Source organism: Musca domestica, unplaced genomic scaffold, assembly GCF_030504385.1.
Source record: "Musca domestica strain aabys unplaced genomic scaffold, Musca_domestica.polishedcontigs.V.1.1 31, whole genome shotgun sequence".
NCBI classification, from domain to species: domain Eukaryota; kingdom Metazoa; phylum Arthropoda; class Insecta; order Diptera; family Muscidae; genus Musca; species Musca domestica.
The window spans coordinates 4,914,509-5,202,866 of record NW_026712309.1 but is presented as its reverse complement, the minus strand read 5'-3'; the positions used below and the strand labels follow the sequence as shown (position 1 = coordinate 5,202,866).

General features: G+C 35.2%; 5 protein-coding genes and 1 long non-coding RNA gene across 7 annotated transcripts; 3 read left to right on the top strand and 3 right to left on the bottom strand.

Annotated features, from left to right (window-relative positions):
- Positions 1-125,559: 125,559 nt before the first annotated feature.
- LOC101901204 (neuropeptide CCHamide-1 receptor) lies at positions 125,560-170,605 on the top strand. The gene is made up of 8 exons (XM_059124968.1): positions 125,560-126,242; positions 140,783-141,009; positions 141,105-141,208; positions 141,379-141,591; positions 145,077-145,180; positions 152,197-152,334; positions 153,044-153,190; positions 170,418-170,605. The coding sequence occupies exons 1-8, from the start codon at positions 125,713-125,715 to the stop codon at positions 170,590-170,592; spliced, it is 1,638 nt and encodes a 545-aa protein (XP_058980951.1). The 5' UTR covers positions 125,560-125,712; the 3' UTR covers positions 170,593-170,605.
- A 280-nt stretch (positions 170,606-170,885) lies between these two features.
- Positions 170,886-229,956, bottom strand: LOC131803583 (uncharacterized). The gene is made up of 4 exons (XR_009342664.1): positions 229,871-229,956; positions 174,684-174,726; positions 174,540-174,607; positions 170,886-170,972 (listed from the first exon to the last, which is right to left on the bottom strand). It is a non-coding gene; the product is annotated as an uncharacterized LOC131803583 (long non-coding RNA).
- On the top strand, positions 214,045-260,787 carry LOC101901370 (MOXD1 homolog 1). 2 transcript variants are annotated; one of them, XM_011295388.3, is made up of 11 exons: positions 214,045-215,631; positions 248,462-248,617; positions 252,681-252,881; positions 252,961-253,073; positions 256,939-257,132; positions 257,283-257,384; positions 257,500-257,663; positions 257,755-257,970; positions 259,316-259,619; positions 259,684-259,850; positions 259,959-260,787. In XM_011295388.3, the coding sequence occupies exons 1-11, from the start codon at positions 215,197-215,199 to the stop codon at positions 260,148-260,150; spliced, it is 2,244 nt and encodes a 747-aa protein (XP_011293690.1). In that variant the 5' UTR covers positions 214,045-215,196; the 3' UTR covers positions 260,151-260,787. The 2 variants fall into 2 exon arrangements, with proteins under 2 accessions (XP_011293690.1, XP_011293691.1); XM_011295389.3 differs by lacking the exon at positions 214,045-215,631 and adding an exon at positions 246,048-246,243.
- Positions 248,650-249,614, bottom strand: LOC101901032 (DNA replication inhibitor plutonium). The gene is made up of 4 exons (XM_005186297.4): positions 249,467-249,614; positions 249,151-249,351; positions 248,885-249,088; positions 248,650-248,821 (listed from the first exon to the last, which is right to left on the bottom strand). Exons 1-4 carry the CDS (start codon positions 249,480-249,482, stop codon positions 248,736-248,738), a joined length of 507 nt encoding a protein of 168 aa, XP_005186354.1. The 5' UTR covers positions 249,483-249,614; the 3' UTR covers positions 248,650-248,735.
- Positions 260,788-264,043: 3,256 nt separating the features above from the next.
- On the top strand, positions 264,044-271,458 carry LOC101900859 (protein RER1). Its single transcript, XM_005186296.4, has 5 exons — positions 264,044-264,204; positions 264,786-264,993; positions 265,115-265,325; positions 267,664-267,878; positions 271,142-271,458. The coding sequence occupies exons 2-5, from the start codon at positions 264,916-264,918 to the stop codon at positions 271,226-271,228; spliced, it is 591 nt and encodes a 196-aa protein (XP_005186353.1). The 5' UTR covers positions 264,044-264,204; positions 264,786-264,915; the 3' UTR covers positions 271,229-271,458.
- Positions 271,459-283,016: 11,558 nt separating this feature from the next.
- On the bottom strand, positions 283,017-284,810 carry LOC101891813 (uncharacterized). The gene is made up of 2 exons (XM_005182444.4): positions 283,906-284,810; positions 283,017-283,291 (listed from the first exon to the last, which is right to left on the bottom strand). Exons 1-2 carry the CDS (start codon positions 284,688-284,690, stop codon positions 283,132-283,134), a joined length of 945 nt encoding a protein of 314 aa, XP_005182501.1. The 5' UTR covers positions 284,691-284,810; the 3' UTR covers positions 283,017-283,131.
- Positions 284,811-288,358: the final 3,548 nt, after the last annotated feature.

Below are 288,358 nucleotides of genomic sequence, written 5' to 3'. Positions count from 1 at the left end.
CTGATCCGATTTAAATATAATTAAAAAAAAAAATACTTTTACACCAAACTCCGCCACACCTTTCATATTTCATTGAAATTGGTGCGTCAAATATGTGAAATCGGCCGATAATATATATGGGAGCTATATCCAAATCTTAACTAATTTCCAATTAATTTGTCACATTTATTATTGTAACCAAATTCCGCCACACATTCTGAATTTCATTGGTATCGGTCATATATATCATGTTTGGTGCATAACATATATGAAATCGGCCGAAATATATATGTTAGCTATATCCAAACCTCAACTGATTTCAATATAATTTGGCAATTTTTTCTGGTGCCAGATTTTGTCTCTCTCGCTTTGGGTGCATTAAATATGTGAAATCGGCTGAGTATATATATGGGAGCTATAATCACATCTGAGCGTATTTGAATATAATTTGTCAAATATACTTTTGTCCCGTTATCCCGTTACATATTCCAAATTTCTTTGGAATCGAACATACATATCGTGTATGGTGCATAAAATACATGAAATCGGTCGAAAATATATATGAGTGCTATATCCAAATCTGAACCGATTTTAATATAATTTGACAAATGTATATTTGTTTTAATTTCCGCTACACATTGCAAGTTTCATTGAAATTAGAGATACATAGCGTGTTTGGCGCATCAAATACATGAAATCGGTCGAAAATATATATGGGAGCTATATCCAAATCTGAACCGATTTCAATTTAATTTAACAAATTCATTTTGGCTCCCAATTCCGTTACTTATTTTAAATTTCATTTCAATTGGAAATACATATCGTGTTCGGTCCACCAAATACATGAAATCGGCCGAAAATGTATATGGGAGCTATATCCAAATCTGAACCGATTTCAATATAATTTGGGAAATCATTTTTTTTAGATAAAATCTATCACACGTTTCAAATTTCATTGAAATTGGGGATACATAGCGTGTTTGGTGCATCAAATGCTTGAAATCGGTCGAAAATATATATCGGAGCTATATCCAAATCAGAACCGATTTCAATATAATTTGACAAATTTATTTTCGGATCAAATCCCGTCACATATTCCAAATTTCATTGGAATCGAACATTCATATTGTGTTTGAGGCATCAAATGAACGAAATCGGTCGAAAATATATATGGGAGCTATATCCAAATCTGAACCGATTACAATATAATTTGGCAAACTTATTTTTGTTCCAAATTCCGTTACGTATTCCAAATTTGGAGATTGTATCTTCAACCAATCAATAGATATGTGCATATAAAATCAAAATTTTTGGGAGGTACCTCCGATTCTGATGCTATATCTCCAGTTCCAAGTGGAAATTCAAAAATGTATATAGCCTATGTTACTGTCAGGCGATGTTGCAGTATATATGGAAATTTTCAGGAAAATCTATTCAGCGGTTCTCGAGTCCATAAATTACAAACAAACATACAAACATTTTCCTCTTTTATAGATATAGAAGATAGCTCAACCCGGTGGGCTTCGCTACCCCTTTTGATTTCATATGTCATATGACATTCGTATCGTGTTTGGTGTATCATATAAACGAAATCGGTCGAAAATATATATGGAAGCTATATCGAAATCTGAACCGATTTCAATATAATTTGGCAAATTTATTTTCTAATCAAATCCCGTCACTTATTCCATATTTCAATGGAATCAAACATACATATCGTGTTTGGTGCATCAAATACATGAAATCGGCCGAATATGTATTTGGGAACTAGATCCAAATCTGATTCGATTTTAATATAATTTGGCAAATTTATTTTTGTTCCAAATTCCGTTATGCATTCCACATCTGGAGACTGTATCTGTAATCTGTCATAAATGTGCTCATAAATTTATATAGCCTATGTTACTTTCAGGCGATGTTGTAGTATACTTGGAAATTTTCAGGAAAGTCAGCGGTTCAACGGTTTTCGAGTAAATTACAAACACACAAAAATTTTACTCTATTATAGATATATATATATATAGACAATCTCGATTATGATTACCCAATCGAATTCGAAAAAGGAGTTTTCTGATTTTTCAATAATATTCTCACATTATGACATATTTCATATGTTGGGTGATATAGTGCGAAGAATAAAGTAAATCGATTATGTGCTTTACTAAATAACCGCAAAATGGGATACCAATATTGTCGAATTTCTCAGCCCTAGCTCTGATATAAATATACTGACGTGCAAGGTTTGAACTATATCGACTACTACTTTTGTGTATGGGAGCTAGAAGAAAAAATGAACCGAGAATTGTAAAATGAACCGATAATAATTTTTTATTCTATAGGTTTAATATGCACACTATCAAAATCTGTAAAAAAAATTGGGATTTAGACAGCAAAAAATAATTTTAAATCGCTATGAAACGTTGAGATTTTTTGAAGTATTTTCAACTTGATTACGATAAAGTATTTTTTTAGGGGGGAAATATCCGGTTGCTCGGTTTTTCGATAGAGAAGTTCGGATACAAAATCCTGGTCTACAAAACTGATATGTAGAAAATGATTCATTGTACCGTTATGATTACTATTATTGTTCTTTAAATACATGTCCTACTGTATATACGTTCAAACTATAAAATACAACCAAAAACTGAAGTCATGACCATGAACATCATATTTCCAACAAATATTTTTGGAGCCATTATAAAATAATATTTGTCAGTCCGATAGAATAAAACGTTTGTAATCGTGTGTGTTCATCTTTACATCCCAAAGAAAAGTTTCATAACTTAGAAATAGTTTCAATTGCAGTAATGCAGTTACGTGACGTCCTCCGATGGCATATGAAATGTTGGAAAACAAAAATACTCAGCAATATGAGAAAACCATCAGTCGTCTTTTAAAAATAGTGAATAATGATAAAGTCTATTAAACAATTAATATTAAACAATAATATTGCAAGCAGAATGACCGACTTATAATCTCTGTCTTAAGGTGGACGGTATAAAAACCAAATATTCTTTTTTAAGGGTTTATAAGAAATTCTACACACTACCAATAATATTTTTTTAATCCCTGCACCTTAGGGTATATTAACATTTTCATACCATTTCTAACATCCCTAAATATTCGTCTTAGACCCCTTCAAGTATAAATATTCATGATCAGCATAAAATTCTTAGTCCATTTAACGATGTCCGTCTGTCTGTTGAAATCGCGATACAGTCCATATTATTTGCCAGTTTTTCCACGGATTTTTCTAAAAAAGTGTTTTTGTAGATCATAATTGATTGTAGCTCCGGTGGCGAAACGTTGTATGCATAGGTCACGCTTTGGTGTAGCACCCATATAACGGTATCTCCCGATATTCGGTATTTTGATGGTTTTTCTCACATTTTTTCGCGGATCTGTCTAAAAATTGGAATTTGTAGGTCATAATGAGTTCTAGCTCCAGTAGTGAAACATTGTATATATAGGCCCATTGTATGTATAGGCCCACATCTTTGTATAGCCCTCATATAACGATACCTCCCGATATGCAGTGTTATGATGATTTTTGCCAGATTTTTCCACGGATTTGTCTAAAAATGTGTATTTGTAGATAATAATGGGTTCTAGGTCCGGTGGTGAAACGTTGTATGTATATGTCCACAGTTTTGTATAGGTCCCACATAAAGATACCTCCCGATAGTCGGTACTTTGATGAATGTTGCTACATTTTTCCACAGATTTGTTAAAAATTGGTATTTGTAGGTCATAATGGGTTCTACCTGGTCACATTTACCCACGAAATTGTTCCAAATTCGGTATTTAATAAGATTTGGTAGACGACAATCGTTGAAGTGTAAAATTGTCCATAGAAATTGTTTTTTCTTCAGACGGAAGAAAACAACAATATCAGCAGAAATGGTTCGAAAAGTAATAAAGCGACTTGATCGAAACCCGCGTCACAGTGGCCATTCGGCAAATATTGAAAAATGAGTTCGAGGTAAAGTCATTGAAATTCCAAAAAGTGCAAGAACTTACACCACAACAGAAATAAAATAGACCAGGGCTAGGCAGAGAGCCTCAAAATTTTTTTGTGATTGTATGTGTTTGGAAATAACAAAATATTGCAAGTGTTTTTTTGTCTCTCTTTACAGAGTGAGAAATAATTTTTTATCTCTAAATTTTCAATTTAAAATTTTCTGTTTTCAAAACAACTTTGTTAGTGAAAATTAATATTTTTTGATTAGACAATTCGGAGATATATTTGCACAATTATTTTATTTATTATTAATTTTAATATAAAACAAGTAAAAGAGCTGTAAGTTCGGCCTGACAGAACTTTGAATACCCTCCACCATCTGGAGCGAATTTGGCAATTTTCGAAAAAATAAAATCCGTTAAAAATTCTTTTAAAATCTTAAAAATACCGAATGTTGCCGTTATATTAGAGTCAAAACGACGACGTGGACCTACATAGGTAACTTTTAACTACATAGAAACTTGAATAAAAGAAACGGTGAATAATGTAACTAAAATCATCAAAATACCGATTATCGGGAGGTACCGTTATATGGAGGCAATACCAAAACGTGGACCTACATGGCCCATTTTTATTGCCAAAAGTCCTGCAGACATAATATACATTTGAGCAAAATTTTATTAATCTACTTCATTTCGTTCGGAAGCTAGAGCGATTTCCACAGACGAACATCGCTAAATCGACATAGAATTTTATGCTGGTCATGATTATATATACTTTGTGGGGTCTAAATTGTAGATGTCGAGGTGTTACAAACAGAACAAACTTAATATACCCTCCATATTACGGTGGAGGGTATAAAAAAATAATAAGAATGTCCCTTAAAAATATATAAGTTAACATAATTTTGATGTTATTTGTGTTTAATAACCATCAAAGTTGACCCTTTAAAAAGTAATTCTATTACAACAGGCTGACATACAGACATATGCAAATAGTCGTAGAATTTTACTTTGATCAAAAACTCATATCCTGTGTTGGGTCCTCAAAGATTATTTCTATGAATCACAAGCAAAATGACAAACATCACAACCTGTTATTTTTCCCAATATTGACCAATAACGTATATATCATTTCATAGAAATCAAGGGATATGAAAATGTCTCTAATTTGGAAGGACAATAAATTTGTCGAGGGATTATCCTTTTTATTTCTGTGCAGTAATTACTTTCTTTAAAATGTTGACATTTTGTGGGGGAGGTACTTGATGGAGTGGGCTGGAGATGGCCAACTCCGCACTCGATCTAAGTTTGACAATAATAACACGATATGCCAGTTTTGGACCAATAAATTTGTCGATCAATATGAAATGAATTTATACTCTTAACATGTGAATTCGTATACAAATTCTGTCAAATACAATTCAATCGAAAAAGATAATCTTAACAGTTGTAATTTTTACAATTTCGGAAATATTTGTTTCAAATATGTATTTAAGTGCTCCAATATTTCTTACGGTGTATTCCTAAAAATATCCGACAGCACCTTCCTCATCGACTGCTTGAACAAAACTAAATATTCTCCCAAAATCAATTTGACAGAAAATTCAAAACAATTTATTTTTTACAATTGTGTTGGTGAACACACAGATATCCCAAGGGATACTCTTTGCCTAGCCCTGAAATAGACTCAAAAGAGCTTCGAGAGAGAGGGAGAGAGAGAATTGGTTCGCTTGGCCGAAAGTAGTGAACTACCGAATTTGGTTTTTGGTCTTCTCCGATGAGAAAACATTCGTTGTCCAACAGTTTGTAAACAAACAAAATGATCGTGTTTAATTGCCAAGTAGGTCAGCTGAAAATGTGCAACTTCGGTTGGCCACAAGAACTCAAGTGCCGGCCATGGTGATGGTGTGGGCCGCCATAACAGCCGATGGTCGCTCTCTGCTCGTATTAATCGGCCGTGACATCAGAATAAATGCAGAATATTATCGCGAAAATATTCTGCAGGGTGTATTAAAGCCTTGGGCACGCAAACATTTTGGCCGCAGACCTTGGACATTGCAGCAGGACTCAGCACCAACGCACTCAGCACGCGCCAACCAAGAATGGTTACCAAATGAGGTTCCTCGCTTCTTTTCCAGCGCACAATGGCTACCAAAATCTCCGGATACCAATCCGTTGGACTATTGTATCTGGGGTATTTTGGATAGCAAGTTTGGCACTAAAAAATACCAAAGTGTCGATCACCTCAAGCAAGCGCTTCGCCGGGAATGGGCCAAAATACCGCAGAGCAACATTCGAGCAGTATGTGACGGTTTCATTGGCCGTTTGAAGACCATAATTCGTGTCAAAGGTGACCAATTTGAACAAATCTAAACTAATTCCATAATTTGATGCTTTTTCCGATATTTTTTGCTTTCATTCAATACAATTTAAGAAAAAAAAAGATATGGCGTTTGACTTTGTTGCAGTTTTTTTACCTCGCCCTGATCAAATAGGATAATTCTGTGTTGGAGCATTCAACTATTCTCTCAAAGGATATATATGTTATTTCCATTAGAATAATACCACAATCCAAAGCAAATGCTTCCTGCATATGGACATCAAAGCTGAGATGATTATCATTAACCCTGTCTGTTGACTAAATAATCCCTAACAATGGATATGAAATAATACTCCAAATTTTCTGTAGACATAAATTAACCGAGAGCCTATTGAGAGGGTGATCTTAGCTATATTACCTGCATTAAACAGATCGGGATATTCGCTGAAAAATATTCTATAACATTTTACCGTATTTAAATTTTAGTGAGATAATATTTGCCTTCTTCTGACACAGTAATAACCATTTTTCTTAAGTTTATTTTAAATTGGATTTCTATGATGTAAGGTTTTTTCTTTGTTTCTGATTTGGTCACATTTTGTAATGGCATATCACAGGCAGTCACACTACGTGACTCCAAAAAAAAAAAAAAAAAAAAAAAATGTCCACCTAAGTCGTTGTATCCAAATGGTAGAAGAGAACATAAATCAATTTTTGCTCTAGTTATTTTCATAAAATGTTTTCGTTGCTACTTTTGCAACTATGTAATTTAAAGTTAATGATATTTAATGTTACAAAGTATCTTCAACATTATATCTTTAGTGGGAAGATAAAAAAACTTCACATTCTTTGGTCATCAAAGGATCGTTTGAAACGAGTTACATATCCTTAAAAGAAGAAACCTCGAGAAAAATAATAGAAAATAGTGGGTTATATAATTTTTTATCAAATAAACTTGAATCTTCTAAGCGTGGGATTAACTCAATATTATTACGTGTGGGACAGAACAGTTTACGGTTCGGATTTCATTGCCTAAAAGTCAAGTACTAATGTCAAAATAGACAACCCTTTCATAAATGTAATTTTTTAGAAACGCCTACTTTTTATTAAAGTATTTGGCATTATAAATTTCTGCTTCCCCATCACTACAGAGCGCAATACCGAGATTGTTTTATTGTATCCCAAATTACATTAACTAAATAATTTCGAGTACTATGAATTAATTGAAAAGAATCCTGAAAATAACAACAATTGGTTTAAGGTATTCTATTTACCTATGGAGTGTGGGTAAATGTCCGTTTAATTAGTTTAAAACGGATAAACAACTTTATTTTTAGACATTTCATAATTAGACATTTCAAGTAAAATGTATAAACAAACAAGTAAGCAGAGACAATAGTCGGGCAGGTCGACCATACCGAACTAAATCATAAAAACATAATTCGAAGATATTTAGAGGTAAAGTAAATGCACTGCCATTAATTTCTAGAAGGAATATTTCAGTCTACTAAAAGAAAATGTAAAAGTCTATATTCAAAATTAACTAATGATATAAATTTAAAAACAAAAATAATAAAATATATATTACTAAAAATATATTCAAAAACAAAAAAATCTACTTTGGTTCATTATTACTCTGAATAAAATTTGAATGTTTCACAGCTAAAGCGAACCAAGTCAACAAAATATAAAAAAGTGTTAGTTATGTGACTAACTATAGTTGATGTTCCGCTTGTAATAAGCAACTGATGTTGATAGCTTTGGAAAAGGCAATGCTTTTTGAAGTTCGAAAGTACAGATATAGTGCTCATCAGATGGTACTTATGTATTTAGTGAGTCTCAAGCTAGCTGTGCTGCTTTTAAATGAAGTTCCTTTTGCTAAATTAAATATGTATTTTCATCTTCATCGAATTTTATTTTCATGTCAAGTTCATCACAAATTCGACAGCTATCCTTATTCGGAGACTTAAAATGTAAATTGAATTTCGTGCTGAATACTTTATAATAAAAATACATTTTGTTTTGCATAATCTGCAAGTTTCCAAAATGACTTGAAAAATAATTCTCTGTCAGATTCATTCAACTGATGTTACATTTTATTTTGCATCCACAATCATAATTAGGTATAAATGTTTTTGCGGAAGTCGTAAGACCCTTCTGATTTGTGTATGCTTCTCCACTGTTGCAGCAAAGCTTACGAACATTGTGCGCCCTCCATACTATACCCTCCACGTACTAAGGCGTAGGGTATACATCTGTCGGTAAAACCGACTGATACTTTTTAACTTGTTTTTTTTTTTTTTTTGAACGGCAATATGCACTTGCTCACTAATAGTACTGATTCAAAGTGTTGTTGACTTGGTTCGCTTTAGCTGTGAAACATTCAAATTTTATTCAGAGTAATAATGAACCAAAGTAGATTTTTTTGTTTTTGAATATATTTTTAGTAATATATATTTTATTATTTTTGTTTTTAAATTTATATCATTAGTTAATTTTGAATATAGACTTTTACATTTTCTTTTAGTAGACTGAAATATTCCTTCTAGAAATTAATGGCAGTGCATTTACTTTACCTCTAAATATCTTCGAATTATGTTTTTATGATTTAGTTCGGTATGGTCGACCTGCCCGACTATTGTCTCTGCTTACTTGTTTGTTTATACATTTTACTTGAAATGTCTAATTATGAAATGTCTAAAAATAAAGTTGTTTATCCGTTTTAAACTAATTAAACGGACATTTACCCACACTCCATAGGTAAATAGAATACCTTAAACCAATTGTTGTTATTTTCAGGATTCTTTTCAATTAATTCATAGTACTCGAAATTATTTAGTTAATGTAATTTGGGATACAATAAAACAATCTCGGTATTGCGCTCTGTAGTGATGGGGAAGCAGAAATTTATAATGCCAAATACTTTAATAAAAAGTAGGCGTTTCTAAAAAATTACATTTATGAAAGGGTTGTCTATTTTGACATTAGTACTTGACTTTTAGGCAATGAAATCCGAACCGTAAACTGTTCTGTCCCACACGTAATAATATTGAGTTAATCCCACGCTTAGAAGATTCAAGTTTATTTGATAAAAAATTATATAACCCACTATTTTCTATTATTTTTCTCGAGGTTTCTTCTTTTAAGGATATGTAACTCGTTTCAAACGATCCTTTGATGACCAAAGAATGTGAAGTTTTTTTATCTTCCCACTAAAGATATAATGTTGAAGATACTTTGTAACATTAAATATCATTAACTTTAAATTACATAGTTGCAAAAGTAGCAACGAAAACATTTTATGAAAATAACTAGAGCAAAAATTGATTTATGTTCTCTTCTACCATTTGGATACAACGACTTAGGTGGACATTTTTTTTTTTTTTTTTTTTTTTTTGGAGTCACGTAGTGTGACTGCCTGTGATATGCCATTACAAAATGTGACCAAATCAGAAACAAAGAAAAAACCTTACATCATAGAAATCCAATTTAAAATAAACTTAAGAAAAATGGTTATTACTGTGTCAGAAGAAGGCAAATATTATCTCACTAAAATTTAAATACGGTAAAATGTTATAGAATATTTTTCAGCGAATATCCCGATCTGTTTAATGCAGGTAATATAGCTAAGATCACCCTCTCAATAGGCTCTCGGTTAATTTATGTCTACAGAAAATTTGGAGTATTATTTCATATCCATTGTTAGGGATTATTTAGTCAACAGACAGGGTTAATGATAATCATCTCAGCTTTGATGTCCATATGCAGGAAGCATTTGCTTTGGATTGTGGTATTATTCTAATGGAAATAACATATATATCCTTTGAGAGAATAGTTGAATGCTCCAACACAGAATTATCCTATTTGATCAGGGCGAGGTAAAAAAACTGCAACAAAGTCAAACGCCATATCTTTTTTTTTCTTAAATTGTATTGAATGAAAGCAAAAAATATTGGAAAAAGCATCAAATTATGGAATTAGTTTAGATTTGTTCAAATTGGTCACCTTTGACACGAATTATGGTCTTCAAACGGCCAATGAAACCGTCACATACTGCTCGAATGTTGCTCTGCGGTATTTTGGCCCATTCCCGGCGAAGCGCTTGCTTGAGGTTATCGACACATTGCTTTCCAAAATACTCCAGGCACAATAGTCCAACGGATTGGTATCCGAAGATTTTCCAAGGTGAGCGGCCAAAACGTTTGCGTGCCCAAGACTTTAATACACCCTCCAGAGTATTTTCGCGATAATATTCGGCATTTATTCAGATGCCACGGTAGATTAATACAAGCGGAAAGCGACCATCAGCCGTTCTTGCGGCCCACACCATCACCATGGCCGGCGCTTGAGTTGGTGTGGCCAATTTAAAGTGCACATTTTCAGCTGACCTCTTTGTCAAGTAAACACGATCAATTTGTTTGTTTACAAACTGCTGGACAACGAATCAGAGAAAACCAAATTCGGACAAGCGAAGCAACTCTTTAGCTCTTTTGAGTCTATGTTCTTTTTTTTGCGATGTAAGTTCTTGCACTTTTTGGAATTTCTATAGCATTACCCCGAGCTCATTTTTCAATATTTGCCGAATGGAATATTGCGATATGCTCAGCTCACGAGCCATTTTTCGGCCATTGCGACGCGGGTTTCGATCAAGTCGGTTCTTTACTTTTCGAACCATTTCTGCTGATGTTGCTGTTTTTTTCCGCCCAATTCCTTGACGTCGGCAACCAGTATCACGGTAACGAGCGATGGTACGAGACACAAAAGATTTATTCACATTTAAATTCTGGAATACTCTAATGATAGCCACTTGTGGTTTTCCAGCCATATATAAAGAAATCACACTATCACGCTTGAATTCCATCACGAATAACTTTTCTTCTGGAAATTTTTCAACAAAATGCTTTTGTACGCTTGTAAGCTATATATTGAGCTGTCACCGGAATAATTTTAACAGCTGTCGGACGAGTGGCTTAGAAATGGCAGCAGTCTGAAATTGGTTGAATTTTTTTCATCACACCCTGTATACTTTATGGGGTCAACGACGAATATTTAGGGATGTTACAAACGGTGTGACAAAGTTATTGACCCTCCTTTTCAAGGTGAGGGGTATATAAACTCGTATAGCCGTTCTTGAGTTATAAGCGGTCTAACTAACAACTCCTTCATTGATATATGATATTTTAATATATAACCCCTAAATATCTTGCCATTATCTCCCCCAAATAGTCCATCCACTTTCGGCTGGCATCTCGCGCATAAATGCTTCAATGTGTGACTTTTTCTGGATGCATTGGTAGCTTTTGCAGTGCTTCTAACTGATTTTCATTCCAAAATCGACATTTCTGCTACGTACGAAAATAGTACCCATTCAGCCCAAAATGAGCTTCGTCGCTGAACCGAATTTTTCGATAATAAACTTTCTTAACAGATATTTTGATAATAAAATTATGATTTGGATGTGTTGTTCGTTTGTTAAATTATAGACCAAACTGAAGGTCTTTGACAGAAAAATATGAAACGTGCATCAGCTCTTTAAACCAATGTTACCAAAAAAATAATAGCTAAAACATCACCCTTTGCCCACGAAAGTGGCAAATAATATTTTTTTATAATTTTAAATGGTAAATTTTGTAAGTTATGAAAATTGTTGAAACATATTTATTAAAATATTAGTAAAACTAATTTGTAATTTTATCGATATTGTACGTATTAGCAGAGCTTCCATGCTTTAATTTGTATAAAAATACATAATTGTTCCTTAGGAAAAATTGAAACATAAACATCTTTTTACAATAAGGAAAAAAGACAATGGGGAAAAGTTTCCACAACATTTTGTTTAGAATAATGAAATGTTGCAAAAAAGTAGACCATCTCGTATAAATATATTTGTGATGACAACTTTTCTTTTATTTTTTTGAATTTTATGTCTCTTATTATGTCTCAATGCACAGGACATTCCTTAAAATGACCATGTCATTTTCAGCCAACGATTAACAACGTTTTATAATCGATTAAATTAAAGTCAATTAATTTGCTTTCACTACTTCAAAGGATTCTCAGTTCAGTATTATAAAGTAATTATAAATATTTCAGGTGGGTTACATGAAAGCGAAAATCAAAGAAGAGGGGTGACGATAACGATTTTTCAACAAAAGCTTCTTTGATACTTATCAGCAGGATATCATTTAATTATGCAAATTATGTGTATCGTTCATTTTTTTGAAATAATGAAGCTTAAATAATAATTTAATCAAATTATATTATATTCTGTCAATAATTTTGTAGAAAATGAAAGTTAATTTATTAACAACATATTGCAAACAGAGTTTAAAATGCTAACGTCAATTTATCAACAGCACCGTGCATTTATAGCTTTGCGTGCTAAAAATTCTGCAAAAAAATATTGGTCATCAATGACCACCACTTGTTGGCACATGACAAAAAAATTAGCTAACGGAGCTATTGCCTCTCGGTATCGTCAGCAAACACAAACTAGTAGTGAACGGCTGCAACATAATTGAAATTAGCCCTAAAATCAAAAAAGGTCAGCACAAGAAAAAATCAGGCCGACTTTATGATACCCTACACCACTTTGCATATTTAGTAGAGTTTCACAAAACAAATAAAAGTTTTTATAGGGAATTTGTGCAAAATTTCATCGGGATCGGGCAACAAATACGATCTGTACTTTGTTTACAAAAATACATGGACAGACGGACGGACGGACGAACATGCATAAATCTACTCAGAATGTGATTCTATGCATATCATCAAAAGGAACTATGGGGCTATCTCGTTTCCTTTTGCCTGTTACAAACAAATGCACAAAGACATAATACCCTGACCACCTTGTGGTGTAGGGTATAAAAAACAGCACGGCAGAAACTACTTAGCTAAGATTTCAGAAAGCTACGGTTTTTGAGTTCAGTGTTGCTTTTGAAAATTTCGCGTTTCTTATACATTTGGTATTTTTATACCCTACACCACAAGGTGGTCAGGGTATTATGTCTTTGTGCATTTATTTGTAACAGGCAGAAGGAAACGAGATAGACCCATAGTTCCTTTTGATGATCTGCATAGAATCACATTCTGAGTCGATTTATGCATGTCCGTCCGTCCGTCCGTCTGTCCGTCCGTCCGTCTGTCCGTCCGTCTGTCCATGTATTTTTGTAAACAAAGTACAGGTCGCATTTATTACCCGATCCAGATGAAATTTTGCAAAGATCTTTTGTTTGGCCCAAGGACGAACCCTATTGAAATTGGAGATAATCGGTCAAAATTTAGATATAGCTCCCATATATATCTTCGTCCGATTTGCCTTTTATTGTGCACCAAACGTGTAATATCAGCCCGAATTGTATGGAGTTTTGCATATACACCTAAATTAGGCCTGAAAATATGTGTGCCAAATTTGATCGAAATCGGTTCAGATATAGCTATAGCTCCCATATATATTGTTCATCCGATTTGTTTTATTTGTCCACCGCCGCCGTAATATGCACTCTGTAACAACAATATTTGGGGAAATATATCAAATACAGCTCAGAAATACCTTTGCCCAATTTTATCGAGATCGGTTCAGATTTGGATATAGCTCCCATATATAACTTCGTCCGATTTACCTTTTATTGTGCACCAAACGTCTAATATTTGTCCAAATGGGATGGAATTTTGCACTTACGACCGAATTGAGTCTAGAAGCTAGTATGTCAAATTTGGTGAAGATCGCTTCAGATATAGCTACAGCTCCCATATATATTGTTCATCCGATTTGTTATATTTGTTCCCCTAGGCGTAATATGCACTCCGTAACACCGATATTCAGGGAAATATATCAAATACAGCTCAGAAATATCTTTGCCAAATTTTATCGAGATTGGTTCCGATTTGGAAAAAGCTCCCATATATATCTTTATCCGATTTCAAATTAATTGTGCACCACATGGGCAATACAATTCCGAATTTAAATGCTTCGGCATATTTAGTCCTTTGAACTTTAAATTATAATTATAATCATAGCGTGTATGATTGAATTCTCCCATAAAAACTTTTAATTGTTATGTGGAGCTCTACGTAATTAGAAAAGTGGTGTAGGGTATCATAAAGTCCGCCCCGCCCGACTTGAAGACTTTATTTACTGGTCAGATATAAAAAATACGCAAATATTGTTGAAGCCTTTTTATTATACCCTACAAGGTCAGAATAACGTTAGGGGAGATGATCGCAAAACCAAAATGGACAAAAACTGAAAAAACCTTGATTTTGTAGTTGTCACAAATACAACCAATTTTGGGTGGTGCTACAGTTTAGGGCTGGGAAGAAATGTTTCAATAAGGGTGGCCATCGAATACTATTTAGCGTTCTACCATTTTTATATCAAGAACCGCTGCAGGGATTTTGACAATTCTCACCAATTCAGTTTGACTTTTTGCAAGAAAAGAATAGTATGTAGAAAAATTGAACAAAAATGTGAATATTTTTCACTAGTATTTGTGATATTTGTATAACCTCCACCATACATAGTAGTATGGAGGTTACATTAAGTTCTTCATTCCGTTTGTAACTCATCGAAATAATAATTTTAGACCCAACAAAGTATATATATTTTTGATCAAATACAGTCAAACCGAATTAGATAGGAAGCAGGCAAGTAAAGTTAGAAGATGGGCCATATCGGTCCACGATTTCGTATTTTATGATTCTAGATACATTTATCAATGGAATTGTCTGAAATTCCACACAAGAAGTTCCTTGTAAGTACGATATCGTTTATCCCCCATGTAACGGTACCCCCCGATATTCGGTATTTTGATGATTTCAGCCAAATTTTTTATGGAATTGTCCTAAGATCCACACAAGGGGTTCCTGTTAAGACTTTACCCCCTAGAAGAATTGCCAAAATAGGTCCCCATTTAAGTATAGCTCCCATATAACGGTAACCCCAGATATTCGTTATTCTCATGATTTTTGCGACATTATTCACCGAAATTGTTTCAAATTTCGTTTAAAATTTTTTTTCTGAAAAGTTCCTTCCAATCAGATTTTTTTATTTGACTTACAATATTGAATTGTACATTTTGTGATAAGCTTTTTTACTATGTGTTGGGGCCATTATATTCAGACCGCAATTGTAAACTGATCTTCACGAAATTTTGCATGGGCGTAGGGAAAGGATCAGAATGGAAGCATATTATTTTAGAAGATGTTCGCAATATATTTAGGGTTTAAATGGACCAAAAATCTAAAAATTTTCCCGATTTGGCGAGTAAGGGCCAATAGACATGGAATTTTAAATGTGGTTAGAGTTATGACAACGCCGAAGCCTAGCATTTTGGATGCTAATCGGATAATATATAGCTAGAAATAGACCACAATTTTTTTCTTAAAAAATACCAACATTTAAGAAATCACTAATTCATGAATGGCGAACTCTTTACACTGATTGATTTCATTGACGAATATAGCCAAATATTAGATGTACAGGATATCATATAAAGGAATCTTAATTTCATCATGGGGTCCAAAAATAGGGTAAATTTTAAAAGATTTGCATGACCTCGTGGCTTTTGAAGGACCTCTGTTTCGTCAAAAATCGAAGTTTTTCTAAAAGATCGTATGTTTTAGGAAAATATAGGTTTCAGATCTATGATGATTATTTGAAAAGAGGAGCAATTGGGTTCAATATTTGCTTCTATTTTGTAGTAGATATGGGAATGTTTCTTAGGGAAGTCTTCATTGTAGTCAAACGTGTTTCAGATCTGCAGAAACTTTACCGCAAATTGTAGTGTTGTAGGGTATCAAGATAAGTTTGTTTTTTGCTCCACTTGTAGATTCTTTGCACTTTGAACTGAATCAACATTTCTCCATCTCTTAATTGTATCCATGAGACAAATCGCACTCGAATATGCTCATCTGATTAAATTAATTTCTAGTCATTAAAAATTATGTTCATTAGCTTCAATGACGCCTATAATTCTATTCATTATCGGTTTTATTGAACTGGAGATAGACGATATTAATTGGTTTATTTGGCAATGACCCTCAAACGTTTGTCGTCCTTGGAGATTAGATTCAATTCGTTAAGTTTCATTGGTGCTCAGCTTATTGTTATCAAAAGAAATATATTGCTAGCGACACACATACATACGTGCAAAAATAGCTATTTTTCGGTGCATGATATTTATGATTTTGAAAAGATTTGGGAAAACAAATTAATATAAAATTCATACGCCAGAATAGCTAAATGAATATAATTTAAAAACATAATTTTGGAAAGCCTAATTTAGAAGTCGTAGCATCAAAGGATAAGAGCAGGCTTATTAACATTTTTATGAAGAAATTTACAAGTAGTCAAAAAAAATTGTGGCACTGTTTTCAAAAAAATAGCTCAACCCTTTTTATGCCCTGCACCACAAGGTGGTCAGGGTATTATGTCTTTGTGCATTTGTTTGTAACAGGCAAAAGGAAACGAGATAGACCCATAGTTCCTTTTGATGATCTGCATAGAATCACATTCTGGGTCGATTTATGCATGTCCGTCCGTCCGTCTGTCCGTCTGTCCATGTATTTTTGTAAACAAAGTACAGTTCGCATTTATTGCCCTATCCAGATTAAATTTTGCACAAATCAAGGACGAACCCAATTGAAATTGAAGATAATCGGTCAAAATTTAGATATAGCTCCCATACATATCTTCGTCCGATTTGCCTTTTATTGTGCACGAAACTGTAATATCAGTCCGATAGTATGGAATTTTGCACATACAGTAAAATTAGGCCTGAAAATAAGTATGACAAATTTGATCGAAATCGGTTCAGATATAGCTATAGCTCCCATATATATTGTTCATCCGATTTGTTATTTTTGTCCTCCGCAGCCGTAATATGCACACTGTTACATCAATAATTGGGGAAATATATCAAATACAGCTCAGAAATATATTTGCTAAATTTTATCGAGATCGGTTCAGATTTGGATATTGCTGTCATATATAAATTCGTCCGATTTACCTTTTATTATGCACCAAACATCTAATATTTGTAAAAATGGGATGGGATTTGGCACTTACTAATTACTAATTGAGTCTAGAAGCTAGTATGTCTATATATTTCAAAAACCTCTTAGTCTAGAGCACACGATCGTTTCGCCCTTTCTTTCGACCTAACCTAACCTTATGCATACGTATGATTTTAATCCATTTCATCCTTAAAAAGCCACGAGATCATGCAAAAGTTCATGAAAATTGCTCTACATTTTGGTCATTTGTTGTGCTAATGGAAATTTGGATCAATATTAGAAAATTAGATATTTTGCTCTATTTTCAATGTTTGGCTCTATAGATCAAAGGAATCAGAATAAATGTAAATGTCAGAAGCGTCCTTTTTATGTATTTTTAATTTTGCCAGGAAATTACTTCCAGCACTGAAATAATATTTTTAGTTGAAAGGAAAATACAGATTTTTATCATTTCCACCTCTTTATATTAAACTATCACTACCTAAAGAGGACCCAAATTTTAACGAGTAGAGCGGGTTTGCCGACAGAGGTATATCTTCAGGCAATGTTCGAAAAATTAATATATATTTCGACTTCCGTTATAACTACTCTAACGATTGAGCGTTGATGGAGTAAGTTCCGAAAGACTGAGCCAGTATTGTCTATTTTATATCGGACCTAAATAAATATGATATAAATATTGCGACCTGACAGGTTTGGACTATATCGACTACTTCTTTTACTTTTAATGAAATATGTAATAATTTTTAGAATATGGTGAAATGTGCGTCAGGTACCAGATATTGTGGAGCGAAGTTTTCTATTTTCACACTTCATCTAATATAGTGAAATATAGTGATATGGAAAAGTATCAAGAAAATTAAATTTTTATGTGAAATCATAAATTCCGTAAAATTTCATGTTCATGTCATGTTTCTGGTTGAGAGAAATATTTAGATATAGCAATTTGAAAAGAATCGCCGACTTGTTTCGTAAACTATTGAAAATTGGGCTCTTTGTGGGTGAGGTAAAAGTGGTTGACAACAGAGAACAGTTAGCAAAAATGATTGGATGTGTGAAATTTGAAAAGAGTCGGATGCCTATTTCGCGTTTTATAAACGTTTTGTTTTTCAAAATTTTGAGCCCTTTGTGGGGGAGGTACCAGAAGGAGTGCGCCGATACATCCTATCTTTTCAGCAGATCTTGTGTTAGCAGAAATAATGGGATGTGTGAATTTTGAAGAAAAACGGATGCTTAATTCGCTCGTTTTGGTTATCTAGAATCTTGAACCCTATGTTGGAAAGAAATGGTCCGATCTCTACCATCTTTATAACAGATATTGTGTTGATAAAAATATTGAGATGAACCAAGTCTGAATGGAATTGGAGGAGGTGGACCGACATTGAACGTCTCCAAACCCGTTCTAAGTTTGATAATAGTATTACGATTCGAGAATTATCATCCCTAGATCGACTCCAAATGTCCACAAACGGAATTGGCCCAAATAGACCTAGGGATAAAAACTGCGACAAAGTCAACCGCCATAATTTTACAAAAAAATGTTAGAAATAGCATCAAATTAAAGAATAGGTTTAGATTTGTCGAATTAGTCGCCTTTGGTACGAATTATTGCCTTCCAGCGGCCAATGAAACCGTCACACGCTGCCCGATTATTGTTCTGCGGTATTTTGGCCCATTCCCGGCGAAGCGCTTGCTTGGGGTGATTGACACTTTGGAGATTTTGGTGGTCATTGTGCTCTGGAAATGAAGCGAGGAACCTCATTTTGTAACCATTCGTGTTTGGCGCGTGCTGAGTGCGATGGTGCTGAGTCCTGTTGGAATGTCCAAGGTCTGCGGCCAAAATGTTTGCGTGCCCAAGGCTTTAATACACCATCCAGAATATTTTCGCGATAATATTCGGTATTTATCCTGACGCCACGGTCGATGAATACGAGCGGCTGTTATAGCGGCCCACACCATCACCATGGCCGGAGCTCGAATTCTGGTGGCCAACCGAAGGTGCACATTTCCGCTGACCTCTTTGGCAAGTAAACACGATCTTATTGTTTGTTTACAAACTGCTGCACAACGAATGTTTTCTCATCAGATAAAACCAAATTCGGCAGTTCACTACTTTCGGCCAAGCAACTTTTTAGCTCTTTCGAGTCTATTTTCTTTCTGTTGCGATGTAAGTTCTTGCACTTTTTGGAATTTCAATGGCTTTATACCGAGCTCGTTTTTCAATATTTGCCGAATGGAATATTGCAATATGTTCAGCTAACGAGCCATTTCGGCCAGATTTATTCACATTTAAATGCTATAACAATAGCCACTAGAGTATATCTCACAAACATGATAGTGAAGGCGTATCCTTCAAAAAACTTTAAAATTTAAATTTTGTCAAATTAGCAAAACTTTGTAACAAATGGGGCGGAAATACGAATAAAATTTCAACAAATTTGAATGCGTGAAAATTTTTTGCAGTTATATGTGAATTACTACCCCAACATATATCCTCTACCAAGAGATTGTCATTTCGTTATTAAAACCCCTAAAACATTAATAATAATCTCTATTAAAAATATTATTATTGATCAGCATAAAACCCTAAATCGGCTGAACGACGTCCTTATGCCTGTTTAAATCTAAAAAGAGAGTGTATTATTTCATGTGGTGCTATGGACCAGCTGGTATCTGCAGTTTAAAATAGAACTCGTTTTCAAAATTGAATCCTGATATTTTTTAATGTTCTTCTTCAAACAATTGTGGCTCTCAAAAACATAGACTTGTGCATTGTATATTGTTACACTGTACATTGAATCGAACAAATCGAAAAGTGCCAACTATGTTGAAGTATATCTAGAGCGATAACAAGGTTTGGATGGACACCGCACAAAAGGAAAGAGCTAAATAACCTCCGTTAACTTGAGTCTGTTACAATTTTTAGGACAGTGTAAACTTATAATACCCTTCGACGTAGTGGTCATTAATTTTTATTTGTTTTTCAATTTTATTGTTATGCCGAAATAAATAAGAGGTACAATAAAATTGCCAATGTCTTTTTTCTACACTCATTTTATTTTATTTAACAGCATATTAAGTCAACACAAAATAAATGATTTAACTGCAATTGTCATATTGAAAAAAAAAACATTCATTCACGACATTTATTTTCTCTATTTTTTTGGTACGTTTTGATTTATTTCCTCTCCGGTGTTATAAAAAGAACAACGTTTATCTGCATCCCAGACAACGTGTTCGTTTATTTGAATTTACAAATTCTCTTTTCACCAGCAATTACTTTTGTAACAATGTAGTAGTTGAAATTTGCAATTCGTAGAATTGATTAAAAACTATTACAAACTCCCTCACTCCACTTTCCTTGAAATTGGAAAATGGTTATTTACACGTTTCTTCTGACATTATTACGAACGGTTGAATATGGTGATGCAAAAAAGAAATTAATTTCAAATTTAAATTTAGTTTGTCGTTTGAAGTTTTTGGGTTTCAATTTCAGCCAGAAAATAGAAAGAAGTCAATCAATTGTTAGCTTTTTATTCTTTCTACCTCTAAAGCATGATGAAGAAATGGGACTTGACAAACGTTTGTTACTCAAACTTGAATTTGAGTTCTATAAAAAAAATGGCTGATTTATTATTATCATTTTAACCCTACTACACTCCTTGTATTTGTGCCCTTCTTATGATCCTTTGGGTCAATTCGACCCAACATAGATATTTAACATAAAATCTCACAGTAAAAGAAGGAAATTTATTTTATATGTTTATTTTCATGTAGTGTTATTACAAAAATAATTAAAAACAAAATAAATAGGCTTATTCTGAGCAATTAATAAAAATAAAAAATAATAAAATTTAATTTTTAATTCAGTCTTTTTTCAATTATGTAATAGTAAATATATTTTTAATAATAATGTCTAAAATATTAAGATCTTGGATGACAATTTAAGCACAATGATACTATGTTCTCTTTGCATATAAAGTTTGTACAGGAATCACATTTAGTGGAATGCTTACTGGAGTTCCTTCCATGTCGACAGAGAAAACAACGCTGTCATTTATTTGATAAATTACTCGGCAATGAACTATTTTGTTTAGAACATTTTGAATCATCTATGAGATCATTTTGTGTCTAAGTACTTTAAAAATATTTCTTGCTGATGGTCCATGTGGCAACACTTTTCGTCACAATATATGGTGATTTACTAGCTGATCTGCAAGGTCTACTAGATTAAGCCTGCGTCTAAAGTTTTTGTTACAATTCCAGGCAGGATTCATATCAGTCAATATGACATAAGAGTTGTATGCTGATAAATCTACCATGTTTGAAAATAACGCCACTGGCCATCGTTTAGTCTGACGCTTACATATGTAATTAGCAACAAGCTGGTCAAGGGCATCAACTCCCGCTTTCGTTTTGTTGTAATGGTGTATTATGTCTTACATCGGCTGAATGATGAAGAGACCTCTAGAGGAGAACGTATTTATTTTTCTTTGGAACATATGATGCTATAGAAACATCATTAGAAAATACAAAAAATCTGGCAAGAAAGTTTTATTCTTACGGACGGTTCCAACTAATATAATACTACGACGAAGTAGTTGGAGAGCAACAAAATGTGTGGTATTTTTTTCGGGCTGTGTATTTCTTGCCCTGCCTGTGTATACTTCCATATTCCAGGCATATTTACTTTTCGAATCGCAAACTGCCTAAATTTTTATGCCATATCTGGCAGGCTTTGATGGAATGTATTGCCTAAAACTGCACCCGCCTCTAAATGGAACCAATTGTTCATCAACAGTAACATTTTCGTTTGGATTGTAAAAACTTCTAAGCTTGTCCCAATCGTTTCTTATTGGTGCTAATTTGTCTCGAAGTCTTCTTTCTTCTCTATCCTCAAAACTATCAAATCATTGTTGCTCGAAAAATAAGTCTTCCGTTTTTTTCATCCCACAAACATGTGAGATTTTCTCAATAAGATTTATAAACTCCTGCCATTATTTGTAATCCCAGATATGCATCGAACTCGATCATGACCATGTTTTGCCAATCATTTTCATATATTTCTATCCCTTTTTGATTTGTCATTTGAATCACAACGTTTTTTATATTTGGTGACATAAACAAATCGAACGAAACTTTTCCACTGCATCGTCTATTTCTATAACTTCAAAGCTATTATTTGATGAAGAATACGATTCATCTGCTTCATCGCCGTCGGTTGAACAAATTTCACCTTCCTCACTGTCATCATTTCTTCTCTCACAAAGTAGTGATTATTTCTGCAGCAGAATTGAGATCATTTATCTTGTTTACTTCGTTTCTTTGCTCTCTCTGATAATACTCGAATGAGACAAAGTTTCGTTCGCATGTACAAAACGGGGAATTACCGAATATGCATCTTGTAATTCGGTGATTTCCCGGTTTGTGTCAAAATGTTACCATATCATACGCAGACATACCTTTCAACTTTTTTTTATTTTCTTGTAATAATATAATTTTTGACCCTGTAATGGATAAATAAAAGTTTCAACTACATATCTAATTGTTAAAAGCGTAAATTTTGTGTTTGAAAAACAAAATTGGGTCAAATTAACCCAAGGAGAGTAGAAGAGTGTTTGTCGTTATTGTTTTTGAACATTTAACAAAATATGATTCTATTTTCCTCTAGATCAACTTTAATTTGCAAGGGGATTTCAAATCCGCTGATAACCGAAAATGCTGAAACCTTCAAAACCCTAAAATCAGAAGTTACCATTGCATGGTCCTTTTACACAAAAATTATGTTCCACATCAACCGCGCCATATTAATATCAGATTCTCATTCAAATCTTCGCCAACACAGGGTGAGATGAAAAATTGCAACCTGCAAGACTGCTGTCATTTCTAGTCCACTCGTCCGATAGCTGTTAAAAGTATTCCATTGAAAGTGCAAGAAATTACACAGCAACAGAAAGAAAATAGACTCAAAAGAGCTAAAGAATTGCTTCGCTTGGCCGAAAGTGGTGAACTGCCGAATTTGGTTTTCTCCGATGAAAAAAATTCGTTGTCCAGTAGTTTATTAACAAACAAAATGATCGTGTTTACTTGCCAAAGAGGCGACCTGAAAATGTGCACCTTAGATTTGCCACCAGAACTCAGGCAACGGCCATGGTGATGGTGTGGGCCGCCATAACAACGGATGATCGTTCTCCGCTGCATCAGAATGAATGCCGTTATAAAAAATGACATAATTTAAAAAAATATCCAATACAAAAATTTTAAGGGTCCAACATATGTAAAAATCAGAAAAAATATTGTTTTTTTTTAATTTCGGTCATTTTCCCCCAATAAGCGTAGTAATAATTTGTTATGTTGTATTCAATGCATGCTGACAGATTCCAAGTAAATTTGTTTAATTTTATTTCCCAATATTTCATGGGGTGCAATAACGTTGTCTCACTTGGCTATTGACGTTATCTAAATGCGCTGCGTAATCACTTAATGTAGCACAAGTACACCACTTGTCAACTGAGCTTCGGAAAATAAAAAGATAAAGTGGTTTTATGACTAAAAACACCATCACTGATACCTGCTGTCGTACAAACACTGACGAAACGTGATTTCGGAAATCAGGTGATGCACATTAATCAAATCAGTTAGGGGGGTACACATTAAATCGATTGAGGTACCATATATTATGTGGGTTTTTGTAATTATTTTATTATATTTTTACATAGTCGGTCGGTTGGTTGCATGGAGCAACAACCACCTCGATTATTTAAATATATTTTGACTTATATTATGGTTATTCTATGGAGTAGGTTCCGAAGGAATGGACCAATATTGTCCATTTCTTATGGGACCTAAATAAATATGATATAAATATTGCGACGTGTCAGGTTTGGACAATATAGGTTACTTCCTTCACCTTATATGAGGTATGTGATAATTTTGAGAAAATGTTAAAATGTGCGTGAGTTACTAGATATAGTCGACCGAAGAATAGCTGACTAGTCTCGCAAGTTATGACAGATAAAAGTATTGAAAATTGTGACCATTTGTGGGTGAGGTACCAGAAAGAGTTCACAGATATATATCTTCTTCACAACAGATCATGTGTTAGCAAACATTTTTGTTTGTGTGAAATTTGAAGAGAGTTATTCCGCTTTCTCGGAACGTTTTGTTTTTCAAAATTTTGAGCCTTATGTGGGAGATTTACCAGAAGAAATGAACCGATCTCTACCATACTTATAGCAGATCTTGTGTAGATTGAAGTATTGAAATGTTGCGTTTCATAAGCTTCGTGGATATTCAAAATGTTGATCCTTTGTAGGGGGGAAGTACCAGAAGGAGTGGATCGACATATTCCATCTTGACAGTTGATCTTGTGTTGGTAGAAATAATAGGATGTGTGAAATTTGAAGAGAATTGGATGCTCAATTCGTATTTTACTATCGTTTTGGTTATTTAAAACATGGACTCCTTTTGAGGGAGGTACCAGAACGAATAGTACGACCTCTACCATCTTTATAACAGATCTTGTGTTGTTAGAAATATTCATATGTTCCAGGTTTGAATGAAATATTAGAAATTGCAAAGTTGGAGCAAAATCGGATCATCCTTTCTCTTTCTGTGCAGTAAATTATTTTCTTTAAAAATGTTGACATACTGTAGGGGAAGTACCAGAAGGAGTGGTTTGATACTGCCCATCTCCGAACTCGATCTAAGTTTGATAACAGTATTACGATGTACCAAGTTTTGACCAAATCGGATACTCCCTGCGAAAATTATCGTGCGCACCAGCCAGACAGACGGACAAGTGAACGGACGGACGGATATACCTAGATCGACTCAAAATGTCAAGAAAAGGATTTGGTCCATAGATAGCTAGGGTCTGAACCATTGTTGCGATGAGGCACGTTATGGCCGTATCAAATGATATATAACCTCTCTAGCCATATGGCTGACGGTATAAAAATTTGTGGTAGTGACAGATTGCATTTTTACGCACAATCAGTTGTCACTTGTTTCGCCGCCTTCGTTAGACGCTAAGAAGTATTTCGCTGTCCTTTGAACGGACAACTCCCGCTTAATGCAAACACATATCGTTGTGAATCCATAGGTATAATATTATCAAAGGTTCTATCTTTAACTCAGCCAAACCCTCCCCCCAAAAAAATAAAAGATAAATAGTAAAACTATAAACTTTTGTGTTTTTATTTTATTTTATTGCTCTATTTATACAACAATACACTACTGTTCACTGCTTGATGCAATCGCCGTTCCACTGCCATTGGCGGAGACTCTCTGAGCTGAACAACCCGTGTGGATACAATTCAAGTTTTCGCATGGTGGAAGTGAAAGTCATGTTTATTTGATTCACAAGCTATGTCTTCGTAATATAGTTTGTGTAGTCGTTGCAATTTGTTATGTCTTGCAAGGAAAGATTCAAATCGAATATAAGCTTTATTATATGAGCTTTATATGCTCTCTAAGAATCTTTTTTTAATTCAGTGCAGGAGCTGTTTAAAAATGCAGTGACTTTAATGTTTCCTAAAAGCCTCCTCGATTACACGCGTAGTCTATGTAATTCTAAAAACAAGAATTCTTGAATGCATATGGAAAAATTCTTTCATTATTTTCCAATTTTATGAAATTAGGTATGTATGTTCTTTACACATCAACGTTGACACCACATTGAAACATTGACATAGTATCTTGTGCGGATTTAATTTTATTTTGCATTGCTTTTACGGAGCTCCGTAAATTTAAAAAAATCCAAAATAATTTTCAGTTTCACTTGATACATTTGAACTCCGATTTTGGTCCGAGAAAGTATAATATCTTGGAGAAAGTATCAGCTGAAAATTGAGTTTAGTAATGCTCTAATATACATACATATTTGCAATTTTGAATAAATATTGATTAACCAGTTTCAGCTTTAGACATTCACCACCCATATACCTAAGTGCCTGTTTGGTTTCGCATGTATTTTGTTTGCCGCAAGTTGTTATTTCAATTCTATCGCGGTTACATGCACAGCAATTCATTGCGATGTGTAGACGTGATTACTTTGCTTAACCACAGAAATAAAATTTCCTCTTTTATGTGAATTCATATATCGATGATTGACTTTCGACGAGATGCGATACGCAATTGAGGAAGCACCTTCCAATTACCATCCATATTAAATTGTTTGAGGGTATCAAATTCAAAGAAATGAAATTTGATTGATTGATTGATGCCGAAGTCATTTGAAGTTAATTAAATAAAAAATGACTTGTGAGGTTTCAACACAACCTTGAGAATTATTTCTGATCTATGTGGTAAAAATTTGCGGCTTATTTTTAAAATTTTTTATTTACCAACCAATTTTAAGATACTCTCACCATTTTTTGTCTGAAATGGCAATCGGTGAAATTAAAACGCAATATTTTAATGTAGAAGTTGAATAAATACTCACACCATGGTTTAAAGCAGTTATTAACAAATTGGCTACATTAGAATGTACATCTGAATAATTTTTAAGTGGTGCTAAGTGCTTAAGGTTTTATACCCTACACCACAAGGTGGTCAGCGTAATATGTCTTTGTGCATTTGTTTGTAACAGGAAAAAGGAAACGAGATAGACTCAAGTTGCTTTTGATGATTTGCATGAGTCGATTTATGTCCGTCCGTAAACAAAGTCCGTTTTGTAAGCAAAGTACAGGTCACATTTATTGTCCGATCCAGATAAAATTTTTCACAAATCATTCATTTGACCCAAGGACTAACCATATTGTTAGATAATCGGTCAAAATTTAGATATAGCTCCCATATATATTTTCGTCCGATTTGCCTTATATTTTGCACCAAACATGTAATATCAGAAAAAATTGTATGGACCAAATAAGTATGCCAAATTTGATCGAAATCGGTTCAGTTATAGCTATTGCTCCCATATATATAATGTTCATCCGATTTTTTATATGTGTTTTCCACAGCCGTAATATGCACTCCGTAACAAAGACATTCGGGGGAATATATCAAATACTGTTCACAAATACCTTTGTCAAATTTTATCGTGATCGGTTCAGATTTGGATGTAGCTTCCATATATATCTTCATGGTGGTGAAAATCGGTTCAGATATAGCTATAGCTCTCATATAATGTTTATCCGATTTGTAATATGCACTCTGTTACAACGATATTTGGGAAAATATATCAAATGCAGCACAAAATTTTTCCAAATTTTATCGGAATCGGTTCAGATTTCGATATAGCACCCATATATATCTCCATCCGCTTTGTTTTTTATTGTGCAACAAACGTGTAATATGTGCCCAAAAATTATGGAATTTGTCACTTACGACTAAATTGAGTCAAGAAAGAAGTTTGTCAAATTTGATGACAATCGGCTTAGATATAGCTCTCATATATAATGTTCATCCGATTTATTATATGTGTTCTCCACAGCCGTAATATGCACTCCATAACAACGAAATTCGCGGGAAAATATCAATTACTGCTCAGAAATACCTTTGCCAAATTTTATTGAGATCGGTTCGGATTTGGATATACCTCCCATATATATCTTTATCCGATTTCAAGTTAACTATGCACCAAATGGGTAATACAAGAATGATTTATTGGTATGATTAATTGGTATGATTTAATTTTCACAGGTTCCCCCATAAACACTTTTATTTGTTATTTGAAGCTCTACTAAATATGCAAAGTGGTGTAGAGTATCATAAAGTCGTCCCGCCCGACTTTAAGACAGGTTTTTCTTTGCATCTGTAATGGCTCTTGTTTACTCTTGCTGACGTATTAAACGCCACAATAATTGTTGCCATCATGGCGTATGCGTATTGGGAATTTACGTTTCTTAAAACCATACGCCGCAAGGTTCTATGAACATGCAAATAATAAGGGAAATAAAAAAACATTCATATTTCTCTTTTCGTCCAATTAAAAACCATTTTTGTATAACATTTTTTCCGGAGCCATAAATATCATCACATTTTGCGCTCCTGCACACGATTAACCAGTAATTTATCGAGAATTTAAAAGAGGAATATTTCCCAAATCACGAGCCCAATATTTGATGATAATATTTAATCCAAGTAAAAAGATAACTGACTATATATGAAAAGATATGATTCTGTAAAAAGTGCTTAAAAGAAATTTGTTCTTTTTGAAGAACTTCTTAAAGAATGTTTTACAGATTTGTTTTTGAGATTTAATAGATAAAATACATGCCCTCAAAAATTGATTAAATGTAGATCCTGGTTTTGGAATGACATTCACATGCCAGAATATTCAGTATTTTTGAAGAATATTCACATGCTGGAACTTAATTAAATTTTTGCTTGTTTCATAACCTATACGTCCATAATAAGGTTTGTCGTTCCTTTGGAATTCATCGTCTATTTTACCTATTTCTTTGAACATTTGGAGTATTATTACTCAATAATGTCCTTAATGCTTGCCGTACTGAGCATGAATATTTTTCCCTTTGAAATCTAAAATAATATGACTTTTTGCACCGCAATAGCAGTTGTATAAAAATGCAAAGCAATTAATGTGTCCTGAAACCAACCACAAGTATTTGTTTATTTATTTCTTGATTTCAAGAATTCTTGAAGAATGCGTAAGGAGAAATTATTTCATATTTTATCACTTCTGGGAAATTTGATACGTATGTGTTTAGTAGATCAAAGACGTCATCATATACAAATATTTGACACCATAGCTTGAATCGGCGAATTAGTCTGTGTGGATTTAATTTCATCTTGGATTATTTCTATTGATTTGGATAAGTTTCAACAATACCAAAATAAGAATGCGGACTGCATTTTGTCAACTTAAAATGAATTTAAATATGCGTAACTTTAATTTAGTTTTCACCGTACTCCGATTTTGGCTCGGGAAAGTATTATAAGTTGAAGAAAATACCAGCACATCGAAATTTAGCTAATGCTCTAATATAAAGGCATAATTTTATTTTTTTATGGATGTTATATTTGGTTTCATTTGGTCAACCTTAACGTCATTGCATATCATCTAGAAGTTTATTTGTTATAATGAAAATGAACAGGTATTCCGGTTTCACCGCAACAACCGGTTTCAGCTTCACACATCATTATTTCAATGCACCACACATAGGCACGAGTGCTTTTGACTTTTCATATGGATTTCGTTGACCACAAATTGTTGTTACATTTCTATCGCGGTTACATGCACAGCAATTCATTGCGATGTGTAGACGTGATTACTTTGCTGAACCACTGCAATAAAATTTCCTCTTTTATGAGAATTCACATTTCGACGAGATGCGATACGCAATTGAGGAAGCACCTACCAATTACAATCCTTATTAAATTCTTTCTATGTATCAATTTCAAAGAATCGATATTTGATTGATGGCGAATGACGAAATATCGAATGTGGATTCAAACAACCTTTATCAACCAAACAAACCAATCTTTGAGGTAGTATTTCAATATTTTCATTTACGGGCGAATCAAACAACATGTTTGTTCTTGCTCTTACAATAGCCTGCAGTCTGTATACGTATTCTTTATTAATTTCTACCGCTACAAATACGCCATAATGTATTATGAACGATGTACCAGCCAAGGCTAATATTCGATTCATTTTGTAAGAGACTAGCAAGTGCCCGCTACTTCGTCAGCAAAAAGTCTAACTTCCAATTGTTTTACTTTCTGACAAAATTTCTTTAACTCCATACATCCTATTTAATTTTCAGACTTTCAGAGAATATTGAAATTTTCAAATTTTCCGCTTTCTTGAAAGAATAATGGCACCTTTTTTATGTTTTACATTAAAAAGTCTTCAAAGTCTTTCATTTTGAAGTTAACCGAGGAGAATATTAGTAAAAACATTGGACAATGGACCCACATCCAGTTTTTCCGATCGAAACTATCCAAAAGTAAACCCAAGAAACCAACAGTGGTTTCACTAGCAATTTTCAGAATTTCAGCTCTATTCTAGTAACAAATTTAGTAACATTTAATAGGCATAACCATAACAACCCATACCTCTTCATCCTAGACACAAACAGTGATCCAAAATGGGTACCATTTATTACTTTTCGAACAATTATAGTACACAGTTCCAAAACTACCCCCATATCTCTACACCAGATACCAAGAGGGACCTCATTATCAAATTTCCAGATTCCAGCTCTACACATTCAGTTAATAACGGACTTAGTAAAATTTAGTACTTTCCGTATAATTTTAGTACACATTTTCAAAACCACCTCAATTTCTATCCCTCTTAACCGGAGACACCAACATTGACATCCATTTCAAACTTCAGGACTTCAGCTCTTAACCTTCCCCCATTACCAACTTTAGTTCAACATAGTGCTTTTCGAACAACTATAGTACGCATATCCAAACTCACCGCTATATCTGAACCACAGACCCCAAATATTAGAATTTCAACTCTAATCCTTCACACAATACCAAATTAATTACAATTTTGTACTTTTCTTACAATTACTGTACATATTTCCACAACAACCTGTCCAATACCAAAAGAGACCTTAATATCAAATTCCGGGATTCCTGGTTTATCCCTTCACCCAATACCGAATTTGGTACCACTTAACACTTTTCGTACATTTGCAAAACCAATTCCGTATTTCAATCTCAGATATCCTTTCACCCAATACCACATTTAGTGCTTTTCGAACAATTATAGTACTCATTTTCAAAAAATGTCCATACTCAGATGCCAACAGTGACCTTAATATCAAATTTCAGGATTTCTGCTCTGTAATTTCCGTTTGTCAAATAAAAAGTATTCAATTTTTAGTACATTCCAGTAATTTCCAGAAACCCAGTCTTATCAGACGCCTACGCACAAAGAGTAAACCTCTCAAAACTTTCAAGATTCTGTCTTCAGCCGTTTCGTCTGGGCGTTGACTCTCAGTAAGTCAGTTATTTCGGAATTATTTAAAATTATAAAAACAATAATTAATTTGTAGTTCTCATTTTATAAAAAAAATATTTTCAGTACGAAGGCGGTTCGGAATCTTCTTAGCCTATATATGAAAGAGATTAGTTAGTATTTAAAAAATATTTTTAATTATACCCTACACCACAAGGTGGTCAGGGTATTATGTATTTGTGCACTTTTGATGATCTGCATAGAATCACATTCTGAGTCGATTTATGCAAGTCCGCCCGTCCGTCTGTCCATGTATTTTTTGTAAACGAAGTACAGTTCGCATTTATAGCCCGATTCAGATGAAATTTTTCACAAATCATTTGTTTGGCCCAAGGACGAATCCTATTGAAATTGGAGATAACCGGTCAAAAATTTAGATATACCTCCCATATATATCTTCGTCCGATTTGCACTTCATTCTGCATCAAACGTGTAATATCAGCCCGAATAGTATGGAATTTTGCATATACAACCAAATTAGGCCTGAAAATAAGTATGCCAAAGGCCTGAAAATAAGTATGCCAAATTTGATCAAAATCGGTTCAGATATAGCTATAGCTCCCATATATGTTGTTCATCCGATTTGATATTTTTGTGCTCTGTAGCCGTAATATGCACTCAGTAACAACAATATTTGGGGAAATATATCAAATACAGCTCAGAAATACATTTGCTAAATTTTATCGAGATCGGTTTAGATTTGGATATACCTCCCATAAATACCTTCGTCCGATTTACTTTTTAATTTTTGGAATTTGGCACTAACGACCGAATTGGGTCTAGAAGCTAGTATGTCGAATTTGGTGAAGATCGTTTCAGATATAGCTATAGCTCCCATATATACTGTTCATCCGATTTGTTATATTTGTTACCCACAGCCGTAATATGCACTCCGCAACAACGATATTCAAGGAAATATATGAAATACAGCTCAAAAATATCTGTCAGGATCGGTTCAGATTTGGGTATATATATCAAATGGGCAATACAAGTCCGAATTTAAAAGATACAAGTGCTTCGGCATATTTAGTCTTTTGAACTTTAAATTATAATAATAATCATAGCGTGTATGATTGAATTCTCCCATAACAACTTTTAATTGTTATGTGGAACTCTACTAAACTAGCAAAGTGGTGTAGGGTATCATAAAGTCGGCCCCGCCCGACTTTAAGACTTTCTTTACTGGTTTTTAATATAATCTCCCGAAACTTCAATACACTTAGTCAAACGCTTTTCTGGCAATTTTATCCTTTGACTGCAATTGTTTTCCTCAAGGTCTTTAAAATAGTGGTTTACAACTGTAATATCATCTTCATTTGAGGTAGAACGCTTTTTTCGAATTTGTGCATTTAATTTATCCAAAAAGTTACAATAGTTCTCTGAATTTATTGTTTTTCCCTTTTGCAGATAGTCAATCAATAAAATATCCTTGAAGCAAAAAAAACGTTGTCATGACCTTATCAGCCGATTGAATTGTTTTGCCTTCTTTGGGGGACTTCCTCCAGATTCAGTATGTATTGTTTGGATTGTTCTTTTGTTTCTGGAATAGGAGTATAGTGGTGGATCCATGCCACATCAACAGTTATGAAACGACGCTTAAAATCAATTTTATTTCGCTTAAAATTATCCAAACAAGCTTGAGAGATGTTCATTCTTATGCGTTTTTGATCGACTCTTAACAAATGAGGCACCCATCACCCATCTTGAAGAAAACTTTTTCATCTGTAGTTCTTCTTGAAAAATTAAATGAACTCGATCACTTGAGATGGCCATGATATTAGCAATTTCACGTCCTCTTATTCGTCGATCATTTAATACTATATCGAGCACTTTGGCTACAATTTCTGTTGATTTTGCTGTTGTTTTTCGATGTCCACTACGTGGTTCATTTTCAATGCTTGTACGACCACATTTAAATTCAGCAACCCAATTTTTTTACTGTTGCATCTGAAGGAGCACTTTCACCTAATACATTCACCATAGCATTATGATTTTCTTGTCCCGATAAACCTTTTTTATGAAAATATTTAATGATAGCGCGCATTTCTAATTTTTCCATTTAAAAAATGCGGATGCGTCTTTTTCAAACACCTGTTTTTATAGGGAGGAGTTGCCAGATCGAAACAAAATTTAACATGTATTCATAACAAAGATGGAAGTTTCCAAAACATTTAACTTTTCTCTGTTTATACCGCGCTTTTTGTGCTAGTCTAAGAAGTTTTCGAACTGCCCTGGTATTAGATTTTCCTTGTATTTTGTATGAATACAAATCTTCAGTTTGAGAGTTTTTTAAAACCTGTCTACAATTTGTCACACAATTTTCAGAATAGAATTATCGTTACTGTAAACATCAAAAACTGTTTATTAAATATACAAGAAAAAAAGTAATTAAAAGTTGCAGAATACTCCTACTGATATGGTTTGACTTTGATTTTTGCTCGAGAGAGTATTATATGTTGGAGGAAATGAGGTTGTCCCGAAAAAGCAAAAATATTCCAAAAACCTTTAAAGCTTTGAAACAGAGCAAATATTGATTAACCGATTTCAGCTTTAGACATTCACCACTCACCACACATTGCACGAGTATTTATGAGGTTTCATATGTATTTCGTTTGCCACAAATTGTGGTTACAATTCTATCGGGGTTACATACACATGCACAGCAATTCTATGCGATGTATTACTTTGCTTAACCACATTTCTCTTTTATGAGAATTAATATATAGACGATTGACTTTCGATAAGATGCAATACGCAATTAAGGAAGCACCTACCAATTACCGTATCAAGCAGCTACCAGTAAGTAACAAATTCAAAGAATTCATATTAGATTTATGCCGAAGTCTTTTGAAGTTAATTAAACAAAAAAATGACTTGTGAGGTTTCAACACAACCTTGAGAATTATTTCAGGTATTTGTGGTAAAAATTTGCAGTTTATTTTTAAAATATTTTTTAACCAACCAGGTTTGAGATACTGCTTGAAACGACAATCGCTGAAATTAAAACGCAATATTTGAATGTAAAAGTCGAATTAATACTCGCACTATGCTTTAATACAATTATTAGGGCTACATTAGAATGTAAGGTAGCGTTTTTAAGATTTTCTGACATCTGAATAATTTTTAAATGGTGCTTATGACTTTTGGTGCTATAGTATACGTCATGTGTCTTGTTGACTGCATTGCGTATACGCATTAGGAATTCGTGTTTCCCACAACACATACGCCACAACGTCCTATGAACAAACAAATAATAGGGGAAATAAAAAAAGTCATTCATTTTTCTTTTTCGTCAAATCAAAAACCATTTTTGTAGAACATTTTGTTTCCCCAAGCCATTTCTAATTATCACATTTTGCGCTCCTGCATACGATTAACCTGGTATTTAGCGAGAATTTTAAAGAGGAATATTTCCCAAATCTCAAGCCCAATATTTGGTGATAATATTTAATCCAAGAAAAGAGATAAATGACCAAAATATATGATTCATTAAGAAGTGCTTAATGACAGTTTTGTTTTTGAAGAACTTCTTAAAGAAAGTTCTACAAAAATGGTTTTTGATTTGACGCAAGATGTGTCATTTTAAAAGCTAAGCTACCTCCTGAGAGACAAACAAGTAAAAAAGCTGTAAGTTCGGCCGGGCCGAACTTTTAATACCCTCCACCATATGATACAAATTTGGCAATTTTAAAAAAATAAAATTCGTTTAAAATTTTTTAAAATCTTAAAAATACCGAATGTAGCCGTATATTAGTGTCTATACGACGACGTGGACCTGCATACGCAACTTTTGTTATAAGCTATTACAGTATTCAAATACGAAACTTGGAAAAAAATCTGTTTATAATATAGCTAAAATCATCAAAATACCGAATATAGCGAGGTAACATGGGAGTTATAAAACGTGGACCTGCACAGACAATTTTCTGCCATAGGCAGTAGTATTCATTACGAATTTCAAAAACCAAATTTGAAATAGTTCCGGTAAATAATGTCGCTAAAATCATAAAAATACTAAATATTGGGGGTACCGTTATATGGGGGCTATACAAAGACGTGGAGGTGCACAGACAATTTTCTGTCATTGGCTGTAGTATCCATTACAAACTTCAAATGCCAAAATTGAAACAATTCTGGTGAATAATGTCGCTAAAATCATCAAAATGTCCAATATCGGGATGCCCGTTTTCTGTCTTAAGCTGTAGTATCCATTACGAACTTCAAATGCTAATTTTGAAACAATTCCGGTAAATAATGTAGCTAAAATCACCAAAATATCGCATATCGGGAGGTACCGTTATATAGGGGCCATGGGCTATGCGAAGACGTGGACCTAGTCTTCGCATAGCCCATGGCCGATTTTCAATACCAAAAGTCCTGCAGACATTATAAATATTTGAGTAAATTTTTATAAACTTACTTGATTTCGTTCGGAAGCTAAACCTGTAAAAACTGGGTTGTTGAATTTGAACGTGGTCGTACAAGCATTGAATATGAACCACGTAATGGACGTCCAGCAACAACAACAGAATTTGTAACCCAAGTGCATGATATGGTATTAAATGATCGACGCATAAAAGTGCGTGAAATTGCTAATAATATCATGGGCATCTCAAATGATCAAGTCCATTTAATTTTGCATGAACTACATAAACTATGAAAAAGTTTTCTGAGGATGGGTGCCGCATTTGTTAACAGTCGATCAAACAGTCGCATAAGAACGAACATTTCTCAACCTTGTTTGGATCGTTTTAAGGGAAATAAAATGGATTTAAGGCGTCGTTTCATAACTGTTGATGAAACATGGATCCACCACTCCAGAGACAAAAGAACAATCCAGGCAAAGGACTGAAGCTGGAGTAAGTGCCCCAAAGAAGGCAAAACAATTCAATCGGCTTGTAAGGTTATGGCAACGATTTCAAAGGTATGGCAAAAGGGTAAACAGTAAATTCAGAGTACTATTGCAACCTTTTGGATCAATTAAATGTACAAATTCGAGAGAAACGTTCGAGAGAAACGCGACGAATTAAAGTACGAATACTTGACCACCCACCTTATTTTCCTAATTTAGCTCTAGTGACTTGTTCCCAAATCTAAAAAAAAAAATCTTTGCTGGCAGGCGTTTTACCTCAAATAAAGATGCAATTACAGTTGTAAACGACTATTTTGAAGACCTTGAGGAAACTACTTTAATCAAGGGATAGAATTGCTAGAAAGGCGTTGGACTAAGTGTACTGAAGTTTCATGAGATTATTTTGAAAAATAAAATTATATTAAAAAATAAAAATACTTTTGAAAAACTAACTATTCTCTTTCATTGGTAGGCTAAGAAGTTTCCGAACCGCCTTCGTTGATAAAATACATCCTCTCAGAAATTGATGAGTGTAGATCCTAGTTTTGGAATGGCCGGATCACACTATTATTGGTATTTTGAAGGTTCTACTCGCTTCCTTTTAATTGAAAGGGAATTCTGGATTCATATCCTGTAAAAACCTCTTTGAAAAATATTCAGTATTAAGAGTTTTCACAAGGTGGGACTTAATGTGTTTTTTCTTGTTTCAGAATCCATGCGTCTGTAATAACATGTGCCTTCTCTTTACAATTATATGTCGGTGTTAATTCTTTTTTTCTTTGACCTGTTAGATTATTAATACTCAATATATTCTTCCCTTGCTGAGGTAGAACCTTTTTCCATTTGAAATATAATATGAATTTTTGCAGCGCAACAGCAGTTGTATAAAAATACAAAGCAATTAATGTTTCCAGAAACCAACCACAATTATTTGTTTGTTTATTTCTTGAAATTATGTATATTTTATTTAATTTTGGATTAATCTTATTGAGTTGGATACATTTTAATAATTCCAAAAATAAAAATGAAAGCTGCATTTTTTCAAATTAAATGTAATTTTAAAGTATATGCATTTAATTTTGTTTTCATGTTAAAATATAGACAATTTTAACTCCGATTTTGGCTCGCGGAAGTATTATAGGTTGAAGAATAAATGCTTATTGTGAATTTATTTTTCGAATTCTTTTTCTTTGGGTATTATTTTAACCCTCATTATACGTCATGTATCAGTCATGAATATTATTATGAGACTATGCAGTTTTTCCGGTTCAACCGCAACGACATTTAGTTGATTAACCGGTTTTAGTTTTACACATCATAATTTCAATTCACCACACATATGCACGAGTATTTCTGAGGATTCATATGTATTTCGTTTGCCACAAATTGTTGTTACATTACTATCGCGGTTACATGCATAGCAATTACTTGCGATGTTCAGACGTGAGTACTTTGCTTAACCACTGAAATCAAATTTCTTCTTTTATGAGAATTCACATTTCGACGATTGACTTTCGACGAGATGCGATACGCAATTGAGGAAGCACCTGCCAATTACAATCCTTATTAAATTGTTTGTATGTATCAATTTCAAAGAATCGATATTTGATTGATGCCGAAGTTGAAGTTAATTAAATGAAAAATGGCGAGATATCAAGTGTGGTTTCAATCAACCTTGAGATAATTAAATTCAAATTATTCTTAATCGATGCGGTGAAAGCTCGCAGTTCAGTTTTAATGAAATCACTTATAAACCAGTATCGGGATATTCTTAGATTTACATGTGGGTAGCGACGATAGGTAGATAGAGATAGGATACAAGCAATATGGTTTGATGTAGTTAATAGCAAACACTGAGTTAAAATTTAAGGTATCATTTTAAAGCTTATCTATAACCTGAATAATTTTTGAAATGTTCCTTACATTTTTTTGCAGGTTGCGGTGGGTACACGTATTATGTATTAATTTATAACGACACAAATACGCCATAAGGTATTATAAACGATGTGCAGCTAATAACACTGCGCGACAAAATTCAAATTTATCAACAATTAAAGGGAAAATACAGCGGTTATAAAAGTAGTTGCTGAAAATAGAAGAAAGGTGTATTGGCATTTTGAACGTAAACTAAATAGAGGGGGGGAAATAAGGGTTATCTTTATATAAGAGCTGTATCCAAAGGTGGATCTGTATTGAACATTTTTTGTAAATAGCGTTTGTACATAATAAGAACTCAAAATGCTTAAATTTGTGGAAATTAAATGGAAGAAATGGGCAAGGCGTAAAAATCATTACATGGGGGCTATACTAAAAAATGAAGCGATATGACCCATTTTCTGTAACAATTATTTTTGCTTTTTGCCAAAGATCTCCATCAAATTTCAAAGCTTTATCATAAATATTGTAAAATATATGTCAAACTATAGGGGTCCTATCATATATGATCAAAACTATATAGATGCCTTAACAAAAAAATGCAAATTAAGTATCTAGATTCAATCGTGTTTTACTTCACTTAAGGTTAAAAAAATAATAATGATAATAAATAAATAAATACCAACCAATATCAATACAAACTATTGTGCAAAATTTCCGGAAAAAGGTCGAGGAAAAATTAATCTAAACAAGTTAAAAAGCAGTAAGTTCGACCGGGCCGAACTTTTGATACCCTCCACCATTTGCAACGAATTTGGAAATTTTTAAAAAATAAAATCCTTAAAAAATTCTTTTAAAATTTTAAAAATACCGAATATAGCCGTTATATTGGGGTTTATACGACGTGGACATACATAGGCATTGTTTGTCATAAGCCATTACCATATTCAAATTCGAAACTTGAAATAAACAGTGAATAACGTAGCTAAAATCATCATAATTTGGTATATAAGGAGGTGCCGTTATATCGGAGCTGTGCGAAGACCTGGACCAGCATAGACAATTTTTTGTAACAGGCTGTAGCATCCATTACGAACTTCAAATACCACATCTCAAACAATTTCGGTGGTTATTGTACCTAAAATCGTCAAAATACCGAATATAGGGAGGTACTAATATATGGGGCCTACACGAAGACCTGGACCCGCACAGACAATTTTCTGTCACAGACTGTAGTTCCCATAACCTCTGGACCTCTGGAGCAACTGTAAAATCAAAATTTTTGCTGTTTTTGGTCCACTTTAATCCTTAAATATCATCACCATGCAAAATTTCGTGAAAATCAGGCCATAATTGCAACCTTTAGCGTGATTGCTAGATCGACTCAGGGAAGATCCATACAAAGTTTCCTATGCCTTGGACCAATATTTTAAGATGTTACATAATTTATAGCCCAATCAACTTATAATACTCCAAACACCTAATTTTGTAGAGTATAAATACGCATAAAAATTAAAAAAATGCATGAAGTTTTTATATGAGTTATTGTACGGTCGATATATTTTAATGTTTCGAAATTATTTCATGCAAACGATGACCCCGACTTCGCCTCAAATAATCTACCAGCGTTGTCAATTTTTTGGCATACACCTTGCAACGTTTCGGCATCTCGAATAACGATTTAATGTTGCCTTCCAATACGAATAAATTATTGGATTGAGTGAATGAAGTAAAGTTCAGTTAATCAAAATCAGACATCTACAACCATTTTTTGGGAATAATCTGGTGTTTTGCACATTGTGAGAGTTAAAAGTATGGCAAACCGTGAGTTTTTGTGAAAGAGTTACTAGAAGGGGTAGGCCGATATCTATAATTTTCACACCGGAACTTGGTTAGTAAAAATTTTGGGAAACGTTAAATTTGAAGAGAACTGATGATTATTTCGGATTTCATGATTTCATAATTATTCAAATTGTTGTTGTATCTTACCTTCACACCACATCTAATGTTAATAAAAATATTGAAACGTGTGAAATTTGAAGACACTTATTTCATATTTTATAATAGTTACTAGTAGTTTATAATAGTTACTAAATAACAGTTTTATCCGTTGTGGCTTTATACTACCCAAAAAAAACCTACACATCATATTATTCTTTTCTGCTAAGAGGCAATTCCGAATTTGTCTAAATCGTTAAAATCAGACCGGCCGTCTTTATGTTATAAGAGTAGTAACTAACACAACTTTCTTTTACATATAGAGAGATAGATTTAAAAGTAGTCGCTTTCCTCAGCCCCTAAATAAGTACTTAGGGTTGGATGGAAAGCCAACAGCATCTCGTGTAATAATTCTCAAACCGATATCTCCACTATTTTGGCAAATATAAAGATTTTAGATAAATCGAAAAAAACCTAACTCGGGGTATGACGAACGTTTGTACAAAAAATTATGCAAATCGATCCAGCCGTTTTCAACTGATTCCGTTACCAACAAACAACAATTGATTTTTATATATATAGATAATTTCGACCCTTTGTGGGGGAGGTACCAGGTCTTCACACCAGATCTTATAATCCTTTGTGGGGGAGGACTTGATGGAGTGGGCCGATAATGTCCATATGCTCCCCTGACCTGACTGACACCCCTGGATTGACTCCAAATGTCCTGAAACGAATTTGGCCCAATTAGTCCTAGGACCTAAAACGCTTGTTTCGATGAGGCAAGTTTCCGGCCTTAACAAATGATATATGCCCTCTGTAGTCATATGACTGAGGGTATAAAATATTGTGGTTGGTATTATTTCTACTCTATTTTTATTTTTTTGAAAAAATGGTCATTACACCGCCAAGCCAAAAATTATATCCTCCCCAAATAGTAATGTATAAGCATTTAATAAGTATAAGCTTTAAATAAATAACAAGTAAAAAAGCTGTAAGTTCGACCGGGCCGAACTTTGAATACCCTCCACTGGAATGAATTTGAGAATTCTCAAAAACAATAAAATCCCTTAAAAATTCTGTTAAAATCTTAAAAATACCGAATGTATCTGTTATTTTAGGGTCTATACGACGACATGGACCTGCATAGGTAACGTTTGTAATAAGCCATTACAATATTCAACTGCGAAGCTTAAAAAAATAGGTGAATAATGTAGCTAAAATCATCAAAATACCGAATATCGGGAGGTACCGTTATATGGATGCTATACGAAGACGTGAACCTGCACATAAAATCTCCTGTCATAGGCTGTACTATCCATTACGAACTTCAAATACCAAATTTGAAACAATTCCGGTGAATAATGTCGCTAATATCATCAAAATACCGAATATGGACCTACATGACAATACAAAAAGTCCTGCAGACATAATATACATTTGAGTAAAATTTTATCAATCTACTTCATACATAGAATTTTATGCTGATCAAGACATAGAATTTTATGCTGATCAAGAATATATATACTTTGTGGGGTCTAAAATGTATATTTCGAGGTGTTACAAACGGAATGACAAACTTAATATACCCTCCATACTATGGTGGAGGATATAAAAAAGTATATAATTTATAATAAAAAAAATGAACGTTGATTTATTTGAACAAATGCATATACATGTTCTTGCAACACAGTTGTTGTAGGGTAACCCGTTTTTTGTTGAACTTACCCAGTTCTGTCGATTAGTTATTCAAATCTCGTAAAATTAATGTTGTAAATATATACTTGTCAGTTTCCTGATTTAATTCCCAATTGGCTTTTGTCACTTTCGTTACTCTGTGTTTTTTTGCCCCTTAGGGAAGACAAACAGATGTGAGTAAATCAGTTTTAGCCTTTATCTGCTCCTCCTTCCCTTATGCCGACATTTTTATGAATGAAAATATTTCCCCATCTGCCCAGCAAACGAGCAAGCATCTGCGCACACAACCAGTGGTCTTTCCCCTAAATGGTGTCACAATTCGATGTTCATTTCGCCGTTCGTGTCATTACGAATTCGCTGCATATCCTCCAAGCAAACATCTAACATTGGGCGCCAAACAGTCATCGTTCTTCGAGTGACCAGCAAACAAGTGGTGGAAAAGCTGTGCGGAAATCGGATCAACTAACAATCGAATGTTGTTTATTCGCGCAGACATTGCCGTTCGATTCATTTGATTCACTCGTTCACTTTTCTATTTACGTGGCAGGAAAACAAAATAAATAAAAGTTTACAACGAAATTTATTTGCATTGCCGGGCGATTTTATTGCTGACAAAAGGTGAAAAGCGTAAACAAAATAAAATACCAAATTTACATATCCGTGTTCAGTGGCCACCCAAATGATGATGACGGCTTCAAAATTAGTGCCGATCCCAATTTACATTGCATATGTTTTGTTAAATGAGAAGGAAAATCAAATAATTTAAACTGTAAAGTGCGAATGGCCAGAAAAGAAAATAAATAAATTTTACAAAGCCAAAGAAAAATATTATCAAAAGGAAGAATAACGACAAGTGAAGTAAATAATTATGAAACATAAATTATAAGTGTAAAAGGTTTTTTATTAAAATTAAAAAAAGTATAAGTAACATAAAGATTAAATAATTTTTAAAGTTTTTAAGGAGATTGTTGTTCTAGTTACATATTTGTGGTTTGTTAAAAAAAAGCTTAAAACAAAAGTTTTATTCCAGCTATTAAAGGGATTAGAAAAATTTAAGAAGAAATCAATTACATCTTGGTGAATGTCCACAGGAAATAGGAGTGTTCCGGAAAGAAGAAATATTAAATTGGTCTTGCAAGAACATTTGGTGAGTTATGTGAATAATATTAAATATGAGAAACATAAAAACGGAAAACTAAAATAATACGCAAAATGAATTTGGTATAAGAATATAGGGTAGAAGCTAGTGCTGATGTACAACAATTTTTCAAATTGAAATTTTGAAATTTTTTGGTAGAAAACAATTTAAACGCCTGTTGAAAAATCAAATACGAATGCAACCAAAGACAAAACTTAAAAAACGCATTTCCACCAAATATTTTTAACCGATCAGCCACGCTACCAATTACTACGACAATAAAAATTATATCCTTGTAATTTAGAAAAATCACACTCTTAATTCTATTAAATTTTATTTTCAATTCATATTTTTTTGGAAATAAAATTGACTCTACTGTTACTTCAAAAAAAAAAACAGCATTTGCAGTTACCTTGTAACAATTATGCCAAATTATATGACAAAGAAAAAAATATTTTACAAAATTCTACTAAATAATGGACTTTGATTTAAATTTTTTAAACATAAGGATACGTGTTACCTTAGGCATAAGGTTACACCTTGGTGATAAAAAAAATTAACAAAAATCTTAGTCAGTTAAGGTTTTAGTGAGTAGGAAATTTCGTTCCCTTTGGAACGAAATCTTAATAAAAAACCTTAAAGAAAAACAGACATAAAACCAGCCAGGCTGGGCCGAACTGTTAATATTCTCCGCCATATGGAGGAAACTACACTTCTCTGCAAGAATATTTCCTCGGTCGGTTTTTCCGACAGATGTATACCCTCAGTCAATGTTCGATTATTTAAAAATATTTTGACTTCTGTTATGTCAAACTCTTGACATTCTTTGGAGTGAGTTTTGAAAGAATGGGTCAATATTGTCCATTTCATATCGGACCTTAATAAATATGATATAAATATTATTATGAATATATAAGAATATCGAACATTTATGTCCAATATATGGAAATATTAAATTCCATATTCATCTAAGGTTTCACCAGACCTAGCACTAACGTAAATATTATGATTTGTAAAGTAGGAGCAAAATCTGATTATAGTTTCCCTATCTATCCAAAAAATCTTAACACCAGACCTTTGGTTAATATAAATATTGGAATGTGTGAAATTTTAAGAAAATCGGACTCTTAAATCAGATTTTATGAGAGTTGTAATCATTCAAAATTTTTACCATTTGTGGGGGAGGTACTTGATGGAGTGGACCGATATTATCCATTTTAACATCTGACCTAGCACTGACGTATATATTAAGATTTGCAAAGTTGGAGCAAAATTGGATTATTGCTTTCCTTTCTGTGGAGAAAATATTTTTTATTGTAATTTTTTTTTTTTTTGAAATTTTTAACCTTTTGTGGAGGAGGTACCAGAAGGAGTGGACCGATATACTACATCTTAACACCAGACCTCTTGGGCTAATAAAATTATTGGGATGTGTAAAATTTGAAGACAGTCGGACTATTACATCAGATTATATGAGAGTTGTAATTATTCAAAATGTTGACCCGTTGTAGGGGAGGTACTTGATGGAGTAGACCAATATTGTCCACTTTCGCACCGGAACTAGCACTGACGCAAATATTAGGACATGCAAAGTAGGAGCAAAATCGGGGTATCGCTTCTCCTTCTGTGCAGAAAATATATTCTTTGAAAATTTCGATCTTTTGTGGGGAGGTACTAGAAAGAGTGAACCGATATATTCCATTCTAACACCAGACCTTGGGTTAATAAAAATATTTTGACACTTTGTGGGAGAAGTACTTGATGGAGTGGACCGATATAATCCATTTTCGCACCTGACCTAGCAAAGTTGAAGCAAAATTGGATTAATTCTTCCCTTTCTATGCAGAAAATATTTTTATTTTTTGGAAATTTTTATCCTTTTGTGGGGAGGTACCAGAAGGAGTGGACCATTATTTTCCATCTTAACATCAGACCTTGGGTTAATATAAATATTGGGATGTATGAAATTTGAAAACAATTCAAAGTTTTGACACTTTTTTGGGGAGGTACTTGATGGAGTGGACCGACATTGTCCATTTCGCACCTGACCTAGCACTGATGAAAATATTAGGATTCGCAAAGTTGGAGCAAAATTGGATTATCCTTTCTCTTTCTGTGCAATAATTTTTTTGTTCTTTGAAAATTTTGACATTTTTTGTGGGAGGTACCAGAAGGAGTGGACCGATATTGTCCATCTCTGAACTCGATCTAAGTTTGACAATAGTATTACGATGTACCAACATTTGATCAAGTCGGATACTCCCTTCGAAAATTATCGTGCGCACCAGCCAGACAGACAGACGGACGGACATCGCTAGATCGACTCCAAATGTCCTGAAACGGATTTGGTCTAAAGAGACCTTGGGTCTAAAACGTTATTTCGATGAGGCACATTTTGGCCGTATCAAATGATATATACCCTCTGTAGCCATATGACTGGGGGTATAAACAGCAGTTATATGGGGCTACATCTAAATTTGGACTTATATGTCCCATTTTCAATACCAACAGTTCTAGGGATTTAAAATGCATCTCAAAAAATTGAATCAGATTTCTTCATTTCGTTTGAAAGCTAGAGTGATTTTCATAGACGAACAGACAGACAGACGATTTATTTAATTTATAAATGTTCGGCATACCGCGACTTTTTTATGGTTTTTATGGAAAAAATTAACTACCCCAACTCTTGCGATTTATCTAAAATCCTTATATGTGCCGAAATAAAGAAGATAGCAGTTTGGATATTAGTCTACGAGATACTGTTGACTCTCCCTACAACAGTAAGTGACGATTTGGGTTCGAAGGGACCGGCCACGCCTACTTTGTATACCTGAATCAGTCAGATAGTTACTCACTACTGAAATATTTTCAAAAAACATATTTCGAAATGAATACTGTATGGCTGTAACTCATGATTCAACAATAACTTGCTAAAATTATCGTCTCTTTGGTATTGTCCAACATTTCCACTAAGAATTTTCAATAAGTCATATGGATACAGAGGGTATATATCATTTGATACGACCAAAACGTGCCTCATCGAAATATGATCCAAATAACATTGCATGATATGACTTTGATAAGGATTATATTAAAAATATATATTGGAGCAAGAGATATATAGGACAGAGTTTCAGAAAAATACATGGACAGACAGACGGACTGACATATATAAATCGACTCAGAAAATTATTCTATGAAGATCCTCAAATAACTATGGGTATATGTCGCTTCTTTCTACCTGTTAAAAACAAACGGACAAAGACATAATACCATTACCACTATGTGGTGTAGAGTATAAAAGTCCAATTTGTGTTACTGGGCAGTCATTATAAAAGGATATCACATAGTTCCACATATTTGAAAGTTAGGATGAAACAACAACAAAGATGTCACTTTACATCCTCTGACATTTTAATTGTCTTCATGACGCATCATACAATGCTCTCGCTTATTCTATCTGATATTCGTTTGTTTGTTTGTTTGTTTGTTTACTTTAGTTCAGCATGTTTTTCTGTACTACTCGTAGATACAAGTGTTAATTAAACAATATACAAGCATGCTGTTCGATCAAATGTTCTGTTGTTTTTTTAATACCAGTGCTTATCGAGATAATATTCACACCAGATTTTCCCATAATAATATTTTGTTTCAATTTAATTTTATTTATAAACAAATCGCTTGTTTAGATCGTTTTGCAGATCATTGGCATATTTATGAATAATGATGTAGTGTTAATAATGATGCCTATAATAACACTAATCCGAACGGCAAATAAAAACATGACTTTCTAAGATTGTTTATACTTTTTTGGAAAAAAAAAAACAAATAAACAGGTTTATAACACAGAAATTGGCGCGTGACCATCTGAAGAAATTAATTCCGAAAAACAGATGCAGTAGCAAAGGAGTGGGTAATACTTGTTTTTTAGTAGGGAAACAGAACTGTGGACATGATTTTATATGATATTTTATTTTTGTAAGATAATGTGTACGACGGATATCGTTAAATTGACTTAGAATTTTATGCTGATCATGAAGTTTAATACTTCATGGGATCTATGACGAATATTTAGAGGTATTACAAACGGAATGGCAATTTAATATACCCTCATTTCCATGGTGTAGGGCATAAAAGTATACTTTATAACCAGTAAAGAAAGTCTAAAAGTCGGGCGGGGCCGACTTTATGATACCCTACACCACATTACTAATTTAGTAGAGCTCCGCATAACAATAAAAAATTTTTATGGGAGAATTTGTTGTGCGTTGGTATGAATAAAACCACAACAAATTAATTTTTTTTAAAAAATTAATGTTTAATTTCCAAAAGACAAAATAGAACTCTCTAGAAAATGTAAAAATTATTTTGTTGTCACCAAATACAAAAAACTGAAAGTCAAGGCTAACTTGACGAAAAAAGAAAAATACAAAATCAAAGATGACTTGATCACATAAAAATAATATTTTTAAAGTAAATTATTATTGAGTACTTTCCGGCCGCCACAGTACTCCCCCTCCAGCGTTGTCATTCAGCGAAACGAACTTTCTTTGTTACAGATTTTGTATTTTGTCCTTGATTGTTGAATTCATTAGATAATATACACGGTTTCAATCTGTCAATAGAAACTACTTTCTCTTTTCCTTCAACAAGAATCTTGAAAATTTTTCCGTTCCTTGAAACAACTTTATGTGGGCCTGTGTATGGTGGTTGTAACGGTTTCTTCACTGCATCATACCTTAGAAAAACATATTGACATGTTTTCAGTTGATTGTTGATGTAAATTTTGTTACTACTGTGACATCCTGTAACTACTGGCTTTGTACTATTCATCTTGTTCCGGAATAATGTTATCCAATCAGATTCATCTGAAAGCTGCTGTGTGTCAATAATAAGTTCTCCAGGCAAAGCTAAACTACTTCCATAAACCATTTCAGCAGGAGATACATCAGTATCGGTGATAATTCGGGTTCGTAACCCGAGTAGGATGAGCGGTAGTGCACCTACCCAGTCATTACTATTTGTACATCTTATAGCTGATTTTAAAGTTCTGTGCCATCGTTCTACCAATCCATTTGTCTGAGGATGATAAGGTGTTGTGTGTTTCATTCTTGATCCGCATAATTTCGCAAGTTGCCTGAATAATCTGCTCTCAAATTGTTTACCTTGATCCGAAATAATTTCCAATGGCACACCAAATCGTGAAATCCATAGACTGACAAAAGCTGAGGCTACTGTTTCAGCCCTAATGTCTGCCAGAGGAATTGCTTCTGCCCATTTCGTGTACCTGTCAATACAAGTTAAGAGATATCGATAACCTTGACATGGCGTCAATGGTCCAACAATATCTATGTGGATGTGCTTGAAACGTTGAGTTGGTGGTTTGAATTCACCATACTCACTTTTCGTATGACGGTGAACTTTGGATCGCTGGCACTCGATACAACTTCTAGCCCATTCGCTCACATCCTTCTTTAATGACTTCCAGATGTAACGTGACCGAATTAAATTGACTGTACCTTTAACTCCAGGGTGTGACAATCCGTGAATAGTATCAAAAACTAACTTTCGAAATGATGGTGTTACGTAAGGTCTGATGGTAGAGCTTGATACATCACAGTAAATCTCAAATCCTTCATTCTTCATAAGTTTTAGCTGTAGACCGGACATTTTGCCGTTTAATATTGATTGCAATTCTTCATCGGATTGTTGCTCTTTTGCTAGTCCTTTAAAGTCAGCAAAACATTATTTTTACCACTGATATGGCGTATATCTGTTGTGAACTGCCCAATGTAATCCAGATGTCGAAGTTGTCGTGGAGATGCCTTTTCCGGACGCTGCTTAAAAGCGTATGTTATAGGTTTGTGGTCCGTAAAAATGCAGAACTGACGACCTTCCAAGAAATACTGGAAATGCTTCAAAGTGGAATATATTGCCAGCAATTCACGGTCATATGCACTGTATTTAGCTTGAGCAGGCGACAATTTCTTAGAAAAAAATCCTAGTGGCTTCCACTCACCACTAACATACTGTTGTAGGACACCACCCATGGCAAAATCGGAAGCGTCGACACAAACTGATGTTGGTGCATTTTCGCATGGATAGGATAATAATGTTGCGTCTGCCAACTCTTTCTTGCAATTTTCGAAAGCTTGTGTCCGTTCCTCAGTCCACGTTATATCGCTGTTATCGTTCTTCACATTGGCGTTGTAAATGCTATGTAAAATTGCCTGTGACTTTGCAGCACCTGGTAGAAATCGTCTGTAGAAGTTTATCATACCCAGAAAACGACGAAGATCTTTGACAGTGCTGGGTCTCTTATATGCTTGTATTACCTGAACTCTGCTAGGAAGAGGTCTTAACCCTTCTTTTGTTACGAGATACCCAAGAAATTCCAATTCCGCAACTCCAAAAACACTTTTATCGATGTTGATAGTTAAACCATTTTGGCGCAGTTTCTCGAATAATCTTCTAAGATGATTTTGATGTTCTTCCGCACTTACTGATGCCACGAGAATGTCGTCTATATAAACGTAAACGAATTCTAAGTCTCTACATACCTCGTGCATAAATCGTTGGAATGTTTGTGCAGCGTTGCACAATCCAAATGCCATCCTAGTAAATTCAAAATTTCCAATCGGTGTTGCTACTGCTGTCTTTTTTATATCTTCTTCTTCCACTGGTATATGGTGGTAAGCTTTAACCAAATCAATTTTGCTAAAAATTGTCTTACCATCCAGCAATGCACCAAAATCATGAATATGTGGAACTGCGTATCGGTCTGGGACGGTGCGAGCATTTAAACCACGGTAGTCACCGCATGGACGCCACTCACCATTGGATTTCTTCACCATATGTAGCGGACTAGCCCAACTGCTATTTGATGGACGACATATACCAAGACGAATCATTTCCTCGAATTCTTTCTTCACAATTTGTAGTTTTTCAGGTGGAAGACGTCTGGGTTTGCTGAAAACGGGTGGACCTTTCGTAGTTTCGATATGATGCTTAACTAAATGTTTTGCTCTAGATTTGAAATTAATCTTTGTTAAGTCGTTAAATTCTCGCAGCAATGACGTATATTGAGATGATCTCGAAATGCATTTAATAGCGGAATCCTGTACACTTGCTATAGCACCATTACATTTCCAATTGGTGTGGGGGTCTATAAGAGTATTATTCTTAATATCGATAAGTAGTCCATATTTCCCCAAAAAATCTGATCCAATAATAGGTTTTTGTACATCAGCAATTACGAAGTTCCATTTAAACAATCGATTCATTCCCAAATCTATGGAAAGGGTTTTTGTACCATATGTCCTAATCGGAGTTTGGTTTGCGGCATACAAAACAAGCTGACTGGGAGGTTGATTTCGCATGGATTGCGACACAGGATATACCGTTAAATCTGCCCCTGTATCTACTAAATACCTGGTTTTCGATTTAATGTCTCGAACAAACAGGCGACATATATCTGGGGTACACTCATCCGTCACCAAAGATGGTGCACCATTCAGTTTTCCGAAGTTGGAGGCTTATAATTGCATGGAGCAAGACATTTTCTGGCTTTCTCCCCAAATTTGAAATGATACCAACAATAAGGTTTTGATTTGCTTCCGGAATTTGACCGTCTATTCCTTGATGATGATGACTTGCTACGGCTTCTTGACTTCCTGAAGGAATTTATCTGCGTGCAGAGCGTTTGCAATTTCTTCTCAATTTCCTCTAAACGAGTGCTCGATGGAGAAAAGCTGCACACATCCGATTCACTGCTATCCGCAATCTTATCGGCCATCGTTGATAATTTGTCAAGACTATCTTCACTAACTGACAATATCGCCTTCATTTGTGAAGGAAGACGTTGCATCCACAACTGCTTCAAAATGTCGTTTGAAACCTTACCTTGAGACAAAGACCGCATTTCGGATAATAACTCTGAAGGCTTCTTGTCTCCAAGTTCAACGTTAGTCAAAAGCTTCTTGAGACGCTTCTCCTCTGAATCCGAAAAACTGCTAATAAGTTTTTCCTTAAGCGTGTCGTACATGTTTTCCGCAGGAGGATCGACGATGATGTTTGATACCTTCTCCAAAATACTGCTTTCAATAGATGCGACAATGGTATGGAATTTTGTGGAATCTTGCGTAATACCAGCCATAATGAATTGCGATTCCATTTGTTTAAACCAAAGCAGCGGGTCTGAACGCCAAAATGGTGGAGCTTTCACAGCTACTCGCGAAACTTCCATTGATGGTCCAGAATTTGTAGCTGTGGTTGCCATTAGTAGGTCTGATTTCCGTTCAATTGGCTGTTCTTATTTTTTGTCCGGGGTCACCAATTTGTTGTGCGTTGGTATGAATAAAACCACAACAAATTAATTTTTTTTTAAAAAATTAATGTTTAATTTCCAAAAGACAAAATAGAACTCTCTAGAAAATGTAAAAATTATTTTGTTGTCACCAAATACAAAAAACTGAAAGTCAAGGCTAACTTGACGAAAAAAGAAAAATACAAAATCAAAGATGACTTGATCACATAAAAATAATATTTTTAAAGTAAATTATTATTGAGTACTTTCCGGCCGCCACAAATTCAATCATACACGCTATGATTATAATTATAATTTAAAGTTTAATTAATTGCCCATTGGTGCAAAATTAATTTGAAATCAGATAAAGATATATATGGAAGCTATATCCAAATCTGAACCGATCTCGATAAAATTTGGCAAAGATATTTCTGAGCTGTAATTGATATAATTCCCTGAATACCGTTATTGTGGAGTGCATATTATGGCTGTGGGTAACAAATACAACAAATCGGATGAAAAACATATATGGGAGCTATAGCTATATCTGAACCGATCTTCACCAAATTTGACATACTAGCTTCTAGACTCGGTCGTAAGTGCCAAATTCCATCTCATTTGGACAAATAGTAGACGTTTGGTGCACAATCAAAGGCAAATCGGACGAAGTTATATACGGGAGCTATATCCAAATCTGAACCGAAAAATATTGTTGTTACAGAGTGGATATTTCAGCTGCGAAGGAAAAAAGTAACAAATCGGATGAACAGTATATATGGGAGCTATAGCTATGTCTGAACCGATTTCGATCAAATTTGGCATGCTTATTTTCAGACCTAATTTGGTTATATGTGCAAAATTTCATACTATTCGGGCTGATATTACACGTTTGGTGCACAATAAAAGGCAAATCGGACGAAGATATATATGGGAGCTATATCTAAATTTTGACCGATTATCTCCAATTTCAATAGGGTTCGTCCTTAGGCCAAATAAAATGATTTGTACAAAATTTCATCTGGATAGGGCAATAAATGCGTACAGTTTGCATTGTTTTGTTTTATTTACAAAAATACACGGACAGACGGACGGACATGCATAAATCGACTCAGAATGTGATTCTATGCAGATCATCAAAAGGAACTATGGGTCTATCTCGTTTCTTTTTGCCTGTTACAAACAAATGCACAAAGACATAATACCCTGACCACCTTGTGGTGTAGGGTATAAAAAGCAAATTTGCTTGAAGAGTTTCTCATCTTAATATTTAGACTAGTGTTTCGTCTAATGATTAAATGGACGAACTCGATTCACTTTTTCTCATACCTCCCCCAAGAAGAATAAAAATTTTGAAAAATTTAACTCTCATAACAGCAATTTTCTTTCAACATCGGGCGTCTCAATATTTCCACCAACCATAGATCAAGTGTGATCCTCTGGTATCTACAGAGGGTCAAAATAATAAATAAGCGTTGTTTTTGTAAACAAGCTAAGTTCGTCCGAACTTTTTATACCCTCCACCATTTGAAAGAAACTTGAAAATTTTCAAAAAAAAAAAATCCGTCGAAAAATACCGCCCCAATGAAAGCAATTATATGGGGGATATACGAAGACGTGGTCCTGCATAAGTAATTTGTGTCATAGGCTGTAGTAACGGTTTCGAACTTCAAATACGAAATTTGAAACAATTCCGGTGAATAATATATGGGGGTATCGTTATATGCGCGCTATAACACAACGTGGACCTATCTTCTAAGGGGTAAAGTACTTAGAAGGATCGCGTTGTTTGAATTTTCAGACAATTCCGTTGAAAAATGTGGCTAAAATCACGAAAAAACGAATATCGGGGGGTACCGTTATACGATATCGTGAACCTATAAAGATGATTCTCTTTCAGGGGGTAAAGGAACTGCTTGTGTGGATTTTCCGACGATTCTGTTGGAAAATGGAACGTTATATGGGGGCTATGCGATATCGTGGACCGATAAAGCCCATCTACGAATTTGACCTGCAAAAGACAGATCTGTGTTAATTCGTTTTGACTGTAGCGTGATTACAACAAACGACAGACAGACAGACAGATGGACGGACAGGGCTAAATTATTAAATAAAATTATTATTTCGATGAGTTGCGAACGAAATGATGAACTTAATATACCCTCCATACTATGTATGGTGGAGGGTATAAATACATTACAATTTTCTTTAAACGTCGCACAAAGAGCTCACATACATTTTGATATGCTGAAGATACATATCTTCCTGCAAACCAAAAGATACAATCTATTTTGTTTTTGAAAGCGTTTCGATATATTTATACCCTACAACACTATGTGTTGGGGTATTATAAGTTTGATTGGGTCCAAAATTATGTAATATCTCGAAATGTTGGTTTCCTTCATAGGAAAGTATAAATGGACCTTCCTATCTCGGCGAGTCGAGTTGCTCCATCTCGAAGAGCCGAGTCGATCGCTAGCCCCCACCTCTCTGCCGATAGTAAATATATCGGATATATAGTGAAATATATTCAATGTGAATATACAAAGGAAAGGGATGTTAACTAGAATGCTTATATCCCAAAATTGGCTGGACTAATTTCGACATGTTTTGTCAATTCAGAATGCCCTTTTGGCATAAAAGAATAAAATCTAAAAAAAGATCGCATAAAAAATGCCAATAACGATGTTAATAGAGATTTTGTAGTATTTTCCGATTTTTTTGCCATATTTTTTATCGCATGCGATTTTTTAATTTGATTTAAATTATTGAAGTGCACATTAGAATGGACCACTACTTTTCTGTGAAGACATACCAAAATTTCCTTTCTACCGAAACGCTAAAAATAATTTACCAGCGAAATCCCAAATATACACGAGGTGAACTTCTGCCTTTTTTATGCTGATTTCATTGACGAATCCGTATTTAAGCGTTTCACGATCTCAGTTGATATAAATTAGCAATTATATATGACCCCCATATAGGAGCACGTCTTGATATTCAACACTTCACTTTCCTTATCCCGATTTGTCAAAAGAAAATTTGCCATACGAAAATTAAGGACACACATTTATATAAGCTCCATACAGCTGTGTGGCCAATTAAGAATCAAAATCACAACTACCATCTAATTGATTTTTTATTTTCATTGCTTTCATAAAAAAACATCGAAGTTAAAATAAAAGGTCAAATTGAAAAAAAAACAAGTAAGCAAAGGCTACAGTCGAGCGGGGCCGACCGTTGAATACCCTACAACACTACAATAAACGATACAGTTTATATAGGCGAGATACTCGAAAGAATTCCACAAGATATTGTGACAAATAATAAAAGAAAACCATCAGGTTACGTTCTCTAATTTTCGAATAATAGCAACTTAAACTAATTTGCTCCTTTCCAATTTATTGGTAGATGTTGCACGTAAATGGTCTTCTTAGATCTATAACCAATATTTCCCAAAGACCTATAATCTCTCAGAATTGGCAAAAGATTGACATTTATTATTGGTTTTTGACTGAAACGCATCTATATGAGATACAGACATTTGACTATATTCTTCAACGAAATCAGCGTTAACGAAGTAGTCAGAAGTGCGTCTTTCCTGTATTTGTGAATTCTCCAAAAAGTCACTGGAATGGACATTTTCGTATTTAGTCAACAAAAGTTAGCAAACTATTTCGCACATTGAATATTTTTGGATGGCCATCCAAAACTGCTTGTCTTTTGCAATGTCCGCTAACCCCCATTCAAATGTGCGTGAGGATCGGGCGATTATTACGACCTGCTGACAATTTTGCATTTTTTTGGTCCATTTCAACCCCTAAATATATTGCGATCATCTCTAAAAAGAGTAGGCATCTATTCTGACCCTCATCTTATCCCCAGGCAAAATTTCATAACGATCGGGCCATAAATGCGATCTGTATATGATATCCTGATATCTTAACTACTTAGTTTTGTTAGCTGTAGAAATATTACCAAATGTTTAATTCAAAATGAAAATATGCCAAAAATATGACAAAATTGAAAAAATATGAGAAAATATTACAAAATCAATATTTTCATCTTTAGAGAGATATTTTTATGCGATTTTTTAGACGTTTTTTCTTTCCTGTCAAGAGGCCATTCTGAATTAATGAGAACTGTTGAAATCAGTTCAGCCGTTCTCGACATATAAGAGATCTTTCAAGCATATCTTCTTTGATAGACATATATATCGCACATATTTTGCTATATATCCGATTTGTTGGATGTTAACATCAATGTAGAGGTCAGAAGTAACCTTGTCATGGCTTCGTGATTTCGCCGGGATTTAAAATAGTCGCGGTTCAATGAAAAATGTTGAATTTTTTCAACACAAAATATATGGTCTATTTTAGCCGCTAAATATTATCCGATGACCACCCTAATTGGTAGGCTTCTTCCCCGCGACCTGTATAGCTACTGCAAAATCCGATATTTTTTCAGTATTTGGTCCATTTCAACCCCTAAGCATTTGGCGATCATCTCCAAAAGAAATAGGCTTCTATTCTGACCCTAACCCCACCTCCATTTTAAATTTCGTGAAGATCGGACCATAATTGCGACCTGTAGAGTGATTACAAATTAACATGGACAGACGGACGGACGGACATACATAGCTAGATCGACTCAGCTCGGCGAGCTAGGAAGATCCATATATACTTTCCTATGTGGGAAACCAATATTTCGTGGTGTTACATAATTTTTGGCCCAATCAAACTTATAATACCCCCAACACATAGTGTTGTAGGGTATAATTAATGATTGGAAGAAACATACATTTCGGGACGCGCATTAATGATATTAACCAGCTTTGCCATGCAATAGAAAGATTGCACACTTCTCGTCAGAAAACATCCAGTATTTATGTGTATGGTGGTAGAATAAATAATATATATATGGCTATATTGGTGGTTGGAATACCGACATTGGTGCGTATAAGTAACATGTTAAATACTCAAATGCCTCATACATCACAAAGCACCGTACAAAATCAAAAAAGGAAGGCAAAAGTCGGCGGGGTCGACATAATGATACCCTACACCACTTTGCATATTTTTTCGAGCTTCCCGTAACAAATAAACATTTTTATGGGGAATTTATGCGCTAAAGCTAACTTTGATAGTTATGGAATGCGTATTATGGCTTTATGGGAAGTATATCCTACTCTGAATCGATGAGCCTGGACCGGTATTCATCAAAATCCTTCTTATCTCAGTTGATATTATACTTGTCAGATTTGGCTGTGGCTCCCTTATATATCTTCATGCGTTTTCAAGTTTACTGTGCCTAATAAACGTGAAAACGCATGAAGATATATAAGGGAGCCACAGCCAAATCTGAACCTATTTCTGTAAAATATAGAAGAGTTATTTCTATACTGTATCTGACATCTGGCGCCAAATATTGTTTTTGTGGAGTACATTTTACGCTTGTGAGGGACTTAAATACAAAATCGAATGAAACATATATGGGACCTATATCGATATCTAAACCGAATTCACCAAATTTGGTACACTTTCTGCCAGCTTATATGTGAATTAGTTTGTATTGCCGAAATCCATTCAATTTGAGCATATGTTAACCATTTGGTGCCCAAAAAACTTGAAATTGGGGAAAGATGTATATGGGAGCTATATCCAAATCTGTACCGATCTCGATAAAATTTGGCAAAGGTACTTCACAGATGTATTTCTATATTTCCCCGAATATCGTTTTTACGGAGTGCATATTACGTCTGTGGAGGACAAATTTAACAAATTGGATGAACACTATATATGGGTGCTATAGATATATATGTAACCGATTTCGATAAAAATTTGACATACTTGTTTCTAGGCTGAATTTGGTCGTATATTCCGTAAAATTTGGACTAATAGTACTCATTGGGCGCACAATAGAAATTAAAAAGGCGAAAGTATGTATGGGAGCTACATCTAAATTTTGGCCGATTATCTCCAATTTCACTAGGGTTCCTACTTGGGGAAAATGGATTTGAACAAAATTTCATCTGGGTCGGAGAATAAATGCGACCTGTACTTTGTTTACAAAAATACATGGACAGACGGACGGACAGACGTGCATAAATCGACTCAGAATGTGTTTCTAAGCAGATCGTCAAAAGAAACTATGGGTCTATCACGCTTTCTTCTCTATGTTACAAACAAATGCACAATGACATAATACCCGACCACAGTGGGTTATATGGCATAAAAAATTAAGCTCTGTTTGCATCTGTAATAGAATTATTCATGTCTAATCGCTTCATTGGTTTGGAAACATATCCAATAATAATAATAATAATAATAATAAAAGAAGAGAAAAATAAATTGTTAAATAAACTTGTGTTTGTGTTATTTCATAACATAAGCAAGTAAAAAATCTGGAAGTTCAACCTGGCCAAACTTTGAATAACCTATACCATATGGAACGAATTTGTAATTTTTCAAAAAAATAAAATCCGTTAAAAATTATCTTAAAACCTTAAAAATACCGAATGTAGCCATTATATGAGGGCTTATACGAAGACGTGAGCCTGCATAGGCAAGTTTTGTACTAAGCCATTACCACATTCAAATGCGAAATTTGAAAAAAAAAATGCGGTGAATAATCAAGCTAAAATCATCAAAAAAATATAGGGAGGTAACATTATATGGGGGCTATATGAAAACGTGCCTTTGGCTGTAGTATCCATTACGAACTTCATTGAAACAATCATCATAATACCGAATATCGGGAGGTACCGTTGTGGCTATACGAAGACGTGGACCTGCATAGACAATTTTCTGTCATTGGCTGTAGTATCCTATACGAACTTTAAATACCAAATTTAAAACAATTTCGGTGAATAAAGTCGCTTAAATCAAGAAAATACCGAAAATAGGGAGGCGCCATTATTATATGGGGGCTATACCAAAACATGGACCTACATGTCCCATTTACAATACCAAAAGTCCTGCAGACATAATATACAGTAAAATGTTATCAAATGTTATCAACTTACTTGATTTCGTTCGAAAGCTAGAGTTATTTCCACGAACGGACAAAAGGGTGGACATCGCTAAATCGACATAGAATTTTATACTGATCAAGAACGTGGAGTCTAAAATGTATATTTCGATGTGTTACAAACGGAATGACATATTAAATTTGACAATGCTATGGTGAGGGGAATAAAAAGGTAGTTCCCGCGATTTATATCAGCAACCCTCAATTTCATTTTGTGGCACACTAACTTTTACCGACTTTCTCTTTCGAACTCTCTGACAAATTTGGAATGTTTCTGCTTTCGTTCTTGCAACTTTGTGGATGGTAGAACACGTTTACTTTCCTTGAAAATTGTGGCAATGTAGATGCAAATATATTTCGTGTTTTGTTCATCCCCTCCCCACCAAGTCATCAATATTATTAACTAGATCATAATAAAATTTAAATTAAATATTGGTCATATGCAACTTATCCGTGACGGCATCAGTGACACAATATCCGCTACATTGCTTTTCATTTTATTGGCTAATTATCCGACAATAGTTTATTCTCTTTCATCAGTTCACGGAAATCTCTTCCCATACGCATCAAATGCCAAACTGCTTGTATTATACCTACGGCAGTCTTCTGTGACAAACAGCAATTAATTTTAATTAATTCCTATCTCTCTCGCTCTCATCTTAAGAATTGCACTTTAAAGGAAAATTTCTTGGAAAATCACTATCTCCTCTTTAATATCTCAATCGGATGCGACAGAGAAAGGAAACAGGAAACCAATGGACATTCCAAACAAACCGAATGCCGTCCTAGTTGTCTTTGTCAATAGACATTGTGCCGCATAAGGTGGCCGGGAGGAACAAGAAGAAGAAGAAGAAGAAGAAAGAAGGACTCGTTAAATTTTATGATGTCTGTCTTTATTTTTCCTCTAATGACATTATGGACCGATATGACGATGTGCATTTTTATTAAATCATTTGCTTTGAACGACAAAATTAAAGGAAGAAAGAGTACATTTCGTTTAAGTTGTAACGTTGTAATGTTGTGTGTTCTAAAATGTTGTCATAACAGGAATTGAGATAAACCACTTAAATCTCTAGTTGCGTGAATGGCCATATATACATATTTTCCTTTTTTCAACTCGTCCCAATATAAATTTTCTACATATTTTGTGGCACTTTGAAGTTCGTAATGAATTTTTCACATTTTACTGAATCGATTTCCACTAAATTTAATGAAGGTATTTTTATGCTATGATGACCTCTCGAATCAAATGTCAATACTTTAGAGGTCTTTGAGAAGTCTGAGAGTTAAAATCGCATGAAATATATATATATATATATATATATATATATATATATATATATATATATATATATATATATATATATATATATATATATATATATATATATATATATATATATATATATATATATATATATATATATATGAGAGCTATATAGGAGTCGCATTTCCAAAAATTGTCCGTAGTTACCCTAATAGCAAAATTCATAAGTTCTACTCTATTCCAACACTTACAGAAAATTTAGTACTACTTACTACTTTTCGTACACATTACAGTACGAATATTTTAATTTGCCCCATATGAAAACTGAAAATCAAATTTCAATATTCAAATTTAGTATTCCCGAAATCACCTCCAAATATCAGCCCGCCGCACAAAAAGTGACCATAGTGCCAAATTTCAGATATAAATCCCATGTCCGTTCACTCAATACCAAACTTAGTACCGTTAAACAAGTAAAAAAGCAGTAGGTTCGGCCGGGCCGAACTTTGAATACCCTCCACCATTCAGAACGAATTTCAAATTTTTCGAAAAAGATAACATTCGACAAAAATTCTGTTAACATTTTAAAAATACCGAATATACCCGTTATATTAGGGCCTGTACGACGTGCACCCACATAGGCATTGTTTGTCACAAGCCATTACCATATTCAAATTCGAAACTTGAAATAAACGGTGAATAACGTAGCCAAAATCATCAAAATACCGTACATAGCGAGGTACCGTTATAAAGGAGCTATACGAAGTCCGTCTGTCCTTCTGTCTGTTGTAATCACGCTATGTAGGTCCACGTCTTCATATAGCCCCCATATAACGGTACCTCCCGATATTCGGTATTTCGATGATTTTAGCAACATTATTCACCGGAATTGTTTCAAATTTAGTACCCGCAGTTCGATAGGAATACTACGGCCTAAGACAGAAAATTGTCTGTGCAGGTCCACGTCTTCGTATAGCCCCCATATAACGGTACCTCCCGATATTCGGTATTTTGTTGATTTTAGCTACATAATTCACCGGAATTGTTTCATATTTGGCATTTGATGATTTTATCGTTCACCGGAATTGTTTCAAATTACGTGTTTATAATTCGTAATGGGATCTACAGTCTGTGACAGAAAATTGTCTATGCAGGTCTAGGTCCCATATATCAGTACCTCCCTATATTTAGTATTTTGACGGGTTAAGGTACAATACCCACTGAAATTGTTTGAGATGTCATATTTGAACTTCGTAATAGATGCTACAGCCTATGACAGAAAATTGTCTATGCTGGTGCAGGTCTTCGCACAACTCCGATGTAATGGTACATCCCTATATACGATATTTTGATGATTTTAGCTACATTATTCACCGTTTATTTCAAGTTTTCGAATTTGAATATGGTAATGGCTTATGACAAACAATGCCTATGTAGGTCCACGTCGGATAGACTCCAATAAAATGGCTATATTCGGTATTTTTAAAATTTAAACAGAATTTTGTAAGGATTTTATTTTTTGAAAATATGCAAATACGTTCCAAATGGTGGAGGGTAATCAAAGTTCGGCCCGGCAGCCCCGGCTGCTTTTTAACTTGTTTTAGTACATGTTTCCAAAACCATCGTCAAATCTCAACACTACACAATATGGATCTTTCAAAATTTCAGCTTCATTCGTTCTTACAGTTCTTACACTTAGTGCTCATTTCCAAAATCCTCTCCTTACATTTACCTCTTTAATATTTTTAGTATGCTTATAGCTCGAATTTCTAAAAACTTTCCTACATCTCTCCCACAACCCATCAGCGACCCCATTACTAAGTACGTGACTAGGTTTGCCCACAGTACTAAAAAGTGGGAAGCTTTTTACGGCATTTTGCTTCTCTGGAAACCTGAACTTATTTCCTGTTTCGGAAGAAGTGGAAGGAGCGTTCTGTATCTTTTGGGGATCTTTCTGCCTTGTAACATCATATTTTCCTTCTTACTACCACGAGCTTACGCCTCTGCGCTCTGTACAACCTATTTTTGTTTGTGGTATTCTTCGCAATGCATTGACTCATTCGTCTATAATTTGTAGACCTCCTTCTCCTTAGTGAGTATTTCAACAAGGGTTTTGTCTGCACTGGCTTCGGAGTTCGAGCCTGAGTTACTACCTGTTTTTGAGGACTAGGTCGAGCTTAGATTTGTAGCCTTTACTTCTGCTACAAATGCCAAGAAACTCACATCTGAAAGAGATTCCCACTATCGCTGGATGAGGACAGAGCGTGACAAGTGGCACCATAGTATGGAGGGTATATCAAGTTTCTCATTCCGTTGGTAACACCTCGAAATATTAATTTTAGACCCCACAAAGAGTATATATATTATTGATCAGCACTGAATTCTATGTCGATGTCTGCAGGACTTTTGGTATGGGTCAAATAAGTCTACGGACTAGCCTCCATATTACTATATAACCAGATTCAAGGTGTTTTGGTCATTTTAGGTCCATTTAACTCAGAATCGCCGTAAATTGATTGTTTATGTTCCCAGCAAGTAGTAAACATTCTAGAATAGAATTGTCTACTTATGTCCAAGTTTTGGTATAGTCTCCATATAACTGTACCTCCAAATATTCAGTAGGATTTAAGCTACGATTTTCAACAAAATCGTTTTAAATTTGGAGTTTGGAATTCAAAATAGGCACCACCTACTCTGGCAGATAATTGGCTGTAGAGATCCACATTGCCGTATAGCCCCATATAACTGTAACACCTGGAATTCAGACGTTTAAGAATTGGAGCGATTTTTTAATGGATTTTTTAAAAATTTCCAAATTCCTTCCAAATGGTCGAGGATATAAAAAGTTGAGCCCTGCTAAACTTTGCTGCTTTTTTACTTGTTCCTTATTAGTTTTTTGTTGCAGGGGAACACTCCCTCAGTGAGTTTTTCGGTTGGGTGATCACATCATTCTTTTCACAAATTCGATCCTTTTAAACAGGTGTCTCGGTTTTCGAAATTGACCATCCACCCTCCCTCATCCGCCACCTGAGACTGATAACTCCTTCGCGTGCATCTATTGACGTCAGTAAAAACTATCATATCCTCTATTAATGTTTGAAATGTTAAGTTGTTCGCGTTCTGTGACACATGCGTGTACCTTTTTTTGATGGATTGATTAATTGCGGATATAAAAACTACAAATTTCATAAATTGTTAATTTTACAAAAAATTTAATTCACACAAAAATTTAATTTCATTTATTTTCATTGTGACACCTCTTCTGTGAAACAGAGCAAAGTGATGCTACTTGAATTTCAATATGTCAATTTTAAGGACTCAAGTTTTTGTAGGCAATGACAAAAATTGCCAATTTTTCACATGTATTGCACCCCTTTCATTTGTTTTTTGTTGAATTTTATGGCAATATTAACAGACTTCACATCGTAAAAGTGAAGTTCTTGGAAATGTGTTAAATTACACCATATGGTGGCAAACAAAAAAATTGCGAATGGGGCATGTGACAAACAACATCACAGCCAAACAAAGTTTTACGAAAAAACATATTCTGCAAATCATTTCAGCTGAAATCAATTAAGCAACGTTTGAATGTTAAAATCCCCAGCAGGACAATGATAATCAAAAAAATTAAATTGGCAATTTCACAGTGGAATAGCAATTTTATACGTTTTTTTTTTTATTAATTTATTTAATAAAGAGTTAAAAATAATTTTATCTTGCCTCTCCTTAATTAAATGCAAATGAATTGAATTCATAAAATCATAGCCAAGCTACTTTTATTGAATTTTGAGAACACCAAAATGAAACTTTACTAACAATGTTTATACCCTACAATACTATGTTTTGTTAATTTGACCTATAATATTGAAGTGTAAATTTTGTAATATTTTTCAGCTTACAAAACATGTTGGGTCTATTATATACAGATTGCAATTATCACAATGGTTAGGCCTATTGTTTTCAAATATGTCCGCAATATATTTAGGGGTTGAAATGGACCAGCAACTAAAAATGTTCCTGATTTGATGATTTTGCAGCCGTTATAAAGGTCACAAATAGAAACCAAAGGATACGAACTCTGGCATGAAGTTAGAGCGGGTAGATTGGACCATTATTTTTGTGTGAAAAATACCAACATTTCCATTCTACCAAAATTCTGAATATAACTTACAGGCGATATCCAAAATACAAAAGGGGAATTTCTGGCTTTTCCATGCTGATTTCGTTGACGAATATAGCCAATTATCGTGACATAATTTCAAGAGCGAAATCTTCCAAAATAGATTTGGACATAAGGGAGTTTCTGACATATTGTAATGTTGTGGGGTATCAAATGGTCGGCCTGGCCAACTGTAGCATTTGCTTACTTGTTTTTTAATGTATTTGTATTTTATCGATTCTTAGTTTCAAATTAAATTTGAGTGAGTATTCTTTAAAGTTCTTACAAATGAGCTCTCACTAACATATGGCTCCAACCGTCAATCCCTCATCGCTTTAGATCAAATAAAGTGGCCGCCAGTCATACCACCAGAATTTTCAGAAAATGTCACAAAAAGTAATTTTCTTAATAAAAGTCGCACAGAAAAGTATTTATTCAATTAAAAATCGCATTTATTTATTTTAAAGAGTTCTTATTCAAACAAAGTAAAACATAAGAAACAAGTTCGTCACTGTGATTTTTCTAAAAAAAATATTTTTTATCATTTGGGTTGACACGATTTGAAAGCGCTAGATAAATCTATGACTAGAGACCTAAAATAAATACCAATAATTTTAAAAAATGAGAATAACAGACGATAGCCTTTTTTTTTTTCTTCAAATTGCACCCGAACGAAATAATTTTGTCCACTTTTTATGATTCTTTGAACATAAAGTAACAGTGTGTCGATTGCAAATATCAACTTTAATCGCAAAGAGGTAAAAAGTATCAGTCAGTATTGCCGACAGATGTTTACTCTCAGCCAATGTTCGATTATTTGAATATATGTTTATTTCTTTTTTGATTATTCAAATTGTTCAACCTCTTTGGAGTAGGTTCCGAAGGAATGGGCCAACATTGTCCATTTCGTATCGGACCTAAATATATATGATATGAATATTGTGACGTGCCAGATTTGGACCATATCGGTTTCTTCCTTCACTTTATGTGACATACAGGGTGAGATGAAAAATATGCAACCAACTTCAGACTCGCCACTCACCCGACAGCTGTTAAATTATTCCAGTGACAGCTCATTATATTTTTTACAAGCGTACAAAAGCAATTTGGTGAGAATTTTCCGGAATAAAAGTTATTCGTGATGGAATTCAAGCGTCTTAGTGTGATTTCTTTATATTTGGCCAAAGCCAAAAGCGGCTATCGTTAGAGCACTCCAGCATTTAAATGTGAATAAATCTTTTGTGTCTCGTACCATCGCTCGTTATCGTGATACTGGTAGCGTTGCCCGACGTCAAGGAGTGGAAGTGGACGGAAGAAAACAGTAACATCATGGTTCGAAAAGTAAAGAAGAAGCGACTTGATCGAAACCCGCGTCGCAGTGGCCGAAAAATGGCTTGTGAGCTGAACATGTTGCAATATTCCATTCGCCAAATATTGAAAAATGAGCTCGGGGTAAAGCCATTTAAATTCTAAAGAGTGCAAGAACTTTCACCGCAACAAAAAGAAAATGGACTCAAAAGAGCTACGAGTTGCTTCGCTTATGGTGAACTGTCGAATTTGGTTTTCTCCCATGAGAAAACATTCGTTGTCCAGCTGTTTGTAAACAAACAAAATGATCGTGTTTACTTGGCAAAGAGGTCAGCTGAAAATGTGCACCTTCGGTTGAACACCAGAACTCAAGCGGCTCTGGTGATGGTTTGGGACGCCATAACAGCCGGTTATTGCTCTCCGCTCGTATTAATCGACCATGACATCAGAATAAATGCCGAATATTATTGTTAAAATATTCTGGAGGGTGTATTAAAGCCTTGGGCACCTTTGTGGATGAGGTACCAGATAGGGTTCACAGATATATATCATCTTCACAACAGATCTTGTGTTAGCAAAAATGTTTGTATGTGTGAAATTTGAAGAGAGTTGAATGCTTATTTGGCCTACTTTGAGCATTTGTTTTCTCGAAATCTTGAACGCTATGTGGGGGAGTTACCAGAAGAAATGGTCCGATATCTACCATCTTTATAGCAAATATTGTGTTGGTGGAAATATTGGGATGTGCCAAGTCTAAATGAAAACGGATGTTAATGTCGGGTTTTATGAACTTCATGGGCATCCAAAATGTTGACCCTTTGTGTGGGTAGTACCAGAAGGAGTAAAACCATATGTCACATCTTTACAGCAGATCTGATGTTAGTAAATCGGATTCTCCTTTCTTTTTCTGTACAGTCAATTATTTTCTTTTAAAATATTGACATTTTGGGGGGAAGTACCATAAGGAGGGAAACGATATTGTCCATCTCCGAATTCGATTTAAGTTTGACAAAAATATTACGATGTACCAAGTTTGGACCACATCGGATACTCCCTTCGAGAGTTATGGTGTACACCAGCCAGTTGACAGACAGACGGACGGACATCACTAGATCGACTCCAAATGTCCTGAGACGAATTTTGACCAAAGAGACCTAGGGTTTAAAACGGTTATTTCGATGAGGCACCTTTTGGCCGTATCAAGTTATATAGACTCTCTGTAGCCAGGCTGAAGATCATTCTTTCTGGTATCTCCTACACAAAGGGTCAAAGTTTTTAATAACCAAAACGATCAAAAAATCCGTAATAAGCAACTGGTTCTCTTCATATTTTACACATTCCATTATTTCTACTTACACTAGATCTGCTGTGAAGATGGATATATCAGTCCACCCTTCTGGTACCACAAAGGGTCAAAATTTTGAATATTTATGAAGTTCACAAAACTCCAAATTAACATCTGATTCCATTCAGACATGGTACATCTCAAAACTTCCATCAACATAAGATCTGCTAAGAAGATAATAGAAATTAATCCATTTCTTCTGGTACCTCCTCCACATAGGGTTCAAGATTTTAAAAAACAAAACGCTCAAAGAAAGCGAAATAAGCATACAACTCTCTTCAAATTTCACACATCCAAATATTTTTGTTAACTCAAGATCTGTTGTCTAGATGATACATATATGCCAACCCCTTCTTATACCTCACCCACAAAGGGTCACAATTTCCAATTCTCATATCTGTCATAACTTACAACATGCTATATCAAAATATTCCTATTAACCAGAAATCTGATATGTACATGTAATTTACCGGAATTTATGATTTCGCATAAAGTGAGTGTAAATGCTCGATTTCCTTCAAATTTTGCACATGAAGTATGAAAATGGAATAATTCGGCCCGCTATATCTGGTGCCTTACGCATATTTCCCCATCTTCCTAAACATTGAATTTATCTCATATAAAGTATAGGTAGTAGTCGATATAGTCCAAATCTGGCACGTTGCAATATTTATATTAGTCTTAGGTCAGATACGAATTGGTCAACGTTGGCCAACGGCTTCGGAACCTCCCCCATAAACGGTCAACAATTTAAATAATAACTAAAACCTGGGGATATACATCTGTCGGAAATACCGACTTATGCTATTTTACATGTTAATATGGAAATTCAATAATCTATCAAAGATTTTTTTTTTTTGTTTTTTGAAAACCCCAAACTCACATCACTTCCCAAAATTTTAACATCAACAATAATAGTGTTTATCCAGACACGTTGCTGATAAAGGATGATGATAACAAATCGAACAACAAAAAAAAAAGATTTGTAATTTTTTTATTAGCCTTATCTAAATGCATTGACTAAATATTTGATGTATCGTGGCAACGAAATCTGGACAATTAATAGATTAGAACGTAAAAATCACTACAACAGCAAGTAGCACTTTGGCAGGGAAGCTTCGTCATTAGCAGGTGATAAACACATTTCGAACACACCATTAGCCATTATGACCAGCTGAGGGATTACCACTGGGTTGATGGATGTGTCTGGATTTACATGTGAATATATTTACAGGAGGTAATAATAATTGCTGATATGGTGGGTAGTAAACAGCGCAGATTATTCATAAAAATTGGGGTGGGATTGTGACCAAGGTGAATAGAGTCATTTTGGTTTACACTAGGTTATGAGTAACACTATTATCATCATATTTCAAATTGAATCAATTAGAACTTTTGACGATACCTGAAGGTGTTATTTTTTAGGTCATATTTATTTTTGTACCTGTGTACTTGCAATTTATTGTCAATCTTACCTTACCTTTGATACCTTCTTTACCAAATTTTAAATATGTCGAAAAAGACGAAAATCTGTCGCCAAACCAACTGATACTTTGACACTTGTTTAATTTATTATTAAAATAGTTATTTAGGACCAAGGCCATGGAAAAAGATTCTGAAGCACAATGCGCAGTAGACAACAGTGAATAACACGATAGCACATAATTGAGTTCAAAGTCCGTATGTGAAAAACTTCGTTCAGGGATAAATGTTAAAGTGATAAAGAATCGACGGTTTCATACAAACTAACAAAACTTAAGATAAGTAGTAATTACGAAATATTCCCCAGACTCCCCATAGAGGATGACCAGCGTCATTTAGCCATGTTGGTCTGCCCGACCTATAAATATAGAACTTTGGAAGTTTTCAATGGCATTGATATTATTCCAAGGATTGAGCATGGAGTAAATCGACCTCGTTAGGCCCATTCGACTAGCGGTTTTAAGGGGGTTGCAGCCCCGACCGAATCAGCAGGTACTGTTGTACCCATGCAGGTACCGTTTTATGAATGCTTTCGGTACTTTGGAGATTTTGCTGCACACTTTCCAACCAAATCGGCCCTAATAAGAGATTTAGGGTCGATTGTGATTAGATTTACTGATCTCAAAAATATTTAATTTAAGATAATGGGACAATACTTATATTCACGTAAACTTCCAGGGATTTGAAGAAGAGACGATTTGGTCATAAGTCAAGTTTTCACAGGGTGGAGAATAAAAAAGTGAAGAACTTAATGCAATTTCCCTAACAAATAATTGTCTATAACAAATAACAAGTAAGCAAAGGCTATAGTCATGCAGGGCCGACCATGTGATACCCTACAGCACTACGATATCTTGGAAGCTCCCTTATACCCAATACCATTTGGAAGATTGGAGGGAAATATTGTCCGATGACAGTTGGTAGGTTTCTGCCCAGCGCTAAGCTCAAACTCCATTTTAAATTCCGCGTCGATTGGTTTATAATTGTGGCCTATAGAGCAAAAGCAAAATCAAACAAGTAAAAAAGCAGTAAGTTCGTCTGGGCCGAACTATGAATACACTCCACCATTTGGAACGAATTAGAAAATTTTCAAAAAAATAAAATCCAATAAAAATTCTTTTAAAATCTTTAAAATATCTAATATAGGAAGGTGCCGATATATGGGGGGATATACGATATTGTGGACCTATAAAGACAAATCTATGCCTGCGTGTAAAGTACTCACAAGGAACTCATTGTATGGATTTTCAGATAATTCCATTGGAAAAGTGGCTAAAATCATAAAAATACCGAATATAGGGGAGTACCGTTATACGGGGGATATACGATATTGTTGACCTATATCGACAATTCCGTTTCAGGGGTAAAGTGCTCACAAAGAACTCCGTGTGTGGATTTTCAGACAATACGATTGGAAAATGTGGCTAAAATAATCAAAATGCCGAATATCGCGGGGTACCGTTATATGGGAGCTATACGTTATCGTTAACCTATATAGAGAATTCTCTGTCGGGGGGTAAAGTGCTCACAAAGAACCCCTTGTGTACAAAGAACCCCATTCCGTTGAAAAATATGGCTAAAAACATCAAAATACCGAATATCGGGGGTACCGTTATATGAGGGCTATACGATATCGTGGATCTATATAGATAATTCTCTGCCGAGGTATAAAGTACCCAGAAGGAACTACTTGTGTGGATTTTCAGACAATTCCATTGAAAAATGTGGCTAACATCATCAAAATACCGAATATCGGGGGTACCGTTACATGGGGGCTATACGATATTGTGGACCTATATAGATAATTCTCTGCCGAGGTATAAATTACCCACAAGGAACTACTTGTGTGGATTTTCAGACAATTCCATTGAAAAATGTGGCTAACATCATCAAAATACCGAATATCGGGGGTACCGTTATATGGGGGCTATACGATATCGTAGACCGATATAGCCCATCTTCGAACTTGACCTGCCTGCAGACAAAAGAGAGATCTGTGCAAAATTTTAGCTTCCTATCTTAATTCGTTTAGGCTGTAGCGTGATTACAACAGACGGACGGACAGGGCTTAGAATTTTACGCTGATCAAGAATATATATACTTTGTTGGGTCTAAAATGATTATTTCGATGAGTTACAAACGGAATGACGAACTTTATATACCCTCCATACCTTTTTTGGTGGAGGGTATAAAAAAACTTTCTGTTTTTGGTCCATTTCAACCCCTGAATATTATGCGATCATCTTCAAAAGGCTTCTATTCTGGCTCTAGCCTACATTCTAATTTTCGTGAAGATCGGGCCATAATTGCGACATGTAGAGTGATTACAAATTAACATGAACAGACGGACATACATAGCTAGATCGACTCAGCTCGGCGAGATGGGAAGATCAATATATACTTTCCTATGTGGGTAATCAATATTTCGAGGTGTTACATAATTTGTGGCCCAATCAAACTTATAACACATACTTTTGTAGGGTATAAAAATCAATTTGATGCCTAGATTTTCATAATACCTCCTTCGATGAAATCACCTTCAGGGCATTTGAAGTCAATCTACCATGTCCGTCGGTCTATATTCGATATAAAACGAACTTGCCTCATTGTAATATTTTTATAAAACCTATATCGACTCATTTTTCAACACCATAATATTATCATGATCTCAGTTTAAGTTCTCTGAGTCGTTCACTTCAAATGTTGGAAGGTATAAAACTTATATAAATGTTTTAATGGAAGTCCATGTACGTGCGTTGCTAATGTGCGTGTATTTAATGCAAGTTATTTAATAACGAAAATATTAACAATTTCACAATGTGTGCTCCAACACTTATTAAATAAACAACCGATAGACTTGAATATTTCGTGGGTTATTGCATATTTTTACTGTTCTGTCGTATCCTATCGACCTCTCCTTGCATAAATAAAACAATACATTGTTCATCAGCCAGAGTTTCCCGGCTTCTTCTCTGTTTCCTACTTCCACAAATGTTTCGAAGTCAATAAATGATGAAAAGCTTTCATCGTCGGTATGTCATAAACTCTTTAATAACAAAAGTAAGTAAAAAAGGTTTCCAACATTTTGTTTCCTCATTCGGCTTAACATAGGCCCCCGCCAATTGGAAAAAGTTGGAATTATGCAATCACATTGCAGGATGGTTTTTTTTAACATACTTCTGGTTCTTAACATTAGCAATTCATGTTGTCTATTTTTTTTTTTTTTTTTTTGCAAATTGAAAACTTTTAGGAAAAAAATCTAGTCGAATAAGTTTTTAGATTAATGTTGGTTAGCATGTAGATTAAAAAATATAGGAAATGTAAGAGTTTTTTGAGAGATAGAGAGTCTCACATTTTAGATATTGATGAGCATATAGTAGAAGAAATAGGATATACATAGTAGAAGTTGTAAGTGAATTCCCCTGAGCTGTAACCAAGAGACATTCACAAGACTAGGAAAAACGACCAACGAGGGATATCGTTGACATCAAAAACACTAGGTCTAAAGTATCTTAATATCGGACAGCGTAATAATAGATGATAAATTTTGTCCATCCCTCTTCGACCTTACAGAGTCAGTTGCATCACACTTGTAAACTCTAGGTCTAACTCTACAATGACCAGATATGAATTCCATCGAGATTCGGATATCTAGCTTGCTAAGGGAGAAATATACGTTCTACGATCCAATAAAGTCTGCCAGATGAATTTGGCCTATTAAATTCTTTCGATAGGAACTTGAAGAGTTTTCAGATATATCATATCATCAGATATATGTCAAACAGAATACAATTGAGTTACATATTTTTCCAAGTAGGTAAACACACCTTCAGGCAACCTCATTTCTAATGGGGCAGGGTTTAATTACTGGTATTCGTTGTCGAATAAATTTCGATCGAATTTCGATTTTGATAAAAACTACTGGAGTATAATTTCAAAATTCTATATTTCGTAGTTTTTGCAAATATAATATTTGACCTTTATCCAAAATTGTGGTCTTGTTCTCTGACCTAAATTTCAGCTTTTGCAAAATTTCGCAGACATCGCTTTATTGTTCTGAAATATTAAGTAAATGCAAACCAGTAAGGAAAGGTCAAAAGTTGAGGGTGCCGAATATATGATACCCTACACCACTATGAATATTTAGTAACAAATAAACGTTTATAACAACTATAAATTTTTGTTTAATTTTTTGATTATTATTTATTTATTATACCCTCCACCATACATAGTATGGAGGGTATATTAAGTTCGTCATTCCGTTTGTAACTCATTGAAATAATCATTTTAGACCCAACAAAGTATATATATTCTTGATCAGCGTAAAATTCTAAGACGATTTAGCCCTGTCCGTCTGTCCGTCTGTTGTAATCACGCTACAGGGTAAACGAATTAAGATAGAAAGCTAAAATTTTGATCAGATCTCTCTTTTGTCTGCAGGCAGGTCAAGTTCGAAGAGTACCCCCGATTTCCGGTGTTTTGATGATTTTAGCCACATTTTTCAATGGAATTGTATGAAAATCCACACAAGCAGTTCTCTAAGAGCACTTCATCTCTTGGCAGAGAATTATCTATATAGGTCCACAATATCGTATATCCCCCATATAACCGAATATCGGGGGGATTCGGTATTTTGATGATTTTAGCCACAATTTTCAATGTAATGGTCTGAAAATCCTTATCTATATATAAGAACGTTGTGTTAGTAACTACGCTTATAATTCAAGAACCGCTGATCTGATTTTAACGACTTAGACAAATTCGGAATTGTCTCTTGGCAGAAAAGGATAAAATCCAAAAAAATAGCGTAAAAATGTGAAATTTGAGCATTTTAATTTTGACTTTTGACATGTACAATAGTAGTGTTTTATTTTGCATAATTTTTTCCATTTTGACTTACAATTTTCGAATGTATATTTGTAGTGTTTTTTTTAATTCTTATATTATGTGTAGTCTTTTCGGGGAGTATAAAGCGACAACGGACAAAACTTTTATTTATAGATATAAGCTATTTAAAATCGCTAAAAAATCACGAAAAAGGCCATCTCATTGCAAAAATTCTAAAATCGGGAAAGAAAAATGAAAAATTGTTTAATGGAATCGAATTTCAAAATAATAGTACATTCTATTGACAAACTTCGTAACGACCTTTAAACATTTGCTGTAAAATATCAGCGAACCAGTTGAAGATTTTTTTTATTTTTTTCAATTTGCTTTTCTTTTTTTTTGTCAATTTTATATAATGTACGATTTTTTTTCAATTTACGAGATTGAATTTAAGAGATTGAATTCTATTGTTTTTTTTTTTTTTTTTTTTTTTTGTGAAAAAATAAAGAATTATTTTCACCATATATAAGAAAATCATGTCAGTTACAACGCTTATAACTCAAGAACGGTCTAACGGATTTTAAGAATTCATACAATTTCGGATGGTATGCAATACGATATTAAATGAAATCTTTCATGCCTAAAATTGGCATATAGCTTTCAACTCCAGGACCTACATCGTGATTCAGCTGGTAAATGCGAACACATTTAAACAAACAAAAATGGCCGACAAAGCGTTATGGGGCTCATTTTAAAACGTGGACTAACTTCTTTCACTTGACAATAATCCGTCCAAAGAGAACTCAAAATGCTAAATTCATTGGAACTGCAACATTTAGTAAGAAAAGAATTTCTTCCTAAACTTTCAAGATACCTTAGATTGCTTTTGCAGGTCATGATTTGGGTCATAGCCCACAGGTAAGAGTACAACCCGATTTCAAGCATAGTTTACATTTTAACCATATTTTTCATACTAATAATGTTGGTCATTTGAGAAGAAACCATCATCATCAAAAAAATTAATTCCCATCTTTCGGTAATGGGTGTAAAAGAATAATTATGTTTGACTATTCTGAAATGAGGTGGACAAAAATAAATACCACGCAGCACGGGTTCTAAACGTTGGAAATACAAATTTCAAATTACAGCTCATTTTAATGGAAAATATTGCTAAGCTCTTTAAAACACCGAAAATTGAGCTGAGTTTTCACATGGGGCTATTATAGATGTTCTTTATCATATAGGTTTTTAACACTCAAATTAAAGCCTATGGCTGAAAAATAAGATCAGGCTATTCAAAATATGTAACACCGACGGTAGATGAACATCTATAATAATTTTTGCCATGAATATTTGTTTCTATTTAGAAATTACTATGCAGTCATTACTTTTTATTCGATGAGTCAGATCTGTGATCTATTATGCTTTAAAAAATAATCATTAAAGACTAAAAGTACGGACCGGCAACGCGGACCGGGCCAGCTAGTTTGTAATATATTTTCACCTTACAACACAGGTTGGAGTTATTATATGCAGATTGCAATTATCGTCCAAATAAAATACCAACATTTCTATTCTACCGACTACTTGCAGGCGAAATCCCAAAAAAAAAAAACAAGTAAAAAAGCCGTAAGTTCGGCCGGGCCGAACTTTTAATACCCTCCACCATTTGGTACAAATTTGGCAATTTCCAAAAAATAAAACCCGTTAAAAATTCTGTTAAAATCTTAAAAATACCGAATGCTTATACGACGACGTGGGCCTGCATAGGCAACTTTTGTCATAAATTATTACAATAGTTAAATGCGAAATATGGGGGTACCGTTATACAGAATATGGGGGTACCGTTATATGGGGGCTATACGAAGACGTGGACCTGCACAGACAATTTTCTGGCATGGGCTGAAGTATCCAATACGAACTTCACATACGAAATTTGAAACAATCCCGGTAAATAATGTCGCTAAAATCATCAAAATACCGAATATCGGGGGGTACCGTTATATGGGGGCTATATGAAGACGTGGACCTACATGGCTCATTCTTTGACTTTGGATGAAGTATCCATTATGAACTTCAAATACCAAATTTGAAATAATTCCGGTAAACAATGTCGCTAAAATCATCAAAATACCGAATATCGGGGGGTACCGTTATATGGGGGCTATATGAAGACGTGGACCTACATGGCTCATTTTTTTGATTTAGGATGTAGTATCCATTACGAACTTTAAATACCAAATTTGAAACGATTCCGGTAAACAATGTCGCTAAAATCATCAAAAAACCGAATATCGGGGGGTACCGTTATATGGGGGCTATACGAAGACGTGGACCTGCACATATAATTTTCTGTCTTAGGCTGTAGCATCCATTACAAACTTCAAATGCCAAATTTGAAATAATTCCGGTGAATAATGTCGCTAAAATCATCAAAATACCGAATATCGGGAGGTACCGTTATATGGGGGCTATATGATAACTTGGACCTACATGGCCCATTTACGAACTTAACCTGCCTACTGGGAAAAAATACATGTGTGCAAAATTTTAGCCTTCTATCTCAATTTGTTCGAAAGATAGCGTGATTACAACAGACGGACGGACAGACAGACAGACAGACAGACAGACAGACACACAGACGGACATGGCTAAATCGTCTTAGAATTTTACGCTGATCAAGAATATATATACTTTGTTGGGTCTGACATGAATATTTCGAGGAGTTACAAACGGAATGACAAAATTAATATACCCTCCATAGTATGGTGGAGGGTATAAAAACAAAAAAGAAGAAGGTGAACTTCTCGTTTTTTTGTGCTGATTTCGTTAACGAATATAGCCAAATATCGTAGGCAAGCAAATCATATAGATGAGTCTAAATTTGAAGATACAGAGGGCCTCTTTCATTTGGAGATGATCGCAAAATGTTTAGAGGTTCAAATGAACCAACAACAGAAAAATTTTCCTGATCACACAATTGAAACCAATCGACACGGAATTTGTATGAGAAGAAAGTTAAGGACAGGGAAGAATTCTAGCATTTTGGATGACCATTGGATTATATTTAGCTGTAAAATGGACCACAACAACTAACAGCATGACGGAGTGCGTAAATATTGGGCAAATGTCCCTGGTCAAAAAGCTAATTTTCCAAAATAGATAGGGCTTCTAAGATATTGTATCACTAATATCTTCGGAACTACAAGAGATATCAACACATTTGGTTATATTTTAGAAACGCAAGAGTAGTAGTTGGCGTAATCAGGTTAAAAATACCTATCCCATAATAGGGGTTGTGTCCGCAATCGTTTATTATGGGGAATATGACCGTTGTGACCGAAAAAATACATAAATTAGGGGTGTTGCACCGTTAAATTCAGCTGTTTATACCCTACACCACATACCGAATTCGGGTTAATTGTGCACCAAATGGCCAATATCACATCCTGAATTTTGGTACATCCGACCGAATTCAGTATAGAATCAAGTACATCGAATTCGGAGAAAATCGGTAGAGATATAGCTATAGCTCCCATATATATGTTTCATCCGATTTGGTGTTTAAGTCCCTCACATTCGTAATATGCATTCGACAACAGTGATATTTGGTACCAGATATCTCATAGAGCTCTGAAATAGCCATAAATATCCATAATCCGATTTCAGATTTATTGTGCAAATAATGGCTAATGGAGTAAATTTTAGGACGTACGTTTCCATTTTGTGGAACTCGGCTCCAATATATATTTTTCATTATAATCCTTCTCGAAGTGATACCATACACTCTAAAGTATTGTTATTTGGTATAAAAATTTAAAATGTCTCCGTCAATAGTGAAAATCGGCACTGGTACAAAATATTGTACAAACGCAATTTCACAATCATGTTTCGATATCCAAAGAGACGAATGTATCCAAAAATATATCAAGTCTAACACCGTGAAAAAGGTTTTTTTTTTGAACAACAATACATATGCATCCTTTACTGAATAGAACTAAAGTTGTTAAGGCTATAACGATTCGCACTTAACGAATTGTATATGATAGTGTTGTCGACTGGCGCTAACTTCATTACAGGTTTGGGACATATGATGCCTGTTAGTATATAGTGTGTATTTAGAGTCCTTGCTATTATGGTTAGTTATAAAGGACATAAATGAGATTGTTATTTATGTATATGTGTATGAATGTATCTGACTATTCTCAACAAGAATTAACATTTTCATCAGATGTGTATTTTGTTTTCAAGCTTGGTCCACTATTTACTTCAGCCGAATAACGTCACTTCCCTATCATTAATACTTTGAAAGTTGCAACTAAGACTGTCATGAGAATCGAGTGAAATTAAACACTTCGTTGCCTTCATTGTTTGTGCTTTTGTTTTGCATATTTCATGCTAGGTTAAATAATGGAATGTATCGAACAAAACCTACCCTTCACATATCAATAGTTAATGCCTTAAAAAATAATTACATTTTAAAGTGCGAAACATTCAATTGCTTTCATATCATTCAGGATTCCTGTTGTGTAGAGATAATGATTTGAGGTTCTTTTAAAACATGCAATTAAGAAATTAACAATGAAGCACATTAAGTAGGTATTAAGTAGACCACTTTAACCACATATTGATGTATACTTGTTGCGAAAAGTAAAAAAAAATCAAAAACGAAAATTAAAAAATGGTCATGTGGTATTGAAATGTTTAATGTGTACACAAATTCAACTTTTCACTGCCTCGTTGGGGAATTAGACAGTTTTATAACACAATACAGACCAATAAATTATCGGGTCCTCCGAACTTCAACGCTTGAGAAGATGTTGTATGTCTTGATTTGGGTCTCACCAATTTGATTTTTGTACCCTCAGTCATATGGCTAGAGAGGTTTTAGTTATAAGTTTTAGACCCTAGGTCTCTTTGGACCAAATCCGTTTCAGGACATTTGTAGTCCATCTAGGTGTGTCCGTCCGTCTGCCTATCTTGCTGGCTGGTGCGCACGATAATTCTAAAACGGAGTACAGGTACTACAGGTACTTTGGTTCAAACTTGGTACATCATAATAGATCGAGTCCGGAAATAGACAATATCGGTCAACTCCTTCTGGTACATCGTCCACAAAAGGTCAAGATTAAAAAAAAACTTACTTAATAGAAGAAGAAAGGATCATCTAATGTTGTTCAATCTTTTTAAATCCCAATATTTGTATCTGTGCTAGGTTAGATGTAAAAACGGGTAATATCGGTCCACTACATCAAGTACCTCCCACACAGTGGGTCAAGACTTTAAATAATTATATCCCTCACGAAATGTGAAATAAGCACCGCTTCCCTTCAAATCTCACATATCCCAATATTTTTATTAACAAAATATCTGATGTGAAGATGGAATATATTGGGCTACTCCTTCCGGTGCCTCCCCGCACGGGTCAACATTTTTGAAATTATATCTCACATAAAATACTAAAAAAACTATCTGATTCATTCTTAACTTCACACATTCCAATGTTTTTACTAACACAAGATCTTTTGTGAAGATGGTAAATATCGGTCCACTACTTCTGGTACCTCCCCCACAAAAGATCACAACTTATAATATTTATACATTAGTGCTATAGGAAAACCCAGACCCATACAGACAATTAACTATCAGATAGGTACGCATTACGAACTTCAAATACCAAATTTCAAGCAATTATATGGAGGACATCAGTCCGTGTGGTGGTACCAATATCAAATTTGAAACAATTCCATTGAAAAATATCGTCCATATGACCAGGAGGTACGGTTATATAAGAGATTATATGAAACCATGTTACACTTATATGGGTTCTATACCACAGACTGCACTAATATAAAGAGTTCTCTATAAGTATTGTTTTGTGCTTTGGGAATACAAAACATCGATTTATAAAGCAAAGCCTGATGATAATATAGCCCAACTCTCAAATGTTCCTAAATTAGCGAAATGTAACAAATTTGAATTGGTTTATGTTGCTGAATTGTAAGGCGTAAAGACATTAATCAAAACATGACATTGACTTTTTATGGCCAAAGATTAACATGGGGCATGTTCAGGTAAAAATAATAAGATAGTTTATTGATTTTTAATTTGTTTCGACGGTATTCGAAACAAAAAACAAACAAGTAAAAAAACTGTAAGCCAAACATGGAATACGCTCCACCATTTGGAACGAATTTGGAAATTTTCAAAAAATAAAATCAGTTAAAAAATCTGTAAAAAAACTTAGAAATACCGAATACAGGGAGGTACCTATCGGGGCTATGCGAAGACCTGGACCTGCATAGACAATTTTCAGTCACAGGTTGTGGATGTGGAACTTCAAATGTGAAATTTCAAACAATTTTGGTGAATATTGTACCTAAAATTGTGAAAATATCGGATATAGGTAGATTCTGATATATGGGGTTTATACGAAGTCCTGGACCTGCACAGATAATTTTCTGTCTAATTTGAAACAACTCCGGTGAATAATGTCCCTAAAATCATTAAAATACCGAATATTGGGAGGTACCGTTATATGGAGGCTACACGAAGAGGTGGACCTGCATACGCAATTTTTTGTCATAGGCTGTAGTACCCATTTGGAATTTTAAATGCGAAATTTGAAACGAATCCGGTAAGTACCGCTGTATGTGGGCTATACGTGGACCCATATAGATATTTCTCTTTCAGGGGATAAATTGCTTAGAAAAAACTTCTAGTTAGATTTTTAGACAATTCCATTGAAAAATATAGCTAAAATCATCAAAATACCGAATATCGGGAGGTACTGTTATATAGGGTATATACGATATCGTGGACCGATATAGCCCATCTTCAAACTTGTCTGCAGACAAACGACTCCCTAGCTATTCCCTATCTGTATTCGTTTCGACATCCTCCATAGTATGGATGGTATATTAAGTTAGTCATTCAGTTTATAACCCTTCGAAATAATATTTTAGATCTCACAAAGTATATATATTCTTGATCAGCAAAAATTCTACATCGATTTAGTGATGTTCGTCCGTCTATGGAATTAAATCTTGTTTCTGAACGAAGTGAATTAGGTTGATAACATTTTACTCAGATGTCTGCAGGACTTTTGGTGTTGAAAGTATATAGGTCCAGATTTTTGTATAGGTGCCCTATAACTGTACCGACAGGTTTAAGTTTTTAGTCATCATTTCCTTGCAGAAAACTAAACATATAGGTTCAAGTTTTGGAACAGACCCTATATAACTATGCGTCCAAATATTCTGTATTTTGATGATTTATGTCACAGTTTTCACCTGATTTTTTTTAAATTATGAATTTGGAGTTCTTCTACAATAGAATTTTTCCGGTACAGCCTCCATATAACGGCACATTTCAATTTTTGGTATCTTGATTATATTGGCCACATTTTGAAGAGAATTATCTCAAACTTGATATTTGAAGTTCATAATAGGCACCACCTTCTCTACCACAGGCCATATTCGGAATTTTGAAAATTAGATCGAAATTTTTCAGTGCCTATTTTTTACATTTTCAAGTCCCTTCCAAACGGTGGTGGGTATTAACTAAGCTCGTGTTTTACTTGTTAGTACTTAAAATATACAATTTATTCAGTTTGAGACAAATTTTTTAATCAATACTTCATACACCTTCAAAATTTTCAGGCTTATTCAAGTATTTCCTTTTTCGGAAAAATAATAGGAAATATTTGCCTTTTACCTCATAAATTCTTCAAAAATCTTTAACTTTGAAGTTTTATCGAGGACTCTAAGTAAAACCATTGGACAAAATTCCAATTGTTCAATCCAAAAATATTTCAACGTCCTCATATGTAAACCCTAGAAACCGACACAAACCTCAGCTCGATCCCTTTACCCAATACCAAATTTAGTAACATTTTGTTCGCATATCCAAAACAATCAACATCCTATAAAACCAACAGTTATCAAAAATTAGTACCATTTAGTACTTTTCGAAAAATTATAGTACACAATTCCAATACAATCCCCATATCTTAATCCCAGATACCAACAGAGACCTCAACGTTAAATTTCGTGATTCCAGCTCTATTCCTTCACCCAATACCCAATAAAGTACCCTTCACCCAGTATCCCATATAGTACCACTTAGCACTTTTCGTACAAATATTGTACACATTTCCACAGTTACCAATATTATATATCTGGATTTCGGGTCTATTAAATTTCTGGATTTCGGTTCTATTCCTTCATCCAATAAAAAATTAACTACTATTTTGTACTTTTCGTACAACTACAGCTCACCGTTTCAAAAACCAGCTCCATATCTCAATTCCAGTTACCAACAGAGACCTCAATATCATATTTCAGGATACCAGCCCTATATCTTCAAGCAATATCAAATTAAGTACCACTTAGAACTTTTCATACAAATGTACAACTCATGTTCAAACCCACCTCCAAATCTCAACCTCAGATGCCATCATAATTTTAATATTAAATTTCACAATTTTATCTATATCGCTTCAACCAATACCAAGTTTAGTACCATTTAGTACTTTTCGTAAAAATACACACTTCCAAAACCATCTTCATACATATTAACTACATATTAACAGCGACCATAATACTAAACTTTAAGCACTTTATGATCACCCAATACTAAATTTTTCCAAATATAGTACTTTAAATACTTATGGTGCATTTTTAGTCCACATGTCCAAAACCACCTCTTAATCACAAACATACCACCAACAGCGACCGCAATACATAATTTCAAAATTCCAGTTTCATCCATTAACCCTAAACCAAACTATTGCATATTTAGTACCATTTAGAACAGTTCGCATACTTAGTACACATTTCCAAAACCACCTACATATATCGAATATATGTTCCAACCTTGAATTCCATACCAAGTTTCAAGTTATTAGCTCTATCCGTTCATATAATACCAAATGATGAATTTTAGATGTTTAATACCATTTTAGAACTTTTCGCAACCCTTAAGTTCGAATTTCCAAAAACCTTTTGTTAAACCTTTCCTACACTCCATCAGTGACTCTCATTTCAAATTTCAGCTCATTCTATCTCATTCCGTTTGTCCAATACAAAGTATTTAATTTTTAGTACGAATTTTCAAAAACCCAGCCTTATCACACGCCTACGCACCAAGACTGATCCTCGTGCAAAATTTCAAGATTCTTTCCTGAGTGTTGATTCTCAGTCAGTTATTTCACTGTTTTTTTATATACAAAGTAGAGAATCTGAACAATTGAGAATTACAGGAATTTTATAGCTAGAAATTTCAAGTATCTTTTTTGTTCGCTACTCCTCATCAAAACACCGATCTATAATTTAACTCAGGAGTTTTATCAAATTTTAAGGACAAAGTCATAATAGGTCAAAACAAACCTGTAATTCGACTGCAAATAAAACATTAAATTTAATTTTAAATTGGACATAAGTCACCCCATGATATTCTCAATTCCTGCATCACATTTTATTGCGAATTTTTCGTAATAACCACAAACTTCAATTCAATGAATTTTTGTGGCCAATTATATGGCCTGAAATGGTTATGGCAACAACAAATGAAATTGACCTGTAAGCGGATTTGTTTATTGTTGTGATAAATACCACTGCTGGTTGATACGTCTTATTCAAAATAGTTTTGACTGGAAAAATTTCAGTGATTTTGTGGTGAACTTGTCGTAATCCAACAAATATCTATTCCATTGAATATTTTTTCATAGAAATTTGGAAAATGATGGTAATGTTGTGTGTTAATTACATATATTTCTGAGAATTTGGGATTTTTTATTATGTTTCTGTTTATTGTCTATAAATATTATTTATTTTCATGAAAATGTATTTAATTTTATAGAAATTTTAAAGTAAGTTTTATCTTTAGTTTTGCTTTTGTGGTAAAGACAACAAAAGTACATAGTTGCATTTTTTTAATATTTTTAAACTAAAACGTTCTGGATTTTTTTTTTGGTATTATCAAATAATGGGCCCTTTTGTACCTCGAATGAGGCAGATAAAAAAATTTACCTTTGTTTGAATTTTCATACGCCATTCAACATTATATTTTTCAATCATAATTTTCAGTCATCCTGGAAAATTTACACTTTCCACAAAATTTTTCTATTTTGAATTTATAAATGTAATAATTTATTTTTTCGATAAATGCTGTCAATTTTTAGGGGTGGCAAATACAACAAAGAACAAAAATCTTTGTTCGCTCAGCAAATTTTATGTAGGGAATTAAGAAGATATTTAATAATTAATGGTCGAACAACGAATAGAGAGCGAATCAAGCGCCATCTGAACTTAGCATTAACAGGGAAGGGATTTCGATAACAAGATTCAATTTTTCCACTTATGGGTTACATACCAATGTATAAAAGCATCATGCTCTGTAGCACAGTGTACCCCTACACTGTATATATCATTTGATACGGACAAAACGTGCCTAGACGAAATAACGGTTTTAGACGCTAGGTCTTTTTGGACCCTATCCATTAGGAGTCGATCTAAGGTTGTCCGTCCGCCCATCTGGCTGGATGGTGGTGGATAACTCTCAAAAGGAGTACCCGACTTGGCCCAAACTTGGTACATCGTAATCTTAGATCCACTCGTTCTGGCACCTTCCATACAAAAGAAAATATTTTACTGAACAGAAAGAGAATGGATAATCCGTTGAGTTTTCACAATTGACTTCTTCTGTTGAAGGTAAATTTCAACTATTTCAGAGCGCTCGCGTGGCGTATATTGGTTCATGGTAAAAATCTGCTTGGACTGACGCTTCAAACGCGGTATGTCATTAAGCGATGTGACATCTCTGTAAAAAGTTATGGCGTTGCCAGATGGGTCCGTCGAATATGGGCAACACTGTATTTGCGTCAGTGCTAGGACAAGTGCAAAAATGGACAATATCGGTCCACTCCATCAAGTACCTCCCCTCAAAGGGTCAAAATTTTGAAAAATTATAACTTTTATAAAATGTAATGTAATTTTCCGATTGTCATTAAACTTAACACATAACAATACATTAATTAACCCAAAGTCTGGTGTGAAGATGGAATTGTGAAGATGGACTATATCGGTCCACTCCTTCTGGTACCTCCCCCACAAAGGTCCGATTGAGGTGTGGAACTTATGATCTTCTATTTTGCAGTAGGGGATAGATTATAGATAAGATTATATATTCTATGCAGGACCATGTCGTCGTACATTCGGTATTTTTAAAATTTTAACAAAATTTTTAACGGATTTTAACTATTTTTTATTTTTATTTTATTTATTATTATTATTATTATTATTATTATTTTTTTTTTTTTTTTTTTTTTTTGAAAATTGCCAAAATCGTTTCAAATGGTGGAGGGTATTCAAAGATCGGTCAGGCCGAACTTACAGGTTTTTTACTTTTTTACTTTACCGATATTCGAAATTATAAGATTCAAACTGGGTAATCATTATTTTTTGATCTACTGGTAATGCAAAGTGTATGTAGTTGTCATCACTGATATTGGCGATAGCGGCAATTCTATTACAAATAATACCAATATCGCTGAAAGTAATCTAAATGTCCCAATAATATGTCTTTTGAAAACACTTTAAACATAAAGATTATACCCTTAAAAGGAGGTTATATTAATATATATAATTATACCCTTAAAAAGGAGGTTATATTAACTTTGTCATTCCGTTTGTAACATCCATAAATATACGTCGTAGACCCCATAAAGTATATATATTCATGATCAGCATAAAATTCTAAGTCGATTTAATGATGTCCGTCTGTCTGTCTGTTGAAATCACGATACAGCCTACATAATTTGACGTAGAGCTTCAAAATTTGGCAGAACAATTTGTATTATGTCTAGGATGGTTGGTATTGAAAATGAGATATATCGGTCTACGTTTTGGTATAGCCGCCATATAACGGTACATCCCGATATTCGATATTTCGATGATTTTATCGACATTATGCACCAGAATTGTTTCAAATTTAGTATTTCAAGTTCGCAACGGATACTACAGCCTATGACAGAGAATTGTCTGTGCAAGTCCAAGTTTTGGTAAATTCCCCATATAATGGTACCTCCCTATATCCAGTATTTAGATGATTTCAGCTACATTATTCACCGATTTTTTCAAGTTTCGCATTTGAATATAATGATTAAAGTTGTCTTTGCAGGTCCACTTCCTCGTATTTTTAACGATTTTTATTTTTTGAAAATTGCCATTTTCGTTCCAATTAGTGGAGGGTATTCAAGGTTCGGCCTAGCCGAACTTACAGCTTTTTTACTTGTTTTTCTTGTGTTTTCATGGTGTTTGAGGATTGCCTATTTTGACAACCCCGGAATATGTTTCATATGTAATTAAACACACTCCTAACTCAAGGGTTCGACTTGAGTATGTAAATTGACTTACTCTGGGCAATTGTGTTGTCTATAGGGCCACTTACGACAAAGGTGTTTTAATACACCTCTCCGCCTTTAATCTGACCACGGTTATCCAACAGCAAGTAGAATTCCCTGAGCAAGTTCTTTCTCCTGGAAGAGCAATTTGTCCAAATATTTTCTTCCTCTGTTGAGACACGCCAAAATTCTCGCCTTCGTTTAGTTCCACTTTTAGCTTAATTTTTATGCAATTTTCTCCAAAATTAATTTGCAATTTTTACTCAACCACTGTGTTGGGTTATTTTTTACTTTTTTGTTTGCCTCTAGCCCGTCACCAAATTAAAACACTTCTTCACTCTTCAATTGTTTCAAATAAGAATGTTTTATTTCTTTTCTATTCTGGTTTAACAACCAAAAGAATAGCGGGGCAATATTTTTTGCATTGAATAGCAGCAGAGCGATCAGCAGAGGCAGAGCAATAACATAAACAGAGATGATGCACTCAACGTATGTATGTATGTTTGTACGTATGTGCGTTCTCTGCCTATTACTTGATCGTCTGACTGCTCATCCATATTTACAATAACAATGCTAGTTATGATGGATTCTCTTTAGGGCGAATTCAAAGTAAATAATAGAAAAGGGAAAACAGAAAAAATAGTAAGGTGGCTCTTGTAGCGTTGAAATATTAAATAATGAAAATAATTAATTTAAATAATTTTATGATTTCAAAAATGCTCTTTGATTAACAAATTAAATTTAAATAATATTAACAAATCATTTGAGTGATTTAACATCCCGGGCCCCATTGAAACCCTGGTTTCAATCAAGCTTTATTCTTTAGGAAGTACGGCTAACTTTGCCATGGGACGCTTTAATGTAGTTTGTGATGTCTTGACTTCTGCCACTCGAACAAAACCGTCTGCTCCTGGAATAAGTTTGGTAACACGACCGATGGGCCATTTCATGGGAGGAACATTGACTTCGTGTATGAGCACCATATCGTTGACTTGAAGATTTTGTTGTGGGTTTTTCCAGCGATAACGATTTTGTAACTCAGCCAAGTATTCTGCGTGCCACCTGCTCCAGAAATGAGACTTTATGGCTGAGATTCGTTGCCACTGTTGAAGATGAGAAATGTCAGAGTCATATTTTATCTTCTCTGGAATACACTGCAACGGGCAACCAATGAGTAAATGCCCTGGAGTAAGCGCTTCTAAGTCGTTGGGATCTGTGGATATCTGGCAGATAGGACGGGAATTTAAAATTGCCTCTATTTCAACAAGGGCTGTGCATAGCTCTTCAAATGTAAGACGAGCACTAGGGAGCGTTCTGAGCAAGTGGCCTTTAGCTGATTTCACAGCAGCTTCCCATAGTCCACCAAAATGAGGAGCTCTGGGAGGAATGAAGGAAAATTCTATGAACTTCGCAGATGATTAATGAGCAACTGCATCCTTATTTTTGTCGAGGTGGAAAATTTATGAAAATCACTCAATTTCCTTTCTGCTCCAACAAAATTGGTAGCGTTATCGCAATAAATTCTTGACGGTACACCTCTGCGGCCAGTAAACCGTTTTAATGCTGCTATGAAGGCCTCGCTGGACAAGTCGGATACCGCTTCTAGGTGTACTGCCTTTGATGCGAAACAAACGAAGACAGCAATGTAGGATTTTGATGGAGCTTTCCCTCGAATCCTGAGATACGTTGGTATGGGACCAGCAAAATCAACTCCAACAACATCAAATGGGCGGAAACCGGTAACTCGATCCTTGGGTAAGTTGCCCATTACCTGAGTGAGTAATTTCGGTTTGTATCTTGTGCAATGTATGCACTGATGAACCACCTTTCGGGCCAAAGACCGACAATTGACAATCCAAAATTGCTGCTGAACCAAAGATACTAAGGCTTTTGGACCAGCATGGTAATTAGAGCGATGAATGTAGATCACCATGATTTTTACGAAGGTATCGGTTTTGGGCAGGACCAAAGGAAACTTCATCTCTGGTGTAAGCTCGGCATTTAATAATCGGCCGCCAACTCTTATTAATTGCACTCCAGAGACATCTTCTATAAATGGAGCCAATGATGACAGCTGACCAGAGACAAATCCATGCTTTGATATTTCAAGGAATTCCTCCGAAAAATAATGTTGTTGAATGCACCAGACTATCCTATGGAGAGAATGTGTCAACTCATCTGGAGATATAGAGGGCAAGTGGAGCGATTTCCTTGAACGAATTCGAAATATATATGAGAATATTCTGAGACATTTTAAATAGTTACTGAATTTATGGACTGCTTTTAGGATATAGGGTAAGTCCTCCTTTTTTGTTACCAATGTAATTTTTCTTCCTTCAAGATGCATGTCCGTTTCGCTTAGACTTGGGCCAGAATAATTTGGCCAATTGAAAGATGTGCCCATAAGGAAGGAAGGGCCTACGAACCAAGGTGAAACCAGTATATCGGAGACAGAACAACTTCTGGATACTAAATCAGCGGGATTGTGTTCAGTAGGAACATATTGCCATAGGACATCAGGGCAAGTTTCTTGAATCTCAGCTACTCTGTTACCCACAAAAGTAGACAAGGTTGAAGAGTGGGAATTAATCCAATGAAGAGTAATCTGAGAATCCGACCAGAAGTAGATTTGGGAAATCGGGAAGTTAAAATATTGCTTTAATTGGCTCCAGAAGGTTGCGAGTAAATGAGCAGCACACAACTCTAATCGAGGCAATGTTCTCGTTTTCAAAGGCGCAACTCTTGACTTTGATGCGATTAAATTTACTGATATGTTTCCCAAAGAATCTTCACAGCGAAGATATAAACAGCAACCATATGCCTTTATTGAAGCATCTCCAAATCCATGGACCTCTATGTTAGTTGAATTTGGTAGTCGAATGTATCGAGGAATCTGTACTTGAGACAATTTATTGTAATCAGCCATGATGGATTCCCAAGCTGATTCAATTTCTTGAGGAACTGATTCATCCCAATCACATTTTATGATCCAAAGATGTTGGAGCAATATTTTTGACCTGATGATGAGAGGGCTTATTAAACCCATTGGGTCAAAGAGCGTCGACGTCAGGGAAAGAATGTTTCTTTTCGTATTATGTGCATACGTTTTGGATGGGCGAAACTCAAAGTGGAATGTGTCATTATCTGAGTGCCATGTCATACCCAAAGTACTTGTGACGTCATCATTTAGCTTCATTTCCTTTACTTCATCTTCACTTGAGACATAACCTGGGTAATTGCTATGCCATTTTGAGAGTGAAAATTTCGAGTAAGATAAAATTTCGGTGACTTCTGTCTTAATGCGTTTTAAAGATACAAGGTCATCCGCTCCAGTAACCATATCGTCGACATAAAAATCATTCATTATTATGTCTTTTCCTACTTCGTATGGGTTGGGAAAACGTTCTGCGGCATAATGTAGACTTCGAATTGCGAGATATGGTGCCGAAGCTGTCCCGTATGTAACGGTGTTGAGGGCAAATGTTTTTATCGGTTTGGTGGAGTCATCTCTCCACAGTATAAGCTGAAGTTGTCTATCCTCAGGGTGAACCAAAACCTGGCGATACATTTTGACGATATCAGCTGTCATTCCGTAACGATGACACCTGAAACGAAGCAGAGTAATTAATAAATTGTTCTGGATTGTTGGACCCACCATCATAATTTCATTCAGGGATGTTTGTGAAGAGGTTCGACATGATGCGTCGAAAACAACACGCAACTTGGTCGACACACTGCTGGGGCGAAGAACACAGTGATGTGGTATGTAATAGTTGGGAACTGAAATATTAGTGTCGTCCACCTGAGACATATGGCCCAATTCCTCATATTCTTTAAGAAATTGTGAGTAATCCTCTTTTAATTCAGGGTTTTTGTTCAATTTTCTCTCTATGGAAAAGAAACGACGCAGGGCAATGTCTCGTGAATCGCCTAGCACATTTGGGTCACCTTTAAAGGGTAATCTCACCATTAAGCGTCCATCCGATTGAACTGATACATTTTTCACAAAATGGTCTTCACATACTTTTTGTTCTCGGGACATATTTTGGCATTTGCTTTCAACGACGTCAATTTTCCATAGCATTTCAATATTTTTATTTATCTCTTGGAAAATATCTTTGTGTTGTACAATGGAGTAAGTAGACCTTTGTGATGATATTGCCGTTTGACTTGTATACTTTCCAGAGACAATCCATCCCAAGAGAGTTTTTTGTAAAGTGGGCAAATTTTCTCCAAGTTTAATTTGACCAACGGATAAGAGCGAAAAAAATGATTCTGCCCCGAGTAAAATATCGATTCCTCGTCGACGATGAAATTCTGGATCAGCTAGCTCTATGTTGGAGGGCAAATTGAAATCATTAACGGAAAGATTCTCGTCAGGATGATAACCAGTAATATTGCGAGAAACCAGGAACTCTAATGACATATTGAAGTTATTAAGACGAGATCTTATTGTCGTTTGTGTTTTATGAGTGACTCTCAACTTCGAAGAGCCAACTCCAGAGACATCTGTTGAATTTGTGCATTTCTTGAGATTAAGAGATTTGCATAATGTCTCACTTATGAAGTTAACTTGAGAGCAAGAGTCAAGCAGAGCACGGCCCAGTTGATATTTTCCCTCTGAGTCACGAACCAATACTAATGCAGTAGCAAGAATAACAGCACTCATTTGGGGACTGGGTTTGTTTTGAAAGGTGCTATGTGTAGCAGCAGATGATGATGACGTTTCTTCTTCTTTCTGGGGACAGGTTGGTTCTAATTGCTTATGAAGAAGCGAGTGATGACGTTGTTTACAAAATCTACATGAATATTTTGAGGGGCATTGTATGTAACCATGCCCTTTTGATAAACAGTTGAGGCAAAGTTTTTGTTGCTTAGCTTGTTCAATTCGTTGATTAGGAGTAAGAACGATGAACCGCTGACAAGTTGATATCATATGACCCGATTTGGAGCAATGACTGCACACAAAATCTTGAGCCACATTTTTTGTTACGAATGAATGTTGTTTTTGATTATTACTATGTGAGTAATTTGTTGTTATGGTAGGGTTATGCTGTTTTGAAGACCGTCGGCACTGTGCGTCCAATTGCTGACAACGCTTGTCCAACATGGAGCAACATTCAGTCCAAGAGGGTAATTTAGAGTAATCGATGTATTCATCCCATCGTTGTTTGGTTTCAGAATCAACCTTGCTCATTGCGAGATGAATTATGAAGGCATCACAAATTTGTTCAAAGGAGCCAAGGGATTTCAAAGAGCTATAGAGAGCAGAAATTGTATCCACAATATTTCTCAATTGCTTTGGAACAGGTTTATTGGACTTCGGAAGTTCAAACATTGATGTCACATTTTCAAGAAAGATTAGTGTGTCATTATCGTACCGTTCCTTCAATCTTTTAAGGGCACTAGAGTAATTTTCATCAGTGACTTGGAATGCCTTTATGGTTGCAAGCGCTTCCCCACTAAGACACGAGAGTAAGTGGTTGAATTTTTCCGAAGTAGAAATATTTGGGTCATTGTGGACCAAATTGTTAAACGTATTTATAAAGTTTTTATATTCCAGATATTTCCCGTCAAACTTCGGTAATTTTAAGCTGGGTAATCTATTAGATGGGACATGAGGCAACACAAAAGATTGATCAGTTACACTAGGACGTCTATCTTGCCCAATTTGAGTAAGAATTTTAGTTTTAATTGAAACATATAGTTCCTCAATTTCGGCTCTTCCATTATCTCTGGGAGACAATCTTTCTATCTGACTTTGGTAGTAAGAAGCTTGCTTGTAGTGGGATTCTACAATTCCCAACCGACACTCAAGTTCTGTATGGGACAATGAAGTGTTGGATTCAATTATATTTTTAATTCGGGTCATACTCCCCTTTGACGAGCCACGTTGTTGTTTCAATTCCTCAATGGTTGTGTCCCTTTGGGAACCTTGGACTTGTTCATCAGTCATTTGGAATTATAATTTTTTATAAATTTGTGTAAAAATGTTTTCCGTTGTTTACCGATGATAGGATTATGTTTCGCAAGAAAGAGAAGCCGGTTTATGAGAATGCCGTCTCAGTTTAATTTTCAGCTTCAGCCACTTGAGCAACGATAGTTTTAAAAATGGCACCAAAAAATTAGATGAAAAGTAGGCGAGAATGCTGTCTCACTCTAAATTTTCAATTCAGCAATATTCCTTATCGCTTATAAAAATGGCTTCGATTCTTTCGCAAAATGACGGAGTAATGGCTGACAGTAAAAAGGCGGGCAAACAAAATCCAAATGCACTTGGGTAAAATGGAGCAAAAATTGTAGGTTAAAAAGACACAAGTGTCCTGTCACGGTCGCCAATGTTTGAGGATTGCCTATTTTGACAACCCCGGAATATGTTTCATATGTAATTAAACACACTCCTAACTCAAGGGTTCGACTTGAGTATGTAAATTGACTTACTCTGGGCAATTGTGTTGTCTATAGGGCCACTTACGACAAAGGTGTTTTAATACACCTCTCCGCCTTTAATCTGACCACGGTTATCCAACAGCAAGTAGAATTCTCTGAGCAAGTTCTTTCTCCTGGAAGAGCAATTTGTCCAAATATTTTCTTCCTCTGTTGAGACACGCCAAAATTCTCGCCTTCGTTTAGTTCCACTTTTAGCTTAATTTTTATGCAATTTTCTCCAAAATTAATTTGCAATTTTTACTCAACCACTGTGTTGGGTTATTTTTTACTTTTTTGTTTGCCTCTAGCCCGTCACCAAATTAAAACACTTCTTCACTCTTCAATTGTTTCAAATAAGAATGTTTTATTTCTTTTCTATTCTGGTTTAACAACCAAAAGAATAGCGGGGCAATATTTTTTGCATTGAATAGCAGCAGAGCGATCAGCAGAGGCAGAGCAATAACATAAACATAGATGATGCACTCAACGTATGTATGTATGTTTGTACGTATGTGCGTTCTCTGCCTATTACTTGATCGTCTGACTGCTCATCCATATTTACAATAACAATGCTAGTTATGATGGATTCTCTTTAGGGCGAATTCAAAGTAAATAATAGAAAAGGGAAAACAGAAAAAATAGTAAGGTGGCTCTTGTAGCGTTGAAATATTAAATAATGAAAATAATTAATTTAAATAATTTTATGATTTCAAAAATGCTCTTTGATTAACAAATTAAATTTAAATAATATTAACAAATCATTTGAGTGATTTAACATCCCGGGCCCCATTGAAACCCTGGTTTCAATCAAAAAACCGTCTGCTCCTGGAATAAGTTTGGTAACACGACCGATGGCCCATTTCATGGGAGGAACATTGTCTTCGTGTATGAGCACCATATCGTTGACTTGAAGATTTTGTTGTGGGTTTTTCCAGCGATAACGATTTTGTAACTCAGCCAAGTATTCTGCGTGCCACCTGCTCCAGAAATGAGACTTTATGGCTGAGATTCGTTGCCACTGTTGAAGATGAGAAATGTCAGAGTCATATTTTATCTTCTCTGGAATACACTGCAACGGGCAACCAATGAGTAAATGCCCTGGAGTAAGCGCTTCTAAGTCGTTGGGATCTGTGGATATCTGGCAGATAGGACGGGAATTTAAAATTGCCTCTATTTCAACAAGGGCTGTGCATAGCTCTTCAAATGTAAGACGAGCACTAGGGAGCGTTCTGAGCAAGTGGCCTTTAGCTGATTTCACAGCAGCTTCCCATAGTCCACCAAAATGAGGAGCTCTGGGAGGAATGAAGGAAAATTCTATGAACTTCGCAGATGATTAATGAGCAACTGCATCCTTATTTTTGTCGAGGTGGAAAAATTTATGAAAATCACTCAATTTCCTTTCTGCTCCAACAAAATTGGTAGCGTTATCGCAATAAATTCTTGACGGTACACCTCTGCGGCCAGTAAACCGTTTTAATGCTGCTATGAAGGCCTCGCTGGACAAGTCGGATACCGCTTCTAGGTGTACTGCCTTTGATGCGAAACAAACGAAGACAGCAATGTAGGATTTTGATGGAGCTTTCCCTCGAATCCTGAGATACGTTGGTATGGGACCAGCAAAATCAACTCCAACAACATCAAATGGGCGGAAACCGGTAACTCGATCCTTGGGTAAGTTGCCCATTACCTGAGTGAGTAATTTCGGTTTGTATCTTGTGCAATGTATGCACTGATGAACCACCTTTCGGGCCAAAGACCGACAATTGACAATCCAAAATTGCTGCTGAACCAAAGATACTAAGGCTTTTGGACCAGCATGGTAATTAGAGCGATGAATGTAGATCACCATGATTTTTACGAAGGTATCGGTTTTGGGCAGGACCAAAGGAAACTTCATCTCTGGTGTAAGCTCGGCATTTAATAATCGGCCGCCAACTCTTATTAATTGCACTCCAGAGACATCTTCTATAAATGGAGCCAATGATGACAGCTGACCAGAGACAAATCCATGCTTTGATATTTCAAGGAATTCCTCCGAAAAATAATGTTGTTGAATGCACCAGACTATCCTATGGAGAGAATGTGTCAACTCATCTGGAGATATAGAGGGCAAGTGGAGCGATTTCCTTGAACGAATTCGAAATATATATGAGAATATTCTGAGACATTTTAAATAGTTACTGAATTTATGGACTGCTTTTAGGATATAGGGTAAGTCCTCCTTTTTTGTTACCAATGTAATTTTTCTTCCTTCAAGATGCATGTCCGTTTCGCTTAGACTTGGGCCAGAATAATTTGGCCAATTGAAAGATGTGCCCATAAGGAAGGAAGGGCCTACGAACCAAGGTGAAACCAGTATATCGGAGACAGAACAACTTCTGGATACTAAATCAGCGGGATTGTGTTCAGTAGGAACATATTGCCATAGGACATCAGGGCAAGTTTCTTGAATCTCAGCTACTCTGTTACCCACAAAAGTAGACAAGGTTGAAGAGTGGGAATTAATCCAATGAAGAGTAATCTGAGAATCCGACCAGAAGTAGATTTGGGAAATCGGGAAGTTAAAATATTGCTTTAATTGGCTCCAGAAGGTTGCGAGTAAATGAGCAGCACACAACTCTAATCGAGGCAATGTTCTCGTTTTCAAAGGCGCAACTCTTGACTTTGATGCGATTAAATTTACTGATATGTTTCCCAAAGAATCTTCACAGCGAAGATATAAACAGCAACCATATGCCTTTATTGAAGCATCTCCAAATCCATGGACCTCTATGTTAGTTGAATTTGGTAGTCGAATGTATCGAGGAATCTGTACTTGAGACAATTTATTGTAATCAGCCATGATGGATTCCCAAGCTGATTCAATTTCTTGAGGAACTGATTCATCCCAATCACATTTTATGATCCAAAGATGTTGGAGCAATATTTTTGACCTGATGATGAGAGGGCTTATTAAACCCATTGGGTCAAAGAGCGTCGACGTCAGGGAAAGAATGTTTCTTTTCGTATTATGTGCATACGTTTTGGATGGGCGAAACTCAAAGTGGAATGTGTCATTATCTGAGTGCCATGTCATACCCAAAGTACTTGTGACGTCATCATTTAGCTTCATTTCCTTTACTTCATCTTCACTTGAGACATAACCTGGGTAATTGCTATGCCATTTTGAGAGTGAAAATTTCGAGTAAGATAAAATTTCGGTGACTTCTTTCTTAATGCGTTTTAAAGATACAAGGTCATCCGCTCCAGTAACCATATCGTCGACATAAAAATCATTCATTATTATGTCTTTTCCTACTTCGTATGGGTTGGGAAAACGTTCTGCGGCATAATGTAGACTTCGAATTGCGAGATATGGTGCCGAAGCTGTCCCGTATGTAACGGTGTTGAGGGCAAATGTTTTTATCGGTTTGGTGGAGTCATCTCTCCACAGTATAAGCTGAAGTTGTCTATCCTCAGGGTGAACCAAAACCTGGCGATACATTTTGACGATATCAGCTGTCATTCCGTAACGATGACACCTGAAACGAAGCAGAGTAATTAATAAATTGTTCTGGATTGTTGGACCCACCATCATAATTTCATTCAGGGATGTTTGTGAAGAGGTTCGACATGATGCGTCGAAAACAACACGCAACTTGGTCGACACACTGCTGGGGCGAAGAACACAGTGATGTGGTATGTAATAGTTGGGAACTGAAATATTAGTGTCGTCCACCTGAGACATATGGCCCAATTCCTCATATTCTTTAAGAAATTGTGAGTAATCCTCTTTTAATTCAGGGTTTTTGTTCAATTTTCTCTCTATGGAAAAGAAACGACGCAGGGCAATGTCTCGTGAATCGCCAAGCACATTTGGGTCACCTTTAAAGGGTAATCTCACCATTAAGCGTCCATCCGATTGAACTGATACATTTTTCACAAAATGGTCTTCACATACTTTTTGTTCTCGGGACATATTTTGGCATTTGCTTTCAACGACGTCAATTTTCCATAGCATTTCAATATTTTTATTTATCTCTTGGAAAATATCTTTGTGTTGTACAATGGAGTAAGTAGACCTTTGTGATGATATTGCCGTTTGACTTGTATACTTTCCAGAGACAATCCATCCCAAGAGAGTTTTTTGTAAAGTGGGCAAATTTTCTCCAAGTTTAATTTGACCAACGGATAAGAGCGAAAAAAATGATTCTGCCCCGAGTAAAATATCGATTCCTCGTCGACGATGAAATTCTGGATCAGCTAGCTCTATGTTGGAGGGCAAATTGAAATCATTAACGGAAAGATTCTCGTCAGGATGATAACCAGTAATATTGCGAGAAACCAGGAACTCTAATGACATATTGAAGTTATTAAGACGAGATCTTATTGTCGTTTGTGTTTTATGAGTGACTCTCAACTTCGAAGAGCCAACTCCAGAGACATCTGTTGAATTTGTGCATTTCTTGAGATTAAGAGATTTGCATAATGTCTCACTTATGAAGTTAACTTGAGAGCAAGAGTCAAGCAGAGCACGGCCCAGTTGATATTTTCCCTCTGAGTCACGAACCAATACTAATGCAGTAGCAAGAATAACAGCACTCATTTGGGGACTGGGTTTGTTTTGAAAGGTGCTATGTGTAGCAGCAGATGATGATGACGTTTCTTCTTCTTTCTGGGGACAGGTTGGTTCTAATTGCTTATGAAGAAGCGAGTGATGACGTTGTTTACAAAATCTACATGAATATTTTGAGGGGCATTGTATGTAACCATGCCCTTTTGATAAACAGTTGAGGCAAAGTTTTTGTTGTTTAGCTTGTTCAATTCGTTGATTAGGAGTAAGAACGATGAACCGCTGACAAGTTGATATCATATGACCCGATTTGGAGCAATGACTGCACACAAAATCTTGAGCCACATTTTTTGTTACGAATGAATGTTGTTTTTGATTATTACTATGTGAGTAATTTGTTGTTATGGTAGGGTTATGCTGTTTTGAAGACCGTCGGCACTGTGCGTCCAATTGCTGACAACGCTTGTCCAACATGGAGCAACATTCAGTCCAAGAGGGTAATTTAGAGTAATCGATGTATTCATCCCATCGTTGTTTGGTTTCAGAATCAACCTTGCTCATTGCGAGATGAATTATGAAGGCATCACAAATTTGTTCAAAGGAGCCAAGGGATTTCAAAGAGCTATAGAGAGCAGAAATTGTATCCACAATATTTCTCAATTGCTTTGGAACAGGTTTATTGGACTTCGGAAGTTCAAACATTGATGTCACATTTTCAAGAAAGATTAGTGTGTCATTATCGTACCGTTCCTTCAATCTTTTAAGGGCACTAGAGTAATTTTCATCAGTGACTTGGAATGCCTTTATGGTTGCAAGCGCTTCCCCACTAAGACACGAGAGTAAGTGGTTGAATTTTTCCGAAGTAGAAATATTTGGGTCATTGTGGACCAAATTGTTAAACGTATTTATAAAGTTCTTATATTCCAGATATTTCCCGTCAAACTTCGGTAATTTTAAGCTGGGTAATCTATTAGATGGGACATGAGGCAACACAAAAGATTGATCAGTTACACTAGGACGTCTATCTTGCCCAATTTGAGTAAGAATTTTAGTTTTAATTGAAACATATAGTTCCTCAATTTCGGCTCTTCCATTATCTCTGGGAGACAATCTTTCTATCTGACTTTGGTAGTAAGAAGCTTGCTTGTAGTGGGATTCTACAATTCCCAACCGACACTCAAGTTCTGTATGGGACAATGAAGTGTTGGATTCAATTATATTTTTAATTCGGGTCATACTCCCCTTTGACGAGCCACGTTGTTGTTTCAATTCCTCAATGGTTGTGTCCCTTTGGGAACCTTGGACTTGTTCATCAGTCATTTGGAATTATAATTTTTTATAAATTTGTGTAAAAATGTTTTCCGTTGTTTACCGATGATAGGATTATGTTTCGCAAGAAAGAGAAGCCGGTTTATGAGAATGCCGTCTCAGTTTAATTTTCAGCTTCAGCCACTTGAGCAACGATAGTTTAAAAAATGGCACCAAAAAATTAGATGAAAAGTAGGCGAGAATGCTGTCTCACTCTAAATTTTCAATTCAGCAATATTCCTTATCGCTTATAAAAATGGCTTCGATTCTTTCGCAAAATGACGGAGTAATGGCTGACAGTAAAAAGGCGGGCAAACAAAATCCAAATGCACTTGGGTAAAATGGAGCAAAAATTGTAGGTTAAAAAGACACAAGTGTCCTGTCACGGTCGCCAATGTTTGAGGATTGCCTATTTTGACAACCCCGGAATATGTTTCATATGTAATTAAACACACTCCTAACTCAAGGGTTCGACTTGAGTATGTAAATTGACTTACTCTGGGCAATTGTGTTGTCTATAGGGCCACTTACGACAAAGGTGTTTTAATACACCTCTCCGCCTTTAATCTGACCACGGTTATCCAACAGCAAGTAGAATTCCCTGAGCAAGTTCTTTCTCCTGGAAGAGCAATTTGTCCAAATATTTTCTTCCTCTGTTGAGACACGCCAAAATTCTCGCCTTCGTTTAGTTCCACTTTTAGCTTAATTTTTATGCAATTTTCTCCAAAATTAATTTGCAATTTTTACTCAACCACTGTGTTGGGTTATTTTTTACTTTTTTGTTTGCCTCTAGCCCGTCACCAAATTAAAACACTTCTTCACTCTTCAATTGTTTCAAATAAGAATGTTTTATTTCTTTTCTATTCTGGTTTAACAACCAAAAGAATAGCGGGGCAATATTTTTTGCATTGAATAGCAGCAGAGCGATCAGCAGAGGCAGAGCAATAACATAAACAGAGATGATGCACTCAACGTATGTATGTATGTTTGTACGTATGTGCGTTCTCTGCCTATTACTTGATCGTCTGACTGCTCATCCTATTTACAATAACAATGCTAGTTATGATGGATTCTCTTTAGGGCGAATTCAAAGTAAATAATAGAAAAGGGAAAACAGAAAAAATAGTAAGGTGGCTCTTGTAGCGTTGAAATATTAAATAATGAAAATAATTAATTTAAATAATTTTATGATTTCAAAAATGCTCTTTGATTAACAAATTAAATTTAAATAATATTAACAAATCATTTGAGTGATTTAACACATGGGATGCATAGATAATCCTCCGTATCAGTATTATTGGTATTAGTGATAAAATCCAAAAAAAAAATATATAATAATAAAAAATGTTTCTCTCTTCATAGAAAGCATTCCAAAGTCATGTCCTTTAAAACTATTATATTTAAATAAAATATATCCATGTGGAATATTATAAAAATAAATATTTTTTTTACTTCTGTACAATATAACATGGTTTCAAGGAAATGCGTGTAAATTAATTTTTCGACCTTGTTGTTTGCAATAGAAGAAAATAAATGATAAAGAGGAACCGACTAAATTAAGTTTTTAAATTGTTCTCGTGCTTTGTGGCTTGGCTTGTCAGCAATACTATATATACAATACTAATGAAAGTGAATACAGTTACAATTAAAAGAAAAACTAAAAAAAGTTATATTTCCACACGGAATAGATTGACAACAAGCATGGAAGAGATTTATGGTAAAAAAAAATATTTCTACAGAAAGTGGATGAAATGAACAACGTAAGCTCCCTAGACAGCAAAAAGACTTATTTAAAGTGAATGTACCAGAATTATTTAAATCATTTTGATTGTTTGTAACTTGAAACAAACAAGGCCATAATATGTATGTGTGCGTAAAATTACCGTAAAGACCTCTGATATATCGGGATTTTTATAAAAAAAATGGTTTGGTGCTTTTTAAGGATATCTGTTTTGATAACAGCGAAGTAATAACAGACATATATTATAAGCGTTTTACTTCAATTCTGTAATCTGTGAACTAAACCTGTGCATTCGTACCGACCTCGACCTTTTGCTTTTCATCACCGACATCGTCTAACACGTTGGAAATATTTTCTAACGTTGATTTGAAGGTAGCTTCATCATGTGCCCCAGTCAATATTTGGACTACGTCCATGGTTTTAGTATATTTTACTCATTCATTCAGATTATTTGAATCATTTTGCGAAATGAGAATAAATTGAGATCGAACATGTCCAGACAAATCGACTTATGTACTATATACTCGTATATCATCTTCAAGACATTTGGAGTCGATCTAGCGATGTTCGTCCGTCCGTCTGTCTGTCTGGCTGGTTGGTGCGCACGATACCTCTCGAAGGGAGTATCCGATTTGGTCCAAACTTGGTACATCGTAATATTTTTGTCAAACTTAGATGGAGTTCGGAGATGGGCAATATCTATCCACTCCTTCTAGTACCTCCCCCAAAATTTTTCAAAAAATATATTTTTTGCACAGAAAGAGAAAGGATGATCCAAATTTTGCTCCAACTTTGCAAATCCAAATATTTGCAACAGTGCTAGGTCAAGTGCGAAAAATTAACAAATAATTACAACTCTTATAAAATGTGAAGTAAGAGTCCGATTGTTTTCAAATTTCACACATCCCAATATTTTTAATAACCCAAGATCTTGTGTTAAGATGGTATACATCGGTCCAATCCTTCTGGAACCTCCCCCACAAAAGGTCGAAATTTTCAAAAAATACATTTTCTTTGCAAATTCTAATATTTGCGTCAGTTCTAGCTCAGATGCGAAAATGGACAATATCGATCCACTCCATCAAGTACCTCCCCCACAAAGGGTCAAAATTTTGAATAGTTACAACTCTTATAAAATGTGATGTAAGAGTTCGATTGTCTTCAAATTTCAAACACCCAAAATTTTTATAAACACAAGATCTGGTGTTAAGATGGAAGATATCGGTCCACTCCTTTTAGTACCTTCCCCGCAAAAGATCAAAATTGTGAATATCCATTAAGCTCATAAAACGCGAAATTAACATCCGATTCCACTTTGACTTGACAGCACTGAATATTTCTATCAACACAGGATAGGTAGAGATCAGTTCTTTCCTTCTGGTACCTCCCCCACATAGGGTTCAATATTTTTCAAAACAAAACGCTGAGGAAGAAAGCAAAATAAGCTTTCAACTCTCTTCAGATTTCACACATACAAATATTTTTGTTAACGCAAGAACTGTCGTGAAGTTCATATATATCTGCGAACACCTTCTTCTACCTCACCCACAAAGGGACACAATTTTCATTAATTTTATCTGTCATAACTTGCGAAACAATTCAGCGATTCTTTATAACTTCCTATATCTAAACATTTCTCTTAACCAGAATTCTGATATGAATATGTAATTTATCGAAATTTATGATTTTGCATAAAATTGGATATAAGTTCGATTTCCTTCAAATTTTGCACATACTAATATATTTTTATTTGTATTAGATGAAGTATGCAAATGGAACAATTTAGTGGACCACAACTGTTACCTCACGCATATTTCCACATTTTCTATATTTTCAAAATTTGCACAAATCTCATATAAAGAATAGGAAGTAGTCGATCTCCAAATCTTGCACGTTTTAATATTTATATCAGTCTTAGGTCAGATACGAATTGGTCAATATTGGCCAACTTCGGAACCTTCCCAGTTAATGGGCAACTGTTTGAATAATCATAACTCAAGGCTGGGGGTATACATTTGTCGGGAAAACCGGCTGATACTATTTTACTTGTTGGATGAAAATTCAATTGGCAAATATGAAATTGAATCGACCGTTTTAGGAGTTTTAAGGCAATGCACAGCGATCCGAAGACATGACAATAATCAATAATCTGAATACAATAAATTATCTCAACATATCAAATTTTAATATTCCTACAATTTTTTTACCTTTGCCACATTTGGCAACCCATAGAAGGGAATATTGATTTTTTTATAATTTTGGAGATACATGAAGTACTCACTGCAGCATAGTCAGTGTTTTATGTGTTATAGTTAGATTGAATGTTTTAATTAAGTTATTATATTTTTTCGATATTTTTATTCAAAGAATATTTATATTTTCACTTCTTCGCAGTATACTCTTAAAAGAGGTTAAGTTCTACTACATAGGGCATATATCTGCATTTGTGGATCCTATTAGCGTTTCAAAATATCACTTTAACCTTTAAAATACGGCAATTGTGGAGGTACCTTTATGTGGAATGTATACCAAAGAGTGAGTATTTTTCACAATTCTTTGCAGGAAGGTATATATTCAGAATATATTCAGGGTCCTATGGGAGCTATATCAAAAACGTGTTCAATGTTGACAGATTTTTGGCAAATCAATTTGTTACCCTATCCCAAACAAGAATGATAAATTTCAGCAAAATTGATTGAAAACATACGGTAAAATCCTTAAAAGGAGCAAAATCGAGGGTGGTGTTCTATCGAAGTTACATCAAATTGTGGACCCATATTAGCATTATTTTGCAAGGACTTTTGGTATCCAATAAAAATACCAGATGTTAAATTTCAGATCATTTCAATCCAAAATGTACCTAAAATCTTAAAATTTCTTTAAATCGGAAGGAACCGTTATGTATGAAATATGTATAAACGAGGACCAATCTGGCTCAATGGTATGATTACATTGAGAGTCATTATGGAGCTACTCCAAAAAATCAGATCGATCGAAACATTTTTGTCACACCTTCCCATACATGTGGGACCGCTGTGCACTGGTCACATATAGGAAACTATATATGGATCTTCCTATCTCGCCGAGCTGAGTCGATCCAGCTATGTATTTCCGTCCGTCCGTCCGTCTGTCCATGTTAATTTGTAATCACACTACAGGTTGCAATTATGGCCCGATCTTCGCGAAATGTGATTTTTTCAATTTCATTTACTATTTTTCATTTTCTAAAGTTTTTCTACACAGTTTGCAACACTATGCTCTCAATTACCAATCCTCACGAAATTTAGCATAAGGGTAGGGTTGGGATCAGAATTAAAGCCTATTGATTTGAAGATGTACATTTAGGGGTTCAAATGGACCAACAAAATTATTTTTTTTTTCTAATTTTGCAATAGCTCTCCAGGTCACAATTGAAAACCAATCGACACGGAATTTTGCATGAGAAGAGAGTTAAGGACAGGGGAGAAGCCCAGCATTTTGGATGATCATTGGATTATATTTAGTTAAAAAATGGACTACAACTTTGGTGTAAAATACCTAACAACACGACAGAGCGCGTAAATATTGGGCAAATGCCGCTGGTCAAATAGCTAAGGGTTACATCTGGGCTCTGACATCACTTCAAAAACAAAGTCTTCCAAAATAGATTTGCCTTTGCTTATTTGTCTTTTACAGTGTATAAAGCTAGATTTACTGAGACAAATCATAAACAATTCTCAATTAGTCTTTAATATTCACTTTAAATTCACTCTGTCTGGGTGTAGAAAATATACGTGTCCTTCTTGAATTTAATGTCACACATTTTCTTTTAAATTTAAACAAAAGCTTTCTCTTAAACACTTTTTTAAAATCAATATTCAAAAATGTGTCTTCATTTTCACCTTATATGTAGCAGTTTTATCACATACACATATTCATACAAACACACACATACAATATTATTCCATCGTCGTGCAAATGACTTTGCAACACTTTTAAAAAACTCATTTTATTTTCTTTCACTTCTATGCTGTTTTTTTTTTTTTTTTTCTTACAGACTCTAGGTTTCTACATTGGAAATTGGATTCGACAAACAAATTTGGTGACATTTGAAAGTCATTAACATTTATGTCTCGCAAGAGTGCTTTCAAAATGAAGGAATTTTTTTGTGGTGACAAACAAGTAGAGCGAAGTAAATAGGGCGAGAATAAACGAACCTTGTGCCTCCTAAAATGCGGGAAATTATATTAAAACCACATCGGTTGGTAAATGTCGCTAAGTACTAATGTAATGTAATTGATGCATTGCATTATATAGTATATCGTTACATAACAGATATATCTAGTTAATAGTTACTTTATCTAGAAAATGTATCTGGAATAACAAATAAACTGCAATTGGATAGTATCAAAAAGTCGACCTAAAACGTTTCTACCCATATACGAGTATGCTAAACTTGCTATAGCAAGCGCACGCAACTTCGTCAGCGAAAAGTCCACCTTAAAATTCTGCATTTTGGTATTTCTTGATTATTTCTTGGACATACATCGTACTAATACATCGTACTAACGTTTCAAGTTCAAATTTTTCCTTTGTCGAAAATGATAATCGGAAAATGACTACTTCTTGCACGAAAAAGTTACTCAAAATTTTCCGTTTCGAAGTTTATCATATTAGTTAAAACCTTGAACAATGGTTAAATATCAATTCTAAATATATTACCATACTTTTCGTACAGTTATACTACGAATATCTAAAATCACCTTCTTCCCTCAACTACACCAACAGTGTTCTCCATATCAAATTTCAGAATTTCAGCACTGTCCCTTCACCTTAATATCAAATTTCAGGATTTCAGCTCCTTAATTTCCCCATTAACAAATTTGGTACAACAATAGTACACATATATATAACCAGATCCTTCTCCCCACTTCAGATACCAACTGTGACATCCATATCAAATTTCAAGATTTAAGCTTCATTCCTTCACCCAACAATAAATATCGTAGTATTTAGTGCTTCTTGTACAATTAAAGTACACATTTTCAAAATCAACTCTTTAACACATGCTTACCACCAACAGGGAAATTTTCAAAATTCCAGCTTCATCAGTTCACCCTAAATTAAACTTTTCAAAATTTTGTACCATTTAGCGCAGTTCGCAAACTTAGTACACATTTCCAAAACCTCCATCATACATCAAACACACTTTCCAATTATGATTCTCATACCAAGTTTCAAGTTCACATAATACCATTTTAGAATATTTAGTAATAGTTTGCTGCATCTATCCTGCACTCCATCAGTATACAATTTATTCAATTTTTAGTACATCTTACTTTTCTATTTTAGTACTAAGTACGAATTTCCACAATCCCAGCAAAACTCCAAGATTATAGATTTAGCCGTTTCGTCTGAGCGTTGATTCTCGGTCATCCAGTCAGTCAGTTATTTCATTAATTAAATATTTAGAGAATACAAACAATTCGATTTTAATTTGTAGTTGAAATCTTATACAGATATTCTTTTAACTTTATAATGATCGGTAAAATATGTTTACATTTCAAATTCAACTGCTTAAATTAAGCAAAACCAATTGCTGAATGTTTATACGGTAAAAATCAATTTGATCCTTAGACTTTCATAATACCTCCGTCGATGAAATCCGCTTTAGGGCATTTGGAGTCAATCCACCATGTCCGTCTGCCTTTATCGTATATGATACAAACTTTCCACATTGCAATATTTTTATAAAACTTATATCGACTCGTTTTTCAACCCCATAACATGATCATGATCTTAGTTTAAGTTCTCTGAGTCGATCGAGTGTTTAACACATACGCGTTCTAGAATTTAAGCTGATCAAGAAAATATAAACATCATAGAGCCAAATAAAATGATTGTTTCGATATGTTACTAACGAAATGATAAACATAATATACACTCCATATTATGTATGTCGGAAGGTGTAAAACAATGCTTTTATGGATAGGTTTTAATCGAAGTCAGTGTTCGTGCATTGCTAATGTGCGTGTATTTAATGCAAGTTATTTAATAACGAAAACATTAACAATTTCACAATGTGTGCTCCAACACTTATTAAATAAACAACCGATAGACTTGAATATTTCTTGGGTTATTGCATATTTTTACTGTTTTGTCGTATCCTATCGACCTTTCCTTGCATAAATAAAACAACAAATGGTTCAGCAGCCAGAGTTTCTCTTATTCTCTGTTTCCTACTTCCACAAATGTTTCGAAGTCAATAAATGATGAAAAGCTTTCATCGTCAGTATGTCATAAACTCTTTAATAACAAAAGTAAGTAAAAAAGGTTTCCAATATTTTGTTTCCTCATTCGGCTTGACACGAAATTAGCCCTCACGTTAATTGGAAAAAGTTGGAATTATGCAATCACATTGCTGGATTGTGTTATCAACATGCTCCTGCTTCTTAACATTAGCAATTCATGTTGTCTAGTTTTTTTGCAAATTGAAAACTTTTAGGAAAAAAAATCTAGTCGAAGAAGTTTTTAGATTAAAGATGGTTAGCATGTAGATTAAAAAATATAGGAAATGTAAGAGTTTTTTGAGAGATAGAGAGTCTCACATTTTAGATATAAATGAGCATATAGTAGAAGTTGTAGGTTATAGTAGAAGTTGCAGGTGAATTTCCCTGAGCTGTAACCAAGAGACATTCACAAGACTAGGAAAAACGAGCAACGAGGGATATCGTTGACATCAAAAACACTAGGTCTAAAGTATCTTAGTATCGGTCAGCTTCATAGTAGATTATAAATTTTGTCCATCCCTCTTCGACCTTACAGAGTCACTTGCATCCCACTTGTATACTCTAGATCTAACTCTACGGTGACCAGATATGAATTCCATCGAGATTCGGATATCTAGCATGCTAAGGGAGAAATATACGTTCTACGATCCAATAAAGTCTGCCAGATGAATTTGGCCTATTAAATTCTTTCGATAGGAACTTTCGATAGGACTGTGAGCCTGTATGTAGCACTTCATCAGATATTGCAATGTCAAACAGAATACAATTGAGTTTAATATCGTTCCAAGTAGGTAAATACACCTTCTAGCAATCTCATTTCTAATGGGGCGGGGTTTTTTTTACTTACATTAGTTGTCGAATAAATTTCGATCGAATTTCGATTTTGATAAAAACTACTGGAGTCTAATTTCAAAATTCTATATTTCGTAGTTTTTGCAAATATAATATTTGACCTTTATCCAAAATTGTGGTCTTGTTCTCTGACCTAAGTCTCAGCTTTTGCAAAAGGTCCAGTAAGGAAAGGTTAAAAGTTGAGGGGGGGCGAATATATGATACCCTACACCACTATGAATATTAAGTAACAAATAAACGTTTATAACAACTAAAAATTTTTATTTAATTTTTTTTATTATTTATTTATATTTTATTTATTTATTTATTCATTTATTTATTTTTATACCCTCCACCATACATAGTATGATGGGTATATTAAGTTCGTCATTCCGTTTGTAACTCATCGAAATAATCATTTTAGACCCAACAAAGTGTATATATTCTATTCTAAGACGATTTAGCCCTGTCCGTCCATCTGTCCGTCCGTCCGTCTTTCCGTCTGTTGTAATCACGCTACAGGCTAAACGAATTAAGATAGAAACCTAAAAGTTTGCCCAGATCTCTATTTTGTCTGCAGGCAGGTCAAGTTCGAAGATGGGCTATATCGGTATGGGGATAGCCCCCATATAACGGTACCCCAGATATCCGGTATTTTGATGATTTTAGCCACATTTTTCAATGGAATTGTATGAAAATCCACACAGGCAGTTCTCTAAGAGCACTTTATCTCTTGGCAGAGAATTATCTATATAGGTTAACGATATCGTATATCCCCCATATAACGGTACACCCCGATATTCGGTATTTTGATGATTTTAGCCACATTTTTAAACGGAATTGTCTGAAAATCCACACAAGGAGTTATTTGTGAGAACTTTATCCCTAGACATAGATTTGTCTATATAGGTAAACAATATCGTTTATCCCCCCATATATCGGCACCTTCAGAGATTTTAACAGAATTTTTAATGGATTTTATTTTTATTTTTTGAAAATGTCCTAATTCGTACCAAATGGTGGAAGGTATTCAAAGTTTGGCCCTGCCGAACTTACCTCTTTTTTACTTGTTTTTTTTTATTTATTTATTTTATTTTATTTTACTTTTTTTTGGTGCGTACTATGACTTTAGACCAGTGGTGAATTGGAGTCAAAGGGAATTAATATCTGGAAATTATATCTGACTCCTATATCGATCTCCACAAAATTTGACGGAGACATTGTACCTCTCGGACCAAATACCATTGCTATAGAGTGCAAAAAAGAGTTCGAGAGGGATTATATTAAAAAAAGTTAAAAAAAAAACTTTAAGTTCGACTGGAGCGAACTTTTAGTACACTCCACCATTGGGTAAAGACTACTTCGTAGGTAAATGTGACTAGAATTATTCAATTACAGAATATCAGTGGGTACCGTTATATGTGCGGTATAGAAAAACGTGAACCTATGTATGCAAAGAGTGGCAAAAATCTTCAAAATACTGAATATTTGGAGATACCCTTATATGTCGACTATACCAAAACGTGGACCGATGTATCTCATTTTCAATATCAACCATCCAAATTTTGAAGCTTTACGTCAAATAATGTCGACTGTATCGTGATTTAAACAGACAGGCAAAAAGTAGTTATAGTTATAAAAAAATAAAACAAAATGTAATAATATAGTGATAACTTTACACATCCTAATAGTTTTGTCAAACTTAGACCAAGCCCGAAGATAATAATATCGACCCACTCATTCGCCTTGTAATGCTTAAAAATTAATAAAATTATAAAAATTAAGTGTCACAACGAAAGTGACGACATAGCTGATTTAAACTTATGACAGGTTTAAAGTTTAAATATGGACAATATCGTTTAAAAATTCAGTTGATTTAAACCGTGGTCCTCGGTATGCAGCCAACTAGAAGTTGCCGTCTTATCGTTAAAAACCAATAACCCGTTTTCCTACTGTAGCGCTATAACAGATGTATGCATGGGAAGCAATGTGGTTGTTGTGGACAAAAAATCCATCACTACACAAAACAAGCTTTGCTGTGAAAAATATTTGCTAAGAGAACTTGAGTCGAACTTGGTTGGTTTCTGGTGTGTAATTCGCATATGCATCATCGCAACAAGTACGAAATAAAGAAAGGCCATTGTAAGCTATCATCCTCACCAGATATGTTTGAAAAGCCGCTTAGCCAACGGCAAAACGAGACGTATAGTGTTGATTGTGTGATGGCGTCCCTCTGACATTCCTTTGCACTGCAAATTTCAGATCATTAAGATCGCCTCGAAAGGGAAATAAAGAAAAAAATCGGTGACACCTCCAGGTACCTCGCATACAATAGTTCGAAGTTTCAAACTTAACTCAAGTGCAATTATCCACTCCACTTGTACCTCCCCAATAAGGTGTCGAAATTTTGAACATTTATAGCTCTTATAAATGCGAAATGTTTCAACGTTTGTCTCCAAACTATGCACATGCAAAGATTTCTGTCATACCTATCCCCACAAAAAATAATAATTTGAAAACTGGAGAACATCACATTATTTCGGCCGGCAGAACTTTTAATATCATCAACCATTTGGAAGGAACAATTCCGGCGAATAATGTAGATCAAATGGGCAATAAAACCATCACACTCTGCCCGGTATTTGCTTGAGGTGATCGACATTTTGGTACTTTTTAGTGCCAACTTTGCTTTCCAAAATACTCCAGACACAATAGTCCAACGGATTGGTATCCGGAGATCCATTGTGCGCTGGAAATGAAGCGAGGAACCTCATTTTGTAACAATTCTTGGGTGGCGCGTGTTGAGTGCAATGGTGCTGAGTCCTGTTGGTATGTCCAAGGTTTGCAGCCAAAATGTTTGCGTGCCCATGGCTTTAGTACACCCTCCAGAATATTTTCGCGATAATATTCGGCATTTATTCTGATTCCACGGTCAATGAATACGAGCGGAGAGCGACCCTCGGCTGTTATGGCGGCCCACACCATCACCATGGCTGACGCTTGAGTTCTGGTGGCCAACCGAAGGTGCGAGTAAACACAATAATTTTGTTTGTTTACAAACTGCTGGACAACGAATGTTTACTCATCGGAGAAAACCAAATTCGGCAGTTCACCACTTACGGCCAAGCGAAGCAACTCTTTAGCTCTTTTGAGTCTATTTTCTTCCAGTTGCGGTGTAAATTCTTACATTTTTTGAAATTTCAATGGCTTTACCCCGAGCTCATTTTTCAATATTTGCCGAATGGACTATTGCGATATGTTCAGCTCACGAGCCATTTTTCGGCCACTGCGATGCGGGTTTCGATCAAGTCGCTTCTGTACTTTTCGAACCATATCTGCTGATGTTGCTGTTTTCTTCCGTCCACTTCCTTGACGTCGGGCCACGCTTCCAGTATCACGATAACGAGCGATGGTACGAGACACCAAAGATTTATTCTCATTTAAATGCTGGAGTGCTCTAACGATAGCCACTTGTGGTTTTCCAGCCAAATATAAAGAAATCACACTATCACGCTTTAATATGTTAGCAGGACGACTGATAATATTAAACGTGTATAGATGTCACTCAAGTTTTTATTTTCCTTTTCTGCATTTTCTTGTTTTGATGACCTACTAACGCATCACCCACATATTTAACAACCCAATTTAAGCTATTCGCAATTAAAAATTGTTAAATGACAGAATATATCGTTTTTTATTGTTGACGGTAATTTAAATATAATTGTCGGTTTATACTTAAAGCTAATTAGAGATAAAAAGCGTGGAATAAGGTTCTTTGGTAGATATATACTTATTGGTTTCACTGCCTCAGCACATCTATTATTTATTGTCAATAAATAAAGGCATTTCAAAATTGCATCCACAATTCATGTCACGAGAACTATGTAGTTTTTTTGTAGGCCAAATAAACGAACCCAAATTACGAAATTGTGTTCAATGTAGTTAACAATCACATTTAAATGATGTCCCAAAATTTTAAGGATTTCGGAAACAATCGATTTTTCACATATCGGAAAGTATGAAAATTTCAACTGTCCGTTTTTAAGAATTTATTTTTGTATAAAAGTAAACCGCATCTTAAGTCTTCATAACCGAAAAATAAATATTGGTAACACCGGAATTTCGAACTTGCTTAAAATAACGTTTCAAACATTTGAGCAAGCATTTTACAACCGCAACATACTTTTTCATGTCTTCACAAAAAATTTCAAATATAAAACAAATGTTCTAAGGACACAATGGCTTTTAATTTACAAACGATTATCTGAACGTGCATATCATGTGACATCAATGGAGCAATTGTTTCTTCGCTGACAAACCAACGACTTGAGGTCGATGCTAGCGGCACAGTTCAGAGACATCTACAGAAATAGAACCCCAGTTTGCGTTCCCAGCATGGCTGCCATTTCTTTTGTATTCCTTCATTTGGTTGCCAAGCCATCATTACTTTTTTTAGATTCCGTCACATCTTTAGAAGTAAATCATTTTAATGTCGTTGCGACGTGGCAAAGGACAATTTGCCTACTCAAGTCATTGACTTCGTCGGTGTGGAACGATGTGACCTTGGAAATGATTATTCATTTCAAATATCGTGATGCTATTTTTATTACGTCCATTATCTATTTTGAAGATGATAATGATCAGCGAATATATACTTTTTTATATATTATTAAAGAAAATGTACAATACTTAAATTGGGAAATTATAAAGTTTATAAGACAAATTAAAAGTTATAAGACAAAGTCTAATATCGCTTGCTACGAACATATAGATCGTAAGTTTTAAAAGTCATTGGAGAGGAAGAAAACATGTTTTAATTGCTTCCGTTCGAACCTAGCGTACATATGTGTTAACAACTGTATAAACTTTACGAAAACATAAGTCTATGTTTATACACGATTTCCAATAAAAAAAAAACACTTTCGAACATATTGGGCCAATTTCAAGTCAAAAATAATTACTTAAAACCTGGCTATAAAATACACTGGATTATGAAAGTAAAGATGATTTTAAAAGACATATGTATCGAATATTAGAAAGTTTGCATTTAAAATATACCTATTTTGGCCCACTCCCGGAGAAGCGCTTGCTTGAGCTGATCGACACTTTGGTATTTTTTAGTGCCAACCTTGTTTTTCAAAATACTCCAGACACAATAGTCCAAGGGATAGTAATTCGAAAATTTTGGTGGCCATTGTGCGCTGGAAATGAAGCAAGGAACTTCATTTTGTAACCATTCTTGGGTGGCGCGTACTGAGTGCGATGGTGTTAAGTCCTGTTGGAATGTCCGAGGTCAGCCGCCAAAATGTTTGCGTGTCCAAGGTTTTAATACACCCTCCAGTATATTTTCGCGATAATATTCGGCATTTATTCTGATGTCACGGTCGATTAATACGAGCGGAGAGCGACCATCGGCGGTTATGGCGGCACACACCGTCACCGTGGTCGGCGCCGGGGCTTGAGTTCTGGTGGGCAAGTAAACACGATCATTTTGTTTGTTTATTTACTGCTGTACAACAAATGTTTTCTCATCGAAGAAAACCAAATCGGCAGTTTTCCATTTCGGCCAAGCGAAGCAGCTCTTTTGAGTCTATTTTCTTTCCGTTGCAGTGTAAGTTCTTGCACTTTTTGAAATTTCAATGGCTTTACCCTGAGCTCATTTTCAATATTTGCCGAATTGAATATTGCGATATGTTCAGCCATTTTCGGTCACTGCGACGCGGGTTTCGATCAAGTCGGTTCTTTACTTAACCAGTCATTTCTTTAAGATCCATTTCTGCTGATGTTGCTGTTTTATTCCGTCCACTTCCTTGACTTTCTTGACAGTATTACGGTAACGAGCGATGGTACGAGACACAAAAGATTTATTCACTTTTTTATGCTGGAGTGCTCTAACGATAGCCACTTGTGGTTTTCCAGCCAAATATAAAGTAATCACACTACCACGCTTCATTTCCATCACGAATAACTTTTGTTCTGGAAAATTCTCAACAAAATGCTTTTGTACGCTTGTAAACAATATAATGAGCTGTCACAGGAATTATTTTAACAGCTGTCAGACGAGTGGCATAGAAATGATAGCAGTCTGAAGTTGGTTGCAGTTTTCATACCTCACCCTGTATAGGTATTTTCCACCTCACCCTGTACGAGTGGCTTAGAAATGATTGCAGTCTGAAGTTGGCTGCAGTTTTTTCGTCTCACCCTGTATATGTTTCATCCGATTTTGTATTTAACTCCTCACACCCGAAAAATGCTCACCACGGCAACGATATATCTATTGAGATACAAATAAATGCCTCTGCTAAATTTAACAGAGATCAGTTCTGGATATAGCTCCTTCCTTCACGTTTATTGGGACTAAAAAGTGTAATATCAGCTTAAATGGGACGCATTTTGATGAATACCGGTTTATACGCAAATGCCACCGCAAATTTCATAGAAATCGAATCAGATGAATACTGATTTCTCACATATATTAGTTTATTTCGACTTTAAATTATAACTGCTTTAAATCCTTAATACGCTTTCAAAATCAATCATAGTAGGTATGTTTTACTTTTCACAAATTCTCCATAAAAAGTTTATTTGTTATGGGTAGCTCCACTAAATGTACAAAGTGTGGGGTATCATGAAGTCGGCCCCGCCCGGCTTTAAGCCTTTCTTTACTGGTTTCACACAAACTTGTGGTTCATTTCATCAGCTAAATATTATCCGGTGTCCATCCAAATTGCTAGTCTTCATCGCTGCTGTAAGCTCTAACCACAAAAAAATTCCAAGTCTATTGGTCCTTAGTTGTGAACTGTAGGGCGACTGCAAAATCTAGATAATTACTGGGTTTTTGGTCCATTTTAAACCCAAAATATTTTGAGAACATCTTTTTAAACTATAGGCTTCTGTTCTGATTCTAACCTTACCCCCATTCAATTTCGTGAAGATCGGACTATAAAAATATTACAAAATTTTAATATTTTAAGTAAAGTTGAAAAATCTTATGCGATAAAAAATATGCCAAAAAAATGTCACAAAATATTAAAGAAAAATATTCACATTTTTTAGTATGAAAGTAGGACGTGCTACCTTAAACAAACATAAAGCAGAAGTAACATGAAATCTGCTGTTTGAGTAAAATCAATAAATCGACTTGTTTTCTGATCAGATATACTTTCTCTTTTGAGCTTTCACGATTGTACACAAGCAGTTTCATTGGCATTCTCCAAATATTATAAAGAATGATTTTTAGAAAAAACACATCAAATTAAGACAAAATGCATGAAACCTGTAATGTTTGAAGTAATCTTCATTACGAAAATGTTGACGGCGACTAGGCCTCAAATGGCCCACCCGCTTAGTTTTGGCATACTCTTTCCAACATTTCGACCAGTGTCTCACGAATAAATCCGTCAATGTTGTCTTCCAAAGCGTCAATTGACGCGGGCTCGTCTACATAGAAATGAGCTTTAACATAGCTCCAAAAAATAGTCTAAAACCAGTAAGGAAAGGTCAAAAGTCGGGCGTTGCCGATAATATGATATCCTACACAACTATGCTTATTTAGTAGAGCTCACGAAACAAAAAAGTTAATATTGCGAATTTATGTGAAGCAGATCAAACCAATAGTGCATGGTATGACTTCGATGGGAATAATATTACAACAAACAAGTAAAAAAGCTGTAAGTTCGGCGGGCCGAACTTTTAATACTCTCCACCATTTGGTACAAATTTGGCAATTTTCAAAAAAAAATAAATAAATAAATTCCGTTAGAAATTCTGTTAAAATCTTAAAAATACCGAATGCCTATACGACGTCGTGGACCTGCATTGGCAACTTTTGTCATAAGTTATTACAATATTTACATGCGAAACTTGAAGAAAAATCTGTTTATAATGTAGCTAAAATCATCAAAATACCGAATATCGGGGGGGTACCGTTATATGGTGGCTATACGAAGACGTGGACCTGCACAGACAATTTTCTGGCATGGGCTGAAGTATTCATTTCGAACTTCACATGCGAAATTTGAAACAATCCCGGCAAATAATGTCGCTAAAATCATCATAATACCGAATATCGGGGGGTACCGTTATATGGGGGCTATACGATATCGTGGACCGATATAGGCCATCTTCGAACTTGACCTGTCTGCAGACAATAGACAGATCAGTGCTTTCTATCTTAATTAAGACGGACAAACAGAAGGGCGGACAGGGCTATATTGTCTTAGAATCTTATGTTGATCAAAAATATATATTCTTTGTTGGGTCTAAAATTAGTATTTAGATGAGTTACAAACGGACGAACTTAATATACGTTCCATACTATGCATTGTGTGTATTGATCTTGACAAAAGTTTAAACATTTATTTCTGAGCTATATCTGATATCAAAGATTATTGTTGTGGAGTGCATATTACGCATGTGAGGGACTTAGAACCCCAAATTGGATGAAAATATATAGGAGGTATATTTAAATTTCAACCGATTCTCACCAATTTCAATAGAGTTTGTCCTTGGGCCTTGCTTGGAAAATTTCATCGCATAAATTGACTCAGAAAGTGATTCAATAGATCCTCAAAAGTGATTCTCGCTTCCTTCTCCGTGTTACAAACAAATGCACAAAGACATAATAACCCTACCACTACGTGGTGTAGGGTATCAATAGTCTTGGGAGCCAATTCTCTCCAAATCTCAAACGTGGAATAAAATGTTCACCGAATTCGTCTCTCAATAAGTCCATTGTTATGCGTGACATGTGGGCATCGTCTTGTTGAAACCACATATCGTAGTTTCTCAACCTCAACCTTAATCTCTTGCATTTTGGGGAAACAAAGTTGTATACCATCTGACGGTAGCGTTCACTATTCACAGTTACGTTAGAATTCACACCATATTGGAAGAAGTGTTGACTGATTTTCAGTCCAAAAAAAAGAGGCAAGCGATGAACTTCCTTAGCAAAGCACGAATTTTAATAATAAAATTCAAGCGTTGTTCGTTTGTAAGACGATACAAAGTTAAATTATAGACAAAACTATAGATATTTGACAGTGAAACAAAAAGTTAAAGTATAAATTATAGATAAAGCTATTGATTTTTGACAGTGAAACAAAACCCGAAATATGCGCGAGCTGCAACCATGATTTAGGTTGCCAAAAATGTAATAGCTAAAAAATCGCCCTTTTATATTGCGGAATTGGAGATGTACTCTTCTGTTGTGATATTTTGCTCAGTTCCTCATATTATATTACTTTTTATACCCTCCACCAAAAACGGTATGGAGGGTATATTATGTTCGTCATTCCGTTTGTAACTCATCGAAATAATCATTTTAGGCCCAACAAAGTATATATATTATTGATCAGCGTAAAATTCTAAGACGATTTAGCCCTGTCCGTCCGTCCGTCCGTCTCTTGTAATTACGCTACAGTCTAAACGAATTAAGATAGGAAGCTAAAATTTTGCACAGATCTCTCTTTTGTCTGCAGGCAGGTCAAGTTCGAAGATGGGCTATATCGGTTCACGATATCGTATAGCCCCCATATAACGGTACCCCCCGATATTCGGTATTTTGATGATTTTACCCACATTTTTCAACGTAATTGTCTGAAAATCCACACAAGGAGTTCCTTGTGGGTACTTTATACCTCGTCAGAGAATTGTCCATATAGGTCCACGATATCGTATAGCCCCCATGTAACGGTACCCCCCGATATTCGGTATTTTGATGATTTTACCCACATTTTTCAACGGAATTGTCTGAAAATCCACACAAGGAGTTCCTTGTGGGTACTTTATACCTCGGCAGAGAATTATTTATATAGGTCCAAAATGTCGTATAGCCCCCATATAACGGTACCCCCCGATATTCGGTATTTTGAAGATTTTACCCACATTTTTCATCGGAATTGTCTGAAAATCCACACAAGGAGTTCCTTGTGGGTACTTTATACCCCGGCAGAGAATTATTTATATAGATCCACGATATTGTATAGCCCTCATATAACGGTACCCCCGATATTCGGTATTTTCATGTTTTTAGCCATATTTTTCAACGGAATGGTCACATGGGGTTCTTTGTACACAAGTGGTTCTTTGTGAGCACTTTACCCACCGACAGAGAATTCTCTATATAGGTTAACGATAACATATAGCTCCCATATAACGGTACCCCGCGATATTCGGTATTTTGATGATTTTAGCCACATTTTCCAATCGTATTGTCTGAAAATCCACACACGGAGTTCCTTGTGAGTACTTTACACGCAGACATAGATTTGTCTTTATAGGTCCACAATATCGTATATCCCCCCACATATCGGTACCTTCCTATATTAGATATTTTAAAGAATTTTTATTGGATTTTATTTTTTTGAAAATTTTCTAATTCGTTCCAAATGGTGGAGGGTATTCAAAGTTCGGCCCGGCCGAACTTACTGCTTTTTTACTTGTCATACCTTCCGCAATACATAGTATGGAGGGTATATTAATTTCGTCATTCCGTTTGTAACTCATCGAAATAATCATTTTCGACCCAACAATGTATATATATTCTTGATCAGCGTAAAATTCTAAGACGATTTAGTCCTGTCAGTCCGTCTGTTGTAATCACGCTACAGTCTAAACGAATTAAGATAGGAAGCTAAAATTTTGCACAGATCTCTCGTTTATCTGCAGGCAGGTCAAGTTCGAAGATGGGTTATATCGGTGTTCCTTGTGAGTATTTCACCCCCTGAAAAATAAATGTCTTTATAGATCCACGATATCGTATATCCCCCATATAACGGTACCCCCGATATTCGGTATTTTGATGATTTTAGCCACATTTTTCAACGGAATTGTCTGATAATCCACACAAAGAGTTCTTTGTGAGTACTTTATTCCCTGAAAGAGAGTTGTCTATATAGGTCCACGATATCGTATATCCCCCATATAACGGTACCCTCCGATATTCGGTATTTTGATGATTTCAGATTTGTTGGCACTTTACCCCCTGACATAGTGTTCTCTATATAGGTTAACGATATCCTATAGCCCCCATGTAACGGTACCCCTTGATATTCGGTATTTTGATGATTTTAGCTATATTTTCCAATGGTATTGTCTGAAAATCCACGCAAGGAGTTGTTTGTGAGCATTTTAACCCCTGAAAGGGATTTGTCTATATAGGTCCACAATATCGTATATCCAACATATAACAGTACCCCCGATATTCGGGATTTTGATGATTTTAGCCACATTTCCCAATGGAATTATTTGAAAATCCACACAAGGAGTTCCTTGTGAGTTCTTTACCCCAGACATAGATGTGTCTATATAGGTCCACAATATCATATATTTCCCCATATATCGGCACCTTCCGATATAAGGTATTTTAAAGATTTCAACAGTATTTTCAATGGATTTTATTTTTTTAAAATTTTTCTAATTCGTCCCAAATGGTGGAGGGTATTCAAAGTTCGGCCCGGCCAAACTTACTGCTTTTTTATACCCTCAGCCATATGGCTACAGAGGGTATATATCATTTGATACGGTCAAAACGTGCCTAGTCGAAATAACGGTTTTAGACCCTAGGTCTCTTTGGACCAAATCCGTTTCAGAACATTTGGAGTCGATCTAGCGATGTCCGTCCGTCCGTCCGTCCGTCCGTCTGTCTGTCTGTCTGTCTGTCTGGCTGGCTGGTGCGCACGATAACTCTTGAAGGGAGTATCCGATTTGGTCCAAACTTGATACATCGTAATATTTTTGTCAAACTTAGATCGAGTTCGGAGATGGGCAATATCGGTCCACTCCTTCTGGTACCTCCCCCACAAAAGGTCGAAATTTTCAAAAAATTTATATTTTGCACAGAAAGAGAAGCGATAAACCGATTTTGCCCCAACTTTGCAAATCTTAATATTTGCGTCAGTGTTAGGTCAAGTGTGAAAATGGACAATATCGGTCCACTCCATCAAGTACCTCCCCCACAAATGGTCAAAATTTTGAATAATTACAACTCTCATAATATGTGATGTAAGAGTCCGATTGTCTTCAAATTTCACACATGCCAATATTTATGTGAGCCCAAGGTCTGGTGTTAAGATGGAATATATCGGTAAATTCCTTCTGGTACCTCCCCCACAAATGGTCGAAATTTTAACAAATATATATTTTTTGCACAGAAAGAGAAACGATAATCCGATTTTGCTCAAACTTTGCAAATCTCAATATTTGCGTAAGTGCTAGGTCAAGTGTAAAAATGGACAATATCGGTCCACTCCTTCTGGTACCTCCCCCACAAAGGGTCGAAATTTTAAATAATTACAACTCTCATAAAATGTGATGTAAGAGTCCGATTGTCTTCAAATTTCACACATCTTAATATTTATATTAACCCAAGGTCTGGTGTTAAGATGGAATATATCGGTCCACTCCTTCTGGTACCTCCCACACAAATGATCAAGATTTTCAAAAAAAAAAAAAAATAAAATATATAAAATATATATATAAAAAAATATTTTCTGCACAGAAAGAGAATCGATAATCCGATTTTGTTCCAACTTTGCAAATCATGATATTTACATCAGTTCTAGGTCAGGTGCAAAAATGAATAACATAGGTCCACTCCATCAAGTACCTCCCCCACAAAAGGTCGAAATTTTGAATATTCATCACGCTCTTAAAACACTTGAACACGATTCCATTCCAAAGAATTCGAAATAAACATCCAGTTCTCTTCATATTACACATGTCCCAATATTTCTACTACCTCAAGATCTGGTGTGAAGATGGGATATATCGGTCCACTCCTTCTGGTACCTCCCACACAAAAGGTCAAAATTATGAGTATCCATGAAGTTCATAAAACGCAAAATTATCATCCGATTCTATTCAAACTAGGATGATGTACTTTATCTGTATTAGATGAAGTATGAAAATGGAATACTTCGGTCTGCTGTATCTGTTACCTGACGCATATTTCCATTTTCCGAAAAGGTGCACATACCTCATATAAAGTACAAGAAGTAGTCGATATAGTCCAAATCTGTCACGTTCGTAACTCAAGGCTGAGGGTATACATCTGTCGGCAAAACCGACTGATACTATTTTACTTGTTACTTGTTAAAATTAGCTACTGAAAATGACAAAAATATTTCATAATTTCTATTGATATTAAATTTGTCTTATTCGTTTATACTTTGGGGTAAAACAAACTGCAATTTCAATTATTTTTTGGGATTATACTTAAAATTTCCAATTTGTTTTAAAGACTTCTTAAGCTTATTCATTTTCTTCTTGAATAATTATCGAGATGAACAAAACAAAAATGCATCTTTCTTTGCAGCACTTAATATAAACTACTTACATGTGTAAGGTCGGATTTGTGGCAAGTTGATGAAGCTTAAGGAAATTAACAAATTGAAACAAATGCAATTATGTATTCTAAATTACTTAAATGTAAATGATATTGCATCTTAGAAAAATTATGGTATTTATATTTAAATATCAGCAATTGAATTTATAAATATGCGTATATTTATTTACATGTAATATTCATAAACGGTATTAACTATTCTACCTCCTGGATATTCGTTTGAATTTGTTGTTTTGTTAGTCATTTGTTTGGGTAGTTGTGAGTTTGTCAATCAGTGCTTTTGTAATTGATTGATTTGAAGTCTCTATTGAACAGTTTCGTTTCTAGAAATGCCTTTGCTGTGACTTTTGCTCTTCTATGTTTTCCTGTCATTATTCCTATTATTATTTAAAAGAATTATTTCACAAATGACATTGTTCTCCATAGCATTGTTGTGGATTCTTTGAATACATTATTATGTATTTTTGATTTTCAAAGTTTAATATTTCCCCTGCTTTGACCCTCAAACTCGATTATTTAACAAAGAAAAAATTATATTTCAGCGAGTTGGGGTTTTGGGCAGCAAGACACGTGTTGTTTTGAACAAATAAAAATCACTTAAAAAAAACGTTAATACCCTCCACTTAGGGTAATGGAAACATTAGAACCAATTATGACCCATAGATACCAATTTTTAGACATATTCGTGGGAAAATGTGGCAAAAATCATCAAAATACCGAACATCGGGAGGTACCGCTATAAACAAAAACATGGACAGTGTTTCGCCATCGGAGCTAGAACCTATTATGACCAACTAATTACAATTTTTAGACAAATCCGTGAAAAATTGTGACAAAAACAATCAAAATACCGAATATCGGGAGATACCGTTATATGTGGGCTATACCAAAGCGTGGACCTATACATACAATGTTTCGCCACCGGAGCTAAAAACCATTATGACCAACAAATACTAATTTTTAGACAAACCCATGAAAAAATGTGGCAAAAATTATCAAAATACCGAATATCGGGAGCTACAGTTATATGGGGACTATACCAAAACGTCGACCGATATATGCCATTTTAAATACCAACCATTCTAGACACAATACAAATTATTCTGCTAAATGTTTACGCTCTACGTCAAATAATGTGGCCTATATCGTGATTTCAACAAACAGGCAGAATGACATCGTTAAATCGACTTAGAATTTTATGCTGATTATGAATATATATACATTATGGGGTCTACGACGAATATTTAGACATGTTACAAACGGAATGATAAAGTTAATATATCCTCCATTTCAAGGTGGAAGGTATAAAAAGCTAAGAGAAGATGGAGACGTAACTCTACGACCAAAGTATCGTCTAAATCAATTAGTCAATTGTAGAGAAGGTAACAAAAAGTATGTGGTATATGCACATTTTTTAGGATTTTTTGAATAATAATTTGATTTTTATGGGGGAGTTGCCTGAAGGATTGGGAGGATATTTTCTTATTTTCCACCTGATATGTACCAAGTTTTGGACTTAGCTGAACACTAAATTCTTGTTATATGAGAAAACCAAGAGAACGTCAATAATCTTTATCCATGATAACTGCAATCGTAAAGTTTGAAATGTAAAATATGGGGACTGCAGGAAAAAGAGGACCTATATAGACAGTGTTCTGCTACAGGATGTAGAATCAAATATGAACTCTAAATATCGATTTTTATACCCTACACCACAAGGTGGTCAGGGTATTACGTCTTTGTGCATTTGTTTGTAACAGGCAGAAGGAAACGAGATAGACCCATAGTTCCTTTTGATGATCTGCATAGAATCACATTCTAAGTCGATTTATGCATGTCCGTCCGTCCGTCTGTCCGTCCGTCCGTCTGTCCATGTATTTTTGTAAACAAAGTACAGGTCGCATTTATTGCCCGATCCTGATGAAATTTTGCAAAGATCTTTTGTTTGGCCCAAGGACGAACCCTACTGAAATTGGAGATAATCGGTCAAAATTTAGATATAGCTCCCATATATATCTTCGTCCGATTTGCCTTCTATTGTGCACCAAACGTGTAATATCAGCCCGAATTGTATGGAATTTTGCATATACACCCAAATTAGGCCTGAAAATATGTATGCCAAATTTGAAATCGGTTAAGATATAGCTATAGCTCCCATATATATTGTTCATCCGATTTGTTATTTTTGTCCACCGCCGCCGTAATATGCACTATGCAACAACAATATTTGGGGAAATTTATCAAATGCAGCTCAGAAATACATTTGCTAAATTTTATCGAGATCGGTTCAGATTTGGATATAGCTCCCATATATAACTGCGTCCGATTTACCTTTTATTGTGCACCAAACGTCTAATATTTGCTTAAATGGGATGAAATTTGGGACATACGACCGAATTGAGTCTAGAAAATTTGGTGAAGATCGGTTCAGATATAGCTATAGCTTCCATATATAATATTCATCCGATTTGTTATATTTGTTACCCACAACCGTAATATGCACTCCGTAACAACGATATTCAGGGAAATATATCAAATACAGCTCGGAAATATCTTTGCCAAATTTTATCGAGATCGGTTCAGATTTGGATATAGCTCCCATATATATCTTTATCCGATTTCAAATTAATTGTGCACCAAATGGGCAATACAATTCCGAATTTAAAAGATACAAAAGCTTCGGCATATTTAGTACTTTGAACTTTAAATTATAATTATAATCATAGCGTGTATGATTAAATTCTCCCATAAAAACTTTTAATTGTTATGTGGAGCTCTACTTAATTAGCAAAGTGGTGTAGGGTATCATAAAATCGGCCCCGCCCGACTTTAAGACTTTCTTTACTGGTTTAAACTATGACTTTGGAGGGAGTGGCTAAAATCGTCAAAACACCGAATATGGGGAGGTTCAATTATATGAGGCAGGGGTGGAGGACTGACTTAGAATTTTATGCTGATCAAGAATATATATACTTTGCTAGGTATAAAACTATTATTTCGACGTGTTACAAACGGAATGAAAAAATTAATATACCCTCCTCATATCAGACCCAACAAAGTATATATATTCTTGATCAGCGTTAAATTCTATGTCGATTTAGCGATGTCCGTCTGTCTGTATGTGAGTCTGTCTGTATGTTGTAATCACGCTATATTTCGAACGAATCGAGATAGAAGGCTAAAATTTCGCAGACATGTATATTTTACCAGTAGGCAGGAATTGTTTCAACTTTGATATTTGAAGTTCCAAAGGAATACTACAGCCTAAGACAGAAAATTGTCTGTGCAGACCCACGTCCCTGTATAGCCCCCATATAATTGTACCTTCCGATATTCGGTATTTTGATGATTTAAGCAACATTATTCAACGGAATTGTTTCCAATTTGGTATTTGAAGTTGCAAATGGATACTACAGCCTAAGACAGAAAATTGTCTATGCAGGTTCAGGACTTTGTATAGGCCCCACATTTAACTGTCTCCCCATATTCGGTATTTTGACGATTTTAGGTACAATACTCATGGAAATTGTTTGAGATACCGTATTTCAAGTTCGTAATAGATACTACAGGCAGTAACAGAAAATTGTCTATGCAAGTCCAGGTCTTCGTATAGCTCCGATGAAACGGTTCGGTGTTTTGATGATTTTAGCTACATTATTCACCGTTTATTTCAAGTCTCGAATTTGAAAATGGTAATGGCTTATGACAACAATGTAGGTCCACGTCGTATAAGCCCCACAATAACAGCTATATTCGGTATTTTTAAGATTTTAACAGAATTTTTCACGGTTTTTAAATTGAAAATTTCCAAATTCGTTCAAATGGTGGAGGGTATTCAAAGATCGGCCCGGCCGAACTTACTGCTTTTTAACTTGTTTTTTTTTTTTAATTTTATTGAATGAAAGCAGAAAATGTCGAAAATAACATCAAATTTTAGAATATGTTTAGATTTGTTCGAATTGGTCAACTTTGGCACGAATTATGGCCTTCGAACGGCCAATAAAACAATCACACGCTGCCCGAATGTTGCTCTGCGGTATTTTGGCCCATTCCAGGCCAAGCGTTTGCTTGAGGTGATCGACACTTCGGTATTTTTTGGTGCCAATCTTGCTTTCCAAAATACTCCTGACACAATAGTCCAACGGATTGGTATCCGGAGATATTGGTACCCTTTGAGCGCTGGAAATGAAGCGAGGAACCTCATTTTGTTCAAGGTCTACGGACAAAATGTTTGCGTGTCTAAGGCTTTAATACTCCCTCCAAAATATTTTCGCGATGATATTCGGCATTTATTCTGATGCCACGGTCGATTAATACGAGCGGAGAGCGATCATCGGCAGTTATGGTGGCCAACGCCCAAACGGAAGGTGCGGCCCACCCGAAGGTGCACATTTTCAGCTGACCTCTTTGGCAAGTAAACACGATCATTTTGTTTGTTTACAAACTGCTGGAATGTCAGAGAAAACAAAGTTCGGCAGTTCGCCACTTTCGGCCAAGCGAAATAACTCTTTAGCTCTTTTGAGTCTATTTTCTTTCTGTTGCGGTGTAAGTTCTTGCACTTTTTGGAATTTCAATAGCATTACTCCGAGCTCATTTTTCAATATTTGCCGAATGGAATATTGCCATATGTTCAGCTCACGAGCAATTTTTCGGTCACTGCGACGCGGGTTTAGATCAAGTCGCTTCTTTACTTTTCGAACCATTTCTGCTGAGGTTGATGTTTTCTTCCCTCCACTTCCATGACGTCGGGCTACGCTACCGTTATTACGGTGACAGTTAAATGCTGGAGTGCTCTAACTATAACCACTTGTGATTTTCCAGTCAAATATAAAGAAATCACACCATCACGCTTGAATTCTATCACGAATAACTTTTTTTCTGGAAAATTCTCACCAAAATGCTTTTGTACGCTTTTAAACAATACAATGAGCTGTCACTGGAATAATTTTAACAGCTGTCGGACGAGTGGCTTAGAAATGGCAGCAATCTGAAGTTGGTTGCATTTTTTTCATCTCACCCTGTATATTTGGAGCATTGTGTTAAAAATTTTAGTGTAGAGTTATTTTAGTATGCGGTGCATTCATTCCGAAACATTTATTTATACCCTCAGCCCTATGGCAACGAGGGTAGTTATCGTTTGATAAACTTGCATAATCGAAATAACGGTGTTGGACCATGTCCATTTCAGGACATTTGGAGTCGATCAAGGGTTGTCCGTTCGTCTCTTTCTGTCTGGCTGGCTTGGTACATCGTAATATTATTATTAAACTATGATCAAGTTCGGAGATGGGCAATATAGGTCCACTCCTTCTGGTACCTCCACCAAAGAAGGGTAACAATTTCTAGGAAATAATTTTCAAATCCTAATATATGTATAGGCCCACACCATCAAGTACCTCCTTCACCAAGGGTCAACATTTGGAATAATATTAACTGCTGGATATTGTGAAATAAGAGCCCGATTGTCTTCAAATTTCGCACATTTCAATATCTTTATCAACACAAGTTCCGTTGTGAATAACCATTAAGCGCATAAAACGTGAAATTAGCATCCAATCTCTTTCAAACTCGGAATATTTCAATATATCTAATAACATAAGATAAGATAATACAAGATCTGGCATAAAGATGATAGATATCGGCCTACTCCTTCTGGTACCTCTACCACAAAGGATAACAATTTTAAATACTTATATTACTCATAAATTGGGAAACAAGTCATCTATGCATTATTACGGAATTTATTGGCTCACCCTTTCTCGTAACTCCCCCATAAAAGGTTAAAAATATGGTTAACAATTATTCTCAAAAATTGGTTACAGATGTCTGATTTTCTTCAAATTGTGCACATCGAAATATTTAATCACCATTAAACAAGGTGGAACACTTCGGTCCAGAATATCTGGTACCTCTCTCATATTTCAAAATTTTCCAAAAATTATCACGTATCTCCTATAAAGTGAAAGCACTTCTCAATATGGTCCAAATCGGGCACGTTGTAATATTTGTATCAGAGTTGGTTCAGATCCCTCCTTCTCCTTCGGTATCTCCTCCAAAAAGAGTCAATATTTTTGAATAATCGTTAAGTAAGTCAAAATATATTTTAATAAACTGACATAGGCTGAGGGTATACATCTGTCGGCATAACCGACTGATACGTTTTAATATGTTTTTATTCATTTTGATTCTTCGACAACAAATTCGTTACTTTTTTCCTTTCAGATTCCCGTTTGTTGGATGGAATAATTATATTTTGCATTACAACCAACTAAAACCAAAATTATACAAAATCTAGCTATAAATGACCAAAAACCTGCGAATAAGTTATGAGGTATCCAAGGACTAGCTAAATGAAAACAACATAAAATAGGACACTACAAAAAGAAAAGCAATGCTAAATGTTATAACGAGCGACATGGGTCCGAATGTTGGAAACGCCACAACCCCTCTGAGTCCAGAAACAAATGCCACTCTGCTAAGCACACTTGTAAATGCCATACATTCCAACGAAATCTTTTCAACGACCGCCTTTGCCACCCCTCTTGTGCCGGTGGCTACAGGTGGCAACAACAGTGACCTTTTCACCCCACCACCCTCCCTCCACAACACACACCGTTGGCCGAATAGCAATAACTTTACTTCTGCTGTGACAGCAGCCATGACAGCGGCGGCCAGCATCGTCAACGCCACCATTGCGACGCTCAACACTCCAGTCACATACTTGGCCACAAATGTTAGCAGCAACGAAGTTGGTGGCATAATGAATGCCACCGAAACCCCATATGTGCCGTATGTTATGCGCCCGGAAACGTACATTGTTCCAGTGCTGTTTGCCTTCATCTTCATTGTCGGTGTCCTGGGCAACGGCACACTAATTATTGTCTTCTTAACAGTGCGTCAAATGAGAAATGTTCCCAACACGTAAGTAGTCCTGCCATTCCAGATGTGGTCACTTAATTAAAAGTATATTAACAACAATCAAAAAAAAGTTGTCCAAAAGATGCGATTTCAGTTTCAAGTATTTATTAAAGTGTTTCCAGCTCAGAGTTTAGCCGAGAAGATTTCCAGCAAATGCAGATTTCAATAAAATTCTCAGTTCATTTGAATTCCAATTGACCTTAAAGAACATACGAACAGATTACCCTTCGTAACCAACCACACAATTTGTATAGATGTTCGCTACGAGTCACGAACTCACAACAGGACATGGTGACAGTGCAAAATAGACGGAAATACACATTTCCATATGACAACGGATTCAATGGAACTACAGCAAATAAGTTGACGCTGTCACAACTGTGCAGGCTGTGTTGGTTTATCAAAAAAAAAAAAAATGTGTTTTCCATATAAACTTGTAGGTACATAAAAGTTTCGCCGAACTGAATTCTGTGTTCAGCAACTGAAAAAGCCAATATGGAAATTTCATAGATAGTTCCAGCACAACGTTGAGAAATGCTTTAAAATTTATTTGATGACTTCAACCAGTACCAGGGACGTACACAGCAATGAATTTCGTAGCCATTTCGAAATACAAAAAAAATTAAACTTACAAAATATGTCAGAATGGTAGTCATTTCGGGAGAGGGCCGGCTCCCAATATTCCCCACTGCATACGTCCCTGATAAGTGCCCATATTTACGAGTCACATAAAAAGTTTATGTAAAGCGACTACATGTCTGTGGTTTTCAGACATAACGGAATGTGTCGAAAGGACTTTTCAGGAGAGCAGAAATACAATTTTTAAGTAATTTTTGGTTTGTCGAATTTTGAAGTACATGTTTGTATAATGTATCAAACATGTTAAAAAGTAGATGAAGGGTATTCCACCAGCTCTAAACCCGCAGCCTATGGTATATAGGCTAAACTTAAACCGGAATTGGAACGTTCTTCGAATTTTTTTAAAGGGTATAACCACTCTACAAGATGATATAAAAAAAACTGCAACAAAGTCAAACGCCATAATTTTTACATTTTTTTTTTTTTATATTTTATTGAATGACAGCAAAAAATGTCGTAAATAGCATCAAATTTTAGAATAAGTTTAGATTTGTTCGAATTGGTCACTTTTGGCACGAATTATGGCCTTTAACTGGCCAATGAAACCTTCATACACTGCCATTTTGCGGTATTTTGGCCGATTTCCGGCGAAGCGCTTGCTTGAGGTGGTCGACACTTTGGTATTTTTTTCCAAAATACTCCAGACACAATAGTCCAACGGATTGGTACCCGGAGATTTTGGTGGCCATTGTGCGCTGGAAATGATGCGAGGAACATAATTTTGTAACCACTCTTGGGTGGCGCGTGCTGAGTCCTGTTGGAATGTCCAAGGTCTGCGGCCAAAATGTTTGATTCTGAAATGTTTAATTCTGATGCCACGGTCGATTAATACGAGCGGAGAGCGACCATCGGCTGTTATGGCGGCCAACCAAAGCTGACCTCTTTGGAAAGTAAACACAATAATTTTGTTTGTTTACAAACTGCTGGACAACGAATGTTTTCTCATCGGAGAAAACCAAATTCGGCAGTTTACCACTTTCGGCCAAGCGAAGCAACTCTTTAGGTCTTTTGAGTACATTTTTTTATGTTGCGGTGTAAGTTTTTGCACTTTTTGGATTTTCAACGGCTTTACCCCGATCTCATTTTTCAATATTTGCCGAATGGAATATTGGGATATGTTAGGCTCACGAGCAATTTTTCGGCCACTGCGACGCGGGTTTCGATCAAATCGCTTCCTTACTATTCGAACCATTTCTGCTGATGTTGCTGTTTTCTTCCGTCCACTTCCTTGACGTCGGGCTACGCTACCAGTGTCACGGTAACCAGCGATGTTATGAGACACAAAAGTTTCATTCACATTTAAATGCTGGAGTAAAGAAAAAAAATTTTTTTTTCTGTAACAGTATTAAAAGGACAGTATGCAGGTTAACTTCGTAAATGGGCAATGTATGTCCACGTTTTCATATAGCCCCCATATAACGGTACCTCCAGATATTCGGTATTTTGGTGATTTTAGCGACATTATTAACCGGAATGCTTCAAAATTTGGTATTTGAAGTTCGCAACGGATATTATAGCTTAAGACAGAAAATTGTCTGTGCAGGTCCACGTCTTCGTATATCCCTCATATAACGGTACCCCCCAATATTCGGTATTCTGATGATTTTAGCGTCATTATTCAGCGGAATTTTTTCAAATTACGCATTTAGAGTTCGTAATGGAATCTACAGTCTGTGACAGAAAATTTTCTATGCAGATCCAGGTCTTCGTATAGCCCCCATATAGCGGTACCTCCCTATATTCAGTATTTTGACAAGTTTAGGTACAATACCCACCGAAATTGTTTGCAATGTAATATTTGAAGTTCGTAATGGATGCTACAGCCTATGACATAAAATTGTCTATGCTGGTCCAGGTCTTCGCGCAGCTCCGATATAATGGTACCTCCCTATATACGATATTTTGAACTCAATATTTCAAGTTCCGAATTTGAATTTGGTAATGACTTATGACAAGCAATGCCTGTGTGGGTCCACGTCGTATAGGCACCAATATAACGGCTATATTCGGTATTTTTAAAATTTTAACAGAATTTTTTTAAGGATTTCATTTCCAAAATTGTGAGCAAATATTGATTTAGGTTGAAAAAAATATTAAAAGAAGCAGAATGCCTGTTTTTTGTCCTGCATTAAATGAAAAAAAAAAACCTTTAATCATACATATGTAGCATTGTTCATTCGTTGTCTATATGAAATTGAGGAAACATGCACTCATATTCGCTATATCTATCTAAAGCAATGATTGCGATGCGAGCAATGTCAAAACGAAATTGCTATCTAAACAATAATTGCAAACCTTACTCAATTATTATGAATTTACTGGCTTATCAACAATTTCAAGCTATTCATGAAATTTACAACTAATCATGACAAACTCTCCGAAACCAAATACTAAGAACACTCAACTTTCTATGTTCTGTGAAAGGCCGACCGACAAAAACTACTGATGTGCGAAAATTGGTACATATTTCCAGAAATTCTACAATTGTGTGAGATTTCATTGAATTTGCAGATTTCCTCTTACAAAGTCTTACGTAGAAAATCAGTAGAATATTCGAAATGTAACATTGGAATTTTGCTTAGCAATTAGCAGAATGGTCAAGAGAGAGAGGTGACCAAAGACTATCAGCATTTTCTAGTTATTTTGTCTATTTGATGTCCAGTGGAGGGTAATGTTTAAATTTATAATACGAGGAAAATTGTGGTAATTTATTTTAGACTTGTGCTCAATTGTGTCATAAATATGGGTAAATATTACTAGGAAATCAGAAACCAGGAAACCAAATTCTGCAATCAAATGTTTCTTTAATGGTGATGTTTAAAAATTGATGATTGTTTGAAAAAGGGTGACATTTTTTTATTTTACAAATTTTTTTAATCCACCTCCTTTTCTAAGAACTAATTGCGCCTAATAGCTCAATATCCCGTACATCTTTGTATTTTAAAGCTGTCAGAAACACACTACTAAAGAATTATAGCCTAGTACTTTCACTTTAACTAGAAAACCATGAAATATGTGGTTTAGTTACATATTGAGAGAAAACATTAAAAAATTCGTTTGCTTCAAGCCGTTCTTACCATTAATACGGACACAGCTTTCATGAAAATTAATTCTTGGGGTTAAAATTTAAGACCATGGAAAAAACAGTCCATTTTATCTGTAAATACTAAATTTGCATAAAATTCAATCACGATTCATGTGTTTTAAAGTTTTGAACATTTACATCATCCAAGTTAAGTATTTGATGTGCTTTCGAAAATAATATCCGGTTCTGGCTAAACAAAACATACCGTAATATTTCAGTCAAACTTAGATACTGTTCGAATGTGTAATATCAGTCCATTCCTCACCCTTATGGTATCCACACAAATGGTAATAATATACAAACTAATCAGTCTTATATCAGTTCTGAAAATGCCAGATTTTCTACCAACCTAGCACATTTCAATATTTGTATCTATATTAAAACAAGTATGACAAGTAAAATAGCTATAAGTTTGGCCCCCACCACTTGGAACGAATTTGGCAATTTTTAATAAATAAAAAAAATCCGTTAAAAATTCTGTCACAATCTAAAAAATACCGAAGGTAGTCTATACGACTACGTGGACCTGCATCATAAAAATCATCAAAATACCGAATATAGGGAAGTACTATTATATGGAGCTATACCAAAACGTAGACTTGCAAATACAGTTTTCTGTCATAGGCTGTAGTATCCATTACCAACTTCAAATACAAAATTTGAAACACTTCCGGTAAATAATTTCGCTAAAATCATCAAAATACCAAATGTAGGGAGGTACCGCTATATGGGGCTATACGACGATGTGGACCTGCACAGAAAATTTTTGGTCATAGGCTGTAGTATCTATTACGAACATCAAATGTCTGTCTGCGGAAATCACTCTAGCTTCCGAACGAATTGAAGTAGGTTGATAAAATTTTACTCAAATGTGTATTATATCTGAAATTGAAAATGGGTGATGTAGGTCCACGTTTTGTGTAGTCCACATATAACGGTACCCCCAGATATTCGGTATTTTGATGATTTTAGCGACATTATTCATCGGAATTGTTTCAAATTTGGTATTTGAAGTTCGTAATGGGTACTATAGCCTATGACAGAAAATTGTCTGTGCAGGTTCACATCTTCGTATAGCCCCCCATATAACGGTACCCCCAGATATTCGGTATTTTGATAATTTTAGCTACATTATTCGCCGATTTTTTTTTTAAGTTTCGCATTTGAATATTGTAATGGTTTATGACAAAAGTTGCCTATGCAGGTCTCGTCGTCGTATAGACCCTAATATAATGGCTACATTCGGTATTTTTAAGATTTTAACAGAATTTTTAACCGATTTAATTTTTTTGAAAATAGCCAAAATCGTTCAAAATGGTGGAGGGTATTCAAAGATCAGTCCGGCCGAACTTACAGATATATCGGTCCACGTTTTGTAATAGCCGCCATATAACGGTACCTCCAGATATTCGGTTTTTTAACGATTTTTGCCACATTTTTCTCGGATTTGTCTAAAAATTGGTACTTGTGGGTCATAATGGGTTCTAGTTTCAGTGGCGAAACATTGTATGTACAGGTCCACGTTTTTGTATAGCCCCCATAGTGCCTTCCGATATTCGGCATTTTAAAGATTTTTAAAACATTTTCCACGGCTTTGTCTAAAAAATGCTATTTGATATTTCGCCACCGGAACTAGGAACCATAACAACCTAAATGGTTTCTAGTTCCGGTGGCGAAACATTGTATGTTTAGATCCACGCATTGGTATAGCCCCCATATATAATATATTCGATATTTTGATGATTTTTTCAACATTTTTTTTTTTAAATAACCATTTGTGGTTCATAATGGGTTCTAGATCCGATGGTAGAACATTAAATATTTATGTCCAAGTTTTCCTATAGCACATATATAACGATACCCACCAATATTCGATATTTTGATAATCATAATCTGCGGCCGAACTTAATGTTTATTTACTTGTCTTTTTTCTGGTCATTAGATTTTTAACTTTGCTCTTTTAGCTATTTTGCCCTTCTTGGCCTCTCATCATGTCCGTTTTGAAAATTGAATTATTTTGCAATGATAAGTTTTTAATATGAACACCTACTATTCTATTTTATAATCGTTCGAAAAGGCATAAATCTTCATTAAAGCTAAATGGTGTTTGCAGTTGTACACCCTCACGCTTCCGACGAATACATTTCAAACACATTGTCGATTTGTTACAAAATGCTGATGGTTTAAAGTTAATGGCGATCTGATAACACTGGCTGGCCAGATGATTCCAGCAATTCATTATTGCAAATTTCAAGAAATTTTTAATGATTCTGCGGAATTGTAGGAATATTCATTTTGTACGGATTTTTATTTGTAACAATTAAATACATGATTCTAACAATCGGAAGGCTATTTGAGACGATATAATTACAAATCCAACTTCATTGGAATTACAGAGAAATTATAGCAATAGAGAGTAAATGCAGATTCAATGGCTGTGATGGTCTATTGCAGACTGGCATCTCATTTATATCCATATAAATGAAAATTAATTATTTGTTACATCGATTCTTGGTAGATTGTAATCGAGAATTAATTAGGAAAAATAGTTGGAAAATTCTAATCATATATATTATTTCGATTGAATTGTAATATGATATTCGGAAATCCAAGGGGCGTAGAGCGTTTGCAGACAAAAATAGAATGTAGGTTTACTTTAGAACTAGCTCCCTTCTAAATATGTATGGGTATTTTTAATGTCGGCATAATTTAATTAATAAATTCTCTAAAATGCCACATTAAGTGTTTTCGATGGAATAAAAACCTGGCCACAAGCTCGTTTTCTAAAAGTTATTTGGGTCGGATTTGCCCTGTATTTATACCCTACAACACTATGTGTTGGGGGTATTATAAGTTTGATTGGGCCAGAATTTATGTAACACCTCGAAATATTGGTTTCCCATATAGGAAAGTATATATGGATCTTCCTAGCTCGCCGAGCTGAGTCGATCTAGCTATGTATGTCCGTCCGTCCGTCTGTCCATGTTAATTTGTAATCACTCTACAGGTCGCAATTATGGCCCGATCTTCACGAAATTTTGCACGAAGGTGGGGTTTGGGTCAGAATAGAAGCCTATTTCTTTTGGAGATGATCGCCAAATGTTTAGGGGTTGAAATGGACCAAATACTGAAAAAATGTCGGATTTTGCAGTAGCTATACAGGTCGCAATTATAGACCGACCCGGCCGACCGGAATTTCGCATGTAGCTAGAATTTAGGGCGGGGAAGAAGCCTACCAATTTTGATGGTCATCGGATAATATTTAGCGGGTAAAATATCTTTTTTCATTAAAAGGCGAATATTTTAAATCCCGGCGAAATCACAAAGCCATGACAAGGTTACTTTTGATCTTTACATTGATGTTAACATCCAACAAATCGGATATATAGCAAAATATGTGCGATATATGTCTATCAAAGAAAATATGCTTGAAAGATCTCTTATATGTCGAGAACGGCTGAACTGATTTCGACAGTTCTCATTAATTCAGAATGGCCTCTTGGCAGAAAAGAAAAAACGTCTAAAAAATCGTATTAATATATCTCTATAACGATGAAAATATTGATTTTGTAACATTTTCTCATATTTTTTAAATGTTGTCACATTTTTGGCATATTTTCATTTTGAATTAAACATTTGGTAATATTTCTACAGCTAACAAAATTAAGTAGTTAGTATATAAGGATATCATATACATATCGCATTTATGGCCCGATCCTTACGAAATTTTGCATGGGGATAAGATGAGGGTCAGAATAGAAGCCTACTCTTTTTGGAGATTATCGCCATATATTTAGGGGTTGAAATGGACCAAAAAACTGCAAAATTGTCAGCAGGTCGTAATTATCGCCCGATCCTCACGAACATTTGAATGGGGGTTACCGCACATTGAAAAGCCAAGCAGTTTCGGATGGCCATCCAAAAATATTCAATGTGTGAAATAGTTTGCCAACTTTTGTAGACAAAATACGAAAATGTCCATTCCAGTGACTTTTTGGAGAATTCACAAATACAGGAAAGACGCACTTCTGACTATTTCGTTAACGCTGATTTCGTTGAAGAATATAGTCAAATGTCTGTATCTCATATAGATGCGTTTCAGTCAAAAACCAATAATAAATGTCAATCTTTTGCCAATTCTGAGAGATTATAGGTCTTTGGGAAATATTGGTTATAGATCTAAGAAGACCATTTACGTGCAACATCTACCAATAAATTGGAAAGGAGCAAATTAGTTTAAGTTGCTATTATTCGAAAATTAGAGAACGAAACCTGATGGTTTTCTTTTATTATTTGCCACAATATCTTGTGGAATTCATTCTATTATCTCGCCTATATAAACTGTATCACTTATTACAGTGTTGTAGGGTATTCAACGGTCGGCCCCGCTCGACTGTAGCCTTTCCTTACTTGTTATATATCTTCTTCTTCTTCTATAACTTTAAAAGAGGAAATGTTTCCAAATACAGCATCGTCTGGTAGTAACACAGGCTATACACATATTTGAAATTCCACTTGTAACTGGAGATATAGCATCAGAATTGACGACAGAATTTAGATTTTTAATGCTCATATCTATTGATAAGCTAAAGATACAGTCTTCAAATTTGGAATGTGTGATGGAAATTTGGTGACAATTTATTTGTCCAGTTGTATTGTTTGTAAAATTATATTGAAATCGGTTCTGGTTTGAATTTAGCTCATATATTTAGTATGTTCAACAGATTTCATATATTTGATGGACAAAGCAAGATATATATGTCCGTATATATGTTCCCAAAAATAAATGAACCAAAGAATATTGAAATCAGTTGAGGTTTGGATATAGCTCCCATTTATAATGGCTGGTTCATACCGGGGGTTCTTTATGAGTTTTTTTTATACCCTCAGACATATGGCTAGAGAGGGTATACATATATCATTTGTTATGGCCAAAACGTGCCTCATCGAAATAACGATCTTAAACTCTAGGTCTCTTTGGATCAAATCTGTTTCAGGACATTTGGAGTCGACCTAGGGATGTCCGTCCATCCGTCTATCTGCCGGCTGGTGAGCATGATAACTCTCGAAGGGAGTGTCCGATTTGGTACAAACTTGGTTCATTGTAATTTTGTTATAAAACTTAGATCGAGTTCGGAGATAAACAGTATTGGTCCACTCCTTTTGGTATCTCACCCAAAAAGTGTCGATATTTTCAAAAAAAAAAAATATTTTACTGCACAGAAAGAAAACGGATAGTCCGATTTTGCTCCAACTTGCAAATCCTAATCTGGTGCGAAAATGGAAAATATCAGTCCACTCCATCAAGTACCTCCCCTACAAAGGGTCAGAATTTTGAATAATTATAACTCTTTTAAAATGTGATGTAAAATTACACACATAACATTTTTATTAACCCAAGGTTTGGTGTAAAGATCCACTCCTTCTGGTACCTCTTCCACAATGGCTTAAAAATTTGAATATTCATAAAGCTCATAAAACGCCAAATTAATATCCGAAATTTAAAAAAGGTCAAAAAAACGAATTAATCTTCTTATTTCACACATCCCATTATTTCTATTAACACAAGAACTGCTATGATGATGGTCCACTCCTTCTGTACCTCCCTCACAAAGCGTCAAAATTTTGAGTATCCAAAGAGAAATCTGAGATGAATATGGAATTTATGATTTCGCATAAAATTGGATATAAATTTAATACTTCGGTCGACTATATCTGGCACCTCACGCACATTTTAACATTTTCTAAAAATTATCACATATCTCATATAAAGTGAAGTAGTCCGAACCTGTCACGTCGCAATATTTATATCATATTTATTTGGATCCGATACGAAATGGGCAATATTGGCCCATTCTTTCGGAACCTACTCCAAAAAGGGTCAACAATTTGAATAATCATAAAAGAAGTCAAAATATATTTTAAAAATCTAACATTAGCTGAGGGTATACATCTGTCGGCTGATTCTTCTAAACTTGTTTTAATATGAATCACTTTGTTGTCTGACAGCTGGGTTGATTGGATGCCAAGCCACCGAAAAGAATAAGCAGAGGGCGTGCAGCAGAAAATATTGCTGTTGGTGAGGCCAGTGTCGAAAAAAATGGCAATTTCTCAACAGGTTAGTGCCACTTCGAATACTGCGAGCGATGAAAAATTTACTTATTGAAAGAACATTTAAACGACAACATTATTTTGAGAAGGGGGCCGGTGAATTGTCCTCCGCGTTCGTGTGACTTAAAGCCACTCGATTATTTTTTGTGCGAATATCTGATGTCATTTGTTTGCGTTGATAAACCAATTTGACGCTTTCTATGTGAAATACGCCCTCAAATGATTGAAAAGGTAATCGAAAATTGGACCTCCAAATGTGCCCGAAATTTTATTTAAATGTTAAATAACAAAGAATTTTCTACCAAATAACACTTCTTCTATTTTTTTGCATTTTTTCTTAATTTGATCTGTTGAATTTCAACTCAGCAAGCTTTTAGAAAAACACGCTTTATATATGAAAGATCAACGCCCAGGCGAAACGGCTGATGGATTAACTCATTCCGTTAATCCATGAGCCGTTTCAGACTTCTGATGAGGTGTTAGTTAGATGTTCCAATGGTGTTTTGGAAATTCGCACTGTAATAACCATTTGATATTATGTGAACGGATAGAGTTTAAATCTTAACATTTGGTATAAAAATGATATTGGAGATGTAGGATTGATATGAGGTGGTGGAAATGTGTACTAAATGTTTTTACACTTGCAGTGCGATGGTACAACAATTGGGCAAAGATTTGAAATTGGTCTTGGAAATATAAACAACAAAGTACTAAACGGTACATAATTCTGTATATGTGGAGGGGATAGGCTTGGAAATCCGAAACTGAGTATTAGGATCACTTTTTGTGAGTTGGGGTTGAGATATGAAAGTGATTTTGATAATATGTTATAAAAAAATATGGAAATTACTAACTGGTATTCAATTTTGTATTTTGGAGAAGGGATAGGGAGATGTACAAAGTTTGGTACCATTCGGAATTATATGAACGGATAGAAATTTCATCAGTTTTGGAAAGAAGGGTTGATATAAGAAGGTGTTTTTGGAAATGAGTGCTAAGTGTAAAAACTGTACATGTAAATTTGGTACAATTTGATTTTAAGCGAACGGATGAAGCTGAAATTTTAAATGTTGATATCGGGGTTCTTGCTGTTTGGTGGGATTCAAATTAAGAGGTTGTTTTGAAAATGCCTACTGCAACTATACTAAAAGTACTAAACAATACTACATTTAGTATTGGGTGAACGGATAGTACCTGAAATCTGAAAATTTTCATTAAGGTCACTGCTAGTGTTTGGGGTTGATATGAGGTGATTTTTGAAATACGTTTTAAAAATTACGAAAAGTACTCATCTATACTCAATTTTGGTATTTGGGACACATATTGAGTTAAAACAAGTAAGAAAAGGCTATAGTCGTGCGGGGCCGACTATGTTATACCCTACAACACATACAATATGTTAGAAGCTCCCTTATGTCCAAATCCATATTGGAAGATTTCGCTTTTGAAATTAGGATTTTGACTAGGGACATTTGCCCAACATTTATGCACTACGTCGAGCTGTTAGTTGTTGTAGTCCATTTTACAGATAAATATAATCCAATGGTCATCCAAAATGCTAGAATTCTTCCCTGTACTTAACTCTCTTCACAGGCGTGTCGATTGGCTTCAACTGTGTGATCTGAAAAGCATTTCAGTTTTGGTTAATTTGAACACCTAAATATTTTGCAATCATCTCCAAAAGCAAGAAGCCCCTCTGTATCTCCAAATTTAGACTCATCGTAGACAAGCAACTATGATATTTGGCTATATTCGTCAACGAAATCAGCATTAAAAAAGCCAGAAATTCGCCTTTTGTGTATTTCGAAAATCGCCTGTATGTAATGCTGGTATTTTTTCACACAAAATTAGTTGTCCATTGTACCCGCTGTCTTAACTCTAACTTTATGCGAGATTTCGTGTCCTTTGGTTTCTATTTGTGACCTTTATAACGGCTGCAAAATCAGAAAAATTTTTAGTTGTTGGTCCATTTCAACCCCCTAATATATTGCGGACATCTTTGAAAACAATAGGCTTAGCCCTTCTGAGCCCAACCCTACCCTTGTGAAAATTTTCGTGAGGATCGGACGATATTTGCAATACTTATATAATATTCCCAACCTGTGTTGTAAGGTGAAAAAATATTACTAAATATTATAAGTCAAATTGAAAAAATCGCATGCGATAAAAAATATGAAAAAAATAAAAGAATGTCACTATATACTACAAAATCTATATTAACATCTTTATTGGCATATTTTTCTGCGATTTTATGTCAGGAGGGCATTCTGAATTGATAAAATTTGTCAAAATCGGTCCAGCCATTCTTGAGATATAAGCATTCTTACTAACATCACCTTCCTTTGTATATACACATTGTATATATTTCGCTATATACAACCGATATAATTGCTATCGGCATCTACGTAACGGTCAGAATTGACCTGTTCATCTATTTGTGATTTCGCCGGGATTAAAAATATTCGCGGTTTAATGGAAAATTTGACTTTTATTTAACACAAATGTTGTGGCATATTTCACCCACTAAATATTACCCGATGACCATCAAAATTGGAAGGCTTCTGCCCAGCCCTAAGCTCTAGCCCAATGCTAACTTCCGCTTTGATTGGTCTATAATTGCGACCTGTAGAGCAACTGCAATTTTTTTTCAGTTTTTGGCCCATTTCAATCCCTAAATATTATGCGATCATCTCCAAAAGAAATAGGGTTCTATTCTGACCCTAGCCCCACCTCCATTCTAAATTTCGTGAAGATCGGGCCATAATTGCGACCTGTAGAGTGATTACAAATTAACATGGACAGACGGACGGACGGACATACATAGCTAGATCGACTCAGCGCGGCGAGATAGGAAGATCCAGATATACTTTCCTATGTGGGAAACCAATATTTCGTGGTGTTACATAATTTTTGGCCCAATCAAACTTATAATACCCCCAACACATAGTGTTGTAGGGTATAATTAAACATTTGGTATTAGAGTCACTTTTAGTTGATATATGTCGGTGGATTTTAAAAAGCACTAAATGATATTAAAATATATAGAAATAGAAATTGGAAATTTGAAATATCAGTCGCTGATGGCATGTAGGATATATGTACCAAAGATTGTTTTGGAAATTTGAACTTAAGAGTAAAAAAAGCAAAATTGGGTGCCATTTTGTTCTATATAAACGGATAGAAATAAAAATCGTGACATTTGGTGTAACAATTATCTGTGGAAGTTGATATATGAATTTGGCTCATTTTTTGAAAATGCGAAATTGTGTGAAATTGTCTCATACCAAGGTCTTTATGCAAAATGTGTGTTAATGATGTCTCCAAAATGTTAAATTGTTGAGAACGACAATAAATTGAAGTTGATAGCGACTCAAGCACACGCACTACCACAGCATCAATATCCTTGGGTGTACTCGTTGTTTTTAGCTTCTCGCGCTGTGGTTATCGGTGAATATGCCAGTTTCTTTCACATTTTTACAAGATAACAAATATACGGAGCTGGTGATGCTTCTCTTCTTTCATTCTTCATTAAAGTAATGCTGCAATATTTTCCAACGTTTTTTATTTTCTTTCCAATCAGACATGAACAAAGTTTTACCAATTTACGAAATAACCAGTAGTTAAACAAGTAAAAAAACTGTAAGTTCGGCCAGGCCGATCTTTGAATACCCGCAACCATTTGGTAGAAATTTGGCAATTTCAAAAAAAAAAATCCGTTAAAAATTATGTTTAAATCTTAAAAATACCGAATGTAGCTGTTATATTAGGGTCTATACGACGACGTGGACCTACATAGTCAGCTTTTGTCATAAGATATTACAATATTTAAATGCGAAACTTGAAAAAAAACCTGTTTATAATGTAGCTAAAATCATCAAAATACCGAATATATGGAGATACCTTGGGGTGTTATAAAACGTGGACCTGTACAGACATTTTTTGGCATAGGCTGTAGTATCCATTACGAACTTTAAAAGCCAAATGCGAAAAAAATGCCGGTAAATAATGTCGCTAATATCATCAAAATACCGAATGTAGGGGGTACCGTTTTATGAGGGATATACGAAGACGTGGACCTGCGTGGCCCATTTTCAGTCTTAGGCTGTAGTAGCTATTACGAACTTCAAATACGAATTTTGAAACAATTCCGATATATAATGTCGCTAAAATCATCAAAATACTGCATATCGGTAGGTACCGTTATATGAGAGCTATATGAAGACGTGGACCTACATTGCCCATTACAAAAGTCCTGCAGACATAATACACATTTGAGGAAATTTTTATCAACTTACTTCATTTCTTTCGGAAGCTAGAGTGATTTCCACAGACGGATGGATATTATTAAATCGACATAGAATTTTATGCTGATCAAGAATATATAAACTTTGTGGGGTCTAAAATGTATATTTCGAGGTGTTACAAAAGGAATGACAAACTTAATATACCCTCCATACAATGGTGGAGGGTATAAAAGCGTTGTATGGCGGACCCTGTAGTTGCTACTTTCCAGAAAGCATTAGTGCAAGCGTGCGTATAAGTAATAAAATATGCTACAGCATAACCCATACGTTACATGGTACAACTTTTAGCTTTCGCCTTATTCTTTATTATTTTGCATAAGATTATTGAAATTGCATCAAATTATGTAACAAATATTACTTATTGATATTATTCCAAACAATATATATATTTCACGATTTTCCAGTTATATTTTCTCCCTGGCCTTGGCCGATCTATTGGTGATAGTAACTACAGTTCCCCTGACATCTACAGTCTACACCGTGGATTCCTGGCCATGGGGAAGTTTACTTTGTACACTCTCGGAATTCTTCAAAGATGTTTCCATTGGTGTTTCAGTCTTCACATTGACGGCGTTATCGGGCGATCGCTATTTTGCCATTGTTGATCCCCTGAGAAAATTTCATGCGCACGGTAAGTTTGCAACTAATCACCAATTTGCATTTGAGATTTATTCGTTTGGATTTGATTTAATGGCGACACAAAATACGCATTTAAACTAATCTCAGGTGGTGGAAAGCGAGCGACACGCATGACAATAGCCATAGCCGTATCAATTTGGCTCCTGGCAATAATCTGCGGACTACCGGCATTAATTGGCACATACATCAAGGTAAGCTAATGTCAAACACCCACACACGTACATACATAACTCCCCACATTGCCCTATCATGTGATAAACAATAGCTGTGGAATGTAAAGTTTAGAATTTATTTCGATAATTTGTCTTCATGCCAACCCCGCCGAACCCACGGATGTAATTTTTGCTTATTATTATTACAGAAAGTGGTTGTTAATAGCAACAAATCGTTCTCTTTGTGCTATCCATTTCCCGAGGAATGGGGCTGGGAGTATGCGAAGCTGATGGTATTGCTGCGTTTCCTGGTCTATTACGCCATACCCCTGGTCATAATTGGAGTTTTTTATGTCCTGATAGCACGACATCTAATGTATGCCGCTAATGTTCCCGGTGAAATGCAAGGCGCTGTCAGACAGGTAAATATTTACAATGGTTTTCGTGTTTTTGTTGGCTGATGGAGGCACAATATCTGTCAACAAGTTGTATCACATGTCAAGCAATTTGTGGGGTATATGATTGGGGGGGGGGGGGGAGAAGAGTGGGTATTATTAATCATTCTTTCTATGCCAACATCTAATTTGATATCTTTGTGTTCCATTCGCATTTTAAATTGAATGTGCGAAATGGCAAAAAAAATAAATTATATTAAATTAGCAAACATTTATAAAATGACGGCGGAAAGAAGCCATCATAAGTAGGATAAATTGTGGAATGTGTGTTGTGCGTATACTGCCACCACTGCGTCCAGATAGGAGTTATGAAAAATGCGAAAAATTACAAATTATATACATTTACGGTTTTTACTCATATGAGCATATATATAGTACATTATGATGTAGTATGAGAGTGCGTTCTCAGCTTTCAAATTAAAAATAAACAAATGTTTTTTTTTTGTAAATTAACTGTTATTGGACTATCACAAGTATGTCTCTCCACTTCAAGGTAATTAAATTACGGTCGGTGAGAGTTAAGTATTCAAAAGACTATTAAAGCAAAAATAGTTTTCAATGAAATAGTAAAATTACAAATACATTAAAAATTTGATGAACCTTAAATCTTTAAAACGGTTAAAATATGTAATATGTATGTACGAGAACAGACGGATGGACACACATATCGAGATCGAGCCTGCTCGTCGATATACTAGGTATGTTTATACCTTTTAGTCGATTTGATACAAATTTCATTGGTTTCTGTAGGCAATAAATCTCATGCCAAAAGTTGCCGAAATCGAAGAAATATTGAGGCTTAAGTAAGGCATAAACCAAAGGAATGGACAAATCGAATTCGTTTATAGTTAAAGTTACAGAAATTCATTTCGATACCAGTTTGGGGCTCCCAATGAATTTTTTTTAAAAAAATGTTAATATGTGCGTGAGGTACCAGATATAGTCGACCGAAGTATTCCATTTTCATACTTCATCCAATACAGATAAATATATTAGTATGGTCAAAATTATAAGAAAATCCAACATTTATATCAAATTTATGGGAAATCATATTCATCTCAAGTTTCTGGTTGAGAGACATATATTTAGATGTAGCAGATTGTAAAGAATCGCTGAGATGTTTCGCAATTTATGACAGATAAAAGTATTGAAATTGTGACCCTTTGTGGGTGAGGTACCAGAAGAGGTTCGCAGATATATAGCATCTTCACAACATATCTTGTGTTAAAAAAATGCTTGTATGTGTGAAATATAAAGAGAGTCTGATGCTTCGGATTTTATAAACGTTTTGGTTTTTAAAAACTTTGACCGTTTGTGGGGGAGGTACCAGAAGGAATGATCCGATCTCTACCATATTTATAACAGATCTTGTGTTGATAGAAATATTTAGATGTGCCAAGTCTAAATGGAATCGTTTTATGAGTTTAATGGATATTTAAAATTTCGACCTTTTGCGGGGGAGCTACCAGAAGGAGCGGACCGATATACCATCTTACCATCCAACACCAGACCTTGGGCTGATAAAAATATTGGGATGTGTGAACTTTTAAGACAATCGGACTCTTACATCGAATTTTATAAGAGTTGTAATTATTAAAAATTTTGACCATTTGTGGGGGAGGTACTTGATGAAGTGGACCAATATTGTTAATTTTCACACCTGACCTGGCATTGATGCAAATATTAGGATATGCATCTCCGAACTCGATCTAAATTTGGCAATAATATTTCGATGTACCAAGTTTGGATCAAATCGGATATTAACTTCAGGAGTTATCGTGCGCACTACCCAGCCAGACAGACGGACGGACGGACATCGCTAGATCGACTCTAAATGTCCTGAAACGTATTTGGTCCAAAGAGACCCAGGGTCTAAAATCGTTATTTCGACTAGGCACGTTTTTGCCATATCACATGATATACCCTCTGTAGCTATATGGCTGAGGGTATAATTAATGTAGATACAGGAGAAAATGAGGGAGACACAGACCTCTTAATATATATATATATGAAATTTTGCTGAGGGTAGGGTTAGGGTCAGAATTTAAGCCTATTGTTTTTGAGAATGTACATAAGGGACCACAAATTCAATATTCCTGATTTTATCGTCAATCTACAGTTTACAATTTAAAACCAATCCACACAGCATTTTTGCATAAAGTTAAACTTTAGGACTGGGCAGAAGTGTAGGATTGTAGATGACCATTAGTTTACATTTAGTAAAATGGACCACAACTTTTGTGGGAAATAGTTTTGATTATCTATCAGAACAACAGTGAGGTTAAATATAAGACAAATGCCCCCTGTCAAAAAACAAGGTAATATTTGTTTAGGTTTGTGGGGCATTATTTCAAAAACGAAATCTAGCTAAATTAATTTGGACTTAAGGTGTATCACGTGGTCGCCCCACTCGTCTATAGAATCCAATATGGGCAACATCGGTTCACTCCTTCTGTTACCTCCCCACATTGGTTCAAAATTGTCAAAGAAAATAATTTTCCTCATAAAAAGAAAGAGACCGTAGTATTTTCTTGTTGCCGTATCCCGAACATACATGCCAACACTATTCTATTAATAAACAACCGTCGAAGAAGGGATTTTTGTTGTTACAGACTTCGATAGGGATAATTAAAGCAAAACGAGTGGAGAGAGATGAACGTGTTTATAAGTGCGCTTTTAAGATTTAGAAAAAATGCCAAAATAATGTCAGTTTTGTGTAATTCTTCCAGCCAGCCAGGTAGACGGACACCCCGGCGACTTTTCGATTCTCAATATCAAAGAATGCTAGTCGCATGGAATTGCTATCTGGAATAACCATTTTGAATTTCTACTTTGTATTATGAATCCCATATCCAAAAAGAAACTACTATTTCTTTTCCCAGGAATTAGCCTATACCTTTAAATTAAACCAAAATCTCGTAATGAGGGTTATTGCCCCCCTAATTAGGTTATTTTCCAAACGTAAACGTTTAAAACGCCGCAGCACCTCCTTTACTCCCTCTTTTCAACCAAGATGTTGATCTCCTATAATTGTTTGTGTTTTTAAAATAGCATTCCGAAGATATCCAAATTTTATTTTTTGGTATCCACAATTGTCTAATTAGCTTAAAATCCAATTATTCTCGCACTTAATTTGAAACCATTAGAAATGCCATTCCAACAGCTCACATTTCCCTTTACATTTGTACTTGTATTTTCCTCTAGCTTATAAAATTGAACAAAAAAAGGAAAATTAACTTAACTCCAAACCGACGGAATGCCATCTCCAGGGAAATTTCATATCTTCTATTTTCTTAATTATCGTTCAATACCCGGAGAGTGGTTAACTCGTAGAAGTGTTAAGTGTACTCGACTTGTTGTCTCTGGGATGTGGATGTTGGTTTTCATGTAATTTTGTTTTTGTTGTTTTTTTTCCTATTTTATTTTCTCTGCTGCGTTTCGTTTCATTTCAGGTACGTGCCAGACGTAAAGTTGCCCTGACAGTTTTGGCTTTTGTGGTTATTTTCGGCATTTGTTTTCTACCAATCCATGTCTTTATGCTGTGGTTCTACTACTGGTAAGTGTCCTGTGTTATGTTTTCCAACAAAATACCAAACATCATGGGGATATGTATAGAGATATGTATGTTTGTATATTGAATAAAAAGTAAAGGTGCCATAGGGTGGGTTAATAGAGTAGCTGATGTTGTCCTTAAATATCATTGAGAAAGTTTGATAAGTAATTTTTCAGGTAAGTCACCATCATAGCGGAATTCTGATGTTTATACAAGTAGATGCTTACGTATGTAAGTTATTAAAATTTTGAAAAGTAAAAATTGATAATAATAATAAAAAGACATTTACACACGACACACCTTGTACGTCACTATGAGAACGAACTTTTTACCCCTTTGAATATTCTAGATTTATGCGGTCTTTATACTTATAGAAGTAAGTTATGACTTTAAAACAATTTATATTGAAACAACCAAAAATTAGAGAACGGGTTCCCATAGGGATAAATAGGGACTTTATAACTTAAAGAATAAATATGGACTTTAGCTCAAGCATAGTGGATTACGGTATCACAGGCTAGGCCATGCCCGACCGATTGCTTACCTTTTTGTTCGTCCGTCTGTGGAAATCAGTCTAGCTTCCGAACGAAATAAAGTAGGTTGATAAAATTTTCTTCTCATAACTGCAGGACTTTTGGTATTAAAATTGGGCTATATAGGTCCAAGTTTTGGTATAGCCCCCACATAACTGTGCCGGCAGATTTAAGATGTTTTGATTGTTTTAGTTACAATTTAAATCCGAATTTGCTGTAAGTTTGCAGATTGAGTTCAAATTATGAATGATATATTCTTGCATTAAACTGTCTACATATGTCAAAGTTTTGTTATAGTCCCCATACAACTGCACCTCCCTATATTCGGTAATTTAATGATTTTCGCGACATTATACGCCGGAATTGTATCAAATTTCAAATGTGAAGCACCTAATATGTACTAGAGCTTATGACAGAAAATGTTATATGCAGGTCCAAGTCTTCGCACAGCCCCATACAACTGTACCTCCCTATATTCGGTATTTTGATGATTTTAGCCACATTATTAACCGCAATTGTATAAAGTTTCGTATCCAAATATTGTAATGACCCATGACAAGAATTGCATATACAGGGAGAGATGAAAAAACTGCAACCAACTTCAGACTGCTGTCATTTCTAAACCACTGATAAAATTATTCCAGTGACAGCTCATTATATTGTTTACAAGCGTACAAAAGCATTTTGGTGAACATTTTCCAGAAAAAAAATTATTCGGGATGGAATTCCAGCGTGATAGTGTGATTTCTTTATATTTGGCTGGAAAACCACAAGCGGGTATTGTTAGAGCACTCCAGAATTTAAATGTAAATAAATCTTTTGTGTCTCGTACCATCGCTCGTTACCGTGGTACTGGTAGCGTAGCCCGACGTCAAGGAAGTGGACAGAAGAAAACAGCAACATCAGCAGAAATGGTTCGAAAAGTAAAGAAGCGGCTTGATCGAAACCCGTGTCGCAGTGGCCTAAAAATGGCTCGTGAGCTGAACATATCGCAATATCCCACTCGGAAAATACTGAAAAATGAGCTCGGGGTAAAACCATTGAAATTCCAAAAAATGCAAGAACTTACACCGCAACAGAAATAAAAAAATAAAATCAAAAGAGCTAAAGAGTTACTTCGCTTGGCCTAAAGTGGCGAACTGTCGAATTTGGTTTACTCCGATGAGAAAACATTCGTTGTCAGCAGTTTGTAAACAAACAAAATGATCGTGTTTACTTGCCAAAGAGGTCAGCTGAAAATGTGCACCATCGGTTGGCCACCAGAACTCAAGCGCCGGTCATGGTGATGGAGTGGACCGCCATAACAGCCGATTTTCACTCTCCGCCGAATATTATGGCGAAAATATTCTGGAGGGTATATTAAAGCCTTGGGCACGCAAACATTTTGGCCGCAGACCTTGGACATTCCAACAGTACTCAGCACCATCGCTAAAAAAATACCAAGGTGTCGATCGCCACAAGCAAGCGCTTCGCCGGGAATGAGCCAAAATACCGCAGAGCAATATTCGGGCAGAATGTGATGGTTTCATTGGCCGTTTGAAGGCCATCGTTCGCGCCAAAGGTGACCAATTCGAACAAATCTAAACTTATTCTAAAATTTGATGGTATTACCGACATGTTTTGCTTTCATTCAATAAAATTTAAAAAAATGTAAAGATTATGGCTTTTGACTTTGTTGCAGTTTTTTACCTCACCCTGTATATTATTCTTTTTTTTTTCGGTTCACGATATCGTATAGCCCCCATACAACGGTAACCCCCGATATTCGATATTTTGATTATTTTAGCCACACTTTCCAATGGAATTGTCTAAAAATCCACACAAGGAGTTCTTTGCGAGTACCTTACCCCCTGAAATAGAAGTGTCTATATAGGTCCACAATATCGTATATCCCCCATATAACGATACCCCCGCTATTCGGTATTTAGATGATTTTATTCACATTTTCCAATGGAATAATCTGAAAATTCACACAAGGGGTTTCATCTGAGTACTTTACTCTCTGGAAGATAATTGTTTATATAGGTCCATGATATCGTATAGCCCCCATACAACGGTACCCCCGATATTTGGTATTTTGATGATTGTAGCCAATTTTTTCAATAAAATTGTCTGAAAATCCTCGTAAGGATTTCCTTCATCCCCTGGAAGATTATCGTCTTTATAGGTTCACGATATCGTTTATACCCAATGTAACGGTACCTCGCTATATTCGGTATTCTGATGATTTTAGCAACACTTTTCGATGGAATTGTCTAAAAATCCATACTAGAAGTTCTTTCCAAACACTTTACTCCCTGGAAGAGAAATATCTATATAGGTTCAAGATATCGTATAGCCCACATACATCGGAACCCCTGATATTAGATATTTGGCGATATTCATATTATTCACCGGAGTTGTTTGAAAATGCGTACCTAGAATTCGTAATGGGTTTTATAGCCTATGACAAAAAATTGCTTATGCAGACCCACGTCTTCGTATTGCCTCCATATAATGGTACATCCCAATATTCGGTATTTTGATAATTTTAGTGACATCATTCACCGGAGTTACTTCAAATTTCGTATTTAGAGTTGGTAATGGGACAGAAAATTGTCTATGCAGGTCCAGGCCTTTGTACAAGTCCCATGTATCAGTACCTCCCTATATTCGGTATATTGATGATTTTAGTTACATTATTTAATAATTTTTGTCAAGTTTCGTATTTCTATATAGTAATAGCTTATGACAAAAGTTGACTATGCAGGTCCGCGTCTTCGTATAGACCCCAATATAATGGCTATATTCGGTATTTTTAAAATTTTAACAGAATTTTTGGTGAATGTTATTTTTTTGAAAATTTCGAAATTCGTTCCAAATGGTGGAACAGCAAAGTTCGGCCCGGCCGAACTTACTGCTTTTTTACTTGTTTCATTTAAGTTTTAAAATTTATTTTTTCTTTTCTGTGAAATTTATATCATGTTCTCAATAATGATATCATCGCGAATCTCTTACTCTTCCTCCTCCTCCTTTCCATCAAATATTTCACTCAAAATAAATCTTCATAATTCCAAAGGATTTGCAGTTTTCTTTCTTGTGATAACAGGAAATCCCCACAAAGAAAGGGTAAACATAGAATTTTGATTGTTGAAAATGTAGACGTTGCTCATTTTAGTACCAAGTTTTTGGGTTTCCTCGCTCATTCATTGAAAGTATTTCGTTGCTCATTTCTGGCCATGGAGCAACGTAAAATGTACTACAGTAGCCCTCAAACCACATGCTGCGTGGTCATAATGGGCTTAAATTGCAAACAAAGAACGTCAAAGTATTTTGTATTTTTAAATAAGTTAAATTAGTATCCCATGGGGTTATCATTGTGCCTTGAAGGCCCCAAGCGTTTCCTTTGGTTAAGGGTGTTAATTGCCAGAATTTGGTATTGTTGAAATGGCAGGAAGTGGGATTTATCTTCCATTTCGAATGTTGACCCTGTGTCAGTGAAAAGGGCCAGCGAACGAAATAAGAACTTTTTTTGTTTGCTTATTTATTTTTTAAGGATTTTCTTTGGTTTGCGTAGTTTTCTTTTTGAAACAAAAAAATCGCCAAGTTTCCCAATTTAGCACAGAATTAGGACCTTTAAATAACTTTTCAAGTGGAAGCAAATTGCCTGTGATTTGGTTTGGAAATAAGTTACGGAAAAATAGATTTTTTTATATTTTCCTTATATTTTTTTATTTAATTTATTTATGCAACCTTGATTTCTTAATGATATGGGTAAAATGCTTGTCATATATAATAATTTTCATTGCACCATCGCACATGGTATAAATGAACCTTTAATACATTTTCAATATGGTTTAGAAAGAATTTGACATGAAATACTGGTAAAACATTGCGTCTGTGGTCTAGTTCGTATTGTACGACACAAATGTGGTTGTATGGTTGGCTGCTGAATTTGGACATTTGAAATCTTTTGAGTGCTGATGGGTAAGTGTACCAAAAGTAGGAAATGGTACTAAATTTGGCAAACACGGACAGTGTTCGTAGTCTGCAATTTTGCCATAATGGTCGGTGTTAGTATGAAGGGTTACATTGCGGAGGTGGATTTGAGAATAAGTACTAAACCAGTAAGAAAAACAGTAAGGAAAAGTCAAAAGTCGGGCGTGGTCGAATATATGATACCCTACACCACTATGCATATAGAGCCCCGTAACAAAAGAATTAACATATTTGAAGTAAATCATACTACCTATCCACATTTGGCTTTAGAGCTGTTATAATTTGGTTTCACAGGGAACTAATATATGGGAGGCATATCCAATTCTGAATCGAATTTCACTAAATTTGACGGGGACATTTTAATTTTTGTATCATATAACATTGATATAGAGTGCATGAGAGGATTATGTTAAAACAAGCAAAAAAATATTAGGTTCGGCCAGGCCAAACTTTTAATACCCTCCACCTTAGGGTAAAGGAAACTTTAGAGCCCATTATAACCCACAAATACCAATTTTTAGACATATTCATGGGAAAATGTGCCAAAAATTATCAAAATACCGAATATCGGGAAATATGGCTATACATACAATGTTTCGCCAATGAAGCCAAGCCAATTTTCAGGCATATCTGTGAAAAAATGTGGCAAAAATAATCAAAATACCGAATATCGGGAGGTACTGTTATATGGGGACTATACCAAAACGTGAACCTCTACATACAATGTTTCGCCACACCAACTGGGACCCATTATGACCTACAACCATTCGGTACTCTTCGTACAATTTTTGTAGACATTTTCGAAACCATATTCATATTTCCATCGTAGATACCAACAAAGACCTCAGAATTAAATTTTGCGATTCCAGCTATATCCCTTCACCCAATGCCCAAATTAGTAGCACTTACTACTTTTCGAACAATTTTAGTACACATTTCCAAATATATCACAGCCACAGACACCAACAATGACATCTATATTAACATTCAGGATTTCAGCTATATTCCTTCACCCTATACCGAGTTAAGTACTTTTCGTGCAATTATGGTACACATTTCCATAATTCAATTCCAGATAACAAATCAAATTTGAGTATTTCAGCCCTATTCCTTCACCTAATACCAAATTTAGTGCCATTTAGTATTTCCACACCATTTAGTATTCCAACACAGATACCATCAGTAATTCTCGTACAATTATAGCACACATTTCCGAAATCACCTACATATATCAAGCTACACATGAACAGCGATATAAAATTTCAAATTGCACGTACTATGTTCGCCCAAGAACAAATTGTACCATACAGGGTGAGTTAAAAAAACTGCAACAAAGTCAAACGCCATAATTTTTTACATTTTTTCACATTTTATTGAATGAAAGAAAAATATGTCGGAAATAGCATCACATTTTAGAATAAGATTAGATTTGTTCGAATTGGTCACCTTTGGCACGAATTATGACCTTCAAACGGCCAATGAAACCGTCACACGCTGCCCGAATGTTGCTCCGCGATATTTTGGTCCATTGCCGGCGAAGCGCTTGCTTGAGGTGATCGACACTTTGGTATTTTTTAGTGCCAACCTTGCTTTCCGAAATACTCCGAACACAATAGTCCAACGGATTGGTATCCGCAGATTTTGGTGGCCATTGTATGCTACAAATGAAGCGAGTTACCTCATTTTGTAACCATTCTTGGCGTCTGCTGAGTGCGATGGTGCTGAGTCCTGTTGGAATGTCCGAGGTCTACGGCCAACTCTTTCCAATCCACGAGCCATTTTTCGGCCACTGCCACGACGATTTCGACCAAGTCGCTTCTTTATTTTTCGAATCATTTCTGCTGATGTTGCTGTTTTCTTCGGTCCACTTCCTTCCAAACATAAAGAAATCACACTATCACGCTTGAATTCCATAACAAATAATTTTTTTCTTTCTGGAAAATTCTCACCAAACTGCTTTTGTATGCTTGTAAACAATATAATGAGCTATCACTGGAATAATTTTAACAGCTGTCGGATGAGTGGTTTAGAAATGAAAGCAGTCTGAAGTTGGTTGCAGTTACCCTGTATATGGTACTATTTAATACTTTTCGTGCACTTGTAGTACACATTTCAAAACACACCTCTTATCACAAACCTACCACCAATACAAAGTGTCAAAATTCCAGCTTCCTCCCTTCACCCTAAATCAAACTGTTCCAAATTTAGTACAAATTTGTACAGTTCGTACACTTAGTACACATTTTCAAAGTCACCTTCATATATCAGAATTTCCAAAAAATTGAGGAGAGCATCTACAATTATGCAATTAAAATTCTAAGCCAAATGTAAAAATGTTACTCAGTATTAGAAACAAGTTGAGGTCAATTTCATTTAAGGGGCTCTTAAATGTTGCATTTTTATGACAATTCTATTCTCTCAACATTATCCATTAAATATATTATTCATAAATGCATTAATTATTGATTTTTGAATTAAAACATTGCATGTGTTCTTTTTTAATTGCAGGCCCACGGCCCAGGATGATTACAACTCGTTTTGGCACGTTTTGCGTATCGTTGGCTTTTGTCTGTCCTTTGCCAACAGCTGTGCGAATCCAGTGGCTCTGTACTTTGTGAGCGGCGCCTTTCGCAAACATTTCAATAGGTACTTGTTTATTCACGTCGAAACGGATGCGTGACAATCAGCGTTTCGTTTGGCGAAATATAACCGCCAAACATAACCACTACATCCCCCCGCCACTACCACCTCCACCTACCACATTACCAAATCCCTCATCATACAATCCTCTACTAACCGATTCGATTTCGTTTGCAGCACAACCAAGAACACCTAAATCAAAAATGCAAACGAAACCCCGAAACGCTTGTCCCCCATAAATTATGAATGTCATTGGTAGACACACACGCACGCACACGTCCACATCCTCGCATCTGGATGTCATTAGAATAAGTCCGTAATTTAAAACAATTGTAAATTGCTGTTGGTGAAATTGTTGTAAAATGTTCTGGAATTGAATACAAGCGTTTTATGGAATCACTTTAAAATGCATGAACTATTGTGTTATCCTTTAAGGAATTTCTTGTGTTTTTCTATTTCCGAAGTGAATCCGATCAGAGTAACATTGAATGCTTTATTTTGTTTTATTTTTTGCCGATTTAATCCTTACAAAGGACTCCAATATCTCATTTAAATCTCTGTTGTGTTTATCTTATCTTTCATAGTTTGTTTAGCTTTGCCGAAGAATCTCATAAAACATTACAAAGTATTTCCCTCCCTCACAAGTGCTTTTTTGTTTCTTCCGTTTTCTTTTTTTTCTTCTTCCTTTTCGTTCTACCCGCCCACTACCTTGCAGGTACCTGTTTTGTGAAGGCCCCCGCACAAAACTCAAAAAACGTAACGACACCATGTGCATGCACAGGGACACATCGCTGACTAGCACCGCATCCAAGAGATACTATCACTCGAGACGCTCGTGTTTCAATCAAAGTACACTTCGCAGGTAAGTAACTATGACTATGTCCCTCACTCCCCAATCGCCAGGACATTCGGTGATGAATTTTGTAGTGGACCCTTGTGAAAAATAAGATTTTCCTGTCCCAAATAGAGGCAAACATCTTTTTTCTTTGCAAGACAGATTTGTGTTTTTCCTAGGAAACGAATGTTTCATTTGTGGCCAAAAGAAAAAGAACTAAAAATAAAGTTTTTTGGAATGTTATAGACAAAAATAAGGTAGAGTGCAAAAAAAAACTTAATTATAGGGCATTAATAATGCAAAAGGACAAGAAGGACATTTGGGAGGGTGGGTGCCAATATAATAGTTTAATTTATAGCTTTACGAGAAATTGGAATTGTTTCACGACTAAGTGGGAGTTTTTTTTTTTATTTTTTTTTTTTTTGTATTTCCTAATAGCAACTCAGCATCTTACACCTAATTAAATTTGTAATGCCGCCTATACCATATTTCAGTACACCAGTTTCAACGAGTAAAAGTATGAGTTATTTAATATATTTCATATCATTCATACGCAGAGATGGAAAACAAACAAAATGCAGGTCGCATTTATTATCCGATTGAGATGAAATCTTGCAAACAATATTTGTTTGGCCTAAGGATGAACCCTATTGAAACTGGTGAGAATCGGATCAGATTTAGATATAGCTCCCATATATCGTCAACCGATTTCGGGTTAATTGTGCACCAAATGGCTAATATAAGTCAAAAATGATCTGTATCCCACAGAATTTAGTCTAGAAGAAAATAAGTTGAATTTGGAGAAAATCGGTTCAGATATAGCCATAGCTCCCATATATATGTTTCATCATAATGTGCACTCCAGAAGAATGATATTTGGTAACGGATATCAGATACTGCTCGAAAATACCTCTGTCAGATTTTATAGAGATCGGTTGAGATTAGGATATAGCTCCCATATATATCTTCATCCGATATCAGGTTTATTGTGCACCAATTGGCTAATATAAGCCCAAATGGACTGAATTTTGGCATAGAATTCAGTCTAGAAACAGGCACATCAAATTTGATGAAAATCGGTTTAGATATAGCTATAGCTCCCATATATATGTTTCATCTGATTTGGTGTTAAGTCCCTCACATTCGTAATATGTATTCGAATACAATGAAATTTGGTACCAGTTATCAGATACAGCTCTGAAATACCTCTTCCAAATTTTATCAAGATCGGTTCAGATTTCGATAAAGGTCCGAAATATATCTTCAACCGATTTCGGGTTAATTGTGCACCAAATGGATTGTCTCTGTTCAAAAGTCCTGGATTTTGGTACATCTGACCGAATTCAGTCTAAATGCAAGTACATCATATTTGGAGATAATCGGTTCAGATATGGCTTAGCTCTCATATATTTATTTCATCCGATTTGGTGCCCCTCACTTTCGTAATATGCATTCGCCAACAATGATATTTAGTACCAGATATATTATAGAGCTCGGAAATATCTTGCCAAATTTTATCTACAACGGCTAAGATTTAGATATAGCTTCCATATATATCCTTAATCCGATTTCAAGTTTATTGTGCTAATAATGAATAATATCAGCCCAAATGGAGTGAATTCCGGGACGTACATTTCTATTTTGTGGAACTCGGCTCCGATATATACATTTTTTTAATATAATCTTCGTGAAGTGATATCATGCACTCTATAGCAATATTATTCGGTTTAAAAGATAAACATATTTCCGTCAAATTTAGTGAAAATCGGTTTAGAATTGGATATGCCTCGCATATATTAGTTCCCTCTGAAACCAAACTGTTCTAAAGCCAAATGTTGATAGGAGCTCTACTAATTAAGCATAGTGGTGTAGGGAATCATATAGTCGACCCCACCCGACATTTGACTTTTTCTTACAGGTTTTATTTTTTGGTTTGTTACGCTCATTTAATAAATGGGCAAATTGTCAAAAATAAATAAAGCTAAGCTTGTTTCATACAATAAAGAAAAAATATTTCTATATGTCTTTTGTCTCAAAAGGAACTTAAAGAGCACATATTAAGGTGCAAGTACATAACAAGCTTGAAGTCATGGCTAGGCATATTAATGTCAAATTATAATGGAAAACGACGGCAGGATTTTAGTGCGGCTCTGTAATCCCTTTATGAAATGTCACAAAATATGCCTAGCCATGACTTCAAGCTTCTTATGTACTTAGACCCTTAAGCTGGGAATACATAACGCGCTTATTTGGCTGGCTTAAGTCATCGGCTGGCTTTTTCGGAAACGAACAAGGGAGCCTAGGGCCAAAATCGAACCAAGTCAACCTAAAACTCCTCTGTTCATCTACGAAGAAGCCAGCCGATGACTTAAGCCAGCCAAATATGCACTTTATGTATTTCCAGCCTTAGAAAACATTAAAGTCATTACGAGCCTCGTAATGTCTTTGTTCAATGCATCTTAAAGCGATAACCCAACGTCAATGTTCTAACCAATTTAGTGGAAAATTTAAATATCAATACCTGCTGTATTTTATAGGACTTGAGCTATTATTTTCCCTTCGGACAAGCTATAAAAAATACGTTTTGTAAATAGAATCATCGTTCATCTTTCGTGAGTTTTTCGTTCATTGCTTTTGCTTGTGAGAGATTGTGATTGCTTGTGCGCTTTTTGTAACTGTATCGCTCGCGATACATTAATAAACAATCTAATTGTCGCCGTGAATAGTTGTGAGAAAGAGCGTATTTTAATCGTTTTCCGCACCCTGCAATCTAGTTCATACTTCAGTACACCATTTCCTAAAGTATTCAATTCATCTGATACTAATAGCAAGTAAAAAAGCTATGAGTTCGGCCGGACCGAACTTTGAATACCCTCCACCATTTGTAATTTTTTGCAATTTTACCCTCCACCATTTGTAATTTTGGCAATTTTCAACAAAAATAAAATGCGCTAAAAATGCTGTTAAAATCTTAAAAATACCGAATATAGCCGTTATATTAGAATCTATACGACGACGTGGTTTACAATACTTAAATGCGAAACTTGAAAAAAATTCGCTGAATAATGTAGCTAAAATCATCAAAATATCGAATATAGCGAGGTACCAATATATGGGGACTATACCAAAACGTGGACCTGCACAGATAATTTTCTGTCATAGGCTGTTCTATCCATTACGAACTTCAAACACAAAATTTGAAATAATTCAGTGAATAATGGCGCTAAATTCATTAAAATACCAAATATCGGGAGGTACCGTTGTATGGGGGCTATACGAAGACGTGGACATGCACAGACAATTGTCTGTCATAGGCTGTAGTATTCATTACGAACTTCAAATACAAAAATTAAAATATTTCCGGTGAATAATGTCTCTAAATCACCAAAATACCCAAAATAGGGAGGTACCATTGTATGGGGGCTACACCAAGACATGGACTTACATGGCCCAATTTCAATACCAAAAGTCCTGTTGACATATTATACATTTGGCAAATTTTTATCAACCTACTTCATTTCATTCGGAAGGTGACTGAAAACACCGAAGCTTTCAGGAAATATCTAGCAGCAACAGACTGAGAGAGTACCCGAAGAGATTTGTAGAGAAATTACTTGGAAAAGCTGTCTACGGTTCGAGCTGTGTGTTTAAGCAACTAAGCAAAAAAATGGTTAGTAGATCCTTATTTGGTAATGACCCTATTTCTAGGAAAGCGGTAAATGCATAAAATAATTTTTTTTAAATAAGTCAAATCTCAGACGTCGTGTATCCCGATGAAGAAACACGTATGCGATATATAAAGAGACTAGCTGAACCCGGTGCGCTTCGCTACCCCTTTTGATTTTATATGCATTCAAAATTTTATTTACGAATATATGTTGGTTAAAAAAAAAACAAATTTAAAAATTAAAAAAAAAAATATTGCACTACTTTAATGCGTAAATAACCAAAACCATTAGAAAAGCAGTAACATGACATACATACACGAAGGGTTTGTCCTTCGGATTTATTTATTTCATAGCAAATACCAAGCGTGCAGTAAACTGCAATCTTTTGAAGTTGAGTGGCATTTCTATTGAAATTAGTGAATTCGAGATAGCAACATACTTCGCCGTAATAAGCGTATTTCAAACACACCACACCTTTCATATTTCATTGAAATTGGTGCGTCTAATATGTGAAATCGGCCGAGAATATATATATGGGAGCTATATCCAAATCTTAACTAATTTCCAATTAATTTGTCACATTTATTATTGTAACCAAATTCCGCCACACATTCTGAATTTCATTGGAATCGGTCATATATATCGTGTTTGGTGCATAACATGTATGAAATCGGCCGAAATATATATGTTAGCTACACCCAAACCTCAACTGATTTCAATATAATTTGACATTTTTTTCTGGTGCCAGATTTCGTTTCTCTCGCTTTGGGTGCATCACATATGTGAAATCGGCTGAGTATATAAATATGGGAGCTATAATCAAATCTGAGCGTATTTGAATATTATTTGTCAAATTTATTTTTGTACCAAATTTAACCACTCGTGCCGAATTTCATTGGAATCGGAAATACGTATCGTGTTTTGTGCATCAAATATGTGAAATCGGCGGAAAATATATGGGAGCTATATCCAAATCTGAACCGATTTAATATAATTTGACTAATTTATCTTCAAATCCAAATCCCGTTACATATTCCAAATTTCTTTGGAATCGAACATACATATCGTGTATGGTGCATAAAATACATGAATCGGTCGAAAATATATGTGAGAGCTATATCCAAATCTGAACCGATTTTAATATAATTTGACAAATGTATATTTGTTTTAATTTCCGCTACATATTCCCAATTTCATTGAAATCGGTGCATCAAATACATGAAATCGGTCGAAAATATATATGGGAGCTATATCCAAATCTGAACCGATTACAATATAATTTGGCAAACTTATTTTTGTTCCAAATTCCGTTACGTATTCCAAATTTGGAGACTGTATCTTCAACCAATCAATAGATATGTGCATATAAAATCTAAACTTTTGGGAGGTACCTCCGATTCTGATGCTATATCTCCAGTTCCAAGTGGAAATTCAAAAATGTATATAGCCTATGTTACTTTCAGGCGATGTTGCAGTATATATGGAAATTTTCAGGAAAATCTATTCAGCGGTTTTCGAGTCCATAAATTACAAACAAACAAACAAACATACAAACATTTTCCTCTTTTATAGATATACTAGCTGAACCCGGTGCGCTTCGCTACCCCTTTTGATTTTATATGCATTCAAAAATTTTTTACGAATATATTTTGGTTAAAAAAAAAAATTTAAAAATTAAAAAAAATTATTGCACTACTTTAATGCGTAAATAAACCAAACCATTAGAAAAGCAGTAACATACACGAATTTATTTCATAGCAAATACCAAGCGTGCAGGAAACTGCAATTTTTTAAAGTTGAGTGGCATTTCTATTGCAATTAGTGAATTCAAGATACCAACATACTTCGCCGTAATAAGCGTATTTCAAATTAATTGTTGTGTTGTTTTTTAGTGTTAGCCTAAGGCGTTGTGGGTCAATGGTTCTTATTAAAATCATATCCCAATCTGATCCGATTTAAATATAATTAAAAAAAATACTTTTACACCAAACTCCGCCACACCTTTCATATTTCATTGAAATTGGTGCGTCTAATATGTGAAATCGGCCGAGAATATATATATGGGAGCTATATCCAAATCTTAACTAATTTCCAATTAATTTGTCACATTTATTATTGTAACCAAATTCCGCCACACATTCTGAATTTCATTGGAATCGGTCATATATATCGTGTTTGGTGCATAACATGTATGAAATCGGCCGAAATATATATGTTAGCTACACCCAAACCTCTACTGATTTCAATATAATTTGACATTTTTTTCTGGTGCCAGATTTCGTTTCTCTCGCTTTGGGTGCATCAAATATGTGAAATCGGCTGAGTATATAAATATGGGAGCTATAATCAAATCTGAGCGTATTTGAATATTATTTGTCAAATTTATTTTTGTACCAAATTTAACCACTCATGCCGAATTTCATTGGAATCGGAAATACGTATCGTGTTTTGTGCATCAAATATGTGAAATCGGCGGAAAATATATGGGAGCTATATCCAAATCTGAACCGATTTTAATATAATTTGGGAAATCAATTTTTTATATAAAATCTATCACACGTTTCCAATTGCATTGAAATTGGGGATACATAGCGTGTTTGGTGCATCAAATGCTTTAATCGGCCGAAAATATATATGGGAGCTATATCCAAATCTGAACCGATTACAATATAATTTGGCAAACTTATTTTTGTTCCAAATTCCGTTACGTATTCCAAATTTGGAGACTGTATCTTCAACCAATCAATATATATGTGCATATAAAATCTAAATTTTTGGGAGGTACCTCCGATTCTGATGCTATATCTCCAGTTCCAAGTGGAAATTCAAAAATTTATATAGCCTATGTTACTTTCAGGCGATGTTGCAGTATATATGGAAATTTTCAGGAAAATCTATTCAGCGGTTTTCGAATCCATAAATTACAAACAAACAAACAAACATACAAACATTTTCCTCTTTTATAGATATAGAAGATAAAGAGATTTAGCCCTTATAGAAATCAGTTTATTTGATTTGAATTTCGTAGAAAAATGTGACTTGAATGATCAAATATAGGTATGTATGGGGGTGATAGGAAAACGTAGTCCAATATACCTCATTATCAAAACCCAGCATCCTTGTTGCAATGCAAACTATTATGCCAAATTTCTTCATCACATAATAAAGGCAAATAGTCTGATGGACATCGTTAAATCAAATTAGAATCTTACGCTGATCACTTCTTCGATAGGAGAATTGACAAGATCTGTTTTGCTGAACATTTTCTAACCGCTCAACATGTGACCAAAATCTTATACACGAGGCACTGTATAGCGATCGGGAGTTGTTACAGCATTTAATCGTCTTTGACAAATCCCTGGCATTAGTATTACTATTTCAAGTTTTTTAGTTGGTTTCTTGCTTTAGAATGTAGGATCCCTTTGTTTCAATATGGTGTTCGACAGTGCATTTTATTTTTGAAATCTTACGTGTGCAAATCCAGGAATTGATGCAGTAACGTATAAAATCTCCAACTCTCCCCGAAGGGATTTTATGTACCCTTACTGCTGTGTTATCTAAAAAACGGTTATTTTCAACATCGACTAATAAACCAAAAGTGGCTAAGGAAGTCAGCTCGAATTATTGGTCTTCTTACGTCGGCTAGGATGAAAGTTCACTTAAATATTCTTTTTAATTCCAAAAATTGTTGTTTTTGAACAAGGCTGCATAAATTTCTTTGTCCGTTCTCCAAACTTGTAATGAAAACAACACAAATGCTTACCCTCCGTTTTGCTGCATCGAAGACGTTGCATCCATAACGGTTTCAATACATCGTCACAGACTTTGCTTGCAGCTTAACAAGTCATCTCCCGAAAAAGTGTTGACGGATTCTGTTACCAATTTCAAGTTTTCGTAATAGGCTATTTAATCGTTTTTCCTCGGAGTTCAAGAACCGTTGCTATATACTCCTTTACAGCGTTTCATACATATTCGAAACTGGTGTATTAAGGATGACGTCACTTTCTTCGGAAAGAATGCTGACATCCTAGGATTGTTTAAAATTAGGTAGAATTCGATGAAATATCTGACGTTATGAATTGGCTTTCGATTTCCTTGCACCACAACGCTGATGTAATTTACGCAACTCTTGACATTTCTTGGTGTCCTGCTGCTGCGCGTTCATCCATTTTGCATTTTGTAGTCATATTGCCTTGTTTAGGTGAGAGAATACATCTTGTTTTTTTAAAGGTTGCGTAAATTCCAATTGACGTCTCGCTGAGAGAAAAATAAATTTTAACAACAATATTTTATAAAAATGTTTCTTTATTTTCAAATCCGGTGTCTTTATCTTTTTTTTCAATCAAAATCATGGATAAATTGATTTGAACAAATTTAAATGTTATTAAAATTTTAAAGTAAATTCAAATCGGTTAAAGTGATTTGAAAAACTATTTTTATATTCAAAAAACATAGAGTTGTTCCACCAAATTGACTAAAATTTTCAAAATACCATTTTCAATACCAATCGCCCTAAACTACAGGGTGAGATAACAAAAAACTGAAAATAAATCAAACGCCATAATTTTGACATTTTTTTTTAAATTTTATTGAATGATAGCCAGAAATAGCATCAAATTTTAGAATAAGTTTAGATTTGTTCGAATTGGTCACCTTTGGCAGGAATTAGGGCATTCAAACGGCCAATGAAACCGTCACACGCTGCCCGAATGTTGCTCTGCTTTATTTTGTCCCATTCCCGGCGAAACGCTGGCTTGAGGTGATCGACACTATGGTATTTTATAGCGCCAACCTTGCTTTCTAAAATACTCCAGACACAATAATCCAACGGATTGGTATCCGGAGATTTTGGTGGCCATTGTGCGCTGGAAATGAAGCGAGGAAGCTCATTTTGTAACCATTCTTGGGTGGCGCGTTGGTGCTGAGTCCTGTTGGAATGTCCAAGGTCTGCGGCCAAAATATTTGCATGCCCAAGGCTTTAATACACCCTCCAGAATATTTTCGCGATAATATTCGGCATTTATTCTGATGCCACGGTCGATTAAAAGAGCAGAGAGCGACCATCGGCTGTTATGGCGGCCCACACCATCACCATGGCCGGCACTTAAGTTATGGTGGCTGACCTCTTTGGCAAGTAAACACGATCATTTTGTTTGTGTACAAACTGCTGGACAACGAATGTTTTCTCATCGGAGAAAACCAAATTCAGCAGTGCACCACTTTGGCCAAGCGAAGCAAATCTTTAGCTCTTTTGAGTCTATTTTCTTTCTGTTGCGGTGTAAGTTCTTGCACTTTTTGGAATTTCAATGGCTTTACCCCGAGCTCATTTTTCAATATTTGCAATATTGCAATATGTTCAGCTCACGAGCCATTTTTTGGCCACTGCAACGCGGGATTCGATCAAATCGAGTTATGCTACCAGAATCACGGTAACGAGCGATGGTACGAGACACAAAAGATTTATTTAAATTTAAATGCTGGAGTGCTTTAACGATAGCCACTTGTAAAGAAACCACACTATCACAATTAAACTCCATCACGAATAACTTTTTTTCTGGAAAATTCTCACAAAAATGCTTTCGTACGTTTCTAAACAATATAATGAGCTGTAACTGGAATAATTTTAACAGCTGTCGGACGAGTAGCTTAAAAATGATAGCAGTCTGAAGTTAGTTGCAGTTTTTTCATCTCATCCTGTATCATGACAAATTTTATAGCTCAACTTTAAATATTGTGGGCTGTAGATAGACAGACGGACATCGTTAAATTTTTCATGACAAATTGAATATAGCCTCTTTTAAATATTGGAGGTTTCCTTATTTTTATCTAATATAATCCAGAAAACAAAAAAATGCATCCCAAATTTCCCAATGGTTATCTTGCGAGTTCTAAACGAAGTCATAAAGCTCTGATGCTATTTTAAATTTTCCCGACAAATCTTCCGGATGGTGGCCATCTTTATATATATTTTTTTTTTTTTTTTTTTTTTTTAGAATCGAATCGAATAGCGAAAAACTTAGAATAGTAAAAATCTTGTATTACTCGTACGTTTACAGGATCAGACGAGAAAATACGATTGTTCAAAAAAAAAAAAAGTTATAATAACCCCATCGTTGTCTTATTTATAAATACAATTTTTATTTATCTTTAAGCAAAAATAATAATGTTTTGCAAGCTGTAAGGGAATACCACAGTTTCGAAAAGAACCTTCTATCGTCATCAGTTTCCTTGATTTTCGTCCAAGAATGTTTTCTCTATTAAAAACAATTATGTTTTTATGTTTGTTTTTTTTTTTTTTCTTTTTTTCTGAAACCATGGTCAGGCCTCTAGGGCAATAGACACATTAATGAAACCAACAACGCTGGGATCAGGCTTTCCTGTTGAGAAAGAACAAAACAACTATAGCATTCAAACATATAAACGCCAACACAGTTCTATTTCACGTAATGATATCAGCGGATTACCTAGCTCCTAATAAAATGTCGCCAAAGATAGATAAGAAGTAGCCTTAAAAAAAATTTTAGAGTGATAAGACCACGAAAGAGTCCAATTATAACAAGTAAACCAGTAAAGAAAGTCTTAAAGTCGGGCTTTTAATTTTATCTTTTAAATTCGGACTTGTATTGCCCATTTGGTGCACAATTTATTTGAAATGGGATAAAAATATATATGGGAGCTACATCCAAATCGAAACCGATCTCGATAAAATTTGGCAAAGATATTTCTGAGCTGTATTTGATATATTTCCCTGAATATCGTTGTTACGAAGTGCATATTACGGCTGTGGGTAACAAATATGACAAATCGGATGAACAGTATATATGGGAGCTATAGCTATATCTGAGCCGATCTTCACCAAATTTGACATACTAGCTTCTAGACTCAATTCGGTCGTAAGTGCCAAAGTTCATCCAATTTGGGCAAATATTAGACGTTTGGTGCACAATCAAAGGTAAATCGGACGAACTTATATATGGGAGCTATATCCAAATCTTAACCGATCTTGATAAAATTTAGCAAATGTATTTCTGGGCTGTATTTGATACATTTCCCCAAATATTGTTGTTACAGAGTGCATATTACGGCTACGGAGGACAAAAATAACAAATCGGATGAACAATATATATGGGAGCTATAACTATATCTGAACCGATTTCGATCAAATTTGGCATACTTATTTTCAGGTCCAATCTGATCGTACGTGCAAAATTCCATACTATTCGGACTGATATTACACGTTTGGTGCGCAATAAAAGGCAAATCGGACGAAGATATATATGGGAGCTATATCTAAATTTTGACCGATTATCTCCAATTTCAATAGGGTTCCTCCTTGGGCCAAACAAATGATTTGTGCAAAATTTCATCTAGATGGGGCAATAAATGCGAACTGTACTTTGTTTACAAAAATACATGGACAGACGGACGGAAGGACATGCATAAATCGACTCAGGATGTGATTCTATGCAGATCATCAAAAGGAACTATGGGTCTATCTCTTTTCCTTTTGCCTGTTACAAACAAATGCACAAAGACATAATACCCTGACCACCTTGTGGTGTAGGGTATAAAAAGCAGTAAGTTCGGCCGTGCGGAACTTTGAATACCCTCCACCATTTGGAATGAATTAGGAAATTTTCAATCAAATAAAATCCATTGCAAATTCTGTTAAAATCTTAAAAATACCGAATATCGGAAGGTGCCGATATATTGGCGGATATACGATATTGTGGACCTATATAGACAATTCTCTTTGAGGGGTAAAGTGCTCACAAAGAACTCCTTGTGAAGAATTTCAGAAAATTCCGATAAAAAATATGGCTAAGATCATCAAAATACCGAATATCGGGGGTACCATTATATGGGGGCTATACGATATCGTGGACCTATGTAGAAAATTCTCTTTTAGAGGGTAAAGTACTCACAAGGAAGTCCTTGTGTGGAATTTCAGACAATGTCATTGAAAAATGTGGCTAAAATCATTAAAATACCGAACATCGGGGGTACCGTTATATGGGGGCTATACGATATCGTGGACCGATATAGCCCATCTTCGAACTTGACTTGCCTGCAGATAAAAGACAGATCTGTGCAAAAATGTTAGCTTAATGCGTATAGACTGTAACGTGATTACAACAGACGGCGGACGGACAGGGCTAAATATACTTTGATATTCGGAATTTTGATGATCCTAACCACATTTTTCCAAGTAAAAAATATTCAATGTTCTGCCACCTGAGCTAAAACACATTATGAACTACAAATACTAATTTTTACACAAATCAGTTGAAAAATGTGGGGCAAATCATCAAAATACTGAATATCCGGAGGTACCATTATGTGGGGGCTATACGAAAACGTGGACCTATTTAAACTATTTTCCGCCACCGGAGCTAGAACCCATTGTGAACTACAAATACCAATCATAAAAATACCGAATACAGGTACCGTTATATGGGGGCTATACAAAAACGTGGGCCGATATATCTCATTTTCAATACCAACCATCCTAGGCTCTACGTCAAATAATGTGGGCTGTAACGTGGTTTCAACATAGAGACAAACAGACATGTTTAAATAAGCTAGGAATTTTATGCTGATTATGAATATCTATACTTTATGGGGTCTACGACGAATATCAATAATCAAAACTTGAAACACTTTAACTGCATTCTCCAACCGATCTTGATGGTTCGTCTAAAATCTAGCAAAAAAAATTATGAACAACATATTTAGGAATCGAAATCGATCGATTCAAATGGTAAAGAAATTTCCACTGACCGGCAAGAAATAAAAAGAAAGGAAAGATTGATTCCGAGTACGAAATGTATACTGCATTGATTTATATCCTTGGTGACTGCATCAAAGTAAGTGTTATAGAAACCCTATTTATATTTGGACCATTGTTTCTAAACTTCGCAAATCCTTCATAACTCGACTGGAAGTTTACGCCAAATTAAATTATTTTTATATAAAGAATTTACATTTATAAAATAAATTCAGAAAGTAATTTCCCAATTAATTTGAGGACATTGTGTACCAAATTTCAATTTCAATGAAATTGCAAAACAAAATAATAATTTAAGTTTCTGTTTTCATAATAAAATGTAATATATGTTAGTAAAACCACACACACACACAAACAAATAGCCTTGTGTTGTGGGAGTCTCCCAAAACATTTTCTTAAGTAAAATTGCATTTCAAGCAACTCGTTACGACCCATTTGTTTAAACTTGTTTGCGTCCAAAGAAATTCGAAAGTAATTAGGGAATGTTTCTTTGTTGTTTTAAGCACGCAAGGATCTCTATGCACTTTCATGAAAGATTACATTGGGGCGTCAATCCGAAAAGAAATGCCGCAACCGACACATCTCATCTCAATGAAGACGAAAATTATTCATTGCATGTCGTTATTGAAAATGGTAGTGGATATGAGACAAATATTTACAGATTTATTCGTCGCTTCACTTGATCAATAACTCTATAGTTGTCAATGAAGTTTTATTATTTCGTTATTTCGCAATAAATTAAATGGGATCTTCAGAATATTCTAAAATAATCAGGAGAAAAAAAACCAGTAAGGGAAAGTCAAAAGTCGGATGGGACCGACTATATGATACCCTGAACCACTATGCATATTTAGTAGAGCTCCCGTACCAAAAGAATTTATTTCAAGTAGATCATACCACCTTTCAACTTTTGGCCCTAGAGCAGTTACAGTTTGGTTTCAGAGGGAACTAATATATAGGAGGTGTATCCAATTCTGAATCCTTTTTTTTTGCTAAATTTGACGGAAACATTTTAAACTTTTAAACCAAAAAAACATTGCTATGGAGTGCATGATATCAATTGGAGAAGGATTATATTAAAAACCAGTAAAGAAAGTCTTAAAGTCGGGCGGGGCCGACTTTATGATACCCTACACCACTTTGCTAATTAATAGAGCTCCACATAACAATTAAAAGTTTTTATGGGAGAATTCAATCATACACGCTATGATTATAATTATAACTTAAAGTTCAAAGGACTAAATATGCCGAAGCATTTGTATCTTTAAAATTCGGAATTGTATTGCCCAGTTGGTGGACAATTAATTTGAAATCGGATAAAGATATATATGGGAGCTATATCCAAATCTGAACCGATCTCGATAAAATTTGGCAAAGATATTTCTGAGCTGTATTTGATATATTTCCCTGAATATCGTTGTTACGGAGTGCATATTACGGTTGTGGGTAACAAATATAACAAATCGGATGAATAATATATATGGAAGCTATAGCTATATCTGAACCGATCTTCACCAAATTTGACATACTAGCTTCTAGACTCAATTCGGTCGTAAGTGCCAAATTCCATCCCATTTGGACAAAAATTAGACGTTTGGTGCACAATAAAAGGTAAATCGGACGAAGTTATATATGGGAGCTATATCCAAATCTGAGCCGATCTCGATAATATTTAGCAAATGTATTTCTGAGCTGCATTTGATATATTTCCCCAAATATTGTTGTTGCAGAGTGCATATTACGGCGGCGGTGGACAAAAATAACAAATCGGATGAACAATATATATGGGAGCTATAGATATATCTGAACCGATTTCGATCAAATTTGGCATACATATTTTCAGACCTAATTTGGGTGAATATGCAAAATTCCATACAATTCGGTCTGATATTACACGTTTGGTGCACAATACAAGGCAAATCGGACGAAGATATATATGGGAGCTATATCTAAATTTTGACCGATTATTTCCAATTTCAATAGGGTTCGTCCTTGGGTCAAACAAATGATCTGTGCAAAATTTCATCTGGATCGGGCAATAAATGCGACCTGTACTTTGTTTACAAAAATACATGGACAGACGGACGGACGGACATGCATAAATCGACTCAGAATGTGATTCTTTGCAGATCATCAAAAGGAACTATGGGTCTATCTCGTTTCCTTCTGCCTGTTACAAACAAATGCACAAAGACATAATACCCTGACCACCTTGTGGTGTAGGGTATAAATATATATCGGAGCCGTGTTGCTCCTAATATTAGGATTTATGGGAGCAATATCCAAATCTTAGCCGTTCAAGATAAAATTTGGTAAAGGTATTTCCGAGCTCTTTAAGATATCTTGCTTGTTGTTGTCGAATGCATATTACGAATTTGAAGGACATAAACACCAAATTGGATGAAAGATATATATGGGCGCTATAGCTATATCTGAACTGATTTTCTACGAACTCGATGTACTTGCTTTTAGCTAATTTCGGTCAGATGTATCAAAATTCAGGACTTTTTGACAGATATTGGCTATTTGGAGCACAATTAACTCGAAATCGGTTGAAGATATGTATGGGAACTATATCCAAAACTGAACCGATCTTGACAAAATTTGATACACTTATTTCAGAGCTGTATCTGATATCTGGTACCAAAGATCATCGTTGTTGAATGTATATAGGTAGATATTTATGGGAGCTACATCTGAACCGATTTACACCAAATTTGAAGTACTGATTCATAATTCATCCTATAATTCAGTCGTAATTGCCAAAATTCTGTCCATTTGGGCTGATGTTAGTCATTTGGTGCACAATAAGCATAATATCGGATAAAGATATATATGGGAGCTATATCCTAATCCGAACTAATCTCGATAAAATTTGTCAGGGGTATTTTCGAGCAGCATCTGATGTCCGGTACCAAATATCATTCTTCTGGAGTACATGTTGTGCATGTGAGGGACCTAAAACCCCAAATCGGATGAAACCTATATATGGGAGCTATAGCTATATCTGAACCGTTTTTAACAAAAAATTATGGTCGTGTGGACATATATTGGACATTTGGTGCACAATTCATCCGAAATCAATTGAAGATATATGGGAGCTATATCTAAATCTGATCCGATTATCACCAATTTCAAGCAGCCTTGGTGTTTTACTGTTTAGGATAAATTAATATTTCAACTACACAGGGTGAGATGAAAAACTGCAACCAACTTCAGACTGCTGTAATTTCTAAGCTACTCGTCCATTCCAGTGACAGCTCATTATATTGTTTACGAGCGTACCAAAGAATTTTGGTGAGATTTTTTCAAAAAAAAGTTATTCGTGGTGGAATTCAAGCGGGAAAACCACAAGTGGCTATCATTAGAGCACTCCAGCATTTAAATGTGAATAAATCTTTTGTGTCTGGTACCATTGCTCGTTACCGTAGCGTAGCCGACTTCAAGGAAGTGGACGGCAGAAAACAGCAACAACAGTAGAAATGGTTCGAAAAGTAAAGAAGCGACTTGATCGCGTCGCAGTGGCCGAAAAATGGCTCGTGAGCTGAACATATCGCAATATTCCATTCGGCAAATATTGAAAAATGAGCTGGGGTAGAACCATTGAAATTCCAAAAAGTGCAAGATCTTACATCGCAACAGAAAGAAAATAGACTCAAAAGAGCTAAAGAGTTGATTCGCTTGGACGAAAGTGATGAACTACCGAATTTGGGTTTCTCCGATGAGAAAACATTCGCAGTTTGTAAACAAACAAAATGATCGTGTTTACTTGCCAAAGAGGTCAGCTGAAAATGTGCACATTCGATTGATCACCAGGACTCAAGCGCCGGCCATGGTGATGATGTGGGCCGTCATAACAGCCGATGGTCGCTCTCCGCTCATAGTAATCGACCGTGGCATCAGAATATTAGCATATTTTCGCGAAAATATTCTGGAGGGTGTATTGAAGCCTTGGGCACGCAAACATTTTGGCCGCAGACCTTGAACATTCCAACAGGACTCAGCACGCACCAACTAAGAATGGTTACAAAATTAGGTTACTCGCTTCATTTCCACGCACAATGGCCACCAAATATCCGGATACCAATCCATTGTGTCTGGAGTATTTTGGAAAGCAAGGTTGGCACTAAAAAATACCAAAGTGTCGAAAACCTCAAGCAAGCGCTTCGCCGAAAATGGGACAAAATACCGAAGAGCAACATTCGGGCAGCGTGTGACGGTTTCATTGGCCATTTGAAGGCCATAATTCGTGCCAAAGGTGACCAATTCGAACAAATCTAAACTTATTCTAAAATTTGATGCTATTTCCGACATTTTTTGCTTTCATATAATAAAATTTAAAAAAAAATGTATGTATACTTTGTTGGGTCTATCATGAGTATTCGAGGAATTATAAACCCTCCGTAAAATATTGGAGGCCATAAAAATTGATAATATTTTATTTAATAATCTTTTATTATTATTTAATACTTCGAAAATAAACTATTGTGTTTAACAGAGGTCAAATGTAATAATTTTCTTTAACCGCTTAATATTAAATTATCTGATGTTTTTTTCAACTGACATTTCACAATAACGTTCTGAGTATTGATCTTCCGTGCCAAAATATGACCCATGACTACCACACAATGAATTCCGAGCCATGTTATATTTCGGATGGTGTATGGGCGTTAATAATGAATTCTTTTATTTGTGTTTTTTATAAATAAATCCTCTCTTCCATGAATTCCTAATGTTTGTATGTTTTTTTTTTCTCTCTTTTCATTCTCACCCCTTTTTTGTTGGACATTGTTAGCAGTCGGATACAGGAGACGACAATTACCATGTTGACAAATGGCAATCCCAATGGGTGTGGCAATTTCGTTGGGCCAAATTCGGTGGCCGGGGTCAATTGTGTACCCGACGACACCATTGAAGTGGCGCTGACCACTGATTACTGTCAACAGCATCAGCACCAACATCAGCTGATGTGAAATTACATCGACGGCCACAAGAAGCTGGGGAGGACCACATCAAATTACAATCATCAGTGCAGCAATCAAAAACGAAAACCAACATCATTTGAGCAACAATGTAACCACCGACAGCATCAACGGCAGCAGCAGCAGCAAAGTGGAAATTGCGACAATGAGGCTTTTGATATGTTCCAAATTGGGACGTGTAACTGGGCTAATGGAAGTGACAGCAATCGTTCTCTTTTCCCACATCGTCATCATCATCGTTCAACATCATTAGCGCCATCAGCGACAACAGTAGCAGCAGCAAAATGTGCAAAAAAGGAAAATTGCCGTCAATGCATCAAAGGAAGGAAATTGTCCAAACTGAAAGTTCATTTCCAGCAGCAGTTGGCGCTCTACGAGAAAAATACAAAAGAATAATAAATTACCAAACGACGAAGCCAACAAATAATTCCAACGAAATTGGATAATTCCGCAAAATAAATAAGTATGTATGTATGTCGATTATGTTGTATGTATGTATGTGTTTTTTTCAAATATGTCATTTGTCAACATTTAAGAGATGGCCATCACAATAATTCTTAATTATGGCTCTTTTTGTCGTGGATAAAGAGATAAATGGAGATAGTCGTAGAAAATCCTTGTGACCAAAGGACACCATTTTTTATTAATAATCGGTTTAATGGATTTATGAGGAAGTAACACAAAATGAATTGATGAACACACAGAGATACATACTCGTATGTGTGTGTGTTTTTCTTTGGTTCCTTGACAGAAATCCCAAAAATTCAATTGAATGTAATTCAGTAAATAATTATCGATTTTCGGAAATTCGAATGCAATTAAATCAGAAATTCATAATTATCGTTGATTTCTTACGTATGTTTCAAAATGTTGCAAATTATATAAGCATTCATTCTTACATTCATATGAGATATGGTGGAGGACAATGATGTCTTCGAAACATTCAGCTGAAATGTCTTAAAATGTATATGTTCTTGTATCGCTACATTGTAAATAAAATATACGAGTATTAAATAAAAATTCTGAATGTCAGTTGAAAATTTAAGAATTTAAAATAATTACGTTTAAAATTGGATATTTGATTTTGGCATGGTACCATGGATTTTGGTTTATATAGAAAATTGAACTACAAACACAAATCATTTTTTTGTTAAGCTCTGAAGGTAACATAGTGTTTTCGGTTGTTGTAGTAATAGGATGCAATTGAAAATTAAAAGTATAGAGTTTGGTCGGAGTTCTAAGGAGACAGTTGTCAGATTTAAAAGAAATTTCAGTTTCCATTTGGTTACACTATTTTGGAGCTGTTTTTGGAATAACTCCCGAATTACTCCCTACCTTACCCCTTGGTAAATATTACCATTATAATATATAAAGGGTAAGATTAAAAAACTGCAATCAATTTCAGACTCCTGTCATTTCTAAGCCACTCGTCCGACAACTGTTAAAATTGTTCCAGTGACAGCTCATTATATTGTTTACAAGCGTACAAAAGCATTTTGGTGAGAACTTTCTAGAAAAAAAGTTATTCCTGATTGAATTCAAATGTGATGATTTCTTTATATTTGGCTGGAAAACCACGAGTGGCTGTCGTTAGAGCACTCCAGCATTTAAATGTGAATAAATCTTTTGTGTTTCGTACCATCGCTCGTTACCGTGATACTGGTAGCATAGCCCGACGTCAAGGAAGTGGACGGAAGAAAACGGCAACATCAGCAGAAATGGTTTGAAAAGTAAAGAAGCGACTTGATCGAAATCCGCGTCGCAGTGGCCGAAAAATGGCTCGTGAGCTGAACATTTCTCAATATTCCATTCAGCAAATATGGAAAAATGAGCTCGGGGTTAGGCCATTGAAATTCCAAAAAGTGCAAGAACTTACAAAGCAACAGAAAGAAAATAGACTCAAAAGAGCTACAAAGTTGCTTCGCTTGGCCGAAAGTGGTGAACTGCCGGATTTGGTTTTCTCGGATGAGAAAATATTCGTTGTCCAGCAGTTTGTAAACAAACAAAATGATCGTGTTTACTTGCCAAAGAGGTCAGCGGAGAATGTGCATCTTAGGTTGGCCACCAGAACTCAAGGGCCGGCCAAACCCAAAAATGGTTACAAAATGATGTTCCTCGCTTCATTTCCACCGCACAAAGGCCACCAAAATCTCCGGATACCAATCCGTTGGGCCAAAATACCGCAGAACAACATTCGGGCAGCGTGTGACGGTTTCATTGGCCGTTGAAGGCCATAATTCGTGCCAAAGATGACCAATTAGTACAAATCTAAACTTGTTCTAAAAATTTATGCTATTTTCGAAATTTTTTATAGCGTTTGACTTTGTTGCAGTTTTTTATCTCACCCTATAGGTCATTTGATACGGCCAAAACGTACTTATCGAAACAACGGTCTTAGGTTCTAGGTCTCTTTAGATCAAATCTGTTTCAGGATATTTGGAAATGGTGGGTCGCACGATAAATATGGGCAATAGCGGTCCACTCCTTCTGGCAACTCTCACATATAAGGTTAAAGCTGATAATAATTATAACTCTTATTAAATCTGTATTGAGAAAATAGTAAAGAAATTGACTAACTGACTGTCTGACTTAAACGACTGAAGCTTGAAATTTTTGTTAATGGTCACTCTTTGTTCGAAGGGATCAGATAAGGCTGAGTTTTTAGAAATTCGTATTAGAACGGTACGAAAAGTATTAAAAGTTACTAAATATGGTACCCTTTGTATTTGAGGAAGCAGTAGAGCTAGAACTCATACATTTGGAATGAGGGTCACTGGGTGTGTGTGTATGGTAGACGTACCAAAGGGTTGTTTTTTAGGAAATTCCCACCATACGAGTACGAAAAGTATAAATATGTACTACATTTAGTACCATTTCAAGTCATGTGAACGGTTAAAGCTAAAAACTTGAAATTTGGAATGGAAATCACGGTTGAGGGGTAGAGTAGAGGTAAGGAGAGATAGTTTTGGAAGTGTGTGCTCATGTATACGAAACGTGCCAAACGGTATTAAATTTAGTACAATATGAATTTAGGATGGAGCTAGAATCTTGAAACTGGAAATTAACATTACTGGCGTAGTGTAGGATTGGGATATGAAAGTAGTTTTCTAGATTTGTACCTGTGTGAATGAAAAATACTAAATGATACTAAATTTAGAACAATTTCAATTTGGGTGAACCGATAGAGCTGGAATACTGAATTTTGGAAATAAGATTATTATGGCATTCTAAGACTGAGGAATATAGGTAGTTTTGGAAATTCGTACTTATGTGTACTAAATGGTACTATATTTGATACAATTTAAATTTTGGGTGAGCCGATAGAGTTGGAATCCTGAAATGTATGATGTAGGTAGTTTTACTTACGTGTACTAAATTTGGTACAATTTGGATTTGGGCGAACCAATAGAAGATTACTGTTGGAATGTATTATTGGGATAAGTAGATAGATTTGGAAATTTGTACTACATTTGGTATAATTTTTATTAAGGCGAACTTGTAAAGATGGAATGCTGAACTTTGGAATTAGTATTACTGTGGGAGTGTAGGAAGCTTCGAAAATTCGTACTTATCTGTACTATATTTGGTACAATTTGTACTTAGAATGGGATCCTTGGGAGTATTAGATTTTGGTATTTAGGAAGCTTTGGAAATTCGTACTTATGTGTACAAAGTTTCCAACAATTAGGAACCGATAAAGCGGGAACTCTAATATAGGGAATCACGATTTCTATTGGATTGTATGATGCAGGTTGTTATGGAAATGTGCACTTATTTGTACTAAATGGTAGGGGTATATAGGGAGTTTGGAAATTCGTACTTATGTATAATAAAATTGGTAAATTTGGATTTGTGCAAACCGACAGAGCTGAAATTTTGAAACAAAATTATTTTTGCATTTAGGACTTAGATATGTAGTTAGTTTTGAAAATTCATACTTATGTGTACTAAGTGGAACTAAATTTGGTACAATTTAAATTTTGGAAGAACCGGTAGAGTTGAAATCCTGAAATTTAGAATAAAAAAGATTTCTATTAGATTGTATGATGTAAGTAGCAATGGAAAGTTATACTTTTATATACCTTTGGTAAGATTTGGATTTGGGGAACCAATAGAGCTGGAATCCTGAAATTTGAATTAAGATTACTGTTAAACTGTAAGATTGGGGTATGTAAGAAGTTTTAGAAATGGTTATATATTTGGTTCAATTAGGTATTAGGTGTGAACAGATAGTGCTTGAACACTGAAATGTGGTATTAGGGTCGCTGTTCATGTGTAGCCTGGCCATATGGAGGTGGTTTCGAAAATGTGTGCTATAATTGTACGAATAGTATTGATATTTAGATTACTGATGGCACTGATGAGATTGTGCAGTGCTTTGTGTCTTATATTTGTACAAAAAGTACTAAGTGGTATTGGAAAAATCGCATATCACGTGCACTACTTTTAGAAAATACAATACCCAATCTCTGCATTACAACAAACCAAACATTATTGAATTATTTTCTAAAAAATTTGGAAGACGCTATAACATACTTTTATGTTACCAAGTAATAAGTAACGTCACTACAAAGTGTACATGTCCCACTACAAAGTCGAACCAGTGACCTAGTTCAATTCATCTCGATACGAAACCTACCAATCAGTGTAAAATTGGGAGTCAGTAAACCGTTTTGTAGTAGTTAAAAGGTATTTAATAAAGCAATTGCTCTCAAGATAATATCGATTTCAAACTGAACCCATAAGCCACACTAGGTTTATATACCAATGCCATTTCAAGTCCCCTCTTCAAAAGCATTACAAATCCATTCACCTCCTTTTCTTTCTCCCTAGACACTATCTCGACTCATAACGGCTCATTTGCTCTTTTCGAACGTTCATAGTAAGTATTCCCAAACTACCTCCTTCTCTCACAACTACAGACACCAACAGTGACATCTATAACAATATTCAGGATTTAAGCTCCTTCGTTCAATACCAATCCTTGTACGATTTGGTACTTTTCGTACAATTATAGTACACATTTCCAAAACCACCTCCATCCCAGATACCAATAGAGATCTCAATATTAAATTTAACAATTTCAGCTCTATCTCTCTACCCAACAACAAAATTAATACCATTAAGTACTTTTTGTACAAATTTAGGACGCATTTATAAAAAACACCTCCAAATCTCAACCCCAAATGCCAACAGTTATGAAAATATCAAATTTAAGAATTTTCTTTTTATCCCTTAATCCAATACCAAGAACATAGTATCATTTAGTACTTTTCGTACAATTATAGTACACATTTCCGAAACCACCTCAATATGACCAGGCTATACATGAACAGCGACCCTAATACCAAATTTCAGATTTCAAGAACTATTTCCAATAATTCAATAACAAATTGCACCAGTACTATTTAGTACGTTTCGTGCAATTGTGGTACACATTTCAAAAACCATATCTTTATCACAAACCAACCCTTAACAGGGACGCTAACACAAAATTTCAGCTCCATGCGTTCATCCTAAACCAAACTTTCCCAAATTTAGTACCAATTAGTACCGTTCTCACACTTAGTAGTAATTTCCAAAAACACCTTCATGTATTAAATTTACCTTTCAACCTTGATTCTCACACAAAATTTTAGAAGTTTAGTACCATTTTAGATATTTTCGTGACCTTAAAGTTCGAATTTTCAAAGAACCCTTTGGAACATCCATCGCTAACTCTCATTCCAAATTTCAATATTCAATTTTTAGTACATTTTAATACTTTTCGTCCCCGCTTATACTTGTTGAAATGCACCCGTGATTTATTCTTAGACTTCTTCTGAATATTTCATTGATAGAAACACTGTGCAAAGTAGCCTATTCTTGAATTAAATGTACAATTCTCTGACTTAAGACATCATCCACATAATCTCCCCCAATAAAAACGAACATTCCAATTGGAATTAGAATGCCACGATTTTATAGAGTTCATAAATTACAATTTTTTATAGAACAATATAAAACTTAACCATATTAAATCTCTCAAAGGTTTTTATTAACTGAAACATTCAATTGATTGAATTTTCTGCAATTAAACATGAGATTGCACACAAAAATTATGGGACATTAAATTACAAAATAAATGTTTTCTCTTCAACATTCATCCAAATAAAATGAATTGCTAAAATGAATTAACAGTTCCCAATAAAATCGGCATACAAACATACACGCAAACACAAATACACAACAAAGATGAGTGACTTTTGAATTGTACAATTAAACAGAACAAAAACAAAAATAATAACAAAAATAAAACATCGAAAGCAGGGATACGATTAAAGATTATTATGTTAAGAGAGAGGGATTTTTATGATGCCCCGCCCCACTTGGAGTTGGGATATTTTTTATGACTTCATTTGTAGACAAGGAAAAAAGTAATAAAAAAAACGTTAATAAACAATTACCCAAATAAATTAATATAAATTATTATATAAGTCATTTTTTGTATACTTCAAATTTGTACGTAACAACAACAAGAAAAACATATGTAAATGTAAATAAGATACACCCAGATACCCATAATGTAATTTCATAATTTAGCTACAACAACGACAGTCGTTAATGGCCAAATATCTGAAGGATTTATGAGACCAATTTTATTCCGCTGATCTATGTTTGCCATTTTCTGTTCTATTACACACAATGAAATATAACGAAACGTTTATCTGTTAAGTAATAAAAAAATCAATTAATTTATCATGTTAATAATTTATATAATTAATAAAAAATAAATTTTTAATATAATACACTCGAAGAAAAATTAAGTATGTCCATTCTCTGGGTATAAAAATGAATGCGGCGATAAAAATGAAAGTTATATGCAAGGGCGATGTATAAAAAAATATATTTGCAAAATTATAAAACCGTTAGCACTTTTTTAAAAATAGAAATCAGGAAGGAGATTTAAAAAAAAAAAAAAACAAAATAGTATTTGAATAATTTTCAATTAGTTATGCTATAATTGAAATATCATCAGTGATATTTCCATAGCACTATGGATCACACTGAAATACGAGTATGCATGAGTATGTAACAAGTAAATGAGCGATGAAATGACCCTTTGGTTTCAATCATGCTGATCCCAGAAAGTTGCTAGACCATCTGAAGCGGTGCAACATTGGAACCGATATGAGTGTTAATCGTTGGGAAAAGTGATGATAGTCGATGTAACGGTGATTGATCCGAAGAGGTCCCACGGTCAGAATTCGGAGAGTTCACCAATCGTCACTTCAGAGAACTGCCCAAACCATTTGGGTTAGACCTCCTGGTCGGATACCCGAAAAAAAAAAAACAAATTTACCAGTAGAGGCATGTAATCGAGGGCGTTTTACATGATTCTCGCCTTGACGGCTCTAACCACGGTGCACCATTGCACCAGAGTCACGATAAGATGAGTCAGCCATCATTTCTTTGGAACTACTCAGAGTTATCTTAGAGAGTGGTAGCTATCCACAGAGTTCTAAGTCTATTTCGAAGGTACCAATTTTAATATCAGCTATATGTGCTTCACTTCCCTCTTGGCAAGGGGTTGACGACTATTTTACACCTCTGCTGCTCTGTGGGTAGCAACACCCGGTTGAGAATGCAACTCCACATCGAGCCGAAGTTCTACCCACCATTTGGGTATACACAACATCCACCGCGTGGCCCCTGAAAAAGGGGAATCTCTGTAGTCAGGATATATCAACAGATCTAGGGGCTCCTAACACCCGCTGCACCGGTCAAACTTCGTAGTCGAAACAACTACCAGTTTTTGTTTCCAGTTCCAGTTTGGGACTGGTCAACTACAATGAGTAAAATTAAGGCACGATCAGGAATAGGACAAGTGCTACACTGATGGTGCAGTCTAATCACCACGTTTACATGGACGTGGTTTTAAAACTGCTAGGAGCGAGGCCTATTCACCCTTTCCGGTCTTACGCTGGCGAACGGCAACCTATTTAGTCTCAAAGTGCCCTCGACAAAGATCACAAGGAACTGTGATAATGAGGCAGAGTGTTGAGGTTCCTTGGAATTTCTCATCACCTGCGGTACCAGAGAAAGACCTCTGGGCAGACCTCGTAAAAGAGTTACTCCCAGTTTCGGTTCCATGCGTCCAAGGGTCCCAAGAAAAGTAGTGAGACAAGCAAATGAATTTGTCGAGCACTCTGAGAGCGATACGGCGAATCGAAGAGTACTACGTCTTGTAATATCTCGTCTCACCACATTTTACGATGGGTTTGTTGCAAAAGTCATCCGAAATGCTAAGTCATCCAAAGCGTTGAGCCAGGACGGAATTTCAATGGTAATGTTGTTCACGAAGCCTTGCAAATGGGTCGGGTGGTCCCGATACAGGAGCCAGACAAAAATGCCAGGAAAGGCTAATCATACTGCCCAATTTCGCTCTTGTTGCCAGTAGCAAAAACTTTTGAAGTTTTACTCCTTCCCAAAATCAGGATTCCGTCCACAACATAGCACCACAACAGAATTGCAAGCCATATCTACACATATCAGTCGAAAATTTAGCCAGAACAAGCCGTGCCATAGAACAGTGTTGGTAGCCACACTGTTTGAGGATGTAGAGAGAAAATCCGACCAAACGTTAAATAATCAACTCAACTAAATGTGTGGACGCCAGTTGTATGTGGAATTACGGAACACGAAGTCCATTTCCCCTAGGGTGAAACAGGGAGTTCCTCTAGGTGGAGTGATATCTCCGGAACTGTTTAACCACTTACCTTTCCGGAATCCCCCGCCCTCCAGGCGGCATAGAAATCGTCACGTATGCGAATGATGCGACGATCATCGCGTCGGGCCCTAGTGTTGTAAGGTATGTATAAGGCTGGACACCTATCTAGCTGAGCTTCCGCCTACTTCCACGCGAGGAATATGAAAATATCTGCCACTGAATCAATTGCCACACTCTTTACTACATGGTCCGCTCAATATGAATGGGTCTTAAGTCCAAGATCCTAGGGGTCACATTCAACAGTATGATCAAATCGTCCTTGCAAGCCACAGCTATCTGCGACAAAAATGAAAAGTAGGAACAAGGTCCTCAAGGAGCTAGCTGGCAGCACTTGGGGCGCGGACAAGGAGTCCTTTTTGACCTCTTATAATGCGATAGGTCGGTCAGTGGTCAGCTATGTGGCCCCACTGTGATCTTCGAATATAAGTGCTACACAGTGGAAGAACATCCAGACCTGCCATTATGAATTATGTCCTGAGAACTGTTACAAGGTGCATCCTCAAGACATCAGTGTGCCATTTACACGAGGAAGTAAAGGTCCTTCCCATACATCATAATCATGCACTGTCGTTGCAATGCCTGCTTGGGTGTTATCGAGGGAGTCATCCGAACCATTATATGGTGTATAGAACTTCACCACACAGGTGTGCCAGGAAGTACATAAACGATCTAGAGAAGGAAAAGATCCTAGGGGTCACATTCGACTGCATTTTTGAATCGTCCGCGCAAACCACAGCTATTTGCGACAAAATGTGTGCGGATGAGGAGACCTTGTTGGCCTCGTACAACGTGGTTAGCTATGAGACCTAGTGTCGTCTGCGAATACAAGTGTTCCTTACCCAAGAGGGACATACATGATCTTGAGAGGAAGGTGCAACGCTACAAGAGTGAGCCACTACATCAGCGCTCGCCAACAAACCGCCTATGGGCAATTCACCACCACTTACACACAATCATAGTTTTGTCTATAAATCTCACCATCGATGAGTAAACATACCACAAGAATTACTCGCTTGTCTACCAACAACAAATTTTCACTAGCACAATGTTTACTGAGAGAGGGAGAGTTACTCTCTCGATGTTCATGTCAAAGCTTTAGTATTGGTAGCATTTGGCAAGCCCTGCTCTTGATCAAAAAGATAGATCCATGCTGATGCAATCAGAGATGCCATCAACAATTATACAATGAATGCCGTTCTCGGAGTCCAACCCTTCCACTGCAGCTGAAGAACTTCCGCTGCCTAGACAAACCATGGTAGTTTTGGTGCAATTACGTTCAGGATGATGCAGTCGTCTCAATTCGGCAGGAAAGGACATGAATTGACTAAGATGTGGGAAAAGTCTATCTGGTGTGTGTGATATAGGACGGCCAAATACGCTGCATCTCTTTAATTGCCCAGCCAAACCTACCCCACCCCAATCACTCCAGAGGATCTTTGTTTACAGCCCGTAAAAGTAGCCGAATTTTTAAACCTGGATTTATAACCAGGTTAGAAAAAATCGAACAAGACATGAAATCGAAATATCAAATATGTTCTTCCACTGTCCCCATATTCGACTCTGTCAAAAGGTAATAGCGAATAAATGGTCATTACTTTAAAAAATATGCCATGACTGAATATATCGGTCCATTTTTTATGGTAACTCATCAATTAAGGATTCAGGACAATAGCGTTTCATCATAACGGGAATTTAGGCCCTGGTAAAGAATCAAAGTATTCCCCCTTCTGGTATGACTTATTTTTTTCCTAGTTAGCTCAGGTTGGATAGGAACGTCACTGGTTTGACCGTTTTCTGTCAATGTGTAGCAACGCAGTTACCTGATGTTAAGTTTCTTACTAAAGACTAAAGTCTAATAGTTTGTACTAACTTTTATTTTCAAGAACTCCTTCCTTACCGGAGTGCCCCAATCCCAACGAACTTCACAGTTCTGCATCTCTCCCCAGCATTTTTTCCATCCACATAACTCTATTTAAAACAACCTTTTTATGGGCACTTAAAATCTGTACACTGCTTATATTTTGGGGAGTATGTGACCATCTGCTCTCTAAACTTAAACTCAAATGCCCGAGCATGAATTGCCTTTCCCATTTTTACACAATTCTTCTTTGAGTGTATTTAAGCAAACAATAGAATTTAAGATTAACAAATTTATATATGTATCTGTATGTCATTTTCAGGTAAAAATTGTTGATTGTCTGTGATAGAATGATTTCAAAATAATTTGCCTACTTTTGAATTACCGACGTGTTGAACTGTATATTTGAAAACATTCTATAAAAAATAATGTTTTTTTTTTTTTTTTTCAAATCAATAATTAATATAAATATTATTTTAAAATTAATATAAGCATAATTTAAATCCATTTGTAAATGTTTTTTGTTTTGCGTTTTTTCAGCTTTTCTTGAAAACAAAAATAATAATTTCGCATTTGCATTGCTAATTAATATAAATAAATGTGTAAATGTATGTATTACTTTTAAAAAAATATACGACTTGTTATGAAAACATCATTTTAAATCTTGCATTTTATTAGATTTGGTTTTAAAGTTGGTAAGTAGTAATTGGCAAAGTATCAGAAGAATGAAACGAAAATCAGCTTGACGTTCAAATATAGAAAAGACACAGTGGATCATGAAAGTTGAGCTAAGTATTAACAAGTAAAAAAGCAGCTTTAATACCCTCCACCATTTCGAAGGAAATTGAAAATTTTGAAAAAAAAAATCCGAAAACTACCACTTAAATGAAAACCGTTATATGGGGACTATACGAAGACGTAGACCTGCATACGAAATTTTTGTCATAGGCTGAAGTGCCCATTACGAGCTTCAAATACAAAATTTGTTACAATTACGGTGAATAATGTCGCAAAATTCATGAAAATACGGAGTAACGGGAGGTACCGTTTTATGGAGGCTATATGAAGATGTGGACCTGCATACGATTTTTTTGGCATAAGTTGTAGTACCCATAAGATCTTTCAACACGAAATTTGAAACGATTCCGGTGAATAATTTTGCTGAGATCATTAAAATACCGAATATCGGGAGGTACAGTTGTATGGGGGCTATACGAAGACATGGACCTGCATACAAAAATGTTTGTCATAGGTTGTAGTACCCATTACGAACTTCAAATATGAAATTTTCAATAATTCCGGTAAATAATGTCGTTAAAATCCCAATATTCGAGATACCGTTATATTGGGGCTATACGAAAACATGGACCGACATTGCCCATTTACGAACTTAACCTGCCTACTAGTAAACTATGCATAGATAGCGTGATTACAACAGACAGATGGACAGACAGACGGACATCACCAGATCGTCTTAGAATTTTACTCTGAACCAGAATATATATACTTTGTAGGGTCTATTAAGAATATTACGAGGAGTTACAAACGGGATGACAAAGTTAATATACCCTCCATAGAATGGTGAAGGGTATAAAAATGGACAAAGGTCTGGCAAGGTTCCCTATACCGAATACCATTGCTTCAGCTTGAGTGGAATATTCAAATCTTAGCCGATTCATTCTTGGGCCAAACACAGATGTACATGTACTGACAAACGGACGTACAGGCGAAATGTTTTTAACAACCACTTTTCCGATTCATACAAGCCGATATCTTGAGGGAAAAACTCCTCCATATTATTACGTCTCAACCAGGGTTTTAAAGCCAGACCTATTGAAATTAGTCTTAGCCTGCAACTGCTATTAAACATTGATAGTCATTGCTAATGTTGCACATGATCAGCTATTTACCTCAGAGAATAGTTATTTAGCTCGTTCTTGACGTGCTACCTATTTTTGTTTAAGCCTAACCGAAAACGAACCAACAAATTCAGAACACAAATCAGTAAACACGTACATATTTGTTTGAGCTCGTCAGGTAATCAAAGTTTATTTTTCAATTGTAACTCACCAATATTTATACCCTACAACACATAGTGTATTATAAGTTTGATTGGGTCATCAATTATGTAACACCTAGAAGTATTGGTCCCAGACATAGGAAACTAAACATGGATCTTCCTATCTCGCCAAACTGAGTCGATTTAGCTATGTATGTCAATCTGTCCATATTAAATTGTAATCGCGCTACAGGTCGCAACTATGGCATCATGAAATTGCATGGAGGTGTCAGAATATAAATCTTTTGTTGAGGGAGACGGCCGCAAAATATTAAGGTTGAAATGGACCAAAAACAGAAAAAATCTTGATTTTGTAGGTGCTCTAGTAACTAGTCACAAGGGTTAGAGTATGACCCAATAAAAAAGGTTGCTCAACTTCGAAGAAACAAAGAAAATGCAACGCAGAACCGGAGTCCTATAGTGTCAAATATATTTCCAAACCTGCAATTGGTTTTGTTTATTTTATATTTTTTCACAAAATTTCTATATTTGGGAAAAGCTACGAAATATGAATGAAATAAAAATTATTTTCTTTTTAATTAAAAAAAATACAAAAAAACTGTGTATATGTTTTGAAAGAATTGGGGCACCAAAAGAAAAAATGTATCCTGGGGGTTTCTTTGTTCTACCTCCTGTAATTATGCCATGGGTTAGAGTTTTTATATACAGGGTGAGATAAAAAAAACTGCAACAAAGTCAAATGCCATAATTTTCACATTTTTTCAAGCAAAAATGTCGGAAATATCAACAAACTATAGAATAAGTTTAGATTTGTTCGGAATGGTTACTTTTGGCACGAATTATGGTGCTGAGTCCTGTTGGAATGTCCAAGGCCCAAAATGTTTGTGTGCCCAAGGCTTTAATACACCCTCCAGATTATTTTCGCGATAATATTCGGCACTTATTCTGATGCCACGGTCGACTAATATCAGCGGAGAACGACCATCGGCTGTTACCCACACACCATCGCCATGGCCGGCGCTTGAGTTCTGGTGGCCAACCGAAGGTGCACATTTTCAGCCGACCTCTTAGGCAAGTAAACACGATCATTTTGTTTGTTTACAAACTGCTGGACAACGAATGTTTTCTCATCGGAGAAACCCAAATTCGGCAGTTCATCACTTTCGGCCAAGCGAATCAACTCTTTAGCTCTTTTGAGTCTATTTTCTTTCTGTTGTGGTGTAAGTTCTTGCACTTTTTGGGAATTTCAATGGCTTTACGTCGAGCTCAATATTTGGCGAATGGAATATTGTGATATGTTCAGCTCACGAGCCATTTTTCGGACACTACGGCGCGGGTTTCGATCAAGTCGCTTCTATACTTTTCAAACCATTTCTGCTGATGTTGCTGTTTTCTTCCGTCCACTTCCTTGACGTCGTGCTACGCTACGCAGTATCACGGTAACGAGCGATGGTACGAGACACAAAAGATTTATTCACATTTAAATGCTGGAGTGCTCTAACGATAGCCACTTTTGGTTTTCCAGCCAAATATAAAGAAATCACACTATCACGCTTGAATTCCATCACGAATAATTGTTTTTCTGGAAAATTCTCACCAAAATGCTTTTGTATGCTTGTAAACAATATAATGAGCTGTAACTGGAATAATTTTAACAGCTCTCGAACGAGTGGCTTAGAAATGACAGCAGTCCGAAGTTGCAGGTTTTTCATCTCACCCTGCATATGGTGGAGGGTTTAAAAAGCAGCCCTTTGAAATGAGCACATTAAAAACATTTAAGATATTTGGAGTTTTTCTAATCTAGAGCAGTGTTGGCATTTTGTAGTAATAATTTTTTTGTTGCAAAATAGTTAGGTTTAATTCCATCATTCTTGTTTTTATAAAAATAACGATTATTTATAAAGTAATTGTATTTGTTATTCAAAACCTTTTCGTCATTGATAATAAATATTTTACCAAAATATCACCCCATAAAAAAGGACATAAATTGAACATTTAAAAACCGTTATGAACTTAATTATATATATGTTTGTATTTTTGGTTGGACTCTAGAACCGAATCGGAGGTACCTACGAAAAAATTTAAATATTATATACACATTTCTATTGATCGATTACATATACACTACAAAAATAAATTTGCCAAATTATATTGAAATCTGATCAGATTTGGATAGCTCTCATATACATTTTCGGCCGATTTCATGTATTTGATGCACCAACCACGCTATGTAGCTCTAGTTTCAATGAAATTTGAAATGTGTTACGAAATTTGAAATGAACATACATTTTCCAAATTATATTGGAATCAGTTGAAATTTGGATATAGCTATCTATTTTCGACCGATTTCATTTATTTGATGCAAACACGATATGTATTTTCGATCCCAATGAAATTTGGAATGTGTGACGGGATTTGATGTGAAAGTAAATTTTGTCAAATTATATTAAAATCGATTCGGATTGGAATCTAATTATACCCTACACCACATAGTGGTAAGGGTATTATGTCTTTGTGCATTTGTTTGTAACATGGAGAAGGAAACGAGATAGACCCATAGTTACTTTTGAGAAACTTCATAGAATCACTTTCTGAGTCGATTTATGCATTTATGCAGTCCGTCTGTCCGTCCGTCCGTGAACAAAATGCAGGTCGCATTTATTATCCGATTGAGATGAAATTTTCCAAACAATATTTTTTTGGCCCAAGGACGAACCTTATTGAAATTGGTGAGAATCGGATCAAATTTAGATATAGCTCCCATATATATCTTCATCCGATTTCGGGTTAAATGTGCAACAAATGTCCACTATCAATCCAAATTACCTGAATTTTGGCACACCCAACCGAGTTCGGCCTAGAAGTAAGTATATCAAATTTGGAGAATATATCGGTTCAGATATAGCTATAGCTCCCATATATATCTTTCATCCGATTTGATCTTTAAGTCCCTCACATTCCTACTATGCACTCCACAACCGTGATATTTGGTACCAGGTATAAGATGGAGCACAGAAATAGCTGTTTTGAATTTTATCGAAATCGGATCAGATTTGGATATAGCTCCCATATATATCTTCATCCGATTTCGGGTTAATTGACCACCAAATGGCCAATATCAGCCCAAATGGCCCGAATTTTGGCACATGTGACCGAGATTAGCCATAAAGCAAATACAACAAATTTGGAGAAAATCGGTTCAGAAACAGCTATAGCTCCCATATATATGTTTCATCCGATTTGGTGTTTAAGCCTCTCACATTCGTAATATGCACTCCACAAGAATGATATTTGGTACCAGATATAAGATACAGCCCAGAAATAGCTGTTTGTAATTTTATCGAAATCGGTTCAGATTTGGATATAGCTCCCATATATATCTTCATCCGATTTCGGGTTAATTGTGCACCAAATGGCCGATATAAGTCCAAATGGACTGAATTTTAGTACATCGGACCAAATTCAGCCTAGAAGCAAGTATATCAAATTTAGTGAAAATCGGTTCAGATATAGATATAGCAACCATATATATGTTTCATCCGATTTAGTGTTTTAGTCCCTTACATTCGTAATATTCACTCCATAACCGTGATATTTAGTACCAGGTATTAGATGGAGCACAGGAATAGCTGTTTTAAATTTTATCGAAATCGGTTCAGATTTGGATATAGCTCCCATATATATCTTCATCCGATTTCGGGTGATTGACCACCAAATGGCCGTAATAGCATCAATTTTTGGCAAATCCGACCGAAACCAGCTTAGAAGCAAGTACACCAATTTTAGTAAAAATCGGTTTAGATATAGCTATAGCTCCCATATATATCTTTCATCCGATTTGGTCTTTAAGTCCCTCACATTCGTAATATGCACTCCACAGGAATGATATTTGGTACCAGATATCAGATAAAGCCCAAAAATGGTTGATTTTAATTTTATTAAAATCTGTTCCGATTTGGATAGGCCTCCCATATATATCTTCATCCGATTTCGTGTTAATTGTGCATCAAATGATCAATATCAGCCCAAATCACCTGAATTTTCGTACATAAGACCGAATTCAGTCTAGAAGCTAATACGTCAAATTTGGAGAAACCCGGTTCAAAGATAGCTATAGTTCGTAAAATGCACGATGGATTTTGATTTTGTACCAAATATCTCATAGAGCTCTGAAATGCCCTGTATAAACCTTTTTACGAGAGCTCTACTAAATATGCATAGTGGTGTAGGGTATCATATAGTCGGCCCCGCCCGACTTTTGAGCTTTCCTTACTGGTTTTATTAAGAAGCATTGACCCACAACGCCGTTGCCATTAAGCTAACTCATTAGGCTAGCAGTTGAAAAATACACAAAAATTTAATTGAGGATAAATACAACAGAAATACCACTCAACTTCAAAAGATTGCAGTTTCCTGCACCCTTGCTATGAAATTAATAAATCCGAATGACACACCCTTCTTGTATGCGGACCTAATTTGGCATTTTCTTGCTTTTCTCATGGTCAGCTGTTCTTGGCATGTTCACGCGTTAGTAGACCGAGCTATTTGTTTGTTTACACATTAAAGGAGTACAATAATTTTTTTATTAAATTTTTTAATTTGTTTTATTTTTTATTTTTTTAATCAACAAATATTTGTATATAAAATTTTGAATGCAGCTACACGTCTTTAAAGTAGCTAAATTATTAAATTTGGATTCAGTCCATACTGACACATTCATAAATATATACACTTATCTACTTACATATAAATATTTGTGGAAATTCTCAATCAGTCCTAACTAGTATGATGGGAATCTCCACAATTTACTAAATATTCAGGACGCAAATCATTAACATACGTCAATATTGCATAACCAAGAACTTACTTTTAAAAGAGAAGAAAAAATCCATTTCTGAACAACTCAAATAACTGCTATTGAATATTTGCATTAGCACCGTGCTGCAATAAAACATGGAACGAAATTGTTCAACGGTCGCTTCGCAATTTCAATTCCGACATCAAATTAAACAGAAGGCGACCGTAACAAAGTAAAACAGCAGCAGCAGCAGAAGAAGAAAAGATAGAAACGCTCATGGCATACAATCGGAGGATAATAGTTGACTACTTTACTTTTATTCCTCCCTTCCCTCCCCCACTCTTTGTGCAACTTGAAAACTAACAATGGCATAATTCTGCGTCTAGTGTACACCTTTTCCAGCGAAGAGGCCACGAGTGTTCTGAAGGAGCTGCAAGCGGAGTCACAGTAAATTATTGAAGGTAATGCAAACAACAAAAATCATGTTGCATTTCTGTGTTCATTTGCTGCCAGCGGTTGCTCCCATTCAAAATATAATAAAAAGTCAGAATTATCACTGCCAGACCAGTGACTGTGGCTATGGTGGCGATGGTGCTGGCTCTGCAGTTGCCGTTGACGTCACTGCAAAAGTTAATGGATAATATTTTCCTTGTGCAGCAGTGTCGTAGACTGTTTTTATTACAATAGCATATGTATTTGTAATGAATTGCGTATTTTATGAAGAGAAACAGTTAGTTTTAAAAAAATAACAAGTATTTTTTAATGCTTATACGACGACGTGGGCCTGCATAGGCAACTTTTGTCATAAATTATTACAATATTTAAATGCGAAACTTGAAGAAAAATCTGTTTATAATGTAGATAAAATCGTCAAAATACCGAACATGGGGGTACCGTTATATGGGGGCTATACGAAGACGTGGACCTGCACAGACAATTTTCTGGCATGGGCTGAAGTATCCATTACGAACTTCACATGCGAAATTTGAAACAATCCCGGTAAACAATGTCGCTAAAATCATCAAAATACCGAATATCGGGGGGTACCGTTATATGTGGGCTATATGAAGACGTGGACCTACACAGATAATTTTTTGTCTTAGGCTGTAGTATCCATTACGAACTTCAAATACCAAAATTGAAATAATTCCGGTGAATAATGTCGCTAAAATCATCAAAATACCGAATATCGGGAGGTACCGTTATATGGGGGCTATATAATAACTTGGACCTACATGGCCCATTTACAAACTTAACCTGCCTACTGGGAAAATATACATGTGTGCAAAATTTTAGCCTTCTATCTCAATTTGTTCGAAAGATAGCGTGATTACAACAGACAGACTGACAGACGGACAGACAGACAGACAGACAGACAAACAGACAGACAGACAGACAGACAGACACACAGACAGACAGACGGACATGGCTAAATCGTCTTAGAATTTTACGCTGATCAAGAATATATATACTTTGTTGGGTCTGACATGAATATTTCGAGGAGTTACAAACGGAATGACAAAATTAATATACCCTCCATAGTATGGTGGAGGGTATAAAAATATTTGAAAAAAAAAATCAAGTTCTCTCTTTCACTTCTCTATTTTGGGATTCGTATCGCCAAAGACTTACAAAACATTAGATCCAACTATATGTATATCAGACCTAATGCTAATACAAATGTAACTATGTGTACATTTTATGCAGGTTAGGTTATGCATACAGGGAGAGATCAAAAAACTGTAACCAATTTCAGACGGCTGTAATTTCTAAACCACTCGTCTGACAGCTGTTAAAATTATCCCAGTGACAGCTCATTATATTGTTTACAAGCGTACAAAAGCATTTTGGTGAGAATTTTTCAGAAAAAAAGTTATTCGTGATGGAATTCTAGCGGGAAAATCACAAGTGGCTATCATTAGAGCAATCCAGCATTTAAATGTGAATACATCTTTTGTGTCTCGTACCATCGCTCGTTACCGTGATACTAGTAGCGTAGCCCGACATCAAGGAAGTGGAAGTGAATGGAAGAAAACAACAACATCACCAGAAATGGTTTGAAAAGTAAAGAAGCGACTTGATCGAAACCCGCGTCGCAGTGGCCGAAAAATGCCTCGTGAGCTGAACATATGGCAATATTCCATTCGTCAAATATTAAAAAATGAGCTCGGGGTAAAGCCATTGAAATTCCAATAAGTACAAGAACATACACCGCAACCGAAAGAAAATAGACTCAAAAGAGCTATGGAGTTGCTTCGCTTGGCCGAAAGTGTTGAACTGCCGAATTTGGTTTTCTACGATGAGAAATATTCGTTGACCAGCAGTTTGTTCGTTATCCAGCACTCAAAATGATCGTGTTTTCATGCCAAAGAAGTCAGTTGAAAATGCGCCGGCCATGGCGATGGGGTGGGCCGCCATAACAGCCGATGGTCGCTCTCCGCTCGTGGCATGTGTAGCCTGGACATATGGATGTGGTTAGGAAAGATGTACTTTAATTGTATGAAAAGTACCGAATGGTACAATATTTGGTATTGGGTGAAGGGAGAGAGATAAAATTATGAAATTTGTTATTTTTAGATTACTGTTGGTATTTGTGTTTGACATTTGGTGGTGGTTTGCAAATGCGTCCTATATTTGTACGAAAAGTATTAAATGGTACTTAATTTGGTATAAGTTGAAGGAATAGAACTAAAAACGTGAAATTTTATATTTCGATAACTTTTGGTGTCTAAAATTGGAAATATGGTTTTGCAAATGAGTACTAAAAATATACAAAAATACTAAATGTTACTAAAATTGGTATAAGGTGAATGTATAGAGCTGGAATCTCGAAATTTGACATTGAGATCTATATTGGTATCTAGTGGTAATTTTGCAAATGCATACTAGAATTGTCAGAAAAGTTCTAAATAGTACTAATTTTCTCCCCGATAAACTTCAAAATGAAAGATTATCAAGACTTTCTGGTATAAAAAGGTAAACATTTTCCAATCACTCTTTCCGAAAAAAGAAAAACTTGACTAATATATAAAACCTTAAAAGTCTGTAAATTTAGTACGATTTACAAAATGTTGGTAAAAAATAATTGTCAAACGAATCTAAATTTTTTTGCTGAGAGTAGAGTAGAGGGAACTTGCTATTACATATATTAAAGAGTAGACTGGCTAAACGACCGACCGATAAAAAGAGTAGACTGGCTAAACGACCGACCGATGAAACGGCTGGGTAGAGGTGAGATAGGGATGGGTTTTGGAAACGATAAGTGTACTAATGTACTAGAAGGCACTAAAAAATAAATTCATTGTATTGGTCAAACGGGTTTTTTGCAAATTTGAACTATAAGTGTACCAAAAGTACTGAAAAAACACTAAATTTGGTATCATTTGGTATTATGTACACAAATAGAGCAAAAATCTTGACATTTGGTATAAAAATGAAGTTAAGAATGGTACTAAATTTTGTACAATTTGGATTTGGGTGAACGGATGGAGCTGAAATTTTGAAATGTTGATATTGCGTTAGTGTGTAGGGTTGAGATTTGAAGGTTGAAAGTGAAAGTGTACTAAAAACTTACGAAAAGTTCTAAATTGTATATGAGGAAGGGATACAATTGGAAATCTGTAAATACGGTCACATATTGTGAGATATGATTAAGATATGAAGGTGGTTTTGGTTTTTCTTTTTTATACCCTCCACCTCGGAAAGGAGGGTATATTAACTTTGTCATTCCGTTTGTAACATCCCTAAATATTCGTCGTAGACCAAATAAAGTATAGATATTCATAATCAGCACAAAATTGTAATTCGATTTAACGATGTCCGTCTGTCTGTTGAAATCACCATACAGCCCACATTATTTGACGTAACGATTTGCATTGTGTCTAGGATGGTTGGTATTAAAAATGAAATATATCGGTCAACGTTTTGGAATAGCCCCCATATAACAGTACCTCCCGATATTCGGTATTTTGATGATTTTCGCCACATTTTTTCACGGATTTGTCTAAAAATTGGTATTTGTAGGTCATAATGGGTTCTACCTCCGGTGGCAAAAAAAAAATTATGTATAGGTCCACGATTTTGTATAGCCCCCATATAACGGTACCTCCCCATATTCGGTATTTTGATGATTTTTGCCACATTTTTTCACAGATTTGTCTAAAAATTGGTATTTGTAGGTCATAATGGGTTCTAGCTCTTATGGCGAAGCATTGTATATAGGTCCACGTTTTGGTATAGCCCCCATATAACGGTACCTCCGCCCTATTCGGTATTTTGATGGCTTTTGCCACATTTTTTCACGGATTTGTCTAAACATTGGTATTTATAGGTCATAATAGGTTCTAGCTTCGCCACCGAATATTGTTTGTATAGTTACATGTTTTGGTATAGCCCTCATATATTCGTACCTGCCGATATTCGATATTTTGATGGTTTTTGCCACATTTTTTCACAGATTTGCCCTAACTACATTATCCAAATGGTACATTATCCACTGGTATATGAATTTTAAAGGGAAACACGATTGAATTCAGGTACTTTTATATAAAAATGTTTCCTTTACCCTAAGGTGGAGGGTATTAACAGTTCGACACAGCCGAAAATGGATTCATGTTTGGCCCTTTTTTACTTGTTTTGGTTGCCCATGAAATAACAGCACCAAGGTAGCTTGAATGAGTTACCTTTTCCCTCAACCTTCAAAATGCAATGCAAACGAATTCGAATTCGAATTCAAGACTTTAGCTCACATCATCGCTATCACTAAGTAATATACGAATGTTGTTTCACAGTATACCACCACCGTTTATTCTCCCACATCCTACTCCGCTCCTGCCCTATTTTTACTTCAAACAACTATTCTCACACACACACATTCACAACACTCGGACACGACAAACATTGTTTGCTTTAAAAGGCATTATCTCAGGTTGAATTAAAACTATTTACGGTATGAAGACGACGTTGGAACATAACAACCAAATCCCTCCCATAGGGACGAACGACATTAAATGGCAGCACACGCTGCCGAACCCAATGCACAGGCCAAAGCCAGAGGCCATGGAACAGATGCTGCCCTCGAGACGGCAGCGACGACAAAAACGAAACAACAACAAGAACAATACATATCGCATAAATATGCCAAAAGAAGTGAAACTAAATCAGACCGGACCAACTTGTTGTAGCAAATGTAAGAGCAATAACTTTGGTTGGGAGAACATGACGTGGAGCACAGTGTTTTAAGGCAAACAAAAATTTATATCAAACGATGAAAAATCGTTACAGACATTGAGCTCGCAAAATTCAAGAAAGACAATTTTCTTGTAATAAATCTTTCTGGTTTTCAAAAACAGAATACTAAAATAATAGAGTTAAAGCACATGAGGATATCAAAACTAGGCCATATATCACTACGATCGGGTGATATCAATTTTCTGGGACTATACCTATTCTAGATTTATATTTTAAAAAAATCTTACTCCATGTTATATGTTGCTCGGCGATGTCGTTGTGTAAAGAATAAATCATAACGGGGATCCATCTCTACAACACAAAATATTTGGGAATTTAACAAAACTGGGTGGATAATATGGCTCACTTTCAAAATCGAACATTCTAGACCAAATACAACAGTTTGTGCCCCATTAGAACGTTCAGCTCATTAAAATATATAAACATGAAGATTTGTAAACTTGAAGTTTTTTTTAATTGAAAGGAAATCTCCACACCTCTTCTACCTTTCGGTGGAGTTATATAGATTAACCTAATTCAACCAAACTGCTAATTTTCGACTCTCAACACTGTGCACAATTTATAACACCGCAACTCTGGCGCAAACGACCAGGATAGTAAATGATGGGAACTGTTGTGGTGATGGCTGTAGTGCTTAAGATTAATATCTCGTTCGAGTCGGGAGTGGGGAAACGCCAAACCAAAAACGAAGTCTACTAAACCGGTATTTTTACGCTATAAAAATGTAAACACTGTGAATCGAAACTAATAAACATTATCGGCAGGAAGCAACTATGCGAAGGGTGTGGCAAAGAGTTTTAATTGGCATTCGTTTGTGCGAATATGAAGTACAGAACATATTTGCAAACAGAAGGAATGTGGATATTAACTAAAATTTACAATTAAGCTTTTTTAGAGCATACTTTTTGGTGCTTCCAAAAATTGTGTAACTAAAAGAGCACGCTTGCAGAAATGAATACATAAATAGTATAAATACAGGGTGATATAAAAAAAACTGCAACAAAGTCAAACACTATAATTTTTACATTTTTTTTTAAATTTTACTTTGAGTGAAAGCAAAAAATGTCGGAAATAGAATCAAATTTTATAATAAGTTTAGATTTGTTCGTATTGGTCACCTTTGGCACGAATTATGACCTTCAAACGGCCAATGAAAACGTCACACGCTGCCCAAATGTTGCTCTGCGGTATTTTGGCCCATTTCCGGCGGAGCGCATGCTTGAGGTGATCGACACTTTGGTATTTTTTAAAGCCAATCTTGCTTTCTAAAATACTCCAGACACAATAGTCCAAAGGATTGGTATCCGGAGATTTTGGTGGCCATTGTGCGCTGGAAATTAAGCGAGGAACCTCATTTTGTAAAAACTCTTGGGGTTGTAAAAACTCTTGCTGAGTTCGATGGTGCTGAGACCTGTTGGAATGTCCAAGGTCTGCGGCCAAAATGTTTGCGTGCCCAAGGCTTTAATACACCCTCCAGAATATTTTCGCGATAATATTCGGCATTTATTCTGATACCACGGTCGATTAATACGAGCGGAGAGCGACCATCGGCTCTTATGGCGGCCCACACCATCACCATGGCCGGCGCTTGAGTTCTGGTGGCCAACCGAAGGTGCACATCTTCCGCTGACCTCTTTGGCAAGTAAACACGATCATTTTGTTTGTTTACAAACTGCTGGACAACGAATGTTTTCTCATCGGAGAAAACCAAATTCGGCGTTTCACCACTTTCGGCCAAGCGAAGCAACTCTTTAGCTCTTTTGAGACTATTCTCTTTCTGTTGCGGTGTAAGTTCTTGCACTTTTTGGAATTTCGATGGCTTTACCCCAACCTCATTTTTTTATATTCGACGAATGGAATATTGTGATATGTTCATCTCACAAGCCATTTTTCGGCCACTTCGAAGCGGGTTTCGATCAAGTCGCTTCTTTACTTTTCGAATCATTTCTGCTGATGTTGCAGTTTCCTTTCGTTCACTTCCTTTGCATTTTGGTATGCTACCACTATCACGGCAAAGGGCGATGGTACGAGACACAAAAGATTTATTCACATTTAAATGCTGAAGTGCTCTAACGATAGCCACTTATGGGTTTCCAGCCAAATGTAAAGAAATCACATTATTACGCTTGAATTCCATCACGAATAACTTTTTTTTCGAAAATTCCCACCAAAATGCTTTTTTACGCTTGTAAACAATATAATGACCTGTCACTGGAATAATTTTAACAACTGTCGGACGAGTGGCTTAGAAATGTCAGCAGTCTGAATTTGGTAGCAGTTTTTATACCCTACACCACATAGTGGTAAGGGTATTATGTCTTTGTGCATTTGTTTGTAACAAACGAGATAGACCCATAGTTACTTTTGAGGATATCCATAGAATCACTTTCTGAGTTGATTTATGCATGTCAGTCCGTCTGTCCATCCGTCCGTCCGTTCGTCTGTCCATGTATTCTTGTGAACAAAATGCAGGTCGCATTTATTATCAGATTGAGATGAAATTTTTCACATATCATTTGTTTAGATATAGCTCCCATATATATGTTCGTCCGATTTTTATTGTGCACCAAGCGTGTAATATCAGGCCGAAAATTATGGAATTTTGCACATACAACCAAATTAGGCCTGAAAATAAGTATGCCAAATTTGATCGAAATCGGTTCAGATATAGCTATAGCTCCCATATATATTGTTCATCCGATTTATTATTTTTGTCCTCCGCAGCAGTAATATGCACTCTGTAACAACAATATTTGGGGAAATGTATCAAATGCAGCTCAGAAATATCTTTGCCAAATTTTATCGAGATCGGTTCAGATTTGGATATATCTCCCATATATATCTTTATCCGATTTCAAATTAATTGTGCACCAAATGGGCAATACAAGTCCGAATTTAAAAAATACAAATGCTTCAGCATATTTAGCCCTTTGAACTTTAAATTATAATCATAGCGTATATGATTGAATTCTCCCATAAAAACTTTTAATTGTTATGTGGAGCTCTACTAAATTAGCAAAGTGGTGTAGGGTATCAAAAAGTCCGTCCGACTTTAGGACTTTCTTTACTGGTTTCATATTAGTTTTTTGCTGTTTTTTGTGGGGCACCGGGTAATATTTAATAATATAATAATAATAATATTTATTAATATTTAACATTTTTCTTCGAGTTATGAAGCGTTCGGCCAAACTTCTTAATTAATGTTTCAAATTAAGTTAACAGCAGATGTCAGATTTGACAATTTAAAGGACCTTACAAAGATAAATGCACATGTCCCTTAAAATTTCAGCGCATAACTCTCTGTACTTTATTTCATTATATAAATTCGCAATGCACATTTCACACTTCTATCGAATCCCCACGTATTTACAGGCAGTTTAACAACACCAACCCCCTCAACCAACAGCGACCACAAACAGATCTACTAAAGAATACATTCGCGAATTGAATTTTTTAATTATTCTCCCTTTTCGATTATATTTTTTGTTTGCAACATTTTTATTGTTACAGTAATGCACAAATACACACACACACACGATTCAGGGCAGCCGCGAACGAAAGAGGCCACACTGGCTTGCGACAGGAATGAATGCCTTGTATTGGAATTTCATTATCTTCCCCTTGGTTTAATGTTCTTCCTTCCATTGGCCGGCTGGCGTGCCATCAGAAGAGACCATGGCTTAGGTTAGTCATCGTGTCCGTCCGAGGTTCGTGGTTATTTATGGATTAATCGAATATGTTATTGTTGTTATTGTTACTGCTGCTGTTTTAAGTCCATCATTTTATCCCCATCACAGAAATTGGAATACAAATGGAGGTGCATGTGTTTAAATGCCTGAGGATATCGACGAGATGGCGTAAGGAAGGCATTGTGGTAGCACTCAAAACTAATTGCAATTTGCGGCGAGGGGCACACGTTCCCAATCAAACTGCATTCACGCACACATACACACACACACACGGATACACGCTTTGCAAAACTAAACATCTGCCCTTGTCTCTCGAATGTTGGTTGTATCTCCATGTCCCCTAAGTGAAAATGATGATGGTAAGTTACTACACACTTAAACTGCCCGAAAGCAACCACATTCCATCAAATTGCTGAACTATTTCGGTACATACTGAAAATCCTCTTTTATTTGTGGCTTTATTAATTAGCTACGGAGACAAATGTCCTGGGTTTTTTGTATACCCCAGTACGAGGGATAAACTAGGACAGGCTATTCAAACATTTTTTTTCAACAATGGGATTTGCGGAGAACAAAGCCTTCTCTGGCAATTATTACCACAACTTTTTCAGGTGTGAAATTGACAACATTAAACCGGTATTCATATCAGATTTACCTTTTGTTAAAAGTACCACACCACCAGACTCATTCCCAGAAGGACACAATTGGTATTTTTGGCATAGTCCATATGGCTTCATATCAAATTGGAACTTTGGAATGTCGGGCATAACAAAGGATGAGTTGATAAGTATTTTTTGTTGTTATCTACGGATATTATTTCTCTAAGATAATCAGTACAACTTTTAAATAAAAAATGTATCTATGAACAAAATCATATCAAAACTCCTTTTTTATTCTCAGCCCATGGCATAAGAGGGTACATATCATTAGATAGAAAGTATTAGTTTGGTCCAAACTAATACTTGTTATTTCTATTCAAATTTCTATCAACATTCGGAATGAAATCAACAATAATGAGAGAAATAATAAAAAATATATAAAAATTATGAGAGAAAGAATAACCCACATATGGGGAATTTGGAAAATACCATTTTTAACGGCTTTTGTAATTTTTCCATAGACGTTTTTTTTATCCTTGGTCACATATTGTCTTCGTTTTATCCCTGCCTTACCCCCTGGTAAACATTATCATCCACTGATAAATAAATGTTGTTTTAATATAAAAAAAAAACAATTATGGGATTAAACCTAACTATTTTGCAACAAAAAAAAATTACCTTTCTGAGAAAAAATGCGCCAAATGGTCTTCAAAATCTTTAATTTGAAAATTTACCAATGATATTAGCAAAACCATTGCACAATGAACCCACATCCAACCCCTAGAAAGCAACAGTGACCTCAGTATCAAATTTCAGAATTTCAGCTTTATCCCTTGACCCAATACCAAATTTAGTAGCACTTAGTACGCATATCCAAAAAATCAACATCTCTCTATATCCCAGACTTCAATAGTGATCCAAAATTAGTACAATTTACTACTTTATAATACGAATTTGGAATCACAGACACCAACAGTTTTATGAATATCAAATTTCTGAACTTCATCTCTGTTCCTTCACCCAAGATCAAATTTAGGACCATTTAGTACTTTTTGTACAATTATAGTACGCACATACAATTGTAACTGGCTTTAGTGTTTCAAGATACTAGCTTCAGCATTTCGTCTGGGCGTTGATTCTCGATCAGTCAGTTAGTTATTTCACTACTCTTTTATTCACAGATAAGTACAAACTCCAAAGCTACCTCCGTATCCCAAACCATCACTTCAAAAAAAGCTTATTTAAGAATTTGAGGGTACCAGCTCTATTCGTTTACTCAAATCAAAATGGAGCCAAATTTAGTACCGTTTAATAGTAATCCAATAGAAATCTTGTTTCCAAATTTCAAGATTCATACTCTACGGGGTTTCCCAAAAATTTAATTGTATCTAATTTAGTACCATTTAGTACACATAAGCACAAATTTCCAAAATTACGTATATACCTTATCCCACAGTGTAAAAGTAATCTTATTTCCAAATTTCAGCATTCCAACTCTATGGGTTAACCCAAATCTAAATTGTACCAAATTTAATACCATTTAGTACTTTTCGTGCACATAAGTACTTTTCGTGCACTTATAGTGCGAGTGTCCAAAAACCCTTTGATACATCCAGCATATACTCCATCAGTGACCATCATTCCAAATTTAAGAATTCTATTTATGCTGGTTCGTCAAATACAAGGGTACAATATTTGGTAACTTTTAATACTTTTCGTACCGTTCTATTGCGAATTTCATTCTTATCTGAAATTCATATTCACTGATGAGTGCTATTCCCACTTGTTGCTTAGACCAACAGACAAAATTGTCTCATTTGGGGCTTGAAAAACCTAAGAGTTATTGTTGAGAAGTCTGGCCATGATTGGAATTATGCTTGAACAAAAGTTATGGTGATGGATGTAATTGATCTGGACAACGCTTACAGGGTGAGATAAAAACACTGCAACAAAGTCAAACGCCTTAATTGGCGGGTGCTGATTGCGATGGTGCTGAGTCCTGTTGGAATGTCCAAGGTCTGCGGCCAAAATTTTTGCGTGCCCAAGGCTTTAATTCACCCTCCAGAATATTTTCGCGATAAGATTCGGTTTTTATTATGATGCCACGGTACGAGCGGAGAGCGACCATCGGCTGTTATGGCGGCCCACACCGCCGGCGCTTGAGTTCTGTTGGCCAACCGAAGGTGCACATTCTCAGCTGACTTCTTTGGCAAGGAAACACGATCATTTTGTTTTTTTACAAACTGCTGGACAACAAATGTTTTTTCATCGGAGAAAACCAAATTCGACCGTTCACCACTTTCAGCCAAGCGAAACAACTCTTTAGCTCTTTTGAGTCAATTTTCTTTCAGTTGCGGTGTAAGTTCTTGCACTTTTTGGAATTTCAATGGCTTTACCCCGAACACATTTTTCAATATTTGCCGAATGGAATATTGCGATATGTTCATCTCACGAGCCATTTTTCGGCCACTGTGACGCGATCAAGTTACTTCTTTACTTTTCGAACCATTTCTGCTGATGTTGCTGTTTTCTTCCGACACTTCCTTGACGTCGGGCTACGCTACCCAGTATCACGGTAACGAGCGATGGTAGGAGACAAAAAAAGATTTATTCACATTTAAATGTTGGAGTTCTCTAACGATAGCCACTTGTGGTTTTCCAGCCAAATATAAAGAAATCACACTATCACGCTTGAATTGCATCAAGAATAACTTTTTTTCTGGAAAATTCTCACCAAAATGTCACTGGAATAATTTTAACAGCTGTCAGAAGAGTGGCCTAGAAATGACAGCAGCTGAACTTGGTTGCAGTTTTTGGAAAAAGTTTCCAAGCTGTGTTAACTCTTGAAGAGTTGTTCACAATTTGTCACCGACACGTTACAACTGGCTCCTTTGAGGCCATATGCAAAATAGGGCCTATGCCAACTGCCCGGCATCGGCTCAAACCTTAGAATTAGAATTAATGAGGCTATCAAGTCCCTAGAGTAGGCAATTCGGGATTTGCTTATGCAAAGTTAAATGAAAAGGTTATGGTCCTTGTTGTCATTGTTTTAATTTGATGAACGGCACTTCTTCCACATTAGTATTAAATAATAATAGACTTCGTGTTAGATTTTTTTAAAATTAATTTAATTTCAGGGGAATGTTTGAAATTCTACACCTTTTTAAATATAAATGTTTACCAACACATCCATTTGCATTGTTACTTTTATATATACTTTTATTATTTGATGGTAGATCCATTTAGGTATTTAGGTACCAAAAATATTCCACCCGTCCATTATGTATTATGTATGTGAATCGCATACTTTGACAACCACAACCACAGCGATATCGAGTGAATAGCTATGGCAGAGAACATGCACACTGCTGTCGCATTCCCTTACAGCTGTCATTGGTATATTCGTAGTCATGGAATCCATTGGACAATTGTGGCTAGTCACATTTAGGAAATTTGAGGAAGCGAAATCGTTTGGACATATTTGTACACAGCTTCAAAGTTTATAATAGTTGTCCAATTAAACTTTAATTTCAAAAATTTTTAGCATTTGACAATATTCTGTGGAGGTAATTGAGAGGTATGTGTTTTTATTCTTTGAAAGCCGGTAAATGATAGAATGATATACATTTATTGTTTCTTTATTGTTTGTGTGTTAAAACGTCTTTCATATTCAAATTATTGCTTCACCATTAAATTTAGTCTTTTATTATATCATTCCCTCAAATTTAGCAATCGGATGCTTTACAGTCGATGTTTGTAAAACAAAAATTTATAAGAATCCTAAATCGTTCCAAACCAAAATATTTTAGCTCCCAATCTTAATTCATTTCGACTCTAGCAGGATTACAGGGACGGACGTTCGGAGCTAAATCGTCTTAGAAATTTACACTGATCAAGAATATATACTTTGTAGGTTCTACAATCATAATTTCGATGAGTTACAAATGGAGTGACAAACTTAATGTACCCTCCATATTATGTATGGTGGAGGGGATGTTCAAATTCAACCGAGGAGCACAAATTTCAATAGGGTTTGTCCTAGGACCAAAAGAAAGTACTGTTCAAAGCTTTGTATCCATAGATATATATGTACAACTTTTGGAGAATAAGCTTGAAAATATCACAACTATCACTCACTACTGTTGTAGGTCTGCTTTTGGTATTGCAAAAGGGCTTATACGTCCACATTTTGGTATAACCCCCAGATCTATAATATTTTTGTTGTTTTAGTCACTATTTAAACTCGAATTTACAGCATAAATTGGCAACATAGCAAACATCCTTGCAGAGAACTATTCACATAGATCTAAGTTTTGGTATAGTACCCCATTACTGTACTTCCAAAATATTCGGTATTTAAATGATTTATGTCACACTTTTCAACGGAGTTATTTGGTATTTGGAATTCGTGATGGGTACCACTTCCTACAACAGAAATTTCCCTTGTGGATCCACGCCTTCGTATAGTCCCCATATAACGGTACCTCCCAACATTCGGTATTTTGATGATTCTGGCTACGGAATTATCTCAAACTTGAAGTTTGGAGTCAGTTATAGGCACTACCTTCTCCACGCTTTTATAAAACTCCAGATGTTCGGAATTTTTAAAATTATAGCATAATTTTTAAACGATTTTTTTACATTTTGCATGTTTCTTTCAATTGGAGGTGGGTATTAAAAGTTCGGCCAGTCCAACGGATGAAACATATACTGGGTGAGATGAAAAAACTTCAACCTAACATCAGCCTGCTGTCATTTCAAAGCCACTCGTCAGACAGCTGTTAAAATTACTCCAGTGACAGCTCATTATATTGTTTACAAACGTACAAAAGCATTTTGGTGAAAATTTTCCAGAAAAAAAGTTATTCGTGATGGAATTCAAGCGTGATAGTTGATTTCTTTATATTTGGCTGGAAAACCACAATTGGTTATCGTTAGAGTACTCCAGCATTTAAATGTGAATAAATCTTTTGTGTCTCGCACTATCGCTCGTTACCGTGACACTGGTAGCGTAGCCAGACGACAAGGAAGGGGACGGAAGAAAACAGCAACATCAGCAGTAATGGTTCGAAAAGTAAAGAAGCGACTTAATCGAAACCCGTGTCTCAGTGGCCGAAAAATGGCTCGTGAGCTGAACATATCGCAATATTCCATTCGGCAAATATTAAAAAATGAGCTCGGGGTAAAGCAATTGAAATTCCAAAATAGTGCAAGAAGTTACACTGCAACAAAAAGAAAATAGCCTCAAAAGAGCTAAAGAGTTGCTTCGCTTGGAAGAAAGTGGTGAACTGCCGAATTTGGGTTTCTCCGATGAGAAAACATTCGTTGTCCAGCAGTTTGTAAACAAACAAAATGATCGTGTTTACTTGCCAAAGAGGTCAGCTGAAAATGTGCTCGTTCGGTTGGCCACCAGAACTCAAGCGCGGCCATGGTGATGGTGTGCGCCGCCATAACAGTCGATGGTCGCTCTCCGCTCGTATTAATCAACCGTGGCATCAGAATAAATGCCGAATATTATTGCGAAAATATTCTGGAGGTTGTAATAAAGACGCACGCAAACATTTTGGACGCAGACCTTGGACATTCCAACAGGACTCAGCACCATCGCACTCAGCACACGGCACCCAAGAATGGTTACAAAATGAGGTTCCTCGCTTCATTTCCAGCGCACAAGGCCACCAAAATCTCCGGATACCAATGCGTTGGACTATTGTGTCTGAAGTATTTTGCAAAGCAAGGTTGACATTAAAAAATACCAAAATGTCGATCACCTCAAGCAAGCGCTTCTCTGGGAATGGGCCAAAATACCGCAGAGCAACTTTCGGGCAGCGTGTGACGGTTTCGTAGCCGTTTGAAGACCATAATTCGTGCTAGAGGTGACCAATTCGAACAAATATAAACTAATTCTAAAATTTGATGCTATTTCCGACATTTTTTGCTTTCATTCAATAAAATTTTAAAAAAATGTAAAACTTATGGCGTTTGTCTATGTTGCAGTATTTTTATCTCACCCTGTATATGTTGTAATCGCTTACCCAACTTTATGGGTTGCCTAAAAGTCTGAACAAATAAATCTCCTCATTCGTCGAAAAAAAAAAAACACAATAGAACTTAGAAATATGACTTTTACTATTCCCATTGTCAAGAAGCAGACACAAAACAAACTTTCTGTCAACAATTTAATGCCGATATTTTTGGAATTGTCGGCTGTGGCAACAATTATTCTTAGCTTGTTTTGCTTTGAAGCGAATTCAAAAAGATTCTGCTGCTGGCAATTCATGCGGTGCAATTTAAGCCCCCTATGAATGGGCCCTCTTCTAAGTTTCAATCATTCGCAGTCAAAACTCAACCGAATTTCCCATTGAAAATGAAACTTTTTTTGAAGAACAAGCCAACAAACAACAACAACAACAAATCTGAAAGATAAACTTTACAAAATCCGACAAAAAGTAAACACCATCAAAACATATGAACTGCAACGCAACGAACCGTGAAGCAATTCTGGCTGTTTCACTCATGGCTGGCTGGCTGAGCGGATGGATGAATAGATGGATGGCTGGCTGGTTGGATAAAAGGAATAAAACCACATAAAAGCAGAGCAGAAAACACTTTAATCGGGTTTCGAATTATTTTGAATTCGAAGCCAAAGATAGAAACAAGCTGCTACATATTGAAGATTACCTCCAATTTTGTCGGGTTTAATTAGTTTTTTTTTTTAACAAACCTCGGGAGAGAATACAATTGTTGCACTTTTCATTCGAGTTGGTTTCAATTTATATACTTAGCATAGAGGATGATTTGAGGAAGATCCAGATGTTATTTACTATAATCTCACACCCTAAAATGGGGAAGTATATTATTTATATTAATGTGAAGAATGTTTTAACACCGATTGTTAAGCCCATTGTGAACTACAAATATTAAATTGTCCGTTTAATCCGTTAGAAAATGTGGCCCTGTAATACCCGGGGCGCTTCGCTACCCTTTTTGATGCATTAAAAAATTTATATACGATTTTTTTGTGGTTTTTAAATAAAAATAAAACAAATACAAGATTTTAACAAGTATAAACGCTGCCAGGTACAGCTAACCGCGTTTGGTGCTTCAAATACATGAAATCGTCCGAAAATATATATTGGATCTATATGCAAATCTTTACCGATTTCAATAAAATTTTGAAAATTTATTTTTGTGCCAAAATTCGTCACTTATTCCGGATATACATATCGTGTTTGGTGCATAAAATATGTGAAATCGGCTGAAAATATATATTGGAACTATATTCAAATCTCAATATACTTTCGGCGGAAAATAAATATGGGAGCTATATCTAAATCTCAATATTTGGCAAAATTATTTTTGTAGCAAATTCCATTACATATTCCAGATTTCATTGGAATTGGACATTCATATCGTGTGTTAAATACCTGAAATCGACCAAAAACCGATTTCAATATAATTTGACAAATTTATTTTTGTACCTCATTTCGTCACACATTCCAAATGTGAGGGCTGTATCTATAACCGATCAATAAATATGTCCATACAAAAACTAATTTTTTTGGACGTACATCCGAATCTGATGCTATATCTCCAGTTCCAAGTGGGATTTCAAAAATTTATATAGCCTGTGTTACTTTCACGTGATGCTAATGCTGTACCAGATTTAAAAAAAAACTGCCGGAAATGTTTGTATTTGTATTATTCGATCATTATTCCACTTGTATTTATACAAATTCGACAGTTAATACTGAAGAATATTCAACTGTCATTGCGACATGCTTCTGTCATTACGTTCGAAAGTCGGGAAAAATAGAAATGCACACGATTTTATTTCCGAGTTCGGTCCGAAATCGATCGGACATTCCGAATTTCCCATGGATATCCATACGAATTCGGCCCGATTTAGTTCGAAACTTTTCGGGCCGAACACGTCAACCACTCGATACAACTTTCGGTCAGAATTTGAACCGAATTCGTATCCGAAATCGGAAGCTTATTCCGACTTTTGGTTCGAAGTCGGACTGTCCGAGTTCGGTCCGAGGAATTGTTTCAATGCCCAAGGAATTGTTTCAATTTTTCAAATAGGTTTCGGCTTTAATATGGACCCCATATAACTGCATTATCCATTCAAATTTTAGAATAAGTTTAGATTTGTTCGAATTGGTCACCCTTGGCACGAGTATGGCATTCAAACGGCCAATGAAACCGTCATACGCTGCCCGAATGTTCCTCTGTGGTATTTTGGCCCATTCCCGGCAAAGCGCTTTGCTGATCGACACTTTGGTATTTTTTAGTGCCAACCTTGCTTTCCAAAATACTCCAGACACAATAGTCCAACGGATTTTGGTGGCCATTGTGTGCTGGAAATGAAGCGAGGAACCTCATTTTGTAACAATTCTTGGGTGGCGCGTGCTGAGTCTTGTTATAATATCAAAGGTCTGCGGCCAAAATGTTTGCGTGCCCAAGGCCTCCAGAAATTTTTCGCGATAATATTCGGCATTTATTTTGATGGCCGATTACTACGAGCGGAGAGCGACCATCGGCTATTATGGCGGGCCACACCATCACCATGGTCGGCGCCTGTGTTCTGGTGGCCAACCGAAGGTGCTGACCTCTTTGGCAAGTAAACACGATCATTTTGTTTGTTTACAAACTGCTGGACAACGAATGTTTTCTCATCGGAGAAAACCAAATTCGGCAGTTCACCCCTTTCGGTCAAGCGAAGCACCTTTTTGCTCTTTTGAGTTTATTTTCTTTCTGTTGCGGTGTAAGTTCTTGCACTTTTTAGAATTTCAATGGCTTTACCCCGAGCTCATTTTTCAATATTTGCCGAATGGAATATTGCGATATGTTCAACTCACAAGCTATTTTTCGGCTACTGCGACGAGGGTTTCGGTCAAGTAGCTTCTTTACTTTTCGAACCATTTCTGCTGATGTTACTGTTTTCTTCCGCCTACTTCCTTAATGTCGGGCTATGCTACCAGTATCACGGTAACGAGCGATGTTACGAAACACAAAAGACTTATTCAAATTTAAATGCTGGAGTGCTCTAACGATAGGCACTTGTTGTTGTTTTACAAATATAAAGATATCACACGCTCACGAAATCACGCTTGAATTCCATCACGAAAAAATGCTTTTGTACGTTTGTTACTGGAATAATTTTAACAGCGTACGGACAGGTGGCTTAGAAATGACATTAGTCTAAAGTTGGTTGCAGTTTTTTCTTCTCACCCTGTAAATAATGTGCCAACCATGCTACGCTTGTCCAATGGGTTGAATTTTTATAAGGACAAGTTATGACTAGGATATTGTCTCCCATTTTGGATCAAATTGCTTCTGATGTAGCTATGGCTCCAACCTAAAAATGTTAAAAAATTCTCAAAGTCATATTATGCCTAAAAATGCCTTTGTCAAAATTCTTGGAACATGATTGGCAAGTTTTCGTACAATCCAACATACTATGGAGGGTATATCAACTTTATCATTCCGTTTGTAAGTCCTCGAAATACTTTTGTCAGACCCAACAATGGATATATATTCTTGATAAGCATAAAATTCGTAATAGTTTTAGCGATGTCCGTCAGTCTGTTGTAATCACGCTATCTTTCTAACAAAATTTAAATAGAAGGCCCATTCTTTCGTATAGCCCCAATACGACAGTACCTGCCAATATTCGGTATATTTATGATTTTAGCGACATTATTCACCGAAATTGTTTCAAAGTTCGTATTGAAAGATCTTAATGGATACTTCAACCTATGACGTCTTCTTATACGGTACATCCCTTTTTTCTGTATTTCAACGGAATTGTTTTTAATTTTGTATTTAAAGGTCCTAATGGTTTTCATTTAAACTGTATTTTTCAACGACTTTTTTTAAGTTTTTCAAGTTTTTTCCAAAAGTTGGGGAAGTATTAAAAGTTTGATGCATTTTTATACGCTCCACCATACTATGGAGGGTATATTAACTTTGTCATTTCGTTTGTAACTCCTCGAAATACTCATAAAATTCTATTCTAGGCAGGTTAAGTTCGTAAATGAGTCATGTAGGTCCACGTTTTTGTATAGCCCCTATATAACGGTACCTCCCGACTTTGTTCACTGGAATTATTTCTAATTTGGTATTTGAAGTTCGTAACGGATACTACAGCCGAAGGCAGAAAATTGTCTGTGCAGATCCACGTCTTCGTATAGCCCCCATATAACGGCACTTCCCTATATTCGGTATTTATATGATTTTAGCGTCATTATTCACCGGATTTTTTTTTTTCAAATTACGTATTTAGAGTTCGTAATGGGAACTACACTCTGTGACAGAAAATTGTCTATGCAGGTCCAGATCTTCGTATAGGCCCCATATACCAGTACCTCCCTATATTCGGTATTTTGACGAGTTTAGGTACAATACCCACCGAAATTGTTTGAGATGACGTATTTGTAGTTCGTAATGGATGATACAGCCTGTGACAGAAAATTGTCTATGCTGGTCCAGATCTTCGCACAGCTCCGATATAACGGTACCTCCCTATTTCAGTTAATTTCAAGTTTCGAATTGAATATGGTAATGACTTATGGCAAACAATGGACCTACATCCACATCGTATACACACCAAAATAACAGCTATATTCGGTATTTTTAAAATTTTAACAGAATTTTTTAAGGATTTTACTTCCAAATTCGTTCCAAATGGTGGAGGGTATTCAAAGTTCGGCCCGGCCGAACTTACTGCTTTTTAACTTGTTTTTATTCAGTCAATAGGAATCTGTTACTTTCTGTATGTGTTACTGACAATGTGTACGATTCACCCTTTGCTAACATCCTTGCCAAGCACACGTTGTGGCGCAACTCTGCCCATTTTGAAGTCTTTGGAGAAGTCTATGACTGAAGGGTAGCGAAATTGCAGAAGATGACTCCAACTAATCTCATTTTATTTTTTGCAGTTCGAACAAATCAACATCTTCAACTGTCCAAGAAACCCTTCGTCCATGTTTCAAAAAAAGTCTATTTTTTGGTCCTCCAATTCGCCCATTAACTCAAAGAAAGGCTTAGACGAAAACTATATGAAAAGTCTAGTCTTCAAAAATGATAACTCATGAATTATTTCAACGATACGAATAAATATCTTGCATCGAGTTTAGACGACATCTGTTCTAAAAGTCTTTGTACGATTAAACATGATTGAATGTGTAATACGGTCTCAACAGCTCAGTCGCGTAATCTTCCATAGGCTCAGATGTTAATAGATTTTAAAAACCATATTCGGCATAATATTCATTAGCTAGTGATTTTGAGGATCATGAAGTAATATTTTCACTTGATGGTCTAAGAATAATAAGTCCTGCAAAAAGAGTAAACGCACAAACGACAAACCACATTCATATGTATATTCGCACATAAGAAACCTCCCTCACTGCAATCTTTAATATTTGCACTTTACATCACACAAAATCCCCGTGCTATGGCAACTCTGCTACTGACCGCCTCATTCGCCCGCCTAGGGATTGGTAACACAGCAAGAGGTATCGATGGAGGTATCAGTCGTTGGTCGAGTATTTAGTCACAAGTTTAGTTCTGTTTAATTTCCACAACATGTCTACTCGTCGTATTGAACTTGTTTTCTTGAAAACGAGACATTTAGGTATGATTCTGTCGCACACTCCGCTCCTAAGCGCTTCCCGCAAAAGCAAACAGCAAAAAAGTGGAGGAATAAGAACACACAAAAAATGTTGCACGAATGAATGATGATGATGCGCATGCGCGCAAACGCGCCAGCAATTTACCAAAGCAGCAAAACTGTCCAACGACTGCAACAGCCGCAGATGAAACAGCAACGTTTCGTGTGTTAGCTGCCCAGGCCGATTAGGTTCCCGGTTGGTTCCAAACAAACACACACACTTACTCACTCAAACTAGAGCCCAGATGACGGAGGAGAGTTCATGCCGTGAATTTTAAAAATAAAAGCAAAAAGGCGTAGCAGAAATAGCAGCGACTATCCCAACAGCAGACAAGAGGCCGAACGAGGCAAATAAAGAAATAAAGACCCGCAAATTGTGTGTGTCTGTCGGTGTGTTCCTCCTTCACTTGTACGAGTTTTACATCGACTCGATGTGCGACGGATGAATACTGATGCGATTCGTTTCTCAGCAGCGTGTTCTCATGGATTATTTTCTTCTTTTTGTTCGGGCTCTGAAAACAAAACGAACACAAACGACAAACAGAGTTTCTTAGAGAGTAGTTTTCGTGGTGGCGAATGGAGTCATATTTGAAATAAAACTTCACGGGAGAGTTGTTATGGAAAAAGACCCGATTGGAAATAGTGGCATGCTAATATGCAGAAAAGACAGAAGAGCGTCATATGTGAGAGCTATGCCAAATATTGGGCCCACATTGTTGCTATTGTTACTATAGAAAGAGTTTCTGCAAAATAAAAAAGGTAAAACAAGTTAAAAAGCAGTAAGTTCGGCCGGGCCGAACTTTGAATACCCTCCACCATTTGGAACCAATTTGGAAATTTTCAAAAAATAAAATCCTTAAAAAATTCTGTTAAAATTTTAAAATTACCAAATATAGCCGTTATATTGGGGTCTATACGACGTGGACCTACATAGGCATTGTTTGTCATAAGCCATTACCATATTGAAATTCGAAACTTGGAATAAACGGTGAATAATGTAGCTAAAATCATCAAAATATCGTATATAGGGATGTACCCTTATATCGGAGCTGTGCGAAGACCTGGACCTGCATAGATAATTTTCTGTCACATGCTGTAGCATCCATTACGAACTTCAAATACCACATCTCAAACAATTTCGGTGGGTATTGTACTTAAAATCGTCAAAATACCGATTATAGGGAGGTACTGATATATGGGGCCTATACGAAGACCTGGACCTGCATAAACAATTTTCTGTCACAGACTGTAGTTCCCATAACGAACTCTAAATACGTAATTTGAAACAATTCTGGTGAATAATGACGCTAAAATCATCAGAATACCGAATATTGGGAGGTACCGTTATATGGGGGCTATACGAAGACGTGGACATGCATAGATAATTTTCTGTCTTAGGGTGTGGTATCCCTTTCGAACTTCAAATACAAAATTTGAAACAATTCCGGTGAATAATGTAGCTAAAATCATCATAATACCAAATATGAGGAGACACTGTTATATGGGGGCGATACGAAAACGTGGACCTCATAGCTCATTTACGAACTTAAACTGCCTACTGGCAAAATAAACATGTGTGCAAAATTTTAGCCTTCTATCTCAAATCATTCGAAAGATAGCGAGATTAAAACAGACTGACAGACTGAAGGACATCGCTAAATTGACTTAGAATTTTACGCTGATCAAGAATATATATACTTTGTTGGGTCTGACATGAGTATTTCGAGGAGTTACAAACGGAATGACAAAGTTAATATACCCTCCATACTATGGTGGAGGGTATAAAAAAATGTAAAATTTCACTTAATTCGATTGGACATGTGACAGAAGCCTCAAAATGGTGAGTAACAGATGATACCGTTACACCGGGGGTGTAAAATTTGTAATCATGAACCGCAAAAGACGCCTTTGAGGACAATTGTCTTTATTCACCCAATAGAGATTCAGATAAAATAGGAGCCAATCATCGCAGCCACATGACGAAACTCTAATCCCGAACAGAGACTCACGGATCAACAAAAGCCTAGCGAGCATTCCATCTGAAAGCAGCTGCTTCCCGAATGGTACTCATACTCATAAAAGGATAAGAGGTAACGAACGAGTAAACTCACTTGCAAAATGTTTTAAAAAAAAAGTGCAAAGTATAGTTTAAGGTTTGGGAAAAGATCGTCCATACACAAGAGAGCATGGGGAAAGACACAAAGATCCTATGTGGGAAACCAAAAAAGATAGAGTGTACGGATTTTAGTACGTGCAGAACTTTGTTGGGAAGAAAATTAAACTTCAAAACAATTCATGTGCCACTGCCCAGCTTTGGCGAATATTTGGCACCACTTCTTGGACAAAAAAAAACCTTCCAGATCTAAATCATAAACCAAAACAACCTATGGGGACTCGCTAAGAATTCTCAATTCTTAAAAGAAGCACTTTTAGAGTAATATTTCTAGCAAGCGTCTAGAAGTATGCTACAAAAATACTGTAGAAATGTAACTTTACATGTGACTCTAACATCAGGTGTAATCCAGTCTTAACCCATAGATGCAAATAACAGCTGCAAATAACATTATTAACATAATTCCTTTGTCTCATTATACACTTAGCCATATGATGGTCCACTCCATCTGGCACCTCTAACTTTGTACACCCAAATACATCTATAAACACAAAATCTGGGGTGAAGATAAAATTGGCGGTACCGTCTTTGTCAGATTCATTAATGCCTATTCAGAACTTCAGACATCGGATTCCAGACAAATCCGTTGAAAAACGTGGCTAAAACCATCAAAATATCGAAAATCGGGAGGTATCGGTATATGGGAACTATACGATATCGTGAACCGATCTTCGAATTTGGCCAGCCTGCAGGCAAAAGACTGATCTATGCAAAATTTTATTTTCTATATTTTTTTATTTCGATAAATTATAAACGGAGTGACAAACCTTACAGACCTGTTCATACTATATATGTAAAGGGTATAAAAATAACATCGCTTTTTATGTGAGAGTTGTCGTAAGGCCATATCATTCCACCGATTTGGATAGCCCCCTATAACAGTACTTTTGATCCTACGAATTTCTTAAACGGAACGGTATCTACTGGCCATTTTTCCCAACAAAATTGTGACACGTTTTCTTCCAAAAATATCGTGTTCTGAATCTCAATGTTTTTTCTGAATTTGGCTCCTCTTAACATATCTTTATAACAACAATATAGGCAGCATCTACTTTTTATGGCGCTATTTTAGGCCGATAACCATGGACGCGAGTACAAGTATACAAATCTTATATAAAAACCAGTAAGGAAAAGTCAAAAGTCGAGCGGGGCCGGCTATATGATACCCTACACCACTATGCATATTTAGTAGAACACCCGTAACAAACGAGTTTATTTCAAGTAGATCATACCACCTATCAACATTTGGCTTTAGAGTAGTTATGTCAGTTATGGCTGATATTAGCATTATTTGCACAATAAACCTGAAATCGGATTAAGGATATATAAGGGACCTATATCCAAATCATAAACGTTCAAGATAAAATTAAACATTTATATGGCTATATCTGAACCGATTTCCGAAATTTGTTGTACTTGCTTCTAGACTGAATTTGCATTTAGGCTGTTTGGTCGGATATGCAGAAATTCAGTCCATTTGGGTTGATATTAGCCATTTGGTGCACAATAGACCTGATATCGGATAAAGATATATATGGGAGCTATAACCTAATCTGAACCGATCTCTATAAAATTTGACAGGGGTATTTTCGAGCAATATCTGATGTCCGGTACCAAGAATCACTCGTCTGAAGTGCATACAATGCATGTGAGGGACTTAAAACCTCAAATCGGATGACACATATATATGGGAGCTATAGATATATCTGAACCGATTTTCTCCAAATTTGATGTACTTGCTTCTAGACTGAATTCGGTCCATTTAGTCCACAATTAACCCGAAATCGTTTGAAGAAATATATGAGAGCTATATCTAAATTTGATCCGATTATCACCAATAGGGTTCGTCTTTCTGTCAAAGAAATATTGTTTGCAAAATTTCCTCAAACAGATAATAATTACGACCTGCATTTGGATACATGGACGGCCGAACGGACTAACATGCATAAATCGAATCAGAAAGTGATTCTATGAAGATCCTCAAAGTAACTATGGGTCTATATCGCTTCCTTCATAATACCCTTACCACTATGTGGTGTAGCGTATAATCAGATGTGAAATAAATTTCAATTTAACGTTCCCCTTCAATCGGTTCGATAGTATAAAATTACTTGTATTCCAAATTAAAATATTTTGGATGCAAGACATATTTCCAATTTGGATCTAAAATATTTTTTTAACAATAGTTGTATTAAAAATAATTTGTAAATAATAATTATTTACTAATATTTTTCTTCAGACCTTTTCCAAACATCACCCAGAAGATTTCAGATCTGATTGGCTGATATTCGACATGGTTCTTTTTACATTACTGCAATAATTACACATTGAATTCCATGTAATAGCAAAATGACATTAAATTTTTATTACCTACTGGCTACAAATGGTGTTTCCCGAAACAGCTTGCCCTTTACCGACCCGCTGTAATCCATTTATGGCACAAGCGAACATTTGGCAAATTTCTTTTTCCAACCAGGTAGCTGCAAAGGTGAGCATTTCAAGCCGGTTGGTTATTGTACGAGAGAGCGTAAGATCACAGAGAGCACACGAAATGACAGAGAGAACAGAGAGCAATGCAGTTAACAAACAATCCCATTTTCAGGTCAAACGAGTTATGCCATGCAACTGCCGGAGCATTTACCCAGGGATAAGCGTACGCGAAGGATGTATACCGCAGTAGATAATCGAAAATAAAAAGAGAACAAGAAACAAACAAACAGAAAAAAGGATAATGCGTTACCGACTACAAAAGTGAAGTGAAGAATTGCAAAACAAAAAGAGAAAAGAAATTCCAAAAATTAAAACAAGTTTTTCGTTTGCGCTAAAAATTCTGATTACCTACCGAAAATGGGAATTGGAAAAGTGAATGCTTTCAAGTGACTAAAAATTAAAAAAAAAATATTAAAGAAATACCACCAAAAATATACTTGCTCGTGGATTTCTTCCAAATTTTGTGTATTTGTGAAGTTATTTTTAAATACATATTGAAATTGTGAAATTATTCGAGAAACAAAAACAACCCCTATTTGAATTATTATTCAAGTCCATGTGTGTGTTTATTTAGTAGAAGATCCCCTCAAACAGACGGCCAAACATATGCCACAAATTCTTTGGGTAGGGGAAAGAGAGAAAGGCCGAACGCAACGAAAACAAAAGGTGTGCGCAGGCGCAATTGTTTGATCGGTTCGAAATAAAACAAAAAACAACTGCCGTTTGCCTGGTATCGCGGTTGTGCCACCAACAACATCAAGAGTGCCTGCCACTGACAACGAACGACACAAGGCTGTCTTCGGAAGTTATAAAAACGACAGCTGCGTCTCTGATCAACGGTAAAGAGAGATAACAAAAACAACAACAAGAACCCTACACATACTCACACACCAACACAAGACCCGGGGATTGTTAAAAAGGACAGGCATATTTTACGATACGGGATTACGCGTGCTATTAATGTTCGTATAAGCCGAGTGTCAAGACACGAGCAATTTACGATATTGCCTTTATCGGAGCGAAGAATAGCTACCCCAGCAAAAAGAGTGCGAGTGTTAATAACATAACAGCCACTGTTAGCTGTGCAACCCGAGGATTAACAGCAACACAGTGTGCCGTTAACAAGAAAAAGTGATTAAGTCAAAAAGTGAAATTAATGATCTCACACATTAGTTTGTAGTTTAATAACGACAAAAAATAAAAACCACCAATCCAGTGAAATATTTATGAAATATTCTAAAGTTTAACTTAACAGCAAAAAAATAAAAATGAAATTCCTATTAACTTGCCGCTGCCACTTGTTTCTAATGGCCTATCTTCTAATAGCCATTCGACCACCCAAAGCATTAATTGCTTGGCCGCACGATGGTGCCACCAGCAGTCACCAATTACATCATAGTAGCCACCATAATCTCTCGGATGCCGCTGCGGTAGCTACCTCGCCAGAATCTGGCGGCGCCACAGATACATCAGCAAAGTCAGCAGGTGTCCACCACAGCAATTGGCATCGCATGGAAATGATGGATGCCAACGGTCTTTACTGGCTCGAATGGTGGACAAAAGCTAGGGATATTTATTTTCGTGTCACCGTCAATACCCAAGGATTCATTGGCCTGGGTTTCTCGAGGAAATCTGGTCGCATGTCGGGTGCGGATATGGTGTTGCTGTGGGTCGATGATCGCACAGGGAAACCCAATGCATTGGTAAGTGTAATTTTGTTGTAGTAGTTTGTTAGTTTAAAATTGCCTTTAATTTAAAATCAAATACAGTGTGTCTATAAAATGTTTACAAGAAAAGAAATTTCCGAATTTTATTGAAATTGAAGTGAGGTTTTGATAACAAACTCGTTTTTATTGTCTTAACTGCAAGGACAGATATCTGTCCTATAATTTATGTGCCTTAATCGACAGCTTTAAGCGACGTTAAAATGTAAATGAACGAAATGTATTTTTTTTTTTTGATGCATTGTTCCATACTTGCTATAGCCGACATTAACGATACGTCTTAAGTTTCTGTCTCAATTTTTCACCAAATTAGCTGTAATTTAATATGTTGAGTTTTCTCTTTCTTTCTAAACTCTCCTCAAATAAGGATCAATATATGTATAACGGATCTTCTAAATATTGCTGATTTTGAGGATAGCCTATTAGTTCATGAGTCAGGTTTAATATACTAGAGGACATATAAAGTTTGTTCCAGTCAAACTTACTTGTTAATTTTTCCCCAATTTATTTCAGACAATATAAAAGAAAACGCAAAAGCAAAACATATTTCAAAACATACTTCTCTCTTATACATAAGAGATGTGAACTCAAATACATTTTAAAGCTCTAAAGTCCCTCTTCTTTGGAATAGTTTCATACCATGATGGCGCCCAAATGCATAAAAACCCTATACCAAAAATACCATGGGTTTAAGTTGAAATATATACAGAAGACCTTGGCTATTAAGTTTTCACAAAAGAATGTCGCTGGAGCGATGACGAGAGATGGTGGCAAAGGGAGTGAAGAAGGTCAGAGCTTGGATTCATTGCTCTCCAATTTACTATAGCCATTGCAATTACGTACAATTACTGTACACATTTTCAACACTCCACCATATCTCAATTCCAGATACCAAGAGAGACCTCAATATCAAATTTTGAGGATTTCAGCCCTATGCCTTCACCCAACATCAAATTTAGTACTTTTCGTAAAATTATAGTACCGTTTTCCAAAACACCTCCATATCTCAATTCCGAATCTATATCAAATTTCAGCATTCCAGCCCTAACCCTTCATCCAATGCTAAATTTTTTAACATCTAGTACTTTTCGTACAAATATATTACACTTTTGCAAAAACACCACCACCACAGATCTCAACACCAGATATCAACAAAGACCTCAATATCAAATGGCAGAATTTTATCTCTATCAATTCAACAAAAACCAAATTTTGTACCATTTAATATTTTTGTAAAATCCAATGTCCAATACCAAATTTCATATTTCAAGTACTATTTGTTCATCCAAAACCAAATTGTACCAAATATAGTACTATTTAGTACTTTTCGTACACTTGTAGCACACATTTCCAAAACCACCTCTTTATTAGAATCCTACCACATAGAGGGACTCCAATACAAAAATTCAAAATTCCAACTTCGTCCGTTTACCCGAAACCAAACTGTTGCGAACTTAGTACCATTTAGTGCAATTCGCACAATTAGTACACATTTCCAAAACTACCTTTGTATATCAAACTTACTTTCCAGCCTTGATTCTCATAGCAAATTTCAAGTTTTTATCTTATCCGTTCACATAATACCAAATGATAAGATTTTAGAAGTTTAGTACCATTTTGGAACTTTTCGTAAACATAAAGTTCAAATTTCCAAAAAGCCTTTTGTACGTCTATACTGGTACATGCACTCCTGCACCCCATAAGTGACTCTCATTCCAAATTTAAGAATTCTCGCTCATTCCGTTTGTCCAATACAAATTATTAAAATTTTGGTACATTTTAGTACTATACGTACCCTTTAATTACGAGTTTCCGAAACCCCTTTAGTACATCTATCCTGCACTCCATCATGACTCTCATTCCAAAATTCAGTTCTAGCTCATTTCAATTGTCCAATAGTTTTAGTACTTTTCGTGCCCTTTCCGTACGAAATTCAAAAAAACATCATTATCACACGCATACACACCAAGGCTGACCCTCGTGCAAAATTTCAAGATTCTAGTACTCTTTTATATCTATAGATAAAATATCTGTCTTTAGGATATTTTATTGTCCGTATCTATGAACATTATTCAATACTTAAATTAGAGTGCAATACTTAAATTATGTCGCTTTTCGAATAACTTTATATTTTCCCATTAAAAATTTGGTTTGAAATAATCAATATCGGCGACATTTCCTTAATCATAAACCATTTTCCTCAATTATTTATATTTTCTATGTATGTATGTGTTTGCTTGTTGCTGATTTTCCATAAATACTTATTCAATCTTCATTATTCAATTTTGGTTCCCATACGAAAAGAAGAAAGAAAAAAATCAAACATCCGTTATGTAGACCATATCCTTGTCATGATTTTTTTTTTCTTCATTGTTGTTGGGGTATCGACTACAAAGCGCAACAGTTAAACGGCTTCTGATTGAAAACAACAAAACAACCCGTCTTCTTGGCCAAGAAAAAACAATAAAGATATCTGATTTCTTACCCTTAGAAATAGGATACTTACTAGCCGTAATTTACGCATATCGTTTTTAGGAGAGGAGGAAAGAAAGGCTTCAGGGCATTCCGATATCCAACAATGGAATTTTATTAAACACAATTTTTTTTGTTCGATAACCCAAATTGTGTCTTTAATAACGGGAACAATATTTAAGGTCCACCAAAAGAGGATGGTGGGGGGTTTGTTCCAAATCGGGCTATTTTTATGTTTTCATAGGCATACAGACATACATTGGATGGAGGAACATAATGTATTGCAGTACTTTATTAAGTTAATGTGGAATGTCTGGGGAATTTCTTCTACATAATGTTCAGTTCACAAAGTATTGTACACAAAAATTGTTTTTGCAATAAACGTAATTTGGAAACGACTGGGATGTAACAAAACAGATTTTAATGTCATAGATTGCGAAGATATTTTCCTCTTTTCCCAGGGCAATTAATGACGTTACAGCAACATTTTAAGGATTTTTAAATGTTTGACCAATATTTTCAAATACTACAAGCAACTAGACCTCTACTCTCCCATTAGTCCTTGAAGCCCTACATATTACCACAGAATCATATTTTAAGTGGCATTTTCCACATTTATGGTTTTTTTGTATTTTATAGCATACTTTTAGGCGTACGCCATAACTGTGGCAAATTTTCTTCAACCGTCGCCTACATTTACTTGCACTCATTTCTTGCAAACTGAATAATTTAAGATTTCGTAAAATTTTGCAATCAAAACAAATCGTAGAAAATGTATTTTCGTTGTCTAAAAATACCCAGTAAATTGAAATGTATTTGCGTAGCCCAGGCCTTTTCGGCACTTTTCCGACTAAATCCCTTCCAACAAACAAACCATTTGCATTTTTCATCACAGAAAAAAAGATAAGACTCTTTCATGGAATTAGCGTCAAATAATCACCTTAGCAAAACAAACACAACAACCGATGGGAATTTTAAATACACATTTTTTACAAAATTTTTAAATTCTGACTAAAAGCTAGTTTACACATCATGTGAAAGTCATGTGTAAATTGACCTTTTTCCATACACATCTTTAGCAGTTTTATAGCATGAAGTCTGGAGTATTCCCACCTTTGGGTTAACTTCATCTTACTCGCTATTACAGAGAGTAATGTTTTTCAAAACGAACTGACGGCATTGCAATATTTTCTGATCGCTACCAATAGCATGATTTTATCCCGGCGAGGGGAGTGGTCACTTGACTTTTTCAGTTTTTTTTTTTTTTTTTGATTTGACTACTTTGGCGTAAAGCAGTATCTATATGTCGTGAGCATTCACAAGTGAATGAGAATCACACTCACTTCTTGCATTTCCCAAAAATCGTCCCAAATAAATATTGCAAAGACTCTCAGCTCATTTTCAACTAAGAATTCACCGAGTTCTGTAAGTTTAGTATAGCATACTTTAGGGAGCTCCCCAAATGTAAAACTAGACAGAGACACTCTATAGTAAATCAACCCCAACAAAAAAAGGTTTATAGCTCCGGAATGCTCGCTCGTATTCGACTAAAGACATCAACTCGCACGAATCTGAACGGTAGTACTCTCTGAGAATTCTGAATTCAGCAATCTTTGCAAAGAAAGCATATGACAGTGTTGTTGCTTTTTTATACCCTCGGTCATGTGGCTAGAGAGGGTATATATAATTTGATACGGCCTATACGTGCCTCGTCGAAATAAAGGTTTTAGACACTAGGTCCCTTTGGATTAAATCCTTTTCAGGATATTTGGAGTCGATTTAGCGATGTCCATCCGTCCGTCTGTCAGGCTGATGCACACGATAACTCTCGAAGGGAGTGTCCGATTCGGTCCAAACTTGGTACGTCGTAATATAATTGTCAAACTTGGATCGAGTTCATAGATGTGCAATATTGGTCCACTCCTCCCGCACAAAAAATACTTTACTGTACAGAAAGAGAAAAAATAATTCGATTTTGCTCCAACTTTGCAACTCCTAATATTTGCATCAGTGCTAGGTCAGGTGCGAAATTGGACAATGTTGGTCCACTCCATCAAGTACCTCCCCCACAAAGAGTCAAAATTTTGAAGAACCAAAACGATTATAAAATCCGAAATCCGGTTCTCTTCATATTTCACACATCCCATTATTTACATCAACAGAAGATCTACTATGAAGATGGGATGTAACTGCCCACTCCTTCTGGTACCTCCCCCACAAAAGGTCAGAATTTGGAATAGCCATGAAAATCATAAAATGCGAAATAAGCTTCTGGTTATCTTCAAATTTCACACATCTCAGTATTTCTACTAACACAAGATCTCCTGTAAGGATGGGATATATCGGTTCACTCCTTCTGGTACCTTCCCCACAAAGGGTCATATGCATAAAGTTTGAATATGCATAAAGTTCAGTAAACGCGAAAATAACATTCGATTCCATTCAAACTTGGCACATCTCAATATTTCCATCAACACAAGATCTATTATAAAGATGGCAAAGATCGGACCATATTTTCTTGTACCTCCCCCACATAAGGTTCAAGATTTTGAAAAACAAAATTCTCAAAGAAAGCAAAATAAGCATCCACCTCTTATCAAATTTTACACATACAAACATTGGTTAAGGGCATTTTTCGGCAGCACCGACTGATACATTTTAACTTGTTTTTCTCTTTTTTTAGGAAAAATCTTCCGTTTTTGTATTTTGCTGTTGTTTTTTTTTTTTTTTGTTTTTTTTTATTTTTTTTTTTTGGCTTCGGTACACGACCCTACCCGCACCCAAATTATCAAAACCTCTTTACTGCTACACACACAACGCGAACCAAAATCAGCAATCAAAATAATATTTTCCACTCTAATTTACTCTCTGAGTAAACTTGTACTCTATTTTTGAGTATTTCAACTCTCACTCTTATATTTCAAACAGAAGTAACTCGCAAGCGCTTTCACATGAAACAAAAGCATAGAGAGTTAAGTTCGTCTACCACTTTTACTCTTCGAGCACTCTCGCTTGCGAGTATATATTTCACTGATTTTCAATCTATTTTATTATACAAATTATGTATTTAGATTTTTTTTATTTGGAAGCATTTAAAAATTTGCTATAAAAATTCTAATTGCAAAATATGAAAAAATTCACTTTTAACATGACTCCAACATAATTTGTAAACTAGCCTTAACACACTACATGAAAGATAGCAAGCAACATCATGATGAACACTTCAAAATTGCATTGTATGAAATATATTAGCCTACTTTGAGGCCATATAATTAATTGGCAGAGTAATTTATATGGATGTCAAACTTTGTTGCTTCATACTCGCAATGGCAAAATTAAGACAAAGTAATTTATATTGAAAATAAATAAATTGATGGGTAGTTTACTGGGAAGCAAACAAAGCAAAATAAGAAATTTATATGTGTTAAGCCTAAAAGTATGCATTATAATCACGTTGAACTTTAAGATTATCTTTAAAGTTTGCAGAAGATAAAAATAAACTTTTTTCTACTTTAAAGACAAAGTTGCATGCATTGAATAGCAAAAGTTTGAAAAAATCAATTCAATAAGTTTTCTTTTTCCAAAGTTTTCTTTGTTTTGAATGCCAGACAAAATTTTAATAAATAATTTATATTTCATTCTTTAAAAAAAATACTAAGAACTTCGAATGTATATTTATACCCTACACCACATAAAGGGTAAGGGTATTATGTCTTTGCGCATTTGTTTGTAACAGGGAGAAGGAAGCGACATAGACCCATAGATACTTTTGAGGATCATCTTAGAATCACTTTCTGAGTCGATTTTTGCATGTCAGTCCTTCCATGTATTTTTGTGAACAAAATGCAAGTCGCACTTATTATCCGATTGAGATGAAATTTTGCAAAAAATATTTGTTAGCCCAAGAACGAACCCTATTGAAATTGGTGATAATCGGATCAGATTTAGATATAGCTCCTATATATCCTCTGCCGATTTCGGGTTAATTGTGCACCAAATGGCAAATATAAAAAAGATTACCTGTATTTTAATACAACCCACCGAATTCAGTCAGAAGCAAGTACCTTAAAGTTAGTGAAAATCAGTTCAGATATAACTATAGATCCCATATATATGTTTCATCTGATTTGGTGTTTAAGTCCCACACATTCGTACTATTGTCTTCGATAACAATGATATTTGGTACCAGTTATCAGATACAGCCCAGAATTGCCTCTGCAAATTTTATCAAGATCGGCTTCGGGTTAATTGTGCACCAAATGGCTAATATCATTCCAAAAGTCCTTAATTTTGGTACTTTCGTCCGTATTCAGTCTAGAAGCAAGTACATCATAGTTGTTCATCGGTTCACTCTTTAGAAAACTATAACAGCTCTACTTGAAATAAATTATTTTCTTACGGGAGCTCTACTAAATATGCATAGTGGTGTAGGGTATCATATAGTCGGCCCTGCCCAACTTTTGACTTTTCCCTACTGTTTTTTCTTTTAGGTGAGCCGAAGGATTATTCAGAAATCATAGTAGAGTCAGATAAATAGTGACTTTTTCACATTTAGTTTCAAGCCTTTTTGTAGCATACTTTTTAGCGCTACCATATGAACCAATACAGTAAAATATGCATAAACAATACATATACCAACATTTATATAAATATAATAATTTATACTATGCGGTGTTATTTTAATTTAAAAACTATGGGGAAAACGCCTAAAAGTATGCTATAAGATAGGCATGGAAAAGTTACTTTATGTACGACTTCAAAATGTTATGTAAACTACATCGAACCCATTCAGTAACTTTTTGGCATCATCAGTTATTGCTAATTTTTCTAAAAATTGCATATATTCGTTTTCCTTTGTTCAACCTCTAAAAGTTACGGAATTCCTTTGCAGCGGACTATTATAATGTATCCCAATAGCTGGGAAAATATAAATCTTTTAAAGATTTTCGCCCCACCGTACATTCTATTGGGCAAAACTTTAAATATTTGCATTTGTATTTCTTGTTTTTGATAACAGTTTACAGCTGTGACTTGTCTACTTTTAGGCGACAACAAAACAATAGCCCCTTTTTTGCTGTCGCCTCAGTTGTACAATGAATTAAGTACGAAATTTATAAGGTTGTCTAACTTTGTTTGGTTTTATATTATTGACAATGACATGATCAAGGCCAACATTGTTCCTAAGTAAAATTCATGGCATTCATTCGTTTGTGTTAATAGTTTATAGATATGTGTGCGTGTGTGGTGGTAACAGTATTGAAAATATACCTCTGCTAAATTTTTGCAATTCATAAAGTCTAAAAGTAGGCAACTTAATTATGTACGTTTAAACAAAATCTTAAAAGTATGCAAAAGCAAATATTTTCGGGAAGTGATAAATAAATGTGTGTGTGTATATGTATGTGTGTATATGTGCGTACATACATATTGCAAGTGTCAAGTGTTGTTATTTAGTGATAGTGGATAGTTTGTTTGGGCCACAAACAGCTCAAGTGTTATTAACTTTTTCCTAAAGTCAACTGGGGTCTTCGGAGTATTTGAATTCAGAACTCATGCAGTAGGAGGAGAAAATGAATTGTGTCGCTGTATTAATTCTGGAATGCTATATTTTGAAACTTATCAATTAATTTATGCATTTTTATACCCTCCACCACAGTATGGAGGGTATATTAAGTTTGTCATTCCGTTTGTAACACCTGGAAATATACATTTTAGACCCCACAAAGTATATATATTCCTGATCAGCATAAAATTCTATGTCGATTTAGCGATGTCCGTCCGTCTGGGGAACGAATTGAAGTAGATTGAAAAAAATTTGTATATTATTATGCTTGCAGGAATTTTGGCATTGAAAATGGGCCATGTCGGTCCACGTTTTGGTATGGCCCCCATATAACGGTACCTCTCGATATTCGGTATATTGATGATATAAGCGACATTATTCACCGGAATTCTTTCAAATATAGTATTTGATGTTCGTAATGGGTGCTACAGCCTTTGACAGGAGATTATCTGTGCAGGTCTACGTCTTCGTACCTCCCGATATTCGGTATTTTGATGATTTTAGCGACAATATTCACCGGAATTCTTTCAAGTTTGGTATTTGATATTCGTAATGGACGGTACAGACTATAACAGGAGGTTGTCTGTGCAGGTCCCCGTCTTCGTATGGCCCCGCAATATTCGGTATTTTGATGATTTTAGCGATAATATTCACCGGAATTGTTTCGAATTTGGTATTTGAAGTTCGCAATGAATACTACAGCCTAAGACAGAAAATTGTCTGTGCTGGTCCACGTCTTCGTATAGTCCCCATATAAGGGTATCACCCTATATTCGGTATTTTGATGATTTTAGCTACATTGCTACCGATTTTTTTAAGTTTCGCATTTGAATATTGTAATGGCTTATGACAAATATTACCTATGCAGGTCCATGTCGTCGTATAGACCCTTATATAACAGCTACATTCGGCATTTTTAAGATTTTTACAGAATTTTTAACGGATTTTATTGTTTTTGAGAATTGTCATATTCGTTCCAAGTGGTGGAGGGCATTCAAAGTTTTGATTCTCGTTGTTTCTCTTTTACTAATTTACTAATTATTCCTGATAATAAAATATTTTTCTCAAAACTCCTTAGAAAAAAATACTATTTTATAAACAATAACCTATTTAATTGGAAAGTCTGCTTTTCATTATCCATGGTGTCTTCGCTGGAAATATTTACTAACAGAAATATTAGGTTCCTTTAAATTGTTGCTTTTTCGCAATTTCCTAAAATCTACATTCCCCTCATGAATTACGAAGTCACGGCAAATCAAGTCGGACACTAAAAATGAAATATGCAGTGTCCATTCTATTCTCTATGGCAACTCAAAAATAATAAAAGACAATGTTGGGAAAAACATTCCAAGAACTACGAGGTTTTCATTTTTCACTATTTGCTTTTATTACATCTATCCTTTTCCATCTGAACCTCTCTAAGGGCACAAAAAATGTCAAAAAGCAAAACGAATGTTTTTGGCATTCTTACGTACCTACTTGCAATGTGCATCTATCCTTCATCTACCATCTAGTTTTTGCCTCGAAACAAAATATTGAAAAACCATTTAAGTGTGTGTGTTTATGTACGTGTGACAAAGTAATTTTTAGAACGTACTCTTCTGGTGTTAGTAGTGTTAAAACCAAACCAACAAACATGGACAATATTGTGGTAAAATAAACTAAAGGTTATTCCTGGATCACTTCTGAAAACCCAGGTAAAACTTACTATTAAATCTGTGTGTGTGTGTGTGTATACACATAATATTTTCAAGGACAAGTCAATTACGAAAACATATACACATGGGTGCATAGATAGTCTTTTGAAATAATCAAGGAGACAAATATTTTCAGTAATGAGAACTGTTTTCACGGCACAGTATTCCCGAATCAAAATGTGCAAATTTGAATATTGTTTATACCCTTAGCCATATGGCTACGGAGGGTATATATCATTTTTCACCATTCATGTCGAATGTGCCATCACCTGGTTTCACAGCAAATAGATAGATACTTCTTTATCTTGTAGCCCTTGAGGGGTATGCAAATGATAGCCACAAAAATATAAACATAATTATCAGTTGTTTTGCAACATCTGTTAACTTACATACATACACACTACAAATGTATATACATACATACGAGTATGTTTATAGTCATAATTTTATTTGCCTATTTTATGAATACTAATTTACGAGATGACAAGAAAATTCTCTCCCTCCTCCTCCTCCTCCTCTCTATTTACATATTATTCTGATGTAATTTTCATAAGAAAATATATATTTATGTAGGATAAATTAAAGTAAGAACTACATACTATATAAATGCAAATTACATATCTACATAGATATGCTCTTAGATGGGTACTTGCAGGAAAATGTATAAATTAAGATGCGCTGTGGGTAAATTAGTTTACTTTGAGGCGTAAATAATGGCAAAAATATTTATTTTAATTTAGAAATGACTTCTCATCTTGACGTGTCTTCGTGAAAGTCATAAATTTTTTCTTCAGGAATTTAATTTTATCAGCAGAGTTTTAGAAATTGGGTTTTGGGAATTCATACTAAAAGGTATGAATAGTAATAAAATTTATAAAAATGATATTGTATTGGACAAACAGAATGAGATAGAATTATGAAATTTGGTATAAGAGTCACTGATGGAGTGCAGAATAGATGTACTAAAGAGTTTTTGAAAATTTCAACTTTAATGTTACGAAAAGTTCTAAAATGATGCTAAACTTTTAAAATGAACGGATAAAAACAAATGTTCGATAGAAATCTGGTATGAGAACCAAGGCTAGACAGTGGGGTTTACATTTGAAGTTGGTTTTTTGAAAATGTGCACTAAGTATACGAACTGTCCTATATGGTACTAAATTTGAAACTGTTAGGTTTAGGATGAATAGGTCCACCTGGAATTTTGAAATATTGTATTTGGGTCCTTATTGGTGGTAGGTTTGTGATAAAGATATGACTTTGGAAATGTGTACTATAAGCGCAAGCAAAGTACTAAATAGTATTATATTTGCTACAATTTGGTATTGGGTGAACAAAAAGTGCTTGGAATCTGAAATTTGGTATTAGGGTCCTGTTCATGTATAGCCTGGACATATGAGGTTGGTTTTGAAAATGTGTGCTAAGTGTACGAACTGTCAAAATGTTACCATATTGGAACATTCAGGTTTAGAGTGAACAGATAGAGATGGAATTTCGAAATTTTGATATTGGAATCTCTGTTGGTGGTAGGTTTGAGAATTAAAGCTGGTTTTGGAAATATGTACTAAAAGAGCACGAAAGGTACTAAATAGTACTATATTTCGTATTGGGGGAGCAGTTAGTTCTTAAAAACTGAAATTTGCTATCAGAAATGTACGAATTTGTGCGAAAAGTAGTAAGTGTTACTATTTTGGCCTTGGTGAAGGGATATAGATACAACTGTGAAATTTGATATTTAGATTACTGAAGTTATCTGTGTTTGAGGTGAAATTCTGAAATTTGCTATGGATGTCACTGTCAGTGTCCGTGGTGAAGATATGGAGGTGGTTTTGGAAATGTGTACTATAATAATAATTGTTCGAAAAGTACTAAGTGGTACTAAATTGGGTATTGGGTGAAGGAATATGACTGCAATCTGAAATTTGATACTGAAGTCTCTGTTTGTATCTGTGATTGAAATATGGAGATGGGTTTGGAAATGTGTGCTATAATTGTACGATTACTAAATAGTACTAAATTTGGTATTGGCTGAAGGAATAGAACTGGAATCCTGAAATTTTAGATTAAGGTCACTGTTGGTGTCTGAGGTTGAGAAATGCAGCTTGTTTTAAAAATGCATACTCTATCTAGGACTTAATGCTACTAAATTTGGCATTGGGGAATGGATAGAGTTGAAATCCTCAAATCTGATATGGATGTCAAGATAAACATTTTATTTTATTATTCTTTACGAAAAAGCAAAAACTTGAATAAGTCCGAAAATTTAGTACGATGTATGTAGTTTTGATTAAAAATTGTAACACACAGAACAAATTTGTGCATTTTGAGTACTAACAAATAAAACAGCAGCTAAGTTCGGCCGGGCCAAATTTTAAACATCGCCATTTTGAAGGAACTTGAAAATTTTCCAAAAAACTCCATCGAAAATACCGCTCAAAGGAAACACGTTATATGAGGGCTATACGAAGACGTGGTTCCTGCATATACAATCGTTTGTGATAGCCATTACGTACTTTAAATAGGAAATTTTAAAAAATTCCGGTAAAAATGTCGCTATCATGTAAAAAGGGAGTATTGTGTACTATTGTATGGGGGCTATTCGTTATAGTGGACCTATATAGACAATTCTCGTCCAGGGAGTAGAGTACTAAGAAGGAACTTCTTGTGTACAATTTCAGACAATTCCATTAAAAAAAAATTGCTACAATCATCAAAATACCGAATATCGGGAGATACCTACCGTTATATGGTGAATGTACGATTTCGTGGACCTATATAGATAATTGTCTTCCAGGGGATAACGTTCTCACAAGGAACTGCTTATGTGGATTTTTAGACAGAATATCGGAAGGTGCCGTCATATGGGGGCTATAGACTATTCTCTTTCAGAGGTAAAGTACTCACAAAGAACTCCTTGTGTATAAATTCAGATTTGCAAATTCATACCATTGCAAATTTGGTTAAAATCCTCAACCGATGTAGCCTATCTTCGAACTTGCAGACTTGCCCGCAGACAAAAGGCTGATCTGTGCAAAATTTTAGCTTCTTTTCTTAATTCATTTTGACACTAGCTTGATTACAACAGACTGACAGACGGATAGGGCTAAATCGTCTTAGAATTTTATGCATATCAAGCATATATATACTTTGTAAGGTCTAAAATTGTTTTTTCGATGAGTTACAAACGGAATGACAATCTTAATATACCCTCTATATAAGGTGAAGAGTATGAAAAGGTCTAATATGAATTGTTGGAAGGTATATAACATGACGAAATATCGGGCACTTGCTAGTTTTGAAAAAAACATATATTAATTTATACTATGCTAAAAAGCGATTCCTTCTTTTTAGCAATTTTTGAAAAGCGCCTTAAAATATGCTATGTAAATGCTGATGATTATTGTGTAAAAAAATTCACTTAAGCATTCTTCAATTTATATTTCAATATTGGGAGGTCAACCACAGTAGAAAAGGATACCCCCTTAAAATTTACTGTGCATCCCAAGATATAGCTAAATCCGATTTTATCCGGTAGAACTGCTAAATACCTGTAGTGCGGGTACCATATTGTCCTACATGTCATGTCCTTTCCTTAATCCTTTATATTGTAAAGGACAGAAAAAAAATGTCTGCACGGACAAAAAACTGAAACCCCTTTGCAAATAACTCAGTGTTTCGCACAAACCACACGGTGGGTGTTTTGCATGCAATTCAGATGCAAATTTCTGACGAAGAATTAAATTACTCTACAACCATGGAAAATACATTTTCAGAACAATCAGATTATAACATTTCTCAAAAGAAAAAACACAACATGCCTGACAGTCGGTAATCGCTTAACTTGTAAGAATTTTCTCGCAGATGTGCTTTTCAATGGAAAATATTTTTTTAGCTGTGACTGAAATGTTTCCCTCGAAACACCTTCGCCTGCAGTGTTTTTTTAATATTGCAGGTATTTCAGAATTCCCAGCTATTTTCTCTTATACACTTACAGGTCAAGTTAAACGTTTCGCCTCGCATTATATACATAATCTCATAAACTCCATCTTTCACGTAGCAATTATCCTCTTTTGTCATTGAGGTCACATTTTGTGAGGTCAGTTTATCATTTCTGCTACACATTTCACAAATGACGTTGACACAGAACCATCAATAATATGTCCTGCGAAGAAGAATTTATATGGGAGGACAGTTTACCATTTCCTTGTTCCTGTTGCTGGGCTGTGTTGATTTGACCAAAACAAAAGACGGGGGCAGTGCCTGTTTTTCGATTCTGTTTTCATTTGTTTTTCTTTTTCATCAAATAAATTGCTTTATTAATAATGAAACATTATCGTCAACAACATAACTGTCAGTGGTGGATAACCAAAGGACGACAAAGCAACAAATAACAACTCCAGAGTCAATAAAATGTGTAGGAGTTGTTGTTGTTGTTACTGTTTTTTATTATAACAAAAGCTTTCCGATACGACGATAGACAACTTACCAGAATGGCATTACAAACGCACAGCAATTTGAATCACTCGCCATATGTGGCCAAAGATGTTCACTGTGATGATGGTGGCCAAGAAGATGATGATGATGACGAGGAGGAGGATAATGGAGAGTTGTGGTCACACAGGATTGTAAATTATAGTTTTGTCAAAAAATGAAGTTAATTTATTGAACACTCAGAAAATTTGATATATTTTTACGAAATGGAATGCGAAGACAAATGTGAATAGTTTTTCAGAATTTGGATGAAGAATATCTCAATGCTTGAGTAAATAATTTATTTTCTTATGAGAAAAAAACTGTACTCGTTTGAAACTTCACTATTACTCTGTTCCAGAACTGCAAGAATGTAAAAGCTTTTACAACGATAACAGATTTTCCCTTTATGATATCGGAAAAAAAATAGAAAAACTAGTAGATTCTTGTAGGTTCTGTAACAGAGCATAAAGGGTCAGATAAAAAACTGCAACAAAGTCAAACGCCATAATATTTACATTTTTTTTAAAAATTTTATTGAATGAAAGCAAAAAATTTCGGAAATAGCATCAAATTTTAGAATAAGTTTAGATTTGTTCGAATTGGCCACCTTTGACACGAATTATGGCCTTCAAGCGGCCACTGCTGCCCGAATGTTGATCTACGGTGAACCGAACCGCTTGCTTGAGGTGATCGACACTTTGGTATTTTTTAGTGCCAACTTTGCTTTTCAAAATACTCCGGATTGGTATCCGTAGATTTTAGTGGCCATTGAGCGCTGAAAATGAAGCGAGGAACCGCATTTTGCAACCATTCTTGGGTGGCGCGTGATGAGTGCGATGGTGCTGAGTCCTGTTGGAATGTCCAAGGTCTGCGGCCAAAATGTTTGCGTGCCCAGGGCTTTAATACACACTCCAGAATATTTTCGCGATTATATTCGGTATTTATATATGAGTGGAGAGCGGCCATCGGCTGTTATGGCGGCCCACACCATCACCATGGCCGGAGCTTGAGTTTTGGTGGCCAACTGAAGGTGCACATTTTCCGCGGACCTCTTTGGCAAGAAACCACAATCATTTTGTTTGTTTTTGCAAACTTCTGGACAATTAATATTTTCTCATCGGAGAAAACCAAATTCGGCAGTTCACCAATTTCGGCCAAGCGAAGCAACTCTTTAGCTCTTTTGGGTCTATTTTCTTTCTGTTGCGGTGTAAGTTCTTGCACTTTTTGGAGTTACAATGGTTTTACCCCGAGCTCATTTTTCAATATTTGCCGAATGTAATATTGCGATATGTTCAGCTCATGAGCCATTTTTCGGTCAATGCGACGTGGGTTTCGATGAAGTAGCTTCTTTACTTTTCGAACCATTTCTGGTGATGTTGCTGTTTTCTTCCGTCCACATTCTTGACGTCGGGCTACGCTCCCGGTAACGAGCGATATTACGAGACACAAAAGATTTATTTAAATGCTGGAGTGTTCTAACGATAACCACTTGTGGTTTTCCAGCCAAATATAAAGAAATCACACTATCACGCTTGAATTCCACACGAATGACTTTTTTTTGGAGAATTCTCCCAAAAATGCTTTTGTACGCTTGTAAACAATATAATGAGCTGTCACTGGAATAATTTCAACAGCTGTCGGACGAGTGGTTTAGAAATGACAGCAGTCTGAAGATAGTTGCAGTTTTTTCATCTCACCCTGTAAATATATTTTTTGACACATATAACGTTGATACATTTCTGTCAAGTGCCTAGAGCAAGGAATTTTATTTTTTTTCTTACTTCAATTATCCTAGATATTTTCTTATATTTTCATATGATTTAAAAAAATATATATATTTCTTTCAAAAGAAACGTTATAATTGAATTTGATTGAGGGAAACTTTATTTCTGAAAAAAAAAATTTTCATTGTGGGGGATGCTTTAAATAAAAGGCCGAAGGGCTTTAAAAGTGGAACAATAAAAAAAGTTTTTTTTCTGAAAAAATCAGCAAAAATTAATAAAAACATACGTTTTTCATTTATTTGCACACTTCTCTACCTTTCTTCTTCATTCTTCTTTCTACAACTTTTCATATTCAGCAAACCCCAAAAACTAATTTAACTCTAATCCGATTTGTATTTAGTTATGCATATGCACGTGGACATGTAGGGGTTATTTGCATATGTATTTTATCCGATTTACATTAAAAACATCCTAGAAACCACATTAACTGACCACTCTTTATGAAAATTTATTTAAAAAACAAACAACTGCTTCAAGGAATTTTTACAATTTTTTTTCTTTTCTTTCCCCACCCAAAAAAACAACATTCGTCTGCTTCCCATTTTCAAGGGGTTGTTTTGTTATGAAAGTTGATTTTTAAGAAAACCAACCAAAATACACAATCTCGATTGCGGGCTTGCAGAATTTCTGTCCTCTAAATAGAAACCAAATACATATTTGCTTGAGTGTGCTTAAAAGTTGAAAGATGCTCTACCAGACAACCACATAGTTCTTTGCTCTTAGCTCGTTTGTCAGGGATACACTAACATTTGATAGGAACCACATACGTATATAAATAGCATACATGTGTATGTTCCAACATTGTCTTCTATGCGAATACATCAACATTGTCTTGACATATAATATTTTGTAGATATGAACGACTATCTAAATGTGTTGTACAAAATATCCACTTGCAAACCCTCGTTCTATGTAAATGTGTCGGCAAATAGAGAGAGAGAGATGGAGTGTCTTTAATACGATTACATTAGGGATATTCAATTGTTAAAATTCACATGAATATTTAAACATTTTAAAAGTTGTCATCATCATTTATTGATTTAATGGCCAAGAAAGTGATTGACGACAAACAGAAATGCCTTTTTAAAGACAATTTTGAAGGAATTATTTTTTATAGATGCTTCTCTTTTTTAACAAAAGGCAAGACAATGTAAAAAGTAACAAATTTTGTCTGTGTGACAAAGACGTTGTCATTGTAATTGTATGTTTACATTAGAGACCTTTGCAGGCTTTATTTTCAAGGAAAGGATTTTTGAATCTACTGGGTTAATTAAATCCCGAAACTGTAAACGTGCTATAACTTGATTGCAATTTAAAAACCTCGTCGCATTTTTGGCATCAATCGGCGAAGTATATTTATGGTCGTTAAATACAACTCTGATTCCAGACAACTTGTCTTTTGCAAACGCCAAAATAATTTCATTTTACATAGGTTAATGACATCTGATAGCTGCAGAGTTTTGACGTGCTCTTGTGTGAATTGAATGGCAATAAAATTCATATTGGGTTTTAATGAAAGCGATATGAGAACCATACTTAAATTTCAATCAATTTTATCTCATATAGTAATTGGCATTATATAATGGATATAACTATTAGAGTTCTAAGGCAAGGTAGGATAAATTTGACCTAAATGGAAGACTTGTACAATCACCCATAAATACATGGGCCACAAGTTGTTATGTTTGTTTGATTTTTTTAAATAAATAGTGGGAAAGTTAGTTGAGTCGCACATTGGAATGTGTAACAAGCATTACATGAAACTACATTTGTATATGAACACTATTGAAAGTGTAACAAGTGAAAAAGCTGTAAGTTCGGCCGGACCGAACTTTGAATACCCTCCATCATTTGGAACGAATTTGGAAATTTTCAAAAAAATAAAATCCGGTAAAAATTCAATTAAAATCTTATAAATACCATAAATGGACCTGCATAAGCTATCACAATATTCAAATGCGGAAATTAAAAAAAAAAAAAAAAAAAAAAAACAAGTATAAAAGCTGTAAGTTCGGCCAGGCCGAACTTTTAATACCCTCCACCATTTGGTACAAAAAAAAAACATAAATAAAATCCGTGAAAAATTCTGTTAAAATCTTAAAAATACTGAATGCCTATACGACAACGTGGACCTGCATAGGCAACTTTCGTCATAAGTTATTACAATATTTACATGCGAAACTTGAAGAAAAATCTGTTTATGATGTAGCTAAAATCATCAAAATGGCGAATATAGGGGGTACTGTTATGTGGGGGGCTATACGAAGACATGGACATGTGGAGGTACTATTATATGGTGGCTATACCAAAATGTGAACCTGCACATACAATTTTCTGCCTTAGGCTGCAGAATCCATTACGAACTTCAAATACCAAATTTGAAACAATTCCGATGAATAATGTCGCTAAAATCATCAAAATACCGAATAGAGGGTGGTACCGTTATATGGGGGCTATCCGAAGTCATGGACCTGCACAGACAATTTTCTGTCTTAGGATGTACCATCCATTACGAACTTCAAATACCGACCCATTTTCAATACCAAAAGTTCTGCAGACATAATACACATTTGAGTAAATTTTTATCAACTCACTTCATTTCGTTCGGAAGCTAGAGTGATTTCCACAGACGGATAGACGGACGAACATCGATAAATCGACATAGAATTTTATGCTGATTCAGATTATATATACTTTGTGGGGCCTAAAGTGTATATTTCGAGGTGTTACAAACGGAATGACAAACTTAATGTACCCTCCATAGTATGGTGGAGGGTGTAAAAAGGAAAATATATCTGTAATTTAATATTTAATAGCGGCTGATTCTTTCCAGAAACCCAGTCAAAAAGTCGACTTCTTGATTTGTAATTAATCGAAAAGTATTTTATGTGAACCCCCTTAATATTTGTTATCGAAAACCACAATTGGTTTTGTATTCTATGAACTATGATAAATTCAATATTTTATCTCGTTAGAAATAGTTTTAAAAGACTTAATTAAATAAAATATATCTATAGAAATATTATTGTTGAAAGTAAAAAATTAAATTTAAAATATATTTTTTTTAATTTACTTTTTTTTAGAAAATTTTCCTAAATTTTTTAATATATATATATTTGAAGCTAAACAACTAGAATTGTTTGAATTATTTTTTGTCATACATTTATAGTGTTTGCATTTTTGTTCGGGATACCGTAGTTATTTTGTTGTTGCAAAATAGTTAGGCTTAATCCCATAGTTGTTGTTTTTATAAAAATATCCAGCCAATGATTTAAACCAGCCAAAAAAGCGTTTTATGTATTCTCACCTTAATAAAGAATATTTATATTTCAAAATAAACATCGTTAATGTTTTATTGCACCCATAACACCCAACCCATACAACCTACACCAACGTCGTGCTTCATTCTTCTATTATGAATACAATTATTTGTATGTTCCAGAACTGCAAGAATATAAGAAATATTTATTACGATAACTAATTTTCCCATTGCATATCGAAAGAATTTCAAAACTAGTAGATTCTTGCAGGTTATGGATCAGATCATAAATTAATGCTCAATTGCAAACTAAGAAAAATACATAATCAATGAGAAACACTTTTTGCATGTCATTTCAAATGAAATGACGGGCACGGAATCAGGGTTGTATTTTAATAGTATTTGTGAAAATGTTTTACCTCCTTATTGTTTTACGTTTTTTTTTATTGAAATTTGAAAACAATGCAGATCTTTATGTGTAGCACGAAATAGGTAGATATGTTTGCACAGCACGATGAAATAAGCGATTATTTATTGGTTTTGGTCACTTAAAGTAACAATTTTTAGAACTGTCAAACTAATTTTGGAATTGAAGATTTTGAATGAAAGATTTGAAATGAAAATGATTAAAATTTATAAAAATTGTTGAAAAATGCATTTCATAACAACCTCTGATTGATGCTGCATAAGAAAACATTTTAAAATTTTTGACATATGAATGTTCCAAAGCGGTTTGAAGTGATCCGAAATATTGACGTTTTAAGCTTTATTATGACTATATTTTTGTATTGAACCCATAAATATTTACAACCTAGATTTGGTAGTTTTCAGATATTTTCCACATTTTCAAACCGTCATTAGGGAACCTCCTTTAGTAAATTATTCAATTTAGGGACACTTTCGGTCTTATGTATTTTGTAGCTCCTAAGGGTATATTAACTTTGTCATTCCGTTTGTAACTCCTCGAAATATTCATAATAGACCCTACAAAGCATTCTGGATCAGCGTAAAATTCTAAGACGATTTAGCGATTTAGGTATCTTTCGAACGAATTGAGATAGAAATCAAAAATTTTACATACAAGCATAATTTACCAGTAGGCAGGTAAAGTTCATAAATGGGACATGTCGGTCCACGTTTTTGTATAGCCCCCATATAACGGTACCTCTTTATTTTCGGTATTTTTGTGATTTAAGCGACATTTTTTACCGATATTATCTAAAATTTCGTATTTGAAGTTCGTAATGGGTACTACAGCCTATGACAAAAATGTTTGTGTGCAGGTCTACGTCTTCGTATAGCCCCCATATAACTGTACCTCCCTATAGTCGGTATTTTGACGATTTCAGCAAAATTACTTACCGTAATCGTTTCAAATTTCGTATCTTAATGGGTACTACAACTTATGGAAAAAAATTCGTATGCAGGTCCACGTCTTCGTATAGCCCCCATATGACGGTATCTCCTGATACTCCGTATTCTCATGATTTTTGCGACATTATTCACCGTAATTGTAACAAATTTCGTATTCGAAGTTCGTAACGGACACTACAGCCTATGACAAAAAATTTCTATTCGAACTTCGCTGCTTTTTTACTTGTTATATTTATAAAACATGAAATATTGTATGGTTTGCTTTACATTGAGATGAAATTCTGCCATATTTTGTTTAAAAAATCATAAAATTAAATCTTTGAAAAATGTTAATGAATTTTTCGTTTTAACCACTTCCAGAGTATCCTTATAACAAATGGATGCAATCACATTTAACGCAAGCTCATTTTCATTTATGACGCTGCCACTGCAATGCCAAGATAAGGTGTACTGCTTACATTTACACGTACATACAGAATTATGTAATTTTTTACGTAACGTAAGCGTGCGGTTTTTTACATAACTCAGTTAATTTTCACCCTTGTGCAATGTTGGAAAAAAGATGTTGGAAAGAATGATTTAATTAAATATTATTTATATGCAGATCATTGCAGATAAAGTTTGCTGCTGCACACCCACACACCTACATTAATTAGGTAATGAATTAAGTAAAGCTTGATGCAAAATTGTTTTATCGCATACCGGGCAGTATCACTGATTATAGAATATTAAATTGAAAACAGAAAATGTTGATAAAGCAAGAATAAGAAATTTAAAAATGATGCTTATTAATATCTGAACTTGAATTCTGTTTTCGCCTCCATCAACCCTTCACTGCTTGGACCTTCAACCTTAACCTCCAAATTGTTATGTGATTATTTTGGAAAAATAAACCATTTTTTTCTTACCTTCAGCTTAATTTTTAAACAAAAAATTGCATTTGTTTACATGAAATTCATAACAATCAGTATGAAATAAATGTAAAACAATATTCCAACTGTCTGCCTAATTAACAATGAAAGTCACGCTCTGTGAATTGTTTGACAGAAAAAAAGAGAGAGAAAGAAAATTGAATGACTGCAACCAACCATGCAACCACATTTGTGTCTTTAAATACGAATTAGACCACAAACGCAATACTTTCCCAGTATTCCATGTCAAGTTCTTTGCAAAACATATTTGAAATGTGTTCAAAATTAATTTATAGCAATTTGATGGTGTAACGAAAACTTTTATATATGACAGACATTTTACAAAATTTTTTGATCTGCTCGAAATTTGAGAACGGTTTTTAAATAAAGAAATGAGTAAAATATAAATTGTTAAAATTTAATTGTTGTTGTTGTCGAGCTTCAAAATGAACAAAAAGTAAACTCATAGTATGCTTACATTAGAGCTTTTTCCAGCGTTAGACACTTTTGTTGGGGGTTATGTGACATATACAGGGGGAGATAAAAAACTGCAATTAAGTCAAACGCCATAATTTTCACTTTTTTTTCAAATTTTATTGAATGAAACCAAAAAAAATGTCTGAAATAGCATCAAATTTTAGAATAAGTTTAGATTTGTTCGATTTGGTCACCTTTGGCACGAATTATGGCCTTCAAACGACCAATGAAACCGTCACACCCTGCCCGAATGTTGCTCTGCGGTATTTTTGGCCGTTCCCGGCGAAGCGCTCGCTTGAGGTGATCAACACTTTGGTATTTTTTAGTACCAACCTTGGTTTCCAAAATTCTTCAGACACAATAGTCCAACAGATTGGTATCTGGAGATTTTGGTGGCCAATGTGCGCTGGAAATGAAGCGGCGCGTGCTGAGTGCAATGGTGCTGAGTGCTGTTGGAATGTCCAAGGTCTGTGGCCAAAATGTTTGCGTGCCCAAGGCTTTAATACACCCTCCAGAATATTTTCGAGATAATATTCGACAAAAATTCAGATGGCACGGTCGATTAATACTAGCAGAAAGCGTCCAACGGTTGTTATGGCGGCCCACACCATCACCATGGCCGGCTCTTAAGTTCTGGTGGCCAACCGAAGGTGCACATTTTCAGCTGACCCCTCTGGCAAGTAAACACGATCATTTTGCTTGTTTACAAACTGCTGGATAACGAATGTTTACTCATCGGAGAAAACCAAATTCGGCAGTTCACCACTTTCGGCCAAGCGAAGCAACTCTTTAGCTTTTTTGAATATATTTTTTTCTGGTGCGGTGTAAGTTCTTGCACTTTTTGGAATTTCAATGGCTTTACCCCGAGCTAATTTTTTAATATTTGCCGAATGGAATATTGCGATATGTTCAGCTCACGAGCCATTTTTCGGTCACTGCGACACGGGTTTCGATCAAGTCGCTTCTTTACTTTGCGAACCATTTCTGCTGATGTTGCAGTTTTGTTCCTTCCACTTCCTTGACGTCGGTCTACGCTGCCAGTATCACGGCAACGAGCGATGGTACGAGACAAAAAAGATTTATTCACATTTAAATGCTGGAATGCATTATTATTTGTTTCCTGCCAAATATAAAGAAATCACACTATCACGCTTGAATTCAATCACAAATAACTTTTTTTTCTGGAAAATTCTCACCAAAATGTTTTGTATGCTTGTAAACAATATAATGAGCTGTCACTGGAATAATTTTAACAGCTGTCGGATGAGTGGCTTAGAAATGACAGCAGTCTGAAGTTGGTTGCAGTTTTTTCATCTCAACCTGTATACTTTTGAATCCAAGTGGTTTACTAAATCCGATAGTCTGTGAACGTATTATAATCGTCAATATTTTTTAAAAGTAATCAGTAAATTTAACTCGTTTATTTTAAACTTGTTCATTCTGCCGCTGTTTAGTTAAAAATATGTTATTTTTTCATCAATCTTTCATAGACCTCAAAGAAAGTCCCCTTCTGGAAAACCCCACATGACCAATTTGATGCTACTCTAAAACTTTTTTCAACGATTTGAATCTTTTAAGAACTTATGTAGTAAATTTTGAGCTTTTTCTTTCGTTTTGTTCCAAAAATTGCACCGTCCAAAAAAATCCTTAAAAAATAAACAAACAAACAAAATCCTTTTTGTTTGGTTGCTGGTCCTTTTCACTGATATCGGGTCAACACTTGAAATGGAAAATAAATCCCCACTTCCTATCGTTTCGACAGCCCAAAACTGTGGCAATTAACACCACAGCTGCAAATGGCGCCCAAGAAAATAAATTTGCAGAACAATGGCGCAAATAAATGCCTAGTCCTGCGAAGCCCAATGATAACCCCCTGGAATACTAATTTACTCATTTAAAAATACAAATACATTTTGATGCTCTTTGTCTGCAATTTGAGGCCATTATGACCACACAGCATGTGGTTTTTGGGGCTGGTTAAAAAACGAGAATCAGACACGAAAAAAGGTGGTAAAAAGAAGTGAACAACGTCTATATTTACAACAATCAAAGTTCTGTGTTTACCCTTTTGAAAGGGGTTTCCTGTTATCACAAGACAGAAACTTGTAAATCCCTTGGAATTGAAAAGATTTATTTTGAGTGAAATATTTGATGGAGGAAAAGGGTTGGGAGCAAAAATTTTCGTGATATCATTATTGTGAAAAGAATACAGATTTCGATGGAAAAATTACGCTAGAGGCACACACAGTTGAATTAAAGTTAGATATATACCTGTCAAATGTATATACAACGTTTCGAACTGAAGTATCTCTGGCAAATGCTATCGAACTTAGATCAGATTTGGATATAGCTCTCATATATAATTTTCGCCGATTTGATGATGAATTGTCCAATTACAGGCTGGTTTATACATCACATTAAGGTCAGTCTATACAACATGTTAGAGTCATTTGACTTGGTTTTTCTTATTCTAAACTTATAATATTTACAGCATACTTTTAAGCGCTGCGAACTATTTTAAAACCCTAAAGAAACGCTTTGTTTTATAACTATCTACCAATATGTAAAAAAGTATTGAAATAACTGACTGACCGAGAATCAACCCCGAAATGAAACGGCTGAAACTAGAGTCTTGAAATTTTGCACGAGGGCTGGGTGTTTGAAAATTCGTACTAAATGGCTACGATGAGTACTTAATATACTAAAAACTAACGAGAACTCTGAAATTTGGAATGAGAGTCACTGGTGGCGTGCAGGATATACCAAAGGATTTTTTGGAAATACGAACATTAAGTTGCGAAAAGTTCTAAAATAGTACTAAACTTCTAAAATGGTACCATTTTGTATTATGTGAAGTGATAGAGCTGAAAACTCGAAATTTGGTATGAGAATCAAGGTTGGAAATTGAGTTTGTTATATGAAGGTGGTTTAGTTATGTATATGTAAGTGTGCGAACTGTACTAAATGGTACAAAATTTGGAACAACTTTGGTTTAGGATACACGGGTGAAACTGGAATTTTGAAATTTTGTACTGGTGTACCGGTTGGTGGTTTTGAAAATGTGCACCACCAGTGCAGAAAAAGTACTAAATAGTACTATTTTTGGTACAATTTGGTATTGGGCCAACAAAGAGTGTTTGAAATCTGAAATTTAGTATTGGGATTCATTGGGGTTGTTCATGTGTAGCCTGGACATATGAAGGTGGTTTCGGAATAGTGTACTATATTTGAACGAAAAATACTAAATGGTACTAAATTGGGTATCGGGTGATGGAATAGAGATAAAATTTTGAGATTTGATATTTAGATTACTGTTGGTATCCGTGTTTGAGATTTGGCGGTGTCTTGAAAATTCGTCGTAAATTTGTACGAAAAGTATTAAAGGGTACTAAATGTGGTGTAGGGTGAAAGAATAGAGCTGAAATTCCGAAAATTGATATGGATATCACTGTTGGTGTCTGTGGTTAAAGTGGTATGGAGGTGGTTTTGTCAATGCGTACTATAATTGTTCGAAAAGTATTAAGTGGTACTAAATTGAACATTTGGTGAAGAGATAGAGCTGAAATCCTGAAATTTGATATTAAGGTCACGGTTGGTCGGTTGAGGTTGAAATATGGAGATTGTTTACTAAATGTTATTAACTTGGAATTGGGTAAGGGGATAGAGCTGAAATCCTGAAATTTGATATGGATGTCTCTGTTGGGGTCTGTTTTTAAGAGAAGGAGCTGGGTTTGCAAATACGTAATATAAATGTAAAAAAAGATACGGTGTTGGAGTAGAGGTGGAATTCTAAAATTTGGTATCGATGTGATTGTTGGAGTATGCGGCGGAGAGAAGGAGGTGGTCGTGGACATGCGTGGAATGACTGTACGAAAAGAATGGATGGAGCTGAATTTAATATGGAGACCACTGCTGGTGTAGAGTTTTCAAGGAAGGAGATGGTTTTGAGAATGATTGTTCGAAAAGTACTAAATGGTCCTAAACTTGCTGTTGAGTGAATGGATAAAGCTTTAATCCCGAAATTTGATATTGAGGTCACTGCTGGTTTCTAGGATTTCGATATGGTAGTGGCCAATTTTTATTATGAAGAAGACGACGTTTTGGTGTAAAAGGTAATGGGAAAATTATTCTTTCCAAAAAAGGAAAAAAAAAATAAAAAAATTTATAAAACCTTGAAAGTCTGAAAATTTAGTACAATGTAAGATTTGATTAAAACAATGTTGTCAAACTGAACAAATTGTGCATTTTGAGTACTAAAAAGCCCTAACATGAACTGTTGAAACGAATCTAAAAGTATGCTATTAAATTGTCAAAGATTTAATGTGGAAAGAAGCCACTTAACATATTACTCTTCAAATTTTGATGTAGGAAACTAAAACAGCCGTCTTATATGACTTCGTTTCTATTATCACCATAACCCTTAACTTATTGACCGAGTGATAACTTAATTTTACTGAAAAGCCTACGGCATGCGACAAGTTAACAATTCTCTGCACAAACCTCACCAGCCAAAATTTCAATAATTAATTCATTTAATTAAATGTCACTTCTTGCCTTTCTGTCTGACACCCTCCCCCTTTTAAGAGAATAATTACGTTAAATGTCTAGATAACACATTTTAAAAGAATTCATTGTCTGCTTTTAGGCATTGATAAGATTTCATGCAATCAATCAAATTTGTTCTTTGTTTCATTTCATTTTAATTTGATTTGTTCTTTAAAAGGTGGTGATGGTACAACGTCAATGTTCTCCGAGCTGGTTAATAAAAGGTTTACACAAAAAACAAGCGGTTATGCTTCAGTTGCACACTTCTTTGATTTTTCAAATTGCTGTGAGATTTCCCCATCTCCCCCATCTAAAATTTTCAATTTATGAAAATTTGATTCAATAACAATAATAGCAAAAGACAGCAGCAACCCCTGTTAAATTCATTGAACCCTTTTTTATCTTTTCTCAGAAATAAAGGATAATACTTTTCCACTGGAACTAACTTTGATCTGTTTATTTGAAATGGGATAGAATAGAGAGAAAGCCTTTGATAACTTTGTCATAATCCAAAGAAACTAAACGGATAATTGGCAGTGTTTTCTTAAAGTAATTAGAAAATAAATAACAATATCTTTAATTATAATACCTAATAAGAGAAAAAAGTCCATGAGGAAGGAGAATACTGTGGAAATTCAAAAAAAAATATAACTTTTCCCTTTAAATTCCCTTCGTTATTGATGAGTGTTCACATTATTTAATAGATTTACATAAATCTCAAAATCGTGTTGTTCTTTTTTATTATTATTTATTTTCGTTCTTATGTGTGTCTTTTCTCGACTTTCAGTTTCAGACCAAAACAAATTCTGATTGACAGCTGTCTTTTATAGTCGAAAGCTTTTAATGATGTAAACTGAAGAAGACATCCTTGTGGGTTATGTGATTCTATTCACTTTGTCGCATTAAAAGACTCTAAACAAATGTACACATGTTTGTACGTGTGTATGTATGTATGTATGCATGTTTCCTTTCGTTCTTGTAACTACTCTTTCCATATTGATGATGTCTGCCATGGTGAGTTCTTGTGTCATAAGATAAACCCAAACATTTGATATGGAGCAAATCGAAGTACAAAGGCAACGAAAGAAATTTGTCATATTTTGTCATATGGCACCTTACATACATACATACATTCACACACATAGCCATACATATGTATGTATTTACATATGCATGCTTTTTGAACTTATGCATACATATATACATACATACAATTGTATGTAAGAATCACACTACCAATGTGATGTGTTGAAAAGTTTGAAACATATTTCGCCTCATGTCCTTTGACCTACTGAGTAGTTCTCACAAGACATTAAGCGGTTTATCACACTGTTATTTTATACTATTCTCTTTAAAGACTAATTTATACATTATGTTATAACTTAACTTTTTCATCTGTATATTTAGAATTTTTATAGCATAATTTTAGGCGCTCCAAAAATTTTGAAACCAGCAAGTAAAAAGAAATTAAGTGAGACAGGCCAAATTGTTTATTTCCTAAACTATATAGAAATGTGATTTGTGACCAAATCAGCTATCCTCAAAATACCTAAAATGTGAAAGTTGAGAGAGAGCTGATTTGATTGGAAATCGGGACCGAAACCTTCAAAATATCGAAAATCGGGAGGTACCGTTATATGGAACTATACCAAAAAGTGGACATACATTGAATATTTTTGCGAGGAGTTAAACTACCCACAGAGAACCGGAAATATCAGATTATTATTATAGCTGATATGGTTGGAACCAAATCCGTTAAATATCAAAAATTAGAAGTAACCATTATATGGGGCTTAAATGTGAACTTATACGGCACATTTTCAATACCAAGCTTCTTAGGAGTACTTTAAACATCTATATCACAATTCCTTACTTTATTATACCCTCCACCAGAGTTTGGCGCGTATATTAGGTTTGTCATTGCGTTTGTAACACTTTATTATGTCTGCAGGACTTTTGGTATTAAAAATGGGCCATGGAAACAGGTCCGCGGTTTGGCATAGCCCCATATAACAGTACCTACCGATACTCGGTACTTTGTTGATTTAAGCTACATTATTCGCCGCAATTGTTTCAAATTTGGTATTTGAAGTTCGTAATGGATACTACATCATATGACAGGAGATTGTCTGTACTGGTCCACGTCTTTGTATAGCCCCAAAATAGAGCGGTACTTTCCGATATTCGGTATTTTGATGACTTTGGTATTTGAAGTTCGTAACGAATACTACAGCCTATCTTCTTATAGCCCCCATATAACGGTACATCCCTATATTTGGTATTTTGATGTTTTAGCGACATTATTCATCACAATTGTTTCAAATTTGGTATTTGAGGTTCGTAATGGATACTGCAGCCTAAGGCAGAAAATTGTCTGAAAATTGCCCCCATATAATAGTACCTACCCATATCGATGATTTAGCTACATTATTCGCCGATTTTTTGCAAGTTTCTCATTTGAATATTATAATGGCTTACGACAAAAGTTGCCTTTGCAGGTCCAGATCGTCGTTTAGACCCTAATATAACAGCTACATTCGGCATTTTTAAGATTTTAACGGATTTTATGTTTTTGAATATAGCCAAATTCGTTCCAAATCTGGCCCCCTGGGACCCCGAAAAATAAGTACAGAAAATTATTTTCCAAATAGTTGACGTAAATGTACGTTTCGTCTTCCTATGATAATTTTTTTATTTTGTCCAATGCTGGTAATGAACTCACAATCTTCTGAGCATACCCTACGCCACGATCACAAAAATTTGGCCTTTGGACATTCAAATGCCGTGTTTTGCAATTTATAAACAAAAGAATTGTTAATCTTATTGACGTGATTTATTAAAATATGTTTTGTTTAAACAGGGTTTTACTACTACATCACTTAGTTATAGTATTATATAACAAATTTTCTTTGTTTACCGACTCTGAGTCCCGACCTTTGGCGTTCACGCTCCGTGATTGAATATATGTTGAAGTTGCATACTCCTGCGCGTTTTGAAACATAGCTGCAAATAAGACAACTTTGCTCAATAATTAGTTTGAGCGAACTTAAGGTCTAAATGCATTTGCCAACTCTAGCTAATGAACACTAATGAAGTTAGCAAATCCAGAATGTTCCACTTTTCTCCAATTTTTGCCTAATTGCTAGAAAAATTAAATTTTTCAAATGCAATAGATTTAACAAAACAAATCCTAATTATCAACTGAAAAAATAATTGCATTATTTTTTCGGAAGCATTAATGCAATAAAGAATGATATGTTGTCAAAGGCTTTCAAAGAGATTTTAATTCAATTACTTTGAGTTTCTCATCAGAATGGATAAACTTCATTGCAAATAAATTCATACATTTTGTATGAACGTATATGTGTATGTATGACAAATCCCTCAAAAAATAGGCACCCATATTTGCCATCTACTCCGGCTTTAAAACAGTTAAGTGTGAATGAGAATATTCCTCCTACTCCTGCTCCTCCTCCACGGAGCCTAAAAAGTAGATCCATTAAATTAATTCTGTTCACATGATATGTTGATGATGTTGGACGTCAACGCTGTAAGTGTTTAGCAGAATAATAATAACAACAACAGCAACAACAAACAAAACATTTTGGTCTCGTAACGTTCCGTAAAATGGGTTGTTCTGGTCGTACCCACAGTACCCACCTAACATTCTCTGTGTTTCGTTCGTGTTTTTTTTTTTCTTTGTCTTATTTCAAAGCCCCGTTTAAGTTGATTTCTTTAATACCTCTCTCACTTTATATTGGTCTTTTGTTCTCGTCGTTGTTGTTGGTGTTGGTATTGTGAGCGCCTTCATTCTGAATCATTGTCTCCGTTGGTGCTTAGACTTTTTTATTACATTTCTTATGTCTCATCAGGTGACAGTTTGAATTATTGTTTTATTGTCCCATGCCAGTGAAATCCAAAGCTCGTAACAGTAGCAGAAGGAGTGAGTGAGCGAGCGAGAGAGCGGACGGGTGGAATGCAAACGAATGATTCTGGCAAACCATGTCACTTCAGCATGTGGGAATATTCGGGATATGTAATGATAAATATTCTTTGTCTTGAAAAACTCAAAAGGAACTGTTCGTTCGGATGAAATAAAAATATTAAAAATGAGAAATTTTACACGAAAAACCCCACACACCCCTGCCACATCCTCTCACAACTATTCACTTTAGTGACATTCCGAAGAGACTTTTGCAGATAAATGATGTTGGTTTTGAAGACCTAATAAATAAATCTTAGTGTCGAGTCGAGCGATGATGGAGGTGTTGTGCGGCAGCTTTTTGTCCATGGATTAGCAACTGTTATGAATGTTTACACTAACGATTCAAATATATATATTTGAAAGTTCCGAAAGATTAGAAATATGTGGAAGAGGGGGATGGAGGTCAAAGTTGTTAAATGATTGTGTATAATTTGTCCATATTAATTGCAAAAGCTGCGGAATTTACAAATTCGCATAAATGGGGCGTTTCAATAAAATGGATATTTTAACCACAGTCATTTGAAAACAACACACATATTTATTAAATAACTGAATATCAATAATGTAAATAATGAGGCAATTTTCAGAGATGCTACAAATAAAATTTAAGATTTATTTCCAAAGCCAGACACCTACGGCATCTTAGTAGAATTTCACACAAAGCTTCCCACATTTTTTATGTCCGAATCTACAGGGTGAGATGAAAAATCTGCAACCAACTTCAGACTGCTGTCATTTCTAAGCCACTCGTCAAAATTATTCCAGCGACAGCTCATTATATTGTTTGCAAGCGCACAAAATCATTTTGGTGGGGATTTTTCCGGAAAATTCGGAATTGAATGGAATTCAAGCGTGATAGTGCGATTTCTTTATATTTGGCTGGAAAACCAAAAAATCGAAACCCGCGTTGCAGTGGTCGAAAAATGGCTCGTGAGCTGACCATATCGCAATATTATATTCAGCAAATTTTGAAAAATGAGCTCGAGGTAAATCCATTGAAATTCCAAAAAGCGCAAGAACTTACACCGCAACAGAAGGAAAATAGACTCAAAAGAGCTAAAGACTTGCTTCGCATCCTCGTCGCAGTGGCCGAAAAATGACTTGTGAGCTGAACATATCGCAATATTCCATTCGGCAAATATTGAAAAATGAGCTCGGGGTAAATCCATTGAAATTCCAAAAAGCGCAAGAACTTACACCGCAACAGAAGGAAAATAGACTCAAAAGAGCTTCGAAAGAGAGTTGCTTCGCTTGGCCGAAAGAGGTGAACTGCCGAATTTGGTTTTCTACGATGAGAAAACATGGGCCGCCAAAACAGCCGATGGTCGCTCTCTGCTCGTATTAATCGCGAAAATATCCTGGAGGGTGTATTAAGCCTTGGGCACGCAAACATTTTGGCCACAGACCTTAGACATTCCAACAGGACTCAGCACGCACCACCCAAAAATGGTTACAAAATGAGGTTACTCGCTTCATTTCCAGCGCACAATTGCCACTAAAATCTCCGGATACCAATCCGTTGGACTATTGTGTCTGGAGTATTTTGGAAAGCAAGGTTAGCACTAAAAAATGCCAAAGTGTCGATCACCTCAAGCAAGCGCTTCGCCGGGAATGGACCTAAAAACCGCAGAGCAACATTCGATCACCGTGTGACGGTTTCATTGGCCGTTTGAAGGCCATAATTCCAACGTTGACCAATTCGAACAAATCAAATTCTAAAATTTGATGCTATTTCCGACATTTTTGCTTTCATTCAAGAAAATTAAAAAAAAAAATAAAATTATGGCATTTGACTTTGTTGCAGTTTTTTTTATCTCGCCCTGTATATTTCACCAGATTCCCAAGGTCATGGTTTCAACTGGAATAAAGAAGGTAGTCTTATATCCAGCTCTATATTTTCTGGAATTTACTTTTTTAAATTAATCTGAAAATAAAATAGGTTCCCATCCCCTGATTTTTGGATATTTTGAATTTATTTATATATATCTCAACAAGGTTACCTTCTAAGTTCTACGACTCGATAAGAATAGTTCTGTTCCCGAACCTGCAATAGAGTAATTGGTTTTGAAGACCCAATAAATGTTTACAATTTTTTACTTAAAACCCGTTACCGTACACGAAAACCTAGCAAAATTGTTAATATTAAAATATTTTCTACCTATTCATTTATTTTATCATTTATCAACTTTTAATTTATTTTTCGTCCCATACATCAACTTATAATTTCCTGCAACTTTAATTTCAAATTTTCTTATTCCATTTCTTTCAGGATTGCCATGGATCGTTCACGGAACGTAACGCAGCTCCCATACAGGATGACACCCAGAACTACATCGTTTTGGATGGCTTTCAAAACGGCACTCATACTCAGGTGGAATTTTATAGACAAATCGAAACATGTGATCCTTACGACATTCCATTGGGGGTAAGTCAATAAAAAGGGCTTCAAAATCAAACTACATTACAAAAAATAACATTTATTTAAACTAACCCAAAACACAATACACCCAATCAACAAAGAAAGAAAAACACACAAAAATCTCCTACACATGTATGGTTTTAAATGGTTTTGTTGAGTCCACAGGTTTACGTAGATTAAAGAACGACATGAGATCCTCACAATTCAAACCTGTAAAAAAACACAAACCTTATCAGTAGAAAATTTATTACCTTCGTCCTTTAAGGAGCTTACCGTGGGCCGTCTGTATATCTTCACTATTGTGATTATCTAAATCTTTATAGAATTTAACCAGCGACCAATTCTGCCGCATTGTGGCCACACACAATGCCGGTGTCAGGGTGCTATTATTAAATTCTTTGTACGAACAATAGCGCAACAATTCACGTATTAAATCCATATTACCCGAACATGTGGCCAAGGTCAGAGCGTTTTGTCCTGTGTGCAAAAGGATTTATGTATATTGTTATTATTTGGCTACCCCCATTCTGCCTCCTTACCATAGTGGTTAACAGCTCTGACATTGGCGCCAAATTGCAAAAGGGTTATGGCAGCCTCCAGTTTGCCCAGGTAACATGCCTTTAATAGGGCCGTATTGCCATAACAATCCACCTCCTCCAGTTCGTGTTTTTTATTATCACCAGCCATGGTGCAGACAATGCGTAGCGAACAGATGTCATTTTGTTGAACACATGTAAGAGCTGTGCGAAAGGCATGAAATTACAGGAAAATACCACACAAGTGATGATAACAAATTAAAGCATTCAAAAAAAGATATATGAATTTGAATATAAAATTATTCGACTGGAAAATTACCATTTATTTTGGACATACTAGGAATATTTTCACTTAATCAAAACGAAATTATTTACGATTAGCGGTAAACAGATTTGAGGAGAGTGAAATTAAAGTGTTACTGGTCTCTCGAACGAAAGGGAGAGAGAGAGAACTCAGCAAAAACATCAAATATCGATTGTGTCATTTGAACATAGATCTATCTGTTAACATTTTCACTAATCGGCATTTAATTGAAATTTCTTATGAAAGTATCCTGTTTTACTTTCTTAGGTGTAAATATCGCTCACAAGCAGATATAATAAGAAAATCCACAGTATTAAATAAAAAAACTTCTTTTGTAAAAATAACCACCTTTATGATGATTTATTTAACCAATTGCCAATGGAACTCACAAAATTAATGTTCACTGAATTTATTTAATACTGTAGATTGTAAACGAACTATGAGAAGATTCAACGCAGAAAAGCTGATCTACTGATGAGTCGTTTAGCTTTACAGTCTTAGTTTGGATTTTTCCCCACAGGAATTGTACAGCAACTTCTTGCCTTGTAGTTTCATGATCTATAAAAAAACTGAAAAAATTGCTAGAAATCAGCGGATTTATCAAAACATAGCAAATGGTCTGCCGCAAAAAGAAACAAAGTACGTAAAAGCTCGATTAGCCACTAGCCACAAAAAGAATTGTTCCATTTTATTAAAAAAAACATAGTAATAAGGCTAGCGATGTTCTAAAATAGATTGCACACAAATAAATCAACTCATAATCAGAAACAGCTGATTGATTGTCGCAGGAAGGAGAAGTGTTGCAAGAAAAAATTTGTCCGCCAAGAATTTACAAACTCAGGTGATAACTTTCGAAGCAAGTTGCCGATTTCATCCAGACTTGGTACATCGTAATATTATGATCAAACTTAGATCGAGTTCGGAGATGGGCAATATCAGTTCACTTCTTCTGGTATCCCCCCACCACAAAAGGTCGAAATTTTCAAAGAAAATATTTTGCTGCACAGAGAGCGAAATGATAATCCGGTTCTGCTCCAACTTTGGAAATCCTAATATTTGCATCAGTTCTCGGTTAGGTCCCACCACAAAAGGTCGATATCGGTTCACTCCATCAAGTAGGCAATATCGGTTCACTCCATCAAGTACAGGGTGAGATAAAAAACTGCAACAAAGTCAAACGACATAATTTTTAATTTTATTAAATGAAAGCAAAACAATGTCGGAAATAGCTTCAAATTTTAGAATAAGTTTAGATTTGTTCAAATTTTTCACCTTTGGCACGAATTACGGCCAAGGCGCTGCTGAATGTTGCTCTGCGGTATTTTGGCCTATTCCCGGCGCTTGCTTGAGGTGATCGACCCTTTGGTGTTTTTTAGTGCCAACCTTGCTTTCCAAAATAATCCAGGTACAATAGACACAATTGTGCGCTGGAAATTAAGCGAGGAACCTCATTTTGTAACCATTCTTGGATGGCGCGTGCTGAGGGCGATAGTGCTGTTGGAATGTCCAAGGTCTGCGGCCAAATTGTTTGCGTGCCCAAGGCATGCCCTCCAGAATATTTTCGCGATATTATTCGTCATTCATTCTGATGCCATGGTTGATTAATACGAGCGAAGAGCGACCATCGGCTGTTATGGCGGTCCACATCATCACCATAGCCGGCGCTTGAGTTCTGGTGATCAACCGAAAAAGCCGCTGACCTCTTTGGCATGTAAACACGATCATTTTGCTTGTTTACAAACTGCTGGATAACGAATGTTTACTCATCGGAGAAAACCAAATTCGTCAGTTCACCACTTTCGGCCAAGCGAAGCAACTCTTTAGCTCTTTTGAGTCTATTTTCTTTCTATTGCGGTGTTAGTTCTTGCACTTTTTTTCATTTTTCAGTATTTGCCGAATATAATATTGCGATATGTTCAGCTCACGAGCCATTTTCGGCCACTGTGACACGGGTTTCGATCAAGTCGCTTCTTTTCGAACCATTTCTGCTGATGTTACTGTTTTCTTCCGTCCACTCCCTTGACGTCGGGCTACGCTACCAGTATCACGGTAACGAGCGATGGTACGAGACACAAAAGATTTATTCACATTTAAATGCTAGAGTGCTCTAACGATAGCCACTTGTGGTTTTCCAGCCAAATGTAAAGAAATCACCCTATCACGCTTGAATTCAATCACGAATAACTTTTCTTCTGGAAAATTCTCACCAAAATGCTTTTGCGCGCTTGTAAAAATGAAATGAGCTGTCGCTGGAATGATTTTAACAGACTGGCTTAGAAATTACAACAATCTGAAGTTGGTTGCAGTTTTTTCATCTCACCCTGTACCTTCCCCACGAAGGGTCTAAATTTTGAATAACTATAACTCTTATAAAAAGTGATGTAAGAGTCCTATTGTCTTCAAATTACACACATCACAATATTTTTATTAACCCGAGGTCTGGTGTTGACCCTTAAAGGGTCTATGAAGCTCATAAGATGCGAAATTAACATCCGATCCCATTCAGACTTGATAAATCTTAATTATTTTTATCAACATAAGATCTTTTATAAAGTTGGTAGAGATCGGACCATTTCATCTGGTACCTCCTCCACAAAGGGTCAATGTTTCGAATAACAAAAACTATTATAAAATCCGAAATAAGCATCCGATTTTCTTCAAATGTCACACATCCAAACTCTTTGCTAACGAAAAATCTGTTGTGATTGAGGTACCGTTCTGGTACCTCAACCACAAAGAGTCACAATTTCCAATACTTGTCATAATTGCGACGATTCTATACAACTTGATATATCTAATAAATATTTCCTTTAACCAGAAATCTGATATGAACATGTAATTAATCAGAATTTATGAAGGGATACAAATTTCGTATAAAATGGAATACAATATTGTTATCTGTATTAGATGAAGTGGAATATTGCGGTCCGCTATATCTGGTACCTCACGCATATTTCCACATTTTCCAAAAATTTGCACATATCGCATATAAAATATAGGAAGTAGACGATATAGTCCAAATATGGCACGTTGTAATATTTATATAAGACTTAGTTCAGATACGAAATGAACAATATTGGCCAACTGCTTCGGAACCTCTCCATAAAGAATAATCATATGTATACATCGGTCGGCAAAACCGACTGATACGATTTAACTTGTTTTACTCTTTATTTAAAACGCATTATATTTAATTTATTTATTATTATAATTTATTTTCTCCTTACAGTCCGACACAATAAAAGTTCTCTGGGCTTTCGGTGACACCGATCCCATACATGGCAACTTAAAGGGACATGGAAAAAATCGCGGCTTTAAACCTCTACATTTGCTTGGCCCAATGTTTCGTAAGACTCACGGCAGCCCTTCATCCTCAAGTGCCACAAGACATCAGCAAGATACTCAGAAATGGGATGTTACTGTGCAGAATGTAAGTAGCGGTTACTGAAAAACATATTGGGTTTTTTTAATTTCTAACATGTTTAATGTTTAATATTAATCATTTGCAGGTCACCATTGACTCGTCCATGGACACATTGTACTGGTGTAAAATCATTAAAGCACCCAGTCTCAATGAAAAACATCACATTATTGGTTACGAAGCGCTGTTGACACGAGCAAGGTTTGTATTTTTTTGTTGAGAATGTCACACAACGACCGTTCTTATCCATCTGTTTGACGTGTTTTGCAAACAAACAATTTCGTTGAACAGCAAAAAGATTCCATGTCATTTTTATTGACAGTTTACCACCGAATAGTCCTTGGCGCCCGCCATTATTGTTGTACCCCGTTCTCGGTTATTGTCAATAGAGCTGACAAAAACACCTAAACACGTAATGCTGAGTAATATAAACGTCGTTTGCAAGGAACTTACATCCCCGTACATACATATGTATGTGTGAACGAACATACGTTTGTATGAATGTGTAGGGGAGAATATTTGGTTAGATGACAAAGATAATTGGTCCACAATGACAATTTCATCATATACTGTTTTTATTGTTGTTTAGTTGGTTTAGAATAAAATAAACGAAAGAAGAAAAAACAAATAGGTGTGTCCCTTCATCTTGTACATAAACGTTTTGTACATACATAACCTATAATTGCTTTATTTTCGTTAAAAGCCTTGCGATACCGACAAATCAATTGAGAATGAAATCATAAAGCTGTATGTCGATTTATCCATATCCGTCCGTCTGTGGACGGATTTCTTCCGAACGAAATGTAGAAAATTGATTAAATCTTACTCAGATGTAGATCTAAAATACATCTGAGCAATTTTTTCATGAATGTTGGTATTGAAAATGTTCCATATATGGTATAGCCTCGTATGACTGCACCGGCAAATTTAAGCTGTTTTCGTCACAATTTTAAACCGAATTGCAGAGAATATAGGTCCACGTTTTGGTATATTTCATATACAACTGTACCTCCAAATATTCAGTAACTCTATTATTTGTGACACACTTTTCACCGGAATTGTTTCAAATTTGGATAAAAATCGCCTAAACAGGTCCACTTCTTAGCATCGGTTTTTTCACGATTTTAGACACATTTTTCATTGAAATTATTTCAAATTTAGAATTTGGATTTAACATTAGTACAATTAATTCAAGGTAAACTCACTCCAGCTCTGCATTTATCTGTAATTCATCTAGTCAAATTTAACTTCCTTGAAAACAGGTTCCCATCTCTGATTCGTCTGTACACAATTGATTTATAAATAAACATTTTGACAATAAGAAGTTGTCAAATTTTCAATTCTTCGTAAAGAACAACGGAGTTTTAGGTTGACTTAGTGCGATTCCGGCCCATAATTTATACTTGCTAACCCTACGCTCCTTTGTTCTTTTACAAAGAAGCCAGCCGATGACTTAAGCCAGTCAAAAATGCGTTTTATGTATTCTCACCATTAGTTCTACCTACTTTCTATGACAGAAAATTTCCCATACAGGTACACCCATATAATTGTACATCATTATATTCGGTATTTTGACGATGTTAGCGACATTGTTATACGGAATTATTTTAAAGTTTGTATGTATTATCTATATAGTCGCACATTTTTGTATAGTCCCCATATGACTGTACCTAACGATATTCGGTACTTGGATGATTTATGTCATATTTTTCAAAGGAACTGTATTAAATTTAGTATAGGAGTTCGTAATGGGTAACCTTTTGTGACAGATGATTGACATACTCATGCTCTCGTATAGGCCCTTTATAATTGTACCACCCAAATATTTGGTATTTTGATAATTTTTAAAGCATTTTGCCAATTTTTTTTACATTTTGTAAGTCCCCCAAAAGTGGTGGAGGGTATTAAAATTTCTGCCCGTCGGAACTTTGGCAGAGTAAAAATGGTAGCAGAATACAGTCATATGGCTACAGAGGGTATATATCATTTGATACGGTCAAAACGTGCCTAGTCGAAATAACGGTTTCAGACACTAGGTCTCTTTGGACCAGATCCGTTTCAGAATATGGAGTCGATCTAGTGATGTCCACCCGCCAGCCAGCCAGTTCGCACGATAACACTCGAAGGGAGTATCCGATTTGGTCCAAACTTGGTACATCCTAATATTTTTGTCAAACTTAGATAGATTTCGGAGATATATATATTTTGCACAGAAAGAGAAACGATAATCCGATTTTGCTACAACTTTGCACATCCTATTATTTGCGTCAGTGCAAGGTCAGGTGTGAAAATGGACAATATCGGTCCACTCCATCAAGTACCTCCCCTACAAATGGTCAAAATTTTCAATAATTACAACTCTCATAAAATGTGATGTAAGATTCCGATTGTCTTCAAATTTCACACATCCCATAATTTATATTAACCCAAGGTCTGGTGTTAAGATGGAATATATCAGTCCACTCCTTCTGGTACCTCCAACACAAATGGTCAAAATTTTGAATAATTACAACTCTCATAAAATGTGATGTAAGATTCGGATTGTCTTCAAATTTCACACATCCCAATATTTATATTAACCCAAGGTCTGGTGTAAAGATGGAATATATCGGTCCACCCCTTCTGGTACCTCCACCACAAATGGTCGAAATTTAAAAAAAATACATATTTTGTGCACAGAAAAAAATTATAATGCGATTTTGCTTCAACTTTGCATATTCTAATATTCGCGTCAGTGCTAGGTCTGGTGCAAAAATTGACAATATCGACCCGCTGCTTCTGGTACATCCCTCACAAATGCTCAAAATTTGAATTGAATATCCACGAAGCTCATAAAAAGCGAAATCAACATCCGATTCCATTCCAGACATGGTATATCTAAAATATTTCCATCAACACAAGATCTGTTATAAAGATGGTAGAAATCGGACCATTTTATTTGCTACCTGCTCCAAACGCTCAAATAACAGAAGTCAAAATATTTTTAAATAATCGAACATTGGCTGAGGGTATACATCTGTCGGCAAAACCGACCGATACTTTTTTACTTGTTTTGACTGGCTTCAGTCATCGGCTGGCTTTTTCGGAAAAGAACAAACAAGATCTAACTTAACCAACCTAAAAATCCTTTGTTTCTCCAGCCAGTCAAAATATCCTTTTATGTACTCTCACCTTTATATAATGTTTTATGCCATGTTCTCACTGGCGTTTGAAAACCTATCATTGGTTTTAATCTACACGAATTAAGACGTTCTTGCATGGTAAAATTAGGAAGGTAAAGTCATTTCAAAAAAGCATACCCATCTCTGCATTTTCTGTAATTTACCTTGCCACATTTCTCTACATAAAAAGAGGTTCCCATCTCTGATTTGTGTATGTACAATGGATTTATAAATACAAATTTTGACAATGAGATGTTGTCAAATGAATAATTTTTGAAAAAATTGTACACATATGTTTGCATGGCTTTTCTTCCTTGATTCTACCATGCGTTCTTACAACACGAATAGTACTTTCTAAATATTTATGAAAATTTAAACGAAAATGCGTGAAATATTACCAGAAACATTATTTTTCATGAAAACAAATATTTTCTTTATATGATTTTTCTTTTGAGCCCCATACGTCAGTGTATGGTGCGATTTTAATATCCCTTAATTCTTGAAACCCATGAAGACAAAAAAACTGTCAACAGAAGCAAATATTTCATCTTCCTATAATTCGCATCATCCAATATTACAAAACCTCTTAAATGTACCCATATAATGGTAAAATTTATTGATTGTCACGTCTTGTTGTTGCTCCATTCCAATGAGTTTGCATTTTACTTTATTTCCTTTCACCACTTATCTGCTACGTTACAAAAATAGATTCATTAATCTATTTCCCCCCTACTAAATCTTCACTTTTTATTGAGACTTTGCTAGATTGTATTCTCTTTAAACGAGTTAATTTATCTTCGAAAATTTATTAAATGTTCTTATTTTTCATTTCTTTTACGAACGTCATTCCATAAAATAATAATTTATTAATTTTTTCCCGTTTCCAATTCATATAACCTTTGCAGCGTATCCTCACAACCGTTGGTACACCACATGACATTGTTTGAATGTTCTACTAAATCATATCCTGGCTCTGATCCGGCTTCGTGGGATGTGTGGGTAAAGAGCAGCGGTGCCGTTTGCAATAGCAATTTATTGACGCCACGCGATTGGGATGCCTGTATTACACCGGTTGCCGTTTGGTCAATTGGCTCCACAGGTTAGTTTCGTTCGTTCGATGGTTGGTCGGTTGGTGTGTCTGGCACACGGGCCGGCAGCAAAACAAATCAATTTGTTTACAATGCTGTTACAATAGCTTGGAATTTGGGTGGGTGTGCATGGATATTTCATTGATTGTTTTGTTTTCCAGGTCAATTTCTACCACCCCATGTTGGAATACCAGTTGGCGGCAAGAGCGGAGCAAAATACTATATGCTGGAAATACACTACGATAATCCGTTAGCTTTGCAAGGTAACACAAAAAACCAATGTACTCTACTGGTCCTTTGCACATTTCCGTTTTTATGGCCACTTTCAATGTTTTGGTTTTTATTTTTTGTTTATGCAACTGTTTAACTTTTTTGCAGCCACCGACCATTCCGGATTTCGTATTCACTACAGCAAACATTTGCGAAAACATGATGGTGGCGTCATGATTTCAGGCGTTTCCATTTCCGACACCCAATTAATACCGCCCGGCCAAAAGTTATATCGCAATGTTGGTATATGTGGTCCCTCCTGCTCGAACGTGGTATGTTTCCATTTAATTCAATCGTAACCTTTGAAATTTTTATTAAAATATTTTCTTTTTCGCTTTTTGGTGCGCGCACACACATACACAGATGTTTCCCGAAGATGGTATTAAAATAATTTCCGGAACTTTGCATTCACATCGTGCTGGGCGTAAAATGACTTTACGACACGTACGAAACGGCAAGGAATTGCCACGGATCATTGAGGATGATAATTATGATTACAATTATCAGCAGGTCAGACAGCTGGAAAATGAAACTGTTGTCCTGCCAGGCGATTACATAATAACGGACTGTGCATATGAGGTAAGTGGGTGGAAAATATGAATTTTCGCGAAACACTTAAAATATTCATTTGAAAAAGAACAAAAATAATTGCAAATTATGAGACAATGGGAGAAACGTAGCTCTACGATCTAGCGATGTCCGTTTGCCTGTTGTAATCACGCTATCCTTCGAAAGAATTAAGAAAGAAGGCTAAAATGTTCATACCCGTACTGAATAGTTTACCAGTAAACAGATTAAGTTCGTAAATGTAACATGTCTACCACGTTTTCGTATAGCCCCCATATAACGGTACCTCCCGATATTCTGTATTTCGATGATTTCTGCAAAATTATTCCCCGGAATCGTATTGACAGATCTTAACGGATACTGCAACCTATGACAAAAAATTTCGTATGCAGGTCAACGTCATCGTATACCCCCCCATATAACGGTACCTCCCGATATTCGATATTTTCATGATTTTAGCGCATTATTTACCGGAATTATTTCAAATTTCGTATTTGAAGTTCGTAATAGGTACTACAGCCTATGACTAAATTTTTTGTATGAAGTTCCACGTCTTCGTATAGCCCCCTTATAACGGTACCTCCCGATATTCGGTATTTTTATGATTTCAGCAAAATTATTCACCGGAATCGTTTCAAATTTCGTATTGGAAGATCTTAATTGGTACTACAACCTATGGCAAAAATTTTTGTATACATGTCCACGTCTTCGTATAACGGTACCTCCCGATGCTCGGTATTTTCATGATTTTTGCGACATTATTCACTGGAACTGTTTTATATTTCATATTCGAAGTTCGTAATGGGCACTACAGCCTACGACAAAACAGGTCCACATCTTCGTATAGTCCCCATATGACGGTTTTCATTTAAGTGGTAGTTTTCGGAATTTTTTGCAATTGTTCAAGTTCCTTCCAAATGGTAGAGGGTATTAAAAGTTCGGCCCGGCCGAATTTAGCTTCTTTTTTTAATTATTTATTATGAGTCTTTTTGTCTAGTTCAGTTTATGCATTTGACTTAACATCTTTTGTAAATATTTTGTTGGGCCTTATCGGATGTGATTTTAAAACTCCTCTAAACAATGCTTCTATAGCATGTCCACTTTTTTAACCGCTTGCATAGAAAAAGTGTCTCAGAGACATTAAAACTTAAAATTTTTGTAAAGTCTTTGGTTCTTTAGTTTAATGTCTTGATCATATTATACACACACACATATATATTACGCCTCTGGTCATTATTAATCTATTCCATTACCTCTAATTCTCAAATTTCAATTTATTTATGTTGTTATTTACTTAAATTTTTATTTTATTTATGTTTGTTTTTATTTATTTATTCAACCATCATCTTCTTTGCAGACCTCATCAAGAAAACGACCAACCTTTGGTGGCTATTCAACGAAACAAGAAATGTGTCTGTCCTTCATCACCTACTATCCTCGCATAGATCTGGCTGGTTGTTACAGTATGACCCCAGTGCGGGAATTCTTCGAAACATTTGGTGTTTATCAATTCTATTCACTTAATATGACAGACGTGGAGAATTTATTCCTTTACAATGGCAATATTTTGGACTACATACCAGACACTATTTATGCCAAAACGAAACCCAACCGAGCAAATATGACTGAGGAAGACATCCTCTATGAAGAGTCCTTGTTAAGTAAGTAGATTTGTATATTTCTGTGTGGAAAAACAAATTTTATAAAATTCTCCTTTTTTTACAGATAAATTAATCATATCCGATCCAGTGGAATTCCATGATCGCACTTTCCTATCACATCTCAATCAGTTGCCTTGGTCGGAGCCATTGTTTACCAAACGTGTGGAGCAGAGCCTGATAAATGGCAAACACATGACATTCTGTCGTGTTTCCAATGATGCTGTATCTATTGTGAGTATCAGAACAGTGTTGGCTTGTTTGTTCGAGTATCTTCACTTTCTTTTTGCATCTTCCATATTACATTACTAAATATATGTTTTCTTTTTTATTTCCATTTAGCCCTCTGAAATCATACGTTATCCCAATTTCACCACATTTGTTAAACCACCCAGTCTGTGTCCCTATCAAATGTTAATGGACAGTGCACCCTTGAGCTCCAAGTCAATAGCTATAACAAGCACATCATTAAAATGTTACATCTTTAGCTGTATCGTTATCTTAAACTATTCGATATTTATGTACTTTATATAAGTTATAAGCATACACAGGCAAAATATCCACCCTCTCTTGTAAATAATAGTATTACTATATATTTAGTGTTATATTAAATTTAAAAAAGGATGGATGCTTGCTGGAATGGTCCGTTGATAAAAAACTCTCTAATTTGTACACAATACATCACGTATGTTTGAGTAAGATTTAAATTTCGATTTATTGGAAATTTCCTTTATTCAATCATTCTCAAATTATACCAACGGGCCATAGTACTCTCAGTGTCCATCTTAAGGCTGAATTCCATTTTGATTACAGCAACTGTTCAATATATAAATTGTTCAATTTTTTTAGAAGTATTAAAATGTGGCTGTTCTAGATTTCGCTTCATTGCAAAAGTCAGCAAAAATATTGAAACAAACACACATCCGGAGAATACAATGAGTCATAAAATTTAAGATTTTGAAAAGTCATTTAGAATCTCCCTCAATTCTGCTAATGTATATTTTTAAGTAATTTTATTTTTAGCTTTTATTTTCTAAGCCATTTGTACTTATTACAAGTTTAACATGTTAAATCATAATATTTTTGAATCCAAAGATTTAAATCTAAGTTTAGTTTTTAGATGTTTTTGGAACAACAAAAAACAATAAATGCATCTCAAATATTTTAAAAAGTTATGTTTATTGATTTATGTTAGCTAAAGGAACCAATTGAAGTTTTTTGCTATGCAGAAAATTAGCCATACAACTGAGAACTTATGGTTTGTTGGATGTGGCGAGCAAGGAGAATGGAATGTGGAATTTAATTCTCAATAAATTATATTAGATTTTATATGAAAGCCATTTTATCTATACAAATCTGAGCCGATTATCACCAATATCATCTTTATTGTACGAAACTAAACATGAACAGTTTAATTTTTTTCTGATCGGCCAGTCCTTTGATTACAAAAACGTATTTACGGTCCAATCTCGTCTTCTTTAAAATTTGCTGGCAAGAAGACTTAAAAGTAATAGAATCGATTATCAGACGTGTTATAGCGACATCTATTGATGTCCACACCATAAAACAAAGGGAGACAATGCTTAAACTATAAATACAACAAAATATGTCTTCTGACAAGTAATGTAAAATCGATTTGGTTTGAGGTTTTGAAAACAAATCGAAAAATATATATATATATACAAATGTGTTTAATCTGAAATGTAGATGGCGCAGAAAGTAATGATATGAATATTTTAACAAACACTACAAAATAATCGATAAAACGATTAATGGGAATATATCTAGGCAATGCATAAACATGGTAGAATTATAGCATGTTTCCATTGGAAACCGAACAACGTTGTTCGCTCTCAGAATTAAGTACACGAATTAACCCGTTCATACGGTACGATTCGTAATTCATAGTAAAAAATTTTCCTTTTTTCAAAATTTTGTTTCTTGATTTTAATGGGAATTTATACTAAAATACATTAAATTCTCACTAATATGAATAGAAGAAATGATTATTTTTCTCCCAAAGATTTATTATAACATTAATTTTATAATTTTCATTCACGTCTCCAACTTTTTGTGTAAATGTTGACATTTTGAAAATATTTTTGTATTTTTCTATTTTTAAATTCTGCTGGAGAGACACTTGTCAAACATTTTTTCTGCCGATACAAACATATTGAAAATATTGCCTCTTTTGTTTCCTGTTTTCTGTGGTAATTTCAACTCGTGGACAAAATGCGTACCTCGGATGAGAGAGAAAACAAAATTTAGTTTCGTTTGAATGTGCATACGCTATTCTACATTGTAGTTTTCATTCATAAATTTCAGTCTTCCCAAAATTTTTCAAAATTTCATTAAATTTTTCTATTTTCAATTTTTAAATGTCATAATTAATTTTTTCGATAAATGCTCTCATTTGTTAGGGATGGGACATATTTTTTCGTTATTCTGAGAGTGATTTGATTTGAACAATGTACAAATATGAGTGTTCGCTCAGGAAATTTTGTGTGAAGAATTAAGTAGTTTTTTCATAGTTAAGGGTCAAACAACGAATAGAGAGCGAATCAAGTGCAGTGGAAACGCCACATTAGGGAGCGTTTTTTTTTTCAAAATTATTCATTTGACAAATCTCATTGTCGACATTTATATTTATAAACCAATCGTATATACACAAATCAGTGACAGGAACCTGTTATTATGTAGTGATTTACCTTATCACATAAATTACAGGAAATGCAGAGATGGGTATACCCATGGTACAATGAAAATAAGGTAGGCCAAGTTTGAAAAAATTGCAAGTATAGAGGTCTACCTGTTTGGCTTGTAATGTCAGAATTAGTATCAAAACAATAAAAAAAATCAAACAACTTGTTGCATTTATTTTGAATACATAATTGAAAACCGCGAAAACTGAATGAAAGGTCAACACTACTTTTCGAAACCAGGTTCTATATATCTCTAAAGGATTATTTCGCTACAAAAACTCTAGATTTTGTCGATGCATACGATAAAATAAACATTTTGAAAACATCCTAATTTGAATGTTTTCTGAACAATTGTTTTGTTATTGAAAAGAAAACACATACATAAACAAATAAAGATGACATATTAAGCCAAGAAAATAAAAAAAAATGAAATCATATGGTATCGTAGCCCTACCTTGATATCATTGTACCATGGGTATTTGAAATGACTTTACCTTCTTAATTTTACCATGTGTATAAATTTGTTTTAGAATTGTATATATTAAACAGTACGAAACGTCAAACTTTACGTTTCTTCCCAGAAATATTATCGAGAAAACACCGATACTGAACGTCCGTCTATGATTGTTGTTGTTTTTGAAATCTATAGTTGATTTTTCCGTTAGAGCGATGCCCAAAGTATTTATGTACCAATACTTATTAGTTAATTGTTCTGTTTCAGAACAAATGTAAACGATAACTGACAACCGTTTATTACTTTGATATCGAAAAAATACAAAACTAGTAGATTCTGGACATAGCAAATATTTAAACGCGCTCATTTTGTTTAGCCCGCAGCGTTAAATATTTGTTTTGTCTCAGTACCTGCAAGAATCTACTGGTACAATGAACGCGCCGTCCTTTATTGCGTTATTTTAAAATAAAAACAACTCGTGACGCCCCAAAAAAATTGGAAGTCGTGAAGTTCGAAGTAGTGATTGCTGCTGTTATGCAGTCACCATTCTTCCGCTTCAGAACTGCAAGTACTTTTTACAACGATAATCGATTTTTCCTTTATGAAATCAAAAAAATTGCAAAACTAGTAGATTTTTGCAGGTTCTAGAACAGAGCACATGTAACCGGTGGTATCTGTAATTACGTAATCCAACAAAAACGCAAAACAGGAGCAAAAGCACGCAAGTAAGTAGTAAATAATAATAATGATTTTGTTATGTCTTGTTGAAAAAAATTAATGTCAAAAAAGGATTATAAGAAGCTAAAACTCATTTAGAAAAGGTGTTGGAGGGTTGGAGTATTATTCACAATCATATGCAACAAGTTCCGTCTTCATTTATTTCATATATTTTTCATTTTCAAAATAAATACAGCGAAAATGAATTAAATGCTTGGATTTCTTTTAAACATAGGATTCAACCTGTTTAGTCGATCAATTCCACGACAAAACTGTTTGATATGTTAAATGCGTGTCCCTTCCAATCATTGATTTAAAAATATTTTATTTTTATTTTTCAGGTGCTGGAACAAAGCAAACATTTTTCTAAGTTTGCCATTCTGCTAATTTTGAGCACATCTTTATTTTTATATTTAGCGAATAAAATCACTCAATGCGAGCTTTCTGTTTAGCCCTTCAGTGGGTGTGTGCCATTCGCAAAGATGCGCCTAAGACATACTATCGATAATTCGATTAATCAAAAGTCGATCTATACGTCCCTAACGTGACGTGGTGGTGGTGGGTTGAAAATTAGAGAGAGAAAGAGATAATTGATGGAAAAGAAACCAAAAGAAAAATAGCGAATGTCAGTGAAAATACTTGAATAAAATTTTCTTGTTAACGGAGAAAATTGTTCATATTTTTATAAAATATCATGTGCAAGTTGTGAAAAAATGTAAGCATCCCAAATAGCAAATGATTTTGGAAATACAGAGTGTTGTGAAAACGAAATATTCAACTCTCATTTAAAAAGTTCTTGAATGGGCTGAATTGTGTTCTGTTCACAATTCATTATCGCAAGCGGGCGGTCGGTTGGAATATTCCCATACTATCTCTTAATTTGGACTTGACTTAAAGGTTAATTATTGAGGAAACAGTCAAGGGCCAGTCATGAATGTGCTGATTCCAATCCTAGAACCTGTCTCGACATGAGTAAACGTGAAAATGGAATGGAACATTTGAAGCACGCGAGCAAGTCTGAGACATTTTCCCCATTACAAAAAATCTTGACAACTACACGACACACCGATGAGAGAGTGGTTTTCAGCGAATTTCAATGAGCAAGAGAAAACCGTGACATGACGTGTTTTCATTCTTTTTCATCTGTAATTTCCAACATTTCTAACGGACAGACGGCTACGGCGATTCCATACAATTCAGTTTTCTGTTAAATAATTTTCATAAACATAACTACTTGCGTAGCTCAATCAATATAATCAACATTTATGATTTGGAATATTTATTTTTCGGATTTAGCATAAGACGACGACGACGTTGACAAGAGAAGGAGGAGGCTAGTAATTAGGTTTAATACAAGTAGCAATATAGCAAAAAACAACAACACCATAAGCAAACACAAAAGTCATCATCGTCCACAAGGAGGAATATGATGAATGAAGATACGACGACGGCGTCAACGTCATCCAATGGCGGTGTGAGGAAGTTCTTTCAACGTTTGTCACAAGTAAGTCCAAGGTCCCCTCTGTTTTGGCTGGTCAGCCACATGACAAAATGCCAAACATCATGTTTTCTGTTCAATAACCTCTGTTGGCCATTGCATTAATGCTGCTTTAATTCTCTTACAGATCTATCAATCTGCCTTGGATCGTTCCACACCACACACAAAACTGCGTTGGAGTGCAGCGGGCGTGCTAGTATTAATATTCCTGTTGCGCATATTTCTAAACCAAGGATGGTACATCATCTGCTATGCTTTGGGCATTTTTCATTTAAATCTGTTTATAGCATTTTTAACGCCAAAAATCGATCCCGAATTCGACCCATATGCCAATGATGGTAAGTTGTGTGGATATTTAAAGATTTGCTCTGTTCTACAACGAAAACGATTTATGACAAACATTTGAAATAAAGCATTTAATTTCAGCTGATTAGGCACATTTCATTGTTGATTATCAAATCAGTCAATTGGTTATTTTTTTATCATCCGCAATTAACATAAACGAATTTGTGTTGAAATTTCAATAGGGATTGTCCAAATTGTTGTTGTCGTATGGGTGTATTTTATTTATTTTCTTTTTATTATTTATACAAATGTTTAGAGTTGTCAACTAGGAAGTCGCCGACCGGCGGCAAGTGCATGTGATGAAGTATTGTTCGAGTTTTTTATTACGATATTGCAATAACATACTTTTATGGAGGTAGTTGACAGATCGTATTGATTTTTTTTTTACCATTGACACGCTGACTACAACGATGTTCATATTCCATGCTTCCCGAATTGCAGGTTTTAAAAGTTTCAATTATTTTGTAAATTGACCCCTTTCGCCCGTTTATTTGAGACTTTCTACTATTGATAATTCCCAGAGTCGGCTACGCGAACAAGAAGTTTCCTAAAATTTAAATTTAATAAATTAAGCGGGTATATAAGCTTTTTTTGCTATTGGAAGTAGCCGGTCTTTAGTCGAGGGTTTAAGACTTTCTGTTATGGATAAAAGCCGGCAACGCGAACAACATGCCGGGATCCATCTGAGGTAAAATGTCAACATGATCTGCGCCCAACCTCTGGACTTAAGCCAAGATTTTTTTATATTCGCGATCTTCATTAGCCCTTATAACTGGTATAGGCAATCAGAGCGTCTGGCATTCTGTAATGGACTTTCAAATAACACATATTATTAAATCAAGGACTTATGTCCAGCCGGGTTAACATCATTTGGCCTTGTAGTTTCTAAATAGAAATAGAAATTGGAGCTTATGTATAATAATAAATTATTTTAGACCACCGAACCCTACACATGTTCTCCAATTTCTATTTAAGTACTACAAGTCCAAATTATGTTAATCCTGCAAAAACTCGAAAGTTAAGCTTGTATAAGAAGCTAGTCGGCTACTTGTTCTGTAAAAAATGCTCTTATGTAGTTTCAACATTAAGGTTTTCTTTAAACTTTTTAGAGGAAAGGGAATTGTTAATTTGCCAAGCGTGATTATTTCAGATATTCAAGAGGTTTACCCTTAAGCAGAAAACAGAGTCTACGTTTAGGCCATTGTTCCACTGTGATAGGAGAACATTTATATTATTTTCACGTTTATGCTACAAAGCAAATCAACATGGTGTAATTTCCCCATCCTTACACCCTAAAACATAGGAGGGTGTATTAATCTTATTATACCGCTTGTTATACGTATACCACATAATATACCTTATCAGACGATTTAGCCATATCCAGTATCTGTTTTTTATAAGACATGGCAATTCCGATAGAGAACATAAAGTTTGCACGCATCTGTCTTGATGATTTATCTGGCGGAAATTTTTCTATATATAGTTCCTAATTTTATGTTAACACCCATATGACAGTACCTCTCCAAATTTGGTATTTTGACAGTTTTTGGATTTAGGATACTTTGCAAGAAAAAAAATCATTTTAATATAAATTGAAAACTTTGAACGTTTGTTCGCGGACTAAGAAATAAAGGATAATTCCTTTAGAATAGATAATATTTTAAAAACCTCGCCTCGCCAGGAATTTTCTTCCCACAGAACAATATACATTCATTTACATGTACACGTTTTTAGTTCTAGAAATGCTAAAGCAAATTGACTTTCTCTTACAACACATTGACATTAGTATTCGTATTTTTATGGCCTAAATAATAAGCATAAGTAAAAATACTTATCATTATGCCTGGGCTTGAACTTCGTGTAAATATGAGAATGGAAGACTTGTGTGTCATTGTCACTTCGACATTGAGCGAATATTGATTTTTCTTGCTTTGTAAGGCAAGAAAAGTGAAATCAAAACAAACAGCCCGTAAATTGTATGCAAAAACATTTTTCATTTAAAATAGACTAATAACTTAAAAACTTATGTGCACTCATCACTAGAATTATTAGAAAAATCAATAAAGCTAAGCGAAAACCAAGTCAATTGACATTATTTGCAAGTAAACACTTGTTGGATAGAAGTGGAAATTAGAGCTATTATTGATTCAAATAGCCGCCACTTGTGGGAAAAATGAAATATGTTTCTTTTTTATTTGTCAATTAAATTATGTGTTCTAGCAATAGGAGAGCCAATATATAAAATAAAAATACATCACATACTTCAATCAAATTACTTTATTTTCACAAAATATTTCAATAAAATCAATTATTAATTATTTTTTTTTACAGACGATGGTCCAAATTTGCCAACGCGCAGCAATGAGGAATTCCGGCCGTTTATTCGACGACTGCCCGAATTCAAATTCTGGCTGAGCATTACAAAAAGTACAACAATAGCGATAATCTGTACATTCTTTGATTGTTTCAATATACCCGTATTTTGGCCCATACTGGTCATGTACTTCATAACGTTATTCTGCATAACAATGAAACGACAAATTAAGGTAAGCTGAAATGATTATTAAGTGAAACAGTAATGCATATGTTTCCAGTTTCAATCGTATGGGTTGGAGAGAATTATAGTTCGACTTGACACTTGACGATTTTCGAAATGGTATATCTTAATATGAGTCTCTGTTTGACATTTTCGGCCCCCAATAAAAAATTCAAATTCTATCTACTTCAAAAGTAGTATCACCACATTAATAGTATTGCAGTTCAAGCTAAATGCGCTGAGCACTCCTAACAACTAGGTTTATTTTAATCGTTCTAGAGTCCAAACGAGTTGTAATAAGAATCAAAGATTTAACATAGTGCTCTTTTTCCTACAGGCGGCTTAAGTTCGAAGATTAGCTACATCGATCCAAGTTTTCGTGTAAACCCCATTAGCAGTACTTCCTGATATTCGGTTTTGTTGACGATTTTAGCTACATTTTCTAACGGAATTATAGAAAATTCCGCATTCTACTGAAAATTGTCTGCACAGGTTCATGTGTTCCAATATCTCTCCTATAACGGTACCGAAAATTTTGTATGTATATTTTAAAACGGAATCGATTTGAACATATTTTCGCAGTAGAGACCCTAGCAGAAAATTGTCTATATAGGCCCACCTTATGGGTGGTATATGCCCCTTAAAACGATACCTACCGATATTTGGCATTTTGATACTTTTATCGAAATGTTCTATTGAATTGTAGAAAATTTGGTATGCAGGGCTCATAATGGTTTATACCTTCTTTTGAGAGCATATGGGTCCATGTTCCCCAAAGCGACCCGATATTGGTTTTTTATTCACATTACAGAATTGTATTTTGGTGTTTTGATGATTTTAGCCACATTGTTAAGAATAACTGTTTGTAAAGGGCGAGATAAAAAAACTGCAACAAAGTCAAAAGTCATAATTTTTTTTTTTAAATTTTATTGAATGAAAGCAAAAATGTCGGATATAGCACCAAATTTTAGAATAAGTTTAGATTTGTTCGAATTGATCACCTTTGTCACGAATTATGGCCTTCAAACGGCCAATGAAACCGTCACAAGCTGTCCGAATGTTGCTCTGCGGCAAAGCGCTTGCTTGAGGTGGTCGACACCTTGGTATTTTTTAGATGCCAACCTTGCTTTCCAAAATACTCCAGACACAATAGCCTAACGGATTGGTATCCGTAGGTTTTGGTGGCCATTGTGCGCTGGAAATGAAGATAAGGGACCTTTGCGCTTGAGTTCTGGTGGCCAACCGAAGGTGCACATTTTCAGCTGACCTCTTTGGCAATTAAATACGATCATTTTGTTTGTTTACAAACTGCTGGACAACGAATATTTTCTCACCGGAGAAAACCAAATCCGGCAGTTCACCTCTTTCTGCCAAGCGAAGCAACTCTTTAGCTCTTTTGAGTCTATTTTCTTTCAGTTGCGTTGTAAGTTCTTGCACTTTTTGGAATTTCAATGGCTTTACACCGAGCTCATTTTTCAATATTTGCCGAATGGAATATTGCGATATGTTCACCTCACGAGCCATTTTTCGGCCACTGCGAAAAGGCCACGTTTCGATCAAGTCGCTTTTTTACTCTTTGCGCCATTTCTGCTGATGTTGTTGTTTTCTTCCCTCCACTTCCTTGACGTCGGGGTACGCTACCAGTATCACAAAAGATTTGTTCACATTTAAATGCTGAACTGCTCTAACGATAGCCACTTATTGTTTTCCAGCCAAATATAAAGAAATCAACTATCACGCTTAAATTTCATCACGAATAACTTTTTATACCCTCAGCCATATGTCTACAGAGGGTATATATCATTTGATACGGCCAAAACGTGCCCCATCGAAATAATGGTTTTAGACCCTAGGTCTCTTTGGACCAAATCCGTTTCCGGACATTTGGAGTACATCTAGCGATGTCCGTCCCTCTGTCTGTCTGGCTGGTGCGCACGATAACTCTCGAAGGGAGTATCCGATTTGATCCCAATTCGGTACATCGTAATATTATTGTCAAACTTAGATCGAGTTCGGAGATGGACAATATCGGTCCATTCGTTCTGGTACCTCTCCCACAAAATGTCAATATTTCCAAAGAAATCAGGTGCGAATATGGACAATACATGAAGTATGAAAATGGAATGCTTCGGTCGATTATACCTGGTACCTCACACACATTTTAACATTTCCTAAAAATTATCTCATATCTCATATAAAGTGAAGGAAGTTACCAATAAAGTTCAAACCTGGAACGTCGAAATATTTAGGTCTGATTGTTTAGGTCTGATACAAAATGAACAATGTTGGTCCATTACTTCAGAACCTACTGCATAGAAGGTCAACAATTTGAATAATCATAACACAAGTCAAAATATATTTTAATAATCGAACATTGGCTGAGGGTATACATCTGTCGGCTAAACCGAGAGATACTTTTTAACTTGTTTTCTGGAAATTTCTCACCAAAATGCTTTTGTACGCTTGTAAACAATATAATGAGCTGTCACTGGAATAATTTTGAACAGCTGTCGGACGAGTAGCTTAGAAATGACGCTTATAGACATATTTTTAAGTGTTGCTTTTAAAATGACAGTTAATTTATGATACAATCTATGATGCCACAATGCGTTTGCAATTATAATTAATAATCTGTACTGATGCTCGATAGGTCTTCCTTCTTCTATTAGGCAATTCCAGCTGATATTTACCTCCGTTTCAATGAAACGAATTTTTGTCAGGTAAACCAAACCTGCACAATACGGAAAAAGTTTAAAATTGATGTTTCATGATTGCTAAACAAGTTTTATCTAGTAAAATCCAGCAACTGCCGAAATTGCTCTGCTGATGTGCTCTCTTTTTCTGAACTTTTTAGTTAACAGACAACACTCAGTAAAATTTGGTAACAATTGTTCCCAGAATCGAGTAAACACATTCACCTTTTTAATAATTTTCTTACAAGTTTCATCATTTGTTTCAGAATCTTTCACCGAGCTATAACAAAATTATCAATTTATAACATTATAAAAAGTAACGTTTATGTAAATATATTTCGATCTAATTTTTCTTGTCAAAACTCCTGAAAATTTTTTGATCACTGAGCTTTGTCCCGTAAACTAAAATCTACCTTAGATATGGTAGATCATAGCTGTTTTGTAATCTCGTAATCTATCCAACTTCAGTAATCATGTTTAAGCAAAATTTTGAAATCTTGCACTTTACACTTATTCTATTATCCCACATTCAATGTCTGATAAATAACAACATTCTATTTGGTTTCTTTTCCCCTTTCAGCATATGATAAAATACAAGTATTTGCCTTTTACACGCAATAAGCCTCGTTATCAACGTGTTGGTGAGCCAACGGATTCATCAAAGTGACAATTAGCCGCACAGACATTGCCTACAACAAACGACAGTCGAAGTGAAGAAAAAGTAACTACAGCCGAAACAACAATAGCATCTACCCTAATATCATCAACATTGTTATCGGGGGTAACAGCCGCCGCATCAGCAACCACAACTAATGTAGTAGCAAAACCACCGCAAATTATAATGATTGATGAATGAAACAACAATAAATTCTATACAAAATCAAAAAAAAAAAAAAATCCCATATTCCACAATTCTTTTTTGCGAAACATAACATCGTCTTAAAATCAATCTACCTTACAATGGCCATGTGTATATAAATTTTGTATGCTCCACCATATCTGTCGTTTAAACAATATCTATTAGTGACAGATCGAAACCCCGACAGGGAATCAAACTTGTGTTTCATTTATTATTTTGGAATTTATTCTCAAATTTGAATTAGCTATTAATTTGAGTGTGTTTTGTATATTATTTAATATGTTATTGTTGTTGCTCTTTTTGGTGTTTCTCTTTGATTTATTTGAAAATATCAAAAGAAACGGAAAATAGCTGTCGTTGCAGTGTCTTGTGCAAATAATTTTAAATATTAAAAACCCATGTATTTTTATTGAAACTGGAATCGTAACATGTGTTTTTGGGAAACGCGTTTTCTTATGTTAATGCAATCGTAGTCTATACAAATTCTAAAAGCAGAACAATTGTGCTTTAGTTTACCGAACGTATAACGAATGCCTTTATTTTTTCAAATTTCCTTGTTTTCTTTAGTCAGTAATTATTAAAACAAAATGTAATTAATTTGTTATTAAAATAAAACAAAGTTTTTTGTTTCTTACTTTGCTCTACCTGTTTTAAGTTTATTTTAAATATGCCTTATATAAATCTCTTCTCTAAATATTTTACTTGAAGATATTTAACTTAAATTCTATGTCTTTTTAGTTATTATTTTTTCTTTTCATAAAATGTATTTTTGTTATGTTCTCTTCTCTATTTTTCTTCCCCCCACCTTGTACTATAAATTAAAAACCAATAATTAAATAATGGAAAATGAAGCTAAAGAAACTAAATAAATAAACAATAAAATAAAACAATGAATAGTTTAATATTGTAGTTTTATTATTTCACTGTAGTTGATATGATTTTATTATTTCTTATTTCGTTTGCATGCACGTTTGATTACAGTCTTTGAGTTGTTGTCCTTTTAAAACTTTCTTAACTCCGTGTTTGTTGTTGTGACTGAATATGTGGGCTGTGAATATTTAAATATTCTAAATAAATTGACCAAACTAACAATGTAAATATATGAAATTTATTTCTTATTTATTTTTGCTTTATAAATTTTTGAAATTAGAATATAGCATAAAAATATGGGCCGTCTGGTGCATTAATATTTTTTTTATTTAAATATAAATTTAAAAAATCTCGGAGATAGCATCAAATTTTAGAATAAGTCTAGATTTGTTTGAATCGGTCAACTTTGACACGAATTATGGCCTTCAAACGCCCAATGAAACCGTCACACGCTGCTCGAATGTCGCTCTGCGTCATTTTGGCCCATTCCCGGCGAAACGCTTGCTTGATCGACACTTTGGTATTTTTAAGTGCCAACTTTGCTTTCCAAAATTCTCCAGACACACTAGTTCAACGAATTGGTATCCGGAGATTGTCCATTGTGCGCTGGAAATGAAGCGAGGGAACTTATTTTGTAACGTGCTAAGTGCGATGGTGCTGAGTCCTGCTAGAATGTCCAAGGTCTGCGGCCAAAATTTTATTATGGCGACCCACACCATCACCATGGCTGGCGCTTGAGTTCTGAAGAAGCACATTTTCAACTGACCTCTTTGGCAAGTAAACACGATCATTTTCTTTGTTTACAAACTTCTGGACAACGAATGTTTTCTCATCGGAGAAAACCAAATTCAGCAGTTCACCACTCACGGCCAAGCGAAGCAACTCTCTTTCGGAGCTTTTTCGAGTCTATTTTCTTTCTGTTGCGTTGTAAGTTCTTGCACTATTTGGAATTTCAATGGTTTTACCCCGAGTTCATTTTTCAACATTTACCGAATGGAATATTGCGATATGATCAGCTCACGACTCATTTCGGCCACGCGAGTTTCGATCAAGTCGCTTCTTTACTTTTCGAACTATTTCTGCTGATGTTGCTGTTGCCGTCCACTTCCTTGGTTGCAGTTTTTTCATCTCACCATTTAAACGTTTAATTGCTAGAGATGATTCTACTAAATATTTATAGTGGTGTTGGGTATTATAACGTCGGCACCGCCCGACTTTGTCTTTCCCTACAGGCTTTAATTGCATAAAATGTTGGTAAGTAACTAAATATGTCGGTTATTTAGTGACGAAAATAAAGTATTCGTAAAACCTACTGTAAGAAATAAAGTTTTGTACTTCAAAATTGCCGATTTTAGTCCGTAATATTGTTGTAATTTGAATGTAAAACTACCTTTAACACTACTACTTGTAATTGTTATATTATATCTTGTATGCATTGAATTTGTATTCATACGAATTGTAAATTAGAATACACATTTTTTCAGTTTTCAATAAAACTTTAAACACAATAGGTTATGGGCCTCTAGACACATAAAAAAAAATCAAATTTTGAAAAAATAGTGAAAACTATGGCAAGCAACCAATTATTGTGCCCAATGGAGAAATTGCGGGGCCGCGAGAATTTTGATGTCTGGAAAAGACAAGCAAAATCGTTATTGGTGATAAAAGGTTGCTGGAAAGCTGTAAATGAAGAAATGCCGGATACCGAATTGAATGAAAAAGCCCTGGCAGAAATTACATTGATGATAGATCCGAACAATTATGGTCACATTGCGGCTGCTACAACAGCGAAAGATGCATGGACTGCCTTGATTAATGCATATGAGGATACAGGACTTACACGGAAAGTGGAATTATTGAAACAATTAGTCAACATCAAGATGCAGAATTATAAAACAATTCAGGAGTATGTGAACGACTTGGTCATCATCGCATTAAAGGTAAAGAATGCAGGATTAAACATTGATGATGAGTTGACTGCCTCATTGATGCTAGCTGGACTGACCGATGATTTCAAACCATTAGTTATGGCCGTTGAAAATTCCAAACAGAAGCTAACCGTGGATATGGTGAAAAATCTGTTGCTACAAGATGCGAAATTCGATAACATTAATAGCAGAGACTCAGCTTTTCAAGCTAAATTTTCAAAGAACAAGAAGCAAATTACGTGCTACAATTGTAAGAAGACTGGTCATATATCCAAGAATTGCCCAAACAGAAACAATGTAAGTAAGAGTGAACACGGCAAGCATGTGAAGAAATCTGAAGTTTTATTTGCCACAATTGATGGAATTTCTTACGCAAAAGCCACGTCCGATATGAGTTCTAATTTAAGCTCTTGGTACATCGATAGTGGTGCAAGTAATCATATGACAAATGATGATAGCAAGATGTATAACAAACGGCATGTAGAAAACAAAAAAGTCATCGTTGCAAATAAGGAAGAACTTCAAGTTGAATGCATTGGCGACATCGATCTGAAAGTTTCTGGTAAAGATGGGGCAAAGAATGTAATTGTCAAGGACGTTGAATTTGTTCCAAATCTTTGTACAAATTTGTTGTCCGTGCGGCAAATTACAAAAGGTGACAAGTCTGTGATATTTGAGGGCGATTCCTGCAAAATTCGAAACAAGCAAGGAAAAGTTATAGCCTTTGCAAAGATGCGCAATGAATTATACAGATTAGAATGTGAATCTGAAAACTCGAAAGATAAAGTATTTGCTGTTTCAGGTAATTTGAATTTGTTGCATCGCAGAATGGGTCATATTTGCCATTCGAAACTCAAAGATGTTAAAGAAGCCAACTTTGGATTAAATTTTTCGGAGAAAGAAGATTGTACATGCACAATCTGTCTACAAGGAAAGCAATGCCGAAAACCTAATAAAGAAGATGGTACACGAGCTACAGAACTTTTGCAAATTATACACACTGATGTTGTTGGTCCGTTGAACCAGTGCTCGTTTTCTGGAACACGTTTCCTTGTAACCTTCATTGATGATTTCTCTAGGAAAGTTGTGGCGTATCCCATAAAAAGTAAGTCTGAAGTGTTTTCAAAATTTGTGGAATTTATGAATATGGCTGAAAACCAGACTGGAAAAAAAATAAAGATTTTCCGATCAGACAATGGTGGAGAATACGTTAATCGCCAATTTGAGAAGTTATGCAAAGAAAAAGGCATTATACATCAGAAGACGTGTCCATACACCCCGGAGCAAAATGGTGTGGCGGAGCGTATGAACCGCACAATCATTGAAAGGGTCCGTTGTATGCTCATCGATAGTGGTTTAGATAATCGTTTCTGGGCTGAAGCAGCAGTTACTGCAGCATATCTCATAAATCGAGTGCCATGTCGACAACAAAAGAAATGTCCAGAAGAAATATGGAGTGGTCGAAAATCAAATTTAACGCACCTTCGAGTGTTTGGCTGTCCTGCTTTTGCACACATACCGAAAGATAAAAGATCGAAGTTAGATCCGAAGTCAACCGAATGCATAATGGTGGGATATAGTGCCGAAAGCAAGGCATACCGCTTGTTTAGTCCCAAGGATAGCAAGATAATAATCTGTCGTGATGTAACATTTATGGAGAACGGGAAAGTCAACAGAACTGAGCCAAGAAATGAAGACTTTTATTATCCAGAATTATTGCAAAACGAAAGCGCTGATTCAGGGGAGAGAGAATCCTATTATCAAGACAATCTTAATGAATCAACACCTTCCGTAATAGCTAATGATCCAAGTATGCAAAATTTGTTGTAATTTGAATGTAAAACTACCTTTAACACTACTACTTGTAATTGTTATATTATATCTTGTATGCATTGAATTTGTATTCATACGAATTGTAAATTAGAATACACATTTTTTCAGTTTTCAATAAAACTTTAAACACAATAGGTTATGGGCCTCTAGACACATTAAAAAAAATTCAAATTTTGAAAAAATAGTAAAAACTATGGCAAGCAACCAATTATTGTGCCCAATGGAGAAATTGCGGGGCCGCGAGAATTTTGATGTCTGGAAAAGACAAGCAAAATCGTTATTGGTGATAAAAGGTTGCTGGAAAGCTGTAAATGAAGAAATGCCGGATACCGAATTGAATGAAAAAGCCCTGGCAGAAATTACATTGATGATAGATCCGAACAATTATGGTCACATTGCGGCTGCTACAACAGCGAAAGATGCATGGACTGCCTTGATTAATGCATATGAGGATACAGGACTTACACGGAAAGTGGAATTATTGAAACAATTAGTCAACATCAAGATGCAGAATTATAAAACAATTCAGGAGTATGTGAACGACTTGGTCATCATCGCATTAAAGGTAAAGAATGCAGGATTAAACATTGATGATGAGTTGACTGCCTCATTGATGCTAGCTGGACTGACCGATGATTTCAAACCATTAGTTATGGCCGTTGAAAATTCCAAACAGAAGCTAACCGTGGATATGGTGAAAAATCTGTTGCTACAAGATGCGAAATTCGATAACGTTAATGGCAGAGACTCAGCTTTTCAAGCTAAATTTTCAAAGAACAAGAAGCAAATTACGTGCTACAATTGTAAGAAGACTGGTCATATATCCAAGAATTGCCCAAACAGAAACAATGTAAGTAAGAGTGAACACGGCAAGCATGTGAAGAAATCTGAAGTTTTATTTGCCACAATTGATGGAATTTCTTACGCAAAAGCCACGTCCGATATGAGTTCTAATTTAAGCTCTTGGTACATCGATAGTGGTGCAAGTAATCATATGACAAATGATGATAGCAAGATGTATAACAAACGGCATGTAGAAAACAAAAAAGTCATCGTTGCAAATAAGGAAGAACTTCAAGTTGAATGCATTGGCGACATCGATCTGAAAGTTTCTGGTAAAGATGGGGCAAAGAATGTAATTGTCAAGGACGTTGAATTTGTTCCAAATCTTTGTACAAATTTGTTGTCCGTGCGGCAAATTACAAAAGGTGACAAGTCTGTGATATTTGAGGGCGATTCCTGCAAAATTCGAAACAAGCAAGGAAAAGTTATAGCCTTTGCAAAGATGCGCAATGAATTATACAGATTAGAATGTGAATCTGAAAACTCGAAAGATAAAGTATTTGCTGTTTCAGGTAATTTGAATTTGTGGCATCGCAGAATGGGTCATATTTGCCATTCGAAACTCAAAGATGTTAAAGAAGCCAACTTTGGATTAAATTTTTCGGAGAAAGAAGATGGTACATGCACAATCTGTCTACAAGGAAAGCAATGCCGAAAACCTAATAAAGAAGATGGTACACGAGCTACAGAACTTTTGCAAATTATACATACTGATGTTGTTGGTCCGTTGAACCAGTGCTCGTTTTCTGGAACACGTTTTCTTGTAACCTTCATTGATGATTTCTCTAGGAAAGTTGTGGCGTATCCCATAAAAAGTAAGTCTGAAGTGTTTTCAAAATTTGTGGAATTTATGAATATGGCTGAAAACCAGACTGGAAAAAAAATAAAGATTTTCCGATCAGACAATGGTGGAGAATACGTTAATCGCCAATTTGAGAAGTTATGCAAAGAAAAAGGCATTATACATCAGAAGACGTGTCCATACACCCCGGAGCAAAATGGTGTGGCGGAGCGTATGAACCGCACAATCATTGAAAGGGTCCGTTGTATGCTCATCGATAGTGGTTTAGATAATCGTTTCTGGGCTGAAGCAGCAGTTACTGCAGCATATCTCATAAATCGAGTGCCATGTCGACAACAAAAGAAATGTCCAGAAGAAATATGGAGTGGTCGAAAATCAAATTTAACGCACCTTCGAGTGTTTGGCTGTCCTGCTTTTGCACACATACCGAAAGATAAAAGATCGAAGTTAGATCCGAAGTCAACCGAATGCATAATGGTGGGATATAGTGCCGAAAGCAAGGCATACCGCTTGTTTAGTCCCAAGGATAGCAAGATAATAATCTGTCGTGATGTAACATTTATGGAGAACGGGAAAGTCAACAGAACTGAGCCAAGAAATGAAGACTTTTATTATCCAGAATTATTGCAAAACGAAAGCGCTGATTCAGGGGAGAGAGAATCCTATTATCAAGACAATCTTAATGAATCAACACCTTCCGTAATAGCTAATGATCCAAGTATGCAAAATTCATCTGAAGAAACTCTAACTCCGAATGAAACCCCTGCTGAGGAATCCGATACAGACAGCGTGTATTTAGAAACAGATTGGCCATCAAATAGCGATGAAGTCAGCGCACAAAATCGTGCATGGACTCCTAGCAGAAGCTACAGGCAAGAAAGTGTGGAGGAACCACAAATTCGGAGATCAGAGCGTATTGCAAATCAAAACCAAAATTCGTCATCATTCTGTGCCATTGATTTCGTTTCAAATGATCCAACAAGTTATAAAGAAGCAATGTCGTCGGATAATGCTAATAAATGGAAACGTGCAATGGAAGATGAAATTGAATCATTGAAGCTGAATAATACATGGATTTTGACTAAACTACCACCAGGTGAAAAGGCTATAAAATCGAAGTGGGTTTTCAAGACAAAGAGTGATGAAAACGAAAGCCACATTAGATGGAAAGCAAGACTGGTCGCTAAAGGTTTTAGTCAACGAGAGGGTATTGACTATAATGAAACATTTTCGCCAGTAATCAGGTATGACTCTATAAGATATTTAGTTGCATTGGCCGCAAAAGATGGTATGGAAATTCATCAAATGGATGCCGTAAGCGCGTATCTTAACGGAAATCTCAAAGAGGTAATTTATATGGAGCAACCTGAAGGATTTTCCGATGGCACGAAAAAAGTTTGTAAACTGGAAAAGTTAATATACGGTCTCAAGCAATCTGGAAGAGTCTGGAATGAGACGATAAATTCAGAACTTATTAAAATGGGACTTGCACGCAGTGAAGTCGATCAGTGTATATACCACGACTTGAACAATGGGTATAAATTGTATGTCGCAATTTACGTTGATGACGTCCTCATATTCTGCAACAATAGCAAGATTTTGAGAAATATGAAAAAGAAGCTTTCCAAAATATTTAAAATGAAAGATATGGGAGAGGTGTCTACAATACTTGGAATAAAAATAAGTCGAAATCAGGACACTATAAAAATAGATCAAACAAAATATATCAATGATGTCTTATACCGTTTTGGAATGAGCGATTGCAATCCAGTTTCTACTCCGATGGATACTAACCAGAAGTTATCAATGTCAATGAGCCCAAATAACGAAGAGGAAAGACAGGAAATGTCGAAGGTTCCCTATATGCAAGCTATTGGGTGCTTATTATTTGCAGCACAAGTATCACGTCCTGATATTTCATATGCCGTAAATATGCTAAGTAGATATAGCACTAATCCAGGGAGAGCTCATTGGGAAGCGGCGAAGCGTGTCATGCGATATTTAAAAGGAACAATTGAGAAAGGCCTAGTATACAAACCAAATTTGGATAATACAATTACTGGTTACTGTGATGCCGACTGGGCTGGTAACATTGATGACCGGCAATCAACAACTGGATATATATTTGTATATCAATCCGCAGCAATATCATGGTCAACTAAAAAGCAAAAGACAGTAGCGCTATCATCAACTGAAGCAGAATTCATGTCAATTACAGCGGCTATACAAGAATCAGTCTGGCTAAAACGATTAGAAAACGAAATAAATCCTGACGCCAAGAAGACCATGAAAATATTTTGTGATAACAAAGGAGCATTACATGTGGCAATGAACAATAATTATTCTAATAGAACTAAACACGTCGACATAAAGGCAAAATTTATAAGGCAAAAAATCGATGAAAAAGAAGTAGCATTAGAGTACATTTCTACTAACGAAATGTTGGCAGATGTTTTTACAAAAGCTTTACCATGTCAAAAATTAAAATATTTTAGAAATAGGTTTGGTCTTTTGTAAAACAAAATAACATTTTCTTTAATTTAATGAAAGGAGTTTACATTCAGGGAGAGTGTTGTAATTTGAATGTAAAACTACCTTTAACACTACTACTTGTAATTGTTATATTATATCTTGTATGCATTGAATTTGTATTCATACGAATTGTAAATTAGAATACACATTTTTTCAGTTTTCAATAAAACTTTAAACACAATAAAATTCATCTGAAGAAACTCTAACTCCGAATGAAACCCCTGCTGAGGAATCCGATACAGACAGCGTGTATTTAGAAACAGATTGGCCATCAAATAGCGATGAAGTCAGCGCACAAAATCGTGCATGGACTCCTAGCAGAAGCTACAGGCAAGAAAGTGTGGAGGAACCACAAATTCGGAGATCAGAGCGTATTGCAAATCAAAACCAAAATTCGTCATCATTCTGTGCCATTGATTTCGTTTCAAATGATCCAACAAGTTATAAAGAAGCAATGTCGTCGGATAATGCTAATAAATGGAAACGTGCAATGGAAGATGAAATTGAATCTTGAAGCTGAATAATACATGGATTTTGACTAAACTACCACCAGGTGAAAAGGCTATAAAATCGAAGTGGGTTTTCAAGACAAAGAGTGATGAAAACGAAAGCCACATTAGATGGAAAGCAAGACTGGTCGCTAAAGGTTTTAGTCAACGAGAGGGTATTGACTATAATGAAACATTTTCGCCAGTAATCAGGTATGACTCTATAAGATATTTAGTTGCATTGGCCGCAAAAGATGGTATGGAAATTCATCAAATGGATGCCGTAAGCGCGTATCTTAACGGAAATCTCAAAGAGGTGATTTATATGGAGCAACCTGAAGGATTTTCTGATGGCACGAAAAAAGTTTGTAAACTGGAAAAGTCAATATACGGTCTCAAGCAATCTGGAAGAGTCTGGAATCAGACGATAAATTCAGAACTTATTAAAATGGGACTTGCACGCAGTGAAGTCGATCAGTGTATATACCACGACTTGAACAATGGGTATAAATTGTATGTCGCAATTTACGTTGATGACGTCCTCATATTCTGCAACAATAGCAAGATTTTGAGAAATATGAAGAAGAAGCTTTCCAAAATATTTAAAATGAAAGATATGGGAGAGGTGTCTACAATACTTGGAATAAAAATAAGTCGAAATCAGGACACTATAAAAATAGATCAAACAAAATATATCAATGATGTCTTATACCGTTTTGGAATGAGTGATTGCAATCCAGTTTCTACTCCGATGGATACTAACCAGAAGTTATCAATGTCAATGAGCCCAAATAACGAAGAGGAAAGACAGGAAATGTCGAAGGTTCCCTATATGCAAGCTATTGGGTGTTTATTATTTGCAGCACAAGTATCACGTCCTGATATTTCATATGCCGTAAATATGCTAAGTAGATATAGCACTAATCCAGGGAGAGCTCATTGGGAAGCGGCGAAGCGTGTCATGCGATATTTAAAAGGAACAATTGAGAAAGGCCTAGTATACAAACCAAATTTGGATAATACAATTACTGGTTACTGTGATGCCGACTGGGCTGGTAATATTGATGACCGGCAATCAACAACTGGATATATATTTGTATATCAATCCGCAGCAATATCATGGTCAACTAAAAAGCAAAAGACAGTAGCGCTATCATCAACTGAAGCAGAATTCATGTCAATTACAGCGGCTATACAAGAATCAGTCTGGCTAAAACGATTAGAAAACGAAATAAATCCTGACGCCAAGAAGACCATGAAAATATTTTGTGATAACAAAGGAGCATTACATGTGGCAATGAACAATAATTATTCTAATAGAACTAAACACGTCGACATAAAGGCAAAATTTATAAGGCAAAAAATCGATGAAAAAGAAGTAGCATTAGAGTACATTTCTACTAACGAAATGTTGGCAGATGTTTTTACAAAAGCTTTACCTTGTCAAAAATTAAAATATTTTAGAAATAGGTTTGGTCTTTTGTAAAACAAAATAATATTTTCTTTAATTTAATGAAAGGAGTTTACATTCAGGGAGAGTGTTGTAATTTGAATGTAAAACTACCTTTAACACTACTACTTGTAATTGTTATATTATATCTTGTATGCATTGAATTTGTATTCATACGAATTGTAAATTAGAATACACATTTTTTCAGTTTTCAATAAAACTTTAAACACAATAAATATTGTCCGCCAATACCTTTAAAACCCATATTAAATATTTTTCGGATGGTAAGTATTGAACAAGTAAGTATTCTACAGCAAAATAACTGATTAGTCGTTATGAAAATTGTAACTTTGATTCGATTTTATCAACATTTTAAACAACTTGTACAAAGGTCGGCCAAGAAGACTACTTTTGACAACAATTTGACAATAAATTAAGTAGATTATGCACTATTGCGATTTGACCTTCTTTGAATTTAAAGTCACCATTATGTTTTTGGCAGGAAACTTGGTTGTCAGATGACCTTACTGGTCGACCTTATATAGGCCGTGAAGTATATCTTTAACCTTTTTATTAATGATAGTTTGTTTTTTTTCAGTAAAAGTTTGTGCGCTAATCAGCTGATTTTTAATGTTGTTTTGTGACCGGAGCGAAAGCTTTAGAAAATTCTTGGATGAAAAAGATACACCGTGTGCTCCAGAACGTGCATGACCATGAACATGTAGAATGCATCTCCTGTTTCCTATGATGACCTTTTTAGAGACAAATAATATATTTTCTATATTCATTTGAGGAATAACAACTAAATACGAAAAGCTAATTAATCTAATATATGATTAAAACTCAAAAATACCAACAATTATTTATTATTATTAACAAAGGAACAATACAATTTATAATGAATTACATATTTCATCTTCACAAAGTTTTGTTACACAGATATCAGATGACAAGATAAAATGGAATCAATTACCACTATTAATTAACAAACGTGCCGTACTTTCGACATTATCGAAGAGACTTAGCAGTTCTTCTTCTTTGCGTTTGATGCGGGCTCTTATATCTGCAATTGATTCGGTTTTGGGCATTTCTCGGTTCAGTAATTGATCCATGCTTTGCATTAGTCTGGAAATAGCAAATGCGAGTATTTTTTAACATTTCTACGAGCAATAGTGCACTTCAAACGACTCTAGGGAGAAAATGGGGGAATAGACATTTTTGTTTAAAGAACATCTTTTCAACATGGGAGCCTGTTTCGTAGGGGTTAAATGATTCGAAGACTTTTAACACTTGAGATTTATAAAAAATTATTTTACTGACAAAATTGTGAACATAAAGAAGTTCAACGGAGATGGATAAATTACTCCGTTCCAGAACTGCAAGAATGTAAAACTTCTACAACGATAACCGACTTTTCGTTTATATCACAAAAAAATGCAAACGTAGTAGATTCTTGCAGGTTCTGGAACAGAACTTATGCAAACATTCGAAATTTCTATTAACGTCTGAAGACAGATATAGAAGTCATTTTTTTAGAAATTTTAGGCTTACGTAGGCTTTCTCAAGGTGGAATACATACAAACGATTTAAAGGTATTCAACAGAACGTCGTAGGCATCCTATAGTTGGAAACCTCTTTTCAAAGTCATTCATACAAATCCATACCTTTTATGGATTGATGACTTATTTTTGCATAAATTCCTTTAAAAAATATATCAATTCAGTTCCAAAATCTCTTACTTTTGATTCTCTGCAAAGGCGTCACAAGATTTACGCGGTGTTTTCCTTTTGGTGACGTATGATTTGTCAAGGAATTCCTGCAGATCGGTTAAATGTTCTTCTTGCCTTTCTGAGTGTTCTGGGAATTTGCGTTTCGTTTTCAACAGTTGCTTGTTTTTCAAGTCTCTGCGTCCTTTTTCAATTTCATCCACAATGTGCTTGGAGGGATTTAGAAATTTTATGTCACCCACTATTAGAGAATGATTTAGAATTTCTTCTTCTTGGGTCTGTATGGCAATATCTCCAGAGTCGGTTATTATATTTTGAATAGTTTTACTATCTTTTTGTTGAACTTTTCGCCCCAAAGACGATGAGGTGTTGTTGCGATTCCATTGAGGCTTCTTAGCTACCGTCATATTACGATTTATAGCAGCAGGGAGGTTAGATTTGATGACTACGGGATTTAGGGTTCCACGTTTATTTGTGGCCGGTTTTGATGGAATATTTTGAGTGTTAAAATTCTTTTTTGCGACATATTTGGAATTGATTGTATGGTTTTTGTTTACGGTACTATCTGTGGTACGTTTTCGAGTGATGGTAATTGTAGGTCCGGGCAATTTAGAATTTATTGAATTCTTAGAAACTCCAGTAGGTTTTGTTGTTGTAGCCGATCTAGTTATGGGCTTTGAAGTATTACCATTCCATCTAATTTTGGCAGTATCTCTTATTGCTTCTGCATCCAGTTTTTGTCGCTTAACCGCATTAGTTTTTTGCCCAGTTCCCGTTTTTGCCGAGTTTAAGTACATTCTTTAAAGATAATTTATTTGAAAAGGAAATTCGGAGTTATTTTGAAACCGAAATAGAAAGAAAATTTAAACTCCAAGATGTTTCCAAAAAATGTTTGGCAATAGAAAATTTGAAATTATTTTTCAATAAAAATATTACAAAATCAGAGGTAACTAAATTTTCACTGTGCAAGAGAGTTGAACAGTGCCTGTAGTGGGATTCTCTAAAGAAGAGAATACGTTAGAGGTGCGAATACATAAAACGACTGGCTTAAAAGTGACAATACATAAAACGCCTTTTTGATTGGCTTAAGTCATAGGCTGGCTTTTTCGGAAAAGAACAAAGGAGCATGGGGCCAAAATCGAACTAGATCAACCTATAATTCCTTTGTTCCTCTACGAAGAAGCTAGCCGATGAATTAAGCCAGTCAAAAAAGCTTTTTATGTACTTTTACCTTAACTCATTGTTTGAGAAGAATGAAAAAAAAAACTCATACACGATTTTAACGGTTAAAAATATTTATTTCCTTATTTTATGTTTTAGTACAAACTTAAAACTATATAAACAGCATCAATTAATACATTTCTTATTAATTAATTAAATTACATTGTGTAAACTTTCAAACGTTCTTCAAACCCCTCCAAGCCTTTGTGAGGTTAGATTTGAATCTGTTGGTTGTAGATGGATCTGTAGGAAAGGGAAAAAGAAAAATGGATAATAATTCTTGTAACAGGCGTTATGTTATTTAAATAAAATATTTAAATATTGTAATATATTCCAAACCCGGCTGAGTCAATATTAAAACTTACAGTATAATGATCATGGTACAATAAAAAGGTAAGGCAGGTTAGTAAAACTACTAAAATACAACCCTGTTACTATGCCGGCTTTCTGTAAAAATTTCTCAAAATTAGATGCAACAAGTTGTTCTCATACAAAATTGACAGAAGTCGGGCATATTTAGAAAAGAAATTGTAATCAGCTCTACCTTACATTTTTATTGATCGTGGCATGGTAGAATAATTGAGATAGACGCATCAACACAGCTGCTGGGACACTAAATTGTCAAACCAATTTTGGAATTGAAATTTTTTAAAAATTGGTGAAAAACGCATATTATAATAATCTCCGATTGACGTCGTATAAGAAAATATATAAAAATCTATATATGTTTGAAAAAATATTTAAACATTTTTAACATATCCATGTTTTCCAAGCGTTGATACATCTACCGGTATTCTTCTACCATGAAACGTGGTAATATATATTTGTTTTATGTATTTCCACCCTTAAGGATGATATTGTTTCTTAAATGAGTCATCAACCAGCTACTTCGTAAAAGAGTAAAGAAGATATGTTTTAGCTTAAGGTGAGAATACATAAAGCGCTTATCTGGCTGGCTTAAGCCATCGGCTGGCTTCTTCGGAAATGAACAAAGTGGCATAGAGCCAAATTCGAACTAAGTCAACCTTAAACTCCGTTGTTCCTCTACAAAGAAGCCATACGAAAAAGCCAGCCGATGACTTAAGCCAATCAAAAAGCCTTTTATGTACTTTGACGTTAAGTCATAAACTAGCTTCGTCGTAAAAGAACTAAGGAATTTAATTTTGACGTAGTTCAAGTTCTGCGCGAAATTTAAACTAGATTAACCTAGTGTCCGTTGTTACTTTTTTTTTTTTCAATAAAAAAAAATTGTTCTATGTATTTTCACCTTTAAAGTGTAGATACATAAAAGATTTCTTACAGGCTTTTTAGTTTTAGGGTTCAATTTTGGCTCATAATTGCTCAATTGTTCATTTACTAAAATTCCAGCCGACTATTTAATTCAGTTATAAAAGACTTTTGCAAGAAAAAATCCTCTTGAATGTGGAGATACATAAGATATAAAAAGGAATTGGGATGACCTAGTTTAAAAAGTGTTCTTCGTAAAAGAACAATGGATTTTTAGGTTGACTTAGTTCAATTTTGGATCATAATTTATACTTGTTTACCCTACTCTCCTTTGGTATTTTTCGAAGAAGGCAGAATATGACTAAAGGTGAGAATACATAAAGCTCTTTTTTGACTGACTTAAGTCATCTTTGTAAAAGAACAAAGGAGCGTAATGTGAACAAGTATAAATTATGGGCCGAAATTGAACTAAGACACCCTTATAATTTGACATACATGCTTCACATTACGCTCCCTGGTTCTCTTACGAAGAAGCCAGCCGAAGACTTAAGGTGAGAGTACATAAACAGCTTGAAGTCTTCGCATGACATATTTTGTGACATATCATGAAGGAATGCCAGAACCGCACTCAAAGTCTGCCGTCGTTTCCCTTTATAATTTAACATAAATATACCTAGCCATGATGCCAAGCTACTTATGTACCCTCACCTTTAAGATAGTAAAAAAATATTTCATGTATTCTCAACTTTAAGCCAGTCAAAAGAGCGTTTTTGTATTCTCAACCATGGTAAAATTAAGAAGGTAAAGTCATTTCAAATAAAGGTGAGAATAGATAAAACGCTTTTCTGACTGGCTGGATTCTTCGTAGAGAAACAAAGGAGTTTTGGGCTGACTTAGTTCCATTTTGGTCATTCGCTTCTTTGTTCTTTTCCGAAGAAGCCAGCCGATGACTTAACCCAAGCGTTTAATGTATAAGCGTTTAAGCGTTTAATGTATTCTCACCTTAAGACTATCGATCTCTACATTCTCTGTAATTTACCTTGCCGATCTCTCTGATTTGGGTATTTACAATGGTTTTGTAAGTATATATTTTGACAATGACACGTTGTCAAATAAATAATTTTGAAAAAAAAAAAATGTAAACATATGAGTGCATGACATTACCTTCTTGATTTACCATGTTTTCAACTTTAAAAAGTTAAATAAGTAAAGTTATGATTTTATGAATTTCTCTTAAGAATCCTTTTGTCTAAGGGAACTTTTCGAAAAAGTAAGTTAGGACACAGACAAAGAACTATTCGCAAGAGAAAAGCTGAGAGAAATCAGAAGCCAATGGCATTTATTACCCATACTTTTTCTAAAACTTAATATTTAAACTTTTACGTTGTTCTCTTTTAACCCAAAAAATGAGGAGATGAATTTAAAGTTAGCATTTCCCCCAACCTCAAAGCAGATGATGACCACCAAAATTTAATGAAATACAAACATTGATGAGTTTTTTTATTTTTGTTGATAAGGAATACTTTGCAAATTTTATTTTTGATTTGAAATATAATCATGTTGGTTTATATGTATATAATTACGTTTACATATGTATATAGATATATTTAAATATTACTTTTAAACTACTATGCAGTACTACACAAAAACAAAACAAAAATATTGTTAATATTCTTTTAATTAAAGCCGACAATTGTGACAAAATTTAATTATACGATTAAACCGTTTTATTTAATGGGCAATGTGTTGTTTATGTTATTATTAAAAATTTATATATTTAAAAGAAAACAAATAAAAAAAACTAAAAAAAAACAATTTATGAAATATATTGCATTTATATTATTATTAAATAATAAAAATTATTAAATTATATTGATTATCAACTATGATTTGGTTTAGTTGTGAGTCGTCGTAGCAGCAGAATCATGGAAATTAAATAATTCATTTTTGTAAGTAATAATATGTTCTTATAAAAATATTAAATTAATTATTTCAAAGATATAAAATTAATAATTTT

Excerpts from the sequence above, each read along its gene's own strand:
- LOC101901204 (XM_059124968.1), top strand. The coding sequence starts at position 125,713 with ATGCTAAATGTTATAACGAGCGACATGGGTCCGAATGTTGGAAACGCC. Across the intron at positions 141,592-145,076 it reads TGCAAGGCGCTGTCAGACAG|GTACGTGCCAGACGTAAAGT; the intron begins GTAAATATTTAC and ends GTTTCATTTCAG. Across the intron at positions 145,181-152,196 it reads ATGCTGTGGTTCTACTACTG|GCCCACGGCCCAGGATGATT; the intron begins GTAAGTGTCCTG and ends TTTTAATTGCAG.
- LOC101901370 (XM_011295388.3), top strand. The coding sequence starts at position 215,197 with ATGAAATTCCTATTAACTTGCCGCTGCCACTTGTTTCTAATGGCCTAT. Across the intron at positions 252,882-252,960 it reads GGGATGTTACTGTGCAGAAT|GTCACCATTGACTCGTCCAT; the intron begins GTAAGTAGCGGT and ends AATCATTTGCAG. Across the intron at positions 257,664-257,754 it reads GTCCCTCCTGCTCGAACGTG|ATGTTTCCCGAAGATGGTAT; the intron begins GTATGTTTCCAT and ends ACACATACACAG.
- LOC101901032 (XM_005186297.4), bottom strand. Across the intron at positions 249,089-249,150 it reads CAGAGCTGTTAACCACTATG|GACAAAACGCTCTGACCTTG; the intron begins GTAAGGAGGCAG and ends TTTTGCACACAG. Across the intron at positions 248,822-248,884 it reads AGATATACAGACGGCCCACG|GTTTGAATTGTGAGGATCTC; the intron begins GTAAGCTCCTTA and ends GTTTTTTTACAG.
- LOC101900859 (XM_005186296.4), top strand. The coding sequence starts at position 264,916 with ATGATGAATGAAGATACGACGACGGCGTCAACGTCATCCAATGGCGGT. Across the intron at positions 264,994-265,114 it reads TCTTTCAACGTTTGTCACAA|ATCTATCAATCTGCCTTGGA; the intron begins GTAAGTCCAAGG and ends ATTCTCTTACAG. Across the intron at positions 267,879-271,141 it reads CAATGAAACGACAAATTAAG|CATATGATAAAATACAAGTA; the intron begins GTAAGCTGAAAT and ends TTCCCCTTTCAG.
- LOC101891813 (XM_005182444.4), bottom strand. The coding sequence starts at position 284,690 with ATGTACTTAAACTCGGCAAAAACGGGAACTGGGCAAAAAACTAATGCG. Across the intron at positions 283,292-283,905 it reads GCCTTTGCAGAGAATCAAAA|ACTAATGCAAAGCATGGATC; the intron begins GTAAGAGATTTT and ends TGCTATTTCCAG.